A 228,792-nucleotide genomic window follows, 5' to 3' on the forward strand; every position below is an offset into this window, starting at 1 on the left:
TTTCACCCGGCAGGGGGAGACGTCTCTCCGCCCCAGGTCAGGTCTCATGCAGGGATCACTGAGGTCACAGGAGTGAGTCTGATATGGGTGTCAGGTTGGACTCAATGGTTGAGTCCTCACTGTGTCTTTGTTTCTGTCTTTCTGTCTCTCGGTAGTTCTCTCTCATGTCAGTCAAATTGTGTGAAATTTGTCAGTCTTTTTGTGCCCAATCTGTTGGTTTCTCCTTTTGGACTCACAGGGTGTGGGTCTGTTGGTCTAAAAGCTTTTCCTTTTAGGATTCACAGAAAGTGGGTCTTCATTTTGTCTGGTTTTTCTCTTCTTTGGGCTCACAGAGGGTGAGTCCCTGGTCTGTCAGGTTTTCTTCTTTAGGCTCTCAGAGGTTAAGTCCCTGGTAAAATCAAAGTTTATGTCAGCACTAGTGTGTGTGAGTTGTTTGTCAAATTTGTATTTGCTGTTTCCAATGGTTTGTCAGAATTCCTTTCAAAGATTGGTCAATTCCAAGTTTGGGTGTCAATATCTCTGTTTTCTTGTTGTCAATGTGTCAACGTACAATTTTTTTATCCCCTATGTCTCCCACTGCCCTATAACCCACTTGCGGTTGAAACCCTCTCTTTCCGGCAATTAAAGAGTTACTACAAGGTTTAGTAAAACTCTATCTCCCTTTGACTGCTAAGAACTGTGGTTGCTATGTTACAAATAGTCTTAAGATAAGGTGCTGGCATTCAGCAGAAAACCCAAGATTAATTACTCATTTAGAACTAAAGAAAAAAACATGGTCCTCTTTACTTTTTTAAAAAACTGCAGCCGCTTGGCATTATTCTGTTTAGCTCTTATTCTGCCGATCCTCAGGCGACCTCCAGGAGGGAGGCAGGCTGTGTCCCTCTGAGGGGAGATGCCCCCTGGAAATATCCCAGCGTTCCCAGAGAACCTGCAGCCCCTCAGGAGACCGGCTAATGATCACTCCTAAATTCACCTATAAGTCCTCCTCCAGAGGTAAGCCACTTTAACATCTAATTTTGGCTAATGTCAGCAGACATTAATACAATTATTCATGGTAGTTTTGCTGTACTCATTTGTTGTGAATTGTCAGAAAAATATGTAACTGTTTGTTAAATTCAATTGTTGTAATTTGTGTAGAGCCTCTGAGGGAAGGCCAAAGAGACCAGGACCTGAGGTTGCTGGGCTATTGGCCTGTCAGAAGTTTTTAGAAGCATAAGAAGCCTCAACCTTACTGGTCAGTCAGAGGCTCCCAGAAATATGTGTTTATACCTGTCACCAAAAACACCATTAAAATAAAAGCGGGAATCCAATCAGCCCCCGGGGTGTTACATCACCCAAAGGCCAGTTAAAAACTATATGATAAAATGTTCTGGTTCTGGTTTTGAAAATATGAAAATGTGAAAGTAAATGTAAACTGAAGAGAAAACAAAAACAAGTATAAACAAGTTTAAAAAGGTTCCCTAGAACTCAGCATTTTATGACTTGAGACACCCGAGTTCTAATTTTTGTCAGCAATTAGAGGTTTCTTTCTCTATATTGTTAGTATAAATGTCTGTTTTAATTCACTGTTTTTCTGCAACATTCTGGTTCCCTGATGAGAGTGCTCCCGAGCACCCTGACTAATGCTATTCCCTAAGAGCCCTCCTGTACTAATTACATGGGGAGGATGGCCCAGCAGGGTGACAGGTCCCACAGTGGTCCTCTGTGACATAGGCCACCAGTAGAGGAATGAACATGCAGAGGAAGAGCAGGCTCTGACAATAAACCTATTTTTGTTAACTCCATCTCTGAAGTAAAAGATAAAATACAACCCCCTGTGTATTCCACAACTTCCTCACCTCTGAAAAATGAAGTTTAACTGCTCTCCCCCACTGTTCATATGAAATCTTAAGGTTAAGTTAAACACCTAACTCCTCTAACATCACAGACTTTGTAATTTTGTGGAAAAAACTTTATGTCATAAATTTTTCCTAAAAAAAAAAAAAAATAGTTATATAGAAAAATGAAAGGCAAGACAAAGGTTAAAGTCTAAAATATTTGTAAGATATCTGTGCAGGTTAAATACAACTTATGAAAAAGTTTACATGTAATCCAATTAACTATGTATTTCCTTTAACTTTCATTGGAAAGATAACATGCCTATGAGTATTGGTAACCTAACTCCAAACAGAACAGAAATCAGTCATGTGGAACTGGGTTAATTTGTTATGGCTTTTTGTTTAAAATATTGTTGATTCTTTCTGTGTTCTATTTTCCAGAAGTCAAGAAAATAATTTTCTGTCCTTTGAACTATTTATAACTTTTCAAGTATATACTTATGAGCAGAATCTGAAACATATATTTTTTTCTCTCACCTTAATTTCTCCGAAGTTTAAAAGCCATTTGTAAGTATTCTTAATTCCTGACAATACAGTTATTTGCATAAGTTCAATAAAAATCTGTTTCATTCTATAGGACATGATAAAGGCACTGATTATTTACCAAGGCTTTGGCTGGAATAGCATTTCCAGAGGTGTCCAGACTGCACTAAGGAATTGAGGTTGACTTTATAAGGCCAATAAAAAGCCTTTTGGAAAATTGGCCAGATACTCATCAGTAACATTTCCTGATCTGTGGTAAGTAACGAAGGTCCTTGCTGATGGGTCCAGGAATCAAAATATGCTTAGAGACCTCAAGAGAAGGTGAATTTACCCAATGCATACAGGTATCTAATGGCACAGATGAAAGGCTCATGAAAGGCTTCAAGTCCAACTGAGATTCCTTATAAAGAATTCCAGCAAAGCCAATTTTAAAAAAGCCTAGATGGCTAATAATTATTCTTATTGTACTTTATGCAAATAATCAAATCCAGTATACTGAAAGTACAGTTTATTTTGGCAACTAAGTTGGTTTTGCCATATTTTGTTTTTAGTAAAGAGAAAAATCAAAGAGAGAAAAATGATTCAAAGAAAAAAGGCTGTAACCCCCCTGTATTAAATCCCAGCCTTGTCTGTAATGTCAACTTATAAAATGAGACATAACTGTTTTACTACACTAATCTGTTAAATAGGGCTAAGAGACTGGTCAAAAGTATAAGAATATCTGTTAAATGGGGCTAAGAGACTGGGGTCAAAAGTATAAGAATATCTGTTAAATGGGGCTCAGAGACTGGTCAAAAGTATAAGAATATCTGTTAAATGGGGCTAAGAGACTGGTCAAAGAGTATAAAATTATATACAATAGTTATAAATGATATAACTATAACACTGCATCCTACCTTGCCTAATCTGTATACTCTTCTGAGTTTACTGCTGGCAGAAACCAAGTGGTCCACTTGCCTGAACTTAAAAGATGACATCTAGAGACAGTCAACATGCCCTGCTCTGGCCACATACAGAGAACTGGCTGATCAATGCACGGCTGAAGCCTGAGAAAACTCCTCAAGGGACTTGTCTTAATTGGACTTTTGGACTTTGGGAAAAAGGGGAAATTATCACAGGGAAAAAGTAAAAACTCATATGTATATAATCGACTCCTTAGACATTAGATCACCGGCAGGTCTGTTAAAAAGTATATAAGAGTATATAGGTGTAATGAGGCTGAAAAAACTCTGAGGGTAGAGTTAGACCTCCCTTCACAGGGTCTAAGGGAGTATCAGTTTGCCTCCTATAGCTAAGTGGCAACTCGAGTAAAAATCGAGGCTGCCCTGGTTAAAAAATGAGTTAGAATTGTATATATGTGAGTGCTTAGAGAATGACTGAAATGGGTAACAATAAGTGAGGCTTTGCTCCTCCCCCCCATTCACGAGGTATAGCAAATGTGTAAGCGTGCCCTTCTTCCCTGCTCCAACTTTATCCCCTAGCTATTAAGTCTTTGCTACAATTTTTGCCTAGAGAAGGAATTAGGGTGTACGGTCCTTAATCAAGGTAAAGCCATCCAAAATGTTTAAAATTACTTTGTCCATAACCTTGCTGAGACTCAGAGAGTTTTATTATTATTATTATTATTATTTTTTTGTAGAGACCGAGTCTCACTTTACCGCCCTCGATAGAGTGCCATGACGTCACAGGACTCATAGCAACCTCCAGCTCTTGGGCTTCCGCCATTGTCCTGCCTCAGCCTCCTGAGCAGCTGGGACTACAGGCGCCCACCACAACGCCAGCTATTTTTTTGTTGCAGTTCAGCCGGGGCTGGGAACTCAGAGAATACCTGGAGATAGGAGTCTGATACATACCAATTATCAGTCCCTTCCCAGTGACACAGATGAATCAAGGATTTGATTCCCCATAAGACCAGTGGGGAATGTGATAAAGAGCAGCCCTATAAAAGACCCAGGTTTGTCTCAGCCTGTTTCAGCCTTAGTCCCCCACATGTTCCCCTCAGTTAATTTCAAAGGCAAGGTTTCAGAATAGAACAGGGAAGTTCTCTGAGTTCCCCCAACTCCCTAGCAATGGCTAAACAAGGGTGAAAAACTTGCCCCAACCCCAACCCCCTAGCAGCGGGTAAACAATAATGGAAAAATTACCTACACAAAGTTCCCAGGCTACTGTACCTCCCAAGCTGTCTCCATGCCAACTGTTGCAATGTACGCCACGCAGTTGCCACACTGCAGCCCCCTGACTGTAACCCCACCCCTGAGCTAACCAGCCACATTCTGCTTTTGTTTCTGCTTGCTTGCATGGCAACAAAAATGGTATAAAAGTCCACCTGCTCCTCACTTTGGGGCCGTTTGCCTTTTGGGCAGCGGTCCCCTGTGCAGGTGTAATAAATCACCATCTAATTTATACCTGAAGTGGGGTCCGGGTCTTTCTTCCAGGCGGCAAATGTTTACAACATAACAACTTGTGAAACATTAGGAGGTAGGTAAAGGCATAACACTGGTTTTTGTGAAGTGAGTTTTATGTTCCTAAATTTGTACTTTATGATTATCTAGGTCTTATATTTCTTATTAGTATTTTTTTTTAGATAGAATACAATTTGTTTACATTCCAAGCATATTTTTTCAATTTGTATTTTCTTACTTTTTTTTTTTTTTTACAGCTAACTAGGAAGCTATGTGTGACATTTTAATGTTTCTACGCAAGCACTGACTCTTGGGAAGATGAACACAGACACCATCACTTCCTTTCTGTAACCCAGGGGCGAATCTCCTGTAACTGTGCAAGTGGTTCCCATACTCCCTGACTTATTATCTCCCTTAGTAAATAATCTTTGGTTAGATGCCTGGCTTCCCTGAGTTCTCTCTCCTCCATGCATCCGGAGAGATCCTTTCCATTCAGGATAGGCAGGTCACCTCTGGTGTGAAATCTGGCCCTGACTCCTCCTAGCTGTTTGCACAAACCCCACACTCTTCAGCCCCTTCAGGCCCCTTCCTGGTCTGGCCCCGTCCACCCCACAGCCACCTGCAGCCCCTGCCCTGGCTCTGGGGCTCAAGCCTCACTCACTGCCCTATCCTGGGGAACCCTGAGCTCTTGAGCCTGCCACGGCCCCAACCAGCTCCTCCTCTTTCTCTGGGGAGACATGGGCTTCACCTGGAGGTCAGGGTGGAAGATGACATTTTGACACTGTCTTATATGTACTATACACAACATACATAATTTTATAAATTTTTTAATATGTAATGGTATTATGTGTTGTTATCTGGATGGATTTCACCATATTATTAACTCATTTATTTATTTTGGAGAGAGAGTCTCACTCTGTTGCCCAGGTTAGAGTGCATTGTCATCAGCCTAGCCCACAGCAACGTCACACTGCTGAGCTCGAGAGATCCTCCTACCTCCTCAGCCTCCTGAGTAGCTGGAACTACAGGTGCCTGTGAAAATGCCAGCTAATTTTTCTATTTTTAGTAGAGACAGGGTCTCACTGTTACTCAGGCTGCTCTCCAACTCCGAGTTCAAGTGATTCTCCCACCTTGACCTCTCAGAGAGCTGGGATTGCAGGCATGAGCCACTGTGCCAGGCCAGGTTTCACCTTCTGTTCCACATCTTTTTTAATAGTGGAAATTCAATAGTAATGTTAGTATTTGTATATATTTTTGTCTTTTGGTTTCTTTTAAAGGCAAAGATGAAACAAAGTTTATTGGGAAAGAGAGAGAGGTTTATAGAGTAAGAGCAAGGTATAGGCTTACACAGCAAGGTATGTTCTCCAGGGGCAGCAAACCCGCCCCCATTGCCAAGACAAGGAAAAGGCAAGGAGGTATTGTGTTTTGGTTTTAATTTTCAGATTCTGTAGGCATTTGGGGCAAAAATGGGAGAGTTCAGCAGAGGTGTCTGGCATGGAATGCCGGCCCAGGGCAGCATGTGACCCACTCTGGAGCTGAGCACCTGAGGCTGGAGGGCAGCTCAGAGAGGATCCCTCCAGGAGAAGGCTCAGGCCAGGAGACCCTTGCTCTCGATGGTGAGTGTGAACAGGAGGTCACCAAGGAGGAAAGGGACATTCATGGATGGGATGTAGAAAGGTTGGGGAAAATGCTCAGCCCCTTCCAGAGCGAGGCTCAGAGAGGACACAGCAAACACCAGTGTGGGGACAGAGAGTGTGGAGGTGGGTGTGGGGCCTGGGTGTCCAGGGCCCTGGGGCTGATTTTCCTTCATGTGAGAGGGAGATGCTGACCCTTGGCTGTGCCTGTCCTCAGTTATCCATTATAAACTCAGTTCGAGGACAGAAGCTCTAGGCGAGCTTTGGACATGGACCAGGCAGGCACCATACCTGAGCAGCTGGAGGAAAATGATAGCAGAGCAAACAGGAAAGGGGTGGAGGTGCCTGTGTCCCTGCACTAGGACACAGGAGACAGTAGACTGAAGCCCAGGCGGGCAGAGTGGAGGAGACGGTCCCGAGTGTCCAGGGAGGTGGTGATGCTGCAGCCAACACAGGAAAGGCCTGGAGGGAGAGCCGGACAGAGGGCTGCAGTGGGATTGGTTGTACACTGTGACCCTGGTTGGACAGTGAGGGAACAGGTTGGCACAATTCTGAAACAATCAAGGCCAGAGCAACTCATTTACTTTCCCATAGATAATGTGGGTATTAAAATAATCATCTCAAACTAGCTGGGCCTGGTGGCGGGCACCTGTAGTCACAGCTACTTGGGAGACAGAGGCAAGATGATCGCTTGAGCCCAAGAACTTGAAGTTGCTGTCAGCTGTGATGCCATGGCACTCTACCCAGGGTGACAGAGTGAGACTTTGTCTCAAAAAACAAAACAAAAAAACAAACAAAAAAAATCTCAGAGGAAACTAGGGTGAATTAATTCCCTCATTCTTTACACAAATATTCAGGAAGGTCTGGCACGCGTTAGATGCCAGGGTTGGAACAGTTTAGGGCCAAGGCCCAGATCCCTGGAGCAGGAGGATCCAGCACTGAAGAAGGATGGAGATGGTTCCAGAGGATGCCCCAGGCCAGAAGCCTTCAGTGTGACCCCAGAAAAGTGGGCTGTGCAGAGTCATGTCTTCCACCGACCCCGCCCCCCAGCAGACGGTAGAGGGGTGTCTCAGTGGCTGCAGGGCCTGTGGGTGGCAAAGGCTCCAAAGCTGTGAGACACCTCAGCTTTGAGTCACATGGGCTCCAGTGGAAGAGCAGGCAGGGGAGGAGGACACAGCCCTGTCCTGAGGGTGGACACAGCAGCAGAGGCAGGTGCCACTGAGACCTCCCCCAAGGAGAAGCTGTGCTTGATAGAAGTATATAGAACACTCCACCCCAAAGCTGAGAATATACATTTTTCTCATCACCCCATGAAACATTCTCCAAAGTGGATCATATCCTAGGACACAAAACAAACATAAATAGGATCAAAAGAATTGAAATTTTACCTTGTCTCTTCTCAGACCACAAGGCACTAAAGGTGAAACTCAACTCCAAGAAAAATGTTCAACCCTGCACAAAGCCATGGAAATTAAACAACCTTATGCTGAATGACAGTGGGGTGCATGAAGAGATAAAAGAATAAATTATTAACTTCCTTGAGCATAACAACAATGAAGACACAGGCTACGAAAACCTGTGGGATACAGCAAAGTAGTCTTGAGAAGAGAATTTATCACTTTAGATGCCTACATATGAAAAATGGAGAGAGAGTGCATCAACAAAGTCACAAGCCATCTCATGGAATTGGAAATAGAAGAACAATCTAAGCCTAAACCCAGCAGAAGGGAAGAAATATCCAAAATTAAATCAGACACAATTAATCTGAGATGATCTATATACGGAGTGTTATAAACTTTTATTTTTTTGCCCTTCTCCCTCCACTTGAACCAAGGCAGCCCAACTGTGAAATACGTAACATACAGACATCACCACACCAGTTAATGTGCTCACATACAAATGAACTAAACATTACCTACTGACAGTTGGACTTCAGAAAGTGACTATTCCAACACTGAAACTTCTCCATATTTTTTTCACAAACATGTATAGATATATTGATCTCCCAAAAAATGTCTGAAATTAAGGGTCTTGTTTTACACTTTTGTACAGTTAACCTTTTTGAGTAATTGTTAAAGTGCCTCATCATAAGTATAACTGACCTCATTCTATTTATACTTGACAGTTTGAAAACCCAATGAAAGTAATTTCATGTTTGTAAAGGATTGGGCATCAGATTTATATTGTTTGTGTGACTTTTCTATAACTCACTTGGTTGCAATATACAAACATTCCATAATTATTCAGTTTGTAAATAGTAGAAAACGAATGTTTACAGGTAACTGTAACATGTTTCACTTATACGAAGTTTTAGTATTACAACTAAATATGCATAATTGAAAAAATTAAATCAGAGATTTATGAAATTAAAAACAAAAGAATCATTCAGAAAATTAATGAAACAAGAAGTTGGTTTTTTTTGAAAAATTAAATGAGATGGATAAAACTTTGGCCACGTTAACTAGAAATAGAAAAGTAAATTCTCTAGTAACCTCAATCAGATATAATAAAGAGGAAATAACAACTGATGCCACAGAGACACAAGAGATCATCTCTTAATACTACCAGAAACTATATGCCCAGAAATTTGACAATGTGAAGGAAATCAATCAATATTTGGAATCACACACTCTCCCTAGAATTAGCCAGGAAGAAATAAATCTGCTAAACAGACCATTTTCAAGTACTGTGATCAAAGAAAAAATAAAAAAATCTCCCAATAAAAAAATGCCCTGGTCTGGGTGGCTTCAAGCAAGAATTCTATCAAACCTTCAAAAAAGAGCCTATTCCCATACCACGGAAATGATTCCAATATATTGAGGAGGAAAGAATCTTCCCCAACACTTTCTATGAAGCAAACTTCACTCTGATACCAAAACTACTATTACTTTTCCTACTACTAGGTAAAGACGCAACTAAAAAGGAGAACTTCAGGCCAATTTTACTAATGAATACAGATGCAAAAATTCTGAACAAAATCTTAGCCAATAGATTACAGCTTATCATTTAAAAAGCCATACATCATGATCTAGTAAGTTTTATCCCTTGAATGTAATGTTGGTTTAACATATGCAAGTCCATAAACATTATTCACTGTATCAACGAAGCAAAGGCAAAGACCATAGGATCCTCTCAATAGATGCAGAAAAAACATTCTACGAAATCCAGCATGCTTTTCTAATTAGAACACTGAAGAGTATAGGCATCGTTGGCACATTTTTTAAACTGATCGAAGCTATCGATGAGAAACCCACAGCTAATATTTTATTGAATGGAGTAAAACTGAAAGCTTTTCCACTTAGAACTGCAACCAGACCAGGTTGTCCTCTGTTACCATTACTATTCAACATAGTGCTAGAAGTTCTAGCCAATACAATCAGGAAAGAGAAGGCAATAAAGGGCATCCAAATGGGAGCAGAGGAGGTCAGACTCTCCCTCTTTGCTGATGACATGATCTTATACTTAGAGAACCCTAAAGACTCAACCACGAGACTCCTGGAAGTCATTAAAAAATACAGTGATGTCTCAGGAATGTCCACAAGTCAGTAGCCTTTGTATATGCCAATAACAGCTAAGATGAGAGGCTAATAAAGGACACAACTCCCTTCACCATAGCTTCAAAGAAAATGAAATACCTAGCAATATACCTAACAAAAGAGGTGAAGGACCTCTATAAAGAAAACTGTGAAACCTTAAGAAAGGAAATAGCAGAGGATACTAACAAATGGAAGAACATACCATGCTCATGGTTGGGAAGAATCAACATTGTTAAAATGTATATACTTCCCAAGCAATCTACTGATTCAATGCCATCCCTATTAAAATACCAACATCGTACTTTCAAGACTTGGAAAAAATGATTCTTCATTTTGTATGGAACCAGAAAAAACCCTGTATAGCGAAGGCAGTTCTTAGTAATAAAAACAAAGCTAGGAGCATCAGTGTACCAGATTTTAGGCTGTACTAAAAAGCCATAGTGGTCAAGACTGCAAGGTACTGGCACAAAAATAGAAACATAGACATTTGAAATCTAATAGAAAACCAGGAAATGAAACTAACATCTTACAGCCACCCAATCCTTGATAAACCAAACAAAAACATACACTGGGGAAAGATTCCTACTCAATAAATGGTGCTAGGAGAACTGGATATCCACATGTAAAAGACTGAAACTGGACCCACACCTTTCTCTAATCACAAAAATTGATTCAAGATGGATAAAGCATCTAAATTTAAGGCATGAAACAATACAAATACTCAAGGAAAGCATGGGGAAAACACTGGAAGATATCGACCTGGGGAAAGACTTTATGAAGAAGATTTCCATGGCAATTGCAACAACAACAACAAAAATAAACAAATGGGACATAATTGAAATGAACAGCTTCTGTACAGCTGAGGAGACAACAACCAAAGCAAATAGACAACCTACACAATGGGAAAGGATATTTGCATATTTTGAATCAGACAAAAGCTTGATAACTAAGATCTATAGAGAACTCAAATTAATACAGACAAAAAAGACAACAATCCCATATATCCATGGGCAAGAGAGATGGATAGAAACTTCTCTAACAAAGATAGGCAAATGGCTAGCAAACATATGAAAAAATGCTCATCATCCCTAATTATTAGAGAAATGCAAATCAAAACCACCCTGAAATATCTAACCCCAGTGAGAATGGCTAAAATCACAAAATCTCAAAACTGCAGATGAGGCAGCACCCATAGCTCAGTTGGCAAGGGCACTGGCTACATACACCTAGGGTGGGGGTCCAAACCTGACCCGAGTCTGCTAAGCAACAATGACAACTTCAACCAAAAAATAGCCAGGCTTTGTGGTGGGTACCTGTAGTCCCAGCTACTTGGGAGGCTGAGGCAAGAGAATCGCTTAAGCCCAAGAGTTGGAGATTGCTGTGAGCTGTGATGCTACAGCACTCTACCCAGTGCAACAGCTTGAGAATCTGTCTCAAAACAACAACAAAAACAAAACTGCAGATGCTGGTGTGGATGTGGAAAGAAGGGAACACTTTTACACTGCTGGTGGGACTGCAAATTAATACAACCTTTTTAGAAGGAAGTATGGAAAAACCTCAAAGAACTCAAGATAGACCTCCCGTTTGATCCTGCAATCCCATTACTTGACATCTACCCGGAAGGAAAAAAAAATCCTTTTATCATAAGGACACTTGCAGTAGACTGTTTATTGCAGCTCAATTTACAATCAATCACCAAAATGTGGAAACAGCCTAAATGCCCACCAACCCAGGAATGGATTAACAAGCTGTGGTATATGTATACCATGGAATACTATTCAGCCATTAAAAAGATGGAGACTTTACATCCTTCGTATTAACCTGTATGGAAATGGAACACATTACTCTTAGGGAGAATCATGAATCCAATGTACTCAATTATGATATGAGGACAATTAATGACCTAGTACACCATGGTCGGTGGGGGAAGGAGAGATCAGAGAGAGGGAGAGAATGAGGGACAGGAGTGGGGGAAAGAAAGAGCAGAGAGAGGGAAGATGGGAGGGTGTTGGGAGCTCAGTGTGTGACATGCCTCTTGGTGGCAAGACACAATTGTAAGAGACACTTTATCTAACAAATACAATCTGTGTTACCTGGCTTCTTGTACCCTCAATTAATCCCCAACAATAAAAAAAAATTACTGTAAGATATCACCGAACCCCAGTGTGAATAGCCCATATGACTAAACTCAAAACTACAGATGCTGGCATGGATGTGGAGAGAGGGGCACATTTTGGTACTGCTGGTGCAACTGCAAACCAATACAACCTTTTTGGAAGGAAGTGTGGAAAATCCTCAAAGAATTCAAAGTAGACCTCCCCATTTGATCCTACAATCCCACTACTAGGCATCTACACAGATTAAAAAAAATCATTTTATCATAAGTACATTTACTGTAGTCTTTATCACAGCTCAATTTACAATCACCAAACCGTGGAAACATTCTAAATGCCCACCAATCCAGGAACAGATTAACAAGCTGTGGTATATGTATACCATGGAATAATATTCAGCCACTAAAAAAGATGGAGACTTTACATCTTTTGTACTAATGTGCATGGACTTGAAACACATTCTTCTTTGTAAAGCATCACACAAATGGATAATTAAGAATCCAATGTACTTAATTCTGATATGAGGACATTTGATGACCTAGTAGAGCTGCTTGACCAGGTGACAGCTCTCTTGGAACTGTGCTTTTTATCCTTGTTGTCCCCAAAGAACTAAGGTGCATTCCAGCATCTTCCCAACCAAAGACCCAGAGAGAAGAAAGAATCCTGGGATTAAAGTAGGGAAGGTGACACTGAATGGTCCCAGAGCCATCTCCTACACGGTAGGCTCATCCTGCACCTGGGAATCCAGGACCTCTCTGGGACACATTCTAAGGATAAGGAGGACCCAGCCTCCCAAGGCTTCAGATCTCAGGGAATAATCTACAAATCGTTGGACGCGTGCAGGTGACATATAGGGGACTGGGCAGAGGGGACCTGGGTAGCTATGTCACACAAGCTGCATTTTTATCGCCAACGTTACCCCACACACATGTGAGTGGCTCTTATAACCTTTGGAGACACATGTTCCATTTTCACTGGGAAGCCAGTGAGAGGAGGTGTGATTCTCATTGACTCCAGGAAGATGAGGCAAGTTGAGAACATCGGACTTTCAGGGAGCACAAGTGACAGGAGAATCCAGAACCTGACCAAGTGTTGGTCAAAGGAGGGGATTTGTGGTGGACATGAAGGGTAGACCCTGGTCTCATTGCCCCCTGGATGGAAGCTCTTCATGCCATTGGGTTTTATTCAGCCGTGACAGCAGTGGTCAGCCTGACTCTGTCCCTAGAGGCAAAGGTATTAGGAGGTCATGGCGACAAAGAAGAACCCAGATGACCCCCCTAGAACATCCAAGACTTCTGTCTGTTCACAGACTCAGGCTTACTGTTTGGGGACTCTTGGTATCCAGGCTCTTCATTCATCCCCAATGATCTGTGCACATCATGAGCTCCACTTGGAGAGTGACACGAGGCACACATTGAAGAACTTCTAGTCCCTAATGTCCCACAGACCCTACATCACATCCTGGACTGTTGAAAAGGCCCAATGAGGAGGAGAGGAGCGGACAGAAGTCAATGTCATGGGCTCAGGAAAGCCCGCCTATGGGGTCCCCATGTCTCTGAGTGGGATCAGTTGTAGGAAAGTCACATTCATGGGTCCTGCATCCCTCATCTCCCCTGGAGCAGGCTCAGCATTTCACAGCTGAGGTAGAACCTGCCTTTCCCACTTCACCTCCCACAAGGAGGTTTGCTGCCTTAGCCTCTCAGCTGCCCCCATACTCATGCTGTATTCTGAGGTGACAGCTAAAGATGCAGGAACGTGTGAGTGAGCCAGGCCAGCTCTGTGCCTAGAATTCCTCCCTGACCTGTGTCCTCAGTCAGTAATTCACATTCCACTGCCCAGTCCATGGCTTGAAGGGAGACTCAGGCAGCCTTGAGCTCAGGTGACCGAGAGGGAAGGGGAGGTCTCTCCCGTGACAACTGCTGTCCATGCTGTAGTACTGTCCACAGCTGGGATGATCCATGGGCTCTGATCAAGATGTGAGCCAGGGAGGGTCATTTTCAACCTTTTCAGGCCAGTTCCACAGACACAGTCACCAGATTTGTTTTTGTTTCTGTTTTAGTTTTCCTCAGACTTCAGGAACCGTGAATGTGAAATTGAGAGAAAAAGTATTTTAAACCAGAGTTGCTTTCAAGTACAGTTTGAGTACATGGAACAGATTTTACAATTTAAAAATTAACATAGAACAAGACCCCGAGCAGGCGGAGGTTTTTGTCCCACTTCCTTATCTGCCTGTGTCACTGTGTAAACCACTGCTGTCACCACTTCCACAGTAATAATCAGCCTCATCCTCAGACTGGAGGTTGGAGATGGTCAAGTAGCGGTCAGCCCCAGAGCTGGATCCCGAGAAGCGGTCAGGGATCCCGTCCCCCTTGCTGCTGCTCCCAGCACTGCTAAGACCCATCAAGTACCGAGGGGCCTCTCCTGGCTGCTGCTGGAGCCATGCAATGGTGTAGCTTCTGTGTGCACTGCTCAGGGTGCAGGTGAGCTTGACCGAGGCTCCCAAGGTGGCAGATGCAGATGGTGGCTGAGTCAGCACAGGCTGGGAGGAGGACCCTGGAAACACAGACACCAATTATGGCCTGGAGGAAGGACAGGACAGAAGAACAGTCCTGGTATGGGTTTGAATATTGGGGGTTCAGGGTGCTGACCCTCCTGACCTGTGCAGTAAAGGAGGAGGCTGAGGAGGAGAAGTGGGGTCCAGGCCATGGTGCAGACACCCCAGAGCTCTGCTGAGGCAGACAGGCTGCAGGTCTCTCTTATCCCCCTCCAGCCCCAGAGGAGAGAGAGGGGCCCTGCATGCAAATGTGCTGCTCTTCCCCTGCCCATCCCAACACTCCCTGGGCCTGTGTGCAGCCCCAGTGACTGGATGTTATTTCTGGGAGGGGAGTCTGGGCTGGGCCTGGCATGAGGTTTCCTAGGGACCCAAAGATAAAACAGCTGCTGACTATGTTGAGCTCAGGGCCAGGTGTCTCGTGTCCCAGCTGAACCCCACAGAGCCTTCAGTGACAGACCCCCAGTTGCCTCTCCTGCCCATGCCCAGGTCCCGTGTGTCTGTGACCAGATGCCAGAGGGTCCTGACAGAGGCTCCTGCCTCCACAAGAGCCTTGACCACTGCCCACTCCCTGCCCAAGGGCAGAGTGAGGCCCCTCTTCAGGGCTTCTCCGACCACGTCTCAGAATTTATTCTTTTCTTTGAGCCTCCTCAGTGGAAACAGAACACACAAACTGTCCATGAAATAAGATGCACATTCGCTGAGAGCAGAACAGGTGAGCCATGATCCCACTTCCCAGGCTGCTCTTGAAACTGGGTTTCTCTCTCCCCACTGGTTCCCTCAGGAGGTCACGCACAGGGAATGGAGGGTGGGGAGTGTCTTGGGGATAAAGGAGCAGGCTGGGGACCCACTGGGATCACCGGGGAGTGAGGAGAGACCCAGGGAGGAGGAGGAGAAGGTCCTCACAGTGATGAGAGAAGGGAATCAGCTCACTGGGGGCTTCTTCTGAAGTGGGAGATCAGAGAAGTACAATAAAAATAGAGGATGTGAGTGAAAATGTCTTATAAGTCCGTATCTTTTCTTAAGCAAATATTTTAGCAGTTAGTTGAAGAGGTCAAAGAGAGGAGGGATGTTGAATGAAAGGGAGAGAGACCCAAAGGCTGAGAAGGAGAGTTGTGAGTCAGAGAGAGGGAGAGGGAGAGGCGGGAATAGACTTCACTGTGGACGGGCTGGAGGGAAAACCAGTGAGGGTCTGGGCAGGAGCCAGAGGTGGGGATTGGGGTGTGTTTACTCTCATTGCAGTCTTTTTTTCCTCTTGAAAGTGGTACCTGTCCTACCTCCTCACTGTCTTCTTCCTGAATGGACTTGGAATCCTTCTTTAATTAAAATTCTTTAATTCTCCTTGGAGAGGGTTCTTTTCTGTTTTCATTTGCTAGTGGGTCTCCTTCTTGTTTTCCACCATTCTTATATATTTGGTGACATTGAGGCATACATGTGGAGGTTTGGGGGAAATCACCTTTTATAAATGCAGAATCCCAGGCCCCACTTCAGATGCCCCGATTCAGAGTCCACATGTGACAGGCTCCCAGGTGATCCCTGTGCCCAGGAACGTCTGAGAGTCTCTGGTCTGACAGAGGCAGGGAGGCGCTGGTGGGTTTGGTGAAGGACTGCTCCTCATGCCTCTGTCTGCTCTGCCTCTTGTCAGTGTGTCCAGGAAAGTACCGCCCTGCGTCCCAATTTTTAAGTGGCGGGCTGAGCATAACACACTTGAGGCTTCCCAGCAAGTGTGACGGCAGCTCCCCCTGAGATGACCTGAAGCCCCATCCCCAGAGATGACCTGAAGCCTGGTAATAACAACATGATCTTTTCATCTTCACATCTTGATGCCCGTGAACAAGGGAAATAATTTAGAAGTTTCAATTTCTCATTAGTACTTACCATATTCATAATATTAAGCAGTGCTTATTTTTTTGTATTTTAAAGTCAGATGAATCACTATATTAATCACAAATGACAATTACAGGTGTAAAGTAAAGAAATAGGGGCCCACATATGATCATACTTGTGGAGTAAGTGAGGGCAAGATGAGATAAATGCAATCAAATTCAGAAACCCTATTATGTTGCTTGTTTGGTACATTTGTGTTCTGGGACAACAGTCACGACGCAGTCCACCCTGGGCAGCCTAGAGCAACAGAAATGCGCCGTTCTGGAGGCCAGTCCTGTGAAATCCAGAGATGGGGCCCTGTGTGCTCTGGACCTTTGGGGTGACACTCCCTCCCTCTTACTGCCTGTGGGTGGTTTGCTGACAAGTTTTGGTGTCCCTTGATTTGCAGCCACATAATTCTTTTCCCTGCCCTCATCGTCACATGGCATCCTCTCCACGTCCTCCTGTATTCTCAGGACTGTATTACCAGAACTCCAGGCACTCTGAGTCAGGAGGACACCACAGTCCTGTAAATGGTGTCATCTCAACTAACTTCATCTGCAATGATATTATATTCAAAATATAAAAACCTTAAAACCTTAAGCAGTGGGCGGATCCTATGGCTCAAAGGAGTAGGGCGCCGACCCTATATGCCGGAGGTGGCGGGTTCAAACCTAGCCCCGCCAAAAACTGCAAAATCTGCAAAAAAAAAAAAAAACCTTAAGCAGTACTGGGGGTTAGGATTACGATTTATCTTAGAAGATGGATTTATTAAATTATACCCATAGACAAGAAGAACCATTTTTACAATTATATTTAAAAATATTTTAAAAATGTAATACAACATCCATATTGCATTCACATGTTGTATACTGTAAAAGTAGAACCAAATAAAATGAACTTTATTATAATAATATAACAAAAAAACAAATCCCTCTGCACTAGAGGCTTCTTTCTGAGGGAAATGTGTGTGATGTTAATCTTTAAATCTGACCCAGCTGTTGCTTTTATTTTTCTAACACAGGATAATTAAATACTGCTCTTTTTGGTTTACATCCTTCTGAATCATCCAGAAATATCCTCCACTATGAGACTCAAATTGGATGTGGGAATGAATTCAGACCCTTCTGTTCCATTCACCTTTCTCCCTGAGGATATTTAATGTGTAGGCTGTCCTGAGAACCCAGCTGTTTGGTCATGTGATCCTGACATCACGTGATCATATTTGACTGACCCAGGCTCAGTCAAAGGTCGGTTCATGTCTTGTTCTTCCTCTGGTCTCTCCCTGTGCCGACCACCCCTGTAGTGCTGCAGTAGTCCTCAGCCTGGACCATGGGCTGGGACCTGAGAGGGGTCAGGACAGCTTTATCCACAAGGAGAGAACCTGAGAACTCCCTGTCATTCAGGAGTGTTTGAAGCTTATATCATAAATTAATTTCCTGGTGACTTGGCCAGACTTCTGCGGGATCCAGGAAGGATGGTGACCACTGGTGGCTACTCCAATGCTAGAGCCACAGGTGAGAGTGACCATCTCTCATGATATGTAGGAAGCTCTTGGGTCACCACAGCCTGAAAACATACTCTGAACCCCAAATCAGACTCATGATAGGACTGAGGAAGGAAGACAGAAGGGACCCCTTCAAAGGCTGGTCTCAGAAATCTTTTTGTACCTGGGCAAAGAGTGAGGAGGAAGAGGAGTCCAGGCCATGGTGTGGCCTTTCCAGAAGTCTTCCAGACCCGCACTGTTTCTGGACTCTGGGATGGTTCTTTGATCTCCTCCTCAGCTTTCTGGGAGGTGGGTGTGTGTTGGGTTGTGCATTATGGGAATATAAGCCCTTCACCAACAGCACCAGCACCACCTGATTCTGGGTCCCCTCAGCCCAGGGAGCAGCAACAGTGTCAGGCAGGCTGGGTGCTGTGAACTCTGAGTTTGCTTCTTGGGAGGAAGCACCTGCTGTCCCCTCTAACTCAGGCCTGTCAGCTCAGGCACGGGGAGCATTAAATTTGAACCATTTGAGTTTTCTCCAGGCCTGGCTCAGCCCTGACCAGCCCCACAGCTCCCCCTGCTGGGCTGAGGTAACTGTGGCTCATACTTCTCTACTTGAGTGAAGCATCTTCCCTAGTGCCTGAATTTTAGTTTCATATTTACTTGTACTCAAGTCTTTACAAAATGTTCAATTAAAAAAACCTTGTATTTCATTAAAAATTTTTGTTCTATAATTTCCATGTACTTTTTCTGACTTCTACATTTTTCTGAGATTTTATCCTTTGCCATTTGTTTCAAAAATATCTGAAATAGCTGATGAAAGGAATTTTATGATTTCTGACTTACATGCATCTGCCATACAATTTCATCACCTACATCATCTCAGTGTCTATGTCTGTGGATCCTGCTTTCCTTATTCGAGTTGTAGTTTTCCCTGTTCTTGATATGACAAGTGATTTCTTATTGTATCTAAGACATTTTGGATACTATATTATGAGACTGCTGGAGGTTTTGTCAATAGAGCTGAAATATCCCCTGGTGTTTGTTTATTAGTTTTCTCTGTTGGTTTTCATTTTCTTGCTCTAGGAAGAAATGAGACACATTGCATTGGTAAGCATTTAGTTTCAGAGTTTGAAGTCAGTCAATTGTATTGAAAATAAAGTTTCCGGCAGTCTGTTTTCCATCTGTTGAGATGGTCCTGAAGTCTCATGTCTCTCTTACCTTATGTCACAATATTCCTCTTTGAAGGTGGCCACATATGCCCCAGTGATGCTTATGCTCTGAGGAAGGGGAAACGCACTTTTTGTCTGAAGTGATGTCTCCACCAGATCAGCTCCCCACGTACAGTTAGTGACCTATGTCCTGCATTTCTTCTCTGGAAACTTCAGGCTGAAGGATGACCTGCGGGGGTCTCCACATCCTGCCCTGGCAATGGAGTCTTCTCCAGAACTGACCTCAGCCTGGGAACACTTTTTGCCTCCACAGGTGATACTACCTCATGTCTTCTGTCTGGGTGATTAGGGAGTCTTTTCCCCCTGGGGACTCTCAGAGCCTGTGGCATGGTCAGGGGTTCTGACTGCCCCAGACCTGTAAACTGTGTGCAGTAGCAGCAGTGAAAAGACCAGGCCTGAGTAAGTGGCAGTTAGAGTGTCACTGCCACGCTGGGCTGCTGACCCTCCTCCACTCAAAGTGACTGCCAGTGACCAGGAAGAGCTTCAGGGGAGCTGCCCATTCTGAGCAGAAGCAGCATCAGAAAAGTGAGAGTTTCCTTTCAACACCAGAAACAGCCAAATAGGAAATCACAGGTCTCATAATCAGACCTGTGGGGCAGGGACCTGCACCTGACCTGGGACTTTGCTCTGACTGGCACTGTCCTCCGTGGACTCACGTGGTCACCCAGAATGAAATCTGAACTTCAAACAACCCTCTCCATCCTACCATGTCCTGGACACAGTCAGTAACAGAGGATTAAGCAGGGTCATCCCAAGGGCTGTGCTTCATCACTGTCTTTATCGACCATTTATGTTTTCATTCGCTGATATTTCCTACTCATCATTCTCTGCACATGTACTTTACCCAAGGACTTCAAGATTCATCTTTAGATCAATTGGGGAAGAATCATATTAACCGCAATGAATTTTTCAAAGCCAAAAATATTCCTATGAATGAACTGAAAATGTATGTAATTTTTTGCAAGGGTTCATAATTTTCAGTTTATAATACTTTCAATTTTTCTCAGATTTATAGTCAAGGGCTTCATATTGATATCATTGTGAATTGTAGGGTTTTAATTTAAATGTTCTGGTGGTTCATTGCTATTGTAGAGGATAAAATTCCTCCCTGCAGGGTGGTGTCATATCCTAAAGGCACCTGGGAAGCACCTCTGAGTCACTCTTGCCTCAGTTGTAGGTGCTGGAATCAACCTGTTCTTGATCCCTATAAAGTTTCTACTGAGAAAGTTTTATCTCTGCCTTTGAAAATATTAGTAGAGTGAAAAGATATGAGCAGTGGATCAATCCGAACTTTTATCTGAAGAAAAGGATGTGCCATTGTCAGATCTGCTCCCTGAGGACAATCACTGGAGACGTCATCCCTGAGTTGGACTCAGTTGGACTGAGTCCCCACAGTCACCACCAACGGGAGCCTGCACCAGGCCAGAAGAGCAAGGGTGTTTTTGTCTCACTTCCCCGTGTGGCTGAAGCACTGTGTAACTCTCAGAGCTGCCATGATATGTCATACAGTAATAGTCAGCCTCGTCCTCGGCCTGCAGCCCAGAGATGTGCAGGATCCCTGCATTGGTTGAGGCATCTTTGGATCCAGAGAAGCGGCTGGGGACCCCGGAGCCCTGGTGTTTATTGGAGTCTGAGTAGTATCAGGAGATACTGGGGAGGGCTCCCTGGATTATGCTGGAACCAGCATATGTGGAAGTCACCTATGGGGAAGCCACTGCTCAGAGTGCAGGTGAGTCTGGCTGATGCTCCCAGGGATGCAGAGAGGGAGGGCGGCTGAGTCAGCACAGGCTGGGAGAGGGAACCTGCAAACACAGACACAAGTTCTTACTGGGGCAGAGTCCGTGGAATTATTGCCACAAGATCCAGAGTCATGTCCTCGAAGGCCTGTCCCCACCTGAGCAGTGACAAAGGAGCACGAGGAGGACAGGAGCCCAGGCCATGGTGGACACAACCCTCGTCCCCACAGTGGGGCTGGGCTGCCTCAGGCCCTCTTTTCTCCCCACCCTCTGCACAGGAGGGGCTGCTCGCAAATGTGTTTCCATCCAGGGACTGCCCAGACCCTCCCTGACCCTGGGCTGGGGCTCAGCTCTTCCTGCAGACTGAGGAGGGGGAGGTTTGCTTTGCCCCCTGGGGGAGCCCTGGGAGGAAGCACCTGCTGAGACCATAAAAAGGTCCCTGCTCAGGGGACTATGCCAGGCCAGAGAGAACACAGCTGCTGAGTCCCCATCAGTGAGCACAGGCCCAGCCCTGAGGCCCAGTCTCCTTGGAGTGACTGGTCCTCCCTGAACAGGTGTGTAGGGACCACAGGGCAGTCCCCTAGTGCCCCGGATGGTCTCTGCAACTCCCCAGGTCACTGTCTTTTTACAAGGCACAGTCTGAATCTTATAACATACTAGGATTCCGATTCTGACACTTTGTATGTGATTGCTGTCATTCTCACTGGCAGAAGGAAGCTTGGACCATGAGAGGTGCAAACCTGTATACAAATGATAACTTAATTTGTTAGCCTCCTTAGAAAACACTACAAATATAAAATTCCTGGGAGGCGCCTGTGCCTCAGTGAGTAGGGCGCTGGCCCCATATACCGAGGGTGGCTGGTTTGAACCTGGCCACGGCCAAACTGCAACAAAAATAGCTGGGTGTTGTGGGGGGCACCTGTAATCCCAGCTACTCGGGAGGTTGAGGCAAGAGAATCACCTAAGCCCAAGAGCTGGAGGTTGCTGTGAGCTCTGACACCAGGGTACTCTACCGAAGGTGACGATGTGAGACTCTGTCTCTCAAAAAAAAAAAAAAAAAAAAAACTGACCACAAAGAAACATTCTTTCCTTTGTATATATATGTATATATCCTTTGTATATACTTTTTCGGGACCATAGTTCTTATAGGAAATATATTCCAGCTACTCTGACATGAGTCCACTTGTGTTTTGATTTTCTGATTTTGTGCTATGGTGATTGCTGTGCTGATTGACACAGTGAAGGGAGCATAGTGGACCCTAAGGTTTGCCCCTGTGGGGCTCACACGGTGCCATGTTGCACTGGAATAAAGTCTGGCCTGTGCTCCATCCTCAGACGCACTTTCCTCAGCTTCCTCCGTCTCCCCACCCCGTTCAGAATGAGCTCCCCCATAGACTCAGGGCCCAGGAACCCACCATTATTCTCCTCACCAGTTTTCTCAGGAGGGTGTTTGAGGAATTTGGGATTGAATAGTGGAATATGAGATATTTGGGGATCACACAGTGAATTTTGAGCATGATATTTAATATTTTGTTGATAATGACTGTTATGCATGTTCTTAGTTCAACAGAATGTTAGGTGACACTCACCCCCAGCTCAGGCCAACTGACTTCTGTCCCCTGAACCTGCTCCTCCATCCACCTGCCCCCTGTGGTGTTTTTTACTTGGTACCTGGAGGTCAGTCACGTCCTTCTCCACTGTCTTTGCAGGAGCTCCTGGGGTCCAGTCCGGCCTACTGGTCACCCTCCCCAGGACTCTAGTCCATGTCTCTCTTCTGTTCTTTAGCCCCTGAGGTCAAATCTTCTATTAACATGTTATTTGAGTGAGTTCGGAATCATCAACTGAAATGTCCACAAAGTAGGACAGAAGGAGGGGGCTGTGTGGACAGTGCAGAATTTAGCTGATGCTTGGTGGGGCACGAGGAGCTCTCAACTACCAGGAGCGGGGTGCACAGGCCCGCAGTGGAGGTGGGGCATGTCTGTTCTCTGTGTTTTCCCCACAGGAATCTGAGGTCCAAGGGAAGAGGTTCTGGGGCTTTTGTCGTTGCTGTTATTATTTCTCTGGTTTCTCACTTCTGTTTCCAGGGAGATGAAAGCATCGCCTGACAGCAAGGGCAAACTCAGCCCACCTGATGAATGAGCGGTGAGTTCACCTGAATCAAAATCCCAGGAAGGGGCATGGAAGGGGCTTTTCATGACATTGGGTTGTATTCGGCCATGACAGCAGGGGTCAGCCTGACCCTGTCCCTACAGACAAAGTGTCAAGGAGGTCATGGTGACAAAGGAGAATGCAGATGAACCCAGAACATCCAAGACTGCTGTCTGGTCACAGGCTCGGGCTTTCTGTCTGGGACTCTTGGTAACCAGGCTCCATGGTCACCCCTAATGATCCGTGCACGTCATGAGCTCCACTGGAAGAGTGACATGAGGCACACATTGGGACACTTCTGGTCCCTGATGTCTCACAGACCCTACATCACATCCTTTACTGTTGAAAAGTAAAGGTGGGCCAGTGTCATGGGCTCAGGGAAGCCCACCCGTGGGGTCCCCATGTTCCTGAGAGGGATGAGACACAGGACACAGGTCCCGCATTCACGGGACCTACATCCCCAACTCCCCTGGAGCAGGCTCAGCATTCCGCAGGAGAGGTGGAGCCTCCTCTTTCCCTTTCACCTCCTACAAGAAGTTTGCTGTCTCAGGCCCATAGCTGTCCCACACTCACCCTCTATCCTGAGGTGACAGATATAGCTGCCAGAACCCATGAGTGAGCCAGGCCAGCTATGTTCCTGGAGTTCCTCCCTGACCTGTGTCCTCAGCTGCATTTCATATCCCACTGCCTGGGTCCTAGGACTTAGGAGCCTCAGGCAGCCCTGAGCACAGGTGACTGGGAGGGGAGGGGAGGTCTCTGCTGTGACAACTGGAAGGACCCAGGCCACGATGCAGGACTTTCCACCTGCTGAGATGCTCCCTGGGTACTGACAAAAATGTGATTCTGAAGAGTCTCATTTTCCACATTTCAAGTGAAAAAGACCAGCCCCACAGACACTGGTTCTAGCCCATTTGAATTAATACTCAATGATTTAGTGTTACCAGAATTTTTTTTTTCATTTTTGTTTTAGTTTTCCTGAGACCTCAGGAACAGGGAATGGGAAAGTGAGAGAAGAAATGTTTTAAGTGAGAGGGGCTCCCAAGTACAGTTTGACCACATGGAACATATTTTAAAATTTAAAAATTAACACAGAGCAAGACCCTGAGCAGGCTGAGGTTTCTGTCCCACTTCCTCATCTGCCTGTGTCACTGTGAGCAATATCACTGCTGTCATAGGTCTGACAGTAATAATCAGCCTCGTCCTCAGACTGGAGGTTGGAGATGGTCAAGTAGCGGTCAGCCCCAAGAGCTGGAGCCTGAGAAGCGGTCAGGGATCCCGTCCCCCTTGCTGCTGGTTCCAGCACTGCTAAGATACGTCAAGTACCGAGGGGCCTTCTGTGGCTGCTTCTGGTGCCATGCGATGTCATAGCTGCTGTGCCCACTGTCCAGGGTGCAGGTGAGCTTGACCGAAGCTCCCAGGGAGGCTGATGCAGAGGGCAGCTGAGTCAGTGCAAGCTGGGAGAGGGACCCTAGGAACACAGACACCCATTATGACCTGGAGGAAGGAAAAGGGGGAAGGACAGTCCTGGCATGGGAGTGGGAGATGTCAGTGGGCTGTGTGGTGAGGATGCTGAGGACCGTCCTGACCTGTGCAGTGAAGGAGGAGGCTCAGGAGGAGGAGTGGGGTCCAGGCCATGGTGCAGACACCCCAGAGCTCTGCTGAGGCAGACAGGCTGCAGGTCTCTCTTATCCCCCCTTGAGACCCAGGGGAGAGAGAGGGGCCCTGCATGCAAATATGCTGGTCTTCTTCTGCCCAGCCCAACCCTCCCTGAACATGTGCACCGCCCCACTGGCCGCGTGTCATTTCTGGGATGGGGGATGGACCCTGCCAGGCCTGAGACTACCCAGTGTTTCCAGAGAGGACACAGGGGCAGGCTCCAGTGAGCCATGAGCATAGCCCAGGGCCAGGTGTCTGGGTTTCCAGCTGAGATCCACAGAGAACTCAGTGACAGATCCACAGAGCCCCCTGCTGCCTAGTCCAGGGGCAGCATGTCTGTGACCAGATGCCAGGGGATCCTGACAGAGGTTCCTGTCCCCACCAGGGCCTTGACCACTGCCCACTCCCTCTCCAAGGACAGAGAGGGTCCCCTCCTCAGGGCAGCTCCTACCTCACCTCAGTCCTTGGTTTTCTATTTGGGCCTCCCCAGTGGGAACAGGACACACAACTCTCCCCAAATGTGGGGGACGGTGTGTCTCCTACACAAACTGTACTTGCTCTTTCTTCACTGTTAACCACTGAGATGGCCACAGGATTGTGGGAAAGGAGCCCCTAAAGCCCCTACTAAAGGACAGTGGCATGTGTGGTATAAAGCATCACTGAAGGAAGTCTAAGGGGCAGAAGGTGGCAGGACAGGCTCTGTGCACAGCCTGAGGTTACAGCCCTGAACCCAGAATCAGACACATGACAGGACCAAGGATGGAAGACAGAGGCCCCTTCCCAGGCTGGTCTCTGAAATCATTTTGTTCCCTGGCATCCAGGCCATGGTGTGGCCTTTCCAAAAGCCTTCCAGACCCACAGCAGGTTGTAGACTCTGGGATGGTCCTTTGTCACATTCTCAGCTCCCTGACCTCCTCTCTATGAGGAGGATGTGTGGGGGTTGTACCTTATGCAAACGTGAGCCCTTCTCCAACACCACCAGCACCATCTGATTTTGTGTCCTTGACCCAGGGGCGGCTCCTCTGTCAAGGAGGCTGGGCTGGTGTAAGCTCTGAATTTTCCCCTTGGGAGGAAGCACTTGCTGTCCCCTCTAACTCATGCCAGTGAGCTCAGGCCCAGGGACCATTAAATTTGAACCATTTTTGTTCCTACCATGGCTCAGCCCTGAGAAGACCCACAGCTCCCCCTGCTGGGCTGAGGTAACTATTGTTTCTACTTTGTTCTCCAGTCACGTGAAAGAGCTTCTCCCTGGGCTGGATTTTAGTTTCATTGTCATTTTTCTGGGGTCTCTTCAAAAAGGACTTTTTTAAAAGTGCATTTTAAAAACGTTGTTTGTTCTATAATTTCCATTAGTTTGTTTTCATGACTTCTAATTTTTTCAGAGATTTTCTCCTTTCCCATTTGTTTCAAGAATATCTAAAGTCTCTGCTCCAAGGGATGTCATGATTGCTGACTTAGATACATCTGCCGTACAATTTCGTCACCTAGATTATCTCAGTGTTATGGACAAAGTATAGTCTTTTCCTCATTGAACTTGTGATGTTTTTGGTTCAAAATATGACAAATGACTTCTTATTGTATCCAAGACATTTTCAATATTACATTACGAAGCTTTCTAGAGGTTTTGTCAATAGATCTGAAATAATTCCAGCTCTTGGTTCATTGTTTCTGAATTAATTTTCATTTTTCCTTTCTATGGAGAAATGGGACACATTCCCCTTTGTAAGCACTTAGTTTCAGATTTTGCCATCATCAAATCATATTGGAAATGAGTCCCCTACAAATGCTCCTGAAGCCTCGTGTCTCTCTCATCCTGTATCACGATAGTGACTTGACTTCAGCACCAATGCGTGGAGACCCATTTCCCCCTATCCTCACTGGCCTGCAGCACTGTTTTCTTCTGGCTGTTCTAATTCACGTACACTGGAGTGTCATCTTAGTCTTGATTTGCATTTCCCTAATGAGTAGTTTGCCTGATCATCTTCTTACATGTGTAATATTTGTATGTCCTATTCATGAAATATATGTTGTCATCTTAATAGTTTTCCAATTAGATTTATTGTTTTTTAATGTCGAGTTTTGAAAAAAACTTCATGTATTACAGTCATGAGTCCTTTGTTAAATAGGTCAATTGAACTATTTTCTCTCAGCTCGTATATAATCTTTTCATCATTTTACCAAGACTTTCATAGAGCAGAAGTTTCCTTTTTGTGACACTCATTTATTGATTTTTAAATAGTTTTGTGAATTGTGTTCTTGGTTCTTTCTATGAGAAAGCTGAGCCCTGTCCTAGATGCTGAAGGACATCTTATATTCTAGGTCAAGTTTTATATTGAAGTCTATGATATATTTTAAGTTACTTTTTCTTAAAGGTGAGGATATAAATTAAAAATTTATTTCCATTTTCAGTGAATTATATGATTTTGTAGTTTCTGTTCCATGTAAAAATTTCTGTTTAAACATATTAAATGATCTATGTGACTTGTATCCTGGATGAATTCATTCAATAGTCTTAGAAACGTGACAGTACGTACTTGCAGATTCCTCTGTATTTTACATGTAGACCCCTCCCCCCATCATCTGAAAATAGGGGGAGTTTTGTTTTGGTCTTTGTAGTATGTCTGTCATTTAATTCTCACTGCTGAACTGCAGTGCTGAGGAGGCACCCACCTGCGTTGCTTCCAGCGTTTCAGGAAAACGCTGCCATAGTCCATTTCCTGCACCATGTGAGCTGCCGTGGTTCTGCAGGTCATTCACCATGGCGAGAATGTTCCCCTCTGTTCCTCCATATCTGAAGGACATTTTGATCATCAACAGGCACTGGATGTGTAACATGCAGACATGTTTAGTGTTACCTCTATGGAGTGTTTAGAAGCACAGACTGGGAGCAGAATATGTATTCACTTATTTAGTATTTTTTTTTTTAATCACACAAAAAATATTTGGGCATTTATTAGAGGGTTATTTACAATGGAAGCAACAATGAAATAATCCAGATAACTAATAGAAGGAATATCCAAACAATCCAGAAGGAATTTATGAGGCAATATTAATATGTTTACATGATATAATCCTACACAGCTACTAAATAGATTTATGTAGATATAGTTGTATTGGTTCACAAGACTTTTATGAGTGTTTGTTATGCAACCAAATGCTAAGTTTTTTTATTGTTGGGGATTCATTAAGGGTACAAGAAACCAGGTGACACTCACTGATTGCATTTGTTAGGCAAAGTCCCTCTTGCAATTGTGTCTTGCCCCCAAAAGGTGTGGCACACACCAAGACCCCTCCCCTCTCCCTCCTTTCCTCTCTCTGCTCTTCCTTTCCTCACCCCTCCCTCCTTCTTTTTTTCTCTGCTTTCCGTTGCCCCACCCCCACCATGTCCTTAATTGTTATTAATTTTCCTCATATAAAAATTGAGTACATAGGATTCAAGCTTCTCCATTCTTGTGATGCTTTACTAAGAATAATGTCTTCCGGGCAGCGCCTATGGCTCAGTGAGTAGGGCGCCGGCCCCATATGCCGAGGGTGGTGGGTTCAAACCCAGCCCCGGCCAAACTGCAACAAAAAATAGCCGGGCGTTGTGGCGGGCACCTGTAGTCCCAGCTGCTTGGGAGGCTGAGGCAAGAGAATCGCGTAAGCCCAAGAGTTAGAGGTTGCTGTGAGCCGTGTGACGCCACGGCACTCTACCCGAGGGTGGTACAGTGAGACTCTGTCTCTACAAAAAAAAAAAAAAAAAGAATAATGTCTTCCACGTCCATCCAGGTTAATAGAAAGGATGTAAAGTGTCCAGTGTTTTAATGGCTGAATAGTATTCCATGGTATACATATACCACAGTTTGTTAATCCATTCCTGGGTTGGTGGGCATTTAGGCGTTTCCCACATTTTGGCGATTGTAAATTGAGCTGCAATAAATAGTAGTGCAAGTGTCCTTATGATAAAAGGATTTTTTTCCTTCTGGGTAGATGCCCAGTAATGGGATTGCAGGATCAAATGGGAGGTCTAGCTTGAGTGCTTTGGGGTTTCTCCATACTTCCTTCCAAATTTTGTAGTCCTACCAGCAGTGTAAAAGTGTTCACTTCTCTCCACATCCACACCAGCATCTGCAGTTTTGAGATTTTGTGACGTGGGCCATTCTCGCTGGGGGTTAGATGGTATCTCAGGGTGGTTTTCATTTGCATTTCTCTAATAGATAGGGATGATGAACATTTTTTCATATGCTTGTTAGCCATTTGTCTGTCTTCTTTAGAGAAGGTTCTATTCATGTCTCTTGCCCATTGATGTATGAGATTGTTGGCTTTTTTCATGTGGATCAATTTGAGTTTTCTATAGATCCTAGTGATCAAGCTTTTGTCTGATTCAACATATCCAAAAATCCTCCTTTCCCATTGTGTAGGTTGTCTCTTTGCTTTGGTTGTTGTCTCCTTAGCTGTACAGAAGCTTTTCAGTTTAAATAAGTCCCATTTGTTTATTTTTGTTGTTGTTGCAATTGCCATGGCAGTCTTCTTTGTGAAGTCTTCCCCCAGGCCAATATCTTCCAGCGTTTTTCCTATGCTTTCTTGGAGGATTTTTATTGTTTCATGCCTTAAATTTAAGTCCTTTATCCTTCTTGAATCAATTTTTGTGAGTGGAGAAAGATGTGGGTCCAGTTTTAGTATTTTACATGTGGATATCCAGTTCTTCCAACACCATTTATTGAATAGGGAGTCTTTCCCCCAAGGCATGTTCTTGTTTGGCTTATCAAAGATTAGGTGGTTGTAAGATGTTAGTTTCATTTCCTGGTTTTCTATTCAATTCCAAGTGTCTATGTCTCTATTTTTGTCCCAGTACCATGCTGTCTTGACCACTATTTCTTTGTAGTACAGCCTAAAATCTAATGTGGTGATGCTCGCAGCTTTATTTTTATTACTAAGAACTACCTTAGCTATAGGAGGTTTTTTTCTGTTTCCATACAAAACACAGAATAATTTTTCCAAATCTTGAAAGTATGATGTTGGTATTTTGATAGGAATGGCATTGAATAGGTAGATTGTTTGGGAAGTATAGACATTTTAACAATATTGATTCTTCCTAGCCATGATGGTATGTTCTTCCATTTGTTAATATCCTCTGCTATTTCCTTTCTGAGGATTTTATAATTTTCTTTATAGTGGTCCTTCACCTCCTTTGTTAGGTATATTCCTAGGTATTTCATTTTCTTTGAAACTACGGTGAAGGGAGTTGTGTCCTTAATTAGCTTCTCATCTTGACTTTTATTGGCATATACAAAGGCTACTAACTTGTGGACATTGATTTTTATATCCTGAGACATTACTGTATTTTTTGACAGCTTCCAGGAGTCTTGTGGTTGAGTCTTTGGGATGCTCTAAGAATAAGATCATGTCATAAGCAAAGAGGGAAAGTTTGACCTCCTGTGCTCCCATTTGGATTCCCTTTATTTCCTTGTCTTGCCCTAATTGTATTGGCTAGAACTTCCAGCACTATGTTGAATAGTAAAGGTGACAGAGGACAGCCCTGTCTGGTTCCAGTTCTAAGAGGAAAAGCTTTCAGTTTTACTCCATTCAGTAACATAGTAGCTGTGGATTTGTCATAGATAGCTTCAATCAGTTTCATAAATGTGCCACCTATGCAGCATCCTTTTCTTCAGTGTTCTAATTAGAAAAGGATGCTGGATTTTATTGAATGCTTTTTCTGCATCTATTGAGAAGATCATATGATTTTTTTTTTTCTTTTTTTGCTTCTGTTAATATGGTGGATAATGTTTATGGACTTGAGTATGTTAAACCAGCCTTGCATTCCTAGGATGAAACCTACTTGATCATGATGTATGACTTTTTTTGATGATAAGCTGTAATCTGTTGGCTAGGATTTTGTTGAGAATTTTTGCATCTATATTCATGAGTGAAATTGGTCTGAAATTCTCCTTTTTAGTTGGGTCTTTTTCTGGTTTTGGTATCAGGGTGATGTTTGCTTTGTAGAACATGATGGGGAAGATTCCTTCCTCCTCAATTTTTTGGAATAATTTCTGCAGTACAGGAATAAGCTCTTCCTTGAAGGTTTGATAGAACTCTGGTGTGAAGCCTTCTGGATGAGGCTTTTTTTTGTTGGAAGCTTTTTTATTGTTTCTTTCATCTCAGTGCTTGAAATTGGTCTGTTCAGGAGCTCTATTTCTTCCTGGCTAAGTCTAGGGAGAGGATGTGATTTTAAATATTGATCCATTTCCTTCACATTGTCAAATTTCTGGGTGTAGAGTTTCTGGTAGTATTCAGAGATGATCTCTTGTATCTCTGTGGGATTAGTTGTTATTTCCCCTTTATCATTTCTGATTGAGGTTACTAGAGATTTTACTTTTCTATTTCTAGTTATTCTGACCAAAGGTTTATCTATTTTATTTATTTTTTCAAAAAACCAACTCCTTGTTTCATTAATTTTTTGAATGATTCTTTTGTTTTCAATTTTATTGATCTCTGATTTCATTTTGGATATTTCTTTTCTTCTACTGGGTTTAGGCTTAGATTGTCCTTCTTTTCCAATTCCATAAGATGGCTTGTGAGTTTGTTGGTGTGCTCTCTTTCTGTTTTTCAAATGTAGCCATCTAAAGTGGTAAATTTTCCTCTCAAAACTGCTTTTGCAGTATCCCACAGGTTTTGGTAGCTTATGTCATCATTGTTGTTATGCTCAAGGAAGTTAATGATTTCCTGTTTTATGTCTTTGTGACAGTTGGGTAACTGTCATTCAAAAGAAGGTTGTTTAATTTCTATGCCTTTGTATGGGGTTGAACGTTTTTGTCAGAGTTGAGTTCCACCTTTAGTGCCTTATGGTCTGAGAAGGTACAGGTAAAATTTCAATCCTTTTGATTCTGTTGAGGTTTGTTTTGTGGCTTAGGATAGGATCAATTTTGGAGAATGTCCCAAGGGGCGATGAGAAGAATGTATATTCTTTATCTTTGGGATGGAGTGTTCTATATGCTTCTATCAAGCACAGTTGTTCTAGGGTCTCATTTAAATCTCTTATATTTTTGTTGAATTTCTGTTTAGAGGATCTTTCCAGCTCTGTAAGAGTAATGTTAAAGTCCCCTGTTATTATAGTATTATCTGATATCATATTGCTCAGAGTGAGTGAGGTCTGTTTCAAAAATCTGGGAGCATATAAATTGGGTGCATAAATATTTAGAATTCAAATGTCTTCTTGTTTAATTTTTCCCTTGACCAATATAAAGTGACCACCTTTGTCTTTTTTGACTTTAGTTGCTTTAAATGCACATATGTCTAAAAATAAGATTGCAACTACACTTTTCTTCTGAATTCCGGAACTCTGAACTGAATAAACATTTATTCTTTATAAATAGCCCAATTAGTGGTATTATTTTTATAACAAATGAAAGAGGACTGAGACAGCATGTGTGGGCTCAACCATGCCCTTACTCAACCACAATCACCCTGGAGGGAATCTTTGCTCTGAAAAGTGATTTACTGGCCAGGCATAGTGGCTCACAATGGTAATCCTAGCACTCTGGGAGGTGGAGGAGGGTGGATTGCTTGAGCTTAGGAGTTTGAGACCTGTGTGAGGCAAGAGAATCATTTGAGTCCCAAGAGTTGGAAATTACTGTGAGCTATAATGCTATAATACCATTTATTGGGCTATTTATAAATAGCCCTATCTACCCCGGGTGACAGAGTGAGACTCTGTCTCAAAAAAAATAAAAATAAACAAACAAAACACAAAACTGATTTACTCAACTTGTAGGCATACTAAATGTGTGAAGACAATAGCAATAGATAAAACTGACATTTTATGGCAAAAACAATGACAAGAAAACCTCACATTTCCACATGCATAATTCCTAGAAAACTTAGATAGGTGCTGGTGGTCAAAGTAATAATATAAGTCAATCCTTAGCTCGATTCAACCCCAGTCAGAGCAGCAGTGTTCGCACCAGGCAGGAAGAACACAGGGGAGGTTTTTGTATCACTTCCCCCTTGGTCTGGAGCACTGTGTAAGTGTTAGTGTTACCATGATATGCACAGCAGTAATAGTCAGCCTCATCCTCAGCCTGTAGCCCAGAGATGTGCAGAATTGCTGCATTAGCCGAGCCATCTTTGGATCCAGAGAAGCGGCTGGGGACCCCAGAGCCCTGATGCTTATCTGAGTCAGACTTGAATCTCAGGAGATACCGGGGACGGCCCCCTGGCTTCTGCTGGTACCATGTCATGTGATAGCCACCAACAACAGAACTGCTGCTCAGGGTGCAAGTGAGTCTGGCTGATGCTCCAGGAGAAGCAGAGAGGAAAGGTGGCTGAGTCAGCACAGACTGGGAAAGGGAACCTGCAAACACAGATGTTCGTGGTTGAAAAACCAGGGACAAAAGTGGAGCTGCATAGAGACATGAGACAGAGGGCACTGACTGGGCCAGGGGGCTGCTCCAGGACATGGAGGCCCATCCCTACCTGAGAAGTAGCAGAGGAGAAGGAGGAGGAGAGGGGGCCAGGCCATGGTGAACACTGAGGTCCTCCTGAGGTCCAGAGCAGGAGTGGGATCCCAGGCCTCTCTTATCCCTCCACTGAGGTCACAGGGGAGGGGTTATGGATGCAAATATGTCCCGCCCATCACCTGCCCTGCCCAGCCGCATGCATTTGTTGAGGATCTGGGGACTGGTGGAGGGGGGAGTATGTCAGGCATAACCTGGGAGGAGGCAGGTGCTAGAAAATCACACTGAGAGAACACAGCTGCAGAGTCTGTGCCAGGCTCCACTGCCCCAGCTATAGGCAGTTTGGGGGTTGGCAGCTGTTGGTGTCCCCTGTGCAGACCCCAGAAAGAGCCACAGCGGCCCCCCTGCTCACTGCGCAGGCTGCAGTCTGTCAGTGGGAGTCTATGTGAGTGGCCCCACCAACGGCCTGTTCACTGTCAGTCCACAGAGTCCACAGCCACACCCTGCTATGTCCTGAGTAACCCATGGTCATAATCAGCCTTTCCAATAAGGACGCCTGAATCACTAGGAGAAGCCATGTGGGAAATATGATGACATTCCGGTGTTGGAAGCTGCAGTGAGGTGGGGGAATGCAATGGGATCTGAAAGCAAAGCCCTTAGCAGTCCCTTCCCCAGGAACCAGGGAAGGAGGTGGCTACTCCCTGGGTCTGAATGGAGAGTGGGCTCCTGTTGAGGGACAAATATGGAAAACACTATTTCTAAATGAAATAGATGCCCCTTCTAGAAAATGGAGTAGTGTATAAGTACAAAGGTTCAGATGTGTCAGACTGCGGGTGTTGAGAATGACAGAACTTCTCACTTCAAAGGTCTCCTGGTTTGGGGGTGATGCTGTGGCCAGGTCACACTGCGTGTCCATGTGTTGCTGCTTCCCTGGTTACAGATGACCTTGCTCCAGCCACCCTAGCACTGTGCATAAAAAAGTCAGCACAGCTGGAACAGAAGGATGTGAGATAGCTTCTGTCTCGGGACTTTGGAACATGCATCCATACATGTAAAAAAATTATGAATTAATATTTATGAAATGAGTCTTAAAACTCAGTGGATTTACAGGCATGAGAATAGGAAGGGGAGAATCATGAAGCCCACTGTGAGAAATTAGGGGAAAGGAGAATGGGTGGGAGATGGTTGAAGAAGGGAGATGCCCCAGTGATGACAACAGGTTTTGTCATGGAAGATATGAATTTAACTTCATTAGTTTCCCTTAGTCTCCTGGTCAACCATGTAGGGATCAGTGATGTCTTTGGGGTAGGACTTCCTAATGGCATGGGGCTCTCTCTTCCTTCCTCTCTCTTTGTTTTCCCAGCTTTAAGAAAGTTTGCAATTCCACATACAATGGGGAGCGTGAAATTGCTCCTTCTTTGGACAATCTCCATCAACTTCACCTTATGAGGAAACAAGAAATAAAAGTCTTTTCTAAATTGTGGTTGGAAACTTCAATCATTGGCTTTACAGAATTTGGGGCTGTTATTTTTTATATTCATCTAATTTCTAATAAAGGCCCTACTGTTGTGCCCAGGAATTCCCAAAGACCACGCCATCACCCTAGCCGAATTAACATAAGAGTCCTCTATTGAAGAGCCAGCTGGCGACTGCCTCACTGCCCCAAGATGGGGTTTCTGAGAGCAGCCCCTAGTGCTTAAAAGGTCATGTTTTTAAGGCTCGGTCTGCATCGTGGTTGGCACACAGGCTGTCTAGGTGCATCTGGGTAGGGTAGCAAGCAAGCATTGTACAGAAGCAGAATTTTGCTGTTAGTTAGCCATACATTTTTGTTTTAATATTTTCCCCCTATATATCTTAGTTTCAGTACTTTTCCCACCTGGTATTGTTTAAAAGTCAGTCTGGAAACAGTTGGTACCTCCCCGTCTGTTTCCCAGGGAGTTAGCCAAGCAAGAAACTTGGAGTGAATTAGAAGCAAGAAATTAATTAGTACTTTCCCATCTGTCTTAGGTGTGAACTAGACTTCTTTCTTTCTTTCTTTTTTTTTGAAAGCTTACGGTCCAGAAATTTGCCAGGAGTTAACTGGTATTTTTCCATTATAGCCTAGGCCTGACACCTTTGTGTCTTAGCCTAGGCTCACTAGGCCTAACACACCGTTATAGTTTATTTTTACTTTGGCCCCAACCAAAGTTGGGGCCTAGTAACACACTTCCCAGGGTGTCATGGGCAAGGTCAGTCCTGATCCTCTCACTGCTATGGTCAAGGGGAGGAAGGGAGGGAGACATCTGAGGACCAATGTGGATTCTCAGAACTGGGATGGAGGCCCAAGGAGGACATGACAAGGCTATTCTCTGTCTAATGGAAAAAATTCCTTATTGTCACCTGATTCTGGATGTGGCTGAAGTTCCCATACAGGTGACATTTGGCATAAGATATTCCTCCCTAACTGTGACTGTTGTATAAGTTTGTTTGTTAGACAATTAGTTTGGTTTCCTTTGATTATTTTGAGTCTTCAAAATTGTTGGGAATTATTTACTGGGAAATTACTGGGAAATATTTCTGATTCACTAAAATAATAGTGTGGGTATATTTTAATTTGAAATAAAAGTTATAGGCAGTTTTTGTCCCTCTTTCATCTTTGTGTGTCACTGTGAGTGGAACCACTGTGCCCAATGGCATGGGAATAGTGAGCCTCATCCTCAGCCTGCAGCCCAGAGATGTGCAGGATCCCTGCATTGGCCGAGGCATCTTAGGATCCAGAGAAGGAACTGGAAACCCTGGAAGACCTGGGACTTGTCGGAATCTGACTTAAATTTAGGAGATACTGGGAGAGCTCCCTGGCTTCTGCTGATACCCGTGTATGCTAATGTCATCAACACAGAAGCTGCTGCTCAGGGGCAGGAGCATCTGGCTGATTCTCCAGTAGATACAGAGAGGGAGGGTGGCTGAGTCAGCACAGGAAACCTACAAACACAGATAAGCATCGGATGATGCAGAGGCAAGGGTACATACTCCAAGGGCATGATTCAAAAGAAATCAAAATAGATTTTGGGTTACCCTGGGCCTCTAGGACCTATCCCATCTACCTGAGCAGTGAGAGAGGACCAGAAGGAGGACAGGAGCCAGGCAATGGTTGTCACAGTCCTGGTCTCCACAGAGGGACTGGACTGCCCCAGGCCTCCTTTTCTCCTCACCCTCTGTGGAGAAGGGGCTGCTTGTGCAAATGTGTTTATATTTAGGAAGTTGAAGCAATAGTCACTTGGATACTGTTTAGTGATTCTCCCCCAGGAAGGCATCCTCCAAGTCTCTAGATCACATCTGATGGGGCCACAGAAAATGCTCATGCAGTGTTTTGCTTAATGGCCACATGTTCAGTATGTGACATGGGCAGAGTTAAGAGTTTAAGTTACTTTGACATGTGTGCTCCAAGATGAGGCTGATACCTGGTAGCTGTTGGATCAGCCACCTTGAGCAGAATGTTTCAAGAATAAAGGCATACGGTTCATGTTCAGTAATGAGTGTTATGGGGATACTTTAAAAATGATAGAAATTACTAATCTCTCATTTGTACTGATGTCTAGTGCACCATACATTTCAGAAACAAGAATCATAAGCAAAAAAAATAATAAATAAATAAAGAAGATGACCCCTTCTATAAATACAAACTATTTTTATGAATACAAGAACTCTGGCATTATAGGCCTTGGACTCTTAAGAAATTTTTGTTTGTTTGGCTTGCTCCCTGTAGCTCAATGGCTAGGGTGCTGGCCACATACACCGAGGCTGTCGGGTTTGATCCCAGCTTGGGCCTGCCTAACAACAAAGCCAACTACAACAAAAAAACAGCTGGGTATTGTGGTGGGCACTGGCAGTCCAAGCTACTAGGGAGCTGAGGCAAGAGAATCACTTAAACCCAAGAGTTTGAGGTTTCTATGCGCTGTGATGCCATAGCACTCCATTGAAGGCAACATAGTAAGATTCTGTCTCCAAAAAAAAAAAAAAAAAAAAAAAACAAAGGAAAGAAAAAGAAACTCATCTCTTAAAAAGAAAGAAATAGGCCTTGTGTTTAAGGAACTTTACAGTTCAGTGAGAGAAAGGGAGAAAATCCTTTACTAAACACTCTAATACAAGGTAGAATATAAGAGGTCTGTCAATGCAAGTTGGGGAGAACTTTCACAGCATTAGAAAGCAGGAGAGAAGCAAGAACTATAGTTATGGGCTGGGCACAGTGGCTCACGCCTGTAATCCTAGCACTCTGGAAATGGCCTAGCACTAAGGCCATGGAATGCCTGAGCTCCGACTAGCCTGAGCCAGAGCCAGCCCTTGTCTCTAAAAATAGCCAGGCATTGGAGCTGCCCTGGGACCCGCTATCGGACCTCCAGAAGACCTGCGCTGGGACCCGTGATCGGCACCCTCCTGGACCTCTGGAACAGCTGGGCTGGAACCGGGATCAACACCCTACCAACTCCGGAAGAGCTGCCTTGTAATTGGCACCCTCCCGGACTTCCAGAAGAGCTGCTCTGGGACCTGCTACCCTGCCTGTCGGGCCTCTGCACACCCTGACCAGGAACTTGGGGAGCTGCACAACCCCACGTCCTCCCTCCTGTACCCTCCCTGCCTCCACACCTGCCTGCTCGTCTGGCCAGGGACTCTGGTAGCCATGTGCCCTCCATAACTCTCCCTGCCTCTACATGGAGCCCTCCTCCTGGCCACAGACTGCTGGAGCCTTGGGCCCTCTGTGCCAAAGTCACCGGGCCGCAGGCACTCCCAGAAGTGTGCACACCATCCCCTGCCCTGTTGCTGGATCCGGGTGTGTCACACTCGGGAGCTGCTCCCACAACCAGAATTCCCTGGCTCGGGCAGCCCCAGAGGAGCTTCACAGGGTCACTCCCTCCAAAGATCCAGCAATAATAGAGTGATCCAGCTGGGGTCTAACCTTGGAGAGACACCTCCCCAACTCTGAGGATGGCCAGAGGAAATGGTATAAAACAATCATGAGGCGAAATCAAGGGAAATACTCTGGCAATATGAATAATCAGAATAGATCAACTCCCCAAAGGAACAATGGGGAAGACACAGCACAAGATCCCATGCACAAACAAATAGCTGAGATGTCAGAAATCAAATTCAGAATCTGGATAGCAAATAATATTAAATTAGAATTCCAAGCAGTAACCCAAAAGATGTCTCAAGAATTCAACAAATTCAAAGACCAAATGACCAAAGATTTTGACACATTGAGACATTTATCAAAAGGCTTATCAATATTCTCAATTAATGTGAATGGTTTAAATTGTCCTCTCACAAGGCTTATCAATATTCTCAATTAATGTGAATGGTTTAAATTGTCCTCTAAAGAGGCACATGTTGGCTGACTGGAAGTTTACTGCATACAAAAACTCAAGCCAGGTATCTGCTGCATACAAAAATCTCATCTTATATTAAAAGACAAATATAGACTCAAGGTGAAGTGATGGTCATCTATACCCCAGGCAAATGGAAAACAGAAAAAAGAAGGCATTGCAATCCTATTCTGAGACACAATAGGCTTTAAACCAACCGAAATGAGGAAGGATAATGATGGACACTTCATATTTGTTAAAGGTAATGTACAATATGATGAGATTTCAATTATTAATATTTATGCACCCAACCAGAATGCACCTCAATTTATAAGAGAAACTCTAACAGACATGAGCGACTTCATTTCTTCCAGTTCCATAGTAGTTGGAGATTTTAAGAACCCCTTAGCAGTGCGGGATAGATCCTCCAAAAAGAAGCAAAGCAAAGAAATCTTAGATTTAAAGTTAATCATTCAACATTTGGACTTAACAGACATCTACAGAACATTTCATGCCAACAAAACTGAATACACATTCTTCTCATCAGCCCACAGAACATCCAAAATCAACCACATCCTAGGCCACAAATCTAACCTCAGCAAATTTAAAAAAATAGAAATTATTCCTTTTATCTTCTCAGACAATCATGGAATAAAAGTTGAACTCAATAACAACAGGAACCTGCATACCCATACAAAAATGTGGAAGCTAAATAACCTTATGCTAAAGGATAGATAGGTTATAGATAAGATTAAGAAGGAAATCACCAAATTTTTGGAACAAAACAACAATGAAGATACGAATTATCAGAACCGCTGGGATACTGCAAAGGCAGCTTAATAGGGAAATTTATAGCACTGCAAGCCTTCCTCAAGAAAACAGAAAGAGAGGAAGTTAATAACTTAATGGGACATCTCAAGCAATTGGAGAAGGAAGCACACTCCAACCTCAAACCCAGCAGAAGAAAAGAAATAACCAAAATCAGAGCAGAATTAAATGAAATTGAAAAGAAAAGAATTATACGACAGATCAATAAATCCAAAAGTTGGTTTTTTGAAAAATCAATAAAATAGATAATCCTTTGGCCAAACTAACCAGGAAAAAAAGTAAAATCTCTAATTTCATCAATCAGAAATGGTAAAGATGAAATAACAACAGACCCCTCAGAAATTCAAAAAATCCATAACGACTATAACAAGAAACTTTACTCTCAGAAATATGAAAATCTGAAAGAAATCAACCAATACTTGGACGTACAAAACCTACCAAGACTTAGCCAGAACGAAGTGGAAACATTGAACAGGCCTATATCAAGTTCTGAAATAGCATCAACTATACAAAATCTCCCTAAAAAGAAAAGCCCAGGACCAGATGGCTTTACGTCAGAATTCTACCAAACCTTTAAAGAGGAACTAGTACCTATATTACTAAACCTCTTCCAAAATATAGAAATAGAAGAAATATTACCCAACACGTTCTACGAACCAAACATCACCTTGATCCCTAAACCAGGGAAAGACCCAACAAGAAAAGAAAATTATGGACCAATATGACCAATTAATATTGATGTAAAAATACTCAATAAGATCCTAACAAACAGAATCCAACAACACATCAAAAAAATTATACACCACAACCAAATGGGATTTATCCCAGGGTCTCAAGGCTGGTTCAATATACGTAAATCTATAAATGTAATTCAACACATAAACAAACTAAAAAATAAACACCACGTGATTCTCTCAATTGATGCAGAAAAAGCTTTTGATAATTTCCAGCATCCTTTCATGATCAGAACACTTAAGAAGGTTGGTATAGAAGGGATATTTCTTAAACTAATAGAAGCCATCTACAGCAAACCCACAGCCAATATCATATTGAATGGAGTTAAATTGAAAGCATTTCCTCTTAGATCAGGAACCAGGCAAGGTTGCCCATTGTCTCCATTGCTCTTTAACATTGTCATGGAAGTTTTAGCCATTGCAATTAGGGAGGAAAAGGCAATCAAGGGTATCCAAATAGGGTCAGAAGAGATCAAACTTTCACTCTTCGCAGATGACATGATCATATATCTGGAAAACAGTAGGGATTCTACTACAAAACTTTTAGAAGTGATCAAGGAATACAGCAATGTCTCAGGCTACAAAATCAACACCCATAAATCTGTAGCCTTTATATATATCAACAATAGCCAAGCTGAAAAAACAATCAAGGACTCTATTCCTTTCACAGTAGTGCCAAAGAAGATGAAATATTTGGGAGTTTATCTAACAAAGGACGTGAAAGATCTCTATAAAGAGAACTATGAAACTTTAAGAAAAGAAATAGCTGAAGAGGTTAACAAATGGAAAAACATACCATGCTCGTGGCTGGGAGGAATCAACATCGTTAAAATGTCTATGCTACCCAAAGCAATATATAATTCTAATGCAATTCCTATCAAAGCTCCATCATCATATTTTAAAGATCTTGAAAAAATAATACTTCGTTTTATATGGAATCAGAAAAAACCTCGAATAGCCAAAACATTACACAGAAATAAAAACAAAACAGGAGGAATCACGCTGCCAGACCTGAGACTGTACTATAAATCGATAGTGATCAAAACAGCATGGTAATGGCACAAAAACAGAGAGGTAGATGTCTGGAACAGAATAGAGAGCTAATAGATGAATCCATCTACTTACCGTTATTTGATCTTTGACAAGCCATTTAAAAACATTCAGTGGGGAAAAGATTCCCTATTTAACAAATGGTGCTGGTTGAACTGGCTGGAGATCTGTAAAAGACTGAAACTGGACCCACACCTTTCACCATTAACTAAGACTCTCACTGGATCAAAGATTTAAACTTAAGACATGAAACTATAAAAATACTTGAAGAAAGTGCAGGGAAAACTCTTGAAGGAATCAGCCTGGGTGAATATTTTATGAGGAGGACCCCCCAGGCAATTGAAGCAGTACCAAAAATACACTACTGGGACCTGATCAAACTAAAAAGCTTCTGCACAGCCAAGGACATAGTAAGTAAAGCAGGCAGACAGCCCTCAGAATGGGAGAAAATATTTGCAGGTTATACCTGTGATAAATGTTTAAGCAGAATCCACAGAGAACTCAAACGTATTAGCAAGAAAAGAACAAGTTATTCCATCTCAGGCTGGACAAAAGACTTGAAGAGAAACTTCTCTAAAGAAGACAGACACACAATCTACAGACACATGAAAAAAAGCTCATCATCCTTAATCATCAGAGAAATGCAAATCAAAACTACTTTGAGATATCACCTAACCCCAGTAAGAGTAGCCCACATAACAAAATCCCAAAACCAGAGATGTTGGCGTGGATGTGGAGAAAAGAGCACACTTCTACACTGCTGGTGGGAATGCATACTTCTACACTGCCGGTGGGAATGTTCCTTTTGGAAGGATGTTTGGAGAATACTTAGAGATCTAAAAATAGACTTGGCATTCGATCCTATAATTCCTTTACTAGGTATATACCAAGAAGACCAAAAATCACAATATAACAAAGACATCTGTACCAGAATGTTTATTGCAGCCCAATTCATAATCGCTAAGTCATGGAAGAAGTTCAAGTGCCCATTGACCCACGAATGGACTAGCAAATTGTGGTACATGTATACCATGGAATACTATGCAGTCTTAAAGAAAGATGGAGACCTTGCCTCTTTCATGTTTACATGGATGGAGCTGGAACATATTCTTCTTAGCAAAGTATCTCAGGAATGGAAGAAAAATATCCAATGTACTCAGCCCTACTATGAAGCTAATTTATAGCTTTCATATGAAGGCTATAACCCAAGTATAGCTCAAGAATATGGGGAAAGGGCCAAGGGAGGGGAGATATTAGGGTGAAGAGAGGGTAATGGGTGGGACCACACCTATGGTGCATCTTAGAATGGGTGCTGGAAAGAATAGGGGGAAGGGGAAAAGGGAGGGGAGGGAGGGGGAGGTGGGTAGAGGGAAGGGGATTGGTGGGATTACACCAGTGGTGCATCTTACAAGGGTATATGTGAAACTTGGTAAACGGTCTGTGAAGCTAGTGAATGATGCCCCATGATTATATCAATGTACACAGCTATGATTTAATAAAAAAAAAAAAGAATGGGTGCTGGAGAAATTTTAAATGCAGAATACAAATGTCTACATACAATAACTAAGAAAATGCCATGAAGGCTATGTTGAACAGTTTGATGAGAATATCTCACATTGTATATGAAACCAGCACATTGTACCCCTTGATTGCATAAATGTACACAGCTATGATTTAACAATAAAAAAAGTGCTAGAATTATAGGTGTGAGCCACCACTCTAAGCAACTCATAATAGTGTATTTTCTATGACTCAAAATGATTATGGCATATATTTCCATTGGATTCTTTATCTTTTTGTGATTTGAAACTTTATGACAATGTAATTCTTGTGACCTATTTTCATGGATATTAGGGCAGATTTAACAAATGGTTTATTCAGCCATGTATTGTAATAAATCTTTACTGAGTAAAAAAAAAAAAAAAATAGCCAAACATTGTTACAGGTGCCTGTAGTCCTAGGTACATGGGAGGCTAAGGCAAGAGGATCACTTAAGCCCAGGAGTTTGAGGTTGCTGTGAGGTGTGACATAACGGCACTCTACCCAGGGCGACATAGTGAGACTCTGTCTCAAAAAAAAAGAAATTTTGTTTGAAAGCTTTTGGAGTTAGCACCCTCTAATCCCACCCTGGTAGAGTAAACACTCCTGCCATCTCAGAGACAGAATGTGGGGACAGTGCCTGGGACAGAAGTCCCTGGGCTGTGAGGGGCCCTCAGGCAGCTCTGAGTCCTCACCTGGCCTAAACCTCAGTGAGCAGAGGGAGGAAGGAGGGGAAGGGGGGAGTCCAGGTGTGGGGAGCACCTCTGCTCTGTTCCCTGGCCCCCCTAATGGAGCCCAATACCCTCGTCTCCCAACCCTCCCCTCTCCCTGGACAGAAACAGCTCTTTCTTCAAACCTGTGATCCTCCCCTGGGCTGTGCTGCCCCACTCAGGGCAGAGTGTGACCTGCCCATGGGAGCTGGTGCTGGGACAGAGACCACAAGGAAGGAGTGACCTGCACACCCCAGAGGCTCTGGGAGGGACAACAGGTAGGACAGATGGCCCTGCATAGAGGACAGTGACCATGGTTGTTCCGTGATCTTTCCCAGGACCCCTCAGGAACAGGCCTAGGTTTTGTTCAACTCAAGATCTCAGGTTGACAGGTCTCCTCTTTGTCACAGCTCTGCTCCCCATGTGTCCTCTCACTAAGGGTCAATCTTTCCTTCATGCTGCACCCCATTACCACATCTGCCCCAGACCTGTCCTCTGACCTCCCCCTGCTCGCTTCACTTTGCTTTTCTGCATAACCCTGGGGCCTCGGCCCCCTAAAGCTGTCTCTGCAGGACCCACACTGCAGAGAACTCAGCGCCTAACAGGACAGCTGGGCCTCTCTCTCACTTCCCTTCTGCACCAGCCCTCGGCCAAGCCAGAGCCAGGCCCTGCAGATACTGAGCCTACATCTCCCTCAGGGTCAGACTTCACTGTCACGGTCAGTTCCTGAGGGGCAGACGTGGAGTTGGAGATTCTGTCTGAACAGACTGCTGGAAGTGCTTTCTGATCATCCCAGACACAAACTGTCTGCCTATTAGACAGTTATCCTCGCTCCTCCCAGCCTTTGGTCACTAATCGACAGTGGAGGATTAAAGACCTGAATACCACAGAAAATTCCAAGGTTGAGGAGCTCATCATGGTGCACGAAGGAGCAGGGAGCAGAGAGCAGCTGCCCTGGTGGCTCTTGGTAGATGCTGGACAAGGTGACAGTGCTCTGTGGTCTGCCCTTTAGTAGTTCACAATGCAATGAGGTGCACCTTAGTATCATCCTGGTAACCAACAACATAGACAGGGGTGGGTGGGTGAGGAATAATTAAGGCATGTGAGGTTAAAGTTGAGAAACTTTAACAGATACAGTGCACTCATCTGGATGAAGGGCACACTTAAAACTTTGACCTGAAATCAAATTATGTAATCAAAATGTGTGTACCTCTATAATATCTGAAATAGGTAAAACATAAATAAATAAATAAATAAATGCAAATAAACAAAGTAGGGAAGGTGAGCAGTGATGGGCCCCAGAGCCATCTCCTTTTGGGGATCGTTCATCGTGCGTGTGAGGATCCAGGAGCTTCCTGTGGACACACTATGAAGAGGAAGAGGACACAGGTTCCCCAGGATTTCAGAGATCAGAGAATAATGCAGAAGACTGAGCCAGGTGCAGGTGCCATGTGGGGTCTGGACAGAAGGGACCTGGGGCAGCTTGTGTGACATGGCAGGTGCCCCAGGTCCCTTCTCCCTGTTGCCCCACCCACACATGGTGGGGTTATTATCTCAGGAAACGAATGTTCTATGGGCTTTGAAAGGCTGGTAAGAAAGGGCTTTATTGCCCTGGATTAGAGAAATACTAGCCTCGTTGAGAGAATCAGACCTCCTGGAAGCACAAGTAACAGCAACAGCCACAACCTGAGCAGGAAGGGCCACGGGATGGATCCAATGAAGGGCGTGGAGGGAAAATTCTTCTCTCACTCTCCATGGATGGGAGCTCTCAGTGGCATCTGGTTTTATTCAGTTGTGATCAGCCTGACCCTCAACCTGGAGACCAGGGGTGTCACGGAGGTTGTGCTGACAAAGAAGAATCAGATTGGTGCCCCCGAAGGTCCATCGCTTCTTTGCTGGGTTATAAAGTGAGAGGTTCTTCCTGGAAGCCCAGGCACCAGTCTCCGTGGTAGCTGTGAAAGAGTGTGGAGCACTCTGTGCAGGAGAAGGTGACTCAGGATACAGGCATGTCACAAGCTGCTGGGGACAGCTGGGTGATACATGCACAGAGAAGTTTCTGCTCCCTTATGCCCCTCAGACACACCTTCCGCCTCAAAGCCCAAACTGTTGAAGGGACCACAGTTAGTGTCTTTGGGTTCAGGAAACCCACCCTTGGGGTCCCAATGTCCCTGAGTGGGATCAGGTGTAGGAAACTCACATTCATGGGACCTGCGTCCCCCAACTCCCCTGGAGCAGGCTCAGCATTTCACAGCAGAGGAGGAGCCTCCCCTTCCCCTCTCACCTCACACGAGGACATTGCTGACCTCACAGCCATTGTTGTCCCCATAGCTACCCCTCTGTCCTGATGTGACAGCTAAAGCTGTGAGTACCCATTGAGTGAGCCAGGCCACCTCTATGCCTGGAATTCCTCCCTGACCTATGCCCTCAGGCAGGAAATCACTTCCCATTGTCTGGTCAACCACAATGTAGGGAGATTGGGAGCCTCAGGCAGCCCTGAGCACAGGTGACTGGGAGGGAATGGGAGGTCTCTGCTTGACAACCAGAAGGACAGAGTTCATGCTGTAGGACTGTCCACCTGCTGAGATGGTCCCTGGGTACTGACCAAGATGTGAGTCAGAAGAGGCTCATTTTCCACCTTTGAAGAAAACAAGACCAGCCCAGCAGACACTGGGTTTAGCACATTTAGATAAACAGGCAACATTTCAGTGTCAGCACAGGGGTTTGTTTTTGCTTTGAGTTTTCCTGAGACTTCAGAACCATTGAAGGGAATATAGAGTGGAAAGATTTTAAATCCAATGTGCTTCCAAGGAGAGTTTGTTTATATGGTACATATTTTAAAGTCTGAAAATTGTCATAGATCAAGACCTTAAGCAGGCTGAGGTTTTTGTCCCACTTCCTCATCTGCCCGTGTCACTGTGAGCAATATCACTGCTGTCATAGGACTGACAGTAATAATCAGCCTCGTCCTCAGACTGGAGGTTGGAGATGGTCAAGTAGCGGTCAGCCCCAGAGCCCGAGCCAGAGAAGTGATCAGGGATCCCGTCCCCCTTGTTGCTGGTTCCATCATCATCAATCCACATCAAGTACCGAGGGGCCTTCCCTGGCTGCTGCTGGTGCCATGCAATGGTGTAGTCACTGTATCCACTGCTCAGGGTGCAGGTGAGCTTGACCGAGGCTCCCAAGGAGGCAGATGCAGAGGGCGGCTGAGTCAGCACAGGCTGGGAGAGGGACCCTGGAAACACAGACACCCATTATGACCTGGAGGAAGGACGAGAGGGAAGGACAGTCCTGGCATGGGAGTGGGAGGAGGTGTCAGTGGGCTGGTTGGTCAGGGTGCTGAGGACCGTCCTGACCTGTGCAGTGAAGGAGGAGGGTGAGGAGGAGGAATGGGGTCCAGGCCATGGTGCAGACACCCCAGAGCTCTGCTGAGGCAGACACGCTGCAGGTCTCTCTTATCCCCACTCCAGCCCCAGAAGAGAGAGAGGGGCCCTGCATGCAAATGTGCTGCTCAGTCCAACCCTCCCTGGGCCTGTGTGCAGCCTCACTGGCTGGGTGTCATTTCTGGGAGGGAGGCTAGCCTAGGGATCAAGAGTGAACACAGCTACTGGCACCAGCGAGTCCTTAGCAGAGCCCAGGGCCAGGAGTCTGGGTTCTCAGCTGATCCCCACAGAACTCTCAGTGTCAGGCCCGCAGCGCCCCCTGCTGCCCACTTCCAAGGCCAGCGTGTTTGTGACCAGAACCCAGGGGGTTCCGAGAGAAGCTTCTGCCCCAACCAGGGCCTTGATCACTGCCCACTCCCCGCCCAAGGGCACAGTGAGGCTCCTTCCTCCTCAGGGCAGCTCCTGCCTCATCTCAGTCCTTCGTTTTCTAGTTCTGGCTCCTCAGTAGGAACAGGACACACAACTCAGCCCTCATTAAGGGGATGGGATGTCTCATACACAAATTGTACATGAATTAAGACGCCCATTAGCTAAGAACAGGACAGTTCAGCCATGATCCCACTTCCCAGGCTGCTCTTGAAGCCTGTTTCTCTGTCCCCATTGGATCACTCAGGAGATCACACACAGGGAGCAGAGTGGGGAGGTCAAAACACTCTATCAGTCATCACAGCCTGAAAACAGAACCCAGAAACAAAAATCAGACATGTGACAGGACTGAGGAAGGAAGACAGAGGGACCCCTTTAAAGGATTGTCTCAGAAATCTTTTTGTACCTGGGCAAAGAGTGAGGAGGAAGAGTCCAGGCCATGGTGTGGACTTTCCAAAAATCCTCCAGACCAAGACTGTTTCTGGACTCTGGGATGGTTCTTTGATCTCCTCCTCAGCTCCGTGGGAGGAGGGTGTGTGTCGGGTTGTGCATTATGGGAATATGAGCCGTTCACCAACAGCACCAGCACCATCTGATTCTCGGTCTCCCCAGCCCAGGGAGCAGCAACAGTGTCAGGCAGGCTGGGTGCTGGGAGCCCCTTAGGAGGAAGCACCTGCTGTCCCCTCTAACTCAGGCCAGGGAGCTCAGGCCCAGGGAGCATTAAATTCGAGCATTTGAGTGTTTTTCAGCCCTGGCTCAGCCCTGAGAAGACCCACAGCTCCCCCTGCTGGGCTCAGGTAACTGTGGTTCATACTTTCTTCTCTACTTAGAGTGAAGTATCTTCCCTAATGTTTGAATTTTTGTTTCATATTTACTTGTACTTGAGTCTTTACAAAATGTTCTATTAAAAAGCCATTTTATTTCAATAAAACTTTTTGTTCTATAACTTCCATTTAGTTTTTCTGACGTCTACATTTTTCTGAGATTTTTATCCTTTGCCATTTGTTTCAAAAATATCTGAAATAGCTGATGAAAGGAATTTTACAATTGTCGACTTAAATCCATCAGACATACAATTTCATCACCTAGATCATCTCACTATCTATGTCTGTGGATCCTGTTTTCCTCATTCACATTGTAGTTTTCCTTGTTCTTGAAACGACAAGTGATTTATTTTTGTATCTAAGATGTTTCAGATATTATATTATGGGACTCCTGGAGGTTTTGTCAATAGAGCTGAAATATCACCTGGTGTTTGTTTATTAGTTTTCTCTATTGGTTTTCATTTTGTCACTCTAGGAAGAAATGAGACACATTATATTTGTAAAAATTTAGCTTCAGGTTTTGAAGTCAGTCAAACTATATTGAAAATAAAGTTTCTGGCAGTCTGCTTTCTGTGTGTTGAAATGGTCCTGAAGCCTCATGTCTCTCTCACCCTGTGTCACGATCTTCCTCTCTGAAGGTGGCCATATATGCCCCAGTGATGCTTAATGACTTGAGGAAGGGGAAACGCACTTTGCGTCTGCAGTGATGTCTTCACCAGATCAGCTCCCCACGTACACTTAGTGACCTATGTCCTGCATTTCTTCTGTGGAAACTTTGTGGCTGAAGGATGAGCTGAAGGATGAGCTACAGGGGTCTTCACATCCTGCCCCAACAATGGAGTCTTCTCCAGAACTGACCTCAGCCCTGGGAACATTTTTGGCCTCCACAGGTGATTCAACTTCATGTCTTCTGTGTGGGTCATTAGGGGGTCTTCTCCCCTAGCATGTGCCCCCTGGGGACTCTCAGAGCCCGTGGTAGGGTCCGGGGTTCCAATTGCCCCAACCCTGTAAACTGTGTGCAGTAGCAGCAGTGAGAAGACCACGCCTGGGTGTGTGGCAGTTAGAGTGTCACTGCCACGCTGGGCTGCTGACCCTCCTCCACTCGAAGTGACTGCCAGTGGTCAGGAAGAGCTTCAGGGGAGCTTCCCATTCTGAGCAGAAGCAGCATCAATAAAATGTTTCCTTTCAACATCAGAAACAGCCAAATAGGAAATCGGGTGTCTCATAATCAGACCTGTGGGGCAGGGACCTGCACCTGACCTTGGGCCTCTGTTCTGACTGGCACTGTCCTCCCTGGACTCACTTGGTCACCCAGAATGAAATCCGAGATCCTGGACTTCAAACCACCCTCCCATCCTACCATGCCCCAGACACAGTCAGTAACAGGGGATTGGGCAGGGTCATTCCAAGGGCTGTGTTTCATCACTGTCTTTATTGACCATTTATGTTTTTATTTGCTGATATTTCCTACTCATCATGCTCTGCACATGTACTTTACCCAAGGACGACAAGATGCATCTTTAGATCAATTGTGGAAGAATAATTATATTACCACAATGAATTTTTCAAAGCCCAAAATATTCCTATAAATGAATTGAAACTTTATGTATTTTTTACAAGGTTTCATAATTTTTCAGTTTGTAATACTTTCAATTTTTCTCACATGTGCAGTTAAGGGTTTCATATTGATATTGCTGTGAATTATAGGGTTTTATTTTTATTTTAAATGTCATGGTGGCCTATTGCTATTGGAGAGGATAAAATTCCTCCCTGTAGGCTGTTGTCGTATCCTAAAGGCACCTGGGAAACATCTCTGAGTCACTCCTGGCTCCTCAGCTGTATGTGCTGGAATCAAACTATTTTGGTCCCTATAAGGTTTCTACTGAGAAAATTTTATCTCTGTGAAAATAATTCCTGTGGAAATATTAGTAGAGAGAAAAGATATGAGCAGTGGATCAATCTGAAAGTTTAGCTGAAGAAAAGGATGTGCCATTGTCAGGTCTGCTCCCTGAGGACAATCACTGGAGACGTCATCCCTGAGCTGGACGTGGTCACAGTCACCACCAAGGGGGGACTGCACCAGGCCAGGAGAGCAGGGGTGTTTTAGTCTCACTTCCCCGTGTGGCTGAAGCACCGTGTAACTGTCAGAGTTGCCATGATATGTACCACAGTAATAGTCAGCCTCGTCCTTGGCCTGCAGCCCAGAGATGTGCAGGATCCCTGCATTGGCCGACCCATCTTTGGATCCAGAGAAGCAGTTGGGGACCCTGGAGCCCTGGTGCTTATCTGAGTCTGACTTGAAACTCAGGATATAGTGTAAAGGACTCCCTGGATTCTGCTGATACCAGTGTACCCAGAAGTTCCCAACACTGAAGCCACTGCTCAGGGTGCAGGTAACTCTGGCTGATGCTACAGGAGATGCAGAGAGGGAGGGCGGCTGAGTCAGTCCAGGCTGGGAGAGGGAACCTGTAAACACAGACACAAGTGCTTACTGGGGCAGAGTCCATGGAATCTTTGCCAGAAGATCCAGAGTCATTATAGGGGCTGTCCCTGTCCTCTGAAGCCTTTCCCTACCTGAGTAGCTTGCTGGTCATGTTGGCTGTTTGGGTGTTTGGGTCTCACTGTGGGTTTATGTATTTTGGAGCACAGCCCTTCCCTAGTACCCCATGCAGAGGGAAAGAGGGAGCTCGTCTTGGAGGAGTCACACTGGGGAGGTGGATATACCCTGGGACAGACTGCAGGAGGCACACGGCAGTGACCCCTGGGTAGGAGAAGGGGACAGGGACACGCTGAGGCTGTGGGGTCTGCCTTCCCCACCAACGCACTTCTCTTCTGCTGGGGAGGGCTCAGGCGCTGTAGGCAGCAGGTGTTTTTGTTGCACTTCCCCGTGGGTTTAAGTCACTGTGGAAATGCCACCACCCACGTACAGTGAACAGTAATAATCGCTCTCGTCCTCAGCCTGGGCCCGCGTGATGGTGAGGGCGGCTTTGTTCCCAGCAATGGAGCCTGAGAAGTGACCAGGGACTCCAGAGGGGCGGTTGTTCGTGCTGTAGATAAGCATTCGTGGAGACTGGCCTGGTGCCTGCTGGTACCAGCCTGGGTAATATCCCGTAGAGACTGACCCAGAGCTAAGGCCACAGGTGAGCGTGATCGTCCCTCCTGGAGACACTGATAGTGACGGTTCCTGGATCACCACAGTCTGAGAATCAGCCCCTGCAACCCACAGGAGAGACACAGTTATTACTATGGCAATGAGGGTCACTGTGAGTCCCTACTTTCTCTGGCCTCCCAGGAATACAGAGTCCCTTCCCCTGACCTGAGCTGTAGGCGAGCAGCCCAAGAAGGAGCATTGTCCAGGCCATGGTGAAGACACTCACAAAGGTTCAACGTCCCCAGACTCCTCAGCTGAAAATTGGTGTCCTTGGGTCCTTTTCATGCCTCCCCAGAGCAATTAGCAGGAGGAGGCTCTTCATGCAAATCAGTTTCACTGCTCTTCCTGCCCCAGTGTTCACGCTGATGTCCGCTGGCAGAGACCTTGAGAGAGGCAGGTGCTGGAACCCCAGATAGACCAGTACCTACAAGGGCCTGAGATACTGAGGGGTGGGGCCAAGGTCTCACCAGACTCAGCTCCTGGCAATCCCCCTGTGACCCGAGTCCCAGGGTATCTGACTGTGGCTCGGCACCTCTTCATATCTGCTCCTCCAGCGTCCATGGTCATCGCCACACAGGGAGAGCACACGTCATCCTAGCTTCAGATCCCTATAGTTCAACATGAACCTTTCTTGACCTAACTGGAATTCTGCTTACTTATATATTGGATAACATTTTTTCAGCTGTCAGCTACATTCATAAATAAGATGGGAATTTTCTTTTTTTTGTCATTGACATGGGCTTTATATTTGGCTGCTATCTGATCTCTAGGACTGAATCTTTATTGATAATAGAAATCATGTTTTCATAGAAGGGAGTGAAAACATATCTGATGTCCAGAATTGAATATTATGGACACACTCTTTCTAATAGGACACACTTTCTGGCATTCAGATAAGCTGTCTTTCAGTTTTGTTTTTTTTAATTAAATCATAGCTGTGTACAGTAATGCAGTCATGGGGTACAATGTGCTGGTTTTATATACAATTTGAAATGTTTTCATCAAACCGGTTAAAATAGCCTTCACCGCATTTTCTTAGTTATTCTGTTAAGACTTTTATACTCTACACTTACTAAATTTAACATGTAACCTTGTAAAATGCACCGTAGGTGTGTTCTCACCAATTACCTTCCCTCCAGCCATCCTCCCTCTCTTCCCTGCCCCTCTTCTTGGGCTTTAGTTGGGTTATAGCTTTCATATGAAAGCTATAGATTAGTTTCATAGTAGGGCTGAGTACATTTGATACTTTTTGTTCCATTCTTGAGATACTTTGCTAAGAAGAATATGGTCCAACTCCATCCATGTAAACATGAAAGAGGTTTATATGAATGAAAAGTCTCCATCTTTTTTTAAGTTTGCATAATATTCAATGGTGTACATGTACCACAATTTATTAATCCATTCATGTGTCGATGGGCACTTGGGCTTCTTCATGAATATGAATTGGGCTGCAATAAACATTCCTGTGCAAATATATTTGTTATAAAGTGATTGTTGGTCTTCCAGATATGTACCTAGTAGAAAAATTGAAGGATTGAATGGAAGGTCTATTTTTAAATCCCTGGGTGATCTCCAAAGATCTCAAATGTATTTGCAAGAAAAGGACAAATGATCCCATCATAAGCTGAATAAGACTGGCTCACAGCCTACAGACATATGAAAAAAATGCTCATTATCCTTAATCATCAGAGAAATGCAAATCAAAACTACTTTGAGATATCATCTAACTCCAGTAAGATTAGCCCACATCACAAAATCCCAAGACCAGAGATTTTGGCGTGAATGTGGAGAAAAGGGAACACTTCTGCACTGTTGCTGGGAATGCAAACTAATATGTTCCTTTTGGAAAGATGTTTTGAGAACACTTAGAGAGCTAAAAAAAGACCTGCCATTCGATCCTACAATTCCTCTACTAGGTATATACCCAGAAGACCAAAAATCACATTATAACAAAGATATTTGTACCAGAATGTTTATTGTAGCCCAGTTCATAATTGCTGAGTCATGGAAGAAGCCCAAGTGTGCATCGACCCATGAGTGGATTTATAAATTGTGGTATATGTACACCATGGAATATTATGCAGCCTTAAAAAAAGATGGGACTTTACCTCTTTCATGTTTACATGGATGGAGCTGGAACATATTCTTCTTAGCAAAGTATCTGAAGAATGGAAGAAAAAGTATCCAATGTACTCTTCCCTACTCTGAAACTAATTTATAGCTTTCATATGAAAGCTATAACCCAATTATAGCCTAAGAATATGGAGAAAAGGGAAAAGGAGGGGAGGGCCAGGGAGGGGGGAAGATGGATGGAGGGAGGGTAATTGGTGGGACCACAACTACGGTGCATCTTACAAGGGTACTTGTGAAACTTACTAAATGTAGAATATAAATGTTTTAACACAATAACTAAGAAAAAGCCAGAAAGGCTTGAGTCCCCATCAGTAAGCACAGGGCCCAGGCCCAGGCTCAGGCTCCTTGGAGTGACTGGTCCTCCTTGGGCAGGTGTGTAGGGACCACAGGGCAGTCCTCCAGCGCCCCCTGCTGGTCTCAGCACACACATCCCCATGGTCCAGACACATGAGGGCCCAGCTTGTCACTGCCGCTCCCCAGTCACTCTTTCTGTCACAGATGGATGGTCTTATTCCCCTACATTGTATTTCTGATAGAGTGTAATTTATTACTGTAACCTTATTATTCTCAGAAGGAATCTTAGACTACGGGGGGTACACACATGTGCATTGATGACAACTCAAGGTCTTCTATTCCCAACAGAAAATCCTACAAAGATCATATGAGTCCCCTGGTATATGATTTAAAGTATACACATATGTTAGTGTTACATAAAACTGCTCATACAGGAATACACTCTGACCACCCTCACGTGAATCACCTCGTAGCAGAGTCTCCTGTGCATTTAGCTGTTTTAATTGCTCTGCTAGCAGGAAGCACAGCGTGGCTGAGGTGAGCAGCTGTGGGCCAGGCTGTGCCGTGTGTCAGAATCACACCCAGCCCACACTGACACTCTGGGACACCCCCTCACTCCGTCCTCACCCTCTACTCTCGGTGCACACTCCTGTCTCCTGGGGACACAGCCCACAGCCCTCCATCCTTCCCTCCTGAGTTGTCTCACAGGGGCTGTGAGGGGTTTGGGACTGAAGAATTCAATATGTGATTGTCATTAACCACATCATTGATTATCAGCATGGAAAATATATTTTGTTGACAAATGACTATAGGTTCTTAGTTTAATAAAATGTCAGTTTGCATATGGGGCCTCCTTGCTCAGCACCTGCAGGTCCATCACGTCCCTCTCCTCTGTCTCTGCAGGAGCCCGAGGGGTCTAGTCCATGCTACTGGTCACCTTCCCCAGGGCTCGTGCCCACCGTCTTCTCTTGATCAGTAGACCCCGTAGGCTAAGCTGTTACTTAACATCTTATCTTGAATGAACTCAGGACCCCAAATGGCAAATGTCCAGACAGAAGAACTTATTGGCTTTGGCTCAGACCCGAGCCTCTTCCTGGGATTCTCATTTAGGGGACTCCACCTCCTCACTCCGTGGATGTGGGCTGAGTGTGTGCTTTGTGCCGTGCCGTGCTCTGAACCCTGCAGGTGCAGCAGTGAGGAAACAGAAAAATAGCAAAGACAAAAGCCATTCTCATGGAGTTCTGGTCCCTGTGGAGAAAACAATTCACTATCCACAAGGACCCCCGACCCTCCTCAGACCCATAGGCATCTGGAGCCCATCTCGACTGCTCGGAGCCCCTCACGCCCCCCAAGACATGGACACTGACCTTCTCCAAGCTTTGTCCACGCCCCACCCCATCTCCTCCCGGTCCTGCTCCGGGTGCTGAGTGCTGGTGCCCATCCCCACTCAGCTGGGCCCTTTGGAGCAGCTTTGTACTTTCCCCCCATAGTTACCTTATTTCATTTCATGCTAGACGCCTCTGTCTGAGTAATAGTTCTAATACATGTATCGGAGAAAGTTCTCTTTAAAAAAATGTCCAATAGATTCTATCTTCATGAAAATTAAGTAAAAATCTTCATTTTTACAGTCCAGGTCCCTCTGGTCCTTCCCTGGTGTCACTGTCACCTGCTGGCTCTCATCTCCTGCTGTGGTCAGGGCAGAAGCAAATAGTCTATAGCTGCAAAGGGGATACTGGACCCTGGACCCCCATGTTGCCTTTCCTTTAAACCCATAGCTGCCCCCTTACCCACCTCTACCCTGCTGTGACAGGTGAAGGTTCAAGTAGCAGCAGGTGAGCCAGGCCAGCCAAGTGCCTGGAATTGTGTCCTGACCCAAGTCCTCGGGCTGCATTTTTCCCCTGATTTTCTGGTCCCTGGGATGGAGGGAGCCTCGGGCAGCCCTGAGCATGATGACTGGGGTTGGAAGGGGCGGTCTCTGCCGTGACCCTTTTGGAAAGTTCTTAGAAATTGCTTAGAAATGTATTCTGCCAGCTGCCCTCACGTCCCTCCTCACGTCGTCCTCCCACAAGCCCTAGAGCACCGACACTTTGCACTCCGGTTCTTTGCTACATCGTGACAATGGTGACGTTTGCCGCTCTAGTTCCAAATAGATTATTTATTTCCGTCTGCAACCTCATCAGCCTGGTCTGCACTGTACATATTTCCATTAGTACTGTGGTGACAACCAGTTAACAGTGTCTATGGGATTCCAAATCGCTTCTCTCTTGTCTTCCTCTGAGTCCTCTAAAGGCTTCAAGCCTCTGCCCATTACCCTGTTCCAAAGGTATTTTTAAAGCAGCAACTCACACCTCAGTACTAATTCCTGTGACTATCTATTTAGCATTGCTACCAAGGCACACTTGAACCTGAGGAATTTATAGAGAAAAGAGGTTTCTTTGGCTCTCTATTCTTCAAAATTTACGAAAGAATGGGCCCAGCATCTGATTTCAGTGGGAACTTCAGGAACCTTCGATCCAAGAGCAGGGCACAGAGGCTGGTCACAGGACAGAGAAGGAGCCAGAGAAAGAAGGAGGGAGCCGGGCTCTTTCCAACCACCGTGTCTCCCTGAGCTAACAGAGGGAGAACTCGCTCATTACTGCCGGGAGGGCACAGGCCGGCTTGAGGGACCTGCCCCCTGACCAGAGCCCCTCCCCGCAGGCCCCACCTCCAGCCCCAGGGAGCTCACGTCCTGCTCACATAGCTTCCCTTCAGTCCCCCAAGTCTTTATTATCCCGCACAAGTCTGCCATTCTTGGCAACAACACAAACGTTCCAGGAGTTCTCATTTGTAGGATTCTGGTCATCAAGCCCTATGGGTCTGGAAGTCCAAACCTAAGAAAGACACAGGGACAGTGTGTGTGGGGCTCATCCTGTGTCTGTCACAGGGCCTGACAGAGCTGGGCAGTCCATATCTGAGTGTGCCTTAGTCTCAGGTGTCCACACAGCTCCTCCCCCGGGCTCCCCACCCACCTCCATGTGCAATTTACAGGGCAGTTCTGAGAGCTCGGCCTCCCTAAGGAGCCTCCCCTGAAGTCAGCAGAGTCGCAAACCAAATGAGGACAGGGCAGCCCCTCCCTGCAGGGCACCAGGAGCTGCTCCTCTTCCTCCCCGCCGGGCAGAGCAGAGCCTGGTCCCCATTGCCCAGGCCCTGCCCTTGGGCCCAGCCTCTCCCTCTGGACCCCCTCTTCCTCTTAGTCCCTCCCTGATACAGTTTGCAGAAAGAAGGATGAATGAATGACTTAATGAAATTTGTCATCGCGGGCACACCTTCCAGGGCGATGTAGACACTGAGTGCGCTTCTGAGGGAGAGAAGGCAGGGGAGCCCTGGGGGTGCTGTTCCTGAACCTTCTTTCTCCTCATTGGGCACTGAGAGGATTTACCACCTTTGAAGGGAACTTCATACCCTAATTTGACCCTGAACCATGGACTAAACACTCCATCATCTCAGACACAGAATGTAGGGACAGCCCCTGGGTTGGGAAGCCCCAAGTCCTCCCCTGGACTGAGTGTCCGTGAGCAGATGTGAGGAACACCACTGCTCTGTCCCCCAGGTCCCTAAAGAAGCCCCGATACCCCCATCTGCTCACCCTCCCCTCCCCCTGGGCAGAGGTGGCTCCTTCTTTAAATCTGTGTTTCTCCGCTGGGCTGTGCAGCCCCACTCAGGGCAGAGTGTGACCTGCCCCTGGGAGCTGGGCTGGGACAAAGACCACAGGGTTGTGTGACCTGTACACTCCAGAGGCTCTGGAAGGGACAGTGGGTGGGATGCAGAGCCCTGCAGGGAGGTTGCTGACTGTGGTCATCATGTGATCTTTCTGAGGACTTCTCAGGGACAGACCCAGGACTCCTGTGGCTTCAGCACTCAGGTCCTCTCATGTTTTCTCTTTGTCACTGATCTAGACTCCCCACTTTCCCACCTCATAGGTCACAAAGAATGCTGTCTTCCTCCTGGGGCACACGCATCACCACATTCTCTCACCACCTGTCCTCTGACCTCCCCCTGCTCACTTTATTTCGCTTTTCCACATAAACCTGGGGCCTCGGCCCCCCTAAGCTGTCTCTGCAGGACCCACTGCAGAGAGCTCAGCCCCTAAGAGGACATCGGGGCCTGGGCTGCCCACGGCTGAGCCTCCTTCTCACTTCCCTTCTGCCCCAGCCCTAGGCCAAGCCAGAGCCAGGCCTTGCAGAGGCTGAGTCTACACGTCCCTCAGGGTCAGACTTCACTGTCACAGTCAGTTCCTGAGGAGCAGAAGTAGAGAGGGAGATTCTGTCTGAACAGACTGCTGGAAGTGCTTTCTGATCATCCCAGACACGCACTGTCTGCCTATTAGACAGTTATCCTCGCTCCTCCCAGCCTTTGGACACTAATCCACAGTGGAGGATTAAAGACCTGGATACCACAGAAAATTCCAAGGTCCAGTAGCCCATCATGGTGCAGGAAGGAGCAGAGAGCAGAGAGCAGCTCACCTGGTGGCTCTTGGCAGATGCTGGACCAGGTGACAGCTCTGTGTGGGCTGCGCTTTCATCCCTTAGGCCCCAAGAACTGAGATTCATTCCAGCATCATCTCAATTAAAGAAACACAGAGGGGAGAGAATAGGGTTCCCGGAGATTAACGACAGGAAGGTAAGTGTGAGGAGTCCCAGAGCCATCTCCTTACAGGGAGAGCTCCTGTGCACCTGGAACCCAGGAGTCCCCTGCGGACACACTTTGATGATTAAGAAGACCCAGATTTCCTGAGGCTTCAGAGGTCAGGGAATGATTCAGAAGCTTAAGCCAGGTGCAGGCAACATCTAGTGGGCTGGACAGGGGGGCCCTGGGCCTGTCAGGTCACCTACATTGCATTTCTATTCCTCGCCATACCCCACTCACATGTGGGGGTCTCTTATAGCCTTTGGAGACAAAAGTTCTACTTGCACAGGAAGCCAGTGAGGGAAAGTGGGATTCTCTGTGGCCCCACGAGGATGAGCCAAGGTAAGAGCCTCGGGCTTTCTGGGAGCAGTGACAGCACAAGCCACAGCCTGAGCAGAGGTTGCTACAAGGTGGGGACAGAGGAGGGATGGATTTGAGGGGAACATGAGGGATACATCGCTGTGTCACTCCCCCATGGATGGGAGTTCATGGTGGCATTGGGTTGTAATCAGCTCTAATAGTGATGGTCAGCTTGACCCTGTCCCTAGAGGTGAGGGGTATCAAGGAGGCCCTGGTGACAAAGGAGAATCAGGCTAAACCTCAGAAACCCCCCAAACTCCTATGTAGTCACAATGTTTGTATTTCTTTCTGGGAACTCTTGGTTTCCATAAGATCCATAGTCTGTGACACTCTCTGTGCAGTAGAAATTAACCTTGGGACGTGGGCACATCATGAGCTCCACAGGGAGGGTGACATAGGTGAAAGTTGGGGCATTTCTAGTCTCTGATGTCCCACAGACCCACAGTCACAGCCTGGACTTTTGAAAAACTCCAGTGAGGCAGGAGAGAGGAGGATAAAAGCCTGTGGTCTCAGGGAAAACTACTCATGGGTTCCCAATGATCCTGTGTGGGATCAGATATAGGAAAGTCACATTCATAGGATCTGCGTCCCCCAACTCCCCTGGAGCAATTTCAGCAGATCCCCGCAGAGGTGGAGTCTCCACTTCCCCTCTCACCTCCCACAACGAGGTTGCTGCCTCAGTCCCATAGCTGTCCCCAGATCCACCCTCTATCCTGATGTGACAACTACAGCTGCAGGAACCCATGAGTGAGCCAAGCCAGCTGTGTGCCTGGAATTCCTCCCTGACCATGTCCTCAGCTGCATTTCAAATCCCCCTGCCCGGTCCCCAGGATATAGGGAGCCCTGAGCACAGGTGACTGGGAGGGAAGAGGAGGTCTCTACTCTGACAACTGGAAGAACATAGTGCACGGGATAGGACTGTCCACCTGCTGAGATGGTCCCTGGGTGCTGACCAACACATGAGCCAGGAGAGGCTCATTTTTCATGTTTCCTGGACAAGGCCAGCCCCACAGGCTCTGGATTTATCACATGTGGATAAACAGGCAACATTTCAGTGTCATCAGGGGGCTTTGGGTTTTGCCTTTGGTTTTCCTGAGACTTCAGAAACTTTGGTGAGAAATTGAGAGTAGAAATATTCTAAACACCAAAGGTCTCCTTAGTAGAGTTTGTGAATATGGAGCATATTTTGAATTTTGAAAATTGTCAGAGAGAAAGCTCCAGCGTAATCTGAGGTTTTTGTCCCACTTCCTCATCTGCCCGTGTCACTGTCAGCAATAGCACTGCTGTCCCAGCTCTGACAGTAATAATCAGCCTCATCCTCAGACTGGAGGTTGGAGATGGTCAAGTAGCGGTCAGCCCCAGAGCCGGAGCCAGAGAAGCGGTCAGGGATCCCGTCCCCCTTGCTGCTGCTCCCAGCACTGCTAATCCACATCAGGTACCGAGGGGCCTTCCCCGGCTGCTGCTGGTGCCAAGCAACATTGTAGTAGCTGAGCTCACTGCTCAGAGTGCAGGTGATCTTGACTGAGGCTCCCAGAGAGGCAGATGCAGAGGGCGGCTGAGTCAGCACAGGCTGGGAGAGGGACCCTGGAAACACAGACACCCATTACGACCTGGAGAAAGGACAGGAAGAAAGGACAGTCCTGGCATGGGTTTGAAAACTGGGGCTTCATGGTGCTGAGGACCGTCCTGACCTGTGCAGTGAAGGAGGAGGCTGAGGAGGAGAAGTGGGGTCCAGGCCATGGTGCGAAAACCCCAGAGCTCTACTGAGGCAGACACGCTACAGGTCTCTCTTATTCACCCTCAAGCCCCAGAGGAGAGAGAGGGGCCCTGCATGCAAATGTGCTGCTCTTCCCCTGTCCAACCCAACCCTCCCTGGGCCTGTGTGAGCCACAGTGGCTGGGTGACATTTCTCAGAGGGCTGTCCCTGGGCTGGGCCTAGCCTGAGGCTTCCCAGGGGCCCAAAGTGGGCAGGGATAGCTTCTGGCTACAATGAGGCCAAAGCTAGGTGTGGGTCCCCAGCTGAAAGGTGGAATCTGCGTCCACAGATCCCTCAGGGACAGGCCCCCAATGTCCCCTTTGGCCTGGGCCTAGTCCTGCATGTCTGGGACAGATGCCAGGTGGTCCTGACAGAGGTTTCTGTCCCCACCAGGGCCTTGACCACTGCCTAATCCTCCTCAGGGCAGCTCCTCCCTCATCACGGGCCTTAGTTTTCTGTTTCTGCCTCCCAGTTGGAACAAGACCTACAGCTCACACCACGTTGAGTGGAATAGGGTGTCTCCTGCGTAAACTGTGCATGAACTAAAATGTCCATTAGCTGAGGACAGGACAGGTCAGCCACCATCCCACTTCCCAGGCTGCTCTTGAAGCCGGTTTCTTTCTCCCCACTAAATCCCTCAGGAGATCACACACAGGGAGCAGAGTGGGGAGTGTCTGGGGGATAATAAAGGAGCAGGCTGGGGACCCCCTGTGTTCACTTGGGAGTGAAGAGAAACCCAGGGAGAAGGAGAAGGTCCTCATAGTGATCAGAAAAGGGAATCGGCTCACTTGGGTCTTCTTCTTAAGTGTGAGATCAGAGAAGTTCAAGAAAAATAGAGGTCAATGTACACAGCTATGATTTAATTAGAAAAAAAAAAGGAAAAGAAAAATAGAGCATGTTACTGAAATTTTCTCAAAAGGATATTTTAAAAGTCCACGCCTTTTTATGTAAATCTTTTAGTAATTAGTTGAGGAACTCATAGCAGAGCAGGGGTGTGAAGTGAAAGGGAACATCCCACGATTCAAAAGGAGAAGAGGGAATCAGACCGAAGAAACGGGAGGGGTGGGGATTGTCTTCACTGAACACAGGACTGGAGGAGAAGCCAGTGGGGAGATTGGGCTGGAAGCAGAGGTGGGGTTGAGTCAAGGAGGCTTGGGGTGTGTTTGCTTTCATTCCAGTATTTTTCCTTTAGAAAGTATAGTCTCTCTCGGCTCCTCAGCTGTCTTGTCTGGTCTTCCTGCATAGACTCAGAATCCTTCTTTAATCAAAATTCTTTAATTCTCTTTGGAGAGGGTTATTTCTGTTTTCATTTGCTAGTGGCTTTCTTCTTGTTTTCTATCATTCTTATATATTTGGTGACATTGAGGCATAGGTGTGGAGGTCTGGGGGAAGCACCTTTTATAAATGCAGAATCCCAGGCCCCACTCCAGTTGCCCTGAGTCAGAGTCCACGTGTGACAGGATCCCAGGTGATCCCTGTGCCCAGGAACGTCTGACAGTCTCTGGTCTGACAGAGGCAGGGAGGCACTGGCGGGTTTGGTCAAGGACTGCTCCTCATGCCTCTGTCTGCTCTGCCTCTCGCCAGTGTGTCCAGAAAAGTACCGCCCTGCGTCCCAATTTTTAACTGGCAGGCTGAGCATAACGCACTTGAGGCTTCCCAGCAAGTGTGGTGGCAGCTCCCCCTGAGCTCGCCCATCCCCAGAGATGACCTGAAGCCTGGTAATAACAACATGGTCTTTTCATCTTCACTTCTTGATGCCAGTGAACGAGGGAAATAATTATAAGTTGTAAGTTCTCATCAGTACTTATCTTATTCATAATATTAAGCAATACTTACGTACGTTTGTATTTTAAAGACGGGGGAATCACCGTGTTAATCCTAAGTGACAATTATGGGCATAAGGTAAAGAAATAGGGGCCCCCATATGGTCATATTTGTGGAGGAAGTGAGGGCCAGGATGAAACAAACGCAGTCAAATTTGGACACACTGTGATGCTGCTTGTTTGGTACATCTGTGTTCTGGGACAACAGTCACGACGCGGCCCACACTGGGCAGCCTAGAGCAACAGAAATGCGCCGCTCTGGAGGCCAGTCCTGCGAAGTCCAGAGACGGGGCCCCGTGTACTCTGGCCCTCTGGGGACATCATACCTCCCTCTTATCAACTGTGGGTGGTTTGCTGACAGGGTTGGGTGTCCCTTGGTTTGCAGCCACCTAAGTCCCTTCTCTGCCCTCACCGTCACATGGCGTCCTCTCCACGTCCTCCTGTATTCTCAGAACACTAGTCACACCGAGTCAGGAGGCACCACAGTCCTGTAAATGGCCTCGTCTTAACTAACTTCACCTGCAATGATATTATATTTTAAATAAGGTTGAAAATGCATTTGTGTAATTTAGCATTACTGGGGGTTAGGACTACGATTTATCTTAGAAGATGGATTTATTTAATTATACCCATAGACGGGAAGAATCATTTCTACAATTTTATTTAAACATATTCAAAGATACTTTGAAATGTCACTCAACGTACACGTTGCATCCACATGTTGTATACTGTAAAAATGGAACCGAATGGAATAAGCTTTATTATCATTATATACAAAAAGCCCTCTTCCCTTTGCTCTTAGTTGACAATAAGAACGTCACTGCAGAGCTTCTTTCTGAAGGAAATGTGTTTGATGTTAAACTTCAGATCTGACCAGCTGTTGCTTTTATTTTCCTAACACAGGATTATTGAATACTGCTCATTTTGGTTTAAATCCTTCTGAATCCTCCAGAAATATCCTCCATTATGACATTCAAATCGGGAGTGGGAATGAATTCAGACCCTTCTGTTCCATTCACCTTTCTCCCTGAGGATATTTAATGTGTAGGCTGCCCTGAGACCTCAGCTGTTTTGTCATGTGATCCTGACATCACGTGATCATATTTGACTGACCCAGGCTCAGTCAGAGGTGGGTTCATGTCTTGTTCTTCCTCTGGTCTCTCCCTGTGCCAATCACCCCTGTAGTGCTGCAGCAGTCCTCAGCCTGGACCACGGACCTGAAAGGGATCAGGACAGCTTGGCCTCAAGGAGAGAACCTGAGAACTCCCTGTTGTTCAGGAGTGTTTGAGGCTTATATCATACATCAGTGTCCTGGTGACTTGGGCAGACTTCTGCTGGATCCAGGAAGGACACTGACCACTGGTGGCTGCTCCAGTGCTGGAGCCACAGGTGAGAGTGACCATCTCTCATGATATGTAGGAAGCTCTTGGGTCACCACAGCCTGAAGACATACTCTGAAACCCAAATCAGACTCATGATAGGACTGAGGAAGGAACACAGAGGGACCCCTTCAAAGGCTGGTCTCAGAAATCTTTTTGTACCTGGGCAAAGAGTGAGGAGGAAGAGGAGTCCAGGCCATGGTGTGGCCTTTCCAGAACTCTTCCAGACCCGCACTGTTTCTGGACTCTGGGATGGCTCTTTGATCTCCTCCTCAGCTCCGTGGGAGGAGGGTGTGTGTTGGGTTGTGCATTATGGGAATACGAGCCCTTCACCAACAGCACCAGCACCATCTGATTCTCGGTCCCCCAGCCCACGGAGCAGCAACACTGTCAGGCAGGCTGGGTGCTGTGAGCTCTGAGTTGGCCCTTGGGAGGAAGCACCTGCTGCCCCCTCTAACTCAGGCCAGTGAGCTCAGACACAGGGAGCATTAAATTTGAACCATTTGAGTTTTTTCCAGGCCTGGCTCAGCCCTGACGAGCCCCACAGCTCCCCCTGCTGGGCTGAGGTAACTCATTCATACTTTCTTCTCCACTTGAGTGAAGCATCTTCCCTAGTGCCTGAATTTTAGTTTCATATTTACTTGCACTCGAGTCTTTACAAAATGTTCCATTTAAAAAACCTTTTATTTCATTAAAACTTTTTGTTCTATAATTTCCATTTAGTTTTTCTGACTTCTACATTTTTCTGAGATTTTATCCTTTGCCTTTTGTTTCAAAAATATCTGAAATAGCTGATGAAAGGAATTTTACGATTGCCGACTTACATACATCAGCCATACAATTTCATCACCTGGATCACCTCACTGTCTATGTCTGTGGATCCTGTTTTCCTCATTCATGTTGTAGTTTTCCCTGTTCTTGATATGACAAGTGATCTCTTTTTGTATCTAAGATGTTTCAGATATTATATTACGGGACTCCTGGAGGTTTTGTCAGTAGAACTGAAATATCCCCTGGTGTTTGTTTATTAGTTTTCTCTGTTGGTTTTCATTTTGTCACTCTAGGAAGACATGGGACACTTTTCATTGGTAAGCATTTAGTTTCAGAGTTTGAAGTCAGTCAATTGTATTAAAAATAAAGTTTCCGGCAGTCTGCTTTCTGTCTGTTGAAATAGTCCTGAAGCCTCACGTCTCTCTCACCCTGTGTCACGATCTTCCTCTTTGAAGGTGGCCACATATGCCCCAGTGATGCTTATGACTTGAGGAAGGAGAAATGCACTTTGGCTCTGAAGTGATGTCTTCGCCAGATCGGCTCCCCACGTACACTTAGTGACCTATGTCCTGCATTTCTTTTCTGGAAACTTCGGGGCTGAAGGATGAGCTGCAGGGGTCTCCACGTCCTGCCCCAACGATGGAGTCTTCTCCAGAACTTACTCCAGCCCTGTGAACACTTTTTGCCTCCACAGGTGATTCGACTTCATGTCTTCTGTGTGGGTCATTAGGGGGTCTTCTCCCCCTGGGGACTCTCAGAGCCCGTGGTAGGGTCCTGGGTTCCGACCCTGGGTTCAGCCCTGTAAACTTTTTGCAGTAGCAGCCGTGAAAAGACCAGGCCTGGGTGTGTGGCAGTTAGAGTGTCACTGCTACTCTGGGCTGCTGACCCTCCTCCACTCGAAGTGACTGCCAGTGACCAGGAAGAGCTGCAGGCGAGCTGCCCATTCTGAGCAGAAGCAGCATCAGAAACGTGAGACTTTCCTTTCAACACCAGAAACAGCCAAATAGGAAATCACGGGTCTCATAATCAGACCTGTGGGGCAGGGACCTGCACCTGACCTGGGCCCCTGCTCTGACTGGCACTGTCCTCCCCGGACTCAGCTGGTCACCCAGAATGAAATCTGAGCTCCTGGACTTCAAACCACCCTCCCACCCTGCCATGCCCCAGACACAGTCAGTAACAGGGGATTGGGCAGGGTCATCCCTAGGGCTGTGTTTCATCATTGTCTTTATTGACCTTTTATGTTTTTATTTGCTGATATTTCCTACTCATCATTCTCTGCACATGTACTTTAGGGGCCTCAAGGTGAATCTTCAGATCAATAGGGGAAGAATCATCATATGAACCACAATGAGTTTTCCAAAGCCAAAAGTATTCCTATGAATTAATTTAAAATTTATTTAATTTTTCACAAGGTTTCATAATTTTCAGTTTATAGTACTTTCAATTTTTCTCAGATTTACAGTTCAGTGTTTCATATTGATATTATAGTAAATCGTAGTGTTTTATTCTTATTTTAAATGTTGTGCTGGTATATTGCTACCGTAGAGAATAAAACTCTTTCCTGCAGGGCGGTGTCATATCCTAGAGGCCAGGTCAAGGCTCTCAGACGGGAGCATCTCTGAGTCACTCCTGGCTCCTCAGCTGTATGTGCTCCAATCAATTTGTTTTGTTCCCTACAAGGTTTCTACTGAGAAAGTTTTATCTCTGTGAAAATATTTCTGCCTGTGAAAATATTAGTAGAGTGAAAAGATATGAGCAGTGGATCAATCTGAAAGTTTAGCTGAAGAAAAGGATGTGCCATTGTCAGGTCTGCTCCCTGAGGACAATCACTGGAGACGTCATCCCTGAGCTGGACATGGTCACAGTCACCACCAAGGGGGGACTGCACCAGGCCAGGAGAGCAGGGGTGTTTTAGTCTCACTTCCCCGTGTGGCTGGAGCACTGTGTAACTCTCAGAGTTGCCATGATATGTACCACAGGAATAGTCAGCCTCGTCCTCGGCCTACAGCCCAGAGATGTGAGGATCCCTGCATTGGCGAAGGCATCTTTGGATCCAGAGAAGCGGCTGGGGACCCCAGAGCCCTGGTGCTTGTCTGAATCTAACTTGAATGTCAGGAGATGCCGTGGAAGACTCCCTGGATTCTGCTGATACCAGTGTATCCAGAAGTTCCCAACACTGAAGCCACTGCTCAGGGTGCAGGTGAGTCTGGCTGATGCTCCAGGAGATGCAGAGAGGGAGGGCGGCTGAGTCAGCACAGGCTGGGAGAGGGAACCTGCAAGCACAAGTGGGGTAGAATTCGTGGAATCTTTGCCAGAAGATCCAGAGTCAGGATAGGGGCTGTTTATGTCCTATGAGGGCTGTCCCTGTCCTCTAAGGCCTGTCCCTACCTGAGCAGTAAGACAGGACCAGGAGGAGAAGAGGAGCCCAGGCCATGGTGGACACAGCCCTGGTCCCCACAGTGGGGCTGGGCTGCCCCAGACCCCCTTTTCTCCCCACTCTGTGTACAGGAGGGGCTGCTCATGCAAATGTGTTTCCATCCAGGAACTGCCCCAGTCCTCCCTGACCCTGGGTGGGGGCTCAGCTCTCCTTGCAGACTGAGGAAGGGGAGGTTTGCTTTGCCCCTTGGGGGAGCCCTGGGAAGAAACACCTGCTGAGACCATACAAAGGTCCCTGCTCAGGGGACTGAGCCAGTCCAGAGAGGACACAGCTGCTGTGTCCCAATCAGTGAGCACAAGCCCAGCGTGAGGCCCAGGCTCCTTGGAGTGACTGGTCCTCCCTGAGCAGGTGTGTCGGGACCACAGGTCAGTCCCCCACTGCCCCCTACTGGTCACAGTACACACTTCCCCATGGTCCAGACGCCTGGGGGCCCAGCTGGTCTCTGCAGCTCCCCTGTCACCGTCTGTCCACACTCCCATCATCTGAACCCCACGTTGTGTGATTCTGAACTGCTGTGCTTACTGCTCCAGACCCTCACTCCCAGGAGGAATCTTGTCTGATAAGAGGAACAAATATTTACATATACAAGTCTTCAGAGGTATCTGCACTGCCAGATAGAAAAAGCTTAATGACTCACACGTACTGAGCTTCACAGGTGCTGTCATAGTTGAGATGACTTTGAGCGTGTTTAGGGGCTGTTCACGCAATAGCACAGGAAGGCGATTTCCTAGGAAATAACGCTTAGTGGGCTTTTTACAAGACGGAATGCAGCAAATATTCCATGGAAGCCTTCAGGTCAAGTGATTCTTTTAGAATTCTGATAAGGCTGAGATATAATTTAGTATTTCTGGAAAAGTAGCAGATGGAGCAGGCTTAATATTCACTAATGAACAGTAGTTGATTTTTTTATTTTATAAGTGCTCTTTATCTTTCTAAGTTCGAGTTTCCTTCATGTTTGTTTGATACATTCCACATTGACATTTTGTCTTAGCTGTCAAACACATTGTCTACAGTTTAGACAGAATGTTTTCCCTGTATTTACTGACTTGCTGTTTTAATTTAGCAGGAAGCAGGGTGGACGACTTGTCGCCATGACAGTTGTGCTCCAGAACAAGGTGAATGCAGTGACCCTCGGCTTCTCACTGTGCCTAGTGTTCAAATCTGCAGGCCCAGGTTGTCTTCAACTCAAGAGCTCAGGACCTGCCAGGTCTCCTCTTTGTCACAGCTCTAGTCCCCGTGTGTACTCTCATTAAGGGTCACAAAGAACAATCTTTTCTTCATGCTGAACCCCCATTACCACATCTGCCCCACACCTGTCCTCTGGCCTCCCTGGGCTCACTCAGTTTGCTTTTCCACATAACCCTGGACCTCAGCCTGCTAAGGCTGTCTCTGCAGAGAGCTCAGCCCCTGACAGGACAGCTGGGCCTGGGCCCCCCACGGCTGAGCCTCTCTCTTGCTTCCCTTCTGCACCAGCCCTCGGCCAACTCAGAGCCAGGCCCTGCAGATGCTGAGCCTACAGGTCCCTCAGGGTCAGACTTCACTGTCACAGTCACTTCCTGAGGGGCAGACGTGGAGTTGGAGATTCTGTCTGAACACACTGCTGGAAGTGCTTTCTGATCATCCCAGACACACACTGTCTGCCTATTAGATGCTCACTCCTCCCTCCCCCCAGCCTTTTGTCCCCCATCGACAATGGAGGATTAAAGACCTGCATGGTGCAGAAAATTCCAAGGTCCAGGAGCCCATCATGGTGCAGGAAGGAGCAGGGAGCAGAGAGCAGCTCCCCTGGTGGCTCTTGGCAGATGCTGGACCAGGTGGCAGCTCTGTGTGGGCTGCACCTTTATCCCTTTGGCACCAAGAACTGCGGTTCATTCCAGCATCGTCTTGACTAAGGAAACAGAGAGAGGAGAGAATCAGGTTCCTGGGGATTAACATCGGGAAGGTAAGTATGAGGTGTCCCAGAGCCATCTCCCTACAGGGAAGGCTCATGTGCACCTGGAATCCAGGAGAACCCTGGGGACACACTCTGAGGATAAAGAGGACCCAGATTCCCTAAGGCTTCAGAAGTCAGGGAATAATTCACAAAGCCCAGGCCAGGTGCAGGCAAAATCTAGGGGGCTGGGCAGAGGGGTCCTGGGTCTGTCAGTTCACCTGAGCTGCATTTCTATTCCTCACTCCCAGGTGGGGGACTCCTATAACCTCTGGAGACAAAAGTTCTTCTTGCACAGGGAAACCAGTGAGGCAGGTGGGACACTCATTCACCGCATGAGGAAGAGCTAAGGTCAGAGCCTCAGGCTTTCTGGGAGCAGTGACAGCAGAAGCCAAAACCTGAGCAGAGCTTGGTACAAGGTGAGGACAGGAAAGGGATGGATTTAAGGGGGAACATGAGGCACCTGGCCTGTGTCACACCTGCATGGGTGGGAGTTCATGGTGGCATTGGGTTGGAATCAGCTATAACTGTGATGGTCAGACTGATCCTGTCCCTAGAGGTGAGGGGTATCAAGGAGGCCATGGTGACAAAGGAGAATCAGGCTAAACCTTGGAAACCCCAAGACTCTTATCTAGTCACAAGTCAGGATTTCTACCTTAGAACTTTGGGTCACCAGCCTCCATGGTCCCTACCAGACTCCTGGTCTGCATCACTCTCTGTGCAGTAGAAACTAACTTTAGGACCTGGGAAAATCATATGCTTCCCACGGATGGTAACACAGGAATAGTTTGGGGACTTTCTCCTCCCTGATATCACACAGACCACAATCACAGTCTGAACTGTTGAAAAGCTCTAATGAGGCAGGAGACGGGAGGACAAAAGTTAGTGCCATGTGTGGGGTTTCTTCCCATATTCCTGAGTGGAGTCACCTGTAGGAAAGTCACATTCATGGCACCTACTTTCCCCAACTCCCCTGGAGCAGGCTCAGCATTTCCCAGCAGAGGTGGAGCCTCCTTTTCTCCCTCTCATCTCCCACAAAATGGTTGCTTCCTCAGCCCCACAGCTGTCCCCACCCCCACCCTCTAACCTGATGTGACAACTACAGCTACAGGAGCCCATGAGTGAGCCAGGCCAGCTGTGTACCTGGAATTCCTCCCTGACCCATGTCCTCAGCTGCATTTCACATCCCCCTGCCTGGTCCCCGGGACATAGGGAGCCACAGGCAGCCCTGAGCACAGGTGACTGGAAGGGAAGGGTAGGTCTCTGCTGTGACAACTGGAAGGGCACAGTCCATGCTGCGGGACTGTCCACCTGCTGAGATGGTCCCTGGACACTGTCCAACATGTGAGCCAGGAGAGGCTTATTTTGCACATTTCCTGAGCAAGGCCAGCCCCACAGGCACTGGATTCAGCACATTTGGATAAACAGGCAACATTTCAGTGTCATGAAGGGGGCTTTGGTATTGCTGTTGGTTTTCCTGAGACTTCAGAAACATTTGGAAAGAAATTGAGAGTAGAAATATTTCAAACACCAAAGGTGCTCCCAAGGAGAGTTTGTGGATGTGGAACATATTTTACAATGTAAAAGTTGTCACAGAGAAAGCTCCAGAGAAGGCTGAGGTTTCTGTCCCACTTCCTCGTCTGCCTGGGTGACTATGAGGAATTCCACTGCTGTCTTAGGTCTGACAGTCATAATCAGCCTCGTCCTCAGACTGGAGGTTGGAGATGGTTAAGTAGCGGTCAGCCCCAGAGCCCGAGCCTGAGAAGCGGTCAGGGATCCCGTCCCCATTGCTGGAGCTTCCAGAACTGGTAACATACATCAAGTACCAAGGGGCCTTCCCTGGCTGCTGCTGGTGCCATGCAATGGTGGAGCCACTGAGCTCACTGCTCAAGGTGCAGGTGAGCTTGACCGAGGCTCCCAAGGAGGCAGATGCAGAGGGCGGCTGAGTCAGCACAGCCTGGGAGAGGGACCCTAGAAACACAGACACCCATTATGACCTGGAGGAAGGACAGGAGGGAAGGAAAGTCCAGGCATGGGTGTTGGAAGTGGGCTGGGAGGTCAGGGTGCTGAGTGCCATCCTGAGCTGTGCACTGAAGGAGGAGGCTGAGGAGGAGGAGTGGGGTCCAGGCCACGGTGCAGACACCCCAGAGTTCTGCTGAGGCAGACACGCTGCAGGTCTCTCTTACCCCCCCTCCAGCCCCAGAATAGAGAGAGGGGCCCTGCATGCAAATGTGCTGCTCTTCCCCTGCCCAGCCCAACCCTCCCTGGTCCTGTGTGCACCCCCCCGTGTCCTAGTCTCGTTTCTTGTAGAAGTGGGTGTATGCTGGGCCTGGCCTGAGGCTCCCGGGGGGCCAGAGAGGACACAGCTGCTGGCTCCAGTGAGCCCTGAGCAGGGCCCAGGGCCAAGTGTCTGGGATCCCAGCTGAGTCCCACAGAACCCTCCGTGATAGCTCTACAGCGCCCCCTGCTGCACAAGTCCAAGTCCAGCATGTCTGTGACCAGATGCCAGGGGTTCCTGACAAAGGCTCCAGCCCCACCAGGGCCTTGACCACTGCCCACCCCCTGCTGAAAGGCAGTGCAAGATCCCTCCTTACGGGAGCTCTTACCTCATGTCAGTCCGTAGTTTTCTTTATCTACCTCCTCGGGACACACAACTCACCCCACATTAAGGAGACAGGGGTGTCTCCTGTACAAACTGCACATGAAATAAGATGCACGTAGCTGAGAACAGCACAGTTCAGCCATGATCCCACTTCCCAGGCTGCTCTTGAAGCTGGTTTCTCTCTCCCCACCGGATCCCTCAGGAGATCACACACAGGGAGCAGAGTGGGGACTGTCTGGGGGATAAAGGAGCAGGCTGGGGTCACTGGAGTCACTGGGGAGTGAGGAGAGTCCCAGGGAGGAGGAGGCCCCTGCAGTTATATGAGAAGATGATCAGCTCACATGGGGATTCTTCTCAAGTGCAAGATCAGAGGAAGTTCCGAAAATTACAGGCTGTGAATAAAAATTCCCAAATAAAGGTATTTAAATGTCCGTGTCTTTTCTTACATAAGTGTTGCAGTTGAGACATTCACAGGATAGAAGGGAAGGGGAAAGAGAGACCCGAGGACTGAGAAGGGAAGTCGTGAGTCAGAGACGGGAGGGGAGATGATGGTCCCCACTGCAGAAGGGACTGGAGGAGAAGAAAGTGGGGAGATTGGGGAAGACTCCAAGGGGCAATTGGGTCAAGGGAGGTTTGGGGTGTGGGATCCCACAAACTCAGGGATCCTTCTGCGATCAAAATTCCCCATTTCTCTGTGAGACGGTCCTCTCTGCTGCTTATCTGCTAATGGCTTCCTCCTCATTTCTCCTCATTCTGACATGTTTGGTGACTTTAAGGCATTATGTGGATGTTTCAGAAAGGCATCTTTGAGACATGTAGAATCTCAGGCTTCACTCCAGACCCATGAGTCAGAGTCTGCCTATGACAGGATCCCAGGTGACCCCCGTGCACGGGAACGTCTGAGAGTCTCTGGTCCGACACAGGCAGGAGGGCGCCGGTGCGCTTGGTGAAGGATTGTTCCTCAGGCCTCGGTCTGTTCTGCCTCCTGCCAGGGAGCCCAGCCAAGTGCCCTCCTGCGCCCCACTCTGTGCAGGACGTGCTGGCACAGTGCAGCCCAGCTTCCCAGCACGTGGGGGGGACACTCCCCTGAGCTCACCCATCCCCAGAGATGACCAGAGGGTTTAATAAGAATGTGACTTTTCATCTTCACATCTCTGCAGAGGGAAGGAGTGAGAGCGTGTGAAAGTGGGAATTTTCCATTACTATTTATAATCTTATTAATACTAAGCAAGTTTACATACTCGTGCATTTTAAGTAGCGGAAGAGTCACTGTATTAACCTTAAATGACAATGACTGCCATAAGGGTTAGACGTCTGAGCACAAATATCACACTTCTGGAAAAACTGATGATCCTGGAATAACGGCGGTCAACTTCAGAGCCACTGTCATGTGGAGTGGCGGATCAGGGTCTTGGGACAGCACTCAGAGCAGCTGCAGTGGCCTGTGTCACAGCTCTGCCGGCCAGCGCATCACAGTCCCCAGACAGGGCCCTGGGCCCTCTGACCCGCCCCCTTCCCCGCACGGCTGCTGGCAGTTTGCAGCTCTCTTTACCTCCCTGGCCTTTCCCCTGCATCAGTCCCCCCCGCCCTCCTCTTCACGTGGCCTCCTCTTTGCGTCCCCTGTATTCTCGTGATTTCTCATCAAGACTCCAGGCACGTCATGTCAGAGCACCTGTAAGGCCTTGTCTCAAACACCTGCATCGGCAATTATGTGATTTTTAAATAATGTCACCTTAAGCAGGAGTTGGGTTAGGACTTCAGACACCCTCAGGGATATTTACTTAAACATAGCAATAGAGAGGAAGCATCTTTTCAAATATCATAAAATATTTTTAAAACCTCATGGAACATACAAATTGCAGGTACACATTGCATGTAGTATTAAAGTAGAACCTAATAAAGTTTATTCACATGCAGAAAAGGATTTCCTCCTGTCACCCTTAGTTGGCAGAAAGAGCCTCCTTGGAGATGCTGGTTTCTGAAGGAAATGTGTTTGATCTTCGTCTTTAAGCCTGATCCAGCCGATGTTCGTATGTTTGGAACACGGATAAAGAAACTCTCCTTCTGTGGTCCACGTCCTCTCAAATGATGCACAGATCCCCTCCAGTACAAGAGACAAAGGGGGCGAGGAATCAGTTTAGAGCCTTCCATTCACCTTCTCTGGAGCACAGGCAACGTGCAGGCTGCCCTGAGAGGGCGCAGTCTGCTCATGCGATCCTGAGAATACGTAAGCATGTGTGCTCCCAGGCTCAGCCAAAGGTTGATTCAAAAACAAACACTCCTGGACACCAGCCTAGTTCTCAGTTTCCCTCCTTGGGGGCAAAGCTGCCCTGACTCACCCAGGGCCTCGGCTGAAGGACCAGGCTGAGGACTGCTGCAGGCTGTACTACAGTGGTGCCCCGCAGGGAGAGACACCCAGAGAGGGGACAGGACTGAGCCTGGGAGCACACATGATCACATGACATGAAGGACCCTGGGAGATGGGAACCACCGAGTGTCGCTATCTGGGGCTTCTGCTGAGAAATGGGGATGGGGGACAGAACACACCCGATCCATTCTGCTGCACAGGAGGCGGCGACGTCACTCCCTGGTGGGGGGCTGCTCACTGAGCCGGGCACCTGGGGCACATCACTGCTGGCACAGGGGGCTGTTATCTATGGGTAAAGTGAAGGATTTCTGCGACTCCCCACTGTGTGAGTCCAGAGTAGCCGACGGGACAACAGTGGCTAATTACCAGCATGAGCGATGGCTGCTCCCGGGCCTTAGCTTTAGCTCTGCCCTCACTTGAGTTCTTCTTCGCACCCCACCCCACCAGTCTGGAAGGACACTTTCATGGGTTGATGATCTGAAAACGGAAGTCACACTGAGCTAGACTTCCTCCCAATCAGCAGCAGGGCGACTGCACCAGGCTGGGACAGCAGACAGGAGGTTTTCCTCTCCCCTCCCGTGGGTCTAGAGCACAGTGTGGAGTGTCAGTGTTGCGCGATTCCTACTGCAGTGACAGGCAGCCTCGTCCTCAGCCTGCAGCCCAGAGATGAGCAGGATCCCTGCATTGGCCAAGGCATCTTTGGATCCAGAGAAGTGGCTGGGGACCCTGGAGCCCTTGTCCTTATCTGAGTCTGAGTAGTAGCTCAGGAGATACCAGTGAGGGCTCCCTGTATTCTGCTGAATCCTCCACATCCTGAAGTCCCCAACATTGAAGCCACTGCTCAGTGGGTAGCTGAGTCTGGCTGATGCTCCCAGGGATGCAGAGGGGGAGAAGGGCTGAGTCAGCCCAGGCTGGGAGAGGGAACCCGAGAACACAGACGCTCACGGGTGCTGAGGAGGTACCAGGGTCCGGCTGCTTGGAGGCCTGAGCCAGAGGAGATGACACAGGCTCAGGAGCTGCTCCTGGCAGGTGTGATGTCCCCACCTATGCAGTGACACAGGACCATGAGGATGAGGGGGCTTCAGGCCATGGTGGCCTCGGACCTCCTGAAACCCAAGTGCCGTGCTGGGCTGCCCAGGCCTTTTTCTCTCTCCACGTGCCCGCGGGGCCATTCATGCAAATGTGTCTGATCCACTGGTGGCCTCTGCTCCCCTCTGGGGACTGCCGAGGTCTGAGCTTGGCCTTTTAGACAGAGAGTCTGATGTGTGAGACTCAAAGTTTCCCTACAGGGAGGGTGGCCCAGGGAGGAAGCAGCTGCCACGGTTGTGACCAGAATGACATCCAGACAGACTAGACCGGACTGAGGATCCACTTCACATTGGCTGACTCCCCTAGCTCATGACAGAAGCCTCCATCCTTCGATGCGTGAACATTTCCTCGGGCTCCACGTGTGTCCTCACAACGTGACAGCTGCTTCCCTCCAATCAAGTGAGCTTAGAAAGAGCCAGATGGAAATCACGTCTTTTAGGACCCAGCATCCAAAGTCACTCTCAGTAATTCCTCCATGTTCCATGGGAGCTAAAGGTAAGATCCTAAGGCTGCCTCTGGCCTTGACTGAACGGACCCATGTTGGCTGAGGGGACACAGTTCTATTTTCTTTTTAGAAATATTCTTGTCACCTCTTTTAGTTTGTGAAATCTGTGTATTTAGCCCCCTCTTTCATGTAAAATCCAGACCACTCTGTCTCTCCCTGAAGCATGTGTTGCTGAAGCCCATTTCCCAGCCCGCCAGAGGTCACTGTGGGCTACAAACCCATTATGAGGAAAGAAGCTTTCCTTTCCCGAACTGCCCACCTTGGTACTTTCAATAGACCCCTATCAGCTACACAGTGACCCGTATTCAGTACCTCCAGGGACATGAGCACCAGAGGGGAGGGATCCTAGGAACTCATTAGAGAAAGCCTCCCACACCTGGTCAGTCCACAGGAGACACAGACCTGGGGTCCCAGAGACCTCATGTGACACAGAGTGGAGCAACTCTGCAGACCAGGGAGGGCGTCACACATCCCATCTGTGCCCCATAGTGCCGTTGGCCAATGGGCAGAATCTTCCAGATCCTTCTCAGTCAGCCTGTTCATATCTGCTATTATTCACAGTTTTACCCCATTTCCTGGTTTTAAAAATGTCACTCTGGAGTAGTATCTAAAATCTCCAGGGCTCCCAAGATGCAAAAAGTGTATCTCTAGAGTATTTTACCAAATGGGTGGACTTGACCCCGACCCCTTTGCAAAGTGTATTAGGCCACAGCTGCCTCCTGTGACGGATGAGGTGGAGTGGCCGTGTGGTTGTCAGCCCTCGCTGTGGGAAGGGCAGCCAGGCCGCAGGCAGGACAGACGATCAGCTATGCGTGTGACCCACAGGCTACAGCAGGTGGGTGCCGCCCATCTGGTGGTGGGAAGTGACTGCTGTGCTGTCATCTAAGCCCCACACTAGGTGGGGGAAGGGTGACGATCTGGGGCTTTATGGAAAAGCATGGGGCGTCTGGCATGACAGCCACAGGAGGACAGTGACTTAGCTGTGAGCCTTGTGTGCGGGGAGGTGCAGCCCTGGGGAGCCCGTGGCACCATGCCACTGTTACTAAGGGCGTCACATCTGCTGCATCATTTGAAAGTCTCCACACGTGGAGAGGGCATCTGCAATCTGTAGACTTGGGAGTGAAAGGAGGCTCTTCGAAATTAGAGGCCCGCCCTGAAATTCCCAGCGCTAAGGAGCATTTAGTCTGTCTCCCTCCCCCACAAGGATGCTTTAGTGGAGCAGTGATCACCGGTTTGTATGTGGGGGCAGCAGTGTGAGAAGTGAACACCTGGATACCGGATACAGTACAAAACACAGGACCTGTTGTCTCCTCCGCCCATCACGTGGGAGGCCTGGACCATATCCTGGACAGGTAAGAAAGCAGAGCGGGGAAGGGATGGTGGTTCCCGCTGGGGCTCCAGGGAAAGAGGAAGCCAGCAATGGGCAGAACATGCGGATACTTTCCTGAAGTACCACGCCTTTGCTCCTGTCTACTTGGGTTCTGCTCTTACTGGGTGTTATCCTCATAAAATTATCCCACATTAGTAATAATGAACCAGATTACACCTTCCGTAGTTTCACTGGAAACCTCATAAGCTATCAGAGTTCATGGATCCCCAGCTCCGCTTTTACACAAGTGCTGGCACAGTCCAGCTTCCCCTTCCAGTGTGTAACCGTGAACTCCTTTACCCCAGTTTCCCACCTGTGTCCCTTAACGCCTCATGAGCTCTCCCCAGTAGGCCAGGAGCACTTTAGCAGCCGTATTTCCACCTTCAGCCTGTCTGTGCAGCGCTGGGTGATCCCTGAGACATCACTGTCCCCCGTCACGCTCCTCACGTCCTCCTGCCCCAGCACAGGCCTCAGCATCCACATTTCTCCTAGAGCATGTTCCAACCATCTAGGCGTGGCTACCAGTGTTTTAAAAATTCTTTGCAACTCTCCCCCTTACCCAGTTCCAAAACTCCTTCCATAGTGTTAGTTGTTTTTGTATTACAGCTCCACAGCTGTGTCATGCATTTCCACGCATTTCTAGTTGTCACGGGGACAAATCACCACAAATGTGGCTTAGGGGAAAATATATATGGATGTTTAGTGAGACTCGGAGGAGGTCATGGGATGTGTGCCGGGCACTGTTTGCAGCTGGACAGTCCAGGACAGAGGAGGGGGCTGGTCACCCCTGGGGAGCAGACACTTTACTTCTACACATAAGGATCTTCCTGCCTAGATCTGGATCTGTCTAGATAGCTAGGTAAATATTTCACACAAATGAAATCGAGACGGCAAGTGCGCGGGGATAAGCACCAGGCTTCTGGTCCGGACAGCTTACACAGACTAGAGATGGGACTTAGGACAGGTGTCACGGGAGGACAGGTCTGAAGGAGGTAGAGCATTTTATTCTTCAGCTCCAGTGGCCAGAACATTTTGTGGCATGTTTGTAAGAGAGGATCAAATCAAACTCTGAAGCTCACAACTTCTGTTACCAAGAAAGTGAAATAACATAAAAGCAGCTGAGGCGTACTTAGGAGATGACATAACCTTTCCCGTTTGGACATGAATGTGGCATTTGCTTTAACCAGAGCACACCCTATCCATCAAAAGCAAGTCAGCAGAAGACAACTCTCCAGCCTTCCTTTCCTTGAATAAAGGGTTGTTTCAGGGAGTGGATGAAAGACCTTCACATCTACAGTGACCATCCCTTCTGACAGGTGATTAAGCAAAATAAAATAAAATAAAAAACAAGTTTACTGGAAACATTTCTTGCTCGATGCCATGTCAATAACAATAGTGATTTCATTTTAAAAAATGAAACAAAATTCAGGCATCAAACTATGAATTTATCTAAGATTGTAAGTGGAAATTACAATAACTTAAATTCAACCAACCACGATCATATCCACCTCTCATTACGCAAGTGCTAAAGATAAATATACATTTCATAAAATCGCAACTTGTATGCCAAAGGGTGTAGGATAATATTTAGAAATAAACTTATCCTACATCAAGCACACAAAGTAAATTCAGTGTGAGTTTAAAATGACATGCTTTTCTTCCAGAGGCTTAAGACGCTTGGACCCCCCCTGGGTTACTCACAGAGTTAGGCTCTTTGGAAAATTCCTTAGGCCTTTTCTCTGAAGCAGTACACCCCTTGAAGCCTGAGATCCAAGTGCATGCCGCCCTTCCTCATAGATACGGGCCAGAGGGTTGACATATGTTAACAACATATTGTCAGAGGTCTATAGGTGCTCTGCCCTGAAGGAAGGTCACAGTCGTTACTTCATACTGAGTAAACTGAGTGAATGCTTGAAGATATTCTTCTATTAATTCTGTTCCCCTATAGCTGTTTTTGTCTTTGTGCCCTGCTCGGAAAACTAGTCACTGTTTAGAGGAAGAGATTTACTACACAAGTGGTTACATTGATATGATAAATTTCCTTTCAAGTTCAAATTCAGCTAATAGATAATATATTAGGTGTGTACGTGACTGGAAGAGTATAAAACTTAAATGTGGAATAAAGAACTTTGCTATATGCCATCAAACGGTGTATAGTCTGTTTCTTGACTTAATAATTACAGGAGCGAGTTTACACCTACAGCAAAGCTGCTGCTCATTCGCGTCTCGGGTCACGCAACAAAGGGTCATCATCTCTAATATAAATTCAACAACAAAGTGAGAGGCCAATCTGATAAGAACATCGACCTGCTATTTCAAGTTCCTTTATCTCTTAATTAAACACAAGGTTAATACTATAGTAATGGAAGTTCGGGCACAGTAGCTCACACCTGTAATCCCAGCACTCTGGGAGGCCTAGGTGGGTGGATTTCTTGAGCTCACAGGTTCAAGACCAGCCTGAGCCAGAGTGAGACCCCTTCTCTAAAAATAGCTGGGCATTGTGGAGGATGCTGGTAGTCCCAGCTACTTGGGAGGCTGAGGCAAGAGAATCGCTTGAGCCCCAAAGTTTCAGGTTGCTGTGAGCTAAGACACCACAGAGCTCTACTGGGGGTGACGAAGTGAGACTCTGTCTCAAAAAAAAAAAAATACAGTCATTGAGCAGTAAACATTTCCACAGTGATTCACACATCACTGAGATGACCACGAAAACAGATTGTATTTTCTCTCTTACTTGATATGTTCTAACATAAATGTTCAACATACAACTTATGTCATCAGCTCCAGGTAATGGGCTGGAGTTTGTAATTTGGGATTAAGAGGGTGCATGTTTTTGCATCATTCAAGCCCAGCAGGGTCTAAAACGTCCATCTGGAGCAGCATCGGGAGTGAGAAATGATCTTTCTGTTGTTCCGCTGTTTGACTTTGAAACTGATGGATGACAAATCCTTTTCTCTCTTTTCATGTTGTCCACATCCCCATTTTGACCGGACCCTGTCCTTCGTGTCACATTTCCCAGAGTGTAGTGGGCACGGCCAGTCCTGGTCCTGTCACTGCTATGGCTGCTGGGAGGGGAGAGAGAGTCTCACTGTGGCCATGGTGGATTCCCAGAGCTGGGAGGGGACCTGGGACGGGAATGCTCGTTGCTAATTAGACACAATTCTTCATCGCCCTGTGGATGTAGCTGAATTTTAGATAAAGATGCAGTTTAGCAGAATTAATTGATCTTGAGTAATATTGTGGTTTAAGAATTATTTTGGCTTTTCTTTGATTGTGTTGAATGTTCATACTCTCTTGGAAAAAAAAACTAGGAAAAATTTGTGATGTGTTTGAATAATAGTAGTATGGATACATTTTAACATAAACTGGTAAGAGCAGCAGGCTGTTTTTGTCCCACTTCCCCATCAGCTTGTGTCACTGTGAGAAGCATTGCTGTACCATATGCCACAGTAATAGTCAGCCTCGTCCTCGGCCTGCAGCCCAGAGATGTGCAGGATCCCTGCATTGGCGGAGGCGTCTTTGGATCCAGAGTAGCGACTGGGGACCCCGGAGCCCTGGTGTTTACTCGAGTCTGAGTAGTAATACAGGAGGTACCGGGGAGGGCTCCCTGGCTTCTGCTGGTACCAGTATATGGTATAGCCACCAACATTGATGCCACTGCTCAGGGTGCAGGTGAGTCTGGCTGATGCTCCCAGGGATGCAGAGAGGGAGGGCGGCTGAGTCAGCACAGGCTGGGAGAGGGAACCTGCAAACACAGACACAAGGGCTTACTGGGGCAGCATCAAAGGTCAGGTGTCTCAGAAATCTTTGCCAGAAGATCGAGAATCAGGATAGGAGCTGTTCCTGGCTTCTGAGTCCAGTCCCTACCTGAGCAGTGAGAGAGGATCATGAGGAGGACAGCAGCCCAGGCCATGGTGGACACAGCCCTGGTCCCCACAGTGGGGCTGGGCTGCCCCAGGCCCCCTTTTCTCCCCACCCTCTGCACAGGAGGGGCTGCTCATGCAAATTCCTCTCCATCCAGGGACTGCCCAGCCCTTCCCTGATTTTGCGCTGGGGCTCAGCTCTTCCTGCAGACTGAGGAGGGGGAGGTTTGCTTTGCTCCTTGGGGGAGCCCTGGGAGGAAGCACCTGCTGAGACCATACAAAGGTCCCTGCTCTGGGGACTATGCCAGGCCAGAGAGGACACAGCTGCTGAGTCCCCATCAGTGAGCACAGGGCCCAAATGGCAGTCCCCCAGCACCCCTTGCTGGTCTCAGCACACACTTCCCCATGGCCCAGACAGACCTGAGAGCCCAGCTCTGTTTCACTGTCTGTTCATTCACCCCTGGGCTGATTTCCTGGTATAATCACCCCAGCACAATGTGAAGGGTTACTGGATTTTCTCTCACCCAAAAGGAATCCTGGAATATAAGAGGACAATCATTTGCATTTATATTTTTTAAGATGTCAGGATGCCCAGAGTACCTCCTCGAAAAACCTAAATGACCCTCTTGTGCCACCACTGATACGGAACAGTTGAGCTGTGTGAATGGTGTAATGTGCTCTTCAGGGAAGGCTTGAAGAGGAATGTTCCAGGAATTGGCTCAGGGACAGGTTTAAAAATCAGCAAGTCAGAAAATATTTCAAAATGTACACAGTGATTTTAGAATGTTGATTCCGACTCCACCTGATTTGTAAAAATCAGTGGGGAGTAGGCATAATCTTTACTGGTTCATGTGTACAATATGTCTTAATTAAATGAAGTGAGCTTTATGTTCCTAAGTTTATTCTTTTCTGTTTATGACTGACATATATTTCTTATCTGTATTTTGTTTGAGATGTAATACATTTTATTTATAGTCTAAGCATAACTTTCCCTACGTGTATTTTCTTACTTACATTTTTCAATAGTTTACTTGGATGGTGTGTGTGACATTTTAATGTTTCTGCAGAAATCTTGATTTTCTGGGCAGATGAATGCAGACACCAGCAATCCTCACTGTATCCCAGGAGCAAATCTGATTTAACGGTACGAGTGGTCCCCAAACTCCTAAACTCAGGTTCCTTAGTAAATAACTAAGATCAGGATCACTGGCTTCTCTGAGGTCCTCAAAGAATCCAGAGAGGTCCTTCTAGTTCAGGTCAGGCTGGTCACTCCCTGGCTTAAAATCTGGCACTGACTCCTTCTGGCTGTTTGCCCAAACCCCACACTCCTCAGGCCCCTTAGTTATGCCTAAAATATAAATAAAATGTATTACAGACCTTCCTGGTCTGGTCTTGTCCTCCCCACAGTTACCTGCAACCCCTGCCCTGGTCGTGGGGCTCCAGCCTCACTCACTGCTCTGTCCAGCACGTTGGCAAAGATGGGAGAGAGCTCGGCAGGCATGTCCCACATGGAACCCTGGCCCAGGGGAGGATGTCACTGCTCTGGAGCTGAGGATATGATGCTAGAGTGCACTTTCTCGCTCCACCGGCTCATATTCCTCCAAGGCCATCTCTCAGGTTAACAGCTATGCTTTCTCCAGAAGCGGTCTTCTCAAGGAAGCAGGATGTTTGTTAACTATTATGAGAACTTCATTCAGATAATGGCATTGTATTCTTGAAAAATAATTTTATAAACTTTTTTCAGAATTTTATCTTTTGTGGCTTTATTTTCTTTATTTTTCTAGATTTATTTAAATTTTCCCTTTCGTTTTCTTGTTTGGATGTTTTTTTTGAAAGACAAACTGGAAATGCCAATCACTGAGATACAGCATTCAGCAATGGGTTCCTTAACACCTTGAATTCATTATAATTTCTTAAGAAATTCCTTGATTAAAAACTTACTGATCTTCAAATACACGTTGGATTTCTTCACTGTTTCCTAACCCTAGAATATTCTTCCCACATATTTTTTTTCTTCCTGTTGAAATTCTGTAAGGGCCAAATGTCATTTCCCCCTCAGAGTTTAATTCCTTTGATCATAATTATCAAATTCTAGAATTAAGCAATCTGTCTGATGCTTTTACTCAATAGATAGTAAATTATTCCAAAATAAGTTCTTTGCTTGTTCTACCCTACTGCTGTTCCCATCAACCCCTGTGTCCCCCTCATACCATACTGCCGTATTCCTGGTAACTCATAATATCTACTATGTGTTTTCTATTTATTTATTTATTTTGGCAGTTTTTGACTGGGGCCAGGTTTGAACCTGCTACCTTTGGTGTGTGGGGCCAGCATCCTACTCCTTGAGCCACAGGTGCTTCTCTACTATGTGCTTTCTAATTGCAGTTCATTTGCTTACACCATCACATGTACTAACAAAGAATTACATGGAGAATCACACCCAGTGAAGTGTCCTTAATGTATTCTGGCAAATAAGATGAAGTACTTCCCATGACATTTCCAAACAAAATTGAGTAAAGAATCATGAATAAATATTTACATTCATTTCCATTCATTAAAATACTCTCTTAAAATCACAGCATATCCAGGAGCAGAGACTGCATACTTAACTGAATTCACTCAGATACCCAATGATGTCACCAAATAATCCAGCTCAATATTTTATTACACAGATGATGGAACAACAGTAAAACACAACTAGTTCAATGTAAGCATTCCAAATTGTATGTAAAATCAGCACATTGTACCCCACAAATGCATAAATGTGCACATGAAAAAAATAAAACGAAAAAAAGTGAAGACATTCGCAAACTCTGCATCCTATAAAGGGCTAATATCCATAATTTATATAGAACTAAAGCAAGATGATCAAAAGTTAGTAGACATCACGCAGGTGGGAGGGGAGCTGAGAGAATAAAACACCACCTGGCTGGTGGGCACACTCACAACTGTGCAAAATCAACTCACGTAACCAGAACATCTGTACTTCCATAATGTTCTGAAATAAAATAAATAAAGAAGTGAATAGAATAACATCTGAAAATAACCTCAAATAATCAAAACAAAAGCAAACAGTACCATTAAAAAGTGAGCAAAGGCATAACCAGAAGTTTTCAAAAGAAGATAGACAAAGGGCCAGTGAACCTAGGCAGAGGCTGAGCACCAGGAATCATCAGGAAAGGCAGAGTGAGGTGTCACCTCACCCTCCACTGTAGCCATTACTGAAAAGTCAGGGAATCGTAGAGGCTTGCATGGATGCTGAGAGAAAGGGATGATTATACACTGTTGGTGGATTTCAAATTAGTGCAACCTTTACGGAAAACAGGATGGAGCTTCCTCAAAGAAATAAACGTACACTTACTATTTGACCCAGCAAGCCCTCTACTTAGTATCTACTTAAAGGAAACAAAGTTATTTTATTAAAAAGACACCTGCATTTGAATGTTTATTTCAGCACAATTCACAGTCAAAAAGATGTGTAATCAACCCAAGTGCCCATCAATTCACGAGTGGATTATAAAAAAACCGTCACCAGTAAGTGGAATGAATCAGGCCTTGCAGCAACCCGGACAGAACTGGAAAACATTACCCGGAGTGACGGATCTCAGGAACGGAAGCAAACTCACATGTACTCTCTAAGAACTTGCAACTAATCAATGGGCAGAAATGTGGCTGAGAAAAGTAAAAGGCCAGGGAGACAGGGAGGGAGGGATAAAAACCTGCCTAATAGGTGTAATGGACACTGTTTGGGTTATGGGCACGCTGAGAACCCTGAGTTAAGTCATTGTAAAAGGTATCCATGGAGCAAAAACATTTGCGTCCATTCAATATTTTCAAAGTAATTAAAAGAAAAAATAAAATACAATGATATGTGCCATGTAATTGTAGACAGTAAAGTTTGTGCATGAGATGTTCAGAGGTTCAGAACAATGTGGCAAAGCAGAAATCACTGCACTAGAATTCAAAAATAATGAGTAACATTCTCTTTGATCCAATTTTTCCCTTGTGCTGGCATGGGGCAGGGGCAGGGATCTAATGCTATCTACTGAAGAAGTCTCCCACACGAAGACTACACAACCTATGACGCAAACAGAATTTGAGAAATTCTGATGTGAATAAAACGTTTTTTTGTTTTGTTTCTAACTATCAGAAGCTGATTACATAATATACTAAGGAGCCATGCCTTAAGAAACTAAAATAGATACATCAATTAATCTTAAAAATAGCTATGTTAGTGTTAATAATGTTTACCTATAGCTCCATTGCACGTTATTTTCAGTCAACATTCCCAGTTTCACCGCTTGCCTCTTTCTTATTCCAATTCTGACACTCACCTAATTAAAAACTTTATTTTTATCTTAGATCTGTGATCTCCAAGCTCAGCCACAGAACTGACATTGGTCATACTTTTTGGGAACCAGGCCACACAGCCTGAGCTCAGCTTCCTCTCTCATCCATGGAAATATTGTCTTCCCTGGAAGTTGTCCCTGGTGCTAAAAGGTCAGGGACCACTGTCTTAGATCATCTTGTGATTTTAGAACCCAATAATTTTATGAGTAATAGGGTAATACTGTGGCCAGAAATTCTTTCTGTAGTAGTTCCTTGCTCTTGAAGTTCCAAAGAATGAACAGACCACAGAGATTCACATAAGATAGGATTTATTAGATAGAAAATACCAGGGAAGGGAGGAACGGACCCAGAGCCTCGGGCAGACGATGGGCGGAGACCATTTACAGTGTAAATCTGGGATTCTCAGCCTCTGAGGACATGGAGCTCTACTCATGCTCACAGAAGTGTTTTCAAAAACATACTGAAATATTTCCAGGTGGATATGGGCCTGACTTGCTTTGGACACCAAAAATACATCTGTCATTTTTTCTCATTTCTAGCATCTGTTCATACACTGAGTGAATAAAACATTTCTTAATTATTAGCTATGAACAAAATGGCAGGCCTGAGTAGAATTTTACATTTTGTGAAAGGAAATACAAATTACCCTGTTAAACACACAATGAAATATGGGGTAATATTTCATTAGAGAAAGATGTTCAATCTTGTTTAACATAGAATAAAAAATACTAAACAAAATTGACTTCAATTTTGACTTCAATCACTTCCTACAAAGGTTTAATTCAGAATAATTCCTCCAATGATGGTTTAAACAGCCCGTCAGCACACAGCAGCAATGTCCCTGCCTCCCCCCACCTCCCCCACCCCCCACACGGGTTAGGTCCTATTTCCCCCATCATGTCATAACATTCCACACCACCTTACACCTCATTACATTGTGATTACTAATTACAGTAGGAAAAATAATGTCGGCTGCCATTCACAAAACCAGGTTCACGTCCTTATTCCTGAAACTCGTGTGTCTTATATAATAAATGGCAAAGGAAAATTAAAACGGAAGATGTAATTGAAGTTCCTAATCAGTTGCCTGTGAAATAAGGAGATTATTCTGGATTATTGTGTGGGCCAAATATAGGCAGGGATTTGGAGATACTGCGATGTTGTCTTTAAAGATGGGGCAGGAGGCCATGAGAGAGCTCCAGAAACTGACGCTTCCACAGAGGATCCTGATGGAACGCAGCTCTGCTGACAGCTGGGTATTCAGCTCAGCGAGATCCATTTCACATTCCTGACCTTACCACAGTAAGACAATAAATGAGCATTGTTTTCAGCCACCAAATATTTTCAAAGTATAAAAAAACTAATACTGTGGTAATTGAGCTACCATGGTAATTGAGCCCTAACTCTATTCAGAGGAACCGGAGCAGGTAGCCAGGACTTCTGCTGTTCCAGGAGTAGCCTGCTTTCTGCCCTCTACATGTGCTTTCTTATATGTGACCCTGGAGGATTTACTATTCAGTCACTGTGTTATCAATCAGCCACAACTGATATCTACAATTTTTTGACACAATTCTTATTTAAATATTTATTGTTACCAGAAAACAATTAAGAAAATCTTGAGCATTGCAGACCTCATCATTTTTAATAGACTTCAACTTATATATAGAAAATTACCAAGCAGACTATTAAATGAGTTTAATGAAAAACTGAAGATTTGTTTATATCTATTCTTTGCTATTATATTAAAGACAGTTTTTCAACAAACTCAGCAGGCCTATTTTTTTTTTTGCAGTTTTTGGCCGGGGCTGGGCTTGAACCCGCCACCTCCGGCATATGGGGCTGGCACCCTACTCCTTTGAGCGACAGGCCCTGGCCCACCAGGCCTTCTTTCAAACTTTTGTAAGTAATTGTACCACAAATTGATTTAATAATAGAGATATAACAAATTAAAAGTACATCCTTTCAGGTGGCACCTGTGGCTCAAAGGAGTAGGTGCCAGTCCCATATACGGGAGGTGGCGGGTTCAAACGCAGCCCTGGCCAAAAACTGCAAAGAAAAAAAAAAAAAAAGTACATCCTTCTCATGTAACCATATATATATATCATTTGATAATGTTAGCAATTTTTATTGTAGTAATAATTTATACAAAATCTGCTATGTAATTTTACCCATGTTCAAGAAAATGCATCTTGAAATTAAATAAAGAAATAAAATATTAAAACTGTGGAGAGAAAATAGCAACTACTAACAAGAATACTTATTAGGAAGTAGCAAATAAAGCAATCATAATTTTAGAAAACTCATAAAATACTAATAATATTAGGTGTTTGAATATAAATATTTCACCAGCAGGAAACATAAGCATCTCTCAGCAATTTTTTATTAAAAACTTTTGACTCATGTTTGTTTGTTTCTTCCATTTGGTTGTGAAGATTTTCTTGGGGCAAAACACTTGCAATCTTATTGCCAAACAGCTTATGCAGTTTTATACATTGTTAAATATTTGGACAAATCAGCAGAGTATTTTTTATGTGCCTGAGTTGCTCCATCATCTAGTTTCTAAAGGAAAGCAACTTTTCCTATATTAGAGTTTGTTGCATGGAAATTAATGACTGTGCCAAAAACTCCTACTTTACTTTTAAAGTATATTATCCCTAAATAATAAATGGCGGAAAAATGGGAAATAAAAGAAAATAATATTGAAAGACTTTTTCTCTGTAGATATAAGAGTAAAAGTTATTATCTGTGGTGTTATTGATAATAATCTGTGCAAAAGAGAAAAGATTTACTTTTCATTCAATGGAAATTTTAATGTTTTATAATTGATATTACATCTGCAGTCAGGGATGCGTTTGTGCTCTTGGTTCACTAGAGCAAAAAGGAAAAGAATAGAAGTTTCTGAACTTTCATGAAATGCACACAATTTTAGCAATTAGTAAGCTCATTGTGATTTCTAATAAACCATTGCTTCTCAGTATCACAAAAATTCTTTAATGTATCATTCCATACAATTTCAAATCCTTTAAAATAGAATCCCTCTTTTTTTTTCTTCCTCCCACCACACTCTTTCTTTCTTTTTTACTTTTCACTTTATTGCCCAGGCTAGAGTAACCTGGTGTCAGCCTAGCTCACAGTAACTTCAAACTCCTAGATTCAAGCAATCTTCCTGACTAAGCCTTCAACTATTGGTGCCCTTTACAACTTGTTGGTAATTTTTTCAATTTTTAGTAGAGATGAGGGTTTGTTCTTGCTCAGGCTGGTCTCGAACTCATGATCTCAAGTGATCCTCCTACCTCGGCCTCCAAGGGGGCTAGGATTACAGGCCCAAGCCACCACACCTGACTCCCTTTTCTATTTATTTTTTCTCTTTTATTAAAATACTTTCTTCAAAGGTTTTCAATGCTTTCAAATTTGGCGTGCAGAGAGGTTAAATAATCATATTAATGAATTATTTATAGTGTTCATAATTGTATAATGTTTATCTGATCCTAATATTTTATTAAGTGGCAACCTCTGTGTATTAACTTCTAAAAATTACTAATTTTTAGAATAAATGGCTACACAGTGATCATGAAAATATGAAAATATCTGGCCTTATCCTTCCAGGGAAGTTACTTAATTATTCTCTTATCTATTAAATTGTAATGTTCCCTTATAAATAATTAATGGTTGGTATTGCACTAAGTAGAAATTGGATCAAAAAGTAGAGGTGGGAGTGAAAAAAATCTCAGATTCAGATTAGAAATGAAAAAATAATGTTAAAGATAAAGCCTTGTAAGTATTTTTTTCTCTTTGGCCTTTGGATAATTTGAGTTCAAAGCTCTGCTAAACTAGGTTAATCTCTGTTTTGCAGTTTGCATTTTATGTGTAAATAGTAACAGCTGATGCCCAGGCTAATTCACAAAAGGCTATTTGAACTATTCACAACGAACTACATCATAGTACAAACAAAATACGCCTAGTACAAATAATTTACTCTTCCACTGATTTATAAAATAGCACAGAAAAACTGAAATTGCATAACAAATATATAGTTTCGAAAATTGTATATAGTTTTGAAAAAGGAAAAAACTATTAAAATTTTAATATTCAATATATATCAATAACAAAAGATGAAGAAAGTCATGTTAAGAACCTCTTATAACTACAGAAGTCAAATATAACATATGTATTACAAATTTAATAGTTTTTTTCTTTCTAAAATTATGTCTATATTTTTCCCACCTTCTAAGTATACAGGCTGACTGCAAGATCCTGCAGGTTCGGTTCCAGACCACCTCCATAAAGCAAATGTTGCAATAAAAAGAAGCACATGATTTGGGGGGTTTCCCAGTGCATATAAAAATGTTTCCATAATACTGTAGTATATTAAGTATGCCATACATTATGCCTAAACATGCACATACCTTAATTAAAAATAGTTCATTGCTTAAAAATGCTAACAACTATTCTACCCTTCAGGGAGTCATGGTATTTTAGCTGATGGGGGTTCTTGCCTCAAGGGATGGCTGCTGACTGGTTAGGACAGTGATTACCAGGGGCTGGGGTCGCTGTGAAGCCTGTTCCATCATCTGCGATATTCTAAAAACTCTATTACCATTTCCACAATGTTCACAGCATCTTAGCCAGGAGCAGATTTCATCTCAAGATATCGCTTTCCTGTTCTTCTCTAAGAACCAACTCCTTGTCCTCTCTGGTTTTATCAGGAAACAGCAGCAATTCGGTCTCCTCTTCAGCTCTCTGGCTATTTCTACCCCGCTTGTACTTACTTCCTCCACTGAAGTGCCACTCTGCTCAACATCATCCAGGAGAGTTACATGAACTTCTTTCAAACTCTTGTTAATGTTGACGTCAACTCTCATAAATCACAAATGTCATGACAGCATATATAATGAAATTCTTTTTTTTTTTTTTTTAATTTTTTTATTAAATCATAACTGTATACAATGATATGATTATGGGGCATCATACACTCACTTCATAAACCATTTGACACATTTTTATCACAGTGGTTAACATAGCCTTTCCGGCGTTATCTCAGTTACTGTGCCAAAACATTTACATTCTACATTTACCAAGTTTCGCAAATACCCCTGTAATATGCACCACAGGTGTGATCCCACCGATTCCCCTCCCTCTACCCACCCCCCCCTTTCCCACTTCCCCCTGTTGTTAAGTTGTAGCTGGGTTATAGCTTTCATGTGAGAGTCCCAAATTAGTTTCATAGTAGGGCTGTGTACATTGGGTATTTTTTCTTCCATTCTTGGGATACTTTACTAAGAAGAATATGTTCCAGCTCCATCCATGTAAACATGAAAGAGGTAAAGTCTCCATCTTTCTTTAAGGCTGCATAGTATTCCATGGTATACATATACCACAATTTATTAATCCATTCGTGGATCGATGGGCACTTCGGCTTTTTCCATGACTTAGCAATTATGAATTGGGCTGCAATAAACATTCTGGTACAAATATCTTTGTTATGTTGTGATTTTTGGTCTTCTGGGTATATGCCCAGCAGAGGAATTACAGGATTGAATGGCAGATCTATTTTTAGATCTCTGAGTGTTCTCCATATATCTTTCCAAAAGGAATGTATTAATTTGCATTCCCACCAGCAGTGCAGAAGTGTTCCCTTTTCTCCACATCCACGCCAACATCTCTGGTCTAGAGATTTTGTGATATAGGCTAGTCTCATTGGAGTTAGATGATATCTCAAAGTAGTTTTGATTTGCATTTCTCTGATGATTAAAGATGATGAGCATTTTTTCATATGTCTGAAGGCCGTGCGCCTGTCTTCTTCAGAGAAGTTTCTCTTCAAATCCCTTGCCCAGCCTGCGATGGGATCCCTTGTTTTTTTCTTGCTGATGCGTTTGAGTTCTCTGTGGATTCTGGTTATTAAACCTTTGTCAGAGTTATACCCTGCAAATATCTTCTCCCATTCTGAGGGCTGTCTGCTTGCTCTGCTTACTGTGTTCTTAGCTGTGCAGAAGCTTTTTAGTTTGATCAAGTCCCAGTAGTGTATTTTTGAAGCTGCTTCAATTGCCCGGGGGGTTATCCTCATGAAATACTCACCCAGACCAATTTCTTCAAGGGTTTTCCCTGCATTCTCCTCTAGTATTTTTATAGTTTCATGTCTTAAGTTTAAATCTTTAATCCAATGAGAGTCTATCTTAGTTAATGGTGAAAGGTGTGGGTCCAATTTCAGTCTTCTGCAGGTTGCCAGCCAGTTCACCCAGCACCATTTGTTAAATAGGGAATCTTTTCCCCACTGAATGTTTTTAATTGGCTTGTCAAAAATCAAATAGCGGTAAGTAGCTGGATTCATCTCTTGGTTCTCTATTCTATTCCAGATATCTACTTCTCTGTTTTTGTGCCAATACCATGCTGTTTTGATCACTATCGATTTGTAGTAAAGTCTGAGGTCTGGTAGTGTGATTCCTCCTGTTTTGTTTTTATTTCTGAGTAATGTCTTGGCTATTCGAGGTTTTTTCTGATTCCATATAAAACGAAGTAATGTTTTTTCAAGATCTTTAAAATATGACAGTGGAGCTTTAATAGGGAGTGCGTTGAAATTATATATTGCTTTGGGTAGTATGGACATTTTGATAATGTTGATTCTTCCTAGCCATGAGCATGGTATGTTTTTCCATTTGTTAACATTTTCAGCTATTTCTTTTCTTAGAGTTTCATAGTTCTCTTTATAGAGATCTTTCACGTCTTTTGTTAGGTAAATTCCCAAATATTTCATCTTCTTTGGCACTACTGTGAATGGGATAGAGTCCTTAACTGCTTTTTCAGTTTGACTGTTGTTGGTGTATATAAAGGCTACCGATTTATGAATGTTGATTTTGTAACCTGAGATGCTGCTGTATTCCTTGATCACTTCTAGGAGTTTTGTAGTAGAGTCCCTAGTGTTTTCCAGATACACAATCATATCATCTGCGAAGAGCGAGAGTTTGATCTCTTCTGACCCTATATGGATACCCTTGATCGCCTTTTCTTCCCTAATTGTGGTGGCTAAAACTTCCATTACAATGTTGAAAAGCAATGGAGACAATGGGCAGCCTTGTCTGGTTCCTGATCTGAGTGGAAATGATTCCAATTTAACTCCATTCAATATGATATTGGCTGTGGGTTTGCTGTAGATAGCCTCTATCAGTTTAAGAAAAGTCCCTTCTAGACCAATTTTCTTGAGTGTTCTGATCATGAAGGGATGCTGGATATTATCAAAAGCTTTTTCTGCATCAATTGAGAGAATCATATGGTCTTTGTTTTTTAATTTGTTTATGTGCTGAATTACATTTATAGATTTACGTATATTGAACCAGCCTTGAGACCCTGGGATAAAACCAACTTGGTCATGATGTGTAATTTGTTTGATGTGTTGCTGGATTCTGTTTGTTAGGATCTTGTTGAATATTTTTGCATCTATATTCATTAGTGATATTGGTCTATAATTTTCTTTTCTTGTTGGGTCTTTTCCTGGTTTGGGGATCAGGGTGATATTTGCTTCATAGAACGTGTTGGGTAGTCTTCCTTCTTTTTCTACATTTTGGAACAGGTTGAGTAATATAGGTACTAATTCCTCTTTAAAGGTTTGGTAGAATTCTGACGTGAAACCATCTGGTCCCGGGCTTTTCTTTTTAGGGAGGTTTTGTATAGTTGATGCTATTTCTGAACTTGATATGGGTCTGTTCAACATTTCCACTTGATTCTGGTTAAGTCTTGGAAGGTGGCGTGCTTCCAAGTATCGGTCTATTTCCTTCAGATTTTCATATTTCTGAGAATAAAGTTTCTTGTAATATTCATTAAGGATTTTTTGGATTTCTGATGAGTCTGTGGTTATTTTGTCTTTGTTGTTTCTGATTGATGATATTAGAGATTTTACTCTTTTTTTCCTGATTAGGTTGGCCAGAGGTTTATCTATTTTATTGACCTTTTCAAAAAACCAGCTTTTTGATTTATTGATCTGTTGTATTATTCTTTTGTTTTCAATTTCATTTAATTCTGCTCTAATTTTGGTTATTTCTTTTCTTCTACTGGGTTTGGGGTTGGAATGTTCTTCCTTTTCCAGTTGCGTGAGATGTCCCATTAAGTTGTTGACTTCCTCTCTTTCCGTTCTCTTGAGGAAGGCTTGCAGTGCTATAAATTTCCCTCTTAGAACTGACTTTGCAGTGTCCCAGAGGTTCTGATAGCTTGTGTCTTCATTGTCATTTTGTTCCAAAAAATTGGTGATTTCTTTCTTAATCTCATCTCTGACCCAGCTATCATTCAGCATAAGGTTATTTAATTTCCATGTTTTTGTATGGGTATGCAGATTCCTGTTGTTACTCAATTCAAGTTTTATTCCATGATGGTCCGAGAAGATGCATGGAATAATTTCTATTCCTTTAAATTGACTGAGGTTAGACTTGTGACCTAAAATGTGATCAATTTTGGAGTAAGTTCCGTGGGCTGATGAGAAGTATGTGTATTCAGTTTTGTTGGGATGAAATGTTCTGTAGATGTCTGCTAAATCTAAATATTGGATGGTTAGGTTTAAATCTAAGATTTCTTTGCTCAGCTTCTTTCTGGAGGATCGATCCAACACTGCCAAGGGAGTGTTGAAATCTCCAACGATTATGGAGCTGGAGGAAATCAAGTTACTCATGTCTGTTAGAGTTTCTCTTATAAATTGAGGTGCATTCTGGTTGGGTGCATAGATATTAATAATTGAGATCTCGTCATATTGAGTATTACCCTTAACAAATATGAAGTGACCATTCTTGTCCTTCCTTACTTTTGATGGTTTAAAGCCTACTGTATCTGCAAATAAAATTGCAACACCTGCTTTTTTCTGATTACCATTTGCCTGAAATATGGATGACCATCCTTTCACCCTGAGTCTGTATTTGTCTTTAAGTTGAGATGTGACTCTTGTATGCAACAAATATCTGGCTTAAGTTTTTGTATCCAGTCAGCTAACCTATGCCTCTTTAGAGGACAGTTTAAGCCATTCACATTGATGGAGAGTAAGGATAAGTCTGGTGGAATTTTGGGTATCGAGTTTTTCAAAGGTCCAGTGGACATTTTTAATCCTTTCGCCAGTGTGGAAGTTGGAGTTTGATCCGAAGTTTCTGATTGAGTTTACTTTTGTGGTATAGGATTGGGTTGGTCATTGTGGAGGATAGGTCTGAGAACATCCTGAAGAGCTGGTTTACTTATGGCAATTTTTTTCAACATATGAATGTCATTGAAGTATTTAATTTCTCCATCATAGATGAAACTCAGTTTAGCTGGATACAAGATCCTGGGTTGAAAGTTTTTTTGCTTTAGGAGATTAAAAGTTGATGACCAGCCTCTTCTTGCTTGAAAAGTTTCAGCAGAGAGATCTGCAGTTATTCTAATATTCTTACCTTTGTACGTTATAGTTTTCTTTCGCCGGGCTGCTTTGAAAATCTTCTCTTTCATGTTAACTTTAGTGAAGCTAATTATGATATGTCTGGGAGATGGCTTATTGGGGTTGAATCGTGCTGGGGTTCTGAAGCTGTCTGCTATCTGAATTTCAGATTCTCTAGGCATGTCTGGAAAATTTTCTTTCATAATTTCATGTAGAAGGGCCTCTGTGCCCTTGGCTGCCACTTCATCAGTCTCCGAAATTCCTATAACTCTTATGTTATTTTTTTTTTCGAATTATCTGAGAGCTCTCTGAGTGAGTGATCCGTTTTTGCTCTCCATTTCTCTTCCTCTTTGAGAGATTGGGAGCGTTCGAAGACTTTATCTTCAATGTCAGAAATCCTTTCTTCTGCTTGCTCCATTCTGTTACTGAGGGATTCTACTGTATTTTTCATATCTTTGAGGGCTGTAAGTTCTTGTTTCAGTGTGTCTAAGTCTTTGGTGGTTTTGTCTTTAAATTCGTTAAATTCTTGAGACAGTTTTTGAATTTCTCCTCGAATTCCTAATTCCATTTTATTAATCTTGTCTGCAAACCAAATTCTGAATTCGACTTCTGACATCTCAGCCAGTTGTTTATGAATGGGATCTTCAATCACATCTGCCGTATCTTTTCTTGGGGGGGTTGATCTATTCTGGTTATTCATGTTACCAGAGTTTTTCCGCTGATTCCGCCCCATGGTTTACTCCCTTTGGTTTTTCCCCTGGGGTTTTATCGAGGGCCCGTACAGTGTTGTGGCCTGAGAAACTGGGGCCCTGTCTGGTGTGGTGGAGCAAAGTGGTTCTGTCTTGTTTTCAGCTGGTTTCTGTTCGATCCTATTGCAACTTCTACTCTGGCTTGAAGTCTCAGCTGTGTGGAAAAATCAGCAATTAAGTCACCCCGCCTGCCCACCTCTGGCCCCAGTTGGAAAAGGAGAATCAAACCTTCCTACAATCGCACACCCAGGGCACCACCTGAAAAGTCCTCAGTCTATTAGCCCAGTTCAAAAGGTCCGAATCAACTGTCTCAATCGGCACTTGTCTCGGGTGGAAGGGTTCAAGAGGTCTCTGGGAACTGGATCACAGGGGCCTGGTGACTCCTCTGAGACAGCTCACCCCAATGCAGCGTGGAGTCAGGAGGAGCCACCCTGCAAACAGAGCAGTCTGGGAAGGTTGACGTCTCCTTCCCCACTTTGCCCCTCCGTCGGACCCAGTCACTGGTATCTCTGCAGATGGCTAACCCAGTTGCCTGCAGTGAACAGACACTCCAGGGGTTTGCACCTGCCTGAATCGCGAGGAAGTCTGCCAGGCCCCCGCAGACTGCCGCTATCTAGCAGGAGGAGATGGGGCCTGACATCTTTGAGTGTTTGATGCAGGTGATGGGAAGGAGGTGTTCACTCAGGCTTAGCCCCGTCCCTGATGGATGCTGCTAACAGAACAGAACAGAACAGACAACTTTGTGAGGTTCTGTCTCTGTTCCTGTCGTCGCCTACAGGAGACGGGCTGTTTTGAGTTCAAACGTCTTTGCTGCTGGAGAATTGCGTCTGAACACCTCTCTGGGTCGGCCCCGCCCTGGAGGCTTCTGGGTTTGTGAGCCGTGTCACCGGTGGCCTCCTCTGGTTGCCCAGGGAGACAGGGGGTGTGGCCTCAGAATATCCAGAAGTGAGCGTTCTGCCATTAAAGAAAAAACGGCTGTTGATCTACCTCCAGGGAACTGCTGCTCTGGTGTGGGCACTCAGGCGACCCTTTTCTCCTCTGTCCCGCGCCCCAGAGTCAGCATTGAGCGGCCGCAGTTTGTGCTGGGTCCACACCCCTTAAGAGATCCCCCAAGAATCAGAACTCTTGGGGGATGGGCCCCCAGACCCGGATTGGGAGTGGGGCGGGGGGAAGCTAGAGTTTCATTCAGTTTCACGCAATACTACGGTCCAGGGAGGGCTCCTGCACTGCACTGCACTGCAGGGAAGTGCCGCCAAGGCTTGATTTCCCCTCAGCAGAGTGCCCTCTCCTCGCTCACGTGTCCCAGAGTCAGCGCTGACCTGACGCAGCTCAGGCACTGTGCACTCCCCTCGAGAAATCACCCAAGGAGCCGAACTCCTGGGGGATAGGCCCTCAGACCCCAAGTGAGAGTAGGGGCTCTCAGCTCTCAGCGGGGAGGCCAGAGTCTGATTCAGTCTTGGGCCCCGTATGCCCGGGGAGGGTTGTTGCACTGCACCGCAGGGAAGTGCCACCAAGGCTTGATTTCCCCTCAGCAGAGTGCCCTCTCCTCGCTCACGTATCCCAGAGTCAGCGCTGACCTGACGCAGCTCAGGCACTGTGCACTCCCCTCGAGAAATCACCCAAGGAGCCGAACTCCTGGGGGATAGGCCCTCAGACCCCGAGTGAGAGTAGGGGTTCTCAGCTCTCAGCGGGGAGGCCAGAGTCTGATTCAGTCTTGGGCCCCGTATGCCCGGGGAGGGTTGGTGCACTGCACCGCAGGGAAGTGCCGCGAGGCGTGACTCCCCCTCAGCCCGGTGCCCTCTCCTCACTCGCGCGCCTCAGAGTCAATGCTGACCAGTCGCAACTTGGGGACTGTCCACTCCCCTTGAGAAATCACCCAAGGATCCGAAGTCCTGGGGGACAGGCCTCCAGACCTCAGTGGGCGGGAGGGGAGCGCCGGGGATTCAGGGTTGCCAGCAAAGGATTCCCAAAGTTTTATTCAGCCCTATGTCCGGCAGGAGAACGCCACGGCACCCCAGTAGGGGAGGTAGGTCCAGTTTTTAGAAGGTCTCTCCCGTGGAGTGTAGTGGGAGGGGCTTTAATTTCTGCCCGCTTGTTCAATTGTGGGGCTCCAGAGCCGGTCTCATGGGGGAGGGGGACTCCCGTCCACTTGGTGGTGGATTTTGTACCTTTTGTTTGCGTCCTTGTGATCACAACTTGCCTCAGCGGTGTTGATGTGCGTTCTTCAGCCTTCTCTCTTGGTGAGGCTCAAGTCCACCAGGATACTTACTAAATTCCTGTCCCTTAACTCTCCTTCTGGACGGGAGCCTTTGTTGAAAGCTGGCTTCAGTCCGCCATCTTGTCTCCCCTCCTGTAGTAATTCTTAAGATGTGGTATGTGTTCACTTTTGCTGACCCTGATTTTTATAATTTTTTCATAGATATGTGAACTCTTCATATGACAATAGGTTGTAGATGAATATTTTGAGTCAAACTGTAAGGACTCACTAGAAACACCTTTAATATTTATTTCTCTATCAACTTTCTGTTCATTATTTTATATTAATTCTCAAAGACCTTAAATGTTATGTTTAAAGTTCTCCTCAGTTTTGAACACTCCTCAAAAGTGCTTTCGACTATATAATATCTACTGAGCTTCTCTTCAGGGAAATCAATTTTTTTTACATCCGTGTATTTGACACTCTAGCCTCTGATTGGTACACTACTCCCAAAATAATCCCAAGTGCTTAGGTAATTTTTGCAGCAACACCCCACTTGCTGGTACAAAAATCTGTACTTCTTCCTGGAGTTGCTATGAGAAATGACCACTGGTTATGTGGTTTAATTCACAGAAGTATATTCTTTCACAATTGTTAAGTGAGAAACCTGAAACCCAGGTATCAGCAAGCTCATGCTCACTCTGAAGGCTCATGGGGAGGATGCTTGCTGCTTGCAGCTTTTGGTGGCTTCCAGAAGCCTGTAGCATTTCTCAGCTTGTGACTGTGTCACTTCACTCTCTGGCTCCATCATCACGTGGTCAACTTACCTCTGGGTATACCTGTGTGTCCTCTCCTCCACTAATGAGGACACGCGTCTTTGAAATTAGGACCTACACTAATCCTTAAGAAATTTTTTAAAAAATTATTACTTATTTTTATTTTGTATCAGTATGAGGGTACAAATGATTAGGGCACACTGTTTGCATTTCTAAAGTTCAAGTTTTAGTCGAGACCTTTCACCAGGGGTGTGCTGTATACCCTTACATTGTGCATGTTAGGTGAGAGTTCATTAATCCCCAGCCTCCTCCCCTTTTCCCTTATCCTCCTCTCCCCTCCCCCACTTGAATATACTTGTGTATTTCTCTCGTGTGGTCATGTAGTTGTTTTCCTATTTGTTTTATATTCGTAATGAGAACTTGGATACTTGCAGTTCCATTCTTGTGATACTTTACCTAGAAGAATGTGCTTAACTCTATCCAGGTAAATAAAAAAGATGGTAAAAGTCTCCATCTTTCTTATGGCTGAATAGTATTCCATGGCAGACATGTGCCACAGTTATGAATCCATTCATGGGTTTCTGGGCCCTTGGGTTGATTTCCAATCTTGGTGATTGTGGCTTGAGCTGCAATAAGCATTCCAGTGCCAATGCCCTTATGGTAAAATGATTTTTTTCCCCTCTGACTAGCTATCTAGTAATTGGATTGCAGGATCAAATGGAAGGTGTACTCTTAGCTCTGAGGAGTCTCCATACTTCTTTCCATAGCGGCTGTACTAGTCTGCAGCCCCACCAGCAGTGTACAAGCGTTCCCTTCTCTCCACATCCACACCAGCATCTGCCGCTATTTTTAATAACTTGTTTGTATCTGTGTCCGAGTATGGGATATGGGCCCAGCCGTGCAGTCCTCCTGCCTCAGTGTCCTGCCCTGTGGTGAACTCAGGGCCTTCAGAGCATCACTGGAAAGACGTGCAACGTGCCCACCAAGCAACCCCATCATCCACCTGCCATCCCAGCTAATTCCATCTGCAGATGAGGTTCCCTCTCCAAGTCAGGTTATATTCTGAGGTTTCAGGTGGATATGATGTTTGCAATCACACTAGTCAACCTATTTTACCTGAGAGGGGCAGGTTTTGTCCCAGTCCACTCCCTGTGTCTCAGGCTAACACAGAGATTGCTGACAGCTTGGAGTTGTCCACTGAGGACCTCCAACAGCAGAGCTAATGACTCTTTCCTTGAAAGGGGATCTTGTGTCGCATAACTGTGTCTGCAGCATGGGAGTGTGAGCGCGCACAGTAGACTATATTGGCTGAAGCAGGCGACCCAGAGGTCCAGCTTTTCTTTATTAAGAATCAGTCAGGGCCCCTGTTTTCTTTATGATTTTTACACCTCCCCGTAGAGCCCCAAACCTGAGCTCTTTGGAGATGCTTTAGGGAAATCTAGCGTACAATTCAAGGGTATTTTCCTTGCCCCTACCCCCCAGCACACCTGAAGATTTTAGATTTCCACTCTAAGTTAATTAGAAATCAGAGTTCTGTTTATCTGTTTCTATTGTATTTTAAGTGTTTTGGTAAAACATGTTATAATTATTTTCCCCTCCAATATTCTTTGTTATCTTGGTCTTCTACAATTTCAAATATGTCTTCGCAGCTCTTTAACGATGTTTTTGGAGAGAAAAGCAAAGATGAATTACATAGGAAATTGTCTTGATTTGGAGAGGAAGTTTGTGGCTCTAACGTCCCCCTGCGGCCTCCTGCCCTGTGCCATCCGCTCCCTCCCACCCCCAAGCCCTCTGGACATGCTGCAGAGTCCTGCAGAGTCTCTGTGGGAACAAACAGTGCGGGACGACGGGCCACTGCTCTTCTGCTTCTGTGACTCCGGGGTTGTCCTGCAGCCCACAGGGAGGACCAGTTTTGTAGCACTGGATTAACATCTGGGGAAAGAAGTTGGATTTTTTTTAGTGTTAAATGTACATAAAATGTACATTTTGTATTATACTTTTAAAATTAGCCCAACGTTTTTGGAATTTTTAAGATTTTATTTATTTGTTTGTTTATTTATTCTTTAGAAAGAAAGTCTGCAGTCTATTCTTGGGGCTGCCTGAGGCCCTGTGAGAATGACATTTGGCGGTCAGGGGGTCCCTCTACTGGTAGCTAGCATGCATATGTGTAGGCAACAAAAACCAGTCCGGGGTACCTACCCTGAGGTTTGTCATGGTGAGTTCTTAGACGATTCTAAAATAAGATTTTATTTTGTTACAGAATTTTCTAAAATTTGGGGAGGGAGATCTATCATTTTCCTCTGTTTCCATTATGTTTCTAAAGCTTTACACGTTCTGTTGCTGCTTATATCCAGAGACATAGAATCACTGTTGTGTTGTATCTCTATAGTCACACTTGCTTCTTAATTAAACACTTGCCTGTCTGAATCTGGATTTTTATGAGTGTGTGAGGGTGTGTAAGTGTAAGTGTGTAACTTTTTTGCCACTTTCGTTTGTGTCTGTGCAATTGACAGATTTTTGTACTGGGTTTCATACTATCATAAAACAATGGGTAAAAAATAAAACCTACTGGAGCTTAGAACAACATATTGGATCATCTCTGCTGGGTCTCTGAGGGTATTAGGCTCACAGGGTGAGGCTGAGACTGGGTGCTTTTGTCTCACTTCCCTGTCCACATCTGTCACTGTGGACATGGTTGCTGTACCATAGGGCACAGTAATACTGGCCCTGTGCTCAGGTTAGGCCCCCATGATGGTGAGGGCAGCGTCATCTCAAAGCAGGGAGCCTGAGAAGTGAGTAGGGACCCCTGAGTTCTGCAGACCCCGGTGAGACTGGTAGGGCTTATGTTGGACCCAGCAGATGTAGTTGCTGGTGGTCACAGCCCCAGTGCTGGAGCCACAGATGAGTGTGACCCACCCTCCAGGATTTGTGGACAGGCAAGTTTCCTGAGTCACCACAGCCTGGGAAGTGGCTGCTGAAAACAGGTGAGAGACCATATGTTCAGGAGAAATGGTAGCATAAAGATTCAGAGTCGCCTTCCCCATGTCCAGCCCAGAAAGTCCCCCCTGACCTGTGCAGTGAGCCAGAAGTGTGAGCAGGAGAGGAGCCCAGGCCACGGTGTAGACGGCCCAGGGCTGAGCTGTGCAGGACTGTTCCACACAGAGTCAGCCCCACACTCTCATTATAACTCCTAACACCCTGCTTGGCGGGGGCAAGGCTGTCATGCAAATGACCCCCCAAAGGGGCACTCGGTAACTTGGCCAGGAGACAGTTACTGAGTTTTCCCCCATTACTGACCGCGTGTTAATGGGACCGGGGCCAGCAGGACCGTTTCCCAGGAGATCTTCCTGCTCTCCCGGGGCCCGGCCCGCAGCGCCCTCTAGTGTCTGAAGTGAGAGCATCACTGACCGGGACGCCCTGCTGCGGGCTTCACCTTCCCGCTCTGTTCTCCTCACTGACCGAGGTTTTACTTCTGTCACTAGGTCATATTGGTGCCTGACAGACGTCAGAAGGGAAGTCATCAGAGGGAATTTGGGGAGGTGGAGGCTTGAGTGCGTCCCGGCCTCCCTTTCTTTCTTACTCTGCTGAGTGGAGGAGCTGGGATCTCGGGCGCTCCTGGCGTCCCAGAAACCCGGAAACCACCCAGTAATGAGCACGCCCAGCGACATGGCCAGCTGACTGTCCCAAAGTCAGGGAGTTAGTCTCTACAAGGCCAAAACCCACTGCAGAATGCACTGTTGAATGGAGTGATCGCTGTTGCTCTAGATAGAATTCCACGGGCTAAGTTCTGGCTTTTCTGTTGATGTTGCCAAATTCTCCACATCAGAGTTTTCTTTGTTTTTCTTTGTTTGTTTTCTTTGTTTAGTCACCTCTGCTAGCGCAGCCCTAGTGAGCGGTAGGATGTCCCTGACAGAGCATGAGGTGTGTGCACGGAGCCCTCATGGGAATGAAGGTTGTCAGAGAGTGAGGAAGAGAGAAGCCCAGGACATGGTGGAGACACTGCAGTGCTGGGTCCCTCAGGCCCTCAGCTGAGCCGGGACCCCAAACCTCCTACCCCGTCAGCAAAGGCCTGGGCAGGGCGTCACCCTCCCTGCAAATCCACTCTCTGCCGAGGCTGGTGTTGACAAGGGCGGGTGTCAGGGTTGGAGTCAGTCCTGCTCCAAGGGCAGGTGTCAGGGTTGGAGTCAGTCCTGCTGGTTCACAGAGTTCACCCCCTGGCCTTGTCCAGATGCTAACTCACCCTCAGGACTCAGGCTGCTGCCTTTCTGGTGTCCTGCAGTGAGACATAATCACTATGTCACTTTACTATGGAGCTTGTCCAAGGCATCTCCTTCGACTTGCATCCTCGGACTGGAGAGCTTTTCAACCATTCTCAACACACACCAGTGGTGCCTACTTGGCCTTGAGGAGTGGGGGGAAGCAGGAGACCCCACCCCTGCCCTTTGGTTACTCAGTTCTCTTCAGGACACATCCCCCCACAATCACCACCTGGTGTTGAGTCTGCCCTCTGGGCCTCTGGGTACTCCCAGGGGGACACATGGCATCTCAGCAGTTTGGGCAGGGAGCAGAGGTTCCCCAGCTACCGTGGTTTAACCCACAGATTCCAGGTAGAAATTGCACCTGGGAAGGGAGAGGGTGGAGAAATTAGAAAGTTCTGAGACAGTTTTGAGACCAGCCCGAGCAAGTGTGAGACCCTGTCTCTAAAAAATAGCAGGGTGCTGTGGCAGGTGCCTATAGTCCCAGCCTCGGGTGACTGAGGCAAGAGAATCGCTTGAGCCCGAGAGTGTGAGGTTGCTGTGAGCTGTGTTACCACAGCACTCTACTGAGGGGGACAAAATGAGACTCTGTCTCAAAGAAAAAAAAAAGAATGTTATGAGAAATAACTTGCTTTTTCTTCTTTTCAGTTTTATTACCCAAATGTAAGATTTCCTTCATTAATGCAGCCTTCTAACCAGGTGGCTGCAATGAAAATATTTACATTGAAAGTAAATATCTGTTACATTTACACTATTCTCATCTGTCTTTTATTTTCTTTTCATCCTGATATATATTTTCTTTACATTTCCCTACTGTGGTTTTTCCACACCTGTACAAAAAGGTTGTGTGAGTAAAAATATTGCACTAATGTACACAGCTATGATTTAACAATAAAATGAAAAAAAGTAAAAAGAAAAAAAGGAATGGACAACGGAGCATACACATAGTTGGAGCACGTTGCCTACATTTCATCTTTCCCTCCCAATCTCTGGAGCTCATCTGTAGGCCCAGGGGAGATGTTTCTGTTCAGCCAGGCCTAGTCTTTTCAGACAACGCAGACTGGCTGTCCCCAGCCCTCGTCCATCTGAGTGTCACACACCCGCACGCTGCTCTGTACTGTGCAGACGCCTCCATCTGTTCTCCAGGCTGAGACCATGGAGATAAGACAGGGGGCTGCACAGGGCACGGTCGGGGTTAGGGGTGTTGCACTGGCTGTAGCCTCGGCCAACTTTCCATCACTGCTGTGACAGATGTGGAAGGTCACATCCTGGCTCAGAAGGGAGAGTCCTGAGGGTTCAGGCCAAAGCGTGACCGTCACGTGGAGGACTGTGAAAGTGGGCATGAGAAACAGCATCTGAGGTGGAGGAGGACAGAAGCAGCCTCCCAGATGAGGGAGGATTTGGGGGCAAGTGCAGCTCCCACACAGGGCCTGTGGGGCCATTTCCCAACACTGCTCATGATCCAGACACCAGGCCCACACTGCCTGGTGGTGGCTGGAGGACATAATCACTTTGGCTGGGAGGGGTCAGGCCTTGTCACATGTTCCTGCTTTCTCTAAGCGTCCTTGACCCATCCTGAACAGTGAGTCTGTGTTGTGTGAAGGGGGCGGAGATGTGAACTTGGTCTGCAGGGCAGAACAGGTGGGAAGGGGAGGTGGGGATAAGGTATGAACAGGCCCAGAATTTAGAGAGGAAGCTGTGTTCGTCTACAGCAGAGCGAAGATCACCGTCCCTGCAGGCTTCCCCATTTGTGACCGAACCAGGCACAAACTGTGCACATGTAGGAAGGACAGCTCTGTATCCAGAGGGGATCACAGCCCATGGGTGGAAAGTGAGCCCCCACCACACCCAAAGCAGAGCTCCAGAGGGACAGAGGAGAGGCAGGGCACAGGCTAAATGGGGCAGCTGGGTGTGCACATTCACCAGGAGTGGGGGCAGCTTGTGAGGGTTCATGACCCAGACCCACAGATATGGACCTTAGGTCCACAGGCATGAAACGTGGAAACACATGCCCATGTTCCCCAGGGAGTGGACATGTAACATTTAAATGCGTTGTCACTAGGGACTGTTGTCACAGTCATTCTCTGTGCATCCTCAGGAAACCAGTCAACACTGGCCCACCGCTGGCAGTCCCTGGCCAGGCAGGAACGCTTTGTAGACCTCAGCAGCTGTCATGTCCAGACCCGGAAAAGGGGAGCGCCATCAGGTGGTCAGATGAGGCCAGTGCGGGTTGTCTGGCCCTTTGTTCTTCCAAGCTGCCTTTGAGGAAATGATTGACAAGGGAAAGGGAGGGAGAGGAAACAGGGAATGTGCCCCACCTCCCACCTCATCACGTCTGGGAACTTACAGATTTGGGGTCTTTCAACCAAAGCAGGGTCCATTAGTCTGTCAGAGCAGTTGAGGATTTATATTTCAGTCCTCAATACAAAGGAAGATGTATTTTTGGAGTTTAGTTTTGTAGTAACAATAATACTACATTAGGGTGCTAAAGCTGTGAATTAGTCCGCTGAGTCTAGCGTAACAACATATCAATGCCACACACTGAGGGGCTTAAACACCAGAACGACATTCTCATGGTTGTGGAGGTTGGAAGTACAAGACTGAAGTCTCAATAGGTTTGATTTCTCCTGGCTTCTAGATGATGTCCCTCTCACTGTGTCCTCACCAGCTTTTCTCCCTCTTTTCTTCCTTATAAGGCTCTCGGTCCCTATGGCCTCGCTTACTCATAACTACCTTCTGTAAGGCCCCAACACCAAGTACATTGACATAGGGGTTGAGGCATCAATGAGAATTTTGAGAACACGATTCAATGACAATCAGTAATCACTGTATTCTTTCTGATCAGAATGAGTTAGAATGAGACAAATATATAAGTTTAGAGTTTTTTTTTTTTTTAAGACAGATTCTCACCTTGTCACCCTTGTAGAGTGCTGTAGCAGTTCACAGCAACCTCAAACTCTTGGGCTCAAGTGATTCTCTTGTTGCCTCAGCCTCCCAAGTAGCTGGGACTACCGGCACCCACCACAATGCCTGGCTGTTTTTAGAAATGAGGTCTCGCTGTTGCTCAGGTTGGTCTCGAACCTGTGAGCTCCAGAAATCCACCCTCCTTGGCCTCCCAGAGCGCTAGGATTACAGGCGTGAGCTGCTGTGTTCAGCCTAGAAAAGAGAATTTTGTGAGTATAACATTTTATACACTTCGTTGACAATATACATAATGTAAAATTTGCTGTTTTAATCATTTTTTTCTTAATGAGGTGACAGTCTCATTACGATGCCTAGGCTGCTCTAAAATTTCTGGGCTCAAGTAATCACCTTGGCCTTCTGAGTAGCTGAGAAGCTGGTGTGTGCCACCATATCCCTTAATCATTTTTAAATGTATAATTCAGTGGTGTTAATACAATCACAGTGTGGTATAACCAGCACCATTATCCATTTCCAGAACTTTTTCATTGTCCCAGACAAAAGCCTTGTTTTCTTTAAACAATAACTTCTCCTCCCCCTTCCCAGAAGTCCCTCCTTCTCCAAATCTCCAGTGGTGCTGGAGGGACTGGGAAAATATGTGGGGCAGGAGAGCCCAAGGGCCAGGAGCCCGTCAGGTGGTAGGAAGGAGCAGAGTGTGGCTCCCCTGGTGGCTCTTGGGAGAGGCTGCTTGAGCAGGTGACAGCTTTCTCGAGTCCCCAGAGAACTAGGATACATTCCAGCATACCCCAACCAAAAATCAGAAGGGAAAATATGGTTTATGTGATTAGGGTGGGGAAGGTGATTAGGACCTGGGGACCCGGGGACATCGCAAGCTCCATAAGGTAAGAGACACACATACACAATGGTGGGTCCCTGAGCCATCTCCTTACTGGGAGGCTCATCCCATGTCTGGGAGTCAGCAACTCCTTGGGGGATCTCAGGAGGAAGAGCTCCCAGGTTCTCTAAGGTTACAGAGCTCAGGGAATAATCTACAAAGTCTGGCCAGGTGCAGTGGGCATCTAAAGTGCTGGGCAGAGGGGACCTGTGTGCCTGGTGTCACACAAGCTGGACTTCTGCCCCACGTCATGCATGTCCTCACTCATGGGGGGAATGTTACGCCTCTGGAGACAAGTGTGCTGTTCCCACTGGGAAGCCAGGGAGAGAAGGGGACTCTCAGTGAGCCGAGTTAAGAGCGTCAGAACTTCCGGGAGTACAGGTGACAGCAGAAGCCACGACCTGAGTCAGTGTTGGTCACCGTGGGGACAGAGGAGAGATGGATTTGATGGGGACATGGAGGGCAGGTCCTTGTCTCACTCCCCCATGGATGGGAGCTCTGATTGGAATTGGGTTATTCAGCTGTGACAGTGATGATCAGCCTGACCCTCGGCCTGGAGCCCAGGGGTGTCGCGAGGACGTGTTGACAGAGGATGATGAAGCTGACACCCCGGAAGGCCCATCACTCCTGTCCTGGTCCCAAACTCAGGGTGTCCTTCTAAACCCCTTGGTACCAGTCTTCATGGCGATCACCAGACTTTGTGCAGCTCCCTGTGTAGGAGAAGGGACCTGGGGACCCGGGCACATCACAGGCTCCACAAGGGGAGTGACACAAACACAGGTTGGGGGTTTCTGCTGCCTGATGTCCCACAGACCCCACATCACAGATTGGACTGTCGAGAAGCTTCAGAGGAGCAGGAGAGGAGAGGATACAGTCAGTGCCTGTGGGCAGGGAGACCACCCGTGGGGTCCCCATGTTCCTCAGTGGGATCAGCTGTAAGAAAGTCACATTCACAGGACCTACTTCCCCCAACTCTCCTGGAGCAGGCCCAGATTTCCCATCAGAGGTAGAGCATTCCCTTCCCCCTCTCACTTTCCTAAAATGGATTGGCTGCCTTAGGCCCAGAGCTGTCCCCACACCCACCCTCTATCCTGATGTGACAGCTAAAGCTGCAGGAACCCAGGCCAGCTCTGTGCCTGGAGTTGCTCCCAGGCCTGCGTCCTCATGCAGCATTTTCCATCTTTAAGTCCCATGCTTAGGACACAGTGACCCTCAGCCAATCTGCAGGGGACCGTCTACCTGCTCTGATCATGATTTCGGCTGGGAAAGGCTCGTGTCCGTCTTTAAAAAAAAAAAACAAAGCCGATGCTCGGCCCAGCCGCCCGCTGCGTGGGCGGGAGCTCCGCACTCTGCTCGCCCGCGGCGCAGCCCGCAAAGCTGCGAGGCGCTGGCGGAGGCAGCCGGCTAGTGGCAAGCGCTGCGGAGCTGGGCACGGGGCAGCGCGCGGGGCAGCCTCGGGCCGGCCATGGCGGGGGGCGCGCGGCGGCCGCCTGAGCTGCGCGGCGGCGTCAGGAAAATGGCACGTGCAGGCTGGTGGCCTCCTGAACATCACCAAGGTGTCTTTCTCAGACCGTGGTAAATACACGTGTGTCGCCTCCAACGCCCACGGCACGGTGAACAACACAGTGACCCTGCGTGTTGTCTTCACCTCGGGGGACATGGGCGTCTACTACATGGTCGTGTGCCTCGTGGCCTTTACCATCGTCATGGTCCTCAACGTCACTCGCCTGTGTATGATGAGCAGCCACCTGAAGAAGACGGAGAAGGCGATCAATGAATTCTTCAGGACAGAGGGCGCAGAGAAGCTGCAGAAGGCCTTCGAGATTGCCAAGCGCATCCCCATCATCACCTCAGCCAAGACCCTGGAGCTGGCCAAAGTCACCCAGTTCAAAACCATGGAGTTTGCCCACTACATCGAGGAGCTGCCCGGAGCGTGCCTCTGCCACCCCTCATCATGAACTGCAGGACGGTAATGGAGGAGATTATGGAGGTGGTGGGCCTGGAGGAGCCAGGGCAGAGCTTTGTGAGGCACGCCCCGGAGGGCCAGGAGGCCACTGACAGGCACGAGGTATACACCATCCCCAATGCTCTGCAGCGCAGTGACTCACCTGCTGCCGACTCAGACGCCTTGTCACCGCACGAGCAGCCTCAGCAGATCGCCATCAAGGTGTCCGTTCACCCGCCATCCAAAAAAGAGCCTGCAGATGACCAGGAGGGTGTGCAGTTAGAAGTCAGAGATGAAGAGGACACGGGGCCATCAGCCGAACAGTCCCCCGACACTGCAGAGCCTTCTACTGAAGTGACGTCCACAGAGCTGACATCCGAGGAACCAACCCCTGTGGAGTTCCCAGGCAGGGCACTGCCACCTGCTCACCCCAACTCCACAGAGCCCACAGTGACATGTGACAAAAACACCTGCATTATTTATGAAAGCCATGTCTAACATCAACCCTGAAAAGCTATGCATATCAAGTAAATCAGGGGCTGCTCCTTGAGATACATACAGATGTAGTCACTCTAGCCGCTAAGCCTTACCAGGAGACTCACCCGTAGGTCGGAGTGGTGCCATTTGGACAGGGGACACCTGCGTGCAGCTGTGAGTGGACCTTCCTGTGAGAGAGGCCAGGGGAAGCATCACGGCACAAAATTGGTAATACCACATGGAAGGTGTCCATCTGTGTGGTGTGAATTGCAGAGGCTGCTCAGGGCCACATATCTTAATCAGCAACATCCTCTTGGCAAAGAGGACTCTGTTGTAAGATACCCCAAGTTCAAGAGCCCTGTCCAACACTCACTGCACTGCTTTTCCTTTTTAAAATTACAGGTCTGCTATGATAAATGCACGTACATGGTTTTGCTGCACTTTCTTCTCAGTTTTAATCACTTTCACTGTTCCTTTATCTTGGACTAGTTATTATATTAATACTTGTAGCTCTTTCTGGTTTAGCCCTTTTTGTTCCTGTTTTTCTCTAGAACTTTTACTTCAGAGGCCCCAGTCTAATACTAGTCACCAGAACCAGGACGGCGCCTGCAAGTCCCTTGCAATGGCCCCGGGTGGTTACTAGGCTCTCTGTGACTTCCATCCCCCCACCTATTTTCACAGAGTGCTTTTTTTTTTTTTTTTCCATTTATTTCCAGTGAAGCTGCTACTGTGAAACTGAGAAAAACTTTGCCCTGGAAGAGCACTTTAATGGTTGTATAAAAATGCATGTGCCTGTTTATGTGGGAGTATTTTGGTGAGCTCAGCTGAAGCGTAGAAGGGGAATGGTGAGGGTTGTTTGCCCCCATGCCACTCATGAAAATCGCTGTTAATGTAGGATCGTCCTCCAAGCAAAGGCTGATTCTTTACCCAGAAAATTTACTGCTTCCAGAGACAGAGGCATTTGATGGGCTCCTGTAAGGTATAGAATTCTGACTCCCAGACGGGCCTGCAAGGACCATTTGCTGTTGGGCAGTGCCCACACCCTACTTAGGGCACTGTGATATGCCCTGTGACTGCAGGCCAGGATGACGGTTCAGAGAATTGCACCATCAGATTTCATGCCAAAACTACTGAATGACTATCCAGCCCCCAGAAAGCAGGTGCATTTGAGCCAGCAGGATGTGTCGGAAAGAAGATAGAACTGGTCACCTGAAAGTTAGTGCCTGGCCCAACTGTGCCAGTGCCCAGCTGCCTGTTTGGGGGCAAGGCTAGGCCTCTGTGTCCTTGTCTGTAATACAGGGTGCGTTGGGTGAGGGCCAAGGGCCACTTCAGCAGTTTCACCCTCTCTCAGAACCAGCTCACATGACATCCTTGCTTGTTCTCAAAGTCTCTCAGAGGGTTTTCTCTCATCTCCAACTCCCACAATTCATGCTGTGTTCCTTACTCAGATAGAGGTTGTGGGTCTTCTCCTCCAGGAAGTCATTAGGACCTCTCCTGCAGTAAGAGGTAGTCTTGGTGAGGGTGAATGACATCACTTCCTTTTCACTTACAAGCAAGGAAGACAGGAAGCTCAGTGTCGTCGATGGGGTGGTTACGTCCAAGGTTGCGTGGACACATTGTTGATGAGAGTGTAGATGCATAAGTATAACCCGCACCCTTTCACCGTCCGTGGAAGTGGCCTTGGACAACTCCCTGCCTCTCTCTGAAGTATCTTGTACTTCATCTATGAAAATACACAGATAGCACCTGAGGGTCTGCAAGATCTCTTCTCATCAAACGTTACAGTTTTACAGAAAGTCTGCAATCTTCATGATAAACCTGGAGCAAACCTGAGAGAACATGAGCCTGGGTGCTTCTGCTGTTCAACCATTGCAGCAAACAGGTGTGGAGTACATGGCCTTAAAGTGACCTTGCCCGGTTTATTTATAGTAGGGAGAGAGTATGGAAGGTGACACTTCAGATGACAGACCAGTTCCATCAGACAGCTCGTGAAAAGGAACATCTTAGCATCTAGTCCGACGTGTCTTGAGTGAACCCACAAAGAAATCAGCAGTGAACCATCAGGAGAAACCATGAGTCCTGTCTGGGCTGTCCAGACTGGGATATTACATGTTTGGGTTGTAGTAGGACAGTTTTATATCTAGCTCTTAGAGCACAGCATTTTTTTTTTTTTGTTAACGCAGGTCCACACATTTTTAGCAGGGGTTTCTACACCAAAGCAAAAATGGGGACTTAAGCTCATTGTTTGTGATGTGTGAGCTTTCCCCCATGCTATTTGGTTCTCATTTCACTCAAACCAGAGTGCAGACCTCTGCAGAAACAGCAGAAGGTGCCGGTTCCATCTACATATCCACGAGGGAAAATCTGGCTACTGTTGATGAAATGAGCAGGCATGTGTGACCAAAGAACGTTTCCAGGTTGATTTTTGCTTCTTTAGACTATGGTGGGGGGAGATGATAACGGATTTCGAAAACATTCTCCCTTGTCAAGGCATTAGAATGACCCTGATAACACCCACCCTACAGGGAGGTTGACTCACAATGATGATTTCTCCTTGTGGAAAATCTGCACGCTTCCTGTCCTATCCTGCCCCCAGCATCTTTACAAAATCAAAGAGTCCCTCCTGCTAGAACGGGAGGTGCAGACACCTCATGGCTCTTGGTTGGATTTTCAGAGATAAAGTGAACTGCCCACCTCATGGAAATTCAGTCATGTGACTGACCGTGGGTGCTCCATGAGCACTGAGCTTGCTGGAGCAGTTTTGAAAGCTGGCTGCTAATGCCCCAGCTACGTCCCCTGAGTCTTATGAACTCATTCTCAAGGTGGAGTTCTGCTTTCTGAGTCATGCTGGTAATATCTCTAGCAATTTTTTTCTTGAGAGTCCAAAAAATAATTCACATATGTATGCGTAATTAATTCACTTAGGTGATTTTTTGAACTTGGATAGTATTTATTCTAAATGGGGAAAACAAAATTTTATATGGAAAAATCTAATTTATAATGGTTTTGGTTTATAGATTATATTTTCATATCTTTAGGGCACATCTACTATCCTCATCTTTTTGTATATCATACTTGGCAAAAAGAAATACTAATACTTGACTAAAATCTCTAGGAACCAAATGTGATGTATATGATCTATAACGTAAAGAAACTGCTGTAAAAATAGCTGAATGTCTCACCCATGTCTCAAGCATTACTGTGCCATGTCATCACATCCAGAGCAATTTGTCTTGGATGCTTACAAGCATTCCTTTTCCACAACTAAGGCTAGAAGATTTGGTGTCCCTCACTATGGATCCTGGAATCCTCTCTCATTCTCCTTTACCTTTTTTTTTTTTTGCAGTTTTGGCCGGGGCTGGGTTTGAACCCACCACCTCCGGCATATGGGGCCAGCGCCCCACTCCTTTGAGCCACAGGCGCTGCCCTCTCCTTTACCTTTTTTATTGTTTCCTTTTAATAAGCACAAGTTTGTGTTCTCTGAACAGAAAGGCAAATTTGAGATAACAAAACAATAGAATTTAACTGAATGAACTTATGGCTACGTAAATTTTTTAATGGACTCATAATGTGGTTTTTACTTTTTATTTTTTTTAATTTTTGAGAGAGTCTCACTTTGTCGCCATCCATAGAGAGCTATGGTTTCATAGCTCACAGCAGCCTCAAACTCCTGGGCTCAGGTGATGCTCCTGCCTCAGCCTCCCAAGTAACTGGGACTACAGGCGACCACCACCACTCTCAACTAGGTTTTCTATTTTTAGTAGAGACAGGGTCTTGCTCTTGCTCGGGCTGGTCTTGAACTCCTGAACATAAGCAATCCACCTGCCTTGGCCTTCCAGAGTGCTGGGATTACAGGTGTGAGCTACCTCACCCAGCTCAGCCTGACTTTAAAACACCCTCCCAGCCACTGGAAGAAATAGTTGGAAAGGCATATCAGGCATCTTTTAATTTGCTGTTGGAAATGCAGTGTTGTGCACGTGCTAAAACTCCCTATGGTTCTCTTAAGTGGGATTTCCTTTCAGTGTTTAATTTGATAAGAAAATGGAGCATTTAAGTCGAATTTCAGATTCTGTGTTTTCTCAGAACAGATTAGCTACTGTCTCATATCCTTTTGGCAATCCCTTAAGTAATTCCTGTTTCTCTCCTTGCTTTTTAAACTAAGTTATTAGGCTGAGTGCAGTGCCTCATGCCTGTGATCCTGGTACTTTGGGAGGCCAAGGTGAGAAGATTGCTTGAGCCCAGGAGTTTAAGACCAGCCTGGCAACATAGTGAGACCCTTTCTCTACTAAATATGTTTTAAAATTAGCCAAGTGAAGTAGTGGTACCCACTACTGTAGTCCCAGTACTGTAGTCCCAGCTACTTGTGAGGCTGAGGTGGGAGGGTTGCCTGAGCCCAGACATTCAAGGTTGCATTGAGCTGTGAGCACACCACTGCTCTCCAACCTAGTTGACAAAGTGAGACCCCACCCCCTAAAATAAATAAAGCGTTTAGTACTCTTTAAATATCTATGAAATCTCACCACACATACATTTTGCGCTTCTGTTCTGGTCAAGTTATTGGTCATTTTTATATTCACCTATTCACTTTAAAAACCTTTCAGCAGATAACAAAGTTCATTTTCCCAATGTATTTATTAGAGTTTCTTCAGCAACTAACCAGATTCAAATTAGACAAATCAATGTGGAGGGGTGAAAAAATCAAACCAAATAATTTTTTATTGTATTTTCCAAAGCAACTGAGCATGTATCCATTATACAAGAAAATGTCGGGCAGTGCCTGTGGCTTAAAGGAGTGGGGCGGTGGCCCCATATGCTGGAGGTGGCGGGTTCAAACCTAGCCCCAGCCAGAAACTGAAAGAAAAAAAACTAAAAGAAAATGTCACATAGGGTTGATAATAATCCTTAACTGGGATTTTTTTTTAAGAGAATACTACATCAACTCAAAACTAGAGAATGTAAAAATGGAAAGTAAATAGCTCTAAGAATATTCTGGCATCAATTATTTTAATATAACCAATAACAGAAGCCTCCAAATGTCTCTTGCACACACCTCAGAGCTACTAACTTGTCACAGAGGATGCCCGCACTCACATCTTGTATTTCAGTAGTTCCCAATATCCTTCATTAAGATTGGAAAACAAGACCAAACTGGGGCGGCGCCTGTAGCTCAGTGGGTAGGGCACCGGCCCCATATACTGAGGGTGGCGGGTTCAAACCCAGCCCCGGCCAAACTGCAACAACAGCAACAACAACAAAAAAAGAAATGCCAACCTGGTGATTTTTGTGAACAATAAAATGTTCACTTTCTAAAAATAATTTGAAGATGTAAACAAATGACTAATAGCAAAAACAGAGAAAAAAAAAATTGTGACACATCCTGTATTTTGATTGTTGCTTTAATAAAAGGTTTGCACAGGAAAAAAAAAAAAAAAAAACAAAGCCTTCTCATTAGGCCCAATTCACCTCACTTAGATAAACAGGCCACATTTTACTATCCTCATGAGGTTTTTGTTTCTTGTTCTTTTCGGTTTTCTTGAGAAAAGCAACAATGTACAGAAATTCACAGTAAAAGCATTTTACACCAGAACGTGCTTCCGAGTAGAGTTCGTGTGTAAGAGAGAAAGATTCAAATTGGAAAATTATCATAGAACAAGGCACCCTGAGGAGGGTGGGCTTCTTGTCCCACTCCCCCATCTGCCTGTGTCACCGCGAGTAGTACTGTCCTGCCATGTGGCACAGTAATAGTCAGCCTCGTCCTCAGCCTGCAGCCCAGAGATGTGCAGGATCCCGGCATCGGCTGAGGCTTCTTTGGATGCAGAGAAGCGGCTGGGGACCCTGGAGCCCTGGTCTTTACTTGAGTGTTAGTACAGGAAGTTCCAGGGAGGGCTCCTTGGCTTCTTCTGGGGCAGGATACACTACAGCTACCCACACTGGAGCCACTGCTAGGGTGCAGGTGAGTCTGGCTGATGCCCCCAGGGACACAGAGAGGGAGGGTGACTGAGTCAGCACAGGCTGGGAGAGAAAACCTGTGAACAGCACTTACTGGGGAAAGAATTAAGTATCAAGTTTGTCAGGAATCTTTGTCAGAAGATGAGAAGCAGGCTAGGAGCTGCTCTTGGCCTCTGAGGCCTGTTGTACCTGAGCAGTGAGAGAGGATCATGAGGAGGACAGGAGCCCAGGCCATGGCGGACACAGCCCTGGTCCCCACGGTGGGGCTGAGCTGCCCCAGGCCCCCTTTTCTCCCCACAGCACAGGAGGGGCTGCTCATGCAAATGCGTTTCCATCCAGGGACTGCCTAGCCCTGACCACAGGGAGAGTGACACAGGCACAAGTTGGGGGGTTTCTGCTCCCTGATGTCCCACAGACCCACAATCACAGCCTAGACTGTTAAAAATCTCCAGTGAGGCAGGAGAGGGGAGGACAAAAGTCAGTGCCTGCGGTCTCAGGGAAACTCAGCCATGGGGGCCCCGTGTTCCTGAGTGGGATCAGCTGTAGGAAAGTCACATTCATGGGACCAGCATTCCCCCAACTCCCCTGGAGCAGGCTCAGCATTTCCCAGTGGGAGAGGAGACTCACTTTCCCACACTCACCTCCTACAAGGAGGTTTCTGGCCTCAGTCCCAGAGTTGTCCCCACACCCACCCTCTATCCTGATGTGACAACTACAGCTGCAGGAACCCATGAGTGAGCCAGGCCAGCTGTGTGCCTGGAATTCCTCCCTGACCCGTGTCCTCAGCTGCATTTCACATCCCCCTGCCTGGTCCCCGGGACATAGGGAGCCTCCAGCAGCCCTGAGCACAGGTGACTGGGAAGAAAGGGGAGGTCTCTGCTGTGACAACTGGAAGGGCACAGTCCATGCTGTAGGACTGTCCACCTGCTGAGATGGTCCCTGAGAACTAAGATGTGAGCCAGGATAGGCTAATATTTTATGTTTCCTTAACAAGGCCAGCCCCACAAGCACCGGATTCAGCACATGCGGATAAACAGGCAACATTTCAGTGTCATCAGGGGGCTTTGGATTTTGCTTTTGGTTTTCCTGAGACTTCAGAAACATTTGGAGAGAAATGGAGAGTAGAAATATTTTAAACATCAAAGATGCTCCCAAGTAAAATTTGTACATTGGAGCATATTTAGAAATTTGAAAATTGCCACAGAGAAAGCTCCAGAGAAAGCTGAGGTTTCTGTCCCACTTCCTCATCTGCCTGTGTCACTGTGAGGAATATCACTGCTGTCCCAGCCCTGACAGTAATAATCAGCCTCGTCCTCAGACTGGAGGTTGGAGATGGTCAAGTAGCGGTCAGCCCCAGAGCCGGAGCCAGAGAAGCCATCAGGGATCCCGTCCCCCTTGCTGGAACTTCCATTATCATCAATCCACATCATGTACCGAGGGGCCATCCCTGGATGCTGCTGGTGCCATGCAATGGGGTAGACACTGAGCTCACTGCTCAGGGTGCAGGTGAGCTTGACCGAGGCTCCCAGGGAGGCAGATGCAGAGGGCGGCTGAGTCAGCACAGGCTGGGAGAGGGACTCTGGAAACACAGACACCCATTATGGTCTAGAAGAAGGACAGGAAAGAAGGACATTCCTGCCATGGGTATGGGAAGTGGGCTGGGTGGTCAGGGTGCTAAGGACAAATCCTGACCTGTGCAGTGAAGGAGGAGGCTGAGGAGGAGGAGTGGGGTCCAGGCCATGGTGCAGACACCCCAGAGCTCTGCTGAGGCAGACACACTGCAGGTCTCTCTTATCCCCACTCCAGCCCCAGAGGAGAGAGAGGGGCCCCGCATGCAAATGTGCTGCTCTTCCCCTGTCCACCCCAACCCTCCATGGGCCCGTGTGTAGCCCCAATGGCTGCGTGTCATTTCTTGTAGAAGTGGTATGCTGGGCTTGGACTGAGGATCCCAGGGGGCCAGAGAGGACCCAGCTGCTGACTCCAGTGAGCTCTGAGCAGAGCCCAGGGCCAGGTGTCTGGCTTCCCAGCTGAGCCCCAGAGAGCCCTCGGTGACAGCCCCACAGAGCCCCCTGCTGCTCAGCCTCAGTCCAGCCTGTCTGTGACCAGATGCCAGGGGGGCCTGGAACACTCCTGCCTATTCCAGTGTTCAGGAAAAGGGCGAATTAAAACAGACACCTACAGCAAGAGTATAGAGGAGGGAACCTTTAATTGCTGGAGACAACTCAGGTGACTCAAGGCGTGAAATGCTGAGTTCTGAGGAACAGTTTATTTCCAGGCTCTTTTATACCTTTTTTCCCTTCAGTTCAACATCAGCTACATAGTTACGGCTACAGATGTTAGAAACCAGGTACTGTTGTTAGTTACAGAGTCTGTTTTCCTTTGGCTTTTCCAGGTTGTTCTGCTCAGTGTAACGTGTGTTCTTCTCTTAGAGGAGGAGTTCTTCCGCAGCTGCCTGCTGCTTTCTCGGGATCACTAACAAGTATGAGATTTATTTCTCTTTCCTCATTCTTTCTTTTGAGACCCCATCACTCAGGAATGGGGTCTCATCTCATTTCCTGTCGGTATCTGTAGCTCCTCGATAATATCACTGAGCTACGAGCATTTGGCTTGCGTTCTCTTTTATCACAAGTGCAGAGACTGTGCCTTTCAGAAACTACATAAAGGGAGGTAATAAGCGAGGCAAAGGCAAACATCTTTCAGTCATAAAAACAAAACTTATAATCATAGGTTTCAATCTTCTTATTTTCACATCTTCCTTGTGTCTTTTCAGTTGAAAAGCATAAACTGGGAAACCGAACAGTTCCCTGGTCTCTGGGGGCAGCAGGAAGAAGGAGGGTTTGACCACACCTATGACACGACTCTCACATCATCACCAGGAAGCAGAACGTGGGCCCCGTGTCTGCAGATCGAGCAGAGACCTGGGGGAGCCGCCCAGTTAATGCTGATCCCTGGACAGTCTCCAGCACAGTGGTTCTCAGGCTTCCTAATGCCTCAAACCTTTAATACAGTTCCTCAAGTTGTGGCGACCCCCAACCATAAAATTACTTTTGTTGCTGTTACATAACTGTAATTTTGCTACTGTTGTGACGGCCAGTAGCAATGACCTTCATAAGGTAAATATCTGATATGTAGGATGGTCTTAAGCGACCCACTCGTTGAGAACCCCTGGTGTAGGCTGAGGAGTCGCATTTGTAACGAACTCCCAGCTGATTATATCCTCTCAATACTACATCAAATATTCCTTGGTGTCCATAGCGAAATCACTGAGGATGTGTCTGTTCATGCTCCTTGAATAAGAAGAGGCTTGCTGGTCATGTTGGCTGTTTGGGTGTTTGGGTCTCACTGTGGGTTTATGTATTTTGGAGCACAGCCCCTTTCCTAGCACCCCATGCAGAGAGGGAAAGAGGGAGCTCGTCTTGGAGGAGTCACACTGGGGAGGTGGATATACCCTGGGACAGACTGGAGGAGGCACACGGCAGTGACCCCTGGGTAGGAGAAGGGGACAGGGAGACGCTGAGGCTGTGGGGTCTGCCTTTCCCACCAACGCACTTCTCTTCTGCTGGGGAGGGCTCAGGCACTGTAGGCAGCAGGTGTTTTTGTTGCACTTCCCCGTGGGTTTAAATCACTGTGGAAATGCCACCACCCACGTACAGTGAACAGTAATAATCGCTGTCGTCCTCAGCCTGGGCCCCCGTGATGGTGAGGGCGGCTTTGTTCCCAGCAATGGAGCCCGAGAAGCGACCAGGGACTCCCAGAGGGGCAGTTGTTCGTGCTGTAGATAAGCGTTCGTGGAGACTGGCCTGGTGCCTGCTGGTACCAGCCTGGGTAATATCCCGTAGAGACTGACCCAGAGCTAAGGCCACAGGTAAGTGTGGTCGTCCCTCCTGGAGACACTGACAGTGACGGTTCCTGGATCACCACAGTCTGAGAATCAGCCCCTGCAACCCACAGGAGAGACACAGTTATTGGTATGGCGATGAGGGTCACCCTGAGTCCCTACTTTCTGTGGCCTCCCAGGAATACAGAGTCCCTTCCCCTGACCTGAGCTGTAGGCGAGCAGCCCAAGAAGGAGCATTGTCCAGGCCATGGTGAAGACACTCACAAAGGTTCAACGTCCCCAGACTCCTCAGCTGAAAATTGGTGTCCTTGGGTCCTTTTCATGCCTCCCCAGAGCAATTAGCAGGAGGAGGCTCTTCATGCAAATCAGTTTCACTGCTCTTCCTGCCCAGTGTTCACGCTGATGTCCTCTGGCAGAGTCCTTGAGAGAGGCAGGTGCTGGAACCCCAGATAGACCAGTACCTACAAGGGCCTGAGATACTGAGGGGTCGGGCCAAGGTCTCACCAGACTCAGCTCCTGGCAAGCCCCTGGTGACCCGAGTCCCAGAGTATCTGACTGTGGCTCGGCACCTCTTCATATCTGCTCCTCCAGCGTCCATGGTCATCGCCACACAGGGAGAGCACACGTCATCCTAGCTTCAGCTCCCTGCTGTTACGTCAATCTTTCTTGACGTAACTGGAGTTCTGCTTACTTATATATTGGATAACATTTTTTCAGCTGTCAGCTACATTCATAAATAAGATGGGAATTTTCTTTTTTTTTGTCATTGATATGGGCTATATGTTTGGCTGCTATCTGATCACTAGGACTGAATCTTTATTAATAGTAGAAATCATGTTTCTATAGAAGGGAGTGAAAACATATCTGATGTCCAACATTCACTGTTTCTAATAGGACACACTTTCTGGCATTCAGATAATCTTTCAGTTTTTTTTTTAATTAAATCATAGCTGTGTACATTAATGCAGTCATGGGTTACAATGTGCTGGTTTTATATACTATTTGAAATGTTTTCATCAAACTGGTTAAAATAGACTTCACCGCATTTTCTTATTTATTCTGTTAAGACTTTTATACTCTACACTTACTAAATTTAACATGTAACCTTGTAAAATGCACCATAGGTGTGTTCCCACCAATTACCTTCCCTCCAGCCATCCTCCATCTCCTCCGTCCCCCTCTTCTTGGGCTATAATTGGGTTATAGCTTGCATAAGAAAGCTATAGATTAGTTTTATAGTAGGGCTGAGCATATTCGATTTTTTTTCTTCCATTCTTGAGATACTTTGCTAAGAAGAATATGGTCCAGCTCCATCCATGTAAACATGAATAAGTTAAGTCTCCATATTTTATTAAGTTTGCATAATATTCAATGGTGTACATGTACCACAACTTATTTATTTATTTATTTTTTTGTAGAGACAGAGTCTCACTTTATGGCCCTCGGTAGAGTGCCGTGGCCTCACACAGCTCACAGCAACCTCTAACTCCCGGGCCTAAGCGATTCTCTTGCCTCAGCCTCCCGAGCAGCTGGGACTACAGGCGCCCGCCACAACGCCCGGCTATTTTTTGGTTGCAGTTTGGCCGGGGCCGGGTTTGAACCCGTCACCCTCGGTATATGGGGCTGGCGCCTTACCGACTGAGCCACAGGTGCCGCCCTACCACAACTTAGTAATCCATTCATGAGTCGATGATCACTTGGGCTTCTTTGTGAATATGAATTGGGCTTCAATAAACATTCCGGTGCAAATATATTCGTTATAAAGTGATTGTTGGTCTTCCAGATATGTACCTAGTAGAGGAATTGAAGGATTGAATGGAAGGTCTATTTTTAAATCCCTAAGTGATCTCCAAAGATCTCAAATGCATTTGCAAGAAAAGGACAAGTGATCCCATCTTAGGCTGAAGAAGACTGGCGTACAGCCTACAGACATATGAAAAAATGCTCATTATCCTTAATCATCAGAGAAATGCAAATCAAAACTACTTTGAGATATCATCTAACTCCAGTAAGATTAGCCCATATCACAAAATCCCAAGACCAGAGATGTTGGCGTGGATGTGGAGAAAAGGGAACACTTCTGCACTGCTGGTGGGAATGCAAACTAATATGTTCCTTTTGGAAAGATGTTTTGAGAAAACTTAGAGAGCTAAAAAAAGACCTGCCATTTGATCCTACAATTCCTCTACAGGTATATACCCAGAAGACCAAAAATCACATTATATCAAAGATATTTGTACCTGTATGTTTATTGCAGCCCAATTCACAATTGCTAAGTCATGGAAGAAGCCCAAGTGCCCACCGATCCACAAATGGATTAATAAGTTGTGGTATATGTACACCATGGAATATTATGCAGCCTTAAAGAAAGTGGAGACTTTACCTCTTTCATGTTTACATGGATGGAGCTGGAACATATTCTTCTTAGTAAAGTATCTCAAGAATGGAAGAAAAAGTATCAATTGTACTCAGCCCTACTATGAAATTAATTTATAGCTTTCATATGAAAGCTATAAGCCAATTATAGCCTAAGAATATGGAGAAAAGGGAAAAGGAGGGGAGGGCCGGGGAGGGGGGAGGATGGATGGAGGGAGGGTAATCTGTGGGACCACAACTACAGTGCATCTTACAAGGGTACTTGTGAAACTTACTAAATGTAGAATATAAATGTTTTAACACAATAACTAAGAAAAGGCCAGAAAGGCTTGAGTCCCCATGAGTAAGCACAGGGCCCAGGCCCAGGCTCGGGCTCCTTGGAGTGACTGGTCCTCCCTGAGCAGGTGTGTAGGGACTACAGGGCAGTCCTCCAGCGCCCCCTGCTGGTCTCAGCACACAGCTCCCCATGGTCCAAACACCTGAGGGCCCAGCTTGTCACTGCCGCTCCCCAGTCACTCTTTCTGTCACAGATGGATGGTCTTATTCCCCTACATTGTATTTCTGATAGAGCTTAATTTATTACTGTAACCTTTTTATTCTCAGAAGGAATCTTAGACTATGGGAGGTACACACATGTGCATTGATGACAACTCAAGGTCTTCTCTTCCCAACATAAAATCCTGCAAATATCATATGACTCCCCTGGTATATGATTTAAAGTATACGTGTATGTTAGTGTTACATAAAACTGCTCATACAGGAATACACTCTGACCACCCTCACATGAATCACCTAGTAGCAGAGTCTCCTGTGCATTTAGCTGTTTTAATTGCTCTGCTAGCAGGAAGCACAGCGTGGCTGAGGTGAGCAGCTGTGGGCCAGGCTGTGCCCTGTGTCAGAATCACACCCAGCCCACACTGACACTCTTGGACACCCCCTCACTTTCTCCTCACCCTCTACTCTCGGTGCACACTCCTGTCTCCTGGGGACGCATCCCACAGCCCTCCATCCTTCCCTCCTGAGTTGTCTCACAGGGGCTGTGAGGGGTTTGGGACTGAAGAATTCAGTATGTGATTGTCATTAACCACATCATTGATGATCAGCATGGAAACTATTTTGTGTTGACAAATGACTATAGGTTCTTAGTTTAATAAAATGTCAGTTTGCATATGGGGCCTCCTTGCTCGGTACCTGCAGGCCCATCACATCCTTCTCCTCTGTCTCTGCAGGAGCCCGTGGGGTCTAGTCCATCCTACTGGTCACCTTCCCCAGGGCTCGTGCCCACCGTCTTCTCTTGATCAGTAGACCCTGAAGTCTAAGCTGTTACTTAACATCTTATCTTGAATGAACTCAGAACCCCAAATAGCAAATGTCCAGACAGAAGAAATTATTGACTTTGGCTCAGACCCAAGCCTCTTCTTGGGATTTTAATTTAGGTGACTCCACCTCCTCACTCCGTGGATGTGGGCTGAGTGTGTCCTTTGTGCCGTGCCGTGCTCTGAACCCTGCAGGTGCAGCAGTGAGGAAACAGAAAAATAGCAAAACAAAACCCGTTCTCATGGAGTTCTGGTCCCAAGGACCCTCGACCCTCCTCAGACCCATAGGCATTTGGAGCCCATCTCGACTGCTCGGAGCCCCTCACGCCCCCCAAGACATGGACACTGACCTTCTCCAAGCTTCGTCTACGCCCTCACTCCGTCTCCTCCCTGTCCTGCTCCGGGTGCTGAGTACCGGTGCCCATCCCCACTCAGCTGGGCCCTGTAGAGAAGCTTTGTACTTTCCCCCCATTTTTACCTTATTTCATTTCATGCTAGACGCCTCTGTCTGAGTAATAGTTCTAATACATGTATCGGAGAAAGTTCTCTCTAAAAAAATGTCCAATAGATTCTATCTTCATGAAAATTAAGTAAAAATCTTCATTTTACAGTCCAGGTCCCTCTGGTCCTTGCCCTGGTGTCACTGTCACCTGCTGGCTCTCATCTCCTGCTGGGCCAGGGCAGAAGCAAATAGTCTCCAGCTGCAAAGTTGATACTGGACCCTGGACCCCCATGTTACCTTTTCTTTAAACCCATAGCTGCCCCCTTACCCACCTCTACCCTGCTGTGACAGGTGAAGGTTCAAGTAGCAGCAGGTGAGCCAGGCCAGCCAAGTGCCTGGAATTGTGTCCTGACCCAAGTCCTCAGGCTGCATTTTCCCTCCTATTTTCTGGTCCCTGGGATGGAGGGAGCCTCTGGCAGCCCTGAGCATGATGACTGGGGTTGGAAGGGGCGGTCTCTGCCGTGACCCTTTTGGTAAGTTCTTAGAAATTGCTTAGAAATGTATTCTGCCAGCTGCCCTCACGTCCCTCCTCACGTCGTCCTCCCACAAGCCCTAGAGCACCGACACTTTGCACTCCGGTTCTTTGCTACATCGTGACAATGGTGACGTTTGCCGCTCTAGTTCCAAATAGATTATTTATTTCCGTCTGAAACCTCATCAGCCTGGTCTGCACTGTACATTTTTCCATTAGTACTGTGGTGACAACCAGTTAACAAGTGTCTATGGGATTCCAAATCGCTTCTCTCTTGTCTTCCTCTGAGTCCTCTAAACTCTTCAAGCCTCTGCCCATTACTCAGTTCCAAAGCTGCGTCCAGATTTGGGGTGCTTTTAAAGCAGCAACTCACACCTCAGTACTAATTCCTGTGACTATCTATTTAGTATTGCTACTAAGGCACACTCCAGCCTGAGGAATTTATGGAGAAAAGAGGTTTCTTTGGCTCACTATTCTTCAAAGTTTGTGAAAGAATGGGCCCAGCATCTGATTTCAGTGGGAACTTCAGGAACCTTCGATCCAAGAGGAGGGCACAGAGGCTTGTCACATAACAGAGAAGGAACCAGAGAAAGAAGGAGGGAGCCGGGCTCTTTCAAAACACCCAGTCTCCCGTGAGCTAACAGAGGGAGAACTCGCTCATTACTGCAGGGAGGGCACAGGCCGGCTTGAGGGACCTGCCCCCTGACCAGAGCCCCTCCCCGCAGGCCCCAACTCCAGCCCCAGGGAGCTCATGTCCTGCTCACATGGCTTCCCATCAGTCCCCCAAGTCTTTATTATCCTGCACAACTCTGCCATTCTTGGCAACAACACAAACGTTCCAGGAGTTCTCATTTGTAGGATTCTGGTCATCAAGCCCTATGGGCCTGGAAGTCCAAACCTAAGAAAGACACAGGGACAGCATGTGTGGGCTCATCCTGTGTCTGTCACAGGGCCTGGTACAGAGCCGGGCAGTGTCCATATCTGAGTGTGCCTTAGTCTCAGGTGTCCACACAGCTCCTCCCCCGGGCTCCCCACCCACCTCCATGTGCAATTTACAGGGCAGTTCTGAGAGCTCGGCCTCCCTAAGGAGCCTCCCCTGAAGTCAGCAGAGTCGCAAACCAATGAGGACAGGGCAGCCCCTCCCTGCAGGGCACCAGGAGCTGCTCCTCTTCCTCCCCGCCGGGCAGAGCAGAGCCTGATCGCCTATGCCCAGGACCTGCCCTCGGGTCCAGCCTCTCCCTCTGCCCCCCCTTCCTCTCAGTCCCTCAAGACACAGTTTGCAGAAAGAAGGATGAATGAATGACTTAATGAAATTTGTCAATCGCGGGCACACCTTCCAGGGAGATGCAGACACTGAGTGCGATTCTGAGGGAGAGAGGGAAGGGGAGCCCTGGGGGCGTTGTTCCTGAACCTTCTTTCTCCTCATTGGGCACTGAGAGGAGTTATCACCTTTGAAGGGAACTTCACACCCTAATTTGATCCTGAACCATGGACTAAACACTCCATCATCTCAGACACAGAATGTAGGGACAGCCCCTGGGATGGGAAGCCCCAAGTCCTCAGCTGGACTGAGCGTCCGTGAGCAGATGCGAGGAGCACCACTGCTCTGCTCCCCAGGTCCCTAAGGAAGCCCTGATACCCCCATCTGCTCACCCCCCCACCCCCCGGGCAGAGGTGGCTCCTTCTTCAAATCTGTGCTTCTTCCCTGGGCTGTGCAGCCCCACTCAGGGCAGAGTGTGACCTGCCCCTGGGAGCTGGGCTGGGACAGAGACCACAGGGAGGGTGTGACATGCACACCCCAGAGTCTCTGGGAGGGACAGCGGGTGGGATGCAGAGCCCTGCAGGGAGGTTGCTGACTGTGGTCATCATGTGATCTTTCTGAGGACCCTCAGGGACAGACCCAGGACTCCTGTGGCTTCAGCACTCAGGTCCTCTCATGTTTTCTCTTTGTCACTGATCTAGACTCCCCACTTTCCCCCCCATAGGTCACAAAGAATGCTGTCTTTCTCCTGGGGGACACCCATCACCACATCTGCTCACCACCTGTCCTCTGACCTCCCCCTGCTCACTTTATTTCACTTTTCCACATAAACTTGGGGCCTCAGCCCCACTAAGGCTGTCTCAGCAGGACCCACTGCAGGGAGCACAGCCCCTAACAGGACATCGGGGCCTGGGCTGCCCACGGCTGAGCCTCCTTCTCACTTCCCTTCTGCCCCATCCCTAGGCCAAGCCAGAGCCAGGCCTTGCAGATGCTGAGCCTACAGCTCCCTCAGGGTCAGACTTCACTGTCACAGTCAGTTCCTGAGGAGCAGAAGTAGAGAGGGAGATTCTGTGTGAACAGACTGCTGGAAGTGCTTTCTGATCATCCCAGACACACACTGTCTGCCCATTAGACAGTTATCCTAGCTCCTCCCAGCCTTTGGTCACTAATCCACAGTGGAGGATTAAAGACCTGGATACCACAGAAAATTCCAAGGTCCAGGAGCCCATCATGGTGCAGAAAGGAGCAGAGAGCAGAGAGAAGCTCCCCTGGTGGCTCTTAGAAGATGCTGGACCAGGTGACAGCTCTGTGTGGGCTGCGCTTTCATCCCTTAGGCCCCAAGAACTGAGATTCATTCCAGCATCATCTCAATTAAAGAAACACAAAGGGGAGAGAATAGGGTTCCTGGGGATTAACGACAGGAAGGTAAGTGTGAGGAGTCCCAGAGCCATCTCCTTACAGGGAGGGCTCATGTGCACCTGGAACCCAGGAGTCTCCTGCGGACACACTTTGATGATTAAGAAGACCCAGATTTCCTGAGGCTTCAGAGGTCAGGGGATGATTCAGAAGCTTAAGCCAGGTGCAGGCAACATCTAGCGGGCTGGACAGAGGGGCCCTGGGCCTGTCAGGTCACATGTGGGGGGCTCTTATAGCCTCTGGAGACAAAAGTTCTACTTGCACAGGAAGCCAGTGAGGGAAGGTGGGATTCTCTGTGGCCCCATGAGGATGAGCCAAGGTAAGAGCCTCAGGCTTTCTGGGAGCAGTGACAGCACAAGCCCCTACCTAAGCAGAGGTTGGTACAAGGTGGGGACACAGGAGAGATGGATTTGAGGGGAACATGAGGAATATATCGCTGTGTCACTCCCCCATGGATGGGAGTTCGTGGTGGCATTGGGTTGTAATCAGCTCTAACAGTGACGGTCAGCTTGACCCTGTTCCTAGAGGTGAGGAGTGTCAAGGAGGCCCTGGTGACAAAGGAGAATCAGGCTAAACCTCAGAAACTCCCCAAAATCCTGTCTAGTCACAATGTTTGTATTTCTTTCTGGGACCCCTTGGTCTCCATAAGATCCATAGTCTGTGACCCTCTCTGTGCAGTAGAAACTAAACTTGGGACGTGGGCACATCATGAGCTCCAGAGGGAGGGTGACACACCTGCAAGGTGGGGCATTTCTGGTCTCTGATGTCCCACAGACACATAGTCACACCCGGACTTTAGAAAAACTGTCATGAGGCAGGAGAGGGGAGGACGAAAGTCAGTGCCTGTGGTCTCAGGGAAACCTGCTCATGGGGACCCCATGTTCCTGTGTGGGATCAGCTATAGGAACGTCACATTCATGGGATCTGCGTCCCCCAACTCCCCTGGAGCAATTTCAGCAGATCCCTGCAGAGGTGGAGTCTCCACTTCCCCTCTCACCTCCCACAACGAGGTTGCTGCCTCAGCGCCATAGCTGTCCCCACATCCACCCTCTATCCTGATGTGACAACTATAGCTGCAGGAACCCATGAGTGAGCCAGGCCAGCTGTGTGCCTGGAATTCCTCCCTGACCATTGTCCTCAGGTGCATTTCAAATCCCCCTGCCCGGTCCCCAGGATATAGGGAGCCCTGAGCACAGGTGACTGGGGGGCAAGAGGAGGTCTCTACTCTGACAACTGGAAGAACATAGTCCAAGGGGTAGGACTCTCCACCTGCTGAGATGGTCCCTGGGTGCTGACCAACACATGAGCCAGGAGAGGCTCATTTTTCATGTTTCCTGGACAAGGCCAGCCCCACAGGCTCTGGATTTATCACATGTGGATAAACAGGCAACATTTCAGTGTCATCAGGAGGCTTTGGGTTTTGCTTTTGGTTTTCCTGAGACTTCAGAAACTTTGGTGAGAAATTGAGAGTAGAAATATTCTAAACACCAAAGGTCTCCTAAGTAGAGTTTGTGAATCTGGAGCATATTTTGAATTTTGAAAATTGTCAGAGAGAAAGCTAAAGCGCAAGCTGAGGTTTTTGTCCCACTTCCTCATCTGCCCGTGTCACTGTGAGCAATAGCACTGCTGTCCCAGCTCTGACAGTAATAATCAGCCTCATCCTCAGACTGGAGGTTGGAGATGGTCAAGTAGCGGTCAGCCCCAGAGCCGGAGCCAGAGAAGCGGTCAGAGATCCCGTCCCCCTTGCTGCTGCTCCCAGCACTGTCAATCCACATCAGGTACCATGGGGCCTTCCCCGGCTGCTGCTGGTGCCAAGCAACATTGTAGTAGCTGAGCTCACTGCTCAGTGTGCAGGTGATCTTGACTGAGGCTCCCAGGGAGGCAGATGCAGAGGGCGGCTGAGTCAGCACAGGCTGGGAGAGGGACCCTGGAAACACAGACACCCATTATGACCTGGAGAAAGGACAGGAAAAAATTACAGTCCTGGCATGGGTTTGAAAATGGGGGTTCATGGTGCTGAGGACCGTCCTGACCTGTGCAGTGAAGGACGAGGCTGAGGAGGAGAAGTGGAGTACAGGCAATGGTGCGAACACCCGAGAGCTCTGCTGAGGCAGGCACACTACAGGTCTCTCTTATCTCCCCTCCAGCCCCAAAGGAGAGAGAGGGGCCCCTCATGCAAATGTGCTGCTCTTGCCCTGCCCAGCCCAACCCTCCCTGGGCCTGTGTGCAGCCCCAGTGTCCTCGTATCCTTTCTTGTAGAAGTGGGTGTATGCTGGGCCTGGCCTGAGGCTCCCACGGGGCCAGAGAGGACACAGCTGCAGGCTCCAGTGAGCCCTGAGCAGAGCCCAGGGCCAAGTGTCTGGGATCCCAGCTGAGCCCCACAGAGCCCTCCGTGATAGCTCCGCAGAGCCCCCTGCTGCACAAGTCCAAGTCCAGCATGTCTGTGACCAGATGCCAGGGGTTCCTGACAAAGGCTCCAGCCCCACCAGGGCCTTGACCACTGCCCACCCCCTGCTGAAAGATAGTGCAAGATCCCTCCTTATGGGAGCTCTTACCTCATGTCAGTCCATAGTTTTCTTTATCTGCCTCCTCAGGACACACAACTCACCCCACATTAAGGGGACAGGGGTGTCTCCTGGACAAACTGCACATGAAATAAGATGAACATTTGCTGAGAACAGCACAGTTCAGCCATGATCCCACTTCTCAGGCTGCTCTTGAAGCCGGTTTCTCTCTCCCCACCGGATCCCTCAGGAGATCACACACAGGGAGCAGAGTGGGGACTGTCTGGGGGATAAAGGAGCAGGCTGGGGTCACTGGAGTCACTGGGGAGTGAGGAGAGTCCCAGGGAGGAGGAGGCCCCTGCAGTTATATGAGATGATCAGCTCACATGGGGCTTCTTCTCAAGTACAAGATCAGAGAAATTTCTGAAAATTACAGGATGTGAATAAAAATTCCCAAATAAAGGTGTTTAAATGTCCGTGTCTTTTCTTACATAAGTATTGCAGTTGAGACATTGACAGTATAGAAGGGAAGGGGAAAGAGAGACCCGAGGACTGAGAAGGGAAGTCGTGAGTCAGAGACGGGAGGGGAGACGATGGTCCCCACTGCAGAAGGGACTGGAGAAGAAGAAAGTGGGGAGATTGGGGAAGACTCCAAGGGGCGATTGGGTCAAGGGAGGTTTGGGGTGTGGGATCCCACAAACTCAGGGATCCTTCTGCGATCAAAATTCCCCATGTCTCTGTGAGATGTTTCTCTCTGCTGTTTATCTGCTAATGGCTTCCTCCTCATTTCTCCTCATTCTGACGTGTTTGGTGACTTTAAGGCATTATGTGGATGTTTCAGAAAGGCATCTGTGAGACATGTAGAATCTCAGGCTTCACTCCAGACCCATGAGTCAGAGTCTGCCTATGACAGGATCCCAGGTGACCCCTGTGCATGGGAATGTCTGTGAGTCTCTGGTCCGACACAGGCAGGAGGCCGCCGGTGGGCTTGGTGAAGGATTGTTCCTCAGGCCTCGGTCTGTTCTGCCTCCTGCCAGGGAGCCCCACAAACTGCCCTCCTGCACCCCACTCTGTGCAGGACGTGCTGGCACAGTGCAGCCCAGCTTCCCAGCACATGCGGGGGACACTCCCCTGAGCTCACCCATCCCCAGAGATGACCAGAAGGATTTAATAAGAATGTGTCTTTTCATCTTCACATCTCTGCAGAGGGAAGGAGTGAGAGCGTGTGAAAGTGGGAATTTTCCTTACTATTTATAATCTTATTAATACTAAGCAAGTTTATATATCGTGCATTTTAAGTAGAGGAAGATTCACTGTATTAACCTTAAATGACAATGACTGCCATAAGGGTTAGACGTCTGAGCACAAATATCTCACTTCTGGAAAAACTGATGATCCTGGAATGACTGCGGTCAACTTCAGAGCCTCTGTCATGTGGAGTGGCAGATCAGGGTCCTGGGACGGCACTCAGAGCAGTTGCACTGCCCTGTCTCACAGCTCTGCTGGCCAGCGCATCACAGTCCCCAGACAGGGCCCTGGGCCCTCGGACCCGCCCCCTTCCCCGCACGGCTGCTGGCAGTTTGCAGCTCTCTTTACCTCCCTGGCCTTTCCCCTGCATCAGTCCCCCCCTGCAATCCTCTTCACGTGGCCTCCTCTTTGCGTCCCCTGTATTCTCATGATTTCTCATCAAGACTCCAGGCACGTCATGTGAGAGCACCTGTAAGGCCTTGTCTCAAATACCTGCATCGGCAATTATATGATTTTTAAATAATGTCACCTTAAGCAGGAGTTGGGTTAGGACTTCATACACGCTCAGGGGTATTTACTGAAACATAGCAATAGAGAGGAAGCATCTTTTCAAGTATCATAAAATATTTTTAAAACCTCATGGAACATACAAATTGCAGGTACACATTGCATGTAGTATTAAAGTAGAACCTAATAAGGTTTATTCATATACAGAAAAGGATTTCCTGGTAGAGGGAAGGGGATTGGTGGGATTACACCAGTGGTGCATCTTACAAGGGTATATGTCAAACTTGGTAAACAGTCTGTAAGCTAGTGAATGATGCCTCATGATCATATCAATGTACACAGCTATGATTTAATAAAAATAAAATAAAATAAAATAAAATGAAAAAGATGAAAAAGAAAAAAAAAAAGAAAAGGATTTCCTCCTGTCACCCTTAGTTGGCAGAAAGAGCCTCAATGGAGATGCTGGTTTCTGAAGGAAATGTGTTTGACCTTAGTCTTTAAGCCTGATCCAGCCGATGTTCGTATGTTTGGAACACAAATCATGGAATTCTCCTTCTGTGGTCCACGTCCTCTCAAACGATGCACAGATCCCTCCAGTACAAGAGACAAAGGGGTCTAGGAATCAGTTTAGAGCCTTACATTCACTTTCTCTGCAGCACAGGCAACGTGCAGGCTGCCCTGAGAGGGCGCGGTCTGGTCATGCGATCCTGAGAATACGTAATCATGTGTGCTCCCAGGCTCAGCCAAAGGTTGATTCAAAAACAAACACTCCTGGACGCCAGCCTAGTTCTCAGTTTCCCTCCTTGGGGGCAAATCTGCCCTGACTCACCCAGGGCCTCGGCTGAAGGACCAGGCTGAGGACTGCTGCAGGCTGTACTGCAGTGGTGCCCCGCAGGGAGAGACACCCAGAGAGGGGACAGGACTGAGTCTGGGAACACACATGATCACATGACGTGAAGGACCCTGGGAGATGGGAACCACCAGGTGTCGCTATCTGGGGCTTCTGCTGAGAAATGGGGATGGGGGACAGAACACACCCGATCCACTCTGCTGCACAGGAGGCGGTGACGTCACTCCCTGGTGGGGGGCTGCTCACTGAGCCGGGCACCTGGGGCACATCACTGCTGGCACAGGGGGCTGTTATCTATGGGTAAAGTGAAGGATTTCTGCAACTCCCCACTGTGTGAGTCCAGAGTAGCCGACGGGCCAACAGCGGCTAATTACGAGCATGAGTGATGCTCCCAGGCATCAGCATGAGTGATGGCTGCTCCCAGGCCTCAGCTTTAGCTCTGCCCTCACTTGAGTTCTTCCTCGCACCCCTCCCCACTAATCTGGAAGGACACTTTCATGGGTTGATGATCTGAAAACGGAAGTCACACTGAGCTAGACTTCCTGCCAATCAGCAGCAGGGTGACTGCACCAGGCTAGGACAGCAGACAGGAGGTTTTCCTCTCCCTTCCCCGTGGGTCTAGAGCACAGTGTGAGTGTCAGTGTTGCGCGATTCCTACTGCAGTGACAGGCAGCCTCGTCCTCAGCCTGCAGCCCAGAGATGAGCAGGATCCCTGCATTGGCCAAGGCATCTTTGGATCCAGAGAAGTGGCTGGGGACCCTGGAGCCCTTGTCCTTATCTGAGTCTGAGTAGTAGCTCAGGAGATACCAGTGAGGGCTCCCTGTATTCTGCTGAATCCTCCACATCCTGAAGTCCCCAACATTGACGCCACTGCTCAGGGGGTAGCTGAGTCTGGCTGATGCTCCCAGGGATGCAGAGAGGGATGGCGGCTGAGTCAGCCCAGGCTGGGATAGGGAACCTGCGAACACAGATGCTCACGGTTGCTGCGGAGGTACCAGGGTCTGGCTGCTTGGAGGCCTGAGCCAGAGGAGGATGACAGAGGCTCAGGAGCTGCTCCTGGCAGCTGTGATGTCCCCACCTGTGCAGTGACACAGGACCATGAGGACGAGGGGGCTTCAGGCCATGGTGGGCTCGGACCTCCTGAAACGCAAGTGCCATGCTGGGCTGCCCAGGCCTTTTTCTCTCTCCACGTGCCCACAGGGCCATTCATGCAAATGTGTCTGATCCACTGGGGGCCTCTGCTCCCCTCTGGGGACTGCTGAGGTCTGAGCTTGGCCTTTTAGACAGAGAGTCTGATGTGTGAGACTCAAAGTTTCCCTACAGGGACGGTGGCCCAGGGAGGAAGCAGCTGCCATGGTGGTGACCAGAATGACATCCAGACAGATTAGACTGGACTGAGGATCCACTCCCACACTGGCTGAGTCCCCCGGCTCATGGCAGAAGCCTCCATCCTTCCATGCATGAACATTTCCTTGGGCTCCACGTGTGTCCTCACAACGTGACAGCTGCTTCTCTCCAATCAAGTGAGCTTAGAAAGAGCCAGATGGAAATCATAACATCTTTTAGGACCCAGCATCCAAAGTCACTCTCAGTAATTCCTCCATGTTCCATGGGAGCTAAAAGTAAGATCCCAAGGCTGCCTCTGGCCTTGACTGAACGGACCCATGTCGGCTGAGGGGACACAGTTCTATTTTCTTTTTATAAATATTCCTGTCACCTCTTTTAGGTTGTGAAATCTGTGTATTTAGCCCCCTCTTTCCTGTAAAATCCAGACCACTCTGTCTCTCCCTGAAGCATGTGTTGCTGAAGCCCATTTCCCAGCCCGCCAGAGGTCACTGTGGGCTACAAACCCATTATGAGGAAAGAAGCTTTCCTTTCCCGAACTGCCCACCTTGGTACTTTCAATAGACCCTTATCAGCTACACAGTGACCCGTATTTGGTACCTCCAGGGACATGAGCACCAGAGGGGAGGGATCCTAGGAACTCATTAGAGAAAGCCTCCCACACCTGGTCAGTCCACAGGAGACACAGACCTGAGGTCCCAGAGACCTGATGTGACACAGAGAGGAGCAAACTCTGCAGACCAGGGAGGGCGTCACACATCCCACCTGCGCCCATAGTGCTGTTGGCCAATGGGCAGAATCTTCCAGATCCTTCTCAGTCAGCCTGTTCATATCTGCTATTATTCACATTTTTACCCCATTTCCTAGTTTTAAAAATGTCACTCTGGAGTAGTGTCTAAAATCTCCAGGGCTCCCAAAATACAAAAAGTGTATCTCTAGAGTATTTTACCAAATGGGTGGACTTGACCCCGACCCCTTTGCAAAGTGTATTAGGCCACAGCTGCCTCCTGTGACGGATGAGGTGGAGTGGCCGTGTGGGTGTCAGCCCTCGCTGTGGGAAGGGCAGCCAGGCCGCAGGCATGACAGACGATCAGCTATGCATGTGACCCACAGGCTACAGCAGGTGGGTGCCGCCCATCTGGTGGGGGGAAGTGACTACTGTGCTGTCATCTAAGCCCCACACTAGGTGGGGGAAGGGTGACGATCTGGGGCTTTATGGAAAAGCATGGGGCATCTGGCATGACAGCCACAGGAGGACAGTGACTTAGCTGTGAGCCTTGTGTGCGGGGAGGTGCAGCCCTGGGGAGCACGTGGAAGACATTATTCTTAGTAAAGCATCACAAGAATGGAGAAGCATGAATCCTATGTACTCAATTTTGATATGAGGACAATTAATGACAATTAAGGTTATGGGGGGGGAAGCAGAAATAGGGACGGAGGGAGGGGGGTGGGGCCTTGGTGTGTGTCACACTTTATGGGAGCAAGACATGATTGCAAGAGGGACTTTACCTAACAATTGCAATCAGTGTAACCTGGCTTATTGTACCCTCAATGAATCCCCAACAATAAAAAATAAATAAATAAATAAATAAAGAGCTAAAAAAATAAATAAATAAGGGCGTCACATCTGCTACATCATTTGAACGTCTCCACATGTGGAGAGGGCGTCTGCAATCTGTAGAATTGGGAGTGAAAGGAGGGTCTTCGAAATTAGAGGCCTGCCCTGAAATTCCCAGCGCTAACGAGCATTTGGTCTGTCTCCCTCCCCCACAAGGATGCTTTAGGGGAGCAGTGATCACCGGTTTGTATCTGGGGGCAGCAGTGTGAGAAGTGAACACCTGGATACCGGATACTGTACAAAACACAGGACCTGTTATCATCTCCGCCCATCACATGGGAGGTTTGGACCATATCCTGGACAGGTAAGAAAGCAGAGCGGGGAAGGGATGGCGGTTCCCGCTGGGGCTCCAGGGTAAGAGGAAGCCAGCAATGGGCAGAACATGCCGATACTTTCCCGAAGTGCTACGCCTTTGCTCCTGTCTACTTGGGTTCCGCTCTTACTGGGTGTTTTCCTCATAAAATTATCCCACTTTAGCAATAATGAACCTGATTACACCTTCCGTAGTTTCACTGGAAACCTCACAAGCTATCAGAGTTCATGGCTCCCCAGCTCTGCTTTTACACAAGTGCTGGCACAGTCCAGCTTCCCCTTCCCCTATGTAACCGTGAACTCCTTTACCTGAGTTTCCCACCTGTGTCCCTTAACGCCTCATGAGCTGTCCCCAGTAGGCCAGGAGCACTTTAACAGCCGTATTTCCACCTTCAGCCTGTCTGTGCAGCGCTGGGTGATCCCTGAGACATCACTGTCCCCCGTCACGCTCCTCACGTCCTCCTGCCCCCAGCACAGGCCTCAGCATCCACATTTCTCCTAGAGCATGTTCCGACCATCTAGGCTTTTCTACCAGTGTTTTAAAGATTCTTTCCAACTCTCCCCCTTACCCAGTTCCAAAACTCCTTCCATAGTGTTAGTTGTTTTTGTATAATAGCTCCACACCTGTGTCATCCATTTCCACACATTTCTAGTTGTCACGGGGACAAATCACCACCAATGTAGTGGCTTAGGGGAAAATATCTATGGATGTTTAGTGAGACTCGGAGGAGGTCATGGGATGTGTGCAGGGCACTGTTTGCCGCTGGACAGTCCAGGACAGAGGAGGGGGCTGGTCACCCCTGGGGAGCAGACACTTTACTTCTACACAGTAAGGAGCTTCCTCCCTAGATCTAGATCTGTCTAGATAGATAGGTAAATATTTCACACAAATGAAATCAAGACGGCGAGTGCGCGGGGATAAGCACCAGGCTTCTGGTCCGGACAGCTTACACAGACTAGAGATGGGACTTAGGACAGGTGTCACGGGAGGACAGGTCTGAAGGAGGTAGAGGATTTTATTCTTCAGCTCCAGTGGCCAGAACATTTTGTGGCATGTTTGTGAGAGAGGATCAAATCAAACTCTAAAGCTCACAACTTCTGTTACTGAGAAAGTGAAATGACATAAAAGCAGCTGAGGCGTACTTAGGAGATGACATAACCCTTCCCGTTTGGACATGAATGTGGCTTTTGCTTTAACCAGAGCACACCCTATCCATCAAAAGCAAGTCAGCAGAAGACAACTCTCCAGCCTGCCTTTCCGTGAATAAAGGGTTGGTTCAGGGAATGGATGAAAGACCTTCACATCTACAGTGACCATCCTTTCTGACAGGTGATTAAGCAAAATAAAATAAAATAAAAACAAGTTTACTGGAAACATTTCTTGCTCAATGCCATGTCAATAACAATGGTGATTTCATTTTAAAAAATGAAACAAAATTCAGGCATAAAACTATGAATTTATCGAAGATTGTAAGTGGAAATTACAATAACTTAAATTCAACCAACCATGATCATATCCACCTCTCATTATGCAAGTGCTAAAGATAAATATACGTTTCATAAAATCGCACCTTGTATGCCAAAGGGTCATCATCTCTAATAGTAAATTCAACAACAAAGTGAGAGGTCAATCTGATAAGAACATCAACCTGCTATTTCAAGGTCCTTTATCTCTTAATTAAACACAAGGTTAATACTATAGTAATGGAAGTTCGGGCACAGTAGCTCACACCTGTAATCCCAGCACTCTGGGAGGCCTAGGTGGGTGGATTTCTTAAGCTCACAGGTTCAAGACCAGCCTGAGCCAGAGTGAGACCCCTTCTCTAAAAATAGCTGGGCATTGTGGAGGATGCTGGTAGTCCCAGCTACTTGGGAGGCTGAGGCAAGAGAATCGCTTGAGCCCAAAAGTTTCAGGTTGCTGTGAGCTAAGACACCACAGAGCTCTACTGGGGGTGACAAAGTGAGACTCTGTCTCAATAAAATAAAATAATATAGTCATTGAGCTGTAAACATTTCCACAGTGATTCACACATCACTGAGATGACCACGAAAACAGATTGTATTTTCTCTCTTACTTGATATGTTCTAACATAAATGTTCAACATACAACTTATGTCATCAGCTCCAGGTAATGGGCGGGAGTTTGTAATTTGGGATTAAGAGGGGTGCATGTTTTTGCATCATTCAAGCCCAGCAGGGTCTAAAACGTCCATCTGGAGCAGCATCGGGAGTGAGAAATGATCTTTCTGTTGTTCCGCTGTTTGACTTTGAAACCGATGGATGACAAATCCTTTACCGCTCATCTCTCTTTTCATGTTGTCCACATCCCCATTCTGACCGGACCCTGTCCTTCGTGTCACATTTCCCAGAGTGTATTGGGCACGGCCAGTCCTGGTCCTGTCACTGCTATGGCTGCTGGGAGGGGAGAGAGAGTCTCACTGGGGCCATGGTGGATTCCCAGAGCTGGGAGGGGACCTGGGCGGAGGAGGACGGGGATGCTGGTGGCTAATTAGACACAATTCTTCATCGCTGGATGCCCTGTGAATGTAGCTGAATTTTAGATAAAGGTGCAGTTGAGCAGAATTAATTGATCTTGAGTAATATTGTGGTTTAAGAATTATTTAGCTTTTCTTGTGTTGAATGTTCATACTCTCTTGGAAAAAAAACTAGGAAAAATTTGTGATGTTTGAATAATAGTAGTATGGATACATTTTAACATAAACCGGTAAGAGCAGCAGGCTGTTTTTGTCCTACTTCCCCATCTGCTTGTGTCACTGTGAGAAGCACTGCTGTACCCTATGCCACAGTAATAGTCAGCCTCGTCCTCAGCCTGCAGCCCAGAGACGTGCAGGATCCCTGCATTGGCGGAGGCGTCTTTGGATCCAGAGAAGCGGCTGGGGACCCCGGAGCCCTGGTGTTTACTTGAGTCTGAGTAGTAGGACAGGAGGTACCGGGGAGGGCTCCCTGGCTTCTGCTGGTACCAATATATGGTATAGCCACCAACACCGAAGCCACTACTCAGGGTGCAGGTGAGTCTGGCTGATGCACCCAGGGATGCAGAGAGGGAGGGCGGCTGAGTCAGCACAGGCTGGGAGAGGGAACCTGCAAACACAGACACAAGTTCTTACTGGGGCAGAATCAAAGGTCCGGTGTCTCAGAAATTTTTCCCAGAAGATGAAGAATCGGGATAGGAGCTGTTCCTGGCTTCTGAGTCCAGTCTCTACCTGAGCAGTGAGAGAGGATCATGAGGAGGACAGCAGCCCAGGCCATGGTGGACACAGCCCTGGTCCCCACAGTGGGGCTGGGCTGCCTCAGGCCCCCTTTTCTCCCCACCCTCTGCACAGGTGGGGCTGCTCATGCAAATTCCTCTCCATCCAGGGACTGCCCAGCCCCTCCCTGACCCTGCGCTGGGGCTCAGCTCTCCGTGCAGACTGAGGAGGGGGGGGGTTGCTTTGCTCCTTGGGGGAGCCCTGGGAGGAAGCACCTGCTGAGACCATACAAAGGTCCCTGCTCAGGGGACTGTGCCAGGCCAGAGAGGACACAGCTGCTGAGTCCCCATCAGTGAGCACAGGGCCCAAAGGGCAGTCCCCCAGCGCCCCCTGCTGGTCTCAGCACACACTTCTCCATGGCCCAGACAGACCTGAGAGCCCAGCACCGTTTCACTGTCTGTTCATTTACCCCTGGGCTGATTTCCTGGTATAATCACCCCAGCACAATGTGAAGGGTTCCTGGATTTTCTCTCACCCAGAATGAATCCTGGAATATAAGAGGACAATCATTTGCATTTATATTTTTTAAGATGTCAGGATGCCCAGAGTACCTCCTCAAAAATCTAAATGACCCTCGTGTGCCATCATGGCAGGCGCCACTGATGCAGAACAGTTGAGCTGTTTGAATGGTGTAATGTGCTCTTCAGGGAAGGCTTGAAGAGGAATGTTCCAGGAATTGGCTCACTGACAGGTTTAAAAATCAGCAAGTCAGAAAATATTTCAAAATGTACTCTGTGATTTTAGAATGTTGATTCTGACTACACCTGATTTGTAAAAATCTGTGGGGAGTAGGCATAATCTTTACTGGTTCATGTGTACAATATGTCTTAATTATATGAAGTGAGCTTTATGTTCCCAAGTTTATTCTTTTCTGTTTATGACTGACATATATTTCTTATCTGTATTTTATTTGAGATGTAATACATTTTATTTATATTCTAAGCATAACTTTCCCTACGTGTATTTTTTTACTTACATTTTTCAGTAGTTTACTTGGACGGTGTGTGTGACATTTTAATGTTTCTCCAGAAATCTTGACTTTCTGGGCAGATGAATGCAGACACCAGCAATCCTCACTGTATCCCAGGAGCAAATCTGATATAACGGTACGAGTGGTCCCCAAACTCCTAAACTCAGGTTCCTTAGAAAATAACTAGGATCAGGATCACTGGCTTCTCTGAGGTCCTCAAAGAATCCAGAGAGGTCCTTCTAGTTCAGGTCAGGCTGGTCACTCCCTGGCTTAAAATCTGGCACTGACTCCTCCTGGCTGTTTGCCCAAACCCCACACTCCTCAGGCCCCTTAGTTATGCCTAGAATATAAATAAAATGTATTACAGACCTTCCTGGTCTGGTCTTGTCCTCCCCACAGTTACCTGAAGCCCCTGCCCTGGTCCTGGGGCTCCAGCCTCACTCACTGCTCTGTCCAGCACGTTGGCAAAGATGGGAGAGAGCTCGGCAGGCGCGTCCCACATGGAACCCTGGCCCAGGGGAGCATGTCACTGCTCTGGACCTGAGGATATGGTGATAGAGTGGAGCACAGCATGGGCGGCTCAGAGGAAGGGGCGCTGGCTCAGGATGCTAAGTGTGAAGAGGAGGTCACCAAGGGGAAGGGGACACTCATGGAGGGGAACCAGACACTGCAGGAGGCTCAGCCCCTTCCAGAGCAGGCCTGGTTGGGAGAGGAGACCGTGGGCAGAGGGTGTGGAGGTGGATGTGGGGCCCAGACATCCGGTGGGGCTGATGCCCAGGACTATAGGGCTGATTCTGCTACCTGTGATGGGGAGATGGGGAATCCCAGCTGGGCTTGTCCTCAGTTATCCTATTAGAGACTCAGGTCTAGGACAGGAAGTCTAGGAGAACTTGGGACACTGACATGGCAGGAACCTATCCTGGGCAGGTGAAGGAAGATGACAGCAAAGAACACTGGGAAAGAGTGTCATGTACCTCTGAGGGGGACATGAGGCCCAGGCAGTGAGAGAGGAGAAGGCGGCCCAGAGTGGACAGTGGGTGGAGGGGGGTCCAGACCGGCCGTGGTGCTGACTGATGCTGGTGAGGTCTCAGGGGATAGCAGGGCTGAGGGTTGTGGTGGGGTTCGGTGGGGGGGGGGGCACTTGTCACACTGTGACTGTGGTGTGGCAGGGTGGAAACAGGTTAGCCTGATTTAGAGAAAATCAGGGTAGCGGGGAGTCATTTTCATCTTCTATGGGAATAATGTGGCCGGTATAATAATTGAGTGACAGGGGACATAAGATAAGCCAGTCATTCATTCTTTAAACAATATTTAGGGGACATCTGGTACATATCAGACACTGGGATTGGTACCAGGGTTTAGAGACAGGTTCCCGGTCACTGGAGCAGAGGCAATGGGCCCAGGAGAGGAGTGTCAGAGGCCCAAAAGGACAGCCCAGGCCTGAGGACCTCACTGTGTCTCCCAGGGAAGGTGACATCTCAGAGACAGGTGACCCTCTGAACCCACCCCCAGCAGACAGCACAGAAGGGGGTGTCTCAGAGGCTGCAGGGCCTGTGGGTGGCAAAGGCTCCAAAGACCTGAGACACTTCAGCTTTGAGTTCACAAGGGCTCCAGTGGAGGAGCAGGCAGCGGAGGACACAGCCCTGTCCTGAGGGTGGACACAGCAGCAGAAGTAGGTGCCCCTGAGACCTCCCCCCAGGAGAAGCTGCGGGGAGCAGCACAGGTGACTGAGCGAGGGCCCCAGGCTGGCTCCAGGCAATGATGGTTCTGGAGTTCACTGCAGCCAGGGCCTTGTGCAGGAAGCAGGGCTCCCCTGATGAGGACCCCAGGCACAAGGACCCACTCAGCCTGCTGGGGCTTTCTCAGACCTGCCAATGGTCTGAGTCCCACCCTGCCCATCCTTCCCCCTCCTTTCACCAGGTCGGGTCTGGTCTGAAGCCCCCTCCTCTGCCAGCTCCTGGCCTATTTGTCTCTCACCTGTGTCCCTCCCCACACAGAATAAATCCCTGTGCAGTCCCTCACTGTCACCTGCTTCTCACAGGCCCCAAACTCAAAACACTTTAATTTTCAGAGAAAACCTCACATGGGACCTTGTGAAAAAGTCTTGTTTCCTTATAGCCTTGACCCCACACTGGAGCCAGAGATGAGCTGCACCCAGCGCTGGTGAAAGCTTCCCTGGATCCAGGGAAGAGTCAGGCGGCTCAGAGGAAGGGGTGCTGGCTCAGGGTGCTGAGTGTGAGGAGGAGGTCATCAAGGGGAAGGGGACACTCATGCAGGGGAACCAGACACTGCAGGGGCTCCCTGGCTTGTCCCATTTCTGGTAAACATCAAGGCCAGCATCACTGATATCACATCATTCTGTTTTCCTTTGAAGATCCCAGTCCTACACTACTTGCTGTCTAAGGATTGAAGTATTTTTAAAGGCTGTTATCCAGTTCTCAAGTTGGTCATGAGAGGTTAAAGGCATCCTGTATTGTGCTATCAGGGCTGGGACCGTTTGTTGTTTTACATTTACACAGAAACAGTTTTCTTGCATATAATGAAGACTCTCACTGCATTTCAACTCAGCAGCAACACTGTCACATGCTTCCTGCTTCTGTTAGGACACTGAGTCCCCATGCTTGCTGCCTGGTAGCTGACAGCCGTTCTCAGTCCGCTCCCTGCCTGAGTGTGTCTCTGAACTGGGAATGAAACTTCCTGGCACTTGCTCCAGCAGCAGCTGTAGACTGTGTCAATCCATTTTGCTCTAAGCTGTGTCTCAGAACCCAAGTGTATGCTCCTGTCATTCTTTGTTCATTTGCAAAACATGGGAGGCTCTTCCTTGGATATTTATATTTTTCCATATTATTATAAGGAATAAGTAGTTAATTTTTTCAAATTTCTACGTACTGTCCACTAAAATGCATTTATTATACTCACATGTTAAATAATGTGGATTTTTACTTTGGTGATATTAAACCATCTTACCCATCAGCGTCATCTACTTCTGCATTTACTTAAGTCTCATTTTATTACACTGAATGGAATTTTTAGTTTTTCACAGAATATGGTTATGCATTCTTGTCATGAGATTACCTAAATGCTGTGTGGTTGATAATGATGACATCATGTGTGAACAGAGAGAAACTTTGCACTCGAGTCCCCACCCAAGTCCTAGTTCCCAGGGGGAAACCCTCTGCTGAAACATCAAGGAACCCTCCCTGGACCTGCTCCGTGTCCTCCTGGGTGACTAGGTGAGTCACATGCCCTGGGGCTGCGGTGACCAGCACAGGGGAGTCCACAAGATGCTGTAGCCTCTGAGCGTGGCCAGGGTGGATGGGCCTCCTTCTGCCCATTCTACTGTCTCTAGAAGGAGATCTGTTCTGGAACATACATTTTATGCTCATAGAGGTGAACAGGCTGAGTGTTTGACGTCAGTAATGTCTCTGTTTAAAGTGTCTTGAATCCCATGATTCATGAAGGGCTTCAGATCTTCAACTCGTTACAGGTGATTAGAAACAAGATGGCTTTTGAAAAGTCTTCCCACCACCGCCAGGCATTAAGGAAACACAATCAGATCCAGAGGGCGATTCTACTCATCAGCCTGGCTATCAACACAAGGACAGGTAATGAAACCTGCTCAGGAGAATGTGGAGAATTTGGAACTCTCAAATGGAATTCATTGAAATATAAACTGGAACAACTCCTTTGTAAAGCAATCAGACATTTCCTCACAAAGAATTACTCTCTACATGAAATGAACCTGACTAAAGTCAAGATGAAAGAAAAAGTTCTCCAAGCAGCCAGGAATAAACACCAACTGACCTATAGAAGCAGAGCCGTTAGGATGACAGCAGGCTTTTCAACTGAAAACTTCCAAGCCAGAAAAGCATGGTTATGCACTTTCAAAATCCCTTTATTTATTTTCTTTCTTTCTTTTTTTTGAGACTAGTTCTCACTATGTCACCCTTCGTAGAGTGCTGTGGTGTCACAGCTCACAGTGACCTCAAACTCTTGGGCTTAAGCAATTATTTTGCCTCAGCCTCCCAAGTATCTGGGACTACAGGTGCCCACCACAACACCCAGGTATTTTTTGGTTGTAGTTGTCATTGTTGTTTAGCAGGCCTGGGCCAGAATTGAACCCACCAGCTTCAGTGTATGTGGGTGGCACCCTACTCACTCAGCTACAGGCACTGAGTGCACCTTCAGCATTCTTAAACAAAACAATTTTCAGACCAGAATTCTGTTTCCAGCTATGCTAAGCTTCAAAATTGATGGAGAGAGCAAATCTTTTGCAGATATACAAGCTCTGAGAAAATTCACCACAACAAGACCAGCTCTACAGGCCATACTTAGACCTGTTCTCAACACTGACCACCACAATTGACCATGAACAATGTAAACACCAAGAAGCTAAAGGTCAAAATTTAGCTTCCATAATGGTCCAAAGGATAAAACTACATAGCAGGAGAACGAGCAAGTGAGAGGCCGGTGACTCGGTCCTGCAGGTTGGAGGAGCATGTGGAGAGTGGTAGTCACTGTACTGGATTGACTTCTGAGCTATTGAATTACTTCTGTCATTAGAACATACCAGGAAATTGTCCACGGAGATAAAATATTCATTATAGTAATTTCTGGCCTTATATAATTAAGAGGCTCCTGTCCAGAAGGAGAGTTAAAGGACGGAAATTTGGTGAGTAACCTGGTAGATTAGAGCTGTGCCAAGAGAGAAGGTTGAAGAATGCACATCAACCCTGCTGAGGTGAGCTGCAACCCCAAGGATACAAATAAAAGTTACAAAGTCCATCACCAAGCAGACGGGAATCCCCTCCCCCATAAGAATGGCTCAGAGTACTCCACAAACAAATGAGCAGAGTTCAAAAGTCCTCCCATTATTCTCCACAGGAGAGAACCTCTAAAAACTAGACCTACTTCCCCTACTAGGGTGCCATGGTGCTCTCCTGCCAGGGATAAAAAGTAAAACTGTATATATTCTCTACCTGCAATTCTGAGCTCCCAGCACTCTCCTCCACTCTCACTCTGAGGTCTAGAGACCTGTCCCTCAGGAATCCAGATTCTTGGGTGATTCCTCAATGGGTGTGGACAGGGCCAAGACTGCAGCTGGTCAGTGTTGATTCTGTGGCATGGGAATGAGGAGAGGACGATCTGCTGAGAGGGAACCACACGGGAGTGGCAGTGCCCCCCCAGGTGCAGGAGGCACAGAGCAGCAGCTGTTTTTGGCAGCAAGAGGGCTCACTCCTGGATATTCTAGAGTCACACCCCCTGTCTCTCTGGGCAACCAGAGGAAGCTGGGCATCTTCTCAGGTGGCAACACTGCGGAACAGATGTGAGACAGAAACACAGGCCCTGTGAGTAAAGGCTTTGCCTGAGGCGGTAACGGCCTGGGTGGAGCGCGGGGACTAGAAAATGCATGCACAGAACTGGGAGATTCCCAGTGTGGGGCTGACCCAGAGGACTGCTTTACTGAGCCTAAGATGCACCCAGCCCCCAGGGGATCATCAGCCTATAGACAAAGGAAGGCAGGAGGCTACAACTGACAGCTAACCGTGCTGCAAATACAAACCTGCAGGAGCAAAGACAGGGCCTGAGGTGCAGGCTCTGGTAACTCAAAACAGCTTCTCTTCTGCAGGGGAAGTTAGCAGGGACAAAAACAATTTTCTGCAAAGTCGTTCTGTTCTGTCAGTAACACCAATCAGGGGTGGGGCTGGAACTGAGTGAACACCCCCCAGCCTCTATCACGCATACGAGGTTGTCAGGCCTCACCTGCCCCTGCTGGATAAAGGCAGAGAGCAGCGGCCTGGCTGAGCAGATATAGATTTCCTTGTGATTCAGGCAGGTGCAAACCCCTGGAGTATCTACTTATTGGAGGCAACTGCATCACAGCCCTGCAGGGTTATCAGTGACTGGGGGTGACAGAGGTACAAGGTGGGGAGGAGGAGGCATCAACCTTCCCAGATTAATCTATTTGCTGGGTGGGTCCTCCTGACTTCACGGAGCACCGGAGCAAGTCATACTTGAGTTGTCAGCAGACCCCCACGATCTGGTTGCCAGAGACATTTTAAACTCTCCCACCTGAGACAGGTGCTGACTAAGACAATTGGTTTGGACCTTTTGAACTAAGCCAATCACCTGAAGACTATCCAAGCGGTGTCCTGGGTGTGTGGTTGTAGGAAGGTTTGATTTTCCTTTTCCAATTGTTACCTGTGGGGGGCAAGGTGACTTAATTGCTGGTATTTCTCCACAGCTGAGACTTCAACCCAGAGTAACTATTTCACTAGGGTCAGACAGAGACCAGCTGAAAACAAGACAGAGCCACTCAGCCCCACCACACCAAACAGGTCCCCAGTTTCTCAGGCCATAGCACTGTATGGGTCCTTGACAAAGCTCTAAGGGAAAAGTCAAATGGTGTAAAATAATCATAGGGCGGAATCAGTGGAAAAACTCTGGTAACATGAATAACCATAATAGATCAACCCCCACCAAAGAAAGATATGGCAGATGTAACTGAAGATCCCATTCATAAACAGCTGGCTGAGATGTCAGAAATCAAATTCAGAATTTGGATTGCAAACAAGATTAATAGAATGGAGGAAAATTTGGAATTAGAAATTCGAGGAGAAATTTAAAAGTCAGAATTAGAAATTCGAGGAGATATTCAAAAGTTGTCTCATGAATTTAACGAATTTAAAGACAAAACCACCAAAGATTCTGATGCACTGAAGCAAGAATTTGCAGCCCTCAAAGATCGGAAAAATACAGTAGAATCCCTCAGTAACAGAGTGGAACAAGCAGAAGAAAGGATTTTCAACACTGAAGACAAAGCTTTTGAATGCTCCCAAACTCTCAAAGAGAAAGAAAAATGGAGAGCAAAAGTGGATCATTCTCTCAGAGAGCTTTGGGATAATTTGAAGAAGGCTAACACCCACCTCATTGGAATCCCTGAAAGTGATGGAGTGGCCTCGCAAGGCACAGAGGCCCTTCTCCATGAAATTATGAAAGAGAATTTTCCAGACATGGCAAGAAATTCTGAAATTCAGATACCAGACAGTTTCAGAAACCCAGCATGACTCAATCTGAATAAGACATCCCCCAGGCATATCATAATTAACTTCACTAAAGTTAATATGAAGGAGAAAATTCTGAAAGCAGCCAGATGTAAGAAATCTATTACCTACAAAGGGAAGAATATTAGAATGACTGCAGATCTCTCTGCTGAAACTTTTTTTTTTAATTTTTTTATTAAATCATAACTGTATACAATGATATGATTATGGGGCATTATACACTCACTTCATAAACCATTTGACACATTTTTATCACAGTGGTTAACATTGCCTTTCCGGCGTTATCTCAGTTACTGTGCCAAAACATTTACATTCTACATTTACCAAGTTTCGCAAATACCCCTGTAATATGCACCACAGGTGTGATCCCACCGATTCCCCTCCCTCTACCCACCCACCCCCTTTCCCACTTCCCCCTATTGTTAAGTTGTAGCTGGGTTATAGCTTTCATGTGAGAGCCCCAAATTAGTTTCATAGTAGGGCTGTGTACATTGGGTATTTTTTCTTCCATTCTTGGGATACTTTACTAAGAAGAATATGTTCCAGCTCCATCCATGTAAACATGAAAGAGGTAAAGTCTCCATCTTTCTTTAAGGCTGCATAGTATTCCATGGTATACATATACCACAATTTATTAATCCATTCGTGGATCGATGGGCACTTGGGCTTTTTCCATGACTTAGCTATTATGAATTGGGCTGCAATAAACATTCTGGTACAAATATCTTTGTTATGTTGTGATTTTTGGTCTTCTGGGTATATGCCCAGCAGAGGAATTACAGGATTGAATGGCAGATCTATTTTTAGATCTCTGAGTGTTCTCCATATATCTTTCCAAAAGGAATGTATTAATTTGCATTCCCACCAGCAGTGCAGAAGTGTTCCCTTTTCTCCGCATCCACGCCAACATCTCTGGTCTTGAGATTTTGTGATATAGGCTAGTCTCATTGGAGTTAGGACTTGATCAAACTAAAAAGCTTCTGCACAGCTAAGAACACAGTAAGCAGAGCAAGCAGACAGCCCTCAGAATGGGAGAAGATATTTGCAGGGTATAACTCCGACAAAGGTTTAATAACCAGAATCCACAGAGAACTCAAACGCATCAGCAAGAAAAAAACAAGGGATCCCAACGCAGGCTGGGGAAGGGATTTGAAGAGAAACTTCTCTGAAGAAGACAGGCGCACGGCCTTCAGACATATGAAAAAATGCTCATCATCTTTAATCATCAGAGAAATGCAAATCAAAACTACTCTGCTGAAACTTTTAAAGCCAGAAGAGGGTGCTCATCGACTTTTAATCTCCTAAAGCAAAATAACTTACATCCCCCGATCTTGTATCCAGCTAAACTGAGTTTCATTTGAGATGGAGAAATTAAATACTTTAATGACATTCACATGTTGAAGAAATTTGCCAAACCAGCTCTCAGGATATTCTCAGACCTATCCTCCATAATGATCTGCCCAATCCTCTACCACTAATGTTTTTTTCACTCAGAAACTTTTGATCAAACTCCAACTTCCCCAGTGGAGAAAGGATTAAAAAATGTCCACTGGAATTTTGAGAAACTTGATACCCAAAATTTTACCAAACTTATTTATATTCTCCATAAATGTGAACAGCTTAAACTGTCTTCTAAAGAGGCAAAGGTTGGCTGACTGGATACAAAAACTCAGGCCAGATACTAGCTGCATACGAGAACCGCATCATACCTTAAAAGATAAATATGGGCTCAGGGTGAAAGGATGGTTGTCCATATTTCAGGCAAATGATAATCAGAAAGAAGCAGGTGTTGCAATTCTATTTGCAGACACAATAGGCTTTAAACCAATAAAAGTAAGGAAGGATAAGAATGGTTATTTCATATTTCTTAAGGGTAATACTCAATATGATGAGATTTCAATTATTAACATTTATGCACCCAACCACAATGCACCTCATTTTATTTTATAAGAGAACTCTAACAGACACGAGCAACTTGATTTCCTCCATCTCCATAAGTCAGAGATTTCAACACTCCTTTGGCAGTGTTGGATCAATCCTCCAATAAGAAGCTGAGCAAAGAAATTTTAGATTTAAAACTAACCATCCAACATTTGGATTTAGCAGACATCTATAGAACATTTCATCCCAACAAAACTGAATATGCATGCTTCAAATCAGCCCACAGAACATACTCCAAAATCAATCACATCTTAGGTCACAAGTCTAACCTCAGTAAATTTAAAACAATACAAATTATTCCTTATATCTTCTCGAACCACATGGATTAAAGGTTGAACTCATTAACAACAGAAATCTGCATACTCATAAAAAAAAAAAGCATGGAAGTTATAACATAATGCTGAATGGTAGTTGGGTCATAGATGAGATTAAGAAGGAAATTGCCAAATTCTTGGAACAAAACGACAATGAAGACATGAATTGTCAGAACCTCTGGGATACCTCAAAGGCAGTCCTATGAGGGAAATTTATAGCACTGCAAGCCTTCCTCAAGAGAACCGAAAGACAGGAAGTTCACAACTTATTGGGAGATCTCAAGCAACTGGAAAAGGAAGAACATTCCAACCCCAAACCCAGTAGAAGAAAGAAATAACAAAAATTTAAGCAGAATTAAATGAAACTGAAAACAAAAGAATTATACAATGGATCAATAAATTAAAAAGTTGGTTTTTTGAAAAGGTCAATAAAATAGATAAACCTTTGGTTAACCTAACCAGGAAAAATAGAGTAAAATCTCTAATCTCATCAATCAGAAGTGAGAAAGACAAAATAACAACAGACTCCTCAGAAATTCAAAAAATCCTTAGTGAATATTACAAGAAACTTTATTCTCTGAAATATGAAAACCTGAAGGAAATTGACCAATACTTGGAAGCACTTCACTTTCCAAGACTTAGCCAGAATCAAGTGGAAATGTCGAGCAGGCCCATATCTAGTTCTGAAATAGCATCAACCATACAAAACCTCCCTAAAAAGAAAAGCCCGGGACCAGATGGCTTCACGTCAGAATTCTACCAAACTTTTAAAGAGGAACTAGTACCTATATTACTCAACCTGCTCCAAAATATAGAAAAAGAAGGAAGACTACGCAACATGTTCTATGAAGCAAACATCACCCTGATCCCCAAACCAGGAAAAGACCCAACAAGAAAAGAAAATTATAGACCAATATCACTGATGAATATAGATGCAAAAACATTCAACAAGATCCTAACAAACAGAATCCAGCAACACATTAAACAAATTATACATCATGACCAAGTCTGTTTTATCCCAGGGTCTCAAGGCAGGTTCAATATACGTAAATCTATAAGTATAATTCAGCACATAAACAAATTAAAAACCAAAGATCATATGATTCTCTCAATGGATGCAGAAAAAGCTTTTGACAATATCCAGCATCCCTTCATGATCAGAACACTTAAGAAAATTGGTATAGAAGGGACATTTCTTAAACTGATAGAGGCCATCTTCAGTAAACCCGCAGCCAATATTGTATTGAATGGAGTTAAATTGAAATAATTTCCACTCAGATCAGGAACCAGACAAGGCTGCCCATTGTCTCCACTGCTCTTTAACATTGTAATGGAAGTTTTAACCATCACAATTAGGGAAGAAAAGGCGATCAAGTGTATCCATATAGGGTTGGAAGAGATCAAACTTTTACTCTTTGTAAATGATATGATTGTATATCTGGAAAACACCAGGGATTCTACTACAAAACTATTAGAAGTGATCAAGGAATATAGCAGCATCTCAGGTTACAAAATCAACATTCATAAATCAGTAGCCTTTATATATACTAACAATAGCCAAGCTGAAAAAACAGTTAAGGACTCTATTCTGTTCACAGTAGTGCCAAAGAAGATGAAATATTTGGGAGTTTATCTAACAAAGGACATAAAAGATCTCTATAAAGAAAACTATGAAACTCTAAGAAAAGAAATAGCTGAAAATGTTAACAAATGGAAAAACATATCATGCTCATGGCTGGGAAGAATCAACATTGTTAAAATGTCCATATTACCCAAGCAATATACAATTTTAATGTAGTCCCTATTAAAGTTCCACTGTCATACTTTAAAGATCTTGAAAAAATAATACTTCATTTTATATGGAATCAGATAAAAACCTTCAATAGCCAAGACATTACTCAGAAATAAAAACAAAGCAGGAGGAATCACACTACCAGACCTCAGACTATACTATAAATCAATAGTGATCAAAACGGCATGGTACTGGCACAAAAACAGAGAGGTAGATGTATGGAACAGAACAGAGAACCAAGAGATGAGCCCAGCTACTTACCATTATTTGATCTTTGACAAGCCAATTGAAAACATTTAGTGGGGAAAAGATTCCCTATTTAACGAATGGTGCTGGGTGAACTGGCTGGCAACCTGTAGAAGCCTGAAACTGGACCCACACCTTTCACCATTAACTAAGATGGACTCTCAATGGATTAAAGATTTAAACTTAAGATATGAAACAATAAAAATACTAGAAGAGAGTGCAGGGAATACTCTTGAAGAAATTGGTCTGGGTGAGTATATTATGAGAAAGACCCCCCAGGCCATTGAAGCAGCTTCAAAAATACACTATGGGGACCTGATCAAATTAAAAAGCTTTTGCACAGCCAAAAACACAATAAATAAAGCAAGCAAACAGCCCTCAGAATGGTTAAGATATTTGCAGGTTATGTCTCCGGTAAAGGTTTAATAACCAGAGTCCACAGGGAACTCAAACATATAAACAAGAAAAGAACAAGTGATCCCATCACAGGCTGGGCAAGGGACTTGAAGAGAAACTTCTCTGAAGAAGACAGGTGCATGGACTACAGACATGAAAAAGTGCTCATCATCCTTAATCATCAGAGAAATGCAAATCAAAACGACTTTGAGATATCATCTAACTCCAGTAAGATCAGCCCATATCACAAAATCCCAAGACCAGAGATGTTGGCATGGATGTGGACAAAAGGGAACACTTCTACCCTGCTGGTGGAAATGCAAATTAATTCATTCCTTTTGGAAAGATGTTTGGAGAACACTTAGAGATCTAAAAATAGATCTGCCATTCAATCTTATAATTCCTCTACTAGGTATATACCCAGAAGACCAAAAATCACATTATAACAACAATATTTGTACCAGAATGTTTATTGTAGCCCAATTTATAATTGCTAAGTCATGGAAAAAGCCCAAGTGCCCATTGATCCAGAAATGGATTAATAAATTGTGGTATATGTACACCTTGGAATATTATGCAGCCTTAAAGAAAGATGGAGACTTTACCTCTTTCATGTTTACATGGATGAGGCTGGAACATATTCTTAGTAAAGTATCTTAAGAATGGAAGAAAAAGTATGCAATGTACTCAGCCCTACTATGAAACTAATTTATGGCTTTCACATGAAAATTATAACCCAGTTATAACCTAAGAATAGGGGAAAGGGGGAGAGGGAGGGGAGGGAGGGGGGAGGTTGGGTGGAGGGAAGGCGATTGGTGGGATTACACCTGCGGTGCAACTTACAAGAGTACATGTGAAACTTAGTAAATGTAGAATATAAATTTCTTAACACAATAACTAAGAAAACGCCAGGAAGGCTATGTTAACCAGTGTGATTAAAATGTGTCAAATGGTCTATAAAACCAGTGTATGGTGCCCCATGATTGCATTAATGTACACAGCTATGAGTTAATAATAATAAGAACGAAAGAACGAAAGAAAGAAAGAAAGAAAGAAAGAAAGAAAGAAAGAAAGAAAGAAAGAAAGAAAGAAAGAAAGAAAGAAAGAAAGAGAAAGAAAAGACAATAAAAAAAAAACTACATAGCAGACTTTCGCAAAATACAATGACTATAACTCCACCAGACTTTTCAATTCTCTCAGTAAATGTCGGTGGACCAAATTCCCCACTGAAGAGGCATATGTTGGCTGATTGGATAAAAAAGCACAAGCTATCCGCATGCTGTCTCCAGGAGATGTGCCTAGCCTTTCAGGACAAATCAAGACTCAGGGTATAAGGGATGGAAAACAGTATTTTAAGCAAATGGAAATCAGAAGAAAGGAGGGGTTGCAATCTTATTCTCAGATGCAAGTACATTTAAAGCAACTGAAGTTAAGAAAGACAAAGATGGACACTTATACTAGTCAAAAGAACAATTAAGCAAGAAGACATTTCAAATTTAAATATTTATTCACCCAAATAAATGCTTCCAGATTTATGAAACAGACCTTGATGGGTCTGAGCAACAGGATATTCCATACCACCATAATATTTGGGGACTATGCAAATCTAAACCTACAATCTCTTGTATCAATGGGAAAGAGAGATGAATAGAACCTTCTCTAAAGAAGATAAACAAATGGCTAACTAACATGAAGAAATGCTCATCGTCCCTAATTATCAGATGCAAATCAAAACTACCCTAAGGTATCACCTAATGCCAGTGAGAATAGTCTATATGACAAAATCTCAAAGCTACAGATGCTGGCGTGGATGTGGAGAGAGGGGTACACTGTAACACTGCTGGTGGGACTGAAAATGAGTACAACCTTTTTGGAAGGAAGTGTGGAGAATCCTCAAAGAGCTCAGACTAGATCCCATTTGATCCTGCAATCCCATTACTGGGCATCTACACAGAAGAAAAAAAAATCATTTTACTATAAGGACATTTGCAATCACAGCTCAATTTACAATTGCAAACTGTGGAAACAACCTAAATGCCACCAATCTAGAAATGGATTAACAAGCTGTGGTATATGTATACCATGGAATAGTATTCAGCCACTAAAAAAGATGGAATTTTTACATCTTTTGTATTAATCTGGATGGAGTTGAAACACATTCTTCTTTGTAAAGCATCACAACAACGGAGAAACAAGAATCCAATTTACTCAATTCTGAAATGAGGACAATTGATGACCTAGTAGTGCTGCTTGACCAGATGACAGCTCTCTGTGAACTGTGCTTTGTATCCCTCTTGTCCCCAAAGAACCCAGAGAGAGGAAAGCCTCAGGTTCATGGGATTAAAGTAGGGAAAGTGACAGTGAATAGCCCCAGAGCCGTCTCCTACATGAGGGCTCATCCTGCACCGGGGAATCCAGGACTTCTCTGGGACACAATGTAAGAATAAGGAGGGCCCAGTTTCCCTAAGGCTTCAGAGCTCAGGGAATGATCTACAAAGACTTGAACACATGCTGGTGACATATAGGGGACTGGGCAGAGGGTACCTGGGTAGCCATGTCACACCAGCTGCATTTTTATCCCCAGTGATACCCTCCAAACACATGTGGGCAGCTCTTACAAGCTCGGAAGGCAAATGCCACATTTGCACTGGGAAGCAAGTGAGAGAAAGTATGATTTTCATTGACCCCATGAAGATGAGGCAAGTTGAGACCATCAGACTTTCTAGGAGCAAAAGTGAGAGAAGAAGCCACAATCTGAGCAGGTGTTGGTCAAATGTGGGGACAGGTGAGGGAATGATTTGATCCTGGATGTGAAGGGTAGATCCTGGTCTCATTCCCCCATGGATGGAAGCTCTTTGTGGCATTGGGCTATATTCAGCCATGATAGCAGTGGTCAGCATGACCCTTTCTCTAGAGGCAAAGGTGTCAAGGAAGTCATGGTGACAAAGGAGAATCCAGCTACACCCAAGAACATCCAAGACTGCTGTCTGGTCAAACACTCTGGCTTTCTGTCTGGGGACTCTTGGTAACCAGACTCCATGGTCACACCCAATGATCTGTGCACATCATGAGCTCCACTGGGAGAGTGACATGAGGCACACATTGGGACACTTCTGGTCCCTGATGTCCCACAGACCCTACATCACATCCTGGCAGTGTTGTTTAAAAGTCCAGATGAGTAGGAGAGAAGCGGAAAGAAGTCCATGTCACAGGCTGAGGGTAGCCCGCCCATGGGGTCCCCATGTTACTGAATGGGATCAGCTGCAGGAAAGTCACATTCATGGGACATACATCCCCCAACTCCCCTGAAGCAGGCTCAGCATTTCCCAGTTGAGGTAGAACCTCCACTTCCCCTCTCACCTCCCACAAGGAGATTGCAGCCTCAGGCCCACAGCTGTCCCCACACCCACCCTCTATCCTGAGGTGACAGCTAAGAATGCAGAAACCCATGAGTGAGCCAGGCCAGCTCTTTGCATGGAATTCCTCCCTGAACCATGTCCCCAGTAGGTAATTCACATTCCACTGTCCACTCCATGGGTTGTAGGGAGCCTCAGGCAGCCCTGAACACAGATGACTGGAAGGGAAGGAGAAGTCTCTCCTATGACAACTTATGGGGCGCTGTCCATGTGGTAGGACTGTCCAGAAGCTGGGATGGTCCCTGGGTACTGACCAGGATGTGAGCCAGAGGACGGTCATTTTCAAACTTTTCAGGCCAGTTCCACAGAGACAGTCAATGCTTTAGTGTCAGCAGATTTTTTGTTGTTTGTTTGTTTCTGTTTTAGTTTTCTTGAGACTTCAGAGACATTGAATGGAAGACTGAGAGAAGAAATATTTTAAACCAGAGGTGCTTTGAAGAACAGTTTCAGTATATAGAACATATTTAAAAATCTGAAAATTACATAGAACAGGACCCTGAGAAGCCTGAGGGTTTTTTCCCCACTTCCTCATCTGCCTGTGTCACTATGAGGAGCACCACCCTTCTCCCAGGTCTGACAGTAGTAATCAGCTTGATCCTCAGACTGGAGGTTAGACATGGTTAAGCAGCGGTCAGCCCCAGAGCTGGAGCCAGAAAAGCGATCAGGGATCCCGTCCCCCTTGCAGCTGGTTCCATCACCATTAAGCTGCATGATATAACGAGGGGCCTTCCCTGGCTGCTGCTGGTGCCATGCAATGTTGTAGCCACTGTGCCCACTGTCCAGGATGCAGGTGAGCTTGACTGAGGCTCCCAGGGAGGCAGATGCAGATGGAGGCTGAGTCAGTGCAAGCTGGGAGAGGGACCCTGGAAACACAGACATCCATTATGGCCTGGAGAAAGGACATGAGGGAAGGACAGTTCCGGCATGGGTGTGGGAGGATGTGCCAGTGGGCTGAGGAGTCAGGATGCTGAGGATGGTCCTGACCTGTGCAGTGAAGGAGGAGGATGAAGAGGAAGAGTGGGGTCCAGGCCATGGTGCAGACACCCAGAGCTCTGCTGAGGCAGACACGCTGCAGGTCTCTCTTATCCCCACTCCAGCCCCAGAGGAGAGAGAGGGGCCCTGCATGCAAATGTGCTGCCCTTACCCTGCCCAGCCCAACCCTCCCTGGACTTATGTGCAGCCCCAGTAGCTGGGTGTCATTTCTTGTAGAAGTGGGTGTATGCTGGGCCTGGCCTGAGGCTCCCAGGGGGCCAGAGAGGATACAGCTGCTGGGTCTAGTGAGCCCTGAGAAGAGCTCACGGCCAGGTGTCTGGGTTCCCAGCTGAGCCCCACAGAGCCCTCACTGACAACCCCGTACTGCCCCCTGCTGCGCAGCACATGTCCAGTGTGTCTGTGACCAGATGCCAGGGGGTCCCGATAGCGGCTCCTGCCCCACCAGGGCCTTGACCACTGCCCACTCCCTGCCCAAGAGAAGAGTGAGGCCCCTCCTCAGGGCAGCTCCTACCTCATCTCAGTCTTTATTCTTTTATTTGAATCTCCTCAGGGGGAACAGGACACCCAATTCACCCCACAATAAGAGGAAGTGGTGTCTCCTGTACAAACTGTGCATGACATAAGATGCACATTAGCTGAAAACAGGACAGTTCAGCCGTGATACCACTTCCCAGGCTGCTCTTGAAGCTGATTTCTTTTCCCTCTGGATTATCTTCTGCCCCTTGGCTTGCAGCTGCACAAGTCCATCCTCTGCCTCCATCAGCCTGTGACATTCTGTGTCCCCTGTCTTCTCATGACCATCTCTGTAGGAAACCAGGCCCATCTCACCAGGTCACCCTACTAATGATGTCCTCTTGTTAATTAATTTCATCTGCAATGACAATATTTTTTATATAAGGTCACCTTAAAATTACTATGGGTGAAGACCTCAACATATCTTCTTAGAGGGATGAATTTAAGCCTAACTCTAGAGAGGAAGACTCCTTTTTCATAATTTACATTTTTAATGTGTTTTAAAATGTTCAATGTGCATGCGTTGTTTGAACATGTAACTTAATGAATTGAATTTATTGTTACACATAAAAAGGTTTTCTTCACTTTACTCTTGGCAAAAACAACTACATCCTTGGAAATGCTTATTTCTGAAGGAAGTGTATTGGACTTCAATCTGTAGATTAGATCCAGATGTGCTTGATAACTTCAGAACATGGAATAATTAAATTCTGCTTTTTGTGGTCCACTTGTTCCCAAATTATCCACAGATATCCTCCACTATCAGACTCAAGTGGGAATGGAAAGCAATTTAGACCATTCCATCCACATTTCTCTCAACTTAGAGGCTGCCCTGAGAGCGCAGGTGTCTGATCATGTGATCCCGATACCATGTTATTGTATTTCTGCCCAGTCCCAGTCACAGGCAGGTGTACGTCTTGTCCCCTCTGGGCATCTCCCTGTACTGAGCCCCACTGTAGTGCAGCCTGCAGTAGTCCTCAGCCTGGACTTTGGGCTGCGACCCCAAGAATGACGGCTTTGCTCCAAGGAGGGAAGCTGAGAAACGAGAACCCTCTTCCCTGAAGAGAAGGAGGAGGAGGGAAATTCAGGGTTTTTTTTTTTTATCTCCGCCTCAGCTCTTGGGGGAAGACTATGTACTGGGTGGTGCATTACACAGACATGAGCTCTTCGTCAAAACCACCAGCACCATCTGATTCTATTTCCTCCACCAGACAGGCCGCGCTGCTGTGGGCTCTGAGTTTAGCCCTTCCGAGGCAGCACCGGCTGTCCCCTCTAACTCAGGCCAGTGAGCTCAGGTCCAGGGAACATAAATGCCAACCAGGATTTTGTATCAGGCTTGATCAGCTCAGAGAGAACCCACAATGCCTCCTGCTGGAATGTGATAACTATGGCTCATACTTCTTAGTTGCCATAAGTACATTTTCTGTCTGAATTTTGGTTTCACAGTTATTCCTGAGTTAGTCTTTTTCCTTAATTTTTGAGTTTGTTTGTTTCCTTAATTTTTGTTTTATATTTTTCTTTAGTTTGTTATTGTGACTTCCATTCTCTGAAATTTTCTCTTTTACTATTTGTCTTAAAAATATAGGAAGGGTATTTGTGGGGACCTCACCTAATGTGCATGATGCAATGGTACATTTCAAAACTATTAAGAAATGAGTATAATTGTGATGGATGTGTTACTTAGCTCAATGTAAACATTTCACATTGTATATTGAAGCAGTACCCTGAACCCCATAAATGCATCAATATACAAAGTTATGATTGAATAAAAAATATCTAAAAAAATAAAAGATTATACCTAAAAAATAAAGTAAATAAATCATAAATGCAATAAAATATATGAAATAGCTCATTAAATGTAAATGGTGATTGATGACTTGAATATATCTACCATATAATTCCATCACCTAAATCACCTTGGTATTATGTGAGAACATTCAAGTTCTGATTTCCCCAGTTCTTCACTTTCCAAGTGATTTTTTTATTTTATCTAAGACATGTTGAATACAATTTTATGAGACTTTCTAGAGTTTCTGTCAATAAATCTGAACTAGCACCTGGGTTTTGCTCAGTGGTTTTCTGTATTCATTTTCATTCTGTCATTTTAAGGAGAAGCGAGACACATTCCCCTGTGTCAGCATTGACTGTTAGATTTGCAGTCAGTCAAATCATAAATCAGGGCAGGATGATTGGAGTCTGAATGAAGAACTGAGGAGGGTGCACCCTCCTCAGCCAGAGGATGTGGCTGTGTCCCCTGCTCTGCCACCACAAACTCTGACCACTCTACCAGAAGGTGTCAGCTTCTGTCCCGGGGATGGGCCCTGCAGGCAGCTGGACCAGCAGGAGAGGGGCAGAGACCAGTGAGCACAGGGCAGGGAATGGGCAGAGCTGGGGAGGGACAACTGCAGGAGTCAGGAGCCAGGGCCTCCTGGGTCATGTGAGGAGGAGGGACCCCGGGAAGGATGGGACAGCTCATAACCCTGCTCCTTAGTACACAAAATCAAGACAGAGCTGCCTCACATTTCTTTCTTGCTCCACTTACAGAGCAAAGTCAGAGGCACTTCATGTAAATTAACATCCACTTCTTTGCCTGTCTTGTCCTTTCCTGGGTCCTGTTCGGTGGAACATTCTATGATAGTTTTTGGAGGAAAGGGGGAAAGGCCCTGAATTCTGAATATCCATATTCCACCAATATGCATTCCTCCCACTCCCCACAAGATGAGGAAGCAGCACCAGTGTGAGGCAGGGACACTCCCACGTATCCTGGGACAGACCGTGCAGCTGTCAGGGAGGATGGATTTTGTGGAGAGAGGCTTTGGATTATCTTTCCCGGGATGACAGATGCACGTTCTATTTTTAACTCTTAAAATATAATCAGAAACCCAAATATTAAGGATACATGGAACATGAGTTATGTCTAGAATGGCACATATCACGTAGTAAGTGAGGACAGAGGCAAAAGGACACGGACTTACTCCGGAGTGAATTTTAGGCCTGGAGGTAACAGGGGCCATCTCAGTGAGTGCTCAGGTCATCACGGACCATCGGCCCCTCCAGGTGTGAGTCTGCCCCACAACTGGCCTCCGTGTGGGAGGGAGAAGAGCAGGGAGGACCCTTGGGAGGACATGTGACCTTGCACAGAATGTTGTCCGCTTGGCAGGCTCACCTTCCCATTGCGGAGCGTGTCCAGTGCCTGTGTCTACTCCACCCAGGTGAGCCACCTGAGCCTTGTGTCTTGGACACAGTGTGGCACTGAGTTTGGTATGAGAGGGGAGGCAAAGACAGGAGGGAAGAGGAAACGCGCTCAGAGGGATGTGAGGACTATGGTCCTGGGCAGGGATGTGCCTGGGAACCTGACCAAGGACAGTGGACACCTCCCCAGGGCCCTGGGAAGCCAGGAGGCTCTGTGTGTGCCTGAGATAAAGGGCTTTCAGGGCGGGGGGGGGAGCTGGTGAGTGACTTAGGGACAGGATCTCAGAGGTTTGGGGTTCCCTGGAGAGACAGAAAAGGTGACATGAGAAGGAAGAAGAGACGAGGGGGAACCCATGGGAGAGAGGAAGCCACCGTGGGGTCTTCACAGAGACTGGGGCCTGCAGGGGAGGCCTGGACCCTGGAGAGGCTGGGGTGGGGGGTGAATGGCTGGGTTGTGAGGCATCTGGAAGGGCCCAGAGCACCTGTGGGAGACTGCCCCAGTCGCAGCCCAGTCCAGTCTCAGCTCTGTAATCCCACGTGCCTGTCATCAACCCCCTTATGCCTGCCAATGTGGGACGGTGCTGCTCCCTCCATCCTCTTAGGAAACCCTACATGCCCCCTTCCCATCAAAGGATCCCTGTCCCAGCTCGCCCTTCCCCTGTGCTCTGCTGCTCTGGGCGGGGTCCTGAATTGTGCTGACTGGACTTGCTGCTGCTGCTGCTCAGGTGCTCAAAGTGGGAGCAGGTGGCATCCTGGGAATTCCAAAGGAGGGGTGGAGGGTGGTCGCCTTATTGTTGGGGGGTGGGAACTCACACAGCTCACAGTGTCCTCTTGTAGACTGTGTGTCACATGTGACGTCCACGGAGCCATGTGGGGAAACACTACCCAGTCTCCTGGGCGCCGCAGTGTGGACAGGGGCACCCGAATCTCCTCTGTCCTCCTTAATTCCTGGAGGGTGGAGTCATCGCACACAGATGGGATCCCACCAGCTACCTCCACCCCTGTTGGACTCTGCTCTGCAGAGAGGATTCATTCAGGTGGAGAAGGACCAGAGGACCTGAGTTGTCCCCATGGGCTGACCCTGTCTGGGTCCCTTGCAGCAGAGGAGGAAGCCCAGTGGGGACAGGGCAGCCCCTCAGGGCACCAGGAGCTGCTCCTCTTCCTCCTCCCTGGGCAGAGCAGAACCTGATCTCCAGGTGGCCAAACCTTGGGCCCAGCTTCTCCCTCTTGGTCCCCCTCTTCCTCCAGGTCCTCACTGACGCAGATCCCCAAAAGAAAGGTGAATGAATGAATGAATTTTCTCAGTCCCAGACACGCCTTCCAGAGCAATGTGGACACTAAGTACAATTTTGAGGGAGCAGGAGGAGGTGGCCCTGGGGTCTGCTTGTTCCTGATCCTTCTCAGTGGGCACTGAAAGGAGATTAGCAAGGGGGCATCCCCACCCTCTAATCCTACCCTAGGCCCATGGAGTAACCACTTCTGCCGTCTGAGTACAGAGTATGGGCACAGTGTCTGGGACAGAGGCCCTGGCTTGGGTGGAACCCTCAGGTAGGCCCAAGCCCTCACCTGGCCTGAGTGTCAGTGAGCCAAGGAAGGCAGCAGAGAAAGGGAGAAGACCTCGTGTGGGGAGCACCTCTGCTCTGTTCCCCCATGCCCCTACTGTAGGCCCAAGGCCCCCATCTGTTCACACATCCCTCACCGGGAACAGAGGCAGCGCCTTCTTCAAATCTGTGCTTCTCCCCTGGGCTGTGCAGCCCCACTCAGGGCAGAGTGTGACCTGCCCCTGGGAGCTAGTGCTAGGACAGACCCACATCTGCACACCCCAGAGGCTCTGAGGCTCTAGAGGGACAGCAGGTGGTGACAAGAGGCCCTGGATAGAGGACACTGACTATGGTCGTCAAGTGATCTTCACAAGGACCCCTCAGGTACCACCCCAGACCTCCTGTGGCTTCAGCACTCAGGTACTTTTCAGGTTTTCACTTTGTCACTGATCTAGGCCAGGGACCTCATTTTCTTATAGGACACAAAGGGAAATCTCTCCCTAGTGCTGCACAACCATCACCACATCTGCCCCAAACCTGTCCTCTGATCTCCCCCTGCACCCTTCAATTTTTATGCATAACCCTTGGGCCTCAGCCCCCCTAAGGCTGTCTCTGCAGGACCCACACTGCAGAGAGATCAGAACTTTACAGGACAGCTGGGCCTGGGCCACCCTCAGCTGAGCCTCCCTCTTGCTTCCCTTCTGCACCAGCCCTAGGCCAAGCCAGAGCCAAGTATTGCAGACACTCAGCCTACAAGTCCCTCAGGGTCAGACTTCACTGTCACAGTTAGTTCCTGAGGGACATATGTGGAGATGGAGATTCTGTCTGAACAGACTTCTGGCAGTGCTTTCTGATAACACCCAGAGAGACATTATCTGCCTATTAGATGGTCACTCCTCCCTCCTCCCAGGCTTTGGTCACCCATCGACACTGGAGGATTCAAGACTTGGATGGTGCAAGAAATTCCAAGGTCCAGGAGCCCATCCTGGTGCAGGAAGGATCAGGGAGTAGAGAGCAGCTCCCTTGAAAGATTCTGGCAGATGCTTGCCCAGGTGACAGTGCTGTGTGGGCTGTGATTTTTGTCCCTAGTCCCCAAGAACTGAGGTGCATTTCAGCACCATCTTAACTATGAAAACAGAGGGAGGAGAGAATCAGGTTCCTGGGGATTAACCTCAGGAAGGGAAGTGTGAGGAGTCCCAGAGCCATCTCCTTACAGGGAGGACTAATGTGCATCTGGGACCCAGGAGTCCCCTGGGGACACACTCTGAGGATAAGGAAATCCCAGATTCCCTAAGGCTTCAGGGACCAGGAAATGATTCACAAAGCCCAGGGCAGATACAAGCAACGTCCAGGGGGCTGGGCAGATGGGTCTGTCATGTCACCTAAGCTGCATTTCTATTCCTCATGATACCCCTCCCACATGTGGAGGGGGCGCTCTTGTAGCCTCTGAAGACAAAAGTGCTACTTGCATAGGGAAAGCCAGTGAGAGAAGGTGGGATTCTCATCAGCCCCATGAGGATGAGCCAAAGTTAAGAGCCTCAGGATTTTTGGGAGCAGTGACAGCAGAAGCCACAATCTGAGCAGAGGTTGGTAGAATGTGGGGACATGGGAGGGAGGAATTGGAGGTGAACGTGAGGAATACATCCCTGTCTCCATGCCCCATGGACGGGAGTTTGTGGTGTCATTGAGTTGTAATTACATCTAATAGTGATGGTCAGCCTGACCCTGTCCCTAGAGGTGAGGGGTGTCAAGGAGGCCATGGTGACAAAGGAGAGCCAGGCTAAACCTTTGAATATCCAAGACTCCTGTCTAGTCACAACTCAGGCTTGCTTTCTGGGAACCCTTGATCACCAAGCATCATGGTCACAACATCCATAGTCTGTGACATTGTCTGTGCAGTAGAAACTAACCTTGGGACATGGGCACAACATGAGCTCCACAGGGAGGGTGACATGGGCACAGGTAGGGGATTTTCTGGTCCCTGATGTCCCACAGACCCACAATCGCAGCCTGGACTATTGGAAAGCTCCAATGAAGCAGGAGAAGGGGGAACAAAGGTCAGTGTCTATGGTCTGAGAGAAACCCACCCATGGGTTCCCCATGTTCCTGAGTGGGATCAGCTGTAGGAAAGTCACATTCACAAGACCTGTGACCCCCTCCCAACTCCCCTGAAACAGGCTCAGCAGCTCCCAGCAGAGGTGGAGCCTACCCTTCCCCAACTCACCATCTATAAGAAGGTTGCTGCCTCAGCCCCATAGCTGTCCCCACACACACCCTCTGTCCTGATTAGACAACTACAGGAACCCATGAGTGAGCCAGTGACCCGGCCCGCGGGTCAGTCGACAAGGATACCTGCAGGAGGGGGTGAGAATGAAAAAGGGGCAAGGGGCGCGAAGAATGGAGACAAGACAGGAGTCTGATCAAGTCTCGTTTATTGCAAAGTTCTTCCAGGGTATATAAGGGTAGGTGAAGGAGGAGGTTTACGTCACCAGGTATCCAAGCAACCTGGCCTTGGTGTAGATAAGTTCCAAACGGCAAGCTTCCAAGTTTCGCTCACGTGATTTACGAGAAGAGGCCTGGCGTTAGCAGGGAAATAGAAACTTAGGCCTAGCATTTGCAGGGAAATAGAAACTTAAGTCTGTTAGTACTGGAAATAGCACTTGGCCTACAAAATAGATGCTGTGGTGTCAGCCTTCCACAAGCCAGGTCAGCTCTGTGTCTAGAATTCCTCCCTGACCCATATCCTCAGCTGCATTTCACATCCTCCTGCCTGGGCCCTGGGACATAGGGAGCCTCAAGCAGCTCTGATCACAGGTGACTAGAAGGAAAGAGGAGGTCTCTGCTGTGACAAATGGAAGGGCACATTCTATGTTATAGAACTGTCCACCTGCTAATATGGTCCCTGCGTACTGACCAACATGTGACCCAAGAGAAGCTTATGTCTGCATTTCAAGTAAAACATGGTCATCCCCACAAGACACTGGATTTATCACATGTGGATAAAAAAGCAAAATTTCAGTGTCATCATGGGGCTTTGGGTTTTGGTGTTGGTTTTCCTGAGACTTCAGAAACACTTCAAGAGAAATTGAGAGTAGAAATATTTTAAACATCAAAGCTGCTCCCAAGTAGAGTTTGTGCATATGGAACCTATTTTGAAATTTGAAAATTGTCATAGAGAAAGCTCAAGAGCAAGCTGAGGTTTTTGTCCCACTTCCTCATCTGCCTGTGTCACTGTGAGCAATGCCATTGCTATCATAAGTCTGACAGTAATAATCAGCCTCATCCTCAGACTGGAGGTTGGAGATGGTTAGGTAGCGGTTAGCCCCAGAGCCGGAGCCAGAGAAGCGATCAGGGATCCCGGCTCCATTGCCAGAGCTTCCACCACTGCTAACATACATCAGGTACCGAGGGGCCTTCCCTGGCTGCTGCTGATACCAATACATGTCGTAGTTTCTTTGCACATTGCTCAGGGTGCAGGTGAGCTTGACCGAGGCTCCCAGGGAGGCAGATGCAGAGGGCGGCTGAGTCGGTATGGTCTGGGAGAGGGACCCTAGAAACACAGACACCCATTATGACCTGGAGGAAAGAAAGGAGGGAAGGACAGTCCTGGCATGGATGTGGGAAGTGGGCTGGGGGTTTCAGGGTGCTGCGGATCGTCCTGACCTGTGCAGTGAAGGAGGAGGCTGAGAAGGAGGAGTGGGGTCCAGGCCATGGTGCAGACACCCCAGAGCTCTGCTGAGGCAGACACGCTGCAGGTCTCTCTTATGCCCCCTCCAGCCCCAGAAGAGAGAGAGGGGCCCTGCATGCAAATGTGCTGCTCTTCCCCTGCTCAGCCCAACCCTCCCTGGGCCTGTGTGCAGCCCCAGTGGCTGAGTATCATTTCTTGTAGAAGTGGATTTATGCTGGGCCTGGCCTGAGGCTCCCAGGGGGCCACAGAGGACATAGATTCTGGCTCCAGTGAACCCTGAGCAGAGCCCAGGGCCAGGTGTGTGGGTTCCCAGCTGAGCCCCACAGAGCCTTCAGCAACAGCCCGACAGTGCCTCCTGCTGCCAAGCCCAAGTCCAGCATGTCTGTGACCAGATGCCCAAGGGCAACATGAGGCCCCTTTTCATTATGCTCTTCCCTCATCTCAGTCCTTAGTTTTCTATTTCTGCTTCCTCAGTGGGACCAGGACAAACAACTCACCCCACATTAAGGGGAAGGAGTGTCTCCTGTACTAACTGCACATGAAATAATATGCACATTAGCTGAGAACAGGGCAGTTCAGCATTGAACCAACTTCCCAGGCTACTCTTGAAGCTGATTTCTCTCTCCCCACTGGATCCTTCAGGAGATCACACACAGGGAGCAGAGTAGGTAGTATCTGCAAAATAAAGGAGCAGGCTGGGGACCCATCAGGAACACTGGGGAGTGAGGGGAGACACAGGGAGGAGGAGGGGAAGGTCCTTGCAGTGATGAGGAAAGGGAATCAGCTCCCACAGGGTTTCTTCTCAGGTGTGAGATTAGAGAAGTTCAAGAAAAACAGATTACATGAGTGAGACATCCAAGTAAGCATCTGAATAGTATCCATGGCTGTTCTTTTTGATTTTTTTTTTTTGTAGAGACAGAGTCTCACCTTGTCACCTTTGGTAGAGTGCCATGGCGTCACACTGCTCACAGCAATCTCCATCTTCTGGCTTAAGCAATTCTCTTGCCTCAGCATCCCAAGTAGCTGGGACTACAGATGCCAGCCACAAGGCCTGGCTATTTGTTGCAATTTGGCTGGGGCTGGGTTTGAACCCGCCACCCTCGGTATATGGGGCTGGTGCCCTACCAACTAAGCCACAGGCGCCACCCTCCATGGCTGTTCATATACAAATATGTTAGTGATGCATTGTGGAGTCCACAGGAGGGAAGGGAAGTGGAATACAAGGGAGGGAGACCCGAAAATTGAGAGGGGAAGTTGTGAGTCAGAGACAGGAGGGGAGAGGGTAAGGATGGTACCCACTGTAGAAGGGACTGGAGGAGATTACAGTGGGGACATTGGCAAGAGCCTTTAGTGGAGTAAGGTTGAAAGAGGTTTGGGATGTGTTTGATTTCATTTCTGTTTTGTTTCCTAAAGAAAGTGGAGCCTCTCCCAGCTCCAAGCCATCCTCTGTGGCCATTTCCCTCTATGCACTTGAGGATCCTTCTTTAATCAAAATCCTCCAGTTCTCTTTGGGAAAGACTTCTCTTTTCTTTCTGTTTTTTAATAGATTTCCTTCTAATTTTCACCATTTTATTTACTTGTTGATATTAAAGGTCATATGTGATGTTTGGGTAGGGACCTTTTCTAAATGAAAAATGACAATATAACAACACTCATGACAATGCACCATGGCATTGCCACCATTCCTGGGGGCAGGGTCACTGATTCTCCACATTCTGTGATCCTTCTACCTAGGAAACCTTGGCTTCACAAGTCCAAACTCTGCCAGCTCACTTTTCACACCTGGACAAGGTTGGGAATGGGGCTTTCCTTTCTGAGAACAGGAATAGGAAACAGACTTGATAGTCAGTTAAATTTAAAATCAAATGCTGACTTTTAGGGGGGAAGAGAAAAATGGTGGACCAGAAGGAGCATTCAGCTGAGTTCTCCTGGAATGCCTGGAGAAGAAGAGAGAAGCCAGCCACACCTGGCATGGAGACCTAACCCAGAGTCACAGTTCAGGGAGCAAAGCATAAAGGTGGTGAGCTGGATATAGCATATGATCCAGAGCAGTGGAATTCAGAATTATTAGACAAGTGATTGTGACTGACTGGGATCAGCTGGCTGCCCACAGAGTCCTGGGATGGAAGGAAGCCTTTCTGAAGTTTTCAGGTTTTTGGTGAAGCTCTGTGTTGAGTGGAAAGCTTAGAAGAGTGGGTGAATTCCAACAGTATGCAACAACCAGATTTGAATTCCAGTTGTAGTGGATATGCCATACTTGTGGTGACTGGCAAGGCAGCCATGCTGAGAAGGTCATGCTGACCAGAGGGCTGCCATCGTGAAAGGTCATGAGAAGGTCTTAGCAGGGGCCGTAAGCACAGCTATCTTAATTCCATCTACTGGGATCAGAACTCCTCTCTTGGGACAGGCTGAGGCACTCCCACACCCCATGGGCCCTGGAGTCAGGGGGCGCTCTGAGACCTACCCCTTAATGATTCTTGTGAGTTTTAAGATCCCAACCCCACAGGGTCTGAATGCTGAGGAAACAATAAGGAGATGATCAAAGGCAACTCAGTTTGGAATAAGGGCCATAGAGTTTGTTGGCTGTGCTCTCTAACTCCTCAAAAAGCCACAGTGCCACCTGGTGTCCCAGCGACACATTGCAACATACTGTCATCAAAAGCAAGGACTTCTGTTTAAAACAAAGGAGTCAGTGAGAAGGAAAAAGGAGGAGAAAGAAGGTGAAGAGCATGAAAGAACAAATAAAGAGGAATCCAAACAAAAATTCAGGCAACATGAAAAACCAAAACAGAGGAACTCCCATAAGGGACCATGAGGCAGCTACTGCAGAAGACTCCACCTATAAAGAATTAATATACTCAACAGAAAGGTATTTCAAAATATGGACAATAAAGACAATAAAAGGAATGGATGAGAAAATGGAAAGACAGAACCAAATGTCAGATGAGAGATGTGTAGAATATAGAGGTATATGGTGGAGCTTAAGGACATAAAGGAGACAATCAGGAATGTAAATATTCAGTAGAAAGTATCAAAAATAGGTTAGACCATGGGGAAAAAACACCTCAGAGCTAGAGGATAAAGTTCTCGAGTTAACCCAGGTATTGGAAGAGGTAGAAAAGAAGAGACCCAAAGTACAACAGGCAATTAGACAACTATGATACTCCATGAAGCATTCAGATATATGAATAATAGGGATTCCTGAAGGGGAAGAAGTTTGTCCCAAATAAATGAAAGCCCTACTGGACACTATCATAAAGGGAAACTTCTCAAGTTTTACTAAGGATGTGACACACTCATTTCAGATGGACATCGATTCCTGAGTCATCTCAACTCAAGCAGAGCCTCTCCAAGACATATTGTAATGAACCTATCTAAAGTCTTGATGAAATAAAAAATTCTGTAAGCAACCAGGACTAAACACCAACTCACCTACAGAGGCAGAGCCATTAGGATGACAGCAGACTTTTAAACTGAAAACGTCCAAGGCAGCAGTGCCAGGTCATCCACCATCAACATTATCAAATAAAACGATATTAAGCCCAGAATTCTGCTTCCAGCTAAGCTAAGCTACATAATCTATGGAGAAATCAAATCTTTTGTGGTTATACAAACATTGAAGAAATTCACCACAATAAGGCCAGCTCTACAGTAAATACTTAGACCTATTCTCAACACTAACCACCACAATGGACCACCAACACAGTAAAAAAACAGAAGCTAAAGGTCAAAACATAGCTTCCACAATGGACCAAAAGATAAAACTATACAACGTACTTTCACGAAATAAGATGAATAGAATTCCACCACTCTTATCAATTCTCTTAGTAAATGTCAGTGGACTGAATTCCCCACTGAAGAGGCACAGGCTGGCAGATTGGATAAAAAAGCACAAGCCATTCATATGCTGTCTCTAAGAAACACACAGCCTTGAAGAACAAATCAAGACTCAGGATTAAGGGATGGAAAACAGTGTTTCAAGCAAATAGAAATCAGAGGAAAGGAGGGGTTGTAATCTCATTCTCAGGTGCAAGTGCATTTAAAGTAACTAAAGTTAATAAAGACAAAGATGAACACTTTATACTAGTCAAGGAAACAATTCAACAAGATGACATTTCAATTTTAAATATTTATGCAGTGAACTGAAATGCTCCCAGATTTATGAAGCAGTCCTTGATGGGCCTGAGCAATAGTATATTCCATACCACCATAATAGTCAGGGACTTTAACACCCCTCTAACAGAACTGGACAGATCCTCTAAACAGAAACTGAACAAAAATGAAAAGGACATAAATGTGACCCTAGAACAAATGCAATGAATAGACATATACAGAACACACCATCACAAAGCTAAAGAATATACACCTTCCTTTTCAGCCCATTGTATGTACTCCAAAATCAACCACATCCTAAGATACAAATCAAACCTCAGCAAAATTAAAAGAATAGCAATTACACCTAGTATCTTCCCAGATCACAAGGCAATAAAGTGGCAACTCAACTCCAACAAAAATGTTCATCCCCACACAAAGACTTGGAAACTAAACAAAGTGAACAATAGTTAGGTTTAGGAAGAGATAAAAGAGAAAATTGCTAAATTTCTCAAACATAACAACAATGAAGACACAAGTTACCAAAACAATTGGGATACAGCAAAAGTAGTCTTGCGACGGAAATTTATTGCATTAGATGTCTACATTAAAAAAACAGAAAAAGTGCAACAAACTGATGAACCATCTTATGGAATGGGAAAAAGCAGAACATTCTAATCCCAAACCCAGCAGAAAAGAAGAAATAACCAAAATTAAATCAGAGATGAATGAAATTGAAATCAAAAGAATCATTCAGAAAATTAATGAAACAAATTTATTTTTTGAAAAAATAAATAAAATTGATAAACAATTGGCCAGATTAACTAGAAACAGAAAAGGAAAAATCTCTACCCAGCTCAATCAGAAACAATAAAAGGGAAATAACAACAGATGCCACAGAGATAGAAGAGATCATGTCTGAGTAGTACAAGAAACTCTATGCCCAGAAATTTGACAATGTGGAGGAAATGGAGCAATACCTGGAATCACACCCTCTCCCTAGACTTAATTAAGAAGAAATAGATCTCTTGAACAGACCAATTTCAAGCACTGAGATCAAAGAAACAATAAAAAAATCTCCCAACAAATAAAAGCCCTTGTCCAGATGGCTTTGCCCCGAATTTCTATCAGACCTCAAAAGAGCTTATACCCATACTGTAGAAGTTATTGCAACAAATTCAGAAGGAAGGAATCTTCCCCAACACGTTCTACAAGGCAAACATCATCCTGATACCCAAACCATGCAAAGACCCAACTAAAAAGGACAACTTCAGACTAATCTCACTGATGAATATAGATGCAAAAATTCTCAATAAAATCCTAGCCAATAGATTACTGCTTCTCATTTAAAAAGTCATACATCATCATCAAGTAAGTTTTATGCCAGGGATACAAGGCTGGTTTAACATATGCAAGTCCATAAACATAATCCACCAGATCAACAGAAGCAAAAACGAAGATTATATGATCCTTCCAATAGATGCAAAAAACCATTTCACAAAATTCAGCATTCATTGCCAATTAGAACACTGAGGAATATATGCATAGGTGTCACATTGCTTAAAGTAATTGAATTCATATACAAAAGACCCACAGATGATATTACACTGAATGGAGGAAAACTCAAAACTTTTCCACTTAGTATTAGAAACAGACAATGTTGTCCTCTATTACCACTACTATTCACTATAGTTCTGGAAGTTCTAGGAAAGAGAAGGAAATAAAGGGCATCCGAATGGGGTCAGAAAAGGTCAAACTCTCCCTCTTTGCTGATGATGTGACCTTATACTTAGAGAACCCCAAAGACTCAACCACAAGACTACTGGAAGTGATCAAACAATATAATAATGTCTCAGGATATAAAAGCAATGTCCACAAGTCAGTAGCCTTTTTATATGCCAATAACAGCCAAGATGAGACTCTAATCAGGGATGCAATTCCTTTCACAGTCGCTTCAAAGAAAATGAAATACCTAGGAATATACCTAACAAAAGAGATGAAGGACCTTTATAAGGAAAATTATGAAACTCTAAGAAAAGAAATAGCAGAAGATATTAACAAATGGAAGAACATACCATGCTCATGGCTGAGAAGAATCAACATAGTGAAAATGTTTATACTGCCCAAAACAATCTACAGATTCAATGCAATCCCTATTAAAATACCAAAATCATACTTTAAGATTTGGAAAAAATAATTCCTCTTTTGTATGGAACCAGAAAAAAAAAAACAACTCATATAGTCAAGACAATTCTTAGTAATCAAAACAAAGCCAAGGGCATCAGCCTATCAGACTTTAGGCTGTACTACAAGCCGAGAGTGATTAAAGAAGTATGGTATTGGCACAAAATAGAGACATAGACATCGGGAACCCAATAGAAAACCATGAAATGAAAGAAACATCTTACAGCCACCTAATCTTTGATAAACCTACCAAGAACATTCACTGAGGGAAAAATCCCTATTCAATAAATGGTGCTTGGAGAACTGGATAACCACATGTAAAAGACTGACACTGGACCTGCACCTTTCTCTACTCACCAAAATTGATTCAAGATAGATAAAAGATCGACATCCAAGGCTTGAAACAATAAAAACCCTTAAAGAAACTGTGGTGAAAACACTCAAAATTATCAGACTGGGGAAAGACTTCATGAAGAAGACTTCAATGGTATTTGAAACAACAAAAATAAAGAAATAAACAACAAAAAATAAAGTCTTTAATTAAAGACTTAATTAAATTGAATAGCTTCTGTACAGCTAAGGAGACAGCAACTAAAGCAAATAGATAACCATCAGAATGGGAAAATATATTTATATATTATGAATCAGACAAAATCTTGATAACTAGGATCTACAGAGAATTCAAATTAGTCAACATAAATAAAGCCTACAATCCCTTATATCAATGGGTAAGAGAGATGAATAGAACCTTCTCTAAAGAAGATAGACAAATGGCTAACAAACATGAAAAAACGCTCATTGTCCCTAATCATGAGAGAAATGAAAATCTTTTGGTGTGATAGCTTCTTCACCAGAACATATTTCTCCCTGGAGTCTGGGGACTGAGGCTGCTGTTTATGGAGCTTGAGTGGATGCCAAGGACAGAAGCCAGAGCTCTCTCCAGGCAAGGCCAAATTCTTCACTATGCAGTGATGGAACTAGGATTTCAACACAGTTTGATTCCATGAGGAGCCAGAGGGGCCTACGTTTGAGAGTGATGATGATTACAAAAACCCTGTGGGGAGACATGCAGATTCCTGCTGCCCATAGGAGTGAAGTGAGCACGGCAGGTCGACTAAGGGCCCCAAAGAAATCTGGGCCCCCATACCTGAGTCTGTAAGTGTTACTTCCTGCAGCAAAATGGACTTTGGAGATGTGAATAAGGATCTTGTGGCAAACTCCTGTATCGTCTGGATGGTCGGTGGGATGTTTTCACACGTGTCCTTCTGAGAGGGAGGCACAGAAGAGAAGGTGAACAGAGATGGGGTGATGCACTGAGAAGGTGCGGGAAGAGGCCAGGAGCAAGAAATACAGCAGGCGCTGGGGCCCGAACACAGTAGGAAAGAAAGTCTATGTCAAGTCAAAACAGGTGTTGGTCAAAGGCAGGGACAGGTGAGGGATGGATTTGATGGTGAACATGAAGGGTAGACCCTGGTCTCATTCCCCCATGGGTATAAGCTCTTCATGGCATTGGGTTCAGCCATGACAGCAGTGTCAGCCTGACCCTGTCCCTAGAAGCAAAGGTGTCAAGGAGGTCATGTTGACAAAGGAGAATCCAAATAAATCCCAAAACATCCAAGACTGCTGTCTGGTCCCAGACTCAGGATTTCTGTCTGGGGACTCTTGGTAACCAGGCTCCATGGTCATCCCCAATAATCAATGCACATGATGAGCTCCACTGGAAAAATGACATAGGCACACATTGGGACACTTCTGGTCCCTAATGTCCCTTAGACCCTACATCACATCCTGGAGTGTTTAAAAGTCCAAATGTGGCACAAGAGGAGCACACAGGAGTCAGTGTCATGGGCTCAGGGAAACCCGTCCATGGGGTCTCCATGTTTCTGAGTGGGATCAGCTGTAGGCAAGTCACATTCACAGGACCTACTTCCCCCAACTCACCTGGTACATGATCAGCATTTCCCAGCTGAGGTGGAACCTTCTGTTTCCCTCTCACCTCCCAGGGAAGTTTGCTGCCTCAGGCCCATAGCTGTCCCCACACCCACCCTCTATCCTGAGGTGACAGCTAAAGGTGCAGAAACCTGTGAGTGAGCCAGGCCAGCTCTGTGCCTGGAATTCCTCCCTGACTCATGTCCTCAGTCAGTAATTCATATTCCACTGCCCAGTCCATGGCTTGTAGGGAGCCTCAGGCATCCCTGAGCTCAGGTGACTGGGAGGGAAGGGGAAGTCTCTCCTGTGACAACTGCTGTCCATGCTGTAGGACTGTCCATGGCTTGGATGGTTCCTGGGCACTGACCAAACGTGAGCCAGAGGAGGGTCATTTTCAAAGTTTTCAGGCCAGTTCCATAGACGCAGTCACCAGATTTTTTTTTTTTTTTTTTTTTTTGTAGAGACAGAGTCTCACTTTATAGCCCTCGGTAGAGTGTCGTGGCCTCACACAGCTCACAGCAACCTCCAACTCCTCAGCTGCAGTGATTCTCTTGCCTCAGCCTCCCGAGTAGCTGGGACTACAGGCGCCCACCACAACGCCCGGCTAAGTCACCAGATTTTTTTTTGTTTCTGTTTTAGTTTTCCTCAGACTTCAGGAACAGTGAATGTAAAATTGAGAGAAAAAAATATTTAAAATCAGAGGTGATTTCAAGTACAGTTTGAGTACATAGAACACATTTTACAATTTAAAAATTAACATAGAACAAGACCCTGAGAAGGCTGAGGCATGATCGCACTTCCTCATCTGCCTGTGTCACTGTGTAAACCACTGCTGTCACCATTTAGACAGTAATAATCAGCCTCGCCCTCAGACTGGAGGTTGGAGATAGTTAAGTAGCGGTCAGCCCCAGAGCTGGAGCCTGAGAAGTGGTCAGGGATCCTGTCCCCCTTGTTGCTGGTCCATCACTGTAAAGCCACATTAGGTACCAAGGGGCCTTCCCTGGCTGCTGCTGGTGCCATTCAATGTCATAGCTGATGTGCCCACTGTCCAGGGTGCAGATGAGCTTGACCGAGGCTCCCAGGAAGGCAGACGCAGAGGGCGGTTCAGTCAGCACAAACTGGGAGAGGGACCCTGGAAACACAGACACCCATTATGACCTGGAGGAAGGACAAGAGGGAAGGGCAGTCCAGGCATGGGTGTGGGAAGTGGGCTGGGGGGTGGATGTTGAGATCCGTCCTGACCTGTGCAGTGAAGGAGGAGGGTGAGGAGAAGGAGTGGGGTCCAGGCCATGGTGCAGACACCCAGAGCTCTGCTGAGGCTGACACTCTGCAGGTCTCTCTTATCCCCACTCCAGCCCCAGAGGAGACAGAGGGGCCCTGAATGCAAATGTGCTGCTCTTCCCCTGCCCATCCAACCCCACCTGGGCCTGTGTGAGCCACAGTGGCTGGATGCCACTTCTGGGAGGGGGGTCGGGCTGAGCTTTTCTGAGACACCCCAAGGTCCCAGAGTATACTCTGCTGCTGGCCCCAGACAGCCCTGAGCAGAGTCCAGGGCCAGGTGTCTGTGTTCCCAGCTGATCCCCACAGAGCCCTCACTGACAGCCCCACAGCGCCCACTGCTGACCACATCAAGGTCCAGTGTGTCTGGGACCAGATGCCCAAGGGCTCCTGCCCCCACCAGGGAATTGACCACTGCCCACTCCCTGCCCAAGGGCAGAGTGAGGCCCCTCCTCAGGGCAGCTCCAGTCTCATCTCAGTCTGTATCCTTTTATTTGAGTCTCCTCAGTGGGAATAGGACACACAGCTCACCCCACTTAAGGGGAAGGGGCATCTCCTTTACAAACTGTACAAGAAATAAGATGTGCATTAGCTGAGAACAGGACACGTCAGCCATGATCTCACTTCCCAGGCTGCTCTTGAAGCTGGTTTCTCTCTCAGTCTGGATTCTTTCCTTCTCCTGGGCTTGCAGCTGCACAAGTCTCTTCTCTGCCTCCATCAGCATCTGACATTCTCTCTGTGTCCCCCATCTTCTCATGACCACCTTATTAGGAAACCAGGCCCATCTATGCACCAGGAGGTCATCCTACTAATGGATGATCTCAGCTTAAGTAATTTCATCTGCAAAGACGTTGTTTATATTTGTATATTTTTTATACAAATATTTGTATATTTATAACTCCCTAGTTTATTAAGAAAACAATCTTTTCTGAAATATCCATATGAATTGGAGATTATCTTAAAGTACATAGAAATTGCTTGTATTTGCCTATAAATTAAATGCTGTTAACATACCAACATTTAAGTATGCCAGTATCATAGAACTTTTTCCAGCATTTTATATTATTTTTTCCCAACTAAGCCAATTTATATTCAACATCTAGGTTACAAATGCATCAAAAAAAGACAGATAAGCTCCTCAACTGACCGCAGATAAACCAGCACACAAGTGTCCTCCTTTCTGGATATAATTAAGCTTACAGGGGCAAAGTGATTCAAAAGGGAGCAAATGAGCTGATCTCCTCAGGAAATAAACTAGACAAAGATCAAGAAGTATTAAATGTGCTAAAGACTGATTCCACAAATCTTTCTCTTTTTATCTTTTAAATATCCAAGTGTGCACTATGGATGTGTGTGAATTAAAACTTTTTTTTTCTTGGCAGTTTTTGGCTGGGGCTGGGTTTGAACCCACCACCTCTGGCATATGGGGCTGGCGCCCTACTCCTTTGAGCCATAGGCACCATCCTGAATTAAAACATTTATAACCTAGACTTTTAGTTCCCTCGGGAGGCAGCTATTGTCAATCAATAGAAAGCCATGAGGCAGAAAGAAAGAGAGAGGTGGCTCAGGGGAGCAGACATCACTGTCCATTCAGCTATCCACATCAACTTACTCAAGGGGTAGACTAGGTTATCCAAGTCTCAAGATGTTTAGGTGATGACCTGGGCCTTCAAGTGAGGTTTGACATCGTGTTTTACTCTGTTCTATACCCTGTTTGCTCCACTAATTTTGTAATTAGGGCAAAGTGAGGGGTTAGAGTAATCCATAAATTCTTACTATACCCCATAAACTGTCTGAGTCAAAGATTTTTATTTATTCTTCTGCAAAACACAACTGGTTTAATCCTGCAATTATTTTTTAAGGTAAGAAACAAATCAACTGAAGAAAGAGCTGGAGCTACAGAGCATCACTGCACCTGAGCCCCTGGCCTGACACAGGCAGAGCCTCGGGGGTCCAGGTGTTATCAGCTGCAGCCATGCAGACCCAGCCTTAGTGGGCCTTCTCCAGGAATGCCCTGCGGCACCTGACACATTGCTGGTACACCCTCTCCAAGTTGGAGTCATTCCCATATAGTAGGGATGGATCTTCAATGATAAGTTGCTTTTGTGGATCATAGCTCCCGAGTAGTTGAATTTTAGCTTTGCAGTTTTTAACTTGATTACTTTTTCTATTCAGATCTCTCAGATTGCTTTCATCCATACGCAGTATATAATCAAACGTGACGAAGTCTTCTTTGGTAATCTGCCAGACAACGTGGTTCATGGGAATGCCATGCCTCCTCATGCAGCTCTGCTCCCAGTAGTCAGGGGGGTTTCCTATCTCATACCTTGATGTCGCCATGCTGTCTGTCCTCCAATTCTCTGAAACATTCTGATCAGTTACAAGTTTCCTGAAAACAGCTTCTGCAATGGTTGACCGACAAATATTATCTAGACACAGGAACAGCACTGACTTGGGTGCCACCTCCGCCATCTTTAAAGACATTGTTTTTTAAATAAGGTCACCTTGGGAAGTACCATGGGTTAGAAGTTTAACATATATTGCTAGAGACATTGATTTAAATGTAAAGTAAGGAGGAAAGATGGTTCTATAAAAATTTGTATTTTTAATATATATATTATTTATTAAATCATAGCTGTGTACATTAGTATGATCATGGGGCAACATACACTTGGTTCATAGACCGTTTGACACATTTTCATCACACTAGTTAACATAGCTTTCCTGGCATTTTCTTAGTTATTTTGCTAAGACCTTTACATTCCACATTTACTAAGATTCACATATACCCTTGTAAGATGCACCGCAGGTGTAATCCCACTAATCCCCTTCCCTCTACCCACCTCCCCCCGCCCTCCCCTCCCTTTCCCCCTTCCCCCTATTCTTAGGTTGTAACTGGGTTATAGCTTTCATGTGAAAACCCTAAATTAGTTTCATAGTAGGGCTGAGTACATTGGGTACTTTTACTTCCATTCTTGAGATACTTTACTAAGAAGAATATGTTCCAGCTCCATCCATGTAAACATGAAAGAGGTAAACTCTCCATCTTTCTTTAAGGCTGCATAGTATTCCATGGTGTACATATACCACAATTTATTAATCCATTCGTGGATTGATGGGCACTTGGAAATTCTTCCATGACTTAGCAATTATGAATTGGGCTGCAACAAACATTCTGGTGCAAATATCTTTGTTATGATGTGATTTTTGGTCTTCTGGGTATATGCCCAGTAGAGGGATTACAGGATTCAATGGCAGTTCTGTTTTTAGATCTCTAAGTGTTCTCCATATTTATTTCCAAAAGGAATGTATTAATTTGCATTCCCACCAGCAGTGAAAAAGTGTTCCCATTTCTCCATATCCACGCCAACATCTCTGGTCTTGGGATTTTGTGATGTAGGCTAGTCTCACTGGAGTTAGATGATATCTCAAAATAGTTTTGATTTGCATTTCTCTGATGATTAAAGATGATGAGCATTTTTTCATATGTCTGAAGGCCGCACACCTGTCTTCTTCAGAGAAGTTTCTCTTCAAGTCCCTTGCCCAGCCTGCAATGGGATCCCTTGTTCTTTTCTTGCTAATGCGTTTGAGTTCTCTGTGGATTCTGGTTATTAAACCTTTGTCGGAGACATAACCCGCAAATATAATTTCCCATTCTGAGGACTGTTTACTTGCTTTACTTACTGTGTTCTTTTCTGTGCAGAAGCTTTTTAGTTTGATCAAGTCCCAATAGTGTATTTTTGAAGCAGCTTCAATTGCCCAGGGGGTTCTTCTCATAAAAAACTCGCCCAACCCAATTTCTTCAAGGATTTTCTCTGCACTCTCTTCTAGTATTTTTATAGTTTCATGTTTTAGGTTTAAATGTTTAATCCAGTGAGAGTCTATCTTGGTTAATGGTGAAAGGTGTGAGTCCAGTTTCAGTCTTCTACAGGTTGCCAGCCAGTTCACCCAGCACCATTTGTTAAATAGGGAATCTTTTCCCCATTGAATGCTTTTAATTGGCTTGTCAAGGATTAAATAATGGTAATTAGCTGGATTCATCTCTTGGTTCTCTATTCTGTTCCAGACATCTACTTCTCTGTTTTTGTGCCAACACCATGCTGTTTTGATCACTATCGATTTGTAGTATAGTCTGAGGTCCTGTAGTGTGATTCCTCTTGCTTTGTTTTTATTTTTGAGTAATGTCTTGGCTATTTGAGTTTTTTTCTGATTCCATATAAAACAAAGTATTGTTTTTTCAAGATCTTTAAAGTATGAAAGTGGAGCTTTAACGGGGATTGCATTGAAATTATATATTGCTTTGGGTAGTATGGACATTTTAACAATGTTGATTCTTCCCAACCATGAGCATGGTATATTTTTCCATTTGTTAACATTCTCAGCTATCTCTTTTCTTAGAGTTTCATAGTTCTCTTTATATAGATCTTTCACGTCCTTCGTTAGATAAACTCCCAAGTATTTCATCTTCTTTGGCACTACTGTGAATGGGATAGAGTCCTTAATTGTTTTTTGAACTTGACTATTGTTGGTATATACAAAGGCTACCGATTTATGAATGTTGATTTTGTAACCTGAGACGCTGCTGTATTCCTTGATCACTTCTAAGAGTTTTGTAGTAGAGTCCCTAGTGTTTTCCAGATATACAATCATATCATCTGCGAAAAGCGAAAGTTTGATCTCTTCTGACCCTATGTGGATACCCTTGATCGCCTTTTCTTCCCTAATTGTGGTGGCTAAAACTTCCATTACAATGTTAAAAAGCAATGGAGACAATGGGCGGCCTTGTCTGGTTCCTGATCTGAGTGGAAATGATTCCAATTTAACTCCATTCACTATGATATTGGCTGTGGGTTTGCTGTAGATGGCCTCTATCAGTTGAATAAATATCCCTTCTATACCAATTTTCTTAAGTGTTCTGATCATGAAGTGATGTTGGATGTTATCAAAAGCTTTTTCTGCATCGATTGAGAGAATCATATGGTCTTTGTTTTTTAATTTGTTTATGTGCTGAATTACATTTATAGATTTACGTATATTGAACCAGCTTTGAGATCTTGGGATAAAACTGACTTGGTCATGATGTATGATTTGTTTGATATGTTGCTGGATTCTGTTTGTTAGAATCTTGTTGAATATTTTTGCATCTATATTCATTAGTGATATTGGTCTATAATTTTTTTTCTTTTTGGGTCTTTTCTTGGTTTGGAAATCAGGGTGATGTTTGCTTCATAGAACGTGTTGGGTAGTCTTCCTTCTTTTTCTACCTTTTGGAACAGGTTGAGTAATATAGGTACTAATTCCTCTTTAAAGGTTTGGTAGAATTCTGACATAAAACCATCTGGTCCCGGGCTTTTCTTTTTGGGGAGATTTTGTATGGTTGATGTTATTTCCGAACTTGATATGGGCCTGTTCAACATTTCCACTTGATTTTGGTTAAGTCTTGGAAGGTGACGTTCTTCCACGTAATGGTCAATTTCCTTCAGATTTTCGTATTTCTGAGAGTAAAGTTTCTTGTAATATTCATTAAGGATTTTTTTGATTTCTGAGGAGTCTGTTGTTATTTCGTGTTTGTTATTTCTGATTGATGAGATTAGAGATTTACTCTTTTTTTCCTGATTAGGTTGGCAAAAGGCTTATCTATTTTGTTGACCTTTTCAAAAAACCAGCTTTTTGATTTATTGATCTGTTGTATTATTCTTTTGTTTTCAATTTCATTTACTTCTGCTCTGATTTTGGTTATTTCTTTTCTTTTACTGGATTTGGGGTTGGAGTGTTCTTCCATTTCCAGTTGCTTGAGATGTCCCATGAAGTTGTTTACTTCCTCTCTTTCCGTTCTCCTGAGGAAGGCTTGCAGTGCTATAAATTTCCCTCTTAGAACTGCCTTTGCAGTGTCCCAGAGGTTCTGATAGTTCGTGTCTTCACTGTCGTTTTGTTCCAAAAATTTGGCAATTTCCTTCTTGATCTCATCTCTGACCCAGCTATCATTCAGCATAAGATAATTTAACTTCCATGTTTTTGTATGAGTATGCAGATTCCTGTTGTTACTCATCTCAAGTTTTATTCCATGATGGTCTGACAAGATGCATGGAATACTTTCCATTCCTTTAAATTTATTAAAGTTAGACTTGTGACCTAAGATGTGATCGATTTTGTAGTAAGTTCCGTGGGCTGATGAGAAGTATGTGTATTCAGTTTTGTTGGGATGAAATGTTCTGTAGATGTCTGCTAAATCTAAATGCTGGATGGTTAGATTTATATTAGAATTTCTTTACTCAGCTTTTTGTTGGAGGATCGATCCTTCAAGGCCAAACGAGTGTTAAAATCTCTGACTACTATGGAGTTGGAGGAAATCAAGTTGCTCATGTCTGTTAGAGTTTCTCTTATAAATTGAGGTGCATTCTGGTTGGGTGCATAGATATTAATAACTGAAATCTCATCATATTGAGTCTTACCCTTAACAAATATGAAGTGACCATTCTTGTCCTTCCTTACTTTTGTTGGTTTAAAGCTTATTGTATCTGCAAATAAAATAGCAACACATGCTTTTTTCTAGTTACCATTTATCTGAAATATGGACGACCATCCTTTCACCCTGAGTCTGTATTTGTCTTTTAAGTTAAGATGTGACTCTTGTATGTGACAGATATCTGGCCTGAGTTTTTGTATCTAGTCAGCTAACCTATGTCTCTTTGGAGGGTAGTTTAAGCCATTCACATTAATGGAGAGTATTGATAAGTTTGGTGAAATTTGGGGTATTGAGTTTTTCAAAAGTCCAGTGGGCATTTTTAATCCTGTTGCCATTGTGGAAGTTGGAGTTTGATAGGAAGTTTCTGAGTGAGTTTACTTTTGTGGTATAGGATTGGGTTGGTTATTATGGAGGATAGGTCTGCGAATATCCTGAAGAGCTGGTTTGGTTGTGGCAAATTTCTTCAGCATATGAATGTCATTAAAGTATTTAATTTCTCCATCATAAATGAAACTCAGTTTAGCTGGGTACAGGATCCGGGGTTGAAAGTTATTTTGCTTTAGGAGATTAAACGTTGATGACCACCCTCTTCTGGCTTGAAAGTTTCAGCAGGGAGATCTGCAATCATTCTAATGTTCTTCCCTTTGAAGGTAATAGTTTTCTTTCGCCTGGCTGCTTTGAGAATTTTCTCCTTCATATTAACTTTAGTGAAGTTAATTATGATATGTCTGGGGGATGTCTTATTGGGGTTGAGTCATGCTGGGGTTCTGAAGCTATCTGCTATCTGAATTTCAGGTTCTCTAGGCATGTCTGGAAAATTCTCTTTCATAATTTCATGCAGAAGGGCCTCTGTGCCCAGTGAGGCCTTTTCATCTGTTTCAGGAATTCCTATGAGACGGATATTTGCCTTCTTCGAGTTATCCCAGAGCTCTCTGAGAGAATGATCCATTTTTGCTCTCCATTTCTCTTCCTCTTTGAGAGTTTGGGAGTGTTCAAAGGCTTTATCTTCAATGTTGGAAATCCTTTCTTCTGCTTGGTCCATTCTGTTGCTAAGGGATTCTACTGTATTTTTCATATCTTTGAGGGCTGCAAATTCTTACTTCAGTGTTTCTATGTCTTTGGTGGTTTTGTCTTTAAATTCCTTAAGTTCTTGAGACAGCTTTTGAATTTCTCCACGAATTCCTAGTTCCATTTTGTTAATTTTGTTTGCCATCCAAATTCTGAATTCGATTTCTGACATCTCAGCCAGTTGTTTGTGAATGGGATCTTCAATTACATCTGCCGTATCTTTCCTTGGGGGGGGGTGTTGATCTTTTCTGGTTATTCATGTTACCAGAGTTTTTCCGCTGATTCTGCCCCATGATTATTTTACTCCCTTTGATTTTCCTCTGGTGTTTTGTCGAGGACCTGTGCAGTGCTGTGGCCTGAGAAACTGGGGCCCTGTTTGGTGTAGAGGGACTAAGTGGTTCTGTCTTGTTTTCAGCTGGTTTCTATGTGATCCTAGTGAAACAGTTACTCTGGGTTGAAGTCTCAGCTGTGGAGAAATACCAGCAATTAAGTCACCCCACCCACCACAGGCAACAAATGGAAAAGGAAAATCAAACCTTCCTACAACCACACACCCAGGGCACCACATGGATAGTCCCCAGGTGAGTGGCTCAGTTCAAATCCAAATCAATTGTCTCAGTCAGCAACTGCCTCGGGTGGGAGACTTCAAGAGGTCCCTGGGAACTGGATCACAGGTGTCTGGTGACTGCTCTAATATGGCTTTCTCCAGTGCTGCGTGGAGTCAGGAAGTGCCACCCAGTAAACAGATTAGTCTGGGAAGATTGATGCCTCCTTCCCCACCTTGCAGCTCTGTCACACCCAGTCGCTGCTGGCTCCACAGGGCTGTGACCCAGTCAGTTGTCTGCAGTAAGGAGATAATCCAGGGGTTTGCACCTGCCTAAGTGACAGGGTAGTCTGTGTCTGCTCGTCTATGCCGCTACTCTCTGTCTTTATCCAGCAGGTGGTGGTGTGGCCTGTTGACCTCGGCACTTGATGGAGGCTGGAGGTGTTCACTCAGTTCCAGCCCCACCCTTAGTTTATGTTACTGGGTGAATGGAACAATCCTGTGGGAGTTTGTTTCTGACTCTGCTAGATTCCTCTGCAGAGGAGAGGCTGATTTGAGTTCCCAGAACCTGTGCCTGAGGCCCTGTCTTTAGTCCTGCAGGTTTGTATTCACAGCACGATCAGTTGTCGGCTGTAGCCTCTTGGCCTCCTTTGTCTATAGGCTGGTGATCCCCTGAGGGCCAGGTGCGTCTTAGGCTCAGTAAAGTGGTCCTCTGGATGAGCCCCACCCTGGGCGTTTCCCAGCTCTGCAGGTGTGTTTTCTAGTCCCTGTGTTCCACCCAGGTCAGTGCCACCTCAGGCAAACCCTTTACTCACAAGGCCTGTGTTTCAGTCTCAGGTCTGTTCCATGGTGGTTGCCATCTGAGAAGATGCTCGGCCTCATCTGGTTGCCCAGGAAGACAGGAGGAGAGGCTATGGGGTATCTGGGGGTGAGCCTTGTTATTGCTGAAGATGGCTGTTGCTCTGCACCTTGGGGCACCACCGCTCCAGTGTAATTCCCTCTTAGCCGACCGTCGTCTTCTAGCTCCTTTGCTACAGAGTTAGCACTGGACAGCTGCAATTAAGGTCCTGTCTACACCTCTCGAGAGTTCACCCAAGAATCTGGACTCCTGGAGGGGCAGGTCTCCAGATCATGGAGTGAGAGTGGAGGGGAGGGCTAGGAGCTCAGAGTTGCAGGTCGTAACACCAAGCTCATTGAGACCAAATGAACAAATAAACAGATACAAAAGTTACCAGGCACACGGACCCATAGATACAGAGACAGATGGAAACACATAGACATACAGGCAACAGCCATGACAACAGCAATGTAAGAACAACTGCAATTAAAATAGTGATAATCGTAAAATAATTGAAAGAAAGGGAAAAAAAGAGAGAAAAAGGGGTGTTAGTAGAATTGTTAAAAGAGAAGAAAGAAGAAATTACAATTAGAAAACATAGAAATAAAAAATATATCTATATGAACAGTAATAATAAAAAATTATCAAAATCTCCTCCAAGAAAATGGTGAGGAAAAACAGACAAAAACAAAACAAAACAAAAAACCCCACAAAAACCAAAAAAAAAAAAAGGCATGAAATACAAAAATATTCTTGCATGTAGAAATATACCTATATGTATCTATATGTCTGCTGTAGGGATCAATTTTCGTAGGAATATATTCATACTGCAATATACTTTCTGGACACCAGGTGGCGCTGTGAGTGGTTCCGAGGCTTATACCTGATTTACAGTTTATACTATTACCATGGTAACCACCTTCCATGGCCGATGGCCATTTTGGAATTTCTGTAAAAGTTTGTCGCCTAAGAATTGTGTAACCTCGGCTGTTCTTTTCCAGACAGCACTTGTGACCAACCTTCCCCCTCAGTGCAGGTGTCCATGCTTCTTAAGTCTTTCCACTCTGTTCCCAAGTTCTCCTGCAAACTGGCGACCTCAATCGGCTGTAGGGGGAGTGGTGCTGAGTTCGTCTGGTCGCTGGCAGGTTTGCGGTTTTAGCTGCTGTAGCTTGTTCCCGGGGTTGAAGCCAAGTTCCCGGCTTTAGCAGCTAAAGCCATGTCTGCGGTTTCAGTAGCTGTAGCCGGTCCCGTGGTTGGAGTGTTCAGGGGACTTATTCTGAGTTATATGGTTCAGAGTTTCCCTTTTGGATCCGCCCCACCAGTTTGCTGCACAGCCTGAACCGCCAGCCCCCTCCAACACCTGGGGGAAATATACCTGCCCTTTTGGGTAGTTCAAAATGTCTGTTTCCCGGGCAGTATCCCTTCCCTTCAATTGTCCAACAGTTTGCCCAGCTACCCGTGGTTTTGAGTGGCTCTCCTTTCGGAGGCCTCCCTCAGTTCAGGAATAAATATTTGTCAATTGGGTTTTGTCAGCATTTACAAGCTGCTGACCTCCGTAGGGGAGGGGCCTGCTGGCCGGCACAGCTGAGCAGGGAAGAATCTCTACAACAGAGTCTGTGGTTTTAAACAGCCCCTCATATATAGCAGTCTGCCAGTTCACTGGGCATCTCCAGCTGTCTGTCCACTCCAATAATCCACACACAGGGAAGGTCCAGACCACCTTTCCTCTCACCTGATGACTTGGGAGAGGTGGGCTACACATCCGTCCTGCCCGCCATCATGTTCTGCCCCCTATTTTTAATATTTTTCAAGACTGTTACATAATATGTGTCTTGTACTAAAATGAAAGCTAATAAATTAAATTTATTAATATAGAAAAAGATTCTTCCTTTTGCTCTTAGTCAGAAATGTACCATGAGAGATGCTTATTTCTGAAGCAAAGGTGTCTGAATTTAGTCTTTTAATCTAATTCACATATTCCTATTGTTTTTCAAACATGGTATAAATTCTGCAGAAATGCTGCAGGTCTCTCTTATCCCCCTCCAGCACCAGAAGAAAGAGAGGGCCCCGCATGCAAATGTGCTGCTCTTCCCCTGCCCAGCCCAACCCTCCCTGGGCCTGTTTGCAGCCCCACTGTCTGGTTGTTATTTCTGGGCGGGAGTGTGGACTGGGCCTGCCATGAGGCTTCCCAGGGACTCAAAGACTAAACAGCTGCTGAGTGCAGTGAGCCCAGGGTCAGGAATCTGGATTTCCAGCTTAGCCCAACAGAGCCCTCAGTGACAGCTGCCCAGCACACCCCGCTGCCCAGGCTCAGGTCCACCCTTGTCCACTGCCCACTCCCTGCCCAAGGGCAGAGCAAGGCCCCTCCTCAGAGCAGCTGCAACCTCATCTCAGTCTTTATTCTTTTCTTTGAGCCTCCTCAATGAAAACAGGACACACAACTCTCCCCACATTAAGGGGACATTGTGTCTCCTGTACAAACTGTACATGAAATAATAAGCACGTTAGCTGACAGCAGGATAGGTCAGCCATGATCCCACTTCCCAGGCTCCTCTTGAAGCTGGGTTTCTCTCTCCCCACTGGGCCCTTAGGAGGTCACACACAGGAATGGACTGGGGAGTGTCTGAGGAATAAAGCAACAGGCTGGGGACCCACTAGGATCACCGGGAGTGAGGAGAGACCCAGGGAGGAGGAGGAGAAGGTCCTCACAGTGATGAGGGAAGGGAATCAGCTCACTGGGGGCTTCTTCTGAAATGGGAGATCAGAGAAGTACAAGGAAAATAGAGGATGTGAGTGAAAATTTCTTACAAGTCCGTATCTTTTCTTAAGCAAATATTTAAGCAGTTAGTTGAAGAGGTCAAAGGAGAGGAGGATGTTGAATGAAAGGAAGAGAGACCCAAAGACTGAGCAGGAGAGTTGTGAGTCAGAGAGAGGAAGAGGAGAGGTGGGAATAGACTTCGCTGTGGACGGGGTGGAGGGAAAACCAGTGTGGAGATTGGGCGGCAGCCAGAGGTGGGGTTGGGGTGTGTTTGCTTTCATTTCAGTCTTTTTCCTACAGAAAGTGGAGCCTCTCCCAGCTCCTCAGCTGTCTTCTTCCTGCATGGACTTGGAATCCTTCTTTAATCAAAATTCTTTAATTCTCTTTGGAGAGGTTTCTTTTCTGTTTTCATTTGCTAATGGGTTTCCTCCTTTGTTTTCCCCACCATTCTTATATATTTGGTGATGCTGAGACAAACATGTGGAGGGTTGGGGGAAAGCACCCTTTATAAATGCACAATCTCAGGCCCCACTCCAGATGCCCTGAGTCAGAGTCCACATGTAACAGGATCCCAGGTGATCCTTATGCCCAGGAACATCTGCGAGTCTCTGGTCTGACAGAGGCAGGGAGGCGCTGGCAGGTTGGTGAAAGACTGCTCCTCATGCCTCTGTCTGCTCTGCCTCTTGCCAGTGTGTCCAGAAAAGTACTATCCTGTTTCGCTATTTTTAAATGGCGGGCTGAGCATAATGACTTGAGGTTTCCCATCAAGTGTGGTGGAAACTCCTTCTGAGCTCACCCATCCCCAGAGATGACCTGAAGCCTGGTAATAACAACATGGTCTTTTCATCTTCACATCTTGATACCGATGAACAAGGGTAATAATTTAAAATTTGCAATTTCCCTTTGGTACTTATCATATTCATAGTATTAAGCAGTGCTCATATATTCATGTATTCTAAAAACAGAAGATTCACTATATTAAGCCTAAATGACAATTGCAGACATAAAGTACAGAATTAGGGGCCCCGATATGATCATACTTGTGGAGAAAGTGAGGGCAAGTTGAAATAAATGCAATCAAATTCAGAAGCCCTATTATGTTGGTTGTTTGGTACATTTGTTTTCTGGGACAACAGTCACAAAGCAGCACACATTGGGCAGCCTAGAGCAACAGAAATGAGCCCTTCTGGAGGCCAGTCCTGCAAAGTCCAGAGATGGGGCTCTGTGTGCTCTGTTCTGGGGATCATGCCTCCCTCTTACCGGTTGTGGGTGGTTTGCTGACAAGCTTTAGTGTCCTTTGGTTTGCAGCCACATAAATCTTTTCTCTGCCCTCATCGTCACATGGCGTCCTCTCCACATCCTCCTGTATTCTCAGGACTGTATTATCAGAACACCAGGCACACTGAGTCAGGAGGACATCAGCTGATCCACCATTCTTATTTACCTGGTGACAATTAACCTCACATCTGGACGTCTGGGAAAAAGGACACCACAGAAAGGGACTTTTTATAACTGCAGAATCCCAGCCTCCACTTCAGAGTCACTGAGTCAGAATCCACATTGTACAGGTTTCCATATGATCCATTTCCCCATGAAAGTCTGAGAACCTCTGGTCTGACATTCACCTTTCTCTGTAAAGATGGTCAACAGGAAGTCTGCCCTGAGAGCTCAGGCGTCTGCCTGTGTGATCCTGACATCACACCATCGTGTGTGTAGCGAGCCTCAGAAAAAGCCAGATTTAGGTATTGTCCGCAATCTGGGCATCTCCCCGTGCAGAGCACCTTGTAGAGTAGCCTGCTGTAGTCCTCTGCCTGGACCTTGGGCTGGGTCCCCAAGAGAGTCAGGGCAGTTTTGCCCGCAAGCAGGGAACCGAGAACCAGGCAGGTGTCCAGGAATGTTTGTTGTTCATCATAAAGCACTGTCCTGGGGACTTGGGAAGACTATGGTTCATCCAGTAAGGATGGTGGCCACAGCTGGCTGCTCTGATGCTAGAGTCTCACATGAGAATGGCTGTCACTCCAGCGGATCTCCTGAGTCCCCACAGTCGCCTCAACACAGAACCCTGAAACCAAATCAGACATATGAGAGGACTGAGGAAAGAGCACAGAGGGACCCCTTCAAAGGTGTCTCTGAAATCTTTATGTACCTGGGCAGAGAGCAAGGAGGGAGAGGAGAATGGTGGGCAGCCAGGCCACCATGTGGGCTCTCCAAACACCCTAGGAGCCCACAGTTTCTGCTGGACTCTGGGATGGTTCTTTGGTCTCATCTCACCCCACTGGGAAGAGGGTGTGCGTTGTGTTGAGCATTATACAAAATGAACCCTTCACCAACACCAGCAGCACCATCTGAGTCTGCGTCATTGGCCCAGGGAGCAGCAACACTGTCAGGCAGGCTGGGCTTTGAGCTTTGAGCTTGCCCCTTGAGAGGAAGCACCCACTGTCCCCTCTAACTCAGGCCAGTGAGCTCAGGTCCAGGGACCATTAAATTCGAACATTTGAATTTGTTTCAGGCCTGGTTCGGCCTTGAGAAGACCCACAGCTCCCCCTGCTGGGCTGAGGCAACTACTATTCGTACTTTCTTGTCTACTTGTCGGAAGTAACTTCTCTAACGTCTAAATTTATCATAGTTACTTGTTCTTAAGTTTCTAGAGAGTCATGTTTTCTTTCTTTACAAAATTGTCTGCTAATTTTTATTTAATTTGTTTTTAAAACAAATCATAAAGAGACTTTCTTCTATTATATGTGTTTCAAGAATAAGTGAACCAGCTCATCAACCTCATCAAGGATTGTATCATCCCTGATTTAAAAATATCTACCCTACGATTTTATTGCCTACATCCTATCAGTGTTATGAATAGTCTTTTGTCATTCAAGTTCTAATTTTTCTTGTTCTTGATATTGATACCAGAATTTCATCTTCAGTAGGTTCTTGGTCTCGGTGACTTGAAGAATAAATCCACAGACCACAGATCAGTGGTGAGACAGGACTTATTTACAGAAAATAATACAAAAACACCAAAGCTCTGGAAGGGAGAGGAAACCCAACTGGGGAGAGAAAAGCTCCAGAGCTGTCCCGCTGTCTCTCTCACTCTCTGTCTCAACCCAGGCTCTTTGTCTAGGGAAATATATAGTCACCTGGGGCCCTCTGTAGTTACATTTAGTATGTCTGGGACCCTCAGTAGTTAAATTTAAAATGTCTGGGACAAGGGGTCTGAGACATGTCTGTTTCGCAAATCAATGGCTACAATCCTTTTCTTTCCCAGGACTAGGAAATTTACATAAAATTGACCAGGCCTAGGAATGGAGCAAGATGGCAGCCAAGTAACAGCTTCCCTGGAACTGGGCATGGTGAGTCTGGGGAAATAAGACTCCAGGCATCTCTGCCTGGTGGGATCTGCCTATAATCATCCCTTTGAGAATACAGGGAGTCAGCAAGGGCCTTCTGGACCCAAAGAGGAGGACAAAAACAGTGGAAAACTGGAAAGTGGTTGCGTGTGTTCGATCAACTTAATCCAACGGGCAACCATAAGCACAAGCAGCAATGAGACTGCAAACCAGAAAGGCCTTACCTGTGAACTGTTTTGTTGTTTTTGGAATTGGCACTCAGTTGAACTGCCTTGGGGAGAGCTTGAGCAGGAGTGTGGAGGACTTTGGGCATTGTCTAGGGCCCCAGACTGAGCCACTGAGCTGGAGGAGCTAATAGTATTCAGCTGTGGGCTGCAGGGAGCCATTGTGAGAGAACTGCCCTGGCAAGCTCCTCCCTCAGGTTCACAGAGAAAGGATTGGGCAGGAGCTAGTAACCTAGCGACTGAGCAGCCTAAAGGTGGGGACTGAGCTGCCTTACAGCCTTAACCCTCAGGGGCAGACTGTAACTTGTTTTGGCACACTGCCTTGGGCTGTTGCCCTGGGTAGAGTGCCATGGCATCAAAACTCATAGCAGCCTCAAACTCCTGAGCTTGGCACCGCCCGGACCTCCATAAGAGCTGCACCCACCGAGCCTCTGCATGCCCTGACCAGGAACTGCGGGAACCACACAACCCAGTGTCCTCCCTCCCTCCTGTACCCTTCCTGCCTCCACACCAGCCCATACATCTGGCCAGGGACACTGGTAGCTGTGTGCCCTCCAGATCACTCCCTGCTTCTGCACAGAGCCCTTATCCTGGCCAGAGACTGCTAGAGCCTTGGGCTCTCTGTGCCAAACTCACTGGGTGCCAGCCACTCCCAGGACCGTGCATACCACCTCCCGCCCTGTTGCTGGATCTGGATGTGTCACACTCTGGAGCTGCTTCCACAACCAGAACTCCCTAGCTGGGGAAGCTGCAGAGGAACTACACAGGGTGACTCCCTACAAAGATCCACCAACAATATAGTTATTCCACTGGGGTATAATCTTGGAGAGACACCTCCCCAACTCTGAGGATGGCCAGAGGCAACAGTGAAAAACAATTATGAGGTGAAATCAACAGAAAAACTCTGCCAATATGAATAATCAGAGTAGATCAAGTCCCCCAAGGATCAATGTGACAGACACAGCACAAGATCCCATGCACAAACAATAGCTGAGATGTCAAAAATCGAAATCAGAATCTGCATAGCAAATACAATCGAATTAGAATTCCAAGCAGTAACCCAAAGGATATATCAAAAATTCAACAAATTCAAAGACCAAATGACCAAAGATAATGACACATTGAGACAAGAAGTTGCAGCCCTCAAATATCTGAGAAACACAGTAGAATCCCTCAGTAACAGAATGGAGCAAGCAGAAGAAAGGATTTCTGACATGGAAGACAAGGCTTTAGAACGCTCCCAAACTCTCAAAGAAGAAGAGAAATGGAGAGCAAAAACATATCACTCTCTCAGAGACCTCCTGGACAATTCGAAGAAAACCAATATTCGTCTTATAGGGATCCTCAAAAGCAACGAAGTGACTCCACAAGGCACAGAGTCTTTTCTCCATGAGATTATGAAGGAGAACTTTACAGACATGCCAAAAGATTCTGAAATTCATATAGCAGTCAGTTTCAGAACTCTAGCACAACTCAACCCAAATAAGACATCCCCCAGACACATCATAATCAATTTCACTAAAGTTAATATTAAGGAGAACATTCTGAAAGCAGCCAGACGAAAGAAAACCATCACCTACAAGGGCAAGAATATTAGAATAACTGAAGATCTCTCTGATGAAACCTTTCAAGCTAGAAGAGGATGGTCACGGACTTTTAATCTCCTAAAACAAAATAACTTTCAACCCAGGATCCTGTACCCAGCTAAACTGAGTTTCATTTATGATGGAGAAATTAAATACTTCAATGACATTCACATGTTGAAGAAATTTGCCATAACTAAACAAGTTCTACAGGATATTCTCAGACCTATCCTGCATGAAAACCAGCATAATCCTCCACCACAAAAGTAATCCTCCACCCAGAAAATTTTGATCAAATTCCAACTTCCACAGTCGCAAATGAATTAAAAATGTCCAACGGACTCTCGAAAGGCTTATCAATATTCTCAATTAATGTGAATGGTTTAAATGTCCTCTAAAGAGGCACAGGTTGGCTGACTGGATACAAAAACTGAAGCCAGATGTCTGCTGCATACAAGAATTGCATCTTACATTAAAAGACAAATATAGAATCAAGGTGAAGGGATGGTCATCTATACTCCAGGTAAATGGAAACCAGAAAAAAGCAGGCGTTGCTATCCTATTTGCAGACACAATAGGCTTTAAACCAACCAAAATAAGGAAGGATAAAGATGGACATTTCATATTTCTTAAAGGTAATACTCAGTATGATGATATCTCAATTATTAATATTTATGCACCCAACCAGAACACACCTCAATTTATAACAGAAAGTCTAACACACATGAGCAACTTGATTTCCTCCAGTTGCATAGTAGTTGGAGATTTTAACACCCCTTTAGCAGTGCTGAATAGATCCTCCAAAAAGAAGCCAAGCAAAGAAATTTTAGATTTAAACCCTTAACTATTAAACATCTGGACTTAACAGACATCTACAGAACATTTCATCCCAACAAAACTGAATACACATTCTTCCCATCAGCCCATGGAACATACTTGAAAATCAACCACATCCTAGGCCACAAATCTAACCTCAGCAAATTTTTAAAAATAGAAATTATTCCTTGCATCTTCTCAGACCATCATGGAATAAAAGTTGAACTCAATAACAACAGGAATCTGCATACCAAAACAAATACATGGAAGCTAAACAACCTCATGTTCAAGGATATATGCGTTATAAATGAGATTAAGAAGGAAATCCCCAAATTTTTGGAACAAAACAACAATCAAAACACGAATTATCAGGACCTCTGGGATACTGCAAAAGCGGTCCTAAGAGGGAAATTTATAGCACCGCAAGCCTTCCTCAAGAAAATGAAAAGAGAGGAAGTTAATAACTTAATGGGATATCTCAAGCAACTGGAGAAGGAAGAACCCTCCAACCCCAAACGCAGCAGAAGAAAAGAAATTACCAAAATCAGAGCAGAATTAAACAAAATTGAAAACAAAAGAATTATAGAACAGATCAATAAATCCAAAAGTTGGTTTTTTGAAAAGATCAATAAAATAGATAAACCTTTGGCTAACCTAACCAAGAAAAAAAGAGTAAAATCTCTAATTTCATCAATCAGAAATGGTAATGATGAAATAACAGACCCCTCAGAAATTCAAAAAATCCTTAACGAATACTACCAGAAACTCTACTCTCAGAAATATGAAAATCTGAAAGAAATAGACCAATACCTAGAAGTACGCCACCTACCAAGACTTAGACAGAACGAAGTGGAAATGTTGAACAGGCCTATGTGAAGTTCTGAAATAGCATCAACTGTACAAAATCTTTCTAAAAAGAAAAGCCCGGGACCAGATGGCTTTACGTCAGAATTCGACCAAACCTTTAAAGAAGAACTAGTACCTATATTACTAACCCTCTTCCAAAATATAGAAAAAGAAGAAATATTGCCCAACACATTCTATGAAGCAAACATCACCTGGTTCCCCAAACCAGGGAAAGACCCAACAAGAAAAGAAAATTATAGCCCAATATCACTAATGAATATTGATGCTAAAATACTCAATAAGATCCTAACAAACAGAATCCAACAACACATCAAAAAAAATTATACAGCATGACCAAGTGGGATTTATCCCAGGCTCTCAAGGCTGGTTCAATATACATAAATCTATGAATGTAATTCAGCACATAAACAAACTAAACAATAAGGAGCATTTGATTCTTTCAATTGATGCAGAAAAAGCTTTTGATAATATCCAGCATCCCTTCATGATCAGAACACTTAAGAAAATTGGTATAGAAAGGACATTTCTTAAACTAATAGAGGCCATCTACAGCAAACTCACAGTGAATATTGTATTGAATGGAGATAAATTGAAATCATTTCCACTTAGAACAGGAACCAGGCAAGGTTGCCCATTGTCCCCATCGCTCTTTAACATTGTAATGGAAGTTTTAACCATTTCAATTAGGGAAGAAAAGGCCGTCCATATAGGGTCAGAAGAGATGAAACTTTCACTCCTCACAGATGATATGATTGTATATCTGGAAAACACTAAGGATTCTACCACAAAACTTTTAGAAGTGATCAACGAACACAGCAATGTCTCAGGCTACAAAATCAACACCCATAAATCTGTAGCCTTTATATCTACCAACAATAATCAAGCCGATAAAGCAGTCAAGGACTCTATTCCTTTCACAGTAGTACCAAAGAAGATGAAATATTTGAGAGTATACCTAACAAAGGACGTGAAAGATCTCTACAAATAGAACTATGAAACTTTAAGAAAAGAAATAGCTGAAGATGTTAACAAATGGAAAAACATACCATGCTCATGTCTGGGAAGAATCAACATTGTTAAAATGTCTATACTACCCAAAGCTATATATAATTTTAATGCAATTCCTATTAAAGCTCCATTGTCATACTTTAAATATGTTTAAAAAATAATACTTCATTTTACATGGAATCAGAAAAAACCTCGAATAGCCAAAGCATTTCTCAGCAATCAAAACAAAGCAGGAAGAATCACGCTAACAGAACTGAGACTGTACTATAAATCAATAGTGATCAAAACAGCATGGTACTGGCACAAAAACAGAGAAGTAGATGTCTGGAACAGAATGAACAGGTGAATATTTTATGAGGAGGACTCCCCAGACAATTGAAGCAGTATCAAAAATACACTACTGGGACCTGATTGAACTAAAAAGCTTCTGCACCGCCAAGAACATATTAAGTAAAGCAAGCAGACAGCCCTCAGAATGGGAGACAATATTTGCAGGTTATACCTCCGATAAAGGTCTAACAACCAGAATCCACCGAGAACGCAAATGTATTAGCAAGAAAAGAACAAGTGATCCCATCTCAGGGTAGGCAAGGGACTTGAAGAGAAACTTCTCTAAAGAAGACAGATGCACGATCTACAAAGACATGAAAAAAAGTTTTATTGCCCTGGATTAGAGAAATACTAGCCTAGTTGAGAGAATCAGACCTCCTGGAAGCACAAGTAACAGCAGCAGCCACAACCTGAGCAGGAAGGGCCACGGGATGGATCCAATGAAGGGCGTGGAGGGAAGATTCTTGTCTCACTCTCACAAGGATGGGAACTCTTGGTGGCATCTGGTTTTATTCAGTTGTGACAGTGATGATCAGCCTGACCCTCAGCCTGGAGCCCAGGGGTGTCATGGAGGTTGTGCTGACAAAGGAGAATCTGGTTGGGGCCCCCAAAGGTCCATCACTCCTTTGCTAGGTTATAAAGTGAGAGGTTCTTCCTGGAAGCCCTGGGACCAGTCACCATGGTCACTGTGAAAGTGTGTGCAGCGCCCTGTGCAGGAGAAGGTGACTCAGGCACACGGGCATGTCACAAAGCTACTGGGGGCAGGTGGGTGATACATGAACAGACAGAGAAGTTTCTGCTACCCTATGTCCCTCAGACACACCTTCCACCTCAAAGCCTAGACTGTTGAAAGGACCAAAGTCAGTACCTTTTGGGCTCAGGAAATCCACCCATGGGGTCCCAACGTCCCTGAGTGGGATCAGCTGTAGAAAAGTCACATTCATGGGACCTGTGTCCCCAACTCCCCTGGAGCAGGCTCAGCATTTCCCAGCAGAGGAGGAGCCTCCCCTTCCCCTCTCACCTCCCACAAGGACATTGCTGCCCTCACAGCCATTATTGTCCCCTTAGCTACTCCTCTGTCCTGATGTGACAGCTAAAGCTGTGAGTACCCATGAATGAGCCAGGCCACCTCTGTGTCTGGAATTCCTCCCTAACCTGTGTCCTCAGGCAGGAAATCACTTCCCATTGTCTGTCTCTGCAGGGTAAGGAGACTGGGAGACGCAGGCAGCCCTGAGCACAGGTGACTGGGAGGCAAGGGGAGGTCTCTGCTACAACACCTGGAAGGACACAGTCCATGCTGTAGGACTGTCCACCTGCTGAGATGGTCCCTGGGTACTGACCAACATGTGAGTCAGAAGAGGCTCATTTTCCACCTTTGAAGAAAACAAGGCCAGCCCAGCAGACACTGGTTTTAGCACATTTAGATAAACAGGCAACAATCCAGTGTCAGCACAGGGGTTTGTTTTTGCTTTCAGTTTTCCTGAGAATTCAGAATTATTCAAGGGAAGATAGAGTGGAAAGATTTTACATCCAACGTGCTTTCAGGAAGATTTAGTTTATATGGTACATATTTTAAAATTTGAAAATTGTCATAGAACAAGACCTTAAGCAGGCTGAGGTTTTTGTCCCACTTCCTCATCTGCCTGTGTCACTGTGAGCAATACCACTGCTGTCATAGGTCTGACAGTAATAATCAGCCTCGTCCTCAGACTGGAGGTTGGAGATGGTTAAGTAGTGGTCAGTCCCAGAGCCGGAGCCTGAGAAGCGGTCAGGGATCCCGTCCCCCTTCTTGGAGCTTCCAGAACTGGTAACATACAGCAAGTACCGAGGGGCCTTCCCTGGCTGCTGCTAGTGCCATGCAATGGTGTTGTATCTGTACCCACTGCTCAGGGTGCAGGTGAGCTTGACTGGGGCTCCCAGGGAGGCAGATGCAGAGGGCGGCTGAGTCAGCACAGGCTGGGAGAGGGACCCTGGAAACACAGACACCCATTCTGACCTGGAGGAAGGACTACGGGGAAGGACAGTCCTGGCATGGATGTAGGAGGAGGTGTCAGTGGGCTGGGGGGGTCAGGGTGCTGAGGATCATCCTGACCTGTGCAGTGAAGGAGGAGGGTGAGGACGAGGTGCGGGATCCAGGCCATGGTGCAGACACCCCAGAGCTCTGCTGAGGCAGACACTCTTCAGGTCTCTCTTATCTCCGCTGCAGCCCAGAGAGACAGGGTCCCTGCATGCAAATGTGCTGACTAGTCCAACCCTCCCTGGGCCTGTGTGTAGCCTGACTGGCTGTGTGTCATTTCTGGGAGGCAGTCTGGCCTGTGCTTTTGTGGAGGTTCCCCTAGGGATCAAGAGTGAACACAGCTACTGGCACCAGCGAGCCCTTAGCAGAGCCCAGGGCCAGGAGTCTGTGTTCTCAGCTGAGCCCTACAGAACCCTCAGTTTCAGGCCCACAGCACCCCCTGCTGCCCACTTCCAAGGCCAGCGTGTCTGTGACCAGAACCCAGGGGGTCCCGAGAGAGGCTTCTGCCCACACCAGGGCCTTGATCACGGCCCACTCCCCGCCCAAGGGCACAGTGAGGCTCCTTCCTCCTCAGGGCAGCTCCTACCTCATCTCAGTCCTTCGTTTTTTATTTCTGGCTCCTCAGTAGGAACAGGACACACAACTCAGCCCTCATTAAGGGGATGGGATGTCTTATACACAAACTGTACATGAATTAAGACTCCCATTAGCTAAGAATAGGACAGTTCAGCCATGATCACACTTTCCAGGCTGCTTTTGAAGCCTGTTTCTTTGTCCCCACTGATCACTCAGGAGATCATACACAGGGAGCAGCGTGGGGAGATCAAAACACTCTATCAGTCATCACAGCCTGAAAACAGAATCCAGAAAAAAAAATCAGACACATGATAGGACTGAGGAAGGAAGACAGAGGGACCCCTTTAAAGGATTGTCTCAGAAATCATTTTGTACCTGGGCAAAGAGGGAGGAGGAAGAGTCCAGGCCATGGTGTGGACTTTCCAAAAATCTTCCAGACCCACACTGTTTCTGGACTCTGGGATGGTTCTTAGATCTCCTCCTGAGCTCTCTGAGAGGTGTGTGTGTGTGTGTTGGGTTGTGCATTATGGGAATATGAGCCCTTCACCAACAGCACCAGCACCATCTGATTCTTGGTCTCCCCAGCCCAGGGAGCAGCAACAGTGTGAGGCAGGCTGGGTGCTGTGAGCCCCTTAGGAGGAAGCACCTGCTGTCCCCTCCAACTCAGGCCAATGAGATCGGGCCCAGGGAGCATTAAATTCGAGCATTTGAGTGTTTTCCAGCCCTGGCTCAACCCTGAGAAGACCCACAGCTCCCCCTGCTGGGCTGAGGTAACTGTCATTCGTTCTTCTCTACTTGAGTGAAATATCTTCTCTAGTGTCTGAATTTTAGTTTCATATTTACTTGTACTTGAGTCTTTACAAAATGTTCTATTAAAAACTCTTTTATTTCAATAAAACTTTTAGTTCTATAATTTCCATTTAGTTTTTATGACTTCTACATTTTTCTGAGATTTTATCCTTTGCCATTTGTTTCAAAAATATCTGAAATAGCTGATGAAAGGAATTTTACAATTGCCGACTTACATGCATCTGCCATACAAGTTCATCACCTGGATCATCTCACTGCCTATGTCTGTGGATCCTGTTTTCCTTATTCACGTTGTAGTTTTCCCTGTTCTTAATATGACAAGTGATTTCTTTTGGTATCTAAGACATTTCAGATATTATATTATGAGACTCCTGGAGGTTTTCTCAGGTCAATAGAGCTGAAATATCCCCTGGTGTTTGTTTATTAGTTTTCTCTGTTGGTTTTCATTTTGTAGCTCTAGGAAGAAATGAAACACATTGCATTGGTAAGCATTTAGTTTCAGAGTTGAAGTCAGTCAAATTGTATTGAAAATAAAGTTTCCGGCAGTCTGTTTTCCATCTGTTGAAATGGTCCTGAAGCCTCACATCTCTCTCATCCTGTGTCACGATCTTCCTCTCTGAAGGTGGCCACATATGCCCCAGTGACGCTTATGACTTGAGGAAGGGGAAACGCACTTTTGGTCTGAAGTGACGTCTTCACCAGATCAGCTCCCCACGTACACTTAGTGACCTATGTCCTGCATTTCTTCTCTGGAGACTTTGGGGCTGAAGGATGAGCTGCAGGAGATCTTCACATTCTGCCCCAACAATGGAGTCTTCTCCAAAACTTACCCCAGCCCTGTGAACACTTTTTGCCTTCACAGGTGATACAACTTCATGTCTTCTGTGTGGGTCATTAGGGGGTCTTCTCCCCCAGCATGAGACCCCTGGGGACTCTCAGAGCCCGTGGTAGGGTCCGGGGTTCTGACTGCCCCAGTCCTGTAAACTTTGTGCAGTAGCAGCAGTGAAAAGACCAGGCCTGGGTGTGTGGCAGTTAGAATGTCACTGCCGCTCTGGGCTACTGATCCTCCTCCACTCGAAGTGACTGCTAGTGACCAGGAAGAGCTTCAGGGGAGCTTCCCATTCTGAGCAGAAGCAGCATCAGTAAAATGTTTCCTTTCAACATCAGAAACAGCCAAATAGGAAATCGCGTATCTCATAATCAGACTTGTTGGGAAGGGACCTGCACCTGACCTTGGGCCTCTGCTCTAACTGACACTGTCCTCTCCGGACTCAGCTGGACATCCAGAATGAAATCTGAGCTCCTGGACTTCAAACCACCCTCTCACCCTACCATTCCCCAGACACAGTCAGGTAACAGGGGATTGAGCAGGGGCGTCCCAAGGGCTGTGCTTCATCACTGTCTTTATTGACCATTTACGTTATTTGCTGTTATTTCCTACTCATTGTTCCCTGCACACGTACTTTACCCAAGGACTTCAAGATGTATCTTTAGATCAATTGGGGAAGAATCATTATATTAACCACAATGAATTTTTCAAAGCCAAAAATATTCCTATAAATGAATTGAAAATTTATGTTATTTCTTGCAAGGGTTCATAATTTTCAGTTTATAATACTTTCAATTTTTCTCAGATTTATAGTCAAGTGTTTCATATTGATATTATTGTGAATCGTAGGGTTTTATTTTTATTTTAATGTTGTGGTGGCCCATTGCTATTGTAGAGAATAAAATTCCTCCCTGCAGGGTGGTGTCATATCCTAAAGGCACCTGGGAAGCACCTCTGAGTCACTCCTGGCTCCTCAGCTTTATGTGCTGGAATCAAACTATTTTGGTCTCTACCAGGTCTCTACAAGGTTTCTACTGAGAAAATTTTATGTCTGTGAAAATATTTCTGCCTGTGAAAATATTAGTAGAGAGAAAAGATATGAGCAGTGGATCAATCTGAAAGTTTAGCTGAAGAAAAGGATGTGCCATTGTCAGGTCTGCGCCCTGAGGACAATCACTGGAGACGTCATCCCTGAGCTGGACATGGTCACAGTCACCACCAAGGGGTCCTGCACCAGGCCAAGAGAATAGGGGTGTTTTTGTCTCACTTCCCCATGTGGCTGGAGCACTGTGTGAGTCTTAGAGCTGTCATGCCATATCAGACTGTAGTAGTCAGCCTCGTCCTCAGCCTGCAGCCCAGAGATGTGCAGGATCCCTGCATTGGCGGAGGCGTCTTTGGATCCAGAGAAGCGGCTGGGGACCCCGGAGCCCTGGTGCTTGTCTGAGTCTGAGTAGTAGGACAGGAGGTACCGGGGAGGGCTCCCTGGCTTCTGCTGATACCAACGTATAGCAAAGTCCCCAACCCTGAAGCCACTGCTCAGGGTGCAGGTGAGTCTCACTGATGCCCCCAGGGATGCAGAGAGGGAGGGCGGCTGAGTCAGCACAGGCTGGGAGAGGGAACCTGCAAACACAGACACAAGTGCTTACTGGGGCAGCATCAAAGGTCAGGTGTCTTAGAAATCTTTCCCCGAAGATCAAGAATCAGGTTAGGAGCTGTTCCTGGCTTCTGAGTCCAGTCCTTACCTGAGCAGTGAGAGAGGATCATGAGGAGGACAGCAGCCCAGGCCATGGTGGACACAGCCCTGGTCCCCACAGTCTGGCTGGGCTGCCCCAGGCCCCCTTTTCTCCCCACCCTCTGCACAGGAGGGGCTGCTCATGCAAATGTGTTTCTATCCAGGGACTGCCCAGCCCCTCCCTGACCCTGCACTGGGGCTCAGCTCTCCCTGCAGACTGAGGAAAGAGGGGTTGCTTTGCCCTTTGGGGGACCCTTGGCAGGAAGTACCTGCTGAGACCATACAAAGGTCCTTACTCAGGGGACTGTGCCAGGCAAGAGAGGACACAGCTGCTGAGTCCTCATCAGTGAGCATTGGCCCAGCCCTGAGGCCCAGGCTCCTTGGAGGGACTGGTCCTTCCTGAGCCTGTGTGTAGGGCAGTCCTCCAGCGCCCCCTGCTGGTCTCCATAACTTCTGGATCGCTGTCTTTTTACAAGGCACAGTCAGAATCTTATAACATACTGGGATTCCAATTCTGACACTTTGTGTGTAAGTACAGACATTCTCACTAGCAGAAGGAATCTTGGACTATGAGAGGTGCAAACCTGTATATCAGTGACAGCTTACTTTGTTAGCCTCCTCAGAAGATGCTACACATATGAAATTCCTTCCTTCGCATATTATTTAGTATATACATATATAGGTACTTTTTCAGGTCCATGGTTCTTATAGGAAATATATTCCAGCTACTCTGACATGAGTCCACTTGTGTTTTGATTATATGATTTTGTGCTGTGGTGATTGCTGTGCTGATTGGCACAGTGAAGGGAGCACAGGGGACCCTGAGGTTTGTCCCTGTGGGGCTCACATGGTACCATGTTGCCCTGGAATAAAGTCCGGCCTGTGCTCTGTCCTCAGACGCACTTTCCTCAGCTTCCTCCATCTCCCCACCCCATTCAGAATCAGCTCCCCTATAGACTCAGAGACCATTAACCCACCAATATTTTTGTCACCAGTTTTCTCAGGAGGGTGTTTGAGGAATTTGGGATTGAATAGTGGAATATGAGATATTTTGAGATCACACAGTGAATTTTGAGCATGATATTTAATATTTTGTTGAAAATGACTGTTGCCCATGTTTTTAGTTCAACAGAATGTTAGGTGACATTCACCCCCAGCTTAGGCCAGCTGACTTCTGTCTCCTGAACCTGCTTCTCCATCCACCTGCCCCCCATGGGGTTTTTGACTCGGTACCCGGAGGTCAGTCATGTCCTTCTCCACTGTCTGCAGGAGCCCCCGGGGTCCAGTCCATCCTACTGGTCACCTTCCCCAGGACTCTAGTCCATGTCTCCCTTCTGTTCTCTAGCCCCTGAGGTCAAAGCTGTAATTGAAAAGTTATTTGAATTAACTCAGAATCATGAAATGAAATGTGCACAAAATAGAAATTATCACCTTGGAGTCAAATCTGTGCCTCTTCCTGGGATTGTGATTCAGGTGAACTCACCTGCTCATTCATCAGGTGGGCTGAGTTTGCTCTTGGTGCCAGGCGGTGCTTTGATCTCCCTGGAAACAGAAGTGAGAAACCAGAGAAATAACAAGATCCCATAACCTCTTCCCCTTCCACTCAAGTTCCTGTTGTGAAACCCCACAGAGAACAGACAGGCCCTCACCTCCACTGTGGGCCTGTGCACCCCGCTCCTGGTGGGTGAGAGCCCCTTGTGCCCCACTGAGCACCAGCACTAAATTCCACACTGTCCGCACAGCCCCCTCCATCTGTCCTCTCCCTGCGCTGCCCCCCGGTGCTGAGTGCAGCTGCCCATCACTGCTCACCCGGGCCCTGCACAGCCATCTGTGTCACTTGTTCACCCATCTTGTCCTCACGTCATTTCATTCTTTATACAATAAAGGGACACTTCAAACCCACATATGAAGAGTCTGGTGAACGCCCCTGTCTGTTTACAAATACACCACATTTTCTTCCCCATGAGGAAATGGTAACACCTTCAGCTTTTCTCTTCCTCCTTCCTTCCCAGCCTCTGGCGTCACCTGCCCCTCCTGGGCCTGGAAAAAAACTTGTGATGTCCCCGAGGAAACATGACTCCTAACCCTGGACCCCTGCCCTTTCCCCACTGCGGCTTCTCCCGCCCAGCCTGTCCCTCTGACCCGCGGGGGATGTTTACTTCATTGTGCATAATTTACAAGGAAACCTATGCAGGTGAAACTCTGTCGCCCTCTGTGGACAGCTCCCCAAGTACAGTCTGATGATAAAGACACTAAAGGAGACGCGGAAGGTGATCAGCACGCGTTTCCCTCTTGGCTCTGCCTCCCCAGAGCGTGGCTGTATATTGTGCTGTTCATTTCCCTCTAAATATTTAACCTTCCTTAAATGACGACAGAGCATCTGAGGAGGAGAGATGAAGGGTCACCTGGGCATCTGGCCAGGGTTCAGGATGACTGGGGGGCCTGTGGCATTTGAGCTCAAGGTTGTCATTAATGAGGTCATCTGAGGAACGTGATGCACAGAGACCCGAGAGCTCATCCTTACGGTCATTCCATTTGAAAGCCGTGATGAAGGAGAGTTTAGTCTTCCCCTGGATAAATGGTTTGACACAGCTTTCCTGTGTTACAAGAGATAATCAAAAATGCCAACTGGAATCCATGGCCCAGTGCAAAGCCCAATATTGTGCAAATGTTCAGATAGAATTTCCAAGTGTTCACAGATCCCTGTAAGACCCTTGACTGTGGGTCCTCACAGAGGGAGGATGTGGGATTTATTGTAACACAGAGCTGCTCTCTGTCACTGCACACACTACACTGACAGGGGGAACTTCTGTGACACCTTGGCCTCCTCTCAGTGTCCTAGGGACAGTGGGGCCTGACCGTGGCCCTGACAACCCCACTGGGACTCTCCTGTCAGCCTCCCCACCCTCATTTATCCTGGAGGAACTTCCCAGGCCTGGGCCATCCATGACAACCACTCAGAGCAGCCGTCACCTCCTGTACTGAATGTCCCCGTGTTCCCTGATGACAGAGAGTGACCCTCCCAGGGCTTTCTGTCCTGCACGGGAGCAACACCCCCCTGTGGATCTGTAGGGGCCCCTCCCCAGACTTCAGGAGCACAGGGACCATCCTCTGGGCCAGAACCTGCTGACAGAAAGAAGTGTGTCCACGGACGAGCTCCCCCGTGAGTGTGAGTGTGCCCGTGTGTGTCTGTGTGTCTGTGTCAGTGTGTCTGTGTGTGTGCGCACATAGTCCCCTACTCTGAGGTCACAGCATCTGGTTCTGACCTGTGTTCAGTGTGTCACACCTGCAAAGCCTCGTCTCAAGTATGTGGTTCAGGCTGTGGCTGTCCATTGTTAACGGGCTGGATGTGTGGTCACTTGTTACGTTATGGATTGAAGCATTGACGGTCTTTCTTTGTCTTATCCCAATTTAACACCTTTGATCCTTCCGTGACACTTCCCACAGCGCCTGCAGACACGAGCTGATCAACACCTGCTGGAGGTCACTGAGATTCTGAGATGTGCACAGATTTTCATCAAATGTCGGAAGTCTTTATCATTTTTCAAATACTTTTTTCTGTCATTTTCCCCACTCCTTTCTTTCCTTTTTTTTACAAGGAAAAGTGTAAGTTGGTGCACGTGCTATCACAACAGTCTCTCAGGTTCTGCACTTTTAAAATTCTTGTTCCGTCTTCTCCCTCAGAGAGGATGATGCCAATCGCTCTGTATTTAGGTCAATGCCTCTTTACCAATATTCTCTTTTGGTGTGCCATACTATAAAACTATACTTCTCATAGTTTTCTTTCATATTTTCAGATGATTTTTTTTATTTTTGGAATATATTGATTATAGCTGATTTGAAGTTTTTGTCTAGCGACCCTAATGCATGTGCTTCTCTGGGGACAGTGCCCACCGTGTGTGTGTGTGTGTGTGTGTGTGTGTGTGTGTGTGTGTTTTCTTAAATTGATGCTGTTTCATTTTGTTTGCTTTTTTCCCTATGAGTGGGAACTACTTTCCTTTTTCTTCTTCTCATAATTTCCCTTTGAAAAACAGAAATTTACAAATGCAACGTGTAATCCAGTGTGACTGCTCTGGAAATCAGGCCCTTCCTTGAGAGTTTCTTTCTGGATTTCCTCTGCCTTCTCCTTTAATCCTGTTCTCATGGATTTGTTTACACGGAAACATTTATGTGGATTTTGTGTGCCAGGGAGTTTCCTTGGAATTAAAAGTCTCAGTTCCACTTAAGACCTACGGAGTCAAAATCAAACTTTTAAAAGAGTCCCAGAACAGTTATGTGCTCATTAAATGTTTGACATTCCCATTTTAAAGTTTGCATGCCTGGATTTGCTTCTGAATTGTTCCTTGGGATACAATCTGGGCTCATAGACAGAGACCGCAGACTCACATCTGGTTTCTCCATTTGCCTCCCATTCAGAATGTCAAAAATCACCCCCTCACCACACAAAATGCACAGATATAACCAGAAGTGTGCTAGTAACAATAAGTTAATATTAGTGAGTCTCAATAACAATAATAGTATCACCACATCATTACTGGTCCTTGAAAAATATAGAATTAGACAAACACTATAATACATTATTATCAGTTAGAATAAGACAATCTAAAATGGTCAGTAAAATATTCTTTTATTTATCTATTTTTTTATTTTTGCAGTTTTTGGCCAGGGCTGGGTTTGAACCCACCACTTCTGGTATATGGGGCTGGTGCCCTACTTTTTTGAGACACTGGTGCAGCCCCTAAAATATGCTTTTTAATAAAAAGAAAATTACAAAATAAAAGGAAAATTACTTGTGTGAATCTTGAACATAGAAATGAATAGAAGGTAAACTGTGAGAAGTAGAGTGATTTAATCACAAGGGTTGGAAATTTAAAAACAAACATAAAGGAAATACACTCAAATTCTGAACTAAGGTTTACGTGTATTGTTTAAGAAGAATACTTTAAGAAAACATTTTAATATTTTCATGCAATGAACTTGTATTGCTCCAAAATGCAACAAAAAATAATAATGTTAATATTTTAAAGAAAGTTTCCTGCCCTTTGTGCATGGCCAGGAAAGGCCATTGTCAGTGGACATTGACTCAAGCCCCTTACTCTGAAGCCGGTTGGGATTACAGCACACTGGATTCTGTGCTTTCTGGATCAGTTTTTCACAAATCATTCATCATTTCCTCAACTATAAGCCTCAGACACACATAGGATTCAGATCAGACGTGTGCCCTCACCTTTTTCTCTTTGGGTGATCGCAGTTTAGGCTGTCCTCAGGCATCTGGTCCTGTGATCTAGGTATGTTATGATCATATCTGCACCCAGGTTCCATTAAGAGTAGGCTCGTGACTTGGTCCCCATCCGGGTCACTCATGAACACCTCTGTGGTGTAGCCAGCAGCCGTACTGAGTCCTCTGGCTGAAGCCTGAGGGGGACAGGACAGCTCCATCCCCAGGAGGGATCCTGGTGACCAGCTGGGAGCCCAGTAGTGTTTCTTCTTTGTATCATGAGTCAGAGTTTGGGGGCTTGTCCAGACATCTGGTGGATACAGGTGGACAGGGACTGCTGGTCGCATCTCAAGGGCTGGAGCTGCAGGCGAGATTGATCATCCCTTTTGGGGACATAGTGAATGAGGGATCCAGGGAGCACAGGCCCAGGTGAACCTTGTGAGTTTATTTCATGCCTTGCTCAGCTCTGAGAAAGTCCCCAGGACCCCTTGGTGACATTCTCAGGAGAATGTTAATGGGTTGATTATGAGGAGCTAAATGTAGCCCTTTCTTTCTTTGAACAAATAAATATTACTTAACAATTTCCACTTAATTTTTCCCCCACAAGTCAAACCCATTTATAGCTTTTCACTTCTTCACTCCCTTATTTTCATATTATTCTCCTGTTGGGTGGATCAACTTCCCCAATGCCCGATAAACAGATGTTACCAATTCCTGAACTTTCTTTGTAAAATTACATCTGTTGTATTTTTCAGAGTTTTTAAATTTATATTTGGTCTGATTTTTATAATTTGTATTTGTTTTCTGATAGTTTCCCCTTTTCCATTTGTTTAAAAAGTGTTTGTAGTTAAAAATCTGTTGGGTAATTTCAGCATCTGAGTTATATCAGTGTTCGTGTATGTTGATTTCATCTCTCATTTAAGTGGATATGTTTTTGCTACTTGACATGACAAGTGACATCTTTTGCACCCCAGACGTTGTGGATATTACATGAGGAGACTCTGGCTCCTATTTAACCTTCTGAATCAGGGACCCCCTTGCTGAGCTGAAAGCACAAGGGCCTGGGGTGGTGGGCTCAGCTCCCCACTGCCCCAGCTAAGTGGACCCTACTCTTACTCCCCCAGGGCTGCTGACACCTTCCTAGGGAAGGAAGAGCAGTGATTTGCGCAGACGTGACCTCTTCAAGAGGAGGTGTGAGATTAGCTGCCCACTATACTCTGTTGTGACTGAGTGACACCAGGGAGGGGAGGGAACAGCTGAGGTGCCAGTGGTCCTGAGTCTCTTCCCCTGTCCAGTGCGCTTATTACCAGGTGGGACTCAGTGCTCAGCTCCTCACTGGCTTCCAAGGTCCCCCTAGTCAGGGTCAGGGTGGGTGTCTTGTAGAGCTGCCCATCCTGCCAAGTCCCTCTTCATTCATTGCATCACTGGAGGTGGGGTTGAAGTTCAGTGCTACACAGGGTCCCCCACAATCAGGTAGGGGCATTGGGGTATACAGAACTCCCACTAGCCCTTCCCTGCTTAGGCTCATTGATACCGACTGCGGTGACAGTTTAGATGGTCACTGAACTCCACTGACACTACCCCAGATGGGCCTTCGGAGAACAGCCAATTCCCTCAGGGCAGGTGGTCATTGACAACAGGATTTTGAGTCCCTTGGATTTTTCAGGTATAGGATCCTATAATCAGTGAAGAGTGAGAGCTTGATCTCCTCTGACCCTATTTGGATATCCATGATGGCCTTCTCTTGCCAGATTGTGATGAGTAAGACTTCCATTACTATGTTGAATAGTAGTGGAGACAGTGGGCATCCTGGCCTAGTTCCTGACCTGAGTGTGAATGTAGGTTTTCTGTAGATACAAAATCAATACTCACAAATCAGTAGCTTTTATATATACCAATAATAGTCATGCTGAAAAAATAGTCAAGGACTCTTTTATTTTTACAATAGTGCCAAAGATGATGAGATATATGGCAGTTTACCTAAGAAAGGAAGTGAAAGATCTCTATAAAGAGAACTATGAAACTCTAAGAAAAGAAATAGCTCATAACTAGGTTATAACTTTCATGTGAAAGCCATAAATTAGTTTCATAGTAGGCCTGAGTACATTGGATACTTTTTCTTCCATTCTTGAGATACTTTACTAAGAAGAATATGTTCCAGTTCCATCCACATAAACATGAAAGAGGTAAAGTCTCCATCTTTCTTTAAGGTTGCATAATATTCCATGGTGTACATATACCACAATTTATTAATCCATTCGTGGATCGATGAACCTAAGAATAGGGGGAAGGGGGAAAGGGAGGGGAGGGAGGGAGGGGGAAGGTAGAAAGAGGGAGGGGGATTGGTGGGATTACACCTGCGGTGCATCTTACAAAGGCATATGTGAAACTTAGTAAATGTGGAATGTAAATGTCTTACCACAATAACTAAGAAAATGCCAGGAAGGCTATGCTAACCAGTGTGATGAAAATGTGTCAAACGGTCTATGAAACTAGTGTATGGTGACCCATGATCACATTAATGTACACAGCTATGATTTAATAATAAAAAAGAAAAGAAAAGAAATAGCTGAAGATGTTAACAAATGGAAAAAACATACCATGCTCATGGTTGGAAAGAATCATCATTGTTAAAATGTCCATACTACCCAAAGCAATATACAAATCTCATGCAATTCCTAGTAAATCACCACTGTCATGCTTTAAAGCTTTGTAAAAAAAAAAAAAAATTTTGTTTTATATGGAATCAGAAAAAAACTCAAATATCCAAGACATTATTCAGAAATAACAACAAATTAGAAGGAATCATGCTACCAGAATTCAGGCTTATACTATAAATCTATAGTGATCAAAACAGCATGGTACTGGCACAAAAACAGAGAGGTAGATGTATGGAACAGAATAGACAACCATGAGATGAACCCAGCTACTTATTGTCATTTGATAGTTATAAGCTTATCAAAAATATAAATTGGGGAAAATATTCCCTATTTAACAAATGGTGCTGGGTGAATTGGCTGGCGACTTGTAGAAGACTGAAACTGGACCCACACCTTTCACCATTAACTAAGATAGACTCTCACTGGATAAAAGTTTTAAACTTAAGGCATGAAACTATATAGATACTTGGAGACAGTGCAGGGAAAACACTTGAAGAAATCAGCCTGGAGGATATTTTATGAGGAGGACACCCCAGGCAATTGAAGCAATATCAAAAATATATTACTGGGATCTGATCAAAGTAAAAAGTTTCTGCACAGCCAAGAACACAGTAAGTAAAGCAAGCAGACAGGCCTGGCAATGGGAGAAGATATTTGCAGGTTATGTTTCTGACAAAGATTTGATAACCACAATCCACAGAGAATGCAAACATATTAATAAGAAAAGAACAAGTGATCCCATTGCATTGTGGATAAGGGACTTGAACAGAAGCTTCTCTGAAGAAGACGGGCACATGGCCCATAGACACATGAAAAAATGCTCATCATCTTTAATCATCAGAAAAATGCAAATCAAAACCACTTTGAGATATCATCTAACTCCAGTAAGAGTAGCCCATATAACAAAATCCCAAAAACAAGAGATTTTGGCGTGGATGTGGAGAAAAGGGAACACTTCTGCACTGCTGGTGGGAATGAAAACTAATATGTTCCTTCTGGAAAGAAATTTGTAGAACACTTAGGGAAGTAGACCTACTGTTTGATCCTGCAATCCATCTACTAGGTATATATCCAGATGACTAAAAATCACTTTACAACAAAGCTATTTCCACCAGAATGTTTATTGCAGCCCAATTTGTAATTACCAAGTCATGGAAGCATCCCAAGTGCCCATCAACCCACAAATGGATTAACAAATTGTGGTATATGTACACCATGGAATATTATGCAGCCATAAAAAGATGGAGACTTTACCTCTTTTTTGTTTACATGGATGGAGCTGGAAAATATTCTTCTTAGTAAAGTATCTCAAGAACAGGACAAAGGTGTCCAATGTAGTCAATACTATTATGAAACCAATATATAATGATCCACACTTTCATATAAAATATAAAACACAACACTAGTCCAGGATGAAGGAGGGACGAGGAGAAGGGGCGGGGAGAGGGTGGGTGCAGGGAGGGTAATCAGTGGGATCTCACCTGTGTTGTATATTGCAAGGGTACATGTCAAATCTATTAAGAGTGGGGTATAAATGTCTTAACATGATAATTAAGTGAGGTGAAGGCTATGTCAACCAGTTTGATGTAAGGATTCAAAATTGTATATAAAATCAGCACATTGTACCCCATAAATGCATTAATCTACACAGTTATGATTTAATAAAAACTTAACAATTAAAAATAAAACAGGATTTTGAGTCAGCACACACTGGGAGCTGCTGGTCCCATAGGAAAAGCCACACCCACCGTCACAGCTGCTTCTATGAGGACATGGAGGCCGCCTCCCCAGAGGCTCAGGGGCTGTAAGTGATCAAGTCAGCACAGACTGGGCCCAGGACCCTGAACTCCAGAACAGACGCAGAGGGAGAGGGGTAGGTCAGTTGAAAGAGACATACCCAGCGTCCCTGGTCCTTTTATCCCCAGCCTGATGCCTGGATAAGTAAGAAGGGAAGAGAAGGAGCAGGGCCACCCATGATGGAGACCCCCACACAGCTGTGGATCCTGAGGACCAGGGCTTGGAACCCTCTTAGTCACTCTTAGCCCCTCCAGAGCCCAGGGAGAGGGAAGAACCGTTCATGCAGACCACTCTCCCCCTGGGCTGTCCCAGCCCTCCTTGGCCTTTACCTGTGCCCTCTGCCTGGAATGATGACCCTGGGAGAGATGGCCCTGGGTGGGCCTGTTCCTTGGTTCTCCAGAGGCCTGTGAGGACACAGCTGCTGGGGCCCAGTGAGCACAGGGCAGAGGGCTCAGACCAGGCCAGGTGGGGTTCCCAGCTGGAACCAAAGCTCAGGCCTCAGGAATAAGCCACAGTGTCCTCTGCTGCCCAGACCCAGACCTGCCCATGTGTCCTGTCTGTCCCTGTGTGCACTGTGTCCTCCCTCAAGGGTGTAGTTGGGCAGGGTCCATGCCCCACACACCTTAGTCCCAGGTCTCTGCACAGCCTCCTCCCCCTGGGCTCCCCTGCCCGGCTCCCTGTGTGGTTTACAGGACAGTCCTGGGAGATCAGTGTCCCAGAGGAACCTCCCGTGTGGGCAGCAGAGCAGGAAAGCCAGTGGGAACAGGGCAGCCCCTCCCTCCAGGGCACCAGAAGCTGTTGCATCTTCCTCTTCCCTGGGCAGAGCAGAGCCAGGGCCTGCTCTTATGTCCAGCCTGTCCATCTTGGCCTCCTCTTCCTCTCAGGCCCTCACTAGCCTAGACTGCTGAATGAGAATATAAATAATAAATATTATCCACTCCCAGGCCTACACCCAGGCGGATGTAGACACTGTGATTTTGAGAAAAGGGATGTGAGTCCCATGGGCGACCCTGGTTCCTGATCCTTGCCCTTCTCACTGGGCGCTGAAAGCAGATTAGCACCTTTAAGGAGGGGATGACTCAGCACCCTCTAATCCCACCCTGGAACCATGGAGTCACTGCCATCTGAGACACAGAGTGAGGGGACAGTGTCTGGGACAGAAGTCCCTGGGCTGTGAGGGGCCCTCGGGCAGCTCTGAGTCCTCACCTGGCCTAAACCTCAGTGAGCAGAGGGAGGAAGGAGGGAAGGAGGGAGTCCAGGTGTGGGGAGCACCTCTGCTCTGTTCCCTGGCCCCCCTAATGGAGCCCCAATACCCTCGTCTCCCCACCCTCCCCTCTCCCTGGACAGAAACAGCCCTTTCTTCAAACCTGTGATCCTCCCCTGGTCTGTGCTGCCCCACTCAGGGCAGAGTGTGACCTGCCCATGGGAGCTGGTGCTGGGACAGAGATCACAGGGAGGGTGTGACTTGCACAGCCCAGAGGTTCTTGGAGGGACAGCAGGTGGGACAGATGGCCCTGCATAGAGGACACTGACAATGGTTGTTCCGTGATCTTTCCCAGGACCTCTCAGGAACAGGCCCAGGTTTTCTTCAACTCAAGAGCTCAGGACATGCCAGGTCTTCTCTTTGTCACAGCTCTAGTCCCCATGTGTCCTCTCACTAAGTATCACAAAAGACAATCTTTTCTTCATACTGTATCCCCATTACCACATCTGCCCCACACCTGTCCTCTGACCTCCCCCTGCTCCCTTCACTTTGCTTTTCTGCCTTAGCCCCCTAAAGCTGTCTCTGCAGGACCCACACTTCAGAGAGCTCGTCCCATGACAGGACAGCTGGGCCTCCCTCTCATTTCCTTTCTGCACCAGCCCTCGGCCAAACTAGAGCCAGGCCTTGCAGATGCTCAGCCTACACGTCCCTCAGGGTCAGACTTCACTGTCACAGTCAGTTCCTGAGGACCAGACTTGGATATGGAGATCTGTCTGCAAAGACTGATGGAAATGCTTTCTGATAACCCCAGACACACACTGTGTACTAGACCATTACTCCTCCCTCCTTGCAGCCTTTGGTCACCCATTCATAGTGGAGGATTAAAGACCTGGATGGTGAGAAAATCCCAAGGTCCAGGGGCCCATCGTGGTGCAGGAAGGAGCAGGGAGCAGAGAGCAGCTCCCCTGGTGGCTCTTGGCAGATGCTGGGCCAGGTGACAGTGCTCTGTGGTCTGCCCTTTAGTAGTTCACAAAGAAATGAGGTGCACCTTAGTATCATCCTAGTAACCAACAACATAGACGGGGATGGGTGGGTGAGGAATAATTAAGGCACGTGAGGTTAAAGTTGAGAAACTTTAACAGATACAGTGCACTCATCTGGATGAAGGGCACACTTAAAACTTTGACCTGAAATCTATGAAATCAAATTATGTAATCAAAATGTGTGTACCTCTGTAATATCTGAGATACATGAAACATAAATAAATAAATACAAACAAATAAAACAAGAAGGGAAGGTGAGCAGTGATGAGCCCCAGAGCCATCTCCTTTTGGGGATCGTTCATCGTGCGTGTGAGGATCCAGGAGCTCCCTGTGGACACACTATGAAGAGGAAGAGGACACAGGTTCCCCAGGATTTCAGAGATCAGAGAATAATGCAGAAGTCTGAGCCAGGTGCAGGTGCCATGTGGGGTCTGGACGGAAGGGACCTGGGGCAGCTTGTGTGACATGGCAGGTGCCCCAGGTCCCTTCTCCCTGTTGCCCCACCCACACATGGTGGGGTTCTTATCTCAGGAAACGAATGTTCTATGGGCATTGAAAGGACAGTAAGAAAGGGTTTTATTGCCCTGGATTAGAGAAATAGTAGCCTAGTTGAGAGATCAGACCTCCTGGAAGCACAAGTAACAGCAACAGCCACAACCTGAGCAGGAAGGGCCACGGGATGGATCCAATGAAGGGCGTGGAGGGAAGATTCTTGTCTCACTCCCCGTGGATGGGAGCTCTTGGTGGCATCTGGTTTTAATCAGTTGTGACAGTGATGATCAGCCTGACCCTCAGCCTGGAGCCCAGGGGTGTCATGGAGGTTGTGCTGACAAAGGAGAATCTGGTTGGTGCCCCCGAAAGTCCATCACTCCTTTGCTAGGTTATAAAGTGAGAGGTTCTTCCTGGAAGCCTGGGCACCAGTCTCCGTGGTCACTGTGAAAGTGTGTGCAGCACCCTGTGCAGGAGAAGGTGACTCAGGATACGGGCACGTCACAAGCTACTGGGGGCAGGTGGGTGATACATGAACAGAGAAGTTTCTGCTCCCCTATGTCCCTTGGACACAGGTAGAAAGGACCAAAGTCAGTACCTTTTGGGCTCAGGAAATCCACCCATGGGGTCCCCATGTCCCTGAGTGGGATCAGCTCAGGATACGGGCACGTCACAAGCTGCTGGGGACAGGTGGGTGATACATGCACAGAGAAGTTTCTGCTCCCTTATGCCCCTCAAACACACCTTCCTCCTCAAAGCCCAAACTGTTGAAAGGACCACAGTTAGTTTCTTTGGGCTCAGGAAACCCACCCTTGGGGTCCCAATGTCCCTGAATGGGATCAGGTGTAGGAAACTCACATTCATGGGACCTGCGTCCCCCAACTCCCCTGGAGCAGGCTCAGCATTTCACAGCAGAGGAGGAGCCTCCCCTTCCCCTCTCACCTCACACAAGGACATTGCTGACCTCACAGCCATTGTTGTCCCCATAGCTACCCCTCTGTCCTGATGTGACAGCTAAAGCTGTGAGTACCCATGAGTGAGCCAGGCCACCTCTATGCCTGGAATTCCTCCCTGACCTATGTCCTCAGGCAGGAAATCACTTCCCATTGTCTGGTCACCACAATGTAGGGAGATTGGGAGCCTCAGGCAGCCCTGAGCACAGGTGACTGGGAGGGAATGGGAGGTCTCTGCTTGACAACCAGAAGGCCACAGTTCATGCTGTAGGACTGTCCACCTGCTGAGATGGTCCCTGGGTACTGACCAACATGTGAGTCGGAAGAGGCTCATTTTCCACCTTTGAAGAAAACAAGCAGCCCAGCAGACACTGGGTTTAGCACATTTAGATACACAGGCAACATTTCAGTGTCAGCACAGGGGTTTGTTTTTGCTTTCAGTTTTCCTGAGACTTCAGAACCGTTGAAGGGAAGATAGAGTGGAAAGATTTTAAATCCAATGTGCTTCCAAGGAGAGTTTGTTTATATGGTACGTATTTTAAAGTCTGAAAATTGTCATAGAACAAGACATTAATCAGACTGAGGTTTTTGTCCCACTTCCTCATCTGCCCGTGTCACTGTGAGCAATACCACTGCTGTCATAGCTCTGACAGTAATAATCAGCCTCGTCCTCAGACTGGAGGTTGGAGATGGTCAAGTAGCGGTCAGCCCCAGAGCCGGAGCCAGAGAAGCGGTCAGAGATCCCGTCCCCCTTGCTGCTGCTCCCAGCACTGCTAATCCACATCAAGAACCGAGGGGCCTTCCCTGGCTGCTGCTGGTGCCATGCAATGTAGTAGTCACTGTACGCACTGCTCAGGGTGCAGGTGAGCTTGACTGAGGCTCTCAGGGAGGCAGATGCAGAGGGCGGCTGAGTCAGCACAGGCTGGGAGAGGGACCCTGGAAACACAGACACCCATTATGACCTGGAGGAAGGACAGGAGGGAAGGACAGTCCTGGCATGGATGTGGGAGGAGGTGTCAGTGGGCTGGGGGGTCAGGGTGCTGAGGATCATCCTGACCTGTGCAGTGAAGGAGGAGGGTGAGGAGGAGGTGCGGAATCCAGGCCATGGTGCAGACACCCCAGAGCTCTGCTGAGGCAGACAGGCTGCAGGTCTCTCTTATCCCCCCTCCAGCCCCAGAGGAGAGAGAGGGGCCCTGCATGCAAATGTGCTGCCCAGTCCAACCCTCCCTGGGCCTGTGTGCAGCCTCACTGGCTGGGTGTCATTTCTGGGAGGGAGGCTGGCCTGTGCTTTTGTGGAGGTTCCCCTAGGGATCAAGAGTGAACACAGCTACTAGCACCAGCGAGCCCTTAGCAGAGCCCAGGGCCAGGAGTCTGTGTTCCCAGCTGATCCCCACAGAACCCTCAGTGTCATGCCAACTTCCAAGTCCAGCATGTCTGTGACCAGAACCCAGGGGGTCCCGAGAGAGGCTTCTGCCCACACCAGGGCCTTGATCACTGCCCACTCCCCGCCTAAGGGCACAGTGAGGCTCCTTCCTCCTCAGGGCAGCTCCTACCTCATCTCAGTCCTTCATTTTCTAGTTCTGGCTCCTCAGTAGGAACAGGACACACAACTCAGCCCTCATTAAGGGGATGGGATGTCTCATACACAAACTGTACATGAATTAAGATGTCCATTAGCTAAGAACAGGACAGTTCAGCCATGATCCCACTTCCCAGGCTACTCTTGAAGCCTGTTTCTCTGTCCCCACTGGATCACTCAGGAGATCACACACAGGGAGCAGAGTGGGGAGGTCAAAACACTCTATCAGTCATCACAGCCTGAAAACAGAACCCAGAAACAAAAATCAGACACGTGACAGGACTGAGGAAGGAAGACAGAGGGACCCCTTTAAAGGATTGTCTCAGAAATCTTTTTGTACCTGGGCAAAGAGTGAGGAGGAAGAGTCCAGGCCATGGTGTGGACTTTCCAACAATCCTCCAGACCCACACTGTTTCTGGACTCTGGGATGGTTCTTTGATCTCCTCCTCAGCTCTCTGCGAGGTGGGTTGGGTTGTGCATTATGGGAATATGAGCCCTTCACCAACAGCGCCAGCACCATCTGATTCTGGGTCTCCCAAATCCAGGGAGCAGTAACATTGTCAGGCAGGCTGGGTGCTGTGAGCCCCTTAGGAGGAAGCACCTGCTGTCCCCTCCAACTCAGGCCAGTGAGCTCAGGCCCAGGGAGCATTAAATTCGAGCATTTGCGTGTTTTCCAGCCCTGGCTCAGCCCTGAGAAGACCCACAGCTCCCCCTGCTGGGTTGAGGTAACTGTCATTCGTTCTTCTCCACTTGAGTGAAGCATCTTCCCCAGTGTCTGAATTTTAGTTTCACATTTACTTGTACTTGAGTCTTTACAGAATGTTCTATTAAAAAGCCATTTTATTTCAATAAAACTTTTTGTTCTATAACTTCCATTTCGTTTTTATGACTTCTACATTTTTCTGCATTTTTATCCTTTGCCATTTGTTTCAAAAATATCTGAAATAGCTGATGAAAGGAATTGTACAATTGCCGACTTACATGCATCTGCCATACAATTTCATCACCCGGATCATCTCAATGTCTATGTCTGTGGATCCTGTTTTCCTCATTCACGTTGTAGTTTTCCATGTTCTTGATATGACAAGTGATTCTAATTGTATCTAAGACATTTTGGATATTATATTATGAGACTCCTGGAGGTTTTGTCAATAGAACTGAAATATCCCCCAGTGTTTGTTTATTAGTTTTCTCTGTTGGTTTTCATTTTGTCACTTTGGGAAGAAATGAGACACTTTGCATTTGTAAGGATTTAGTTTCAGATTTCGAAGTCAGTCAAATTGTATTGAAAATAAAGTTTCTGACAGTCTGTTTTCCATCTGCTGAAATGGTCCTGAAGCCTCATGTCTCTCTCACCTGTGTCACAATCTTCCTCTTTGAAGGTGGCCACATATGCCCCAGTGATGCTTATGACTTGAGGAAGGGGAAACGCACTTTGGCTCTGAAGTGATGTCTTCACCAGATCAGCTCCGCACGTACACTTAGTGACCTATGTCCTGCATTTATTCTGGAAACTTTGAGCCTGAAGGATGAGCTGCAGCAGGTCTCCACATCCTGCCCCAGCAATGGAGACTTCTCCAGAACTGACCTCAGCCCTGGGAACACTTTTTGCCTGCCTAAGTGACACGAATTCATGTCTCCTGTGTGAGTCATTGGGGGTCTTCTCCCCCAGCAGCGAGCCCCCTGGGGACTCTCAGAGCCTGTGGGAGGGCCAGGGGTTCCAACTGCCACAGACCTGTAAACTGTGTGCAGTAGCAGCAGTGAAAAGACCAGGCCTGGGTGTGTGGCAGTTAGAGTATCACTGCCACGCTGGATTGCTGACCCTCCTCCACTTGAAGTGACTGCCAGTGACCAGGAAGAGCTTCAGGCAAGCTGCCCATTCTGAGCAGAAGCAGCATCAGAAACGTGAGACTTTCCTTTCAACACCAGAAACAGCCAAATAGGAAATCACGGGTCTCATAATCAGACCTGTGGGGCAGGGTGCACATGACCTGGGCCTCTGCTCTGACTGGCACTGTCCTCCCTGGACTCAGCTGGTCATCCAGAATGAAATCTGAGCTCCTGGACTTCAAACCACCCTCCCACCCTACCATGCCCCAGACACAATCAGTAACAGTGGATTGGGCAGGGTCGTCCCTAGGGCTGAGTTTCATCATTGTCTTTATTGACCTTTTATGTTTTTATTTCCTACTGATATTTCCTACTCATCATTCTCTGCACATGTACTTTAGGAGCCTCAAGGTGAATCTTCAGATCAATACGGGAAGAATCATCATATTAACCACAATGAGTTTTTCAAAGCCAAAAGTATTCCTATGAATTAATTTAAAATTTATTTAATTTTTCACAAGATTTCATAATTTTCAGTTTATAGTAATTTCAATTTTTCTCAGATATACAGTTAAGTGTTTCATAGTGATATTATTGTAAATTGTAGTGTTTTATTCTTATCTTAAATGTTGTGGTGGTATATTGCTACAGTAGAGAATAAAACTCTTTCCTGCAGGGTGGTGTCATATCCTAGAGGCCAGGTCAAGGCTCTCAGATGGGAGCATCTCTGAGTCACTCCTGGCTCCTCAGCTGTATGTGCTGCAATCAAACTATTTTCATTCCTACAAGGTTTCTACTGAGAAAGTTTTATCTCTGTGAAAATATTTCTGCCTGTGAAAATATTAGTAGAGGGAAAAGATATGAGCAGTGGATCAATCTGAAAGTTTAGCTGAAGAAAAGGATGTGCCATTGTCAGGTCTGCTCCCTGAGGACAATCACTGGAAACGTCATCCCTGAGCTGGACATGGTCACAGTCACCACCAAGGGGGGACTGCACCAGGCCAGGAGAGTAGGGGTATTTTAGTCTCACTTCTTCGTGTGGCTGAAGCACTGTGTAACTGTCAGAATTGCCATGATATGTACCACAGTAATAGTCAGCCTCGTCCTCGGCCTGCAGCCCAGAGATGTGCAGGATCCCTGCATTGGCCGACACATCTTTGGATCCAGAGAAGCGGTTGGGGACTCCGTAGCCCTGGTGCTTATCTGAGTCTGACTTGGAACTCAGGAGATACCATAAAGGACTCCCTGGATTCTGCTGATACCAGCGTATCCAGAAGTTCCCAACACTGAAGCCACTGCTCAGGGTGCAGGTAAGTCTGGCTGATGCTCCAGGAGAGGCAGAGAGGGAGGGCGGCTGAGTCAGCCCAGGCTGGGAGAGGGAACCTGCAAACACAGACACAAGCGCTCACCAGGGCGGAGTCCATGGAATCTTTGCCAGAAGATCCAGAGTCATTATAGGGGCTGTTCCTGTCCTATGAGGGCTGTCCCTGTCCTCTGAAGCCTGTCCCTACCTGAGTAGTGAGACAGGAGCACAAGGAGGACAGGAGCTCAGGCCACGGAGGACACAGCCCTGGTCCCCACAGTGGGGCTGGGCTGTCCCAGGCCCCCTTTTCTCCCCATACTCTGCACAGGAGGGGCTGCTCATGCAAATGTGTTTCCATCGAGAGACTGCCCAGCCTCTCCCTGACCCTGGGCTGGGGCTCAGCTCTCCCTGCAGACTGAGGAGGGGGGATGTTTGCTTTGGCCCTTGGGGGAGCCCTGGGAGGAAGCACTTGCTGAGACCATACAAAGGTCCCTGGTCAGGGGACTGTGCCAGGCCAGAGAGGACACAGCTTCTGAGTTCCCATCAGTGAGCACAGGCCCATCCCTGAGGCCCAGGCTCCTTGGAGTGACTGGTCCTTCCTGAGCAGGTGTGTATGGTTCACGGGGCAGTCCCCCAGCGCCCCCTGCTGTTCTCAGCACACAGCTCCCCATGGTCCAGACAACAGGGGCCCAGCTGGTCTCTGCAGCTCCCCAGTCTCTGTCTGTCCACACTCCCATCATCTGAGCCCTACGTTGGGTGATTCTGAACTGTTGCACTTACTGCTGTAGATCCTCACTCCCAGGAGGAATCTTGTGTGATAGGAGGTAAAAATATTTACATATACAAGTCTTCAGAGGTATCTGCACTGCCAGATAGAAAAAGCTTAATGACTCACATGTACCACCAGGCTGAGCATCACAGGTGCTGTCATAGTTGAGATGGCTTCGAGCATGTGTAGGGGCTGTTCACACAGTAGGATAAGAAGGCGATTTCCTAGGAAATAACACTTAGTCACCTTTTTACAAGACGGAATGCAGCAAATATTCCATGGAAGCCTTCAGGTCAACTGATTCTTTTAGAATTTTGATAAGGCTTAGATATGATTTACTATTTGTGAAAAAGTAGCAGATGAAGTAGGCTTAATATTCACTAATGAATATTAGTTGATTTTTTTATTCTATAAATGATCTTTATCTTTCTAGGTTCTAGTTTCCTACATTTTTTTGGATAACCTCCACATCGGGATTTTGTCTTAGCTGTCAAAAAGATTGTCCAAAATTTAGACAGAATGTTTTCCCCTGTATTCACTGTCTCACTGTTTTAATTTAGTATTTGTGAAAAAGTAGCAGATGGAGTAGGCTTAATATTCACTAATGAATAGTAGGTGTTTTTTTTATTTTATGAATGATCTTTATCTTTCTAGGTTCTAGTTTCCTACATTTTTTTGGATGCACTCCACATCAGGATTTTGTCTTAGCTGTCAAAAAGATTGTTTATTATTTAGAAGAATGCTTTCCCCTGTATTCACTGTCTCACTGTTTTAATGATGTTGCGTGGACCATTTGTGGTTGTGACAGTTGTGCTGCGGAACAAGATGAATGCAAAGGTCCTTGGCTTCTCCCTGTGGCTGATGTTCAAATCTGCAGGCCCAGGTTGTCTTCAACTCAAAAGCTCAGAACCTGCCAGGTCTCCTCTTTGTCACAGCTCTAGTCCCCATGTGTCCTCTCACTAAGGGTCACAAAGAACAATCTTTTCTTCATGCTGAACCCCCATTACCACATCTGCCCCACACCTGTCCTCTGGCCTCCCTGGGCTCACTCAGTTTGCTTTTGCACATAACCCTGGACCTCAGCCCGCTAAGGCTGTCTCTGCAGAGAGTTCAGCCCCTGACAGGACATCGGGGCCTGGGTCCCCCATGGCTGAGCCTCTCTCTCACTTCCCTTCTGCACCAGCCCTAGGCCAACTCAGAGCCAGGCCCTGCAGATGCTGAGCCTACAGGTCCCTCAGGGTCAGACTTCACTGTCACAGTCAGTTCCTGAGGGGCAGACGTGGAGTTGGAGATTCTGTCTGAACACACTGCTGGAAGTGCTTGCTGGCAATCCTAGACAGACACTGTCTGCCTATTAGATGCTCACTCCTCCCTCCACCCAGCCTCTGGTTCCACGTTGACAGTGGAGGATTAAAGACCGGATGGTGCAGAAAATTCCAGGGTCCAGGGGCCCATTATGTTGCAGGAAGGAGCAGGGTGCAGAGAGCAGCTCCCGTGGTGGCTCTTGGTAGATGCTGGACAAGGTGACAGCTCTCTGTGGGCTGTGCTTTTATCCCTTAGACCCCCCCAAACTGAGGTGCATTCCAGCATCATCTTGACTAAGGAAACAGAGAGAGGAGAGACTCAGGTTCCTGGGGATTAACGTCGGGAAGGTAAGTGTGAGGAGTCCCAGAGCCATCTCCTTACAGGGAGGGCTCATGTGCACCTGGAACCCAGGAGTCCCCTGGGGTCACACTCTGGGGATAAAGAGGACCCAGATTCCCTAAAGCTTCAGAGGTCAGGGAATGATTCACAAAGCCCAGGCCAGTGAGGTCAACATCTAGGGGGCTGGGCAGAGGGGTCATGGGTGTGTCCGGTCTAAGCTGCATTTCTCTTCCTCACCATACTCCTCTCCAATGTGGGGGGCTCTTACAGCCTCTAGAGACAAGTTCTACTTGCACAGAGAAGCCATTGAAGGAAGGTGGGATTCTCATTGACCCCATGAAGATGTGCCAAGGTCAGAGCCTCAGGCTTTCTGGGAGCAGTGACAGCAGAAGCCACAACCTGAGCAGAGGCTGGTACAAGGTGGGGACCAGGGAGGGATAGATTTGAGGGGAACATGAGGGATTCATCCCTGTGTCACTCTCCCATGGATGGGAGTTTGTGGTGGCACTGGGTTGTAATCGGCTCTAACAGTGACGGTCAGCCTGAGGTGAGAGGTGTCAAGGAGGCCATGGTGACAAAGGAGAATCAGGCTAAACCTCGGATACCCGAAGACCCCTGTCTAGTCACAAAGTCAGGGTTTCTACCTTAGAATTTTGGGTCACCATCCTCCATGGTCCCTACCAGACTCATGGTCTGCATCACTCTCTGTGCAGTAGAAACTAACTTTAGGACCTGGGCAAATCATACATAAGCTTCCCACGGATGGTGACACAGGGACATGTTGGGGAGTTTCTCCTCCCTGATATCACACAGATCCACAATCAGTCTGGACTGTTAAAAAGCTCTAATGAGGCAGGAGACGGGAGGACAAAAGTTAGTGCCTGTGGGCTCAAGGAACCCCACCCATGGGTTCCCATATTCCTGAGTGGGATCAGCTGTAGGAAAGTCACATTCATGGCACCTACTTCCCCCAATTCCCCTGGAGCAGGCTCAGCATTTCCAGGCAGAGGTGGAGCCTCCCTTTCCCCTCTCACCTCCCACAAGGTGTTTGCTTCCTCAGCCCCATAGCTGTCCCCACCCCAACCCTCTATCTTGATGTGACATCTACAACTGCAGGAACCCATGAGTGAGCCCGGCCAGCTGTGTGCCTGGAATTCCTCCCTGACCCATGTCCTCAGCTGCATTTAACACCCCACTGTCTGGTCCCTGGGACATCAGTAGCCTCAGGCAGCCCTGAGCACAGGTGACTGGGAGGGAAGGGGAGGTCTCTGCTGTGACAACTGGAAGGGCACAGTCCATGCTGCGGGACTGTCCACCTGCTGAGATGGTCCCTGGGAACTGACGAGCACGTGAGCCAGGAGAGGCTCATTTTCCACATCCTGTACAAGGCCAGCCCCACAGGCAGTGGTTCAAACACATTCGGATAAACAGGCAACATTTCAGTGTCATCTGGGGGCTTTGGGTTTTGCTTTTGGTTTTCCTGAGACTTCAGAAACCTTTGGAGAGAATAGAAATATTTTAAACACCAAAGGTCCTCCCAAGTAGAGTTTGTGCATATGGAACATATTTTGAAATTTGAAAATTGTCATAGAGAAAGCTCAAGTGCAGGCTGAGGTTTTTGTCCCACTTCCTCATCTCCCTGTGTCACTGTGAGCAATACCACTGCTGTCATAGCTCTGACAGTAATAATCAGCTTCGTCCTCAGACTGGAGGTTGGAGATGTTCAAGTAGTGGTCAGCCCCAGAGCCGGAGCCAGAGAAGCGGTCAGGGACCCCGTCCCCCTTGTAGGAGCTTCCAGAACTGGTAACATACATCAAGTACCGAGGGGCCTTCCCTGGCTGTTGCTGATACCAATACATGTCATAGCTGCTGTGCCCACTGCTCAGGGTGCAGGTGAGCTTGACCGAGGCTCCCAGGGAGGCAGATGCAGAGGGCGGCTGAGTCAGCACAGGCTGGGAGAGGGACCCTGGAAACAAAGACACCCATTATGACCTGGAGGAAGGACAGGACGGAAGGAAAGTCCTGGCATGGGTGTGGGAAGTAGGCTGGGAGGTCAGGGTGTTGAGGACCGTCCTGACCTGTGCACTGAAGGAGGAGGCTGAGGAGGAGGAGTGGGGTCCAGGCCATGGTGCAGACACCCCAGAGCTCTGCTGAGGCAGACACGCTGCAGGTCTCTCTTATCCCCCCTCCAGCCCCAGAGGAGAGAGAGGGGCCCTGCATGCAAATGTGCTGCTCTTCCCCTGCTCAGCCCAACCCTCCCTGGGCCTGTGTGCAGCCCCAGTGGCTGGGTGTCACTTCTGGGAGGGCGGTTGGGCTGGACTTTTCTGAGACTCCCCAATGTCCCAGAATATACTCAGTTACTGTCCCCAGAGAGTCTTGTGCAGAACCCAGGACCAGGTGTCTGGTTTCCCAGCTGAGCCCTAAAGAGCCTTCAGTTACAGCTCCAGATCGCCCCCTGCTGCCCACATCCAGGTCCACCATGTCTGTGACCTGATGCCAGAACATCCTGGCAGAGGCTCCTGCCCCATCAGGGCCTTGACCCCTGCCTACTCCCTGCCCAAGGGCAGAGCGAGGCCCCTCCTCAGGGCCGCTCTTACCTCATCTCAGTCTTTCATTTGAGTCTCCTCAGTGGGGACAGGACACACAGCTCACCCCACATTAAGGGGATGGGTTGTCTCCTTTACAAACTGTACAAGAAAAAAGATGCACATTAGCTGAGAACAGGATGCTTCAGCCATGAGCCCACTTCCTAGGCTGCTCTTGAAGCCTGTTTCTCTCTCCCCCGGATTCTCTCCTGCTCCTTGGCTTGCAGCTGCACGAGTCCCTTCTCTGCCTCCATCAGCACCTGACATTCTCTCTGCATCCCCCTGTCTTCTCACTACCACCTTTTTAGGAAACCAGGCCCATCTCACCAGGAGGTCACCCCTAGTAATGGATGATCTCAGCTTAAGTAATTTCATCTGCAAAGACATTGTCTTATAAATAAGGTCACCTTGGGAAGTACCATGGGTTGGAAGTTTGACATATATTGCCAGAGAGACTGATTTAAATGTAATATTTTACAGATAAGAATCTTCCTTTAAAAAATTACATTTTTAATATTTTTGAAAGATGTTACATCACATATACGTCTTGTATTAAAATGGAAGCTAATAAATTTACTAATGTACAAAAAAGGTTTCTTCCTTTTGCTCTTAGTCAGAAATATACCTTGAGAGACGCTTCTTTCTGAAGGAACGGTGTCTGAATTTTGTTTTTAACTCTGATTCACATGTTCCTATTGACTTTAGAACATGGAATAATTAAATTCTGCTTTTTGTGATCCACGTGTTTCCAAACTATTCCCACATGTCCTCCACAGTAAGATGCCAATGGTTACGGCAATTAATTAAGACCCTTGCATTCACCTTCTCTCTCAGGACCATTCTAGCCTGAGGACTTTAAGGACCAGAAGCAGTCACTGTGATGACGACGCATTGAAAGGACTTTGTCATAAATATTTCTCCATTTGGACTGGGAGGCCAGTCACGTAGGAGGCAGACTCTGCAGGCAGAATCTGTACATCTGAGGAATTTCCTGGAAGGGCCTTGAAAGCAGAAGATCAGAGCATATGACTTGGCCTTGAGGTCACCAGAAACAATTACTCCCCAAACCTGGCATCTTGTTTTTCAGTATCATTAATGTTTACCTTATAGTTAGAAAATCCTATCTATGTATTTGCTAGATTTACTGACACCAGATGGCATTCTTGAGAGGTCAGCAGAGTATAGATTAACTATTTGCATGTGCAGTGTGGTAGTAAAGATCCCCCATATAAGCAGGAGAGAAATAAAGAGTTTTGCTACTTGCCTGAGAGAGCGATAGTCTTCCTCTTTCTCCCATATTTCAGCTGCTGGCTTAACCTCTGCGACTCTGGCTCAGCACACCTCACACAGCAGACCATACCCACGCGGCCTCCCCTGACAGCACAGGTGTCTGGTCTTGTCACAGAGCAGGATTCAACCAGGGCTGTCACTCTACTGACATCTCTGCTTAGACTTTCCACCCTGAGCTGGGCATTGCCCAGATGAACATCCCTTGGTCTCCCTCAAAGTCTCCATTGACAGATTTTTATCTTTAATGAGGAATTTCTGCCTCAAAGCATGAACAGGGTGAGGAGATGTGAACAGTGGATCAGCCTAAAAGTTGAACTGAAGGACAGGGTGTGACATTGTCAGATCCACATGTTCATTGAGATTTGTTTCTATATGTTTCTAAGTGTTTCCTAGTTTTAACTATGGCATTTGTATCTTGGATCCACTTTGCTTTACTTTTGTGCGTTGTATAAGGCAGGTGCCCCTCCTTCTTATTTTTAGTATCTATGATATAGATCCAATTATCTCAGTAATATTTCTGATGATCTGAAGAACTCACTGTCTCACCTTCTACGTTCTGTGGACCACTATGCATGGATTTGTTCTGAGCTCTCAGCGCTGCCCCGCGTAATCATGGGGCTCCACAGCCCTGCTCTGCACTATTTTGATCAATGTAGGTTTATAGTGAGTTTTTAATTGTGAAGTGGAAATTCTACAACTTTCCCCTTCTTTAAACACTGCTGTGAGTGCTTCAAGCTCTTTGCCCCTGGTTTCTTCTAGGGTCAGCTTTTCTATTTCTGTAAACAACACCATAAAGAAGAAAAGAACACAGATCTTCAGTCTGCGAATTGCTTGTCAGGTCAATTGGACCCCCTTTCTCCAGGGTCCCCACCTCTGTGTATTCGGCCAATCATAATCAAGGGTGTACAAAACACATAACAACACAAATAATGCAAAGGCATCTACAGCACAACTGTTTACGTACAATCTGCATTTTATTTCTTATTATAAGTAACACCAAGATGACCTGTGCATTAGGATGTGTGTAGGTTAAATGTAGTTGCTATGACGTTTCCTATAAGCACTTGACCATCTGTTGTTTTTGTTATTTACGGTTAGTCCCCCTGGATACAGAGGGATAATGTAACAACATTTAGTCATCTAATCATGAATACAAGATGTCTTTTTATGTATTTAAGGAATCTCTAATTTTATTCACAAATATTTTGTAGTGTGCGTGCCTTTCACTTCTTTGGAAAGCTAATTTCTAAGGATTTTTTTTTTTTTTTATCTTTGGGGATTCACTGAGGGTACAGAGAACCAGTTTACACTGATTGCATTTGTTAGGTAAAGTCCCTCTTATAATTGTGTCCTGTCTCCAAGAGGTGTGTTACACTCTGTGACCCCGAGGCCCTGGACACGGAGGCTTCTCTAAATGAGGCTGGCAGGGCATGGCCTGAGCCTCCCTGGGGCTGAGATTAAGCAGCTAGTCTGTCCCAGGAGACAGTGAGCACCAGGCCCCCAGCAGGGAGCAGGTGGCTTGTTTCCAGCTGGGCAGCCCCATAGCGCCCCCTGCTGTTCAGTGTCAGACATACCCATGTGTCCTCTCTGCCTCTCTGTGGACTGTATCCTCCCACAAAGGATGGAGCTGGGCAGAGTCCATGCCCCACACACCTTAGTCCCAAGTCTTCACATAGCCTCCTCCCTTGGGTTCCCCTGTCCAGCTCCCTGGCAGCAAAGGAGGAAGGCCAGTGGGGAAAAGGCAGCCCCTCCCTCCAGGACACCAGGAGCTGCTCCTTGTCCTCTTCCCTGGGCAGAGAAGACCCTGCTTGGCAGGTGTCCAGGACCTGTCTTCTGGCCCAACCTCTACTTCATGGACCCCTCTTCCTCTAGGCCCTCAGTGACACAGATCTCAGAAAAAAAATGTGAATGAATGAATGCATTTTGTCCAACCCAGACATGCATTCCAGGGTGATGCAGACAGAGTGCAATTTTGAGGGAGTGGGAGGAGGTGGCCCTGGGGGGATGCTGGTTCCTGATCCTTCTCATTCCTCGCTGGGCACTGAGAAGAGAAGATTAGTGTCAGGCTACCACGCCAGGGGCAGGGTCTGCTAAGACCTGTGGAAACTGGTGGCAACCAACTGGAGAAATATGAAGTTAGAATTGACGATAAAGAAAGAGACATGAGACGTAGAGTAGAATTAAAGGTGGGAGCTCAGGGGTCCATTGCCCACTTGTGGGCTTCTGGCAATGGCCCAGAGTGTTTGCTCCACTTTGCTTTTATTGAAGTTTATTTGCCCAAAGGGTAAAATGAGGGAGAGAACAAAGACACCAGCAGTTTCTCTCATTGAGCATTCCAGCTCCCACTGTTATTATTATTAACCGTAAGGGTAGCCTTCAGAAATGTGAAATCTCAGCCTTGTAATGGGAGAGCCTCCTGCTTGAGATCACACACACAGATTTCTAGAGGTGTTAAAGTCTGCTAGTTTCCTGTGGAGTAAAATGCCACTGGCATCAATCTCCTCTGAGGAATTGGTGGAAGGGAGGAATTTTCCACCACACAGGATCTTCTTCTGCAATAAGGGATATAAGCTCTTCTGCCCATATCTCAGGTCTCAAGCTACTCCCTTGATCTCTGCCCCAGGGAAATTCACATCTCCACAATGGGTATTTGCTTTGCCTGTTTAATGGGCTGAAAACACCCTAGAAGATGTGTCTTTTGCTAGGACTTGCTACAGTCTCTCTATGGCCATTATTTTCCTCAGAGTTCTCAGAGACCAAGCAGGGTGTTTTTAAGTTGTATCCCCAACAGGCTAGAATTTCAGAATATGCAGGAAGCTTGCTAGCAATGGCTAGCTTAAATGTAAATTAGCTGATTTTTCTTTGTTCCAACTCACTCAGCTTACTTTTTAATTTTCCTCTTATTCTTGGAGTGCTTTCCCTTGCCAAGATGGGGTCTTTGGTTTTCATTCTCTCAGCAATTAGCACCTTTCAAGGGGGCTTCGGCACTCTCTAATCCCACTCTGGGTGAATGGATTAAACACTCCTGTCAGATTCTGAGACACAGAGTGAGGGAACAGTATTTGAGACAGAGGACCCGGCTTGGGCGGAGCCCTCAGATAGCCCTGAGTCCTGACCTGTCCTGAGCCTCAGTGAGCAGAGGGAGGGAGGAGAAAATGGAGGAGTCCAGGTGAGGGGAGGACCTCTCCTCTGCTCCCTAAGGCTCTTATTGGAGCCCAGATGCCCAAATATCCTCACCTACCCCTCCCTCTTGGCATAGACAGTCCCTTCTTCTCCTCTGGGCTGTGCAGCCCCACTGAAGACAGAGTGTGACCTATGCCTGGGATCTGGTGCTAGACAGAGACCACAAGGAGGGTATGACATGCATACCCCTAGAGGATCTGGGAGGGACAGCTGATTGGACAGGGGACCCTGGAGAGAGGAGAGAGGACACTGACATGGTTGATATGTGATCTTCCCCAGGTCTGTGGCTTCAGAGTTCAGGTCCTCTCCTGTTTTCTCTTTTTCACTGATCTAGGCCCCCCTGTTTTTCCTCCTATGGGTCACAAAGAACACTCTCTTCTTCATGCTACACAACCATTACCACATCTGCCCCACACCTGACTTCTGACCTCCCACTGGTCACTTCAGTTTCTTTTCCACATGACCCTTGGGCCTCAGCCCTCCCCAAGCTGTCTCTGCAGGACCCACACTGCAGAAAGTTTACACCTGGCAGGACAGTTGGCCCTGGGCCACCCATGGTTGAGCTTCACTCTCACTTCCCTTCTGCACCAGCCCTAGGCCAAGCCAAACCCAGGCCTTGTAGATGCTGAACTCAAATGTCCCCCAGGGGAAGACTTCACTGTCACAATCAATTCCTCAGAAGCAGACATGGAGATGGATATTCTGTGTGAACAGACTGCTGGAAGTGCTTTCTGATCATGCCAGACAGACACTGTCTGCCTATTGGACAATTACTCCTCCTCCACACACCTTTGGTCACCCATTGACAATGGAGGATTAAGGATCTGGATGGTACAAAAAATTCCAAGGGGCAGAAGCCCATCGTGGTGCAGGAAGGAGCAGGGAGCAGAGAGAAGCTCTCCTGCCTCCTCTTGGCAGATGCTGGATGAGATGACAGCTTTGTGTGGGTGGTGCTTCTTATCCCTTAGTTCCCAAGAACTGAGGTGCATTCCAGCATCATCTTAACTATGGAAACAGAGAGGGGAGACAATCAGGTTCATGGAGATTAATGTCAGAAAGGTAAGTGTGAGGAGTCCCAGAGCCATCTCCTTATAGGGAGAGCTCTTGTGCACCTGGAACCCAGGAGTCCCCTGGGGACACACTCTGAGGATAAAGAGGACCCAGATTCCCTAAGCTTTCAGAGGTCAGGGAATAGTTCACAAAGCCCGGGCCAGGTGCATGCAACTTGTAGGGGGATTGGCAGGGGAAACTTGGGTCTGTCATGTCACCTAAGCTGCATTTCTATTCCTCACCATACCCAACCCATATGTGTGCTCTCTGCACATTGACCCCATGAGGATGAGCCAAGGTAAGAGACTCAGGTTTTCTGGGAGCGGTGACAGCAGAAGCCACAACCAGAGCAGAGGTTTATAAGAGGTAGAGACATGGAAGGGATGGATTTGAGGGGGAAACATGAGGGATACATCCCTCTCTCACTCCCTCAGAGATGGGAGTTCATGGTGTCATTAAGTTAATCAGATCTAACAGTGATGGTCAGCCTGACCCTGTCCCTAGAGGTAAGGGGTGTCAAGGAGGCCATGGTGACAAAGGAGAGCCAGGCTAAACCTCTGAAATGTCAAGACTGGTCTAGTCGCAAACTCAGGCTTTCTTTCTGGGAACCTTTGTTCACCACCCTCCTTGGTCACTACAAGACCCATGGTCTGTTCCAGGTGCTCTCTCCACAGTAGAAACTAGCCTTGGCATTTGGGCACATCGAGTTCCCCAGGAAGGGTAACACAGGCTCAGGTTGGGGGCTTTCTGGTCCCTGATGTCCCACAGACCCACGATCACAGACTGGCCTGTTGAAAAGTACCAGGGAGGCAGGAGAAGACACAAGTCATGCCTCAGGTCTCAGGGGAACCCACCCACAGGGTTCCCATGCTCTGAGCTGGAATCTGCTGTAGGAAAGTAACATTCATGGGGACCTACGTCCCCCAACTCCCCTGGAGAAGGCTCAGCATTTCCTGGAGATGTGGAGCCTCCCTTTCCCCTCTCACCTCCCACAAGGAGGCTGCTGCTTCAGGCCCAGAGATGCCCCCACACCCACCCGTTAACCTGATGTGACAGTTAAAGCTGCAGAAACCCATAAGTGAGCCAGGCCAGCTCTATGGCAGGAATTCCTCCCTAACCTGAGTCCTCAGACAGCAAATCACCTTCCCCTGCCTAGTCCCTGGTATATAGGGAGCCTCAGGCAGCCCTGACAACAGATGAGTTGAGGAAACAGGGTCTCTGCTGTTACAACTGGAAGGGCACTGTCCATGTAGTAGGACTGTTCACCTGCTGGAGGGCCCCGGGCACTGGCCCAGATGTGAGGCAGGGGAGGACCATTTCCCCCCTTTTCAGAAAACAAGTCAACTCCACAGACACTGGTTTGATACATTGGGATAAACAGACAACATTTCGGTGTTATCAGGGGGTTTGAGTTTTGTTTTTAGTTTTATGAGATTTCAGAAACATTTAGAGAAATTGAATGTAGAAATAATTTAAATCAGAGATGCTCCCAAGTAGAGTTTATGTACATGGAGCTTTTTTTATTTAAATTTGGAAATTGTCGCTCTCCACCCGTGCCTGTCGGTGGCTCCAGCACCAGAATGACTGAGGGGACCCTCTTTCTGGAGCCCTCCCTGAAATTTTGCCTGACACACTCCATCCTTTAAGG

General features: G+C 46.4%; 1 protein-coding gene, 1 pseudogene and 8 gene segments (V, D, J or C); 1 reads left to right on the forward strand and 9 right to left on the reverse strand.

Moving 5' to 3' along the window:
• Positions 1–14,062: 14,062 nt before the first annotated feature.
• LOC128584925 (immunoglobulin lambda variable 4-69-like) lies at positions 14,063–46,793 on the reverse strand. The segment is given in 3 exon segments: positions 14,063–14,375; positions 24,310–24,533; positions 46,707–46,793. Coding segments are annotated over 3 exon segments (381 nt in total).
• Positions 46,794–50,876: 4,083 nt separating this feature from the next.
• On the reverse strand, positions 50,877–51,619 carry LOC128584450 (immunoglobulin lambda variable 8-61-like). The segment is given in 2 exon segments: positions 50,877–51,196; positions 51,300–51,619. Coding segments are annotated over 2 exon segments (366 nt in total).
• Positions 51,620–59,835: 8,216 nt separating this feature from the next.
• On the reverse strand, positions 59,836–194,730 carry LOC128584452 (immunoglobulin lambda variable 4-69-like). The segment is given in 2 exon segments: positions 59,836–60,170; positions 194,676–194,730. Coding segments are annotated over 2 exon segments (384 nt in total).
• LOC128584921 (immunoglobulin lambda variable 5-37-like) lies at positions 80,005–80,620 on the reverse strand. The segment is given in 2 exon segments: positions 80,005–80,360; positions 80,483–80,620. Coding segments are annotated over 2 exon segments (387 nt in total).
• LOC128584938 (microfibrillar-associated protein 3-like) lies at positions 107,514–108,427 on the forward strand (annotated as a pseudogene).
• Positions 174,710–175,209, reverse strand: LOC128584912 (low molecular weight phosphotyrosine protein phosphatase-like). Its single transcript, XM_053590182.1, has one exon. It carries the CDS (start codon positions 175,207–175,209, stop codon positions 174,727–174,729), a length of 483 nt encoding a protein of 160 aa, XP_053446157.1. The 3' UTR covers positions 174,710–174,726.
• A 3,235-nt stretch (positions 194,731–197,965) lies between the features above and the next one.
• Positions 197,966–198,623, reverse strand: LOC128584453 (probable non-functional immunoglobulin lambda variable 5-48). The segment is given in 2 exon segments: positions 197,966–198,435; positions 198,558–198,623. Coding segments are annotated over 2 exon segments (516 nt in total).
• A 13,874-nt stretch (positions 198,624–212,497) lies between these two features.
• LOC128584913 (immunoglobulin lambda variable 4-69-like) lies at positions 212,498–213,141 on the reverse strand. The segment is given in 2 exon segments: positions 212,498–212,847; positions 212,969–213,141. Coding segments are annotated over 2 exon segments (477 nt in total).
• Positions 213,142–213,715: 574 nt separating this feature from the next.
• On the reverse strand, positions 213,716–217,294 carry LOC128584454 (immunoglobulin lambda variable 5-52-like). The segment is given in 5 exon segments: positions 213,716–213,729; positions 213,831–213,945; positions 216,351–216,703; positions 216,832–216,867; positions 217,108–217,294. Coding segments are annotated over 5 exon segments (705 nt in total).
• Positions 217,295–220,667: 3,373 nt separating this feature from the next.
• On the reverse strand, positions 220,668–221,277 carry LOC128584455 (immunoglobulin lambda variable 4-69-like). The segment is given in 2 exon segments: positions 220,668–221,002; positions 221,115–221,277. Coding segments are annotated over 2 exon segments (477 nt in total).
• Between the last annotated feature and the right edge of the window lie 7,515 nt (positions 221,278–228,792).

The sequence above is a fragment of the Nycticebus coucang genome, chromosome 4 (assembly GCF_027406575.1).
Source record: "Nycticebus coucang isolate mNycCou1 chromosome 4, mNycCou1.pri, whole genome shotgun sequence".
NCBI lineage: Eukaryota > Metazoa > Chordata > Mammalia > Primates > Lorisidae > Nycticebus > Nycticebus coucang.

Bases quoted from the DNA above. Each gene is read 5' to 3' on its own strand.
- LOC128584912 (XM_053590182.1), bottom strand. From the start codon at position 175,209: ATGGCGGAGGTGGCACCCAAGTCAGTGCTGTTCCTGTGTCTAGATAAT.